Genomic DNA, 288,358 nt, shown 5'->3' on the forward strand with positions numbered 1-288,358 from the left:
GATCGGGGAACACTTTAAACCGGCGAGCAGCATGCACATGGCGAGACATCGGTTTTACACGCACCAGCGGCGAGAAGGGCAAAGTGTTCCAGACTTCGTGACAGACCTCCGGCGACTGGTGAGCCTATGTAAGTTCCCAGATGCATGCAGAGCGGAGATGCTGCGAGACTTTTTTATTGAGGGCATCGGGCACGCTGGGGTTTTCAGGAAACTGATTGAGACAAAGACTTGACCCTGGAAATGGCGGCTTTGATGGCCCAGACATTTATCTCAGGGGAGGAAGAGATCAGAATGATGATTGACAAAAATCTTGGTTTAAATGCAGCAAATGGACAGAGAGTCAACATTGTTAACATGGCACACAGTTCTCCAGGCAGACAAGGGCAATCGGACATGCCCCAGCATGTAGTCGAACCCAAAGGGGGAATTCAACAGAGACAATGGCTAGCTGAACGGCGATTCATGCCATCGCAAGGGACAATGCGGCCAGTAATGGGGCCATCAACACCTGTTAATGGTGCGCTTAAGGACAGTTACAGAGACAGTCAGAGACGGTCGACTGGTAATGGACCTTTTGTTTCCAACAATGGCTCATGTTGGAGGTGTGGAGGCAAACACACAGCCAGAGTTTGCAAGTATCAGCAATATACCTGCAGAAACTGCAATGTCAGCGGTCACTTGGCGCATATCTGCAGGAAGCCTGCAGCCAGGTTGATGTACGAGGAGGACGGGGATGATGTAAGCCCTACGAGGCCAAATGGACATTGGGGGAAATTGCTGGAAGCTGAAGTTCAGCGAGTTCATGTGGAGCACATACACAGTTCATACACCAGGACGCCACCGATAATGATGAAAGTGCTCCTCAATGGCATCCCAGTATCAATGGAGCTAGACACAGAGTCCAGCCAGTCCCTGATGAGTATCAAACAGTTCAACAAGGTCTGGGCGTCCAAGGCCAGGAGGCCAAAATTATTGCCAATTGACGCACAGCTACGGACATATACAAAGGAAATTATACCAGTGCTAGGCAGCGCCACGGTAGTCGTGACCCACAAAGATTCGGAGAGCAGGTTGCCACTCTGGATTGTCCTGGGGGACGGTCCTGCACTGCTGGGGAGGAGTTGGCTTGCTGTCATGAACTGGAAATGGGGCGATGTCAATGCAATTTCTTCTGTGGAGCGAATATCATGCTCACAGGTCCTGGACAAATTTGACTCACTGTTTCAACCCGGCATTGGCTCTTTCATGGGGACCAAGGTAGTGATTCACATAAACCCGGATGCCAGGCCAGTACACCACAAGGCCAGAGCGGTGCCGTACGTGATGCGGGAAAAGATAGAAGGCGAATTGGACCGCCTGCTGAGGGAAGACATCATCTCGGCAGTCGAATTCAGTGGCTGGGTGAACCCGATTGTGCCGGTGCATAAGGCGGATGGGTCGGTCAGGATATGTGGTGATTACAAGGCCACCATCAATCGGGTGTCACTCCAAGACCAATACCCGCGACCGAGAGCGGAGGACCTCTTTGCGATGAAATATAGAAAGCCTCCTCAAGTCGATTCCAAGGACAGTGATTTTTCAAGACGACATCCTCATCACAGGTTGCGATACTGAAGAACACCTCCGCAACCTGGAGGAGGTGCTACGCAGACAGGACCGGGTAGGTCTGCGACTGAAAAAGGCGAAGTGAGTCTTCCTAGCTCCAGAGGTAGAATTCCTGGGGGTGAGGGTAGCAGCAGACGGGATCAGACCTACTGCGTCCAAAATGGAAGTGATCCAGAGAGCACCCAGACCTGGTAACACGACGGAGCTGCGTTCGTTCCTGGGGATCCTGAACTATTTTGCTAACTTTCTCCCCAAATTGAGCACGCTGTTAGAGGCGCTACATGTGCTCCTATGCCAGGGTCGTGAATGGGTCTGGGGGGACAGCCAGGAAAGGGCTTTTGATAGAACATGAAATTTGTTATGCTCCAACAATCTGTTAACGCTATATTACGCATGTAAGAAACTTGTTTTAACGTGCGACGCGTCGTCCTATGGGGTCGGGTGTGTGTTGCAACATGTTACTGCCAAGGGTCAGTTACAGCCGGTAGCTTATGCCTCCAGAAGTCTGTCCCAGGCAGAACGGGGCTACGGGATGGTAGAAAAGGAAGCGCTTGCATGTGTATAGGCTGTAAAAAAAATGCACCAGTACCTGCTTGCCAGGAAATTTGAGCTGGAGACAGATCACAAACCCCTACCGTCCCTTTTGACCGACAACAAGGCCATAACTGCAAATGCATCGGCCCGCTTACAGAGGTGGGCACTCATGTTAGCCACCTATGACTATACAATTCGGCACAGACCGGGCACTGAAAACTGCGCCAATGCACTCAGCAGGATACCACTCGTCACCATCGAGGGGCAACCGAGCATGCTGCTGAGATGGTCATGGCTGTTGAAGCTTTCGAAAGCGAAGGCTCACCCGTGACAGCCCATCAGATTAAAGTCTGGACAAATAGAGACCCGCTACTGTCTTTAGTCAAGAAATGTGACCTGAATGGGGACTGGGCAGCCACGTACGGTGCATGCCCTGAGGAATTCAATATTTCACAGACGCAAGGATGAACTCTCGATTCAGACCGATTGCCTACTATGGGGAAACCGAGTAGTCATGCCCCAGATGTGCAGAGAGATGTTCATCAGAGAACTCCACAATGAGCACCCGGGCATTGTCATGATGAAGGCAATTGCCAGGTCACATGTTTGGTGGCCACGGATAGATGCAGACCTGGAACTTTGTGTTCGCAGGTGCAACACGTGTGCCCAGCTGGGCAATGCGCCCAGGGAAGCTCCCCTTAGCCCCTGGTCCTGGCCTGCCAAGCCATGGTCACGCATCCATGTGCACTACGCAGGTCCTTTCATTCGAAAAATGTTTTTGGTTGTAGTAGACGCCTACTCCAAATGGATAGAGTGTGACATTCTCAGTTCAAGCACATCCTCTGCCACGGTAAAAAGTCTACGGGCAATGTTCGCCGCCCATGGTCTACCGGATGTCTTGGTCAGCGACAATGGCCTGTGCTTTACAAGCACTGAATTCCAGGACTTCATGGCAAGAAATGGTATCAACCATGTCTGAATGGCACCGTTCAAGCCAGCCTCAAACGGCCAGGCGGAACGAGCAGTGCAGATAATCAAACAGGTGATGCTCAGAATCCAAGGGCGTTCCCTACAAAGCCGCTTGTCACACCTCCTGTTGGCCAATAGATTCCGACCACACTCACTCACAGGGGTCCCACCTGCAGAGCTGCTAATGAAAAGGATGCTCAAAACTAGGTTATCCCTTATGCACCCCACCATGAAAGAAATTGTTGAGAGCAGACGCCAGTCACAATGTGACTACCATGGCGGGAATGCGAGGGCGCGATGTATTGATGTCAATGACCCTGTCTTTGTCCTCAACTACGCTGCAGGGCCTAAATGGCTCACAGGCACTGTGATTGCCAAAGTGGGGAATAGGATTCTGGTAGTTGTACTTACCAATATACAAATCTGCCGCAAACACGTGGATCATACAAAAACGAGGTTCAGCAACCTTATAGAAGACGCAGATGAAGAACACGATGTAGAGTTCACTCCTCCACAGGTGACCGAACATGGAACCAAGTGGAGGAGAGCCCAGTCACTGTCGGCAGTCCGGACTGGCCTGAGGCACCGCAAACAGCAGACACTCAGGCCAGTGCCCAACAACCGGAGCCCCAACTCAGGCGCTTCACAAGGGAGCGTAAACCACCAGAGAGACTTAACCTTTGATCCCAATAAGACTTTGGGGGGGAGGTGATGCCATGTATTTAACTGTCATTGTAACCCATGTATAAACTGACCTAAGTTGTACACCGTGAGAACATTGACCACTAGGTGGTGAACTTGTGGGAAACACACCTAACCTGGACTTTCAGGTATAAAAGGGGAAGCTCCACCTTCATCACTTCAGTGCTTGCTAATAAAGGTTACTGGTCACAGAGTGACCTTCTCTCAAGTATGGGCCTCGTGTGCATTTATACTGTATAGTAAGGACATATTAGTGGGGTTCTCAAGAATTGCTGGCTTCCCTAAGGTACAGGGCTGCATTGTTTGGAGGATTCCAAGATGTTCAGGAATAGAAAAGTCTTCCACTCCATTAGTGTGACAACATGCATTGCATCATGTCAGTCGACGCAAGATACCCTGGCAGCACCCATGATGCGTTCATCCTATGTGACAGCATTATATCTGACATGTTTGAGCAGCAGCCAGAAGCGCAGAGCAGGCTACTGAGAGACAAAGGGTATGGCCTCACCACCCGGCTCATGACGCCCCTATGCATAACCCAGACGGAAGCTGACCATCAATACATGTCGCACATTATGACGTGCAGCATCATAGAGAGGACCATTGGCATCTTGAAACAATGTTTCCGATGCGTGGACCATTCAGGAGGCTACTTGCAATACTCCCCTGAGATTGTCGGTGAGTTCACTGTTGTGTGCTGTATGCTGCATAACTTAGCCATCATGAGGCAGCAGGAGCTGGTAGTGGAAGAAGACCCACCTGTGGTGAGAATGGCTGATGATGCAGGTGACGAGCAGGAGGAGTTGGTGCAGGAGGATGATGACGAGGATGAGGAAACCATGCAAGTGCTCGAGGCCGGAGCACGACGTCGGAGGAGGGCGGGCCATCGTGCTCCTTTACCAATTGCTCGAGCCTTGCACCACTGGCTCAGCGACAACTATTTTGCATGGAAATTTTTATTTTTTGGAGCAGCTCCGTACTGTTGTGTTGTGTTAATGGAACATGATTTAGTTTTAATGTAAAATATATGTTATTCAAAAGTTTACAATGTACTTAACTTTAGTGTAATAAAATTATTCTTGTATCAGCCTTTACATTAATATGACTCTTTAAGATCACTTAAAAACTTTAAGATCACATAAAGTTGTAAATTTACATAACTTACAAAATACTTTCAATGTGAGAACAGTTACAACAGTAACATCAACAACAACAGCAGCAGCAAAGAAAGGCTGCACCCATCTCTCATCCCCCTTAGTCTAACACCGCCCGCTGTGCTTGGTCTTGGACTCTCCATCACCCCTGACCACAGGCGGTGGCGCAGTGATTTTGGGCTTGGTACCAAACTTATTCCTTCTAACATCTCGTTGAATGTGCACTTCTCCATGGGTGGTGGTAGTGCGGGGGGGAGGGGGGTGGTGTCAGGTGTTAATGTGGAGGGCCCGGCTTGGGTCTCTTCAAAGGCTGGTGTGGGGATTGCAGTGGGAGTGGCAGTTGATTCTGTCAATGGGCCCGGGATCTGGGTGTGTTCCCTTATTGCAGCAGCTAACTCACACATGCCATCCCTCATGCACCCTGAAAGTGTCTCAGCGGACTGAAACATTCCCTCCCTGATGTCCTGTGTCATTGCCAATGTCGTCCTTTCCACTATCTCTGACATTCCCTCCCTCATGGTCACTGCCGTGCTTTCCACTACCTCTGACATTCCCTCCCTCATGGCCACTGTCATCCTTTCCACTACCTCTGACATTCCCTCCCTCATGGTCACTGCCGTGCTTTGCACTACCTCTGACATTCCCTCCCTCATGGCCACTCTCATCCTTTCCACTACCTCTGACATTCCCTCCCTCATGGTCACTGCCGTGCTTTGCACTACCTCTGACATTCCCTCCCTCATGGACACTATTCCCTTACTGATGTTCCCGGACATTGTTCCCATTTCCCATTGCTGTTACTTCTCCTGACAGTCCCGCTACCTCATCACTCACCCCACTGATGGTGTCCAGGAGTGATCTGGTAAGGTCAATGCTCTCCGCACTCAATGCCATTATCTGAACCACATCTGTTGGATCCTGCATCTCAGGGGAGCGTGGTTGATTTTCATTCCCCTCACCCTGGGTCTGTCTCGCGGCATCCCAGTGGGAGGCGCTGGTTCAGACGGTGGGACCCTGGGTGTTACTTGCTGCATCCCACTACTGGGACCCGCAACCACGGACGCTGAGAAACCAAGGAATGTCCCACCAGAACTCAAACCATTAGTCATGGAAAGGCGGAAACCAAGGAATGTACCACCAGAACTCAAATCACTAGTCATAGAAGGGGCTTATACCTCTGATAATGGCACATTCTCCAAATTCAGTAAATAAGTGGTAGTAGCTGCATCCAGCTGACCCAACTCCCCCTCACCCCCATTTTGGCCTGGAAGGTTGGCTTCGAAGATGTTCTTGTGCTCAGGCTCGTCGCGTCCGCGTCTGAATCTACTTCTGGATTCAGGATTGGAATCAGGTTCTGCAACTATAACAGAACAGTCAAATGGTTAGCAGCAGAGGAGGGGGCAGGATGGGTGGCATGAGTAGGATCACACATTGCAGGCCAGGCAGCAGGTTGATTTGAAGGGCCACAATGAATTTTCAGGACTTACCCTCTCCCTCGAGTGTGGGTCTAGTTTGTGCCATACTGATTGTTTTTCTCCAGGTAGGACCCATCAAAGCAGCGACCCTCACTTCCAAGGGTATCAATGCTTGTAGATTTGGCGGGCCTCCTCCTGTTTGAGTTCTTTCCCTTTTGTTTTGGGACAATTTATTCTGCAAAGATGAAAATGCAACTTTTTAGAGAGAGTGTCTTGCTGCTGGGTGGGACATATACAGCAAGTCACATTTACAATTGCAATTGCATTGAATAAATGAAAATATTACTTACACTAACTACTTGACCAAGGCCCTGCCATTTCTTTTTATACTGACTTCCAGATCTCTTGGTGTTCACCAATGCGCAGAAATCTTCTGCAACTTGGTTCCACCGTTTCTTCATTTCCTAGGGTGGCACTTTTGTGTGACCTCTGCTGGTATCCAGTTCCTGCCATCTGGTCTCAATGACATTAACTAGTGTCTCCACTTCGTCATGCAAGAAATTCTTTGTTCTTGGTCCACGTTGCTGCATTGCTGCAGCTGCTCTGAGACACTCACAGCACTTTTCCAATGCTCTTCGACACACAGTGATTTTTCCAAACACACAGTCCTTATTTTGCATGCAGCAGTGATTTTTACAAATACAGCACTCCTTCTGGCATTTCTGCTGGCATGCAGCACTGATTTTACTAAACAGAGCATTGCTTCTTGAATTCAGCAGTTCATTTCCTACCACTCCACTCCTTCTGGCACCAAAACACAAAAAGCTAGCTAGCTCTTTAAAAATGGCTGATTTCCAACTTTCAGTGCTACTGCTCATGCGCGGACATCACCAGGAGACTCCACTGCACATGTGCAGATGTCCCGGCACAATTTTCAGCGCAGAATGCTGGCTCCAACCCCGACTTGACTGGCCACGCTGTGTGACTGCAGTGAAGAGGCCGGGCAGCAGCCAAAGTAACAACAACATTTTTTGCCGCACCTCGGAATGGAAAAAAGCGGCGCAACTCCGGTAAGTGCGCCGAAAAATGGGCTCGGCCAAAATTGAGGCCAGTGGATGCATTGGTTGTGATCTTCCACAATTCCATAGATTCTACTATGGTCCCAGGGATTGGAAGGTATCAAATGTAACCCTATTATTCAAGAAAGGAGGGAGACAAAAATCGGAAACTACAGGCCAGTTTGCGAGACATCAGTCATCGGGAAAATGCTGGAATCCATAATCAAGGAAATGCAAATAGGGCATTTAGAAACTCATAATATGATTAGGCAGATTCAACATAGTTTTAAAAAAGGGAAATCATGTTTGACAAATCTATTAGAGTTTTTTGAGGATGTAACTAGCAGGATAGATAATGAAAATAAACTAGCACGATATTTTAAAAACAGATAGTAAGAGTTTCTACAGGTACATAAAAAGGAAAATAATGGGTAAAGTAAATGTTGGTCCCTTAGAGGATGAGACTGGGGAATTAATAATAGGGAACAGGGAAATAGCAGAGACTTTGAACAAATATTTTGTATTGGACTTCACAGTAGAAGATACTAAAAACATCCCAATAGTGGATAATCAAGGGACTATAGGGAGGGAGGAACTAAAAACAATCATTATCATTAAAGAAGTAGTACTCAGTAAAATAATGAGATTAAAGGAATGGCTGCAGAGATAGTGGATGCATTGGTTGTAATGTACCAAAATTCCCTGGATTCTGGGGTAGTCCCAGCGGATTGGAAAACATCAAATGCAACGCCCCTATTTAAAAAAGGAGGCAGACAGAAAGCAGGAAACTATAGATCAGTTAGCCCAACATCTTTCATTGATAAAATGCTGGAATCCATTATAAGGAAGCAGTAGCAAGACATTTGGAAAAGCATAATTCAGTCAAGCAGAGTCAGCATGGTTTTATGAAATGGAAATCATGTTTGACAAATTTGTTGGAGTTCTTTGAGGATGTAATGAATAGGGTGGATAAGAGGGAACCATTGGATGTGGTGTATTTGGATTTCCAGAAGGCATTCGATAAAGTGCCACATAAAAGGTTACTGCACAATGTTGTGCATGGAGAAAGAGTCAGACTGAACACTGTGAGCTCAAACTAAAGTGTGACCTTAGTCTTTTATTGCAGGTCTCCAGAGTGCCTCTCCAACCTGTGAAGCCTCTTTAAATACCTGTGCTCCCAATGGATTATGGGATACCTTGGGACTCCAGGGGATGAGCCCACTGGTGGCTGTACAGAGTAAATACAAGTCCACATATATAACAACACTCCCCCGCAAAGTCAATAGTGTAACTATTTACAATGTGAGTCGATCTGACCCTGGTTGATCATCTCGGTGTGAAAGCTCGTGTTGTTGAATCACTGGTTGGGCCCTCGCTGGGCTGTTGTGGCGCTGACCTTAAACATAGAAACATAGAAAATAGGTGCAGGAATAGGCCATTCAGCCCTTCGAGCCTGCACCACCATTCAATATAATCATGGCTGATCATGCAACTTCAGTACCCCATTCCTGCATTTTCTCCATACCCCTTGATCCATTTAGCTGCAAGGGTCACATCTAACTCCCTTTTGAATATATCTAACGAACTGGCCTCAACAACTTTCTGTGGTAGAGAATTCCACGGGTTCACAATTCTCTGAGTGAAGAAGTTTCTCCTCATCTGGGTCCTACACAGTATGTAATCAATCTCAACTATAAGGTAGATAGAGTGTGATCTGATGAATTCTGGAAAATGATTGGTTTTTCATCATTTGATAAGCACTTGAGATGCCAAAAACAGCTTAGGTATCCTTAAATTGACAGCAAGCTCACATACGTGAACATCTCAAGAACATGAGAACTGTTAATGTAATTAACTTTAAAATGTAGACAATCGACAGCATTGAGAGAAACTGGCCTGGCTGCCTTCCGTATATCCCATAAAGATAAAATAATACTTTTCAGAAAGCAGTTGTCAGTTCCATTTTAAATTATTAATGTTGGCCCATCTGAAATATTAAAGAAATATTATGGTTTAAATAAAGTCAATTAATGGTCCCAATACACCAGTAATCAGCCTGATCCATCTGCTGTAATTTCTTCCATCCCCAGCATCCCAAAGCTATTGAGACTACATATAAACCAGGCATTAAACAACAAGGAGACAGAAAGGGGTAGGAAGTAATTTTTGTAATTAAAATTGGGCAATGAGGTATTGCCACAATTAATAGAAAAATTTCCGCACAGAGAAGACATTTTCAAAGGCACAGATCAACTCCCAACAAATCCTACAGCATATTTAATGGAAACAATTACGTGGGGGGGGGGGGGGGGGGGCGGGGCGGGGGGGCATTGGGCAGGGTGCATTAAAAAAAACACTTGCACGTACATCAAAATCTAAGCGTGCATCAAGCTGTATTAGAGGCAGAGTCTTCAACAGTTTCTCTGTATACATGGTCCAAGGTGGATTGCTCAGGATGGTCCGTAAATCTGAGTTTGATTTGGTCCAAGTGTTTCTGGTGAATGAGTCCATTTGAAAGTTTGACCCGAAACACCCTGCTCCCCTCTTTGGCCATGACAGTGCCGGGAAGCCACTTGGGACCTTGTCCATAATTTAATACAAATACAGGATCATTAATTTCAATCTCGGGTGACACATTTGTGCTATCATGGTATGTACTTTGTTGAAGTCGCCTGCTCTCTACCTGTTCATGTAGATCAGGGAGAACGAACGAAAGCCTTGTCTTAAGTGCTCTTTTCATGAGCAGTTCAGCAGGTGGGATTCCAGTGAGTGAGTGTGGTCTCGTGTGGTAGCTAAGCAGGACTCGGGATAGGCAAGTCTGCAGTGAGCCTTCAGTTACCCTCTTCAAGCCTTGCTTGATGGTTTGCACTGCTCTCTCTGCCTGACCATTGGACGCTGGTTTAAACAGGGAAGATGTGACATGTTTGATCCCGTTACGGGTCATGAATTCTTTGAACTCAGCACTGGTAAAACATGGCCCGTTGTCGCTCACCAGGACATCGGGTAAGCCGTGAGTGGCAAACATGGCCCGCAGGCTTTCAGTAGTGGCAGCGGACGTGCTAACCGACATTATCTCACATTCAATCCACTTGGGGTACACGTCGACAACCACAAGGAACATTTTACCCAAGAATGGGCCTGCATAGTCGACGTGAACCCTAGACCACAGGTTGGAGGGCCAAGACCATAAACTTAGCGACGCCTCCTTGGGTACATTGCTTAACTGCGAGCATGTATTACATCTGTGAACGCAGGACTCTAAGTTTGCATCGATACCTGGCCACCACACATGGGATCTGGCTATCGCTTTCATCATTACGATGCCTGGGTGGGTACTGTGGAGGTCATTGATGAAGGCGTCTCTGCCCTTCTTGGGGACCACTACTCGATTGCCCCACAGAAGGCAGTCTGCCTGTATAGACATTTCATCTTTGCGCCGCTAGAACAGCTTTATCTCTTCCTGCATTTCCACTGGGACACTGGGACACTGGACCAGCTCCCGTGAAGCACACAGCTTTTCACGAGAGATTTTGGGCTCAAGTTTCGGCCTGAGTTGCTTCTATTTTTTTTGAGCAACTAGTTTAGAATGGAGCATCTTAGAAATTGCAATTCTTGGCATTTAGTTTGCTCCAGTTCCAGTCAGTTAGAATAGTTTTATTTTAGAACAGATTTTTTTTCCAAAAGGGGACATGTCCAGCCACTTATGCCTGTTTTTCAAGTTTAGGCAGCGAAAACTTATTTCAAACTAACTTAGAATGGAGTAAGTGTATATTTTTATACGCTCAGAAAACCTTGCCTACACTTATAAATCAGGCGTAGGGAATGAAAGATTGCGGGGGGGTGGAGGGAAGCTTAACAACATTAAACACTTCACTTTTGCAAATAAAGAGCCATCATCAATAATAAATGATAAATAAATCAATAATCAATAAATCAACCAATAAATCAATCAAAAAAAATTAAAAATAAAACATAAAAAAATCAATCAATAAATAAAACCATTTCTACTCACCGACTGTAGCACTGGGAGCCCTCCAACAGCGTGCTGGGACCCACTCCCCAGTGTCTCTCTCTCTCAGTCTCTGTCAGTGTCTCTCTCTCTCCATCTCTGTCAGTGTCTCTGTGTTTCTGACAGCGAGGGGTGGGGGGAGAGAAGGGGGAGGTGGGTGGGGAAGAGGGGGAGGGAGAGGGAGGGATGGGGGGAGAGGGAGGGAGAGGAGGAGAGAGGGTGTGGAGAGGAGGGGAGAGGAGAGGGAAGTAGGGGAGAAGCGGGGAGAGATGGGGGGAGGAGAGGGGGGGAGAAGAGGGAGGGGACAGGATGGGAAAGGAGGGGGAGGAGAGGATGGGGGAGGAGGGGAGGGAGAGGGGGAGGAGGGCGGAGGGAGGGAGTGAGAGGAGGGGAGGGAGTGGAGGGAGGGGGAGGGAGAGGAGGGAGGGAGAGAGAGGAGGGAGCGAGAGAGGAGGGAGGGAGAGGCTGAACGGGCCGGGACGGGCCGCCGCCGCCGACACTTCGGGCGGGGCCCGCCTCCAGCGAGATGCCGGGCGGGCCCTGCCGATGAGCGAAGGGGGGGGGAGAGAAGGGGAAAGAAGAGGGGGGAGAGAAGAGGGGAGGAGAAGAGGGAGAGGGAGGGGAGAAGGCTGAATGGGAGGGAGGGAGTGGGGGAGGCAGCTGAATGTGAGGGAGGTCCAAGTCCCGATCTTTGCCCTGTGAGCCCATGCGGCCAGGGCTAGGATTGGGCCCCTCCCACGCAGCCTTGGGGGCGTGGAGCTACTGCACATGCCCGCACACACTAGCGCGCATGTGTTGAGGTCCCAGCACTGTTTTAAGCGTTGGGACCTGGCTTCGCCCCCAACCCCTTGCGCTGCGCCGCGCCGAGCACGAAGACGTCCTGAGAAGACCGGAGAATCACAAGGTAAGTTTTCGGTGCCCTTTTTCTTCCAGAAAGTCGGTGCACCTTATTGAGATGCGCCATTTTTCCAGAGGGTGGAAACTTGGGCCCAATAAGGGGTCCTGGCTTGTCCAAGTTTTGATCTGCCAGGCAGTGACGGTGATTGCTCACTCTCAGCTGCTTCCATAGCCATGGCTAGATCTGCGGGCTGCGCCATTTCCACCCCCGTGGTGGGCAATGGCAGCCTACTGAGAGCATCGGCGCAGTTTTCTGTGCCTGGCCTGTGGCGAATGGTGTAGTTGTATGGGCACAATGAAAGCGCCCATCTCTGGATGCAGGCCGATGTGTTGGTATTAATCCCTTTACTCTCGGAAAACAGGGATATAAGTGGCTTATGGTCTGTCTCCAATTTGAATTTTAGCCCAAACAGAAATTGATGCATTTTCTTTATCCCACAGACACACGCTAACGCTTCTTTTTCAATCATGCTGTAGGCTCTCTCAGCCTTCGACAGACTCCTGGATGTACAAGCAACTGGTTGTAGTTTCCCGAAATCATTGGCTTGTTGTAATACACACCTGATGCCATATGACGAGTCATCACATGCTAGTACCAAACGCTTACATGGATCATACAAAACAAGCAATTTGTTTGAGCACAACAATTTTCTCGCTTTTACATAGGCATTTTCTTGGCTTTTGCCACAAACCCATTCGCCCCCTTTTCGTAGTAAGACATGTTGTGGTTCTAGCAGTGTGCTGAGACCCAGTAAAAGGTTACCAAAGTAGTTAAAGAGTCTCAGAAACGACCACAGCTCCATCACATTCTGTGGCCTCAGTGCATTCTCGATTGCCTCCATCTTCATGTTAGTGGGCCTGATGCCATCCGCCGCAATCCTCCTTCCCAAGAACTCCACTTCAGACGCCAGGAAAACGCACATCAAGCATTTTAACCTGAGCCCCACCTGGTTGAGTCGACTAAGAATCTCCTCCAGGTTCTGCAGGTGCTCGACTGTGTTCCGACCTGTGACCAAGATGTCGTCCTGGAAGACCACGGTGTGTGGGACCGACTTCAGTAAACTTTCCATGTTTCTCTGGAATATCGCCGCCGCTGATCGGATTCCAAACGGGCATCTGTTATTTGCAAAATGACCTTTGTGCGTGTTGATGCAGGTGAGGGCCTTCAATGATTCCTCCAGTTGCTGTGTCATGTAGGCTGAAGTCAGATCCAGCTTTGTGAACGTCTTTCCTCCCGCCAGCGTAGCAAAGAGGTCATCGGTCTTTGGTAGTGGGTATTGGTCCTGCAGGGAGAAACGATTGATAGTTAATTTGTAATTGCCACAGATTCTGACGATGCCATCTCCCTTGAGGACTGGGACAATAGAACTGGCCCACTCGCTGAACTCGATCGATGAAATGATGCCCTCTTGTTGCAGCCGGTCTAGCTCGATCTCTACCCTTTCTCTCATCATGTATGGTACTGCTCTCGCCTTGTGATAGATGGTTCGTGCCCCTGGAATTAGGTGGATCTGCACTTTTGCTCCTTAGAATTTCCCGATGCCTGGTTCGAACAGCAAAGGAAATTTGTTTAAGATCTGGGCACACGAAGTGTTGTCAGCGAGCGATAGCACTTGGACGTCGTCTCAGTTCCAGTGTATCTTTCCCAGCCAGCTCCTGCCGAGCAACGTTGGACCATCGCACGGTACCACTCAGAGTGGTAGCTTATGCACCGCTCTATCGTAGGAGACTTTTATGGTAGCACTGCCAATTACAGGAATCAGTTCTTCTGTGTAAGTTCTTAGTTTCGTGTGAACTGGAATTAAGACTGACCTTGAGGCCTTGTTGCATCACAGCCTTTCAAAGTCTTTTTGCCCATGATGGAATGGCTCGCGCGCCCATATCCAGCTCCATTGACACCGGGAGTACATTTAGTTCAACATTCAGCATTATCGGGGAACAATTCATGGTGAATGTGTGCACGCCATGTGCCTCTGCGTTCTCGATCTGAGGTTCTGGTTCATCGTGATCCACCGTGGATCTGTCCTCTACAACATGGTGGTTTGCAGGTTAACAGGCTTGGAGGTGTCCCATTGTTCCACAGCCCTTGCAAACGTACCCTTTGAATCGGCATGAATGGAGACGATGATCACCCCCTCAGTGCCAACAAGGTTTTAATGGCCTTGCATTCATCACCCTTGATGGTGGACTCTGAGACATCTGCGGACATGCAGCTGCAGCTATGTGTGACCTGCCCTGTACATTACGGTTCAAAAACAACATCACTTTGTTCACAGTGCTCGTAGCAGCACTTGTGTGCTGAGAAATTTGCTTCGTATTGCCACTGGTGGCAATGAACCCCTGGACTATCGCTATGGCCTTACTCAAGGTTGAGGTCTCTACAGTCAAAAGTTTGCAAAGTATGGTTTCGTGGCCAGTGCCAAGAACGAAAAAGTCTCTGAGCATGTGCTCCAAATGTCCTTCAATTTCGCAATGCCCTGCCAGGCGTCTTAGCTCGGCGACATAACTCACCACTTCCTGGCCTTCAGACCTCTTGTAGGTGTAGAACCGGTATCTCGCCATCAGAATGCTTTCCTTCGGGTTCAAATGCTCTCAGACAATTGTGCACAAATTGTCATACGATTTCTCCGTGGGTTTCGCTGGAGTGAGTAGATTCTTCATGAGGCCATACGTTGGTGCCCCACAGATGGTGAGGAGGATCGGCCTTTGTTTGGCAGCATTCTCTTCCCCATCTAGCTCCTTGGCCACGAAATATTGGTCGAGTCGCTCCACAAAAGCTTCCCAATCATTGCCCTCCAAAAATTTCTCTAGGATGCCCACTGTTCTCTGCATCTTTCGGTTTGCTATCTGTATCTCGTTGCCAGTTGTAGTGTATGGAGAAAGAGTCAGACTGAACACTGTGAGCTCAAAGTAAAGTGTGACCTTAGTCTTTTATTGCAGGTCTCCAGAGTGCCTCTCCAACCTGTGAGGCCTCCTTAAATACCTGTGCTCCCTAGGGATTATGGGATCCCTCGGGACTCCAGGGGATGAGCCCTCTGGTGGCTGTACAGAGTAAATACAAGTCCACATATATGACACACAAGATAAAAGTTCACGGGGTTGGGGGCAATATATTAGCATGGATAGATGATTGGCTAACTAACAGAAAACAGAGAGTCGGGATAAATTAATCTTTTTCCGGTTAGCAAGCATTAAATAGTGTGGCATCGCAGGGATCGGTGCAGGGACCTCAACTAGTTACAATCTATATTAATGACTTGGATGAAGGGATTGTGTGTAATGTAACCAAGTTTGCTGATGATACAAAGATGGGTGGGAAAGCAAATTGTGAGGAGGACAGAAAAAATCTGTAAAGGGATATAGACAGGCTAAATGAGTGTGCAAAATTTTGGCAGACGGCGTATAATGTGGGAAAATGTGAGGTTATTCACTTTGGCATAAAAAATAGAAAAGCAAATTACTATTTAAATGGAGAAAAATTGCAAAGTGCTGCAGTACAGAGGGACCTGGGGGTCCTTGTGCATGAAACACAAAAAGTTAGTATGCAGGTACAGCAAGTAATCAAGAAGGCAAATGGAATGTTGGTCTTTATTGCAAGGGGGATAGAGTATAAAAGCAAAAAATTCCTGCTACAACTGTACAGGGTATTAGTGAGGCCACACCTAGAGTACTGCTTTCAGTTTTGGTCTCAGTATTTAAGGAATGATTATACTTGCATTGGATGCAGTTCAGAGAAGGTTCACTAGGTTGATTCCGGAGATGAGGGGGTTGACTTCTGAAGATAGGTTGAGTAGGTTTGGCCTGTACTCATTGGTGTTCAAAAGAATGAGAGGTGATCTTTTTGAAACATATAAGATAATGGGTGGTCTCAACAAAGTGGACACAGAGAGGATATTTCCACTCATAGGGGGAAATAAAACTAGGGGGCATAGTCTCAGAATAAGGGGCTGCCCATTTAAAATTGAGATGAGGAGAAATTTCTTCTCTCAGAGGGTTGTAAGTCTGTGGAATTTTCTGCCCCAGAGAGCTGTGGAGGCAGGGTCATTGAATATATTTACGGCGGAGATCGACAGATTTTTGAGTGATAATGGTATAAAGGGTTATGGGGAGCAGGCCGGGAACTGGAGCTGAGTTCATGATCTTATTAAATGGCGGAGCAGGCTCGAGGGGCCAAATGGTCTCAGGATAAGGGGTCAGCCATTTAAGACTGAGCTGAGGAGGAATTTCTTCACTCATAAGGTTGTGAATTGTTATCATTTCCAAGCCCAAAGGAGTATATTCAAGGCTGAGATAGATTTTTGGACTGTAGGGGAATCAAGGGATATGGGGATCGGGTGGGAGAGTGGTCGAAGATCAGCCATGATCTTATTGAATGGCATAACATACTCGAGGGGCCGTATGCCTTACACATGCTCCTAATTCTTATGTTTTTATGCAATATTTTTCATACATGATTTAATTTTTTTTTAATTGTTGCTCTGATCAGGATGCAAGCTATAATACAATATATAGATTAGAAATTGGTCCTCATACCATTTTCCACCATATTGGATCAGGCGATTTCCAGGCATCCCAAGTGGCCACCTTAAACAGACGTGAAGCCCCTTGCATATGCTACTGATATATATAAATCTGGATTGGTATCCATTTTATCTGCAGTCGCTTGTGGGGTTTGACCCTTAAAGGCTTCTATGTTTAATCTCCTTGCTGCTATAGGTGCTAAAATGTTTTTGCCTGCTGCCAGACATTGCTGCTCCAGTGCACTCCCAATCCTTTTGCCCTCCCCTTTAAGTTGCTGTTACTGGTCCTTCAAGGTTGCCCATCCCACCAGATTACGCTTTTTGAGGTTCGAGGCTTTCCTAAAAAGGCATGTGTTTCGCACGAGAACCTTGCGGAATCACTGTTAACAGTGACATTGAATTGGCACCCATGGTTTCAGAGGCAGTGGAAGTGAGATGAGGGTGGAACCAGTCAGTGGAAATGGATATAAGCAGTCTTGGTAACAGATTTCATAAGGGGTTTGAAGCCCAATTTCTTGTCAAAGACAATTGTGCACCATCTGGTTCAGGCTAAATATGCAGGTGGGAAGAGTCATGGAATCAGTGGCCAGGGTACAGAATTTCTTATGGGAGCCAAATATAATGGCTTAAGTCTTCCAATGTTCAACTGGAGGAAATTCTAGCTCACCAGTGATTTAATGTTCGACAAGCAATCTGAAAACACAAAGGTTGCCGTGGAGTCATGAAAGGAGGTGTAGAGGTAGAGCTGAGTTTCATCAGCATATGTATATAGAAACTGACCACATGTCTGCAAATGATGACACTGAGGGGCAGATATAAATGAGGAAAAGAAGGGATCCAGGGATGGAACCTTAAGGTACTCCAATGATATAATTGCCAGGGTAGGAGTAGATGCCGTTGCTCGAGATGTGCTGGCTACATTGGAATAGGCGTGTCATTTTTAAAATTTGTTCTTGGGGTGTGAGCAATGCCGACAAGGCTGCATTTATTACTGATCCGAGTTGCCCTGAGAAGCTGAACGTGGGCCTGATTCTTCAACTGTTGTTATGACGATGATGCTCCCAAATGGTGTTAGATTTGAGATGTCTGCGCTCCTCCAATTCTGGTCTGTTGTGCATCTCTAATTATCATCGCTCCTCAATTGGCTGCCGACTCCCTCAGCTCTGGAATTTGCTGCCTAAGCCTCTCTGCCTCTCTACCTCTGTTTCATCCTTGAAATCTTACTACTTGACCAAGTTTATGTGGCTCGGTGTATAATTTTGTTTGATAATGCTTCTATGAAGTGCCATGGGATGTTTTACTACATTAAAAGGAATTTTTTCTTGTTGTTAGGTAGGGAATTCTTCATTGTGAAGAAAGGATAATCCTTGGCCTCTCGCATGATACGGATTATAAAAAGCGAATAAAATGTCCATTCCGAACATTGTTGTCCTTCCACTGATAGACCCAAATTTCATCTAAAACTGTTTTCTAAAAGTAAGATAATCATAGTCGCAGGCCGCCTCTGTAAATTGAGAGAATTGAAAAGTCTTTTGGAGAAAGTAACATAAACTAATTTACCGCTAATGCTGATGTTTTACATCATCCTGATCCTGGTAAGGTGATAGATGGGCTGTCAATATTGTGGGAAATAGAGTGGAGTAAGGCTGTACAAAAACACTCAACTGATAGTAAATTATATGGAATTATAGGGAAAAATGTCAGATGTCTCCATCTTATTTAATTTTTTGTCCAATGTTGCACAAGAGCCATATACTAATAAAATTGGTGTTGAAACACTTCTCTACGTCTAGATATACGATGACATATTGTAGAATTAATCTTTGTTATGATATAGAAGGTAGAATTTTTTTAAAGAAGTATAATGCTGTATTAGGCTAAATTAGCAGACAAAATGTAAAGTGTAATTCTGAACAAAACTATCGGGATTATTTCCTCTGTTCGAATTCCATAAAATCATAAATGAAAGCACAAGGATCAAATTTATGATTTCACTACAAATAGCAGAAGAATTCTCTCTCATAAATCTGCATCAACAACACTTCGCAGTTATATAGCTTCATTAATGTACTAAAACGTCCCAAGGTGCTTCACAGGACCATTATCAAACAACACTTGACACCAAACCACATATTAGAACAGGTGGCCAAAAGCTTGGTCAAAGAGGTAGGTTTTAAAGCATATTAAAGGATGAGAGACAGGTAGAGATACGGAGAGGCTTAGGAATTGAATTTCAAAGTTTAGCATCTAGGTAGTTGAAGGCATGGCAGCTAATGGCATAGTGATTAAAATAGGGGTTGCGCAAGAGGCCAGAATTAGGGGAGCGCAGAGATTTTGGAGTGTTGTAAAGCTGGAGGAGGTTACAGAGATAGGGAGGGGTGAGGCCATGGAGGGATTTGAAAATAAGGATGAGAATTTTAAAATTAAGGTGTTGCATAACTGGAAGCCAATGCAGGTCAGGGAGCACAGGAGTGATGGGTGAACAGGATTTGGTGCGAGTTAGGATACAAGCAGCAATTTTGGATGGGCTCAAATTTATGTAGGGTGGAAGATGGGAGGCTAGCCAGGAGTGCATTCGAATAGTCAAATCTAGAGGTAACAAATGCATAGATGAGGGTTTCAGCAGCAGATGAGCTGAGGCAAGGGGTGGAGTCGGGCAATGTTACAGAAGTGGAAATAGGCGGATGTGGTGATGGAACGCATATGTGGTCGGAAGGTCATCTCAGGGTCAAAAAGACACCAAGGGTGTGAACATTTGGTTCAGCCTCAGAAGTTGCCAGGAAAAGAGGGATAGAATCAGTGGCGAGGGGATGGAGTTTGTGGTGGGGACTGAAGACAATGACATATTATAATAATTGATGCCATGTTGTGTTGAACATCGGGACATCAGGATATGTATGGGATGACAGTAGACCCTAAGATAGTGGACAACAGAAGGTACAGCTATAAGAACATGAAAATTAATAATAAATTGAATATACTGGATAACTTAAATCACAACAAAGTGATATTGATTTTGTTTTACAATATGTAATTACAGAGGGAAATCTGAGCCTACAGAAACCAATGCAAGGGTCTTACTTGCCTCATGTCTGGGTCAGTTGTAGACTAATTGATAGAGATTGATTGTCATGATTAGTCAACAACTCCATTATTGTTGCATCATGTGACTGCCAGAATAGTAAAATGAGAATTAGATGGACGTTGGCCTTTTTGTATTGAGCAATTCCTGTGTTCCTATATTCCAAAGCACAGGGATGGTCACTCTCTCACAACAATGCGAAGTTACTAATGAACATAGTAGCATTCAGCTAATAAGACAGCAGTGAATGAATAGATTCATAAAGCTCTGGCCGCTACTGAATCAATAAATTCATGGAGCAACCGGCAGCAGTGAATTAATAAATTAATGGAGAAACAAGGATGAGTGAATTAATAAATTAATAAAGCACTGCACACCTGCAAATGAATAAACAGGCATCAGTAAATTGACAAATTGATAGAACAGCGGGCCTGTCAATCAAAAATTATAAAGCAGCAGGAATCAATGAATTAAAATTGTATAGAGGAGCAACCATCAGCAATACAGCAGTGGTAACAGGTTTATAGAGAAGCAGGAACATAGCTTTTATAAATTGATCTGTGCTGCAATCATCTTCCTGGTGAGCCAGTGGTGGGATGGGACTGAGAACGGGAGGGGAAGAGGTGGGACTTGGCTTTGGAGCAGAAGACCCACAAGAGATTTAGAGCCTCACTCACTTCATACTGCTTTCCAGTAACACCTTGGCCAGAACCCTTGCTCGTCCCACCCCCCCGCACCACTTCCGACCGATCTGAAATCTGCCTGCAGCTCAAACCAACTCCCCCCTCCCCACCACTCCCACTTGCCCCAAACTTTCCTGTAAACCTGATCAAATCTATTCCACCTAATCATCGCCCCAAAAAACTCTATGAGAGCAAGTTAAGGATGGTATCAAATTGAAAAAAAAGACATACCATGTTGCGAAGATTAGTGATAGGCCAGAAGATTGGGAAAATTTTAGAAACCAACAAAGGATGACTAAAAAAATAATAGAGGGAGAAAATAGATTATAAGAGTAAACTACCAAGAAATATAAAAGCAGACAAGTATATAAAAAGGAAGAGAATAGCTAAAGTAAATGTTGGTCCCTTAGAGGATGAGACTGGGGAATTAATAATGGGAGACAAGGAAATGGCAGAGACTTTGAACAAATATTTTGTATCTGTCTTCACAGCAGAAGACACTAAAAGCATCCCAATAATAGTAGAAAATTAGGGGCAAATGGGAGGAAGGAACTTAAAACAATCACTATCACAGAGAAAAAGTCCTCGGCAATCTAATGGGACCTGATAGCCTGCATCCTAGGGTCTTAAAAGAAGTGGCTTCAGAGATAGTGGATGCATTGATTGTAAGCTTCCAAAATTCACTTGATTCTGGAAAGGTCCCAGCGGATTGGAAAACCACAAATTTAATGCCCCTATTCAAGAAACAAGGGAGGCAGAAAGCAGGAAATTGTAAGTCAGTTAGGCTAACATCTGTCATTGGGAAAATGCTGGAATCCATTATTAAGAAAGTAATAACAGGACATTTAGAAAATCATAATACAATCAAGTAGAGTCAAAATGGTTTTATGAAAGGGAAATCATGTTTGAAAAATGTATTAGAGTTCTTTGAGGATGTAACGAGCAGGGTGGATAAAAGGGAACCAGTAGATGTAGTGTATTTGGATTTCTAAAAGGCATTCGATAAGGTGGCACATTAAAGGTTACTACACAAGATAAGAGCTCACGGTGTTGGAGTAATATATTAGCATGGATAAGGATTGGTTAATCAGCAGAAAACAGAGTCGGGATAAATGGGTCATTTTCAGGTGGGCAAACTGTAACTAGTGGGGTGCCACAGGGATCAGTGCTGGGGCCTCAACTATTTACATTCTATATTAATGACTTGAATGAAGGGACCAAGTGTACTATAGCCAAATTTTCTGATCATACATAGATAGGTGGGAAAGCAAGTTGTGAGGAGTACACAAATCTGCAAAGGGATATAGATAGATTAAGTGAGTGGGCAAAAATTTGGCAGATGGTGTATTATGTGGGAAATTGTGAGGTTATCCGCTTTGGTAGGAAGAATAGAAAAGCAAAATATTATTTAATTGGAGAGAGACTGCAGAATGCTACGGTGCAGAGGGATCTGGGTGTCCTCGTACATGAAACACAAAAGGTTAGGATGCAGGTACAGCAAGTAATTAGGAAGGCAAATGGAATGTTGGCCTTTATTGCAAGGGAATGGAGTATAAAAGTAGGGAAATCTTGCTACAACTGGACAGGGCGTTGGTGAGACCACACCTAGAGTACTGCATACAGTTTTGGTCTCCTTATTTAAGGAGGGATATACTTGCATTGGAGGCAGTTCAGAGAAGGTTCACTAGGTTGATTCCTGGGATGACGGGGTTGTCTTATGAGGAAAGGTTGAGCAGGTTGGGCCTGTACTCACTGGAGTTAAGAAGAATGAGAGGTGATCTTAATGAAACATATAAGATTTTGAGGGGACTTGACAGGGTAGATGCTGAGAGAATGTTTCCCCTTGTGGGGGAATCTAGAACTAGGGGGCATAGTTTCAGAATAAGGGGTTGCCCATTTAAGAAGAGATGAGGAAGAATTGATTATCTCAGAGGGTTGTGAATCTTTGGAATTCTCTACCCCAGGGAGCTGTGGAAGCTGAGCCATTGAATATATTCAAGGTTGAGACAGACAGATTCTTGAACTATAGCAGAGTCAAGGTTTATGGGGAACAGGCAGGAAAGTGGAATTGAGGCCAAGATCAGATCAGTCATGATCTTATTGAATGATGGAGCAGGCTCGAGGGGCTGTATGGCCTACTCCTGCTCCTATTTCTTATGTTCTTATGTTCTTATGACTGGTCTGTAACTCTGTAATCCTCTTTTAAGTGAATAAATCAGCACCAAATGTGTGCCTTTTTTCTGCATAACTGTAATCCCATGAATAATGAAGTGCTACATCAGTGTACAGTCTATTTTAATATAAAATTTGCAAGCAATCACCCTACTCTTTCCTAGCACTGTGCCTATATCTGCTTTCCTATCATATAATCTAATATTCCTTCTGGCTTGGATTATAGGAGGTGGTTGACTCCTCATCCTGTATAGAAGGACCATGGGACTAAGATGGTCATTATCTCATTATAGCTGGCTCCTAGTACAAAGTTGCTGCTGGCTGCATCACTAGATGATGGTCCTCGGCAGCCTGGTCTATTCTCCCACTTTTTACGGCCGTGGTTCTCTGAGGGGGAAGGCCAGAGGTCTGACATGTACTACTGTCCTGAGAGAGGGCAGCATCAGATAGGTGAACACCATCCATCACCCTGGAGCTGTAGCCCCAATGATCAGTGACATGGCTGTCTAATAGAAGCTATCAGAACCTGAAAGCCATGAGACACAGTGCCCACCACCGTCTGGAAGCTGCAATTCCTGCTTCCCTCCACTCAGTGCCCTATTGTCTCCAACTGCTCAGCTAGGGATCTACTGCAGATTACACTGAAGCTGCCACTGGTTCCATTGGCACCTACGAGGAAGAAAAACCTTTCATGATGTTGCCACACAGAGCTGTGGCCTCGAGGACCACACCTGTCAGTTGCCACACATCCTCATAGATTGTCCTCAGAGGTTGCACATAGGCGTGATGTTCCTCGAGCATTCTTCTGTTCAGGCAAGTATCCATGAGTTCTCACTCCCAAAACTCCAAAGCCATGGGCAGCCTTCTCGTCAGTCTCCACTGGGAAGGTGGCATATCCTCATCTGCTTCCCACTCCTCTGGTTCTCTCCTGCTCTGTAAATCACCCGGTGCCACAGCCTCACTATCACTATCTAATTCACCCCAGGCAAACAAATCTGATCTAGTGCCTGGGAGTAAGGAAACAAGTGCAGCTTTCCCAGCAAGTGAAGGTCATCCGGAAGACTACCAGGAAACTGAAGAGGCCTTCCAGGTAAGATTTTTACTTCCCTTCTTAAAGATTCAAAAAAAAAAAATAGCAGATTGCTCCTCCTGCTCAGAGGACCAATAGGAATATTATCAGGCTGAGGACAGGAGAGGTGAGCTGGGCAATCTACCCCCTCCCCTCCCCACCACCTGCAGGCAGGTGCCAGGGATATGCCCAACATAGCATTTGCACCTGCCTGTTCCTTGCAAATGAGGTACCCTCCTATTTATCCTGTGATGGTGGGCACATGCCTGGTGTTAATTCCAGAATGATGACCTGAGGAATTTTGAGGCTCATGAATAATTCAGAAACTACAGACATTTTAAAATATAAACAAACATTAAGACTAGCCACAGATCTGTCCTGCCCATTTGGGTGCAAAGGTTAAGCTTTTTAATAGTAAGATCTAAGTGGGCAACTACATTTATCTTTAAAAGATGAGCTCTGAAAAGGCAAATTAGATTCTGGCTCATTTACATTTGAATATTGAATATAAAAGCAAGGATGTGATGAAAATTTGCACAAGACATTGGATAGGCAACAGTTGGAGTATTATGTAGTTCTAGGCACCCCATTTTAGGATGGATATTAGAGCCAAGGAAAGGATACAGTCAAGATCCATGACAAGGCCTTGGACAACGTAGACCATTTTCCATACCTCAACAGCCTACTGTGAACAAGAGTAGACATCGATGACGAAATTCAACACCGCCTTCAGTGTGCCAGTGCAGCCTTCGGTCACCTGAGGAAGAGCATGTTTGAAGACCAGGACCTCAAACCCAGCACCAAGCTCATGGTCTCCATAGCAGTAGTGATACCCGCCCTCCTATATGCTTCAGAGACATGGACTACATACAGCAGGCACCTCAAAGCACTGTAGAAGTACCACCAATGCTGCCTCCGCAAAATCCTGCAAATCCATTGGCAGGATAGGCACAGTGTTTTCGCTCAGGCCAACTTCCCCAGCATCGAAGCATTGACCACACTCGATCAGCTCCGATGGACGGGCCACATCATCCACATGCCCGATATTAGACTTCCAAAGCAAGCGCTCTATGCGGAGCTCTGACACAGCAAGCGAGCCCCAGGTGGTCAGAGGAAATGCTTCAAAGACACCCTCAAAGCCTCTGAAAAAGTGTAACATCCCCACTGACACCTGGGAATCCCTGGCCCAAGATCGCTCAAAATGGAGGAGAAGCATCCGGGAAGGCGCCGAACACCTTGAGTCTCTTCGCCGGGAATACGCGGAAGCCAAGCGTAAACAGCAGAAGGAGTGCACGACTACCCAAGCACCCCACCCACCCGTCCCTCCAACCATCATCTGCCCCACCTGTGACAGAAATTGTAGGTCCCGCATTGGACTCATCAGTCACCTCATATTAGTGTGGAAGCAAGTCATCCTCGACTCTGAGGGACTGCCTAAAAAGAGGAAGAAGAGACAGCAAAGTTTCATGGAATCATACCAGGAATGACAGTTTATATTTATGAATTTTAGCTATGAGGAAAGATTGGATAGGCTGGAGTTGTTTTCTTTAGAACAGAGGATGCTAAGGGGAGACTTGAATGAGATGTATGAAATTATGAGGGGCCGAGATAGAGTGAGTAGAAAGGACCTATTTCCCTTAGCAGAGAGGTCAATAACCAAGGGGGCATAGATTTAAATTAATTGGTAGAAGGATTAGAGGGGAGTTGAGGAGAACTTTTTTCACCCAGAGGATGGTAGGGGTCTGGAACTCACTGCCTGAAAGGGTGGTAGAGGCAGAAATTCTCATCACATTTAAAAAGTACTTGGAAATGCATTTGAAGTGTTATAATCTACAAGGCTGTGGACCAAGAGCTGGAAAGTGGGATTCGGCTGGATTGCTCTTTTTTGTCCAGCAGTCACGATGGGCTGAATGATCTTCTATGCCGTAAATTTCTGATTCTATGAAGAAAGATTTTAAAAATAAGGAGGGCGAAGTTTGGTAGCACCCTGTTTGGGGCGTTAATTTTTAAAGTTTGAAAAATTAGCACCAGGAGCAAATGATTCAGAACTTCATCAAAATTGGGCTCTGGCGCCCGTGGAAGGAGGGGGGGGGGCAGTAAATGAGGCACTAATGACCTCAGTGGGGCACTGTAGGGGTGGTAATTACAGAGTGCTACCCAATTTCAAATGAGTTGCATTCAGCAATCATCCATTAATCCTTCACACTGGTTGATTCCAACTCTTAAAGGGGAGGTAATATCCAGCTTCAGCTGCTCATTTTCAGCATTGCTGCACTTGAGTCACAGCTCTGAGCAACTGAGAGAACTTTGGGGGGTGGTGGGGCAAATCCTGCTGCAAGGGAGATGGCCACTTGGTTCAACAATATGGCATCAGAGACATTGGTGGGAGCAGTGGAGAGAGGAGGGGATTGCTGTCACCTGCATCTGGAAGGAGGCTATCACCACAGGTATTCATGGCGATTTGGTGAGAAGTAGCCAAGGAGGAGTCGGCTGGCACTGTTGTTGATCGAACCCTGATACAGTGCTGCAAGAAGTTCAACGAACTCAGTTGGGTGATCAAGGTGAGTACATGCTGCCACACCTCTGAACCTGTCTGTGCACACGGAGCAAACCACCACACCCCCACCACTCAACCACCAAACATGTGCAGCTACTCAGACTCACATTCTCATTTTACGCCTTGGCTACATTCAAAGCTATTCAACCACGGCAGGTATACCTGCCACATACTGAGCTGGACTATTACACACACAATTTCCTTTCTTTTGCAGGCCAAGACGGCACGTAATAAGAGGGAGCAGCAGAGGACTGGAGGGGGTGAACCTCAACTGCAACAGCTTAGTGACCTGGAGGAGAGAGTGCTGTGACTCAGTGACCCGCAGGTGGTGGGCACCGTGGCCGGCAGTGACGTCGACACCAGTGGGGGCAACAGCAGTATCTTTATCCCCTCTCCTTTTCTAATCCCACTTCCACTTCCCCATCAAACCAGAAGGCATTATCACTTTCCATCTCCTGATACTGTCTGCCTTCCTTGCTCCATTCCTGCCCCAACCTTCATGTGAGTCTTGTGCCATTTATGCTTTCAGATAATCAGCCAGCAGATGACAAACCTGTACCTGAGCCTGTTCCCCCCCCCCCCCCCCCCCATGACACTGATGAGGGGGAGGAGGAGGACACAAGCACTGTGTCATTGCATTTCTCTCTCACAGGCACCAGGTCAAAGACTGGCACTATGGTTAGTCGAGGGGTCTGCACTGGATGATGCACCGGGGCCGAGTGGGCTGCAGCAAGGCCAAGGGGAAAGGGAACCTTGGGAGCCATCTTCCCGGAGGGAGAGTTTGAGTGTTGAGTTCTGCTCCACAGGACTCAGATGAGGACCTCGATGGGGTGGCAAACACAAGAAGGGTGATGGCTATGCACTCCGAGATGATAGGTGCAATGGCAAGGGTGCCCGAGAACCTCTTGACAATGGAGGAGCCCACCTCCAGCATTGCGCAGGGTTCTGCGCACACCATGGACCCCATCATTTCCAGTCTGCAGACTATGGTGAACTCCCAGAGAGACTGTGCAGGTCCAGACCTCATGACACATGTGGCAGCTTCCATTGCAGCACAGGCAGAAGCAACGCAGCTTCTGCGTACAGCGAAACCATTGCTTGAGCACTCCAATGGTTTGTTCAATAACGTTCCTGGTGGCAGCATGGCTCTCATTATATGAGTGTTGGGGTTGTGGAGGGGAGTCATGAGCCAGGTGGAGAGCGGATAGCCCTTGTCTCCGACCAGCCAGCTGCGCGCTTCATGTGGTGATTGGGAGAGAGCTGCAACACCAGTCTGGCTCAGGACAAAGGCATCATGGCTGCTGCCAGGATAGCAGACATTGACTCTGAGGATTCTGCATGAGTGGTCGAACATCAACTGCACATTCAGTGAGTGGTAACTTTGTGGTTACAAATCTCAGGATTGTTATGCGGTGCCTGCAAGGGGGTACAGTCAATTGCACCCTGCACCATGGGCAAGCCCGCTATGCTGACAAAGCCACATGCACACTCCAGCTGCTTCTCCGAGAGTTGTTAACCTGTGGAATTCCCTGCTGTAGAGAGTTGTTGATGCCAGTTCATTGGATATATTCAAGAGGGAGTTAGATATGGCCCTTACGGCTAAGGGAATCAAGGGGTATGGAGAGAAAGCAGGAAAGGGGTACTGAGGGAATGATCAGTCATGATCTTATTGAATGGTGGTGCAGGCTCGAAGGGCCAAATGGCCTACTCCTGCACCTATTTTCTATGTTTCTCTCTGGTCATGGGGAAGGAAATGTAGACCCTTCTCCTTCTGTACAGAGCATCTGTGACCTCGCAGATGGAGCAATGGACGGCAAACTCGGAGATGTTGGAGATGTCTCCTGTTGCACCCTGGAAGGATTCATTGGCATAGAAATTGAGCGTGATGGTGACCTTGACTGCCACTGAGAGAGCCGTCCTCACCCTGGTCTGAGGCTCGAGGTCTGGTTGCAGGAGGAGGCAGAGCTCTGTGATCACATCCTTGCTGAAGCTCAGCCTCTGGACACACTGTTCCTCAGTGAAATTAATGTAGAACTGTTGCCGGAATACCCGGGAAGGGTAAGGTCTCCTGTTGACAGCCCTGTTGGCCCTCCTGCCAATGGGCACATTTTGCTGCCTTTCTCCCTGTATTTCTCCCTGTATTGCTCCCTGTATTTCTCTGTGCCTAAGCAGGTCGAGTGCTAAGACAGCCACCATGAAATGATTTAAATGTTGCCCTTTCAAATCTGCCCTCAATAAAACACAGGAATGGTTGACAGGCAGAACACTCCTTCCACTGAAAATCAACAAGTTTGCCTATGTATAGTAAGCTGCAAACAGTAATGGTTGACAAAAATTATTTCTAAAGATAGCGCCCTCAAATAACGCTCCTCCAGCCGACTTCTAACTGAAACTGTCATTGTCAGCGACAGGTAGTAAGTGAGGGGGCGCCACCAAATTTCTCTTCTGGGGCGGTAACGGGGCACTACGCACGCCGATGATCACAGCCAAATGGAGCACTACCACCTCCGCAAAACCCCAGGCCAATTTTGCGAGTGCCACTATTCTCGCCACGCCTGGGCAAAAATCCACCCACACGGATGCTAATGGGAGGTGCAAAGTACCCGAATTTTGCCCTGAAGGGCTTTTTCATTGTAACAGCAAAGGTTAAGGAATGACTTAACAGAGGTTTTCAAAATTATGAAATGTTTTGAGATGGTAAGGGAAAGAAATGGGCCGAGTATACTGCTCCAACAGGCACAGGCGCAATGGGCTGAAACTCACAGGAGCACATCACCTTCAAGTTCCTCTCCAGGTCACACATAATTCTGACTGGACATATATCGCTGTTCCTTATCATCGCTGGGTCAAAATGCTGGAATTCCTGAGCATAGGGACAGCAAAGGTTCATGAGGCAGCCCACCAACATCTTCTCAGGACAAATAAGGATGGATAGTTAAAGTGGCCTTACCAGCAACGCCCACATTCGAAGAACAAATAACAAATGGCTTACTTCTGTGCTGTCATTTTTATGATTCATTGGGAGGGACCATCTCAGGTATTTAAAGATATAGTCAGGTGTCAAAAATCTTTCGTAAACCAGCTTTCAAACTTATCTGCGATAACCTGTATAAATATATTAAATAAAACATGATGGTAACAGCAAATAGCGATTAATATGGTCAGTCTGTCATAAATACCCTTAAAACACGTGCAAGAGCAATAAGAAGTACTCAAAACCAGAGCTATCTGATGTCAATTATGCTTCACATTTGGAAAGGTATTAACATTTATTTGTATTTTTACATGTGGAGAACTCCAATTTTCTGAAAATGTTGTAAGTACATGCAATGTACGGAACACTCAAACTCACTTATATAATGCAATACAATATTTAAAAATTGTGTACACTTTACATTCCAGTATTGATTTTCTTCCAGAAATTGATCATTTTTGATTCATTCACAATAATTAATACAAAAATAATTTCACATTTATAAAATAGATCATTGCATCACAATAAATTACAATGATTATATATAATTACTCACTTTTGTATGTACAAAGAAAGAAATAGTTGTCAATGGGTTCACCCCATTTCCACAAGGTAGGATAAACGATGCATTGAGGCAATTTAAGGCAGTTTTTTCAGTCAAAAACTATTTGAGCAAAATCTATTTATCACCAATATCTGTAGATCAACTCTAAAGCATTAAATGTTAAACTCTGATAATACTATGAAAGCAAATCTGATTTGAGATCACACATTTCATAAACAGATACAGAATTGTAAATATTCCGGTTAAAAACAAGGTGTAGTCAATAAAGCTCCCTCTTCTGGTCATGCAATGTAAAACCATGTTGTAAAACTTGGCAGCCACACTGCTGCTAGTAAGACATATACCAGAGTTGGTACTATAAGGTATGAATTTAAATGGCAGGATTCAAAACAAGAAAGTTTGTAAAAAGGACTATGTACAATTAAAACAAGATATCTGGTAATGTAATATTGGCTATAATAATCTTGTAAATTTGAGTTTCATAGTTAGTGATATCATCAATACTCTTTGGTTGGGTCATTTATTCTCCACAAAGGCTTTCATTACTCACCTTCAATCTGAAGTTCAACCAACCACAGAAGGCTGAATTTATGGTACATAATATAACCAAGTATGAAACAGTTTTTTTAATTCATTGTCACAGAACTAAATTATGGCGACATCAATTGGAAAATAGTGAAATATAGATGTAAATTGATAACTCTGATCTATAATTTATAAAATTTACAACATGAACTTTTGATATGAACCAAGTTTGTTTTGCCATTATACAAATAACTTTAACTGAATCCCTTTTAACCTGAGATTGCAACTTGTGTTTAAGAGCAATATCTTTTGCTCCTGAAATGGTATTCCCCACAAAAACAACAGCATTAGCAAAGACAAGAAATCAATACAACCATTTATAGACAATACAGAACGGCAGTGCTGCTTTACACCCGTGGCTTTATCCTGTTTGCAGTCTGGTAACTTAATTCGGATCCTGGTTTTCAAGTGTACAGAAAGCACAATCGGTCATTCTTAAACTCAAGTTTGGCATCAATCACAAGCCCTTCTGCTTTGGCAATGTCGTTGGCTGAGAAATAACTGAGAGCTGGTTTGAAGCAAGTTTGTATTGTTCTTGTCCTAAACCTTGTGGAGGAGATGGTAGTGGGGTTTCTGGTGTAGCTGCAGAGAAATGCACACAAAATATAAAAGCTCTGGTGACAACCATGGAGTTTTTAAAATGGAAAATATATATCTAACAAGATAAGAAAACATAGCACACATGTTGTTTCTAATATAGTCTGTAAAACTGAATTAATACTGAAACCATTTGATAACTAAGCATTGTCAGACTGCCCTTCCAACTCTGGAATACCGAAACTCCAGGTATACTGAAGGCCCTCAGTATCCTCATTGTCTCCGTCATCTTTACTATACACAATGCTCCACATGGTCCCTCACATCATGCTACAGTAATTATAAAGTAATGATGGTGCTGCCCTTTTTTCACAGTATGCTGCAGAAATTCTAATTCGGGTGATCAAAATAAGTTGATTTGGTGCTAACTGAGCAGCAGAGTGGCAATGTACACTTTATTTAGCTGCACATTAGCCTAGGGACATGATCATTCTAAATTTTCAAGAGAGTGGATAATATTTTATTATACATTAAACATTAGTTGCAAACAAGGGGAGAAATAACAATGAGGCAGATTCTCAACTTGCCACCCAGAAATAAGGTGGTTTCTCCGATGGGCAGTCACCTGGGCAGCAATTTGAAACTCAAATTCAATACAATGCATTTCCTCGAGTGTTCCTAACTCCACACAACAAGGTCCCTTTAGTATGAACATTAACTTCAAGTTTTTAATAAAATATACATAACATTAAAAAGTATTTAAAACACTAAAATAATATTTTATTAATTTTATTTAAGGATTATATATCTGGGGACTCATGACTTTCTGTGAGATGTTTCTCAAGCTCACATCTGCTTAGATTTTTATTAAAAATAATCTTGACAACAGCATCATAATTATAAAGTGATTTTGTAAAATTGGAAATGATATGCTACATTGTACAGGAACAATGTTTGTACCTGTACTACCATCGGGCAATACCATACACCTTACACTTTGTGGCATTGCCACTTTTATTACTATTTCACTTGTTATGCTACCTCAACCATGCACAATGCTTGCTGTACAGAATGGCAAGAAAACGCAAACAATACTGTTGTTAATAAACTTTACAGTATCAGGTATAAAGGCTTGCAGTATCTTAATGGCAGAAGTTTAATCAATTGATCATGATTCTGCCTGTATTTTGCTAGCTCTGTTCATGGCATCATTTCAACTAATTAATTGTATGAGATTGCAGTCCACTTATATCTGAAGCGCAAATTGTGAACAATTATTTACAACAGACAAAACCACTAATTCAAAATTCAAATAGGAAACTAAGTGCTGTTAATACCTTTTTAATCAGATAATTAATATTGTTGTAAACAATTGATTTGATTTGGGATTACTGCTAACTCTCTGCTGATGTTTCTAATCACTGTGATGGAGTGGGGCTGGGCTGAATTGATTTGAGGAGAAGCTGTAACATGGATGAGTAGTGCTAAACTACAGCAGCTGTGCCAGCTGAGGAAGAGCTAGGGCAGAATCTGGTTGGTATCAGCTGTAAGGCGCCGAGAGGATCCTGATACAACGAATTCTGCTGGTGTGCTAAAGGTAGTCCTGCGCTCAGGATTATGTTCTGTGTTACCTGTGCCATAAGGAAGAAAGAAAAAGAAAGAACTTTCATTTTCACCTCAGGACGTCCAAAAGCGCTTTACAGCCACTGAAGTACTTTTGATATGTAGTCACTGTTGTAACGTAGGAAACATGGCAGCCACATTGTGCACAGCAAGGTCCCAAAAACAGCAATGAAATAAATGACCAGATAGGTGTTGGTTGAGGGATAAATGTTGGCCAGGACACCAGGAGAACTTCCCTACTCTTCTTCCAACAGTGCCATGGGAACTTTTATGCCCACTTGAGACGGCAGACTGACTAAAGTGATACATAATGGAATGAAATAGGACCCCACGATTGACATATACTGTAAATAGAATTTCATTGTAATGTACCTCAAATTATAGGTGTCGGCCTTGGCGCAGTGATAGCACTCTCGCCTCTCAGTCAGAAGTTGTGAGTACTGCACTGTTGGAAGTGCTGTCTTTCTTTCAAATGAGACATTAAACCAAATCCCTGGCTGTCCTCTCAAGTGGGTGTAAAAGGTCCCATTTCACTATTCAAAGATCAGGGAAGTTCTCTGTGCCTTGGCCAACATTTAACACTCAACTTACACCACTAAAACAGATTATTTGGCCATTTCTCTCCTTGCACTTTGTGGAACCTTTCTATTTGTAGAACCTTGCTATCCCTCTGCGACCTCATCCCTCCCTATCTCTCTAATCCCCTCCAGCCCCAGCCCCAGCCCCAGCCCCATCCCTGCCCCGAGGTATCTCCGCTCCTTTAAATCTGCCCTCTTAAGCAACCCTGATTATAATTGCTCAACCAATGGTGGCATGCCTTCTGTTACCTAAATCTTTCCACCTCTCTACCTCCCATTTCTTCTTTAAAATGCTTGTTAAAAGCTACCTCTTTGACCAAGCCCTGTCCTAATTTCTCCTTATGTGGCTCGGTGTCAAATTTTTTGTCATAATACTCCTGTGAAGTGCCTTGGGACGTTTCACTACGTTAAAGGTGCTATATAAATACAAGTTGTTGTCATTGCACAAATTTGCTGCTGCATTTCTATACAATGCAATAGTAACTAAATTTCAAAAGTACCTTATTAGCTAAGAAACACTTTAGGACATCCTGAGGACATGAAAGGCACTGTTTAAATGTAAATGTTTATTTCTTGCCTCATTACTACTGCCATTACAGAGGATGTTAATACTTTCATTAAAGTCTCAGTCTATTCAACATTCCCTGCTAAAAATGTGCATTCAGATAGGTGGAAAAATACCTACACATCTGTTCACTGTGAACTGTTGCAGGCATTGAACTGATCAAAATAGTCTGGCCTGTGAGTGGATCCTGGGCTACATGAGGGTGTACAGGATGATGGAGGTGGGATGGGTCACTAGTTGTACCTGCAAAGGAGGAAAATAAAAGAATATTCTAAAATATGTACTGGATGCAATAATGCTTCTTGAAATACATACACTTTATAGAATTAACATTAAAAGATCCAAATTTTTGGTGAACACATCAGTCCACTCTGGCAAAATGAAATTGATTAAAAAAATTTTTCAAATGAAGCATAGTAATTAAACACAAAGTTAGAGCAGTTAACATTTGTATACAATGCCAAATATTCAGCTGTGTAAATATCTATTGTGTACTTTTGTAAACGATTAAAAAAAAACTCATTAAAACTGGAAAGGACTGGTAAATGTTACAATTGAGGTAAACGCACCCATACAAAAATGTGAGCTGGTGCTGGAGTACTTTGTCAATGTGATCGGAAGACAATACATAATTTCTGAACTATTCTTATTAACTAGTCAAATGAAATGTCCACTTGAACATTCAACTGTACCTTGCTAAAAGAATAAAACAATGGTGAGTTGATGCAACCACTACATGGAGTTAATGATCAGTTGTGTTTATTTTATTTTTGAGACCAAAGTTATACAAATACTAGGATTACAGAATCAAATAATCACCCATACATTTTTTTAATATGTATGTTTCCGTGAATATAGAAACATAGAAAAAAAACAAAGAAAATAGGTGCAGGAGTAGGCCATTCGGCCCTTCGAGCCTGCACCGCCATTCAATGAGTTCATGGCTAAACATGCAACTTCAGTACCCCATTCCTGCTTTCTCGCCATACACCTTGATCCCTTAGTAGTAAGGACTACATCAAACTCCTTTTTGAATATATTTAGTGAATTGGCCTCAACAACTTCCTGTGGTAGAGAATTCCACAGGTTCACCACTCTCTGGGTGAAGAAGTCTCTCCTCATCTCGGTCCTAAATGGCTTACCCCTTATCCTTAGAACATGACCCCTGGTTCTGGACTTCCCAACATTGGGAACATTCTTCCTGCATTTAACCTGTCTAAACCCGTCAGAATTTTAAACGTTTCTATGAGATCCCCTCTCATTCTTCTGAACTCCAGTGAATACAAGCCCAGTTGATCCAGTCTTTCTTGAAATGTCAGTCTCGCCATCCCGGGAATCAGACTGCTGAACCTTCGCTGCACTCCCTCAATAGCAAGAATGTCCTTCCTCAAGTTAGGAAACCAAAACTGTACACAATACTCCAAGTGTGGCCTCACCAAGGCCCTGTACAACTGTAGTAACACCTCCCTGCCCCTGTACTCAAATCCCCTCGCTATGAAGGCCAACATGCCATTTGCTTTCTTAACTGCCTGCTGTACCTGCATGCCAACCTTCAATGACTGATGTACCATGACACCCACGTCTCATTGCACCTCCCCTTTTCCTAATCTGTCACCATTCAGATAATAGTCTGTCTCTCTGGTTTTACCACCAAAGTGGATAACCTCACATTTATCCACATTATACTGCATCTGCCATGCATTTGCCCACTCACCTAACCTATCCAAGTCACTCTGCAGCCTCATAGCATCCTCCTCGCAGCTTGCAATGCTGAGTGTCATCCGCAAATTTGGAGATACTACATTTAATCCCCTCGTCTAAATCATTAATGTACAATGTAAACAGCTGGGGCCCCAGCACAGAACCTTGCGGTACCCCACTAGTCACTGCCTGCCATTCTGAAAAATACCCATTTACTCCTACTCTTTGCTTCCTGTCTGCCAACCAGTTCTCAATCCAGTAAGCACATCACCCCCAATCCCATGTGCTTTAACTTTGCACATTAATCTTTTGTGTGGGACCTTGTCGAAAGCCTTCTGAAAGTCCAAATACACCACATCAACTGGTTATCCCTTGTCCACTCTACTGGAAACATCCTCAAAATATTCCAGAAGATTTGTCAAGCATGATTTCCCTTTCACAAATCCATGTTGACTTGGACCTATCATTTCACCTCTTTTCAAATGCGCTGCTATGACATCCTTAATAATTGATTCCATCATTTAACCACTACTGATATCAGGCTGACCGGTCTATAATTCCCTGTTTTCTCTCTCCCTCCTTTTTTAAAAAGTGGGGTTACATTGGCTACCCTCCACTCCATAGGAACTGATTCAGAGTCTATGGAATGTTGGAAAATGACTGTCAATGCATCTGCTATTTCCAAGGCCACCTCCTTAAGTACTCTGGGATGCAGTCCATCAGGCCCTGGGAATTTATCGGCCTTCAATCCCATCAATTTCCCCAACACAATTTCCCAACTAATAAGGATTTCCCTCAGTTCCTCCTTCTTACTGGACCCTCTGACACCTTTTATATGCGGAAGGTTGTTTGTGTCCTCCTTAGTGAATACTGAACCAAAGTACTTGTTCAATTGGTCTGCCATTTCTTTGTTCCCCGTTATGACTTCCTCTGATTCTGACTGCAGGGGACCTACATTTGTCTTTACTAACCTTTTTCTCTTTACATATCTATAGAAGCTTTTGCAGTCCGTCTTAAAGTTCCCTGCAAGCTTCCTCTTATACTCTATTTTACCTGCCCTAATCAAACCTTTTGTCCTCCTCTGCTCAGTTCTAAATTTCTCTCAGTCCCCGGGTTCGCTGCTATTTCTGGCCAATTTGTATGCCATTTCCTTGGCTTTAACTATCCCTGATTTCCCTATTCCCTGATATGACAATGTCAGGCTGTTGCTTGTCTAGTCTGTGAGATAGTTCTCCCAACTTGGACATCAGTCCCCAGGAGGACCTCACAGGGTTAAGATTGTCCAAGTTATTTTAAATTTTGTATAATTCTTTACAACTGATGGGGATTAAAAGTCAACCACACAGTGTGGGGGTGGAGTCACATGTAGGCCAGGCTGGGTAGGGATGTGGACTTTCCTGAATGGCATTAGTGAACCAGTTAAATTTTTAATAACAATTCAGAAACTTTTATGGCCAATTTCACAATTTACTATGGTGAGATTGTAAACTCACAATTTCTGGGTTACAAGTCTGGTACCATAACCAACAGGCAACTGTATCGGATACCACTTGAACCTCAAAATTACACCGTGATATTGCCAGTTATTTTTAAAAAGTTAATGCCTGTACTAAAATATTGGACAAAAGAATTTTTATGCAAATAGGTGGAAAATGCAGTGCAATGTAAGAAAAAATAAAGTAATGCATTTTTTGAAGTATGATTAAAGGCAGGAAATACACCCTCAATGGTAAGATTTTAAATGGAATAGAGCAATCTTGGTGTGCAGATACATATGTCTTTACAGGTGACCGTACCCATAGATATGTCCATAAAAAGTAAACAGAATTCTCAGTTTTGTGCCGAGAGGCAGAGAGTAAAAGGGTAAGGAAGTAATACTAAACTTGTACAATATGTTAATGAGTCCACAGTCAGAGTATTGTGCATAATTGGTGCCATTTCGCTGGGCAGGCCACGTTGTCCGCATGCCAGACACGAGACTCCAAAAGTAAGCGCTCTACTCGGAACTCCTTCATGGCAAACGAGCCAAAGGTGGGCAGAGGAAACGTTACAAGGACACCCTCAAAGCCTCCGTGATAAAGTGCACCATCCCCACCGATACCTGGGAGTCCCTGGCCAAAAACCGCCCTCAGTGGAGGAAGTGCATCCGGGAGGGCGCTGAGCACCTCGAGTCTCATCTCAAGCAGCGGAAAGAGCGTGCGACAAACCAGTCCCACCCACCCCTTCCCTCAACGACAATCTGTCCCACTTGTGACAGAGACTATGGCTCTCGAATTGGACTGTTCAGCCACCTAAGGACTCATTTTAAGAGTGGAAGAAAGTCTTCCTCGATTCTGAGGGACTGCCTATGATGATGATGCATAGTTTTGAGTATCTCAATATTGAAAGGATATAAAACTAATGGATAAGGTGCAGTATACATTCACAAAGATGTTACCAGGGTTGAGGGGTTATATTTAAGAGAAACTTGAGAATTTCATGCTTTTCAGTAGAGCTGGGAAGGTTTATGGGTTACTATCAAACAAAACCTCCCACACCATTGATTTGCTAGAATATCAGAACCTCTATATGCAGTTTGCTAGTGCCACAGAATGTGCCCCATTAACACATTGCATCACAGAATCGTAGAACACAGGATTTTGCCTGTAATTTCTCACATGAAGAATTTCCAATTTCAAGAGTGTCAGATTGAGATATCAAGTGAAAATATGATGCTTCATCACAGAAAAGGAAGATATCAGCAGAATAATCAACATGAGCTGCAATTAGAGGCTGAATACAGAGTAGCATTGGCAGAACCATGGGAATGGGTCACCTTCCAATCTAATGTACTCTGAGGAAAATTAGGAAAACTAATTTTAAAAATGGGTGGGAGAAGAAGGATTCTTTAAGGTCAAGGAATTACGTTTTGAAGTGTAGTCACTCATTTTTGTAGGCAGACATGACAGCCAATTTGTGAAGCAAATAATGTTCCTTTCAATTATAAAAAACGTAAAAATTGACTGAAAAAAATAGTCTCAATGAGATATGTGGCAGGAATCCCCTTGCGGGTTCTCCCGATCAGCCACTGAGACTTTGGCGGCAGCCCTGTTTACACTTTTATCTGGCGTATCTGTCAATCTTCTGCCGATGTTACAGCAGTCGATCAGGAGGTCCCAGGAGGAAATTCCCAGTGATATTACTGAAGTAAAAGATTAAAACAGGAAAACATTGGTGCCATTGAGTTTCTCAATGGATTATTTAATAAATGGTGTAGTACAATTATCTTGAACTAATATGAAATCACACATACCTCCGAGCAACATTTCTTGGAGCAAGTTGTCAATTTTAGCAAGTCCAAAAAGTTTGACGAATTGAATTTGTTCTATCATCTGCCAAGTTATACTTTGAAGAGTAGGCAACAGCAGGAGCAACTCTCCAAATCGTCCTCGGGAATCATACTGTCGATCATTAATGTAATCCTCCAAACTAACTTGCACTTGGTAACGCATATTCTTGATTTTTGATGGATCATTTAAAGCTTTAGCATCTACAGGAAAATAAATACAAGATGAAATAAAATTTGTACACATATTTGTCACTAGGAGCTGAGAAGGCCATAAGACAACTCACATAGGTGCCAAAGAAGTCCAAGTTGCCCAATAGCAATTGACCTTTCAGATTGAGGATTTGTTTGGTAAAATGTAGTGAATGAAAAGTATTTTTTTTATTGTACAACTGACATCTGTGGACAATACAGGTAATTTTCCATCTGCTACAATTAATAGGCAAAAAAATTATAGGTCGTACGCCTGTAATTTCCCAAGTTGTGCCACTCTCCATGGTGCCAAATTACTGAATCATCACTAATATTTCCAACCTAGTGCAGATTAGAACATCGAGAACATGGGTGAACAGCCAGAGGTCATGATCCACATCAGTACCAATGACATCGGTCGGAAGAAGGATGAGGTCCTGCAAGCAGAGTTTAGGGAGCTAGAAGAGAGATTAAAAAGCAGGACCTCAAAAGGTAGTAATCTCCGGATTACTCCCAGTGCCAGGAGATAGTGAGTACAGAAATAGGAGAATAGAGCAGATGAATATGTGGCTGGAGAGATGGTGCAGGCAGGAGGGCTTTAGTTTCTTGTGGCATTCGGACCGCTTCTAGGGAAGGTGGGACGTGTACAAGCCGGATGGGTTGCACCTCAACAGAGCCGGGACCAATATCCTCATGGAGGGGTTTGCTCGTGCTGTTGGGGAAGGTTTAAACTAGCTTGACAGGGGGATGGGAACCTGAAAATAGATTCAGTAGGGAGGGAAGTAAAGCTTGAATTAGAAAGCAAAAATAAAGAAAGTGAGTTTGAAGGAGAGAGGAAACAAGCAGGAAAAAAGATTTTAAAAAAACAAAGTTAAAGGCACTTTGTCTAAATGCACATAGCATTTGTAACAAAATAGATGAGTTGACGGCACAAATTGAGACAAATGGGTATGATCTGATTGCCATTACAGAGACGTGGTTGCAAGGTGGCCAGCACTGGGAATTAAATATTATGGGGTATTTGGCAATCTGGAAGGACAGACAGAAAGGAAAAGGAGATGGGGTAGCTCTATTGATAAAGGATGATAAAGGATCACTGCAATAGCGAGAAACAATATTGGCTCAAATGATCAGGATGTTGAAACAGTTTGGGTGGAGATAAGGAATAATAAGGGGAAAAGTCACTGGGGGCGTAGTCTATAGGCCCCTAACAGTAGCAATTTTGTTGGTCGGAGCATAAACCAGGAAATAGTGGGGGCTTGTAAAAAGGGAACAGCAATAATCATGGGTGATTTTAAGCTCCATATTGATTGGACAAATCAAATTGGTCAGGGTAGTCTTGAAGAGGAGTTCATAGAGTGCATAAGGGATGGGTTCCTTGAGCAGTATGTAATGGAACCAACCAGGGGGCATGCTATCTTAGATCTGGTCCTGTGAAATGGGACAGGATTAATAAACAATCTCCAAGTAAAGTATCCCCTTGGAATGAGTGATCATAGCATGATTGAATTTCAGATGGAGGGTGAGAAAGTTGGATCTCTAACCAGCGTACTAAGCTTAAATAAAGGAGACTATGAAGGTACGAGGACGGAGTTGGCTAAAGTGGACTTGGAAAATAGATTAAAGTGTAGGACGGTTGACGAACAATGATGTACATTTAAGGAGATATTTCACAACTTTCAAGAAAAATATATTCCAGTGAGGAGGAAAAGGTGTAAGAGAAAAGATAGCCATCTGTGGCTAACTAAAGAAATAAAGCTCGGTATCCAATTATAAACAAGGGCATACAGAGTGGCCAAAACAGTGGGAGGACAGAAGATTAGGAAGCGTTTAAAAGCCACCAAAGAACGACTAAAAAAATGATTAAGGGAAAATAGACTATGAAAGTAAACTAGCGCAAAATATAAAAACAGATAGCAAGAATTTCTATAGGTATATAAAAAGGAAAAGAGTGGCTAAAGTAAATGTTGGTCCCTTAGAGGACGAGACCGGGGAATTAGTAATGGGGAACACAGAGATGGCAGAAACTCTGAACAAATATTTTGTATCAGTCTTTATGATAGAGGATACTAACAATATTCCAACAGTGGATAGTCAAGGGGCTATAGGGGGAGAGGAACTTAACACAATTACAATCAGTAAGGAGGTAGTACTCAGTAAGATAATGGGAATGAAGGCAGATATATCCCCTGGACCTGATGGTTTGCATCTAGGGTCTTAAGAGAAGCAGTGGCAGGGATAGTGGATGCATTGGTTGTAATTTACCAAAATTCCCTGGATTCTGGGGAGGTCCCAGCAGATTGGAAAACTGCAAATGTATCACCCCTATTTAAAAAAGGAGGCAGACTAAAAGCAGGAAACTATAGACCAGTTAGCCTAACATCTGTGGTTGGGAAAATGTTGGAGTCCATTATTAAAGAAGCAGTAGCAGGACATTTGGAAAAGCAAAATTCGGTCAGGCAGAGTCAGCATGGATTTATGAAGGGGAAGTCATGTTTGACAAATTTGCTGGAATTATTTGAGGATGTAACAAACAGGGTGGATAAAGGGGAACCAGTGGATGTGGTATATTTAGACTTCCAGAAAGCATTTGACAAGGTGCCACGTAAAAGGTTACTGCACAAGGTTCATGGGGTTGGGTGCAATATATTAGCATGGATAGAAAATTGGCTAACTAACAGAAAACAGAGAGTCGGGATAAATGGTTCATTCTCTGGTTGACAATCAGTACTAGTGGGGTGCCGCAGGGATCAGTGCTGGGACCCCAACTATTTACAATCTATATTAATGACTTGGAAGAAGGGACTGAGTGTAACGTAGCCAAGTTTGCTGATGATACAAAGATGGGAGGAAAAGCAATGTGTGAGGAGGACACAAAAAATCTGCAAAAGGACATAGACAGGCCAAGTGAGTGGGAAACAATTTGGCAGATGAAGTATAATGTTGGAAAGTGTGAGGTCTTGCACTTCGTCAGAAAAAAAATCAAAGAGCAAGTGATCATTTAAATGGAGAAAGATTGCAAAGTGCCGCAGGGACCTGGGGGTACTTGTGTATGAAACACAAAATAATAGTATGCAGGTACAGCAAGTGATCAGGAAGGCCAATGGAATCTTGGCCTTTATTGCAAAGGGAATTGAGTCTAAAAGCAGGGAAGTCTTGCTGCAGCTATACAGGGTATTGGTGAGGCCACACCTGGAATACTGCGTGCAGTTTTGGTTTCCATCTTTATGAAAGGATATACTTGCTTTGGAGGCAGTTCAGAGAAGGTTCACTAGGTTGATTCTGGAGATAAGGGGGTTGACTTATGAGAAAAAGGTTGAGTAGGTTGGGCCTCTACTCATTGGAATTCAGAAGAATGAGGTGTGATCTTATCGAAACATATAAGATTATGAGGGGGCTTGACAAGGTGGATGCAGAGAGGATGTTTCCACTGATGGGGGAGACTAGAATAGAGGGCATAATCTTAGAATAAGGGGCTGCCCATTTAAAACTGAGATAAGGAGAAATTTCTTCTCTCAGGAGGTTGTAAATCTGTGGAATTCATTGTCTCAGAGAGCTGTGGAAGCTGGGACATTGAATACATTTAAGACAGAAATAGACAAGTTTCTTAAACAATAAGGCATTAAGGGGTTATGGGGAGCGAGCAGGAAAGTGGAGGTGAGTCCATGATCAGATCAGCCATGATCTTATTGAATGGCGGAGCAGGCTCGAGGGGTCATATGGCCTACTCCTGCTCCTATTTCTTATGTTCTTATAACATAAATTTTTTGTGTTTGTGCGAAAGCAGAATTTGCATGCACCTCAGCCTTAGAGATTCTCCAAAGCAATGTTTTCATCTGAATGCATCTCCATAATGCATAATCACTATGGGCTGTATGATGAAACGTGATCATGTGCCTGACAATTTTAACTTCTTCCCTCTGCTCTTCTGCAGGAGAAGGTTCCATATTACAGGAGGGAGCAAAGCCTCATGGAAGAAAGTCCCTTGTCCCATCAAACTTAGGGCCATGATTGACTTTGAAGAGGCCAAACTAAGATCCTTGGGTGAGCGGGCTTGGAGTGAGAATCTGATGAAGATCTAGGCTTTTCCCCACCTTGGCCTTACGACCATCCTTATCATGTTTTTCATTCTCACTTTGCTCATTCTCTCACTGGCACCAAAGCATACAGCAAAGCACAAAATCATGTGGCATATTGTGCTACAGGTATATTTCTAAGTTCAATGGGGGCAGCATCTCTTCTATTTTTCTAGCTGTGTCTCAGGAAACCCAGTGGCCCAGACCAGCCCAGTACCTACAGCATCTAGTGTTACCCTCTACAAGCATCAGATCAAGTTTATCCATCCAGAGGGAATTAGATAGAAAGGTAAAGGAGTGTTGATCTTGCAATCCACAAAACACAAGTGAATAAGTGTAATATTAAAATTAGAACGTGGCCATTTAAGCACTTTTTCACACACAGTTGAGGTACAGATCAGCCATGATCTGAGGGAATCATGGAACATGCTTGAGAGGCTGAACAGCCAACTCCTGTTCCTATGTTCCTAACTGCTAGCAGAGAAGAAGCATGAACTGTCTGCCTGAAGGGTCAGCTCAGATATATCCTCAGCCCAGGGAATTGGACCTCATGAGGCCTGCTTTTACAAGGAGGATGCTTTTTGAGCATGGAACCTTGCTACAGAACCTTGCTGAAGATTGTACCAGAGCTCATGGCTAATGTGGAGATGTCCACCAACTGCAGCTATGCAGTGCTGAACAGATTCACACCGTTGTACACCACCACAGACATCTGCAGCAAAGTGCCCACTGAGGCCTTGATGCCAGTTGTAGCTCATAAATGTTCAGATAGCTCCTATAGAAGCCTTAGGTTGCAGTATAGAACACACGCACCCTTCCAGTTTCCACATGCTTGGGTCACATTGAGACAATTGTTCATCATAGTTTCATTGATCTCACTGATGCCATCAGGGCTGTTGTCATGGTAATCAGCATGGTGATGCAGCATCCAGTAGAAGAGTTTGGCTGGAGTTGGTTCAGATAAAGGTGCTGTCTCTCTGGATAACAACACATTCACATGCTTACACCATCCTTTGGATGTGGCAGAAACCATGCCAGCCCCGCATTCCTGGCGTGCATAACAAGAACTTGCACGTGTATTCATTTGAATGCAATTCAATGTAATTTTATTTAAAAGAAGCTACTTCCTGTTTTTGGTGAGAGTTTCCTGAAATGCCATCCATGCCCCTCTGATGAGGCCCTATTTTCCAGCTTGTTTAACTGTTGCAATTATGTATAATTCCCTACCTCAACAGCTGCCTGTATTTATATAGCATTTTAACTTAGTTAAAATGTCCCAAGTTACCATCCACCTGTTCCTTTTAAATTTCCTTTCACTGGTAAGTGTTCTAATGGAGATAATTTTGCCTCTGGGTGATAGTGTAAAACTGTGCTATTGATTCAGCCACCTCTCCTGATTTTTATTTACATTATCTTCAATGTTTCACCCAAAGTTAAAATCACCCCCAATAAGTTGAGTAACACTAAGATTAGCAATAAAAAGGTATTTCCGTGGTGATTGTTCCCATAGACAAATTCTCGAAATTTGGATTTTTATTTGTTTTATCTAGTTTTATCCATGTAGCCATTCATATGGACAAAAGTGCAATGGTGAGCTCTTTCAGACTTTCCTAGAAATAATTGTTACAAAGACTTATTTTGTTTTTGCAAGATTGGAACAACTAACATTTTTATCCAAATCCGTACACATATGGAGTAATGTTAACTTGTACGTATTCAGGCATTTTCAAATGCAGATTTTTCTTCAAAATGTACTGATAAAACTGTGGGACAGGCTGGCTTCATAATACATGCATGGAAAGGTGTTTCAATGTTGATTTTATTCATGAGGGGGAAAAAAATCTCCAAACAGGTGGAGACCTCATGGTGCCATTCGAGTTAGGAGGAATTAGGGACATGAATACTGATTTGAGTAAATGTTTAGATTTTAAACACATTATAGTAGGGGTCATTTTACAAAATCACACTCCTGGAACATAGTCTTCCTAGGTGCGAGCGCATATGGGGAATTCAGGCGTGGAGAGCAGACAAGGCTCCCCAGCACAAATGCCAGTTTTGCTAAATTAATTCTAATGACGAAAAAAACAGTGCTTCATTATCAAAAGGTAGTGAAGCAATTCAAACCTCAACTTCAGGCTCTTAAAACTTGTAGCTCTAATTTTGATTCATCAGATAGGTTCCAAACTATTTGCTACTTCCAGTGGAAGGCACAATGTCTTGTCACAATGATGCAATGCTAAACGTTCTTTGATGTGAAAATTTGTACAGACCTGGATCAAAGAATACAATTGCTTTCAAGCAGGCATATTCATTGTCATCTATCTGAATTTCTTGGAAAGGCTGCACCAACTCATCCAAAATCCTATTTGCCACACGACTAATTTCCATTTCCGGACAGTTGCGATGTATGGCATAATCATTCCCTGTTGAAAATGGCAACAAATGGTCAGTATTGTATTTTTTTTTAAATGAGATTGCATATAATTATAGTACATTAGTTTTATATTATATAATATAACATTTTTAAATGCTACCTGAAAGAAAGATGAATTTGAAGGAAATTTTACCTAGTAATAGAACATCCTTGTATAACATGGATCGTTTTGCCACTCCAAGCAGCAAGTGCTCCCCAGCATGTGCTCTCAACAAAGCAACCTAATTTCACAACATATACAGGGAAGTTAAAAACAACATAATGTGCAACTAATAAGTAATTTCTATGACTATATACTGATAACCGTGTATGAAAACAGTATGATTACTCTTAACTAATATAGATTCTAAGCTTCAAACTGTTTTATTCTGTCTGTGACCACCCCCCTCCCCTCCACCCGTCCCACCCCCTAATTTACTGCCAACCAACAAGCCAAAATTTTAGAGGCTCCATCAAATTTTGGGTAGCTTTTGATAGGAACCAAATTAATTATTTATGACATTAGGTAGTGTACTGCACAATAGGATTAGTTAAAAACAATTACTTAAGAAATTATAATTAATGCCTCTTTTTAAAATCGGTCTATAAATTTCAAGTGTCAGCCAAAGTTGCTTGTTGGCAACATTTGGCTCTCACAAATAACACTTCCATTTTAAAATGATGCCAAACTATATAGAGTATGTGACAGGATACTGTAAATCAAGGAACCAGTAGCAATCACATGCTGGCTTTTAAATTCCAGTTAAGATCAGGTCCAAAACAAATTCCAAAGTTGAAATGACTCCATTGGGCAATTAGATATGACTCATCTAAAATAATTTTAATTTTGTTAAATTTGAATTATTTCAGATTTGGTCATCTACTTTTTGAAGGTCTGTAGCCTTCTTTGAGAACATGCATCTTCTATTTCCCTTGCTGGGTCCCCTTCCCCAGATCATGTACCAGCCACAAACAAAAGAACAAGGTAGATGGTCTGTCCATTGTCTCAATCAGGTCCACTGAGCAGGCCACATAGTTTGCATGCCAGACACGAGACTCCCAAAACAAGTGCTGTACTCAGAGCTCCTTCACGGCAAATGAGCCAAAGGTGGGCAGCAGAAACGTTACAAGGACACCCTCAAAGCCTCCCTGATATAGTGTGACATCCCCACTGACACCTGGGAGTCCCTGGCCCAAGACCGCTCTAAGTGGAGGAAGTGCATCCGGGAGGGCGCTGAGCATCTCGAGTCTCAACGCCGAGAGCATGCAGAAATCAAGCGCAGGCAGCGGAAAGAACGTGCGGCAAAACAGTCCCACCCACCTGTTCCCTCAATGACTATCTGTCCCACCTGTGACAGAGTCTGTAGCTCTCAGATTGGACTGATCAGCCACCAAAGAACTCACTTCAGGAGTGGCAGCAAATCTTCCTCGATTTCGAGGGACTGCCTATGATGATGATGATGATGACGATGCCTATGCCAATCTTGGCCAGGCACTAGAAATTGCAGGAGAAATGACTGGCCTCCACTCAGCAACTCCTTGTAACAGTATGGCTGAGACTTCAAAGTCAGTGTAGCAGGGAAGTTTGCTGTTCTTGTAAAAAGATAGCTGCATGCACATGAAGAGGTGGAGGATGTTCTGCTGCATGCAAAAACCACAAATGTTGTTATCCTGAAGTCTGTGGCTGGTGACACACAGCAAATAGCTGGTGCCTTGTATCTACTGAGGGCATCAAATCATGTCAGACATTTTACCAGTTGGGTTTGGGCATCCTCTATTCCTTTTCTTTTGCCAGGTTTCTGGTGGCAGGGAACCTTTCATTGTTTCTGGTGGGGAACTAGGTGGTGATCTGTCCAGAGTTGGAGTGGAGGCAGATCTGAACCTAGTCTCAGTTGATGTAATGTACATTGATTTCACACAGTGATTAAATAATAGAGAGAGAGAGAGATACATCAGTGTTCCTAAGTAGTTTAAGATTTTTGCATTGGCCAGTGCTTTAGAAATACTCGTGAAAAAGAAGTCTTTAAAAATTATAAATTCTCAGCACTAGCTACAACATATCATTTTAAATGCACTGGCGATCAAAGTAATGTCTATGCACCATTGGAGTTAAGTTAATTAGACCGTATCCCATTAATAGCCTTTAACCACTTTAATATTTCAGGTCTTCCTGAAATGGTTCAGTGAGATCAGCTCACAGGTGTTGTACTGTGGAAACCTTCTAGTTTATCATAGAATTATAGAATCATAGAAAAATTATGAAACAGAAGGAGGCCATTCGGTCCATCGTGTCTGTGCCGATCGAAGAAGAGCTACCCAGCCTAATCCCACCTTCCAGCACGAGGTCTGTAGCCTTGTAGGTTACGGCACTTCAAGTGCACATTCAAGTACTTTTTAAATGTGATGAGGGTTTCTGCCTCTACCACCCTTTCAGGCAGTGAGTTCCAGACTCCCATCACCCTCTGGGTGAAGAAATGTTTCCTCATCTATCCTCTAATCCTTCTACCAGCTACTTTAAATTTATGCCCCCTGGTTATTGATCCCTCTGCTAAGGGCAAAAGGTCCTGCCTATCCACTCTATCTAGGCCCCTCATAATTTTATACACTTCAATTAAATCTCCCTTCAGCCTCATCTGTTCCAAGGAAAACAACCCTTACCTATCCAATCTTTCCTCATAACTAAAATTTTCCAGTCCTGGCAACATCCTCGTAAATCTCCTCTGCACCCTTTCTAGTGCAATCACATCCTTCCTGTAATGTGGTGACCAGAACCGCATGCAGTACTCAAGCTGTGGCCTAACCAGTATTTTATACAGTTCTAGCATAGTGTCTCTGCTCTTGTATTCTATGCCTCGGCTAATAAAGGAAAGCATTCTGTATGCATTTTTAACTACCTTATTGACCTGTCCTGCTACCTTTAAGGATCTGTGGACATATACTCCAAGGTCCCTCTGTTCCTCCACACCTCTCAGTATCCTCCCAATTATGTATTCCTTTGCCTTGTTACCCCTCCCCAAATGCATTACCTCACACTTTTCCAGATTGAATTCCATTTGCCACTTTTCTGCCCAACTGACCAGTTCATCAATATCTTCATGCAGTTTAGAGCTTTCCTCCTCACTTTCAACCACACGGCCAATTTTTGTATCATCTGAAAATCTCTTTATCGTGCCCCCTACATTAAAGTCTAAATCATTAATATATAACTACAAAAAGTAAGGGACTGAGCCCTGTGGAACCCCACTAGAAACAGCCTTCCAGTCACAAAAACTCTCCTCAACCATTACCTTTTGCTTCCTGCCACTGAGACAATTTTGGATCCAATTTGTCACTCTCCCTTGGATCCCATAGGCTTTTACTTTTTTGATCAGTCTACCATGTGGGTTTGCTAAAAGCCTTGCTAAAATCCATATATAAAGGGATGGTTTCTACTGTGGTCAGTTCCACTTTGAAACTGCTGCACATGCACTTTCCAGCAAGCATCTCTGGTTCGCACTCAGGAGCAAGAACAATAGCTGACATTTCCCCTACCTTTCCCAAGCTCTCCAACTGAGACCACTCCCCAGCAGAGATCAGCTAACTCAGCACTGACATTGTGACCTCTATGGCTCAATTTCACACCACAGAGTACAGAGTACAGTTACCCATTGAGTTATCCAAGGACTCACTCAAAATCTTTCTAAAGAAAGCTGATTTATTGTCAGGCTGTACACAGGATAAATTGATTATGTTTTCTATTTAGAGAAAAGAAGTGAAGATATGCATTTATACAGCACCTAATTACATTTCTCAGAAACACCTCAGAGCACATCAAAAATGTGTATTTATAGAGTGCCTTTATTATAAAGAAACGCATTCTGAGAGGCTTCATAAATAATTGTGAGGAACATGGACACAGAGCCAGGAAAGGAAAGACGAGGAAGAGTGACTGAAAGCTGGTTAAAAAAATAGATAGGTCTAGAAAAGGTTTTGAGAGGGGGAAAACCTGTGGCGGGCAAAACATTAGAACAGAGGCGGCTAAAAACTCTGCCATCAATGGTGGGGCAATAGGAGCGGGAATACACAGAAGGCTGGAGTCAGAGCATGCTAGAAGAGATACTGGCTGTAGAGACAGGGCACAGCGAAGCCATGAAGGGGTTTAGAGAAAAAGACAAAAATTAAAAATTTAGCGTATTGGTCAGTCAGCAATATTGGACCTGATGGACATGACAACACAGCAACTTTTGATCATTTTTCATGAAGTCAGCCCATAGATTACCAAATTTATTGAATTCAATTTCACAACTTGGTGGCATTTAAACTCACAACCATTAGATTGCTAGCCCAGTACCATAACCATTAAACTAGCATACCACTTTATTACTTGGTACATAGGAAGATCCCACAAGTTATAATGAACTGAATGACCAATGAAGATGAATTACTCAGAGCCATGGAACAGATTAATGGTTCAATAGCAGTGATATATTATGGAGATTCCTTTACTTGTGAAAAACCTTCATTTGTGGAATGTACCTATTATACCTAATTTCCTACATTACAACAGTGACTACACTTCAAAATTACTTCATTGGCTGTAAAGTGCTTTGGGACAGCCTGAGGTCATGAAAGGCATGATATAAATGCAAGTATTTCTTTTTGTATTAATGAAAAAAGTCACTGCAACTTATTGTTTATTAAAAATTAGATTCTTCATCGCAGAGCAGTGTATCCAAAGATTGAAGTTTCAGATCCCACAGCTATATGATGCCATTATCTAACAGCTTTAGCTATGATAAATCTTGAGTTCTCATGCCAGTGTCTCTAGAGGGAACTTAGCTGAGTGGCCACTTTAAGTTGGCTGAACTTGGAACAGGACCAATTTCTTCAACTTTATTTTTCCTAATTTTTCCTCTGGAAATTTTAAGGACAGGTAGAATACAATTTGTAACTAAAATTACAGCTGATTGTTGAAATAGCAGCCAACAACATTTCTTACCCTTAATATATTTGTCATACTTCCTATTTTGATCAGTCAGAACTTGCTCAGATTTTAATTGCTATCTATCCAGGTCTTGCCCAAATGTCCTTCACTGTAGGCAGGATCAAATGCATGGATATTGTTGTGTATCTGTAAAGCATGCACTCCCATGTTCCGCCACCAGGGAGTGCATCCCCTGAAGTCCCAAGGGATCCCAACATCCCTTGGGAGCACTGTATATAAGCCGGCCCCTAAAGCCTGTTCCTCACTCTGGAGTGTCCTAATAATGACTGAGGTCAGTTACTTTAACCTCCCTGTGCGCAGTCTCATCTGTGTTAGGAACACAATAACTGGTGACGAGTATACAAATCCAATGCAAAGATGCAGCAAACTGTGGGCATCCTGGAGAAGTTCTCGGAGGGTGAGGACTGGGAAACCTATGTCGAACAGCTAGACCAATACTTTGTAGCCAACGAGCTGGACGGAGAAGGAAGCGTTGCAAAAAGGAGAGCGGTCCTCCTCACGGTTTGTGGGGCACCGACCTACAGCCTCATGAAGAGTCTTCTGGCTCCGGTGAAACCCACAGATAAGTCATATGAGAAGCTGTGTACACTGGTTCGGGAGCAGCTTAACCCGAGGGAGAGTGTGCTGATGGCGAAGTATCGGTTTTACATGTGCTATCGATCTGAAGGTCAGGAAGTGGCGAGCTATGTCGCCGAGCTAAGGCGACTTGCAGGACAATGTGAGTTTGATGGCTACCTGAAGCAAATGCTCAGAGACTTTCTTGCACTGGGCATTGGCCACGAGACCAACCTACGAAAACTTTTGACTGTAGAGACACCGACCCTCAGTAAGGCCACTGCGATAGCACAGGCGTTTATGTCCACCAATGATAACACCAAACAAATCTCTCAGCACACAAGTGCTAGCAATGTTCATAAATTAACTGGAACTGTGTTTGCAAGCAGAAATGTACAGGGCAGAAATCATGAGTCTGCAACTGCCAGCAGGCCTCAGGTGACCCAGATGACTCAAGAGTCTGCAACAAAGGATGAATGCAAGGCAATTCACATCTTGTTGGTGTTGTGGAGGCTTCCATTCAGCCTATTCATGCTGCTTCAAAGGGTATGTTTGCAAGAGCTGTGGAACAATAGGGCATCTCCAACGAGCTTGCAGACGAGCTGCAAGCTCTGCAAAACCTGCTAACCACCATGTGGCAGAGGACTATCGGTCCATGGTGGACCAAAGCAATTTTGAGCCTCAGAGAGAGGAGGCAGATGCTGAAGTACATGGGGTGCACACATTTTCGACGAAATGTCCACCTATAATGCTAAACGTAAAATTGAATGGCTTACCCATAGCCATGGAACTGCACACTGGCGCTAGCCAAACCATCAGGAGTAAAAAGATGTTTGAGAGACTGTGGTGCAACTAGGCACTCAGACCAGTCCTGAGCCCCATCCACATGAAACTGAGAACGTACACCAAAGAGCTTATCACTGACCTGGGCGGCGCCATGGTGAAGGTCACCTACGAGGGCACGGTGCACGAACTGCCACTCTGGATTGTCTTGGGCGATGGCTCCACACTGCTTGGAAGGAGCTGGCTGGGCAAAATCTGCTGGAACTGGGATGACATCTGAGCGCTATCACATGTCAATGAGACCTCATGTACCCAGGATCTGAACAAATTTCCTTCCCTTTTTGAGCCAGGCATTGGAAACTTTTCTGGGGCGAAGATGCGGATCCACTTGGTCCCAGAGGCACGACCCATTCATCTCAAGGCGCGAGCGGTACCTCACATGATGAGGGAGAGAGTGGAAATTGAGCTGGACAGGCTGCAACGCGAGGGCATCATCTCCCCAGTGAAATTCAGTGAGTGGGCCAGCCTGATTGTTCCAGTACTCAACAGTGATGGCACGGTCAGGATTTGCGGCGATTATAAAGTAATTATTAATCGTTTCTCGCTACAGGATCAATACCCGCTTCCTAAGGCAGACGACCTATTTGCGATGCTGGCAGGAGGCAAGACATTCACCAAGCTCGACCTCACTTCGGCCTACATGACGCAGGAGCTGGAGGAGTCTTCGAAGGGACTCACCTGCATCAACACGCACAAGGGACTGTTCATCTACAACAGATGCCCGTTTGGAATTTGGTCGGCTGCAGCGATCTTCCAGAGAAACATGGAGAGCCTACTCAAGTCGGTACCACGCACGGTGGTTTTTCAGGACGATATATTGGTCACATATGGGTCGGGACACATATGGGTCGGGACACTGTCGAGCACCTACAAAACCCGGAGGAAGTGTTCCGGCGACTGGATCGCATAGGGCTGCGGCTGAAGAGGTCGAAATGCGTCTTCATGGCAACAGAAGTGGAGTTTTTGGGGAGAAAGATCGTGGCAGATGGCATTCGGCCCACAGACGCCAAGACAGAGGCTATCAGGAACGTGCCCAGACCACAGAACGTTACGGAGCTGCGGTCGTTCCTGGGACTCCTCAACTATTTTGGTAACTTCCTACTGGGGTTAAGCACCCTCTTAGAGCCCCTACATGTGTTATTGCGTAAAGGTAAGAACTGGGGAAAAAAACTAAGTAATTGCTTTTGAGAAAGCCAGAAAGATTTTATACTCCAACAAGCTGCTTGTATTGTATAACCCATGTAAAAGACTTGTGGTAGCATGTGATGCATCGTCGTACGGAGTCGGGTGTGTATTACAACAAGCTAACGTTGCAGGGAAGTTGCAACCTGTCGCCTATGCCTCCAGGAGCTTGTCTAAGGCTGAGAGGGCCTACAGCATGATTGAGAAAAAGGCATTAGCATGTGTGCTCGGGGTAAAGAAAATGCATCAGTACCTGTTTGGCCTCAAATTTGAGCTGGAAACCGATCACAAGCCCCTCATATCCCTGTTCACTGAAAACAAGGGGATAAATACTAATGCCTCAGCCCGCAGACAAAGGTGGGCACTCGCGTTATAGAAACATAGAAACACAGAAAATAGGTGCAGGAGTAGGCCATTCAGCCCTTCTAGCCTGCACCGCCATTCAACGAGTTCATGGCTGAACATGCAACTTCAGTACCCCATTCCTGTTTTCTCGCCATACCCCTTGATCCCCCGAGTAGTAAGGACTTCATCTAACTCCCTTTTGAATATATTTAGTGAATTGGCCTCAACTACTTTCTGTGGTAGAGAATTCCACAGGTTCACCACTCTCTGGGTGAAGAAGTTTCTCCTCATCTCGGTCCTAAATGGCTTACCCCTTATCCTTAGACTGTGACCCCTGGTTCTGGACTTCCCCAACATTGAGAACATTCTTCCTGCATTTAACCTGTCTAAACCCGTCAGAATTTTAAACGTTTCTATGAGGTCCCCTCTCATTCTTCTGAACTCCAGTGAATACAAGCCCAGTTGATCCAGTCTTTCTTGATAGGTCAGTCCCACCATCCCGGGAATCAGTCTGGTGAATCTTCGCTGCACTCCCTCAATAGCAAGAATGTCCTTCCTCAAGTTAGGAGACCAAAACTGTACACAATACTCCAGGTGTGGTCTCACCAAGGCCCTGTATAACTGTAGCAACACCTCCCTGCCCCTGTACTCAAATCCCCTCGCTATGAAGGCCAACATGCCATTTGCTTTCTTAACCACCTGCATGCCAACCTTCAATGACTGATGTACCATGACACCCAGGTCTCGTTGCACCTCCCCTTTTCCTAAATCGGTCACCATTCAGATAATAGTCTGTCTCTCTGTTTTTACCACCAAAGTGGATAACCTCACATTTATCCACATTATACTTCATCTGCCATGCATTTGCCCACTCACCTAACCTATCCAAGTCACTCTGCAGCCTCATAGCATCCTCCTCGCAGCTCACACTGCCACCCAATTTAGTGTCATCCGCAAATTTGGAGATATTACATTTAATCCCCTCGTCCAAATCATTAATGTACAATGTAAACAGCTGGGGCCCCAGCACAGAACCTTGCGGAACCCCACTAGTCACTGCCTGCCATTCTGAAAAGTACCCATTTACGCCTACTCTTTGCTTCCTGTCTGACAACCAGTTCTCAATCCATGTCAGTACACTACCCCCAATCCCATGTGCTCTAACTTTGCACATCAATCTCTTGTGTGGGACCTTGTCGAACGCCTTCTGAAAGTCTAAATATACCACATCAACTGGTTCTCCCTTGTCCACTCTACTGGAAACATCCTCAAAAAATTCCAGAAGATTTGTCAAGCATGATTTTCCCTTCACAAATCCATGCTGACTTGGACCTATCATGTCACCTCTTTCCAAATGCACTGCTATGACATCCTTAATAATTGATTCCATCATTTTACCCACTACCGATGTCAGGCTGACCGGTCTATAATTCCCTGTTTTCTCTCTCCCTCCTTTTTTAAAAAGTGGGGTTACATTGGCTACCCTCCACTCGATAGGAATTGATCCAGAGTCAATGGAATGTTGGAAAATGACTGTCAATGCATCCACTATTTCCAAGGCCACCTCCTTAAGTACTCTGGGATGCAGTCCATCAGGCCCTGGGGATTTATCGGCCTTCAATCCCATCAATTTCCCCAACACAATTTCCCGACTAATAAAGATTTCCCTCAGTTCCTCCTCCTTACTAGACCCTCTGACCCCTTTTATATCCGGAAGGTTGTTGGTGTCCTCCTTAGTGAATACTGAACCAAAGTACTTGTTCAATTGGTCCGCCATTTCTTTGTTCCCCGTTATGACTTCCCCTGATTCTGACTGCAGGGGACCTACGTTTGTCTTTACTAACCTTTTTCTCTTTACATACCTATAGAAACTTTTGCAATCCGCCTTAATGTTCCCTGCAAGCTTCTTCTCGTACTCCATTTTCCCTGCTGTAATCAAACCCTTTGTCCTCCTCTGCTGAGTTCTAAATTTCTCCCAGTCCCCGGGTTCGCTGCTATTTCTGGCCAATTTGTATGCCACTTCCTTGGCTTTAATACTATCCCTGATTTCCCTTGATAGCCACGGTTGAGCCACCTTCCCTTTTTTATTTTTACGCCAGACAGGAATGTACAATTGTTGTAGTTCATCCATCCAGTCAACCCCTTAAGCATATAACTTTACCATCTGCCACAGGCCAGGCACCGAGAACTGTGCGGATGCTCTCAGTCGGCTACGGAGGTGGAAATGGCGCAACCTGCAAACTTGTTGATGGGTGGCACAGCCTGCAGACTTGTTGATGGTCATGGAAGCGTTTGAAAATGATAAATCACCTGTCACGGTCCGCCAGATTAGGACTTGGACCAGCCAAGATCCTCTGCAGTCCCTAGTAAAAAACGGTGTACTGCATGGGAGCTGGGCCAGCATCCCCGTTGAAATGCAAGAGCTAATCAAGCCGTTCCAACGGCGAAAGGATGAGCTGTCCATTCAGGCAGACTGCCTGCCTGTTGTGGGGTAACCACGTAGTGCTACCAAAAAGGTGCAGGGAGATGTTCATCTTGGATCTCCACAGCACACACCCGGGTATAGTAATGATGAAAACGATAGCCAGATCCCACGTGTGGTGGCCCGGTATCGACTCTGACTTAGAGTCCTATGTACGGCAATGCAGCGTGTGTGCTCAGTTGAGCAACGCACACAGAGAGGCACCACTAAGTTTGTGGTCCTGGCCCTCCACACCATGGTCAAGGATCCATATCGACTATGCGGGCCCGTTTCTCGGTAAAATGTTCCTGGTGGTGGTGGATGCTTTTTCAAAATGGATTGAATCTGAAATAATGTCAGGAAGCACTGCCACTGCCACCATTGAAAGCCTGAGGACCATGTTTGCCACCCACGGCCTGCCTGACATATTATCAGTGACAACGGGCCATGTTTTACCAGTGCCGAATTTAAAGAATTCATGACCCGCAATGGGATCAAGCATGACACCTCGGCCCCGTTTAAACCAGCCTCCAATGGGCAGGCAGAGGGGGCAGTCCAACAATCAAACAGAGCCTTAAATGAGTCACAGATGGCTCACTCCAAACCCGCCTGTCCCAAGTACTGCTCAGCTACTGCATGAGAACCCAGTCGCTCACAGGGATGCCCCCAGCTGAGCTACTCATGAAAAGGACACTTAAAACCAGACTCTCGCTGGTTCACCACAACCTGCATGATGAGGTAGAGAGCAGGCGGCAGCAACAAAATGTAAACGATGGTCGTGTCACTGTGCCACGGGAAATTGATCTGAATGACCTTGTGTATGTGCTAAACTATGGACATGGTCCCAAGTGGATTGCGGGCACGGTGATAGCTAAAGAAGGGAGTAGGGTGTTTGTAGTCAAACTCGACAATGGACAAATTTGCAGAAAGCACCTGGACCAAACGAGGCTGCGGTTCACAGACTGCCCTGAACAACCCACAGCAGACACCACCTTTTGAGACCACAAGGATCAACGACACCACCCCGGACCAGCAAATCGAACCCATTGCACCCATCAGCCCAGCAAGGCCAGGCTTACCCAGCAGCCCTGCAGGGCCAACAACACGCCAGCCCAGCGAGCGCACAACCAGCATACCAGAACAGACATTTTTACCGAGGCGGTCCACCAGGGAAAGAACGGCTCCCGACCACCTCATCTTGTAAATTGTTTTCACTTTGACTTTGGGAGGGAGTGATGCTGTGTATCTGTAAAGCATGCACTCCCATATTCTGCCACCAGGGAGTGCATCCCCTGAAGTCCCAATGGATCCCAGCATCCCTTGGGAGCACTGTATATAAGCCGGCCCCTAAGGCCTGTTCCTCACTCTGGAGTGTCTTAATAAAGACTGAGGTCACTGTTACTTTAACCTCCCTATGTGCAGTCGCATCTGTGTTAGGAACACAATAGATATATGCATATATGGATGTGTGAGTGCAAATACATACATGCATACACACATTCAATGCAGCAATGAGTTGGTATAAAACTCTCCAGTAAAAAGCTAAATGACCGCTTTGAAAGTGTTCACACTTTACCTGATCATCTAACGGCAGTTCACAGAACGCTGGAATGTATTTTGCCCATTCCACCAAAACCAGCAACTGTTCCTTCATTGACTCGCAGACATCACTTATGCTCGCAATTTTCTTTGTGGTAATGTCTGTGCTTGCTTCAGAAACTGAGAGGGTGATCTGCTGGGAAACAAAAACCGGGACAAAATTAAATTACAGCTCAGGAAATGTTAATTGTTTTCACAAGCAGTTGCTGTTCCCAGAACACGATCCAAAGAAGCATTCATGCAGATAATTAAAAAACCAAATGAGATTATTTTTGCTCCACTAATGACTAATGTGAATGGAAATGTGCAGCCTGTTGTTTGTCCACCAACAATGAGATTTTAAAAGAACCTGCAAACAGGTTTCTGACTTTTAAAAAGATTCATGTTTTTGGTAGTATGATATCATTGAAAATAAAATATGGAGCCAGAAAAATTGGTCAACCAAAAAAAAGTGTTTTGTTTGTAAAGAATGTCATAAAACCATACCACACGAAGTCTTTGAAAGTTAATTAACTTTTTGTGAAAAAGCACGGTAACTGAAATATTTAACAGAGCACCAGCTCCCCATTTTTAAAAAATGTAGTCCATTAAAAAGGATTCATTGTTTTATTTGTCGTAAATGCACTTTTATTGGTACGTGTTGTTAAAAAACAATTCTCATGTAGCGTATTAATTGAATGCACCTATTTAACCTTGTCATGATATAAGCCAACATCTGATTTCATTCAAAATTATGCTGTGAAAATTAATTGTCCAACTTTAAAAAGTAAAAAAATAATGGGGCTGATATATTATGGCTAAGCATTTTATTATAAATTAACAATGATCAGCATACACAGTAGCTACAGTGTTTTATACAAGTGTAGTTCTCCAAAAGTTACATATTATGCTGATCTTATGGTGCCAGTTTAAAGCTGGCAAATCACAATGATTTAACTCCATGCTGGTATTCTGCCCTCAGAGTGGAATGCAGTGTATGGTTCAAACTGTAATTTGATATATTCTTTGCTTCATGAGCAGAATGTTGTATGCACATTAAGAAAGATGTGTATAACGTGGCTAACTGTGCCTTTCCTCCAGTGACAAAAGGGCTTCATGCAGAGTTTTTTCAAACATTTTCACTTTACTGCCCTGCCACTGATGACAACCCTGCTGTCAGCGACAGAGAGAAACGAGGTGATGCTGCTGTCTATAAAAGTCATGTGCCCCACCAACAGAGAAAGAGAGTTTCTGTGGGCACCTCAAGAGGAAACTGTGGCTCCAATGATAATATACACAGAAATCGGTCGGTATGTTAGCGATAGAGGTGGCCATACCTGTATAGGCCAGCAAAGCAGTAATGTGCTTTCCAGCCTTTACCTTCTTTCTCCAGCCTTAAGGGAAGGTACACTGGACAGATGTCAAGTCACAAACACAAACTAAAAGAACTGTTCTGTCCCTGTGTACCTTGTTCCTGCTGCTGTGGAACCTGCCTCATAATATAAATGATACAGCTTCCAATCACGAAAATAGTAGTCAGCAACACTGAAGCACTGACCTACAATATAAATGCCCGATTGGAAAACCCATGATGTCTTGGTCTGTTTTAACACAGTAAAATATTACCAAGCAATTCAATTCTGTCAAAACAATAGATCTTCACATGTGGCTAGTTTACTAAAAGCTGAAAATCAATGTATCTGAAAAAGTTTTACTTCAAATCCTGTTCAATAAGTGGTAGGAATTTCTTCAGGAGTTCTTCCGATCTTCCGGCAAAGAGACGGTGGCTGATCGGATGAACCCTCAGGGCAATTCCCGCACTTGTACTGAGAACTGACATGATCATCGCTCCTCCCTGCCTGAAGGATGAAGCGTGGCAGCAGGAGGCACAATGGACAATTAGAAGCGAGAGGAGAGAGAAATTCAAAGTCTTGTACTTTATCTACTCTACCTGACGAGAAAGCACTTCAGCCTGAGACAGCGTGTTGATAGAGGGTGAGCTGCTGCTCTCGTAGTTGTTCCTTCTGTTGCTTATTCGATCACGCTCATTTTGTACAGCTAAAGAAGAAAAATTTTTGTTATCCAGCACCGAACCCTCTGAAATCAAGAGTATCTTTTATACATGACTGAGTATCAGAAACCTGCTCCAGTTGCAGTTCTAATGAAGCTTCATCTCCCAGGTGGTTTGACAGCCGATAATGTGCAGCTCAGTCTTCACACAGAGCTAATCACTAACATTATGTGCTCCACTAGCTCTGAAAGTGTTTTAATTATCCATTCCTTGAAACTGCTAATATTGTCCCTCTTTGCTGGTCATAATATTCATTTTGTTATATAAAACCATTATTTAAACATAAATCTGCAATTCTTGCATTAGAGCTTAAAACATGGTTTAAGGTCAATTTTGCTGGCTCTCCATAACTGTGTTCTATTCCTAAAATTCTGGGGAATATCCACAACAAACAGCATTGCTATCTTGTTCTTCGCAACAACATTACTACAGTATTATCAGCAGCAGCAAATGGAAGAGATTAATTATCCCTTCAGAACTGGATGTTCTTAACTTGTGGCATGGGCACAAGATGAATGTTAGATATAGCAAGCCTCATTCAATAAATAATCTTGTACCCAGCCTACTTGTTAAGACTAGGGGCTGTATTTTTGGTCTTCTGCTGCCCATATTAGAGCCCCGGAGGGGCGCAATGGCGGCGGGTATGGTTTCCAGGCAGGCAGCCAGCTTGCAGCGCCCCGCTGGGAAACAAGTTGCCGGGTGTGCGGGGATGCTGAGCAGCACTGCCCGGGAGCATTGAGCCGGTGTGGAACGCCACCAGTTTCGACTGCGCTTCGATTTTGAATTGACGCTGAGCCTCGAGCGCCCCGTAGCATGTCCTAGTGGGACCACCTGGAAAACCAGGCCGTCAGAGCTGTCCTGGCAATGCTGAGCACAGTAAGTAATGAATGAGGTAAGTGTGATTGTTTACTTTATTTTTATTTTTACGATTTATCCTAATGTGGAGTGGTCAAGGTATTGAGAATGTTTGTGCGTTTTGTGCTGATTTTTTTATTCTTCAAACAAACCTCTCTTAGGGCATTGTGAGGCTGGCTCTTTAGTTTTGGATTTTAAGTTGGTTAGCCAGCCTCGCACCCTAAAAGAGGTGTGCAATGCATCCCTTAGCACTCCGCTCCACACTCACAGCCAAGCTGATGAATTTTGCGGCTGAGGATACAACTTTTACCGCCCCGCCACCATTGCCGCCCTAGAATTACCAGAACCGAAAATCCAGCCCTAGGACTTGTTTAGTACAGGAAAATGCCATGTTGTGTTCTACACCTCACTCTCCCCTTAACTATCTTATTTTAACTGGAACAAATTAGGATAACTTTGTAGTCAAGATGATGCATTTAAAGAACAATGTCCTTTAGTGGTACAGTTGAACGTCCCGAATCCGGCAACCTTAGGACCGAGGCCGAGCCGGTTTTCGTGGTTTTCTGGACTTCGGAATATGTTTCTGACATCCGAAATCCGGAAACAGCCGAGCCCAGGTTCAGGTATTTCTGGATTTTGGAATGTCAGAAAGCGGGGGGGTGGGGGTTGTTCTCCAAGGAGCTGTTCGGGTCGCCAGCCCCGTCCAGGAAGTCATCGGGCGGGGCCCAGCCACTGAGGTGTTGTTCGGACGACGCCCCACCGCCGTGGAGGTGTTCGGGCGGGTCCTGCCAAGAAGGTGTTCGGGTGGGCCCCGCCGAGGAGGTGTTCGGGCGAGCCGGCGAAGAGGCCCCGAGGTAAGGGCAGTGAGGCAAGCGGCGGCAAGGCAAGGCCCCGAGGTAGGGCAGGGTCGTCCAGTCCAGATTCCGGAACATGTTACGGATTCCGGACGACCCAGCCACGGATCGTCCCGGAGTCCGGATTCCAGAACTCCGGATTTTGGACGCTCAACCTATATTTTAAAATTAAAGATGTTACATCATGAAAAATGCTTTTCAGTAAAATGATTTGGATTTTCAAATAATGAAACTTGTCTACATATAACAAGAAATAGTGTAGAAGATGTATCAGTCCATCAGTTATTAAAGGACAGATCTATTGCATAAAATCAACAGGTCTGCTTGGCAAAACTAGTAACATTTCATGGATGGCTTTATTTGTCGAAAAGCCCAAATTAATCTTCATTTTAATAGTTTTTATTTATTTTGAAAATTGAACTCAATTTATAGAATTATTTGAATTCCAATCTATTGCCAAATACCTTCTGATGAACTGGTGTATTGGTTTGTAGTATTTAAAGTTGAACAAACAGTTTCACAAATTAAGGTTTATGGCAGCTGTTTATACCAGCTCAGAAATATACTTAAACCACTCGTATTTAACCAGTACTCTACAATACAACATACATTTACTTCTGGCCTCCAAATGCAATTTTATTACCCAGAGTGGAAGGCATTGAATTGTATTAAACAACTTCAGAAAATGTTACTGTATTAACCATTGTGTATAATATATCAGTACAATGCAACATACTCAATAATAAAAGGGAATTTGGTATTTACAGGTAAGTAATGTGCTGTGCAGCCATTTATGAAATCTATCTGGTCACATTATATTTTTGAACACTATCAAAAAGGCCTTGGACACAGATGAAAGATTGTATATAATTAGTGGGCTCAGGATTCTAAAGCCTCAAAATTCAAGATTCTATTCCAGGCAGGGAGTGTCGCTTGATGACAGTACAGATCACGAATCAGTGTGCCTGCTTTACTGCGCTCCTGGAATTCATGGCCAGAAGATCGAGAGTGCTACGATTGGCTACACCTGACCTCCAGGCAACAATCTGCCTATCAAGTCACCACTGGCCTCATTTGAATATGTCAAACTGAGTGGTGAAGCACCATCAAGTTTCCTGGATTGTGAGTGCTGATGCACCCAGGGTAAGTTAGACACGGTTCTGTGAGGTGTAGCAACTGTCAGGATCAGCTGTTTAAGATGAAAGTGAGGAGTTCCTGAAACAGAAGAGGCTGGAGATTTTTCAATACGTATTTTTTTTTACTTTCGGCCTTCCACCACCTGCATTTGCTTTGGACTGCTTCTCACAGGGTCAGAACACTGCCACTCCCTACCTGCCGTTAGGGCTTCTCAGGGGCAGGTATAGCATTCCCTATTGGCAACTGTTCTTTGTTTTTTTTCAGTGCCATCTAAGGGCTAGGATCATGCTCTGCAAAGGGCTCATGGGCCGGAGCTTGCTCCTTGACAGCTTGACACCACCTGGCATGAGCCACTGGTGCAGTGCTGAGGATAATGCTGGAGGCTTGGCATGTGCCGCTATCCAGAGGGACGCCAAGGTCATGCAGCTCCGAACCCTGGGTGACTTTCTCCTCATCATCATTTCATTCTTCATCATCATTATCATTTTCCTCCTTCTGTGCCATCCATTGCTATGGTGGATCTGCAAAAAAGGAAGGAGGAAGCCAAGAGTGACTGAGCATCACTCCCTTGAGATTCAGGGAATAAAGAAGGGATTGGAATGTTGTGTCTGTGTGGTTCTCCACAGGGATGCCAGGGTGACAATGGCAGTCAGTAACCTGTATTAAGGGTTTAAAGGTGGAAATACCTCTCCGGTGGCCTGCCTTTGGTGGACATTGTGTGCCAAATTGTCCTACAAGAAGATAGACTGAATGAGGGTAAGGCTGGCAATTGATGAGTGTGTGCCAAGTGGCATGAGAGAGGTGAAGTAAGAGATATGGGGTTATGATGCTGTTAAAGTGGAGGAAGGGGATTTGGAATGTACATATAAGTAATTGTTGTGAGGGGAGCAATATGCTGAGTTGGAGCCCCTCCTTAACCAGAGAGAGTACTGTGAAGGATTAGTTATGTAGATGTTGCTTTGAGAGATTGACAGATGTGATCATGCCTAGGGTGGGCACGGAAGAAAAGGGTGAGTGTCCAGTGTGTTACTTTGCAGCCATGCTGAGGATGTGGAACTTTTTGCAGCACTGTTCTTCAGTCCTGGATTGACAGTCAGTGCTGGTGTCACCTCCCTCCAGGTGGCACACCTCATAATTCTGGGTTACTTGGTGGCACTCGCCCAGGAGCCTGTTCATCCTGCCTTCAATATCCTCCCGAAAAGCTTGGGAGTCTGAATGAGTGACAGTGTGCATTATTTCATTCTTTGGCTTTGTGCTAGGCACTACTGCGCTCTGGGAACAGATGGTACCAGTGTAATAAAAATATTGGTAAGTCACGCAGTAAACTTCTTCACAAGTAAAGTGAAAGAGACGAGCACTGGTCCTCTCTTACCTGTTTGTCCTCATTCTGCTTCTGAAGAGTTTAGACCGAACTGTGTTTGTAAAAGCCGCATAGAAGTTTCCAGGTAGTTCAGCTACTTACACCTGTTTTATACCAATAACTGGACCAATGGGAATGCAAGTAAGAAACCCAGGAAACTCATATGTATTTTCCTGTAAGGGCCACTGGTAGATACAGCACTATTTTTCTTAAACGTACAAGTCATTTCAAGAAAATTCTAGGCCATTGATTCAACTGATGATCTTTTGCCAGTCTTACCTTCTTTCTTCATGCCAGCTCGAAAACATTTCTTCAATCTACAATATCTGCACTGGTTCCTCTTGTCCTTGTCAACAACACACTGCCGATTAAATCTGAGGGTTCAAAAAGCAAACTTGTAACTAACTATGAAACAGAACATACAGTCAGGATTGCCCGCAGGGCAATTCTGCACGAGGCAATTTCCCGTGGGGGTCGGAAAGGGGGTTGCCGCTGGTCTGTAAGGGGTCAGTACATGCCTGACGTGGCGGGAAAATGGGCGGGGCGGTCCCATACACCACTCCAAAAATAGAGAGCAATTTACTATATGGCGGCCCCTCTGCGTCGATTGAGCGGTGAGTCTTTACCGACCCATTGGCTCTTAGAGAAAGGGGTCATTTCGGCCCCGATATGTCAAGTTCCTGCTCCCTATTTCTAAACTCAACGACTCATCTAAACAAGAATAATGAATATTGCTGTTTCACTCATTTCCCTCCTGGTTATTTTCCTCTCTATTTTCCTCCTTTCCTGAAGGTCATGACTCAAGCACTCATGACTCATTTACACAAGCAGCAGCAGGCCTGTGGTACACAAGGACATAAGGAAAAGCAAGAGTGACAAAAAAACATTTGGCTCACTTGGCGCTCGTCCCTGCAGTGCATTAATTCTCTAAAACCGGCATTTAAACCTAGATTTTTCCTTGTTCAGGAAATATAGGAGACTTGCCCATTTCTAATAAAAAATTTATGTCCCACTATTGAAACTGCAGGAATACATAGTTTAAAATTTTATGATTTCTGAGAAAGTGATATAGTTAGTGGAAACTGTAAAAAAAAGTCAATTATGACACATCGGTTAGAATGATATTGTAACACTTCTCACTTAACTGGTACAAATGCCAAAAGGAGATTAGGAGTGTGCAACAATTGTGCAAAATGCCTCAATGTTAAGTTTTAATGAACAGCTTGGATGTACTGACAAGAGTTGTAACGGACAAACATGAGAATGGAGGCTGGCCCACGACTATCCAAAAAAGGCAACAAGTATGGCAGTATGTCACAGAAGGAATCTATTTGATCTGAAAGACTTGGAGGATCTAGTGGGAGCTCCAGATTAAAGTGCAGAACTTAAAGAAGAACATAAAAGGAAAAGTATTAAATTACTATAAATTAACAGTGGGAATACACATAAAAATGAAGAAAGTAGCAGATATATATTCCTAAATTGGAGCACGCACAGAACATAGGGCTCAATTTTGGCCAGGAGTTGCTCCGGATTTTTTGGAGTAACTTGGTTTTTCTGGCGTAACTTAAAAATCCCCATTTTCACCAATCAATTTGCACCAGTGTAACTGAGTTAGTTATGATTTTTTTAGTTTTTTTTCTAAAAAGGGGGCGTTACCAGCCACCCATGCCAGTTCTGCCCATTTAGGCAACCTTGGCCAGTTAATAGTTACTCCAAATCTACTTAGGCCAGCGTATGTGGCCACTTCAGAAAACCCTTGCGGAGAGTTAAAAAAAAAAATCGGCGCAGGTAGGTACATCGGAGGCCATTCGGCCAGAGATAGGGGCGGGAAGCGGAAAGGACCTGCCTTCACCTAAACCACCAAGCCTTACAAACCACAAAACCTTGCAAACAAAAAGTTCTAAGAATTCAAAAAGAAATAAAAAAATTTAAGTAAGTCCTACTTCAAACTATCTTCAAACTCGGCCTGGGAAGTCAGTGGGCCAGCTGGTGCTGGAGGCCACTCGGCCAGGGATAGGGGTGGGCAGGATAACTGATATAAATCATCAGCAAGCAGGAGCACTATCAGTTATCCTGCCCACCCCTATCCCAGGCCGAGTGGCCTCCCGGTGCAATTGATCTCTTAGAAATCGCACCGGGAGGCCACTCGGCCTGGGTTAGGGGCGGGAGCGATTCAACTGGCCGGCATCAGGTCCCACAGAGTGGCTGCAGCAAGCAAATCACCGGAGAGACTGCAGCAAGCAAACTGAGAGGCTGGGGGCGAGGAGCTACTGCGCATGTGCGGACATAGCCAGCGGACTCCACTGTGCATATGCAGGCGTCTCGGCACAGTTTTCGGCACAGAACGCTGGCTCTACACCCGACTCGACTGGCCGTGCTGCGCGACTACAGGGAAGAGGTCGGATAGTGGCCAAAATGGCAAGAACATTTTTCGCCGCACTTCAGAATGGAGAAAAGCAGCGCAACTCCGGTAAGTGCGCCGCAAAATGGGCTGGGCCAAAATTGAGGCCATTATGAGCAAGGACAGTCAAGTAAATTGGAAGTGAAATACTGTATGTATGCAAATGCCATTACATATACAACAATGGGAAAGAGAATAACCAGAAAAAAGAGTCTCCATGGGCTAATCATCTGCCGAAATCTTCATTGCTGTTATATTTAAATTCAAAATTGGCACATAACAAGAGGGAACACGATGGAACAAATGGTAGGTACTATAACCAGAAATAGCTCATGCAGTAGGAGAAAGGAATCATTCATTTATCTGGGAGATGGAGTTAGCATGGTGTTGAGATTCTGGATATTAAAGGGGTGCACACACCTTTGAATATGTAAGGTATGAATCGTGTTTTATTCTTTGGAGACTTTTGGGGTGAAATTAAACTTCAACGAAGGGCGCAAAATGGGCGGTAGCAGATTGGTCGCCGGTAATACAGCCGCCTGATTTTCCTCTCCAGGGAAGCGAATGAAAAGGAAAATCAGGTGGGTGAATAATGGATCTCCAATTCTTCACCGCCTGTTTTGCGCCCCTCCAAAGTTGAGTATCATACCCTTTGATGCATCAATATGTCATTCTTTCGTTGTCTAGAAAGGAATATCAGTTGCTCAAAAGGAAAATAGTGGATGTGGTGTATTTGGACTTTCAAAAGGCTTTTGACAAGAGATTGGTCCCACACAAGAGATTGGTGTGCAAAATTAAAGCACATGGTATTCGGGGTAATGTACTGACGTGGATAGAGAACTGGTTAGCAGACAGGAAGCAGAGAGTCGGGATAAACAGGTTCTTTTCAGAATGGCAAGCAGTGACTAGTGGGGTGCCCCAGGGCTCAGTGCTGGTACCTCAGCTATTTCAATATATATTAATGATTTAGATGAAGGAATTGAGTGTAATATCTCCAAGTTTGCAGATGACACTAAGCTGAGTAGCGGTGTGAGCTGTGAGGAGGACGCTAAGAGGCTGCAGGGTGACTTGGACAGGTTAGGGGAGTGGGCAAATGCATGCAGATGAGATGCAGTATAATGTGGATAAATGTGAGGTTATCCACTTTGGGGGCCAAAGACATGAAGGCAGATTATTATTTGAATGGCAGCATATTAGGAAAAGGGGAGATGCAACGAGACCTGGGTGTCATGGTATATCAGTCATTGAAAGTTGGCATGCAGGTACAGCAGGCGGTGAAGAAGGCAAATGGTATGTTGGCCTTCATAGCTAGGGGATTTGAGTATAGGAGCAGGGAGGTCTTACTGCAGTTGTATAGGGCCTTGGTGAGGCCTCACCTGGAATATTGCATTCAGTTTTGGTCTCCTAATCTGAGGAAGAACGTTCTTGCTATTGAGGGAGTGCAGCGAAGGTTCAGCAGACTGATTCCCGGGATGGCAGGACTGACATATGAGGAGAGACTGGATCGACTGGGCCTGTATTCACTGGAGTTTCGAAAGATGAGAGGGGATCTCATAGAAATATATAAAATTCTGACGGGATTGGACAGGTTAGATGCAGGAAGAATGTTCCCGATGTTGAGTAAGTCCAGAACCAGAGGACACAGTCTAAGGATAAGGGGTAAGCCATTTAGGACTGAGATGAGGAGAAACTTCTTCACTCAGAGAGTTGTTAACCTGTGGAATTCTCTACCGCAGAGAATTGTTGATGCCAGTTCATTGGATATATTCAAGAGGGAGTTGGATATGGCCCTTTCGGCTAAAGGGATCAAGGGGTATGGAGAGAAAGCAGGAAAGGGGTACTGAGGTGAATGATCAGCCATGGTCTTATTGAATGGTGGTGCAGGCTCGAAGGGCCGAATGGCCTATTCCTGCACCTATTTTCTATGTTTCTATGTTTTCTATATCTATATCTTGAGATTTCCCCTACAGTTCTTGAAATGATCACAACAAAGTTGAGGGGAGCAGTGAGCTTGCCCACCACTGATAGTGCCATCTCTTTCTGCGGCTCAGGGGACACAACTCCGTCATAGCGTCCTACTTCAGGGAGGTGCCTTCTTAAATATCTTCTTTCTGGACTGTGTCACTTAAGTTTCTCTAATTTTTCCTCATAGCTCACCCTTTTACGCCTGGATTTAGTTTAGTTTCACTTTATTCAGTGTAACTTTTTTTATGCATGGTAGCCAAAACTGGATATTTTTGCATGGTAGCCAAAACTGGTCAGAGAATCCAAAGAACGGTTTACGCGCACTGAAGCCTTAAAATAATTTATATAGACTTATGTTATACTGTTATGGCTATATATATTCATAGTATTCAACTGCTATACATGACACTGCATCAACAAGGATGGGAGGTTACCAATCAGTACTCATATACATTGTGAACAGCAATGGCCTAAGTGATTTTGAATTGGAGTAAGAAACAAAACTACCTAGTTTTGCTTAGAATACCAGACTTGTGGCTGGGGGCAGGAAGGTGGGGGTAGTGGGGGAGGTGGCTGGTGGAGGGGTGGAGGGAGGTTGCAAGTAAGATAAGTGGAACAAATATAGAGAGAATTGGATAGTTTAAAAATGGAGTTGTTTAATGTTAATGCAAATTCATCAGACTCGGGAAGGGGAGTAATCAGTGGGAATAGTAGTCCACACAAGACAACACAGAAGGATCTGAGGAGTACTCTGGATGGGTTACTGAAACCATCAGCATAGTGTGCAGCAACTTTAAAGAAAGGAAACAAGATCTTTGAGAGGGAAAGAGCATAAGTCCCAGAAAATTTTAATAACCCATCCATGAGTACTCCTCAGATCCTTCTGTGTTGTCTTGTGTGGACTAACAGCTATTTTATTTATCCCAAGGAAACTAATATTGAATTAGGAACAGGGACTCAATAAAATTAACTTAAGCAACGCAAGCAAAATAACAGTAATGAAGAAAATAATAGCACTAAAGAGTGACAAAACCCCAGGACCAGATGATTTCTATCCCAGGGTTTCAAAGGAAGTAGGTGAGCATATTGCAGATGCCTTAACTATAATCTTCCAAAGTTCCCTCGATTCAGGAACCGTTCCTTTAGGTTGGAAGATTGCGCATGTCACTCCATTATTTAAGAATGGTAAGAGAGGGAAAGCAGAGAATTATAGGCCAGCTAGCCTAACATCTGTTGTCAGGAAATTACCAGAATCTATAATTAAAGGATAGGGTGACTGAACATCTTGAAGATTTTAAACTGATCACAGAGCGCCAACGTGGATTTGTAAAAGGAAGGTCATGCCTGACGAACCTGATTGAATTTTTTGAAGCGGTGACTAAAGTAGTAGATGGGGAAATGCCTATAGATGTTATTTATATGGACTTCCAGAAGACATTTGATAAAGTCCCTCATAAGAGACTGTTAACTAAGGTAGAAGTCCATGGAATTGAAGGCAAATTATTGACCTGGTTAGGAAATTGGCTGAGCAGCAGGAGAAAGAGTAGGGATAATGGGTAGGTACTCCAATTGGCAGGATGTGACTAGTGGTGGGGCTTCAACTGTATTTATTAAGGGACTGACTATTTGTACTGCTCTTTTTCTGTCCTTCTGCACCTACGTCCTCTCTAGACTCCGCCCCCGATGCCTCCCATCCGGGACGGGAAGTGGGACTCTGCAATCAGTCCGACCACGTTGTTGCTCCAACAGGTTGTAGCTGCTGATCCTCTGCGAGCCTGCTCCTCCGACCGAGGACTGCGTGGCGGGGAGAGAAGCGGCAGGGCAGGGAGAGAAGCGGAGGGGTGGGGGAGAGAAGCAGAGGGGCAGGGGAGAGAAGCGGAGCTGCAAGCCTCCGACTGGGCCCCATGCCTCCCGCTGAGCCACGGCGGGGAAAGGGCAGTGGCAGCGGTGAGAGAGAGAGAGAGAGAGAGCGCCTGGGAGGCAAAAGAGGGAGCTGGGGGGTTGGGGGGGTGGGTGGTAGGGGGAAGAGAGGGTGAGAGAGAGAGAGAGAAAGAAAGAGGGAGAGAGAGGGAGAGAGACCCGATTTCTCGGTAAGCTCAGTGTTTGTGTTACAAGGGACATCGTTGGGAGTGGGTGAAATCCAGAAGTCTCGACACTGTCACTATTCACTTCATACCCAATAAACCTGCAATCTGCACACAATGCCCCATCTATGGGAGGGGGGGGTAAGATCATGCACTTGTACTCTTGTAAGGGACTTCGGCTGGGGGAGGGATGCAATTGCTCTGGGGTAAAGGACTTCGGTTGGAACTTGGTGGCTTTTGGGGAGATCTATCCTCTGACTTCTGAAGTCAAAATGGATCGAATTACAAATTGGAAAGTCAGTCAGAACTTGGGCTGACAGTTCCAATTACACATTCCAGAGGAACTTCAGGGTGTGGCTTATCGTCTAAGGGGACCAATCAGCAATAGGTCCTGTTATATTGGAGAGCCAATCAGAGACAATGCATCCATTTTGGCAGTACAAATAGCCGTATCCATTTATTAACGACTTAGATGATCGGATAGAATGTCACATATCCAAATTTGCCAATGACACAAAGACAGGCAGCATTGTAAGCAGTGTAGATGAAAGCAGAAAATTACAAAAAGATATTGGTAGATTAAGTGATTGAGCAAAAGTGTGGCAAAAAACGTTAGTGGGAGTTGTGTACAGACCTCCAAACAGTAGTAGTGATGTTGGGGAGGGCATCAAACATGAAATTAGGGGTGCGTGCAATAAAGGTGCAGCAGTTATAATGGGTGACTTTAATATGCACATAGATTGGGCTAACCAAACTGGAAGCAATACGGTGGAGGAGGATTTCCTGGAGTGCATAAGGGATGGTTTTTTTAGACCAATATGTCGAGGAACCAACTAGGGGGGAGGCCATCTTAGACTGGGTGTTATGTAATGAGAGAGGATTAATTAGCAATCTCGTTGTGCGAGGCCCCTCGGGGAAGAGTGACCATAATATGGTGGAATTCTGCATTGGGATGGAGAATGAAACAGTTAATTCAGAGACCATGGTCCAGAACTTAAAGAAGGCTAACTTTGAAGGTATGAGGCGTGAATTGGCTGGGATGGATTGGCGAATGATACTTAAGGGGTTGACTGTGGATGGGCAATGGCAGACATTTAGAGACCGCATGGATGAACTACAACAATTGTACATTCCTGTCTGGCATAAAAATAAAAAAGGGAAGGTGGCTCAACCGTGGCTATCAAGGGAAATCAGGGATAGTATTAAAGCCAAGGAAGTGGCATACAAATTGGCCAGAAATAGCAGCGAACCTGGGGACTGGGAGAAATTTAGAACTCAGCAGAGGAGGACAAAGGGTTTGATTAGGGCAGGGAAAATGGAGTATGAGAAGAAGCTTGCAGGGAACATTAAGGCGGATTGCAAAAGTTTCTATAGATATGTAAAGAGAAAAAGGTTAGTAAAGACAAACGTAGGTCCCCTGCAGTCAGAATCAGGGGAAGTCATAACGGGGAACAAAGAAATGGCGGACCAATTGAACAAGTACTTTGGTTCGGTATTCACGAAGGAGGACACGAACAACCTTCCGGTTATAAAAGGGGTCGGGGGGTCTAGTAAGGAGGAGGAACTGAGGGAAATCCTTATTAGCCGGGAAATTGTGTTGGGGAAATTGATGGGATTGAAGGCCGATAAATCCCCAGGGCCTGATGGACTGCATCCCAGAGTACTTAAGGAGGTGGCCTTGGAAATAGTGGATGCGTTGACAGTCATTTTCCAACATTCCATTGACTCTGGATCAGTTCCTATAGAGTGGAGGGTAGCCAATGTAATCCCACTTTTTAAAAAAGGAGGGAGAGAGAAAACAGGGAATTATAGACCGGTCAGCCTGACATCGGTAGTGGGTAAAATGATGGAATCAATTATTAAGGATGTCATAGCAGTGCATTTGGAAAGAGGTGACATGATAGGTCCAAGTCAGCATGGATTTGTGAAGGGGAAATCATGCTTGACAAATCTTCTGGAATTTTTTGAGGATGTTTCCAGTAGAGTGGACAAGGGAGAACCAGTTGATGTGGTATATTTGGACTTTCAGAAGGCGTTCGACAAGGTCCCACACAAGAGATTGATGTGCAAAGTTGGAGCACATGGGATTGGGGGTAGTGTACTGACATGGATTGAGAACTGGTTGTCAGACAGGAAGCAAAGAGTAGGAGTAAATGGGTACTTTTCAGAATGGCAGGCAGTGACTAGTGGGGTTCCGCAAGGTTCTGTGCTGGGGCCCCAGCTGTTTACACTGTACATTAATGATTTAGATGAGGGGATTAAATGTAGTATCTCCAAATTTGCGGATGACACTAAGTTGGGTGGCAGTGTGAGCTGCGAGGAGGATGCTGTGAGGCTGCAGAGCGACTTGGATAGGTTAGGTGAGTGGGCAAATGCATGGCAGATGAAGTATAATGTGGATAAATGTGAGGTTATCCACTTTGGTGGTAAAAACAGAGAGACAGACTATTATCTGAATGGTGACAGATTAGGAAAAGGGGAGGTGCAAAGAGACCTGGGTGTCATGGTACATCAGTCATTGAAGGTTGGCATGCAGGTGCAGCAGGCGGTTAAGAAAGCAAATGGCATGTTGGCCTTCATCGCAAGGGGATTTGAGTACAGGGGCAGGGAGGTGTTGCTACAGTTGTACAGGGCATTGGTGAGGCCACACCTGGAGTATTGTGTACAGTTTTGGTCTCCTAACGTGAGGAAGGACATTCTTGCTATTGAGGGAGTGCAGCGAAGGTTCACCAGACTGATTCCCGGGATGGCGGGACTATCAAGAAAGACTGGATCAACTGGGCTTGTATTCACTGGAGTTCAGAAGAATGAGAGGGGACCTCATAGAAACATTTAAAATTCTGACGGGGTTAGACAGGTTAGATGCAGGAAGAATGTTCCCAATGTTGGGGAAGTCCAGAACCAGAGGTCACAGTCTAAGGATAAGGGGTAAGCCATTTAGGACCGAGATGCGGAGGAACTTCTTCACCCAGAGAGTGGTGAACCTGTGGAATTCTCTACCACAGAAAGTGGTTGAGGCCAATTCACTAAATATATTCAAAAAGGAGTTAGATGAGGTCCTTACTACTAGGGGGATCAAGGGGTATGGCGAGAAAGCAGGAATGGGGTACTGAAGTTGAATGTTCAGCCATGAACTCATTGAATGGCGGTGCAGGCTAGAAGGGCCGAATGGCCTACTCCTGCACCTATTTTCTATGTTTCTATGTTTCTAAATGGATTTCAATGTCGGCAAATGTCAGGTCATCCACTTTGGACCTCAAAAGAATAGAATAGGGTACTTTCTAAATGGTGAAAAGCTAAAAACAGTGGAGGTCCAAAGAGACTTTTCAGGTACATAGATCATTAAAATGTCATGAACAGATACAAAAAATAATCAAAAAGACTAATGGAATGCTGGCTTTCATATTTTGAGGACTAGAATACAAGAGGGTAAAAGTTATGCTGCAGCTATACAAAACCCTGGTTAGACCAAACCTGGAGTACTGAGAGCAGTTCTGGGCACCACACCTTAGGAAGGATATATTGGCCTTGGGAGGGAGTGCAGCGGAGGTTTACCAGAATGATACCCAGACTTCAAGGATTAAATTAAGAGAGATTTCACAAATTCCCTGGAATTTTGAAGGCTAAGGGGTGACCTGATTGAAGTTATTATGATATTAAGAGGAACAGATAAGTTAGATAGAGAGAAACTATTTCCACATGTTGGAGAATCTTGGATAAGGGGGCATAGTCTAAAAATTAGAGACAGACCTTATAGGAGTGAAATTAGGAAACATTTCTACACACAAGGGTGGTTCACATTTGGAGCTCTCTTCCGCAAATGGCAATTGATACTAGATCAATTGTTAATTTGAAATCTGAGGTCGATAGGTTTTTGTTAGGTAATAAGGGATATGGGGCAAAGGCAGGAATATGGAGTTAGGTTGTAGATCAGTCATGATCTCATTGAATGGCAGGACAGGCTCGAGGGACGAAATGACCTACTCCTGTTCTTATTCCCACTGCTTACTCCCCTTCCCTATTCTGATGAATTCGCATTAAACTTGCACAAAGCACTTATTCAGCCAATTCAGAATAAATTGTACAATTGTTGTCACTGTACAATATCCAAAGATTGGAGAGGTTTTGGCGAAGGATGACTAACGATACCCTAGATTGGGCACCTAAACTCGGAGAATCTCTGCAAATTGGAAATGTTTACAAATGGAAAAATGCATCTAAAGATATATATTCAGAATTCTAAGGGGTAATGATAAAGTAAATCTGAATAATATGTTTAACATAATCACAAACTCTACAAGAAGGTGCAGATTCAAGCGCAAGGGAATGGAAATGGAACAGCTATTTTAGATTTAAGTGTTTTATGCAGAGGGTGGTGGATGTTTGGAACAAGCTACCCAGAGAGGCATTGGAGGCAGTTGTGCTGGTAAATTCAAGAACGAGATAGATATTTGGCAAAGGGAAGGAATGAACATATGAAAACAATGGCCTAGAAAAGACCTTAGAAAAGGATCTATCTAGCCTGTCCCAGAAGTATAGGAGATAAAGTGTTATATAGTATATGGTATTTTTTCAAACTTTGGGACCAGACAGATAGACCCAATGGCCTCTGGCAGTCATGTACATTCCTCTCTTCCCGCTTCTGCGCCATTACCTCTGGTGTTCCCTAAGGATCTATACTTGGCCCACTTCTGTTTCGCATCTATATGCTGCCCCTCGGCGACATCATCCGAAAACACAGCGTGCAGTTTCCACATGTAGCCGATGACACCCAGCTCTACCTCACCACCATCTCTCATGACCCCTCCTTGTCTCTAAATTGTCAGACTGCTTGTCCGACACCAGTACTTGATGAGCAGAAATTTCCTTCAACTAAATATTGGGAAGACCAATGCCATTGTCTTTGACCCCTGCCATAAACTCTGTTTCCTAACTACCGACTCCATCTCTCTCCCTGGCAATTGTCTAAGGCTGAACCACACTTGATGTCATATTTCACCCTGAGATCAGCTTCTACCACATATCTGTGTAATCACTAAGAAGGCATATTTCTACCTCCATAACATCGCCTGACTCTGATGCAGCTTCAGCTCATCTGCTACTGAAACCCTCATCCATGCCTTTGTTACCTCTAGACTTAACTATTCCAACGTACCCCTGGCTGGCCTCCCATCTTCCACCCTCCATAAACTTGAGGTCATCCAAAACTCTGCTGCCTGTCTCCTAACTTGCACCAAGTCCCATTCATCCATCACCCCTACGCTCGCTGACCTACATTGGCTCCCGGTTAAGCAGCATCTCAATTTTAAAATTCTCATCCTGGTTTTCAAATCCCTCCATAGCCTCATCCCTCCCTATTTCTATTCTCCAGCCCAACAACCTTCTGAGATATTGCACTCCTCCAATTCTGGTCCATTGCTAAACCCCAAATGTAATCGCTCCACCATTGGTAGCCATGCCTTCAGCTACCTAGGCCCTAAACTCAGGAATTCCCTCCCTAAACCTTTCCAGCTCTCTACCTATCATTCCGTCATTAGGATTCTCCTTAAAACCTACCTCTTTGACCAAGTATCTGCCTTAATATCTCCTTAAGTGGCTCAGTGTCAAGTTTTATTCAATAACGCTCCTGTGAAGCACCTTGGGATGTTTTACTACATTAAAGGCGCTATATAAATAAAAATTGTTATTGTTGTATGTTTCATTTCTCCTGAATGCTGTTCATTTTTTTTTATTACCAGTTTCTTATCCAGTCCCATGTTCTACCCTGAATTGCAGTAGTAGCTCACGATAGCAACCATTCTTCATGTGGAGCCTGGACAGAGTGTCAGCAATATATATATGGAGCATGGGCCCAATCTGAGCTGAGCCTGATCCTATCTCCACTCAACATCAACATATACAGCTTTCCAGTAGGGGGCACTGGGCACCATCAGAGCCAGGAACGCTGGGCCACTTGTTTCATTTGCCTACCCTAAAAACAAGTGCTACTGCCACCCTGCACAGACTACAGATTGAAGCTACAATTTTCTTGGTCTGTATGGTTCAGCTACACTCCCCAAAAATTCCAGCTATCCAAAAGTTAAGCAATAAGGTTAAAATAAACCTTATTTGTAAGTTATCAGTAATGTTTGAGCCATGAAAACTAATCCAAACAAAATGCTGAAAATAAATTAATAACAATCTTGAAGATTGTTCAGTCCTAAAACTGTAGAATTGGTTTACTCCAATAATTGCTACACTGCCAGCTCTCATGATTGAGGCTACTTCAGAACCAAAGCACAAGCAGAAGGGATTCTTTAGTCAAACTGATGACTGCTTGTTCACATTTGCACTCTGAGTCACTTGGCAATGTCAATACAGTATAAGCAGATTGAAGTGGTGTACCTGCATGAGTATACATGGCTCTTCCTTATGCTGCGCCTGAAGAAACCTTTGCATCCATCACAACTGGAGGCACCATAGTGTTTTCCTGTTGCTCTGTCCCCACAGATTGCGCACAAAGTGCTAATACCATTGTCTGATGTGTTCATGGTGTTTGTCTCTGTTGGAGAAGTATCTGAGTGAGGAAAGAACATACGATCAGTCCAGTTATACTTAGCAGGCAGCACAGTTACAAAGCCATGAAAAATCTTCACTAACAGACACCTGTCATCTTCTCTTGCCATTTCAATTAGTATGTGCTGTTATGTTGCACTACAAAGTGAGCCACATCAAATATCTTTATTATTCTGATGAGTCTCTTTGTACTGTCAGAAGCAAAAGGATCGAAAGATTCCCTTGAACATTAATGTTGCTATCTTTATTATTCTTTGATCACATATGGCAATTATATGCAATAAAACACCGATCAAAATCTGTAAAAAGTCATCTTTTAGAAAAGGATGTGTTTAGTTAAAGTAGTAATATCATTTTGCAGTGATTCACTTAGTCAATTTCAGGCCAATTGCATACAGTCAAAATTAAATAATCTCCGGTTGCTTTCAGAAGGCTGATTCAGGGATGGAGTAATGAAAAATATATTAAAATATAATTTGTAGTTTAATACAAATCCAAAAAGGGAACAATACTTTCTCTTTCAGTTTGAATGCTCAGAATAGGGAGCAGTGGAACTTTAGGCATGCTTTCAAATGGAAATGATTAAGACTGACATTGGCACAGTTACAAAACTATCTGCTGACTTCTAACAAGTAACCATAAATGATGTCTTAAATGACAAGTCTTGTACATTTGCCAAAAAATAATGCCTCTTAAGCACTATGATATCAAAGACAAAACATAAACTAGTGTAGCAGGACTATAATATCATCTGAATCACAATCTGAAAATCATTAGGAATATTTCCTATGTAACTGGGACTAGTCAGTAGAATTTAATCATTCTTAACTTCAATTTGATCTCTTCCTCTTAACTCTCCCACTTGCATTGGGAAATTATCCATTTTTGGAGGTTTTAGAAAGTAATCCTCCTTAAAACTTAAGAGATGCACCCTGAATAGAATTAGATTCAGGCAGTGCCAATATGATAAATATCTAAACTAATGTCTAAATCATCATAGCCTTGAAATTACTGTTGGGATGCTTGATATGTTCATTAAATAATGAACTGAGGAATGTTATACAAACAAACGTATTAAGCAGTCGTCTGTTAATATCACCAACAATAATTTCTAGGCTCACATTACATAAACCACAAATAATCTGAAATAAATGTTGATGTACATAAAAGTACGCAGTTAATCCTGTATTGAGTTTGTAAAAGAATAATCAATAGTTAAAAGCTTTACACTGGTTAAATAATCAGTGAAGGAACAAGGTAACCATTAGCTTGTTATCTAATTAACATAGTCACCAGCTTCTTAAACATTTCACTTCTCATCCAGTCCAAAAGCGAGTTGTGCACAATTTGTAAGCTCTGGAAAAAAAGCTCAATGATTGGAATGCTTGTTCCAATGAAATTGAATGAATTGAGTAAAGACATTGAGCCATTGAGCTCAGAAATGTACATTAACTCTTTTGATTGTTGAAGTTGTCAAAAGACTAAAAATTAGAGGATTGAAATAAATGGAGCAGGGAATACCCCAGCTGACTTTACTTTAAGCTGTTGACACACTAATTGACAGCCTGCAAGTGGGTGGCACATGATTTTAAAAAAACAGTACCCAGATTCAAAACAACACTGCCAAATATGCTATCGCATATTAAAGAGTGAAAGGAAGAATCTCAATAGAGTAGTCCTAACTACAGTAAAACTTATTTTTAATTCATCATTTCTTTATACAATTTACTTTTGGTTCTTTACATTACTTCAACCTACTGATCTTCATAACTAAGCAATGCATTATCAACCAATTACTGTAACTTACCATGGGCACTGTACAACAACTGCATATTTTCAAACTCCAAAGCAGTGTAAGATGGGTCTAAAGCTTCACTATAATTTGCCATGTCCATATCTAAGAACGATTCAGACAGCCTCATTCTGAATGTACACACAGCTATGTCTTATACGTCCCACTGTCCACTAGATTGTCTTTTACACATTCAGAATTTTGAAATGCTGCCCATAATAAACTACGTGATCAGCTTGTATAACTTTATGTGGTGGAATGGGAGGAGTCATTGAAGACACGGACTCATTCTGCACAGTTATGTTAGCTGTGGCTTCTGGACCAAGAGTACCTGACTGAGGTTATGATGTTTATGTGATTTTAGTATGTGCTTTATCACTTGACATTGAAAGTCAGCAATAGCTATTGGCTTTCCAATTACATTAAACGCTCTAAAAGAGGATTTTGCTACATAAAAACTACAGTTACACTGGAACATAAATGAAATGTAAAGGGAAGATATCTATATGGATCAAGTGCATTGGACTTAATTTTTCAACTATTACCAGTAAATGTTGTGGCTGTTTGTTCAACTTTGGCAACTACTGCTAATTATATTTATTTACAAAGTCAACAGAAATCAGAATGAGGCTAGATTTAACACAACAAAACTTGACCTATTAGACTGTGTACCATTGCACATCCTCAGAAGATATACTAACAATACCATTTAAATTAGGATACAAAATAAGGCAAATGAAGTGCTGAATGTCCTCATCACTTATTGTATTAAATTATGTTCTGCATTTGATAACATTGCTGGAATGTGGAACTTTGTACAGAAGCAGGGATTAGTAAGTTAAAAATAGGAATAAGGTAAGAAGCCACAACATTTGTCTATTATAATGAATTAGCACCCTCAAGAGTGTGTTCTAGAAGCCGGAATACATTGATCTTTAGATGATAGTGATAAACTACTTGAGGTTTACTTTTGTAGTCTATGGTATCATCTCAACCTCTACTTTATAACAAACTTCAAACTGTACATTACTCTACACACAGACGGGACATCTGCATACCTTTTATATAGTTTCCTTAGCACTTCTCCTGTATAAATATTCTCTATGAACATGATGCATTTATACATACTGGACACAATCGGAACAGCACACTTGTGACTTCATTAGTTCTATGCTGGCTGAGGTCCCTTCATGAAGTATTCTCCGCCAATGTCTATTTTATGATTTATTCTTAAACTACATTTGAAAAATAAAATCACCACAGCGCTAAAAACTATAAACCTGCTTTGTTATTGTACGCTGAATGTTGCTTATGCAGCTGAACTTGGAAAGTAAACACAATTCTAACCGAAGAATATAAAATATTTCACACAGCCCATATTGAAGATAGTGAAAAATGCCTTCTTCAGTAAACATAGATAAAAGTCACAATCTACCAAGTCTTATCTGACTTTGCATTACACCATTAAATGGAACCAAGAAAGCTTCATATCTTATCTCTACAACTATTAAATCTGTACTCATTCAGCATTCAATGTTCTGCCCCCTCCAATAATTTTAAAAGCAACTGATATTCTGATAAAAATCGAATCTTATCTACAAGGTTTCATTAAAAAAACTCCAAGAAAGTATCGCACTTCATCATGCTGGGATATAATCTTCACATCAGCTTGAATCAGACACAAGCAGTACTAAAAGAAACATCTGATTTGGCATTATAGGATCATATTTTCCTCTCTTCACAGTTGAGATGTGCATAAAAGTGGTGCAACACTAATAAAGTGGGTCATTTGTCTTCCTTTACTCTGCTGTGAGAATTGTTCCTATTCAAAATTAATTCAGGTAATTAGTGAAAAACAAAAACAGATTGTTACCTGTTAAGGCTTTATTCAAGGTCAATCAGGAGAAACTTCTGCAGAGTTTTAAAAGGGGGAGAATTTGGTTATAAAGGAAATATAAGTATTGAACTACATGTTACACCCAGATTTAATCAGATTAAAGGTATTATCTGGAAGAGGTGCAAAGGCCATTGGTGGTATCTTGGTGTAGCAGCAGCAGCAGCAAGAGGAGAGGACTGATCAAGAGGGTAAAGGCCATCGGAGACACACAACTCACAGAACAAACACTGCAGGCAGCATATTTACTTTAATAGAGTTAGCTACCTGGCCCTGACTAAGCAGCTGTGCATGGTGAGTCTCAGGCTCAGCAAGGAGACTGCAGGAGACATGACACCTGATCTACAAAGACCTGCAGGAAGAGCACTCTATCTGGCTGTGTGATCAATACCCTCAATTTGTATCCCAAAAGGTCTAGCAAGCAATCATAGGAGGACATTTCCAGAGTCAGGCACTTTGGTTGGCTTTTGGGCAATTAACCCTTCATTTTCTGCACAATAAAAGAAAAACAGATTGTAAAGGATCTACCTATCGTTCGTTATCTATCCCTCTCTCACATATATGTTTAACCTCTTACATATTGCACACACTTACTGCATGCATTAATCTTACTTCCTGTGCCGTGCCTTTATACGGGAAAAAGCATATGTGAACATATGACAATGGAAAACACTATGGCCCCGATTTAGAAATAACGATAAGATTATCAGCAGTCACCATTATTAATAAGTAAATGGGACAGCAACTTCCAGCAATGTGCATTTAAATGCAGAAATCAGGAAGCTGCTGTCGAGTTTCCCTGCTTTTTCAGAAGCTTCCCTGTACTGGTATCTCGCCGAGGGACTCGGCCTTGAGATACATGGAAGAGCGTGAACATAAGAACATAGGAATTAGGAGCAGGAGTTGGCCATATGGCCCCTTGAGCCTGCTCCACCATTCAATAAGATCATGGCTGATCTTCTACCTCAACTGCACTTTCCTGCACTATCCCTTTATCCAGAAAGGATACGATGGGCTGAATGGCCTCCTTCTGTGTCGTAATTTTTCTATGACTCTATGATCCCTTAAATCCCTTAATATTCAAAAGTCTATCCAACTCTGTCTTGAATATAGTTAACGACTGAGCATTCACAGCCATCTGGGGCAGAGAATTCCAAAGATTCACCATCTTCTGAGTGAAGAAATTTCCCCTCATCTCAGTCCTAAATGGTCGACCCTTATTTTGAGACTGTGACCCCTATGAAGTTGCAGTACTTACCCATTAGATACCCACTAAACTCATCAGAAACAGTTAGGGCTGGTGCATTCAAGTGTAAGTGAATTTTTAATGCTGCGATAAGTCTTAATTACTGGCAAACGAGCTCCCTGGCACTGAAAATTTACTTTTAAAAGTATAGAGTCTTATTCCTTCAGATTTTAATTATTATTGCAGATTTTTAAAGATTTAAAAAAATTCTTTCTTTCTTTCTCTTATCCCTGTCTCTTAGTCATTGGGGGGCGAAATTGCCCAGTGCGTATTTTGGGTGCATAATTTGAATTAAAAGAAAATTTAGCGCCTGGTGAGATGGGCCATTAAATCACACAGGATTGGGTTCTTAGAGCAAAATAAATGTGCGGGGTGGTAACCGGCCAGTCGCAGGGCACGACTCAGTGCAACGCTGACGTGATGCTTCACGCTGACACGTCACAATGTTCCTCCCCTTCTTTTAAAGTACAGGGCCGCTGCGAACTCGGCAACGCTTTATTGGCACCCAAGAGGGGGTGCCGGCCTGCATGTTGGTGGCCCGGCTACACTGGCGGCCGTCATTGTCGGGCCAACTAAAATGTCGGCCGACACAGAAAAGATGGCGGAGGAGGCGCTACCACCTTCCCTTTAAGGGCGGCCAGGGCGCCCCAGTCAGCACAGCTTCTCACCCCGCGAGGTTGTCGGTGGCACTGCCCCATGCCAACCTCTCATCCTGCGGGGCAATTTCCCCCATGGGGGGCAAAGGGGTTGGCGCAGAGCTATAAGGGATCAGTACACATGGTATTGACGTCATCACCGTGCTTGAGCTGGGACACTAGTCGCAGGGCAAATCCCTTTTTGTCCACCGAGCCAGGGGGAAATTCCGGGGGAGGGGGCGCTCTAGCCGCCGAAAACTCTGTAGCACCCCGCTGGCACCTCCTGGAGTTTCGCACCCCGCTAACGGCACACTACCGCCATGTGGAGGCGAGTCCCCGCTAATGCCTCCGATACCGCCCCACACATTGTTTTCTGACAAAGACCCCAATTCAGCGACATATAGCAGCCTATCTCGCCGGGCGCTAAATATTCATTTAATTCAAATTGTGCACCCCAAACTGAGCAATTTCGCCCTCATTGTCTTTCATTCATTCATTTAAATTACTACAATACTTCATTATTACAGCCTTTAGCTTTTATTGTGGGAATCCAATTCATTATTCATAATTCCCACTTTTAACTATGCAGAAAATTTGGAATAGACGAGGATTGCTTCTCATTAAAGCTTTTAATGAAAAAAAAGCATTTGTTTTCCGGGTGTCCCCTTACGCAGTGGAAACAGGCCCTGCGTCTGTTTCCACCAACCGTAAAATTTCCGTACGGAATTGCTGGGCAGTTTGTGGGAAAATAGCTGAAGTCTGCACCAGCAATTAGGTTTTCAGTGATGGAGCGGATGGCCTGTCAACGCGTATGTTGACAGACCGCAAGTTCGGGATTTAGCGTGTGGAAATTCTGAACTTTCGGTGGATTTCAAAGGCAGAATGACGGCGTACTCAGAGCATATGGTGTCATACCCACCGTAAAATCCAGGCCATTAAAAATCATTCCAAACTAGACATTCTTTAGCTCTTAAAGCTGAACTGCCTTCTGCATGTAAAAAATGGTAAAAGTGGATCAACACTGGAAGAGAGGTCCTCTACCTACAGGGGCCAGAAGGCCCTCCAGAAAGAAAGATGTGGGACCAGATCACTGAGGCCATCACTATCAGCTGTGTTCCCCCAGGATCTGGTTCCAGTGCCCAAAGAAGTTTCATGAACTCAGTTGCATGGTCAAGTGAATGCATCTTCAAAAATCATCTCCTACCAACTGCACCACTGGTCTCACATACTGCTCAATGCCTGGCCTCCTGCACCTCATCACTCACCTACCAACAATCTCTCGACCAAACATGAGGCCCACCTCACCCCCTCGGAGAAGATGGTGCTGCCCTTTCTTGGCAGCTTGTCCCTCTTGCTGCCTCTGCTTCATCTCCCATGTGATGTTACAGCCCAAGGGGGACTGCGACTAGAGCCCCCAGGACTGGGGGTATGTGGTGGTCTCAGAGGCCCACCGTTAACATCCAATATCTTGCAAGCATCCAGCAGCACTCCCTGAAGTTCCTGCACACTTTAACAACTTTTTAAGTATATTACACCAAGCCACCGCTCCAATAAAATATTTTAAAAACACTCCAAAAACTGAAATCGAAACTTACCTTCAAGATGTGTGTGTTCATTCAATAAGCGCTGACAGCATCTTTCCACAACTGCTGCACACATGTTTTTCCCTGCGTGGTAAGAAGGGGGCGGCAATATCCATAATCGCAGTTGTGCGTCAATCCAAGTGTTGCACACTGATTGACATCAGAATCTGCACATTAACACTGGAGCAGCGAGCGCAGGCAATGGCAAGCCTGCTGACCTCTCCAAGATGGTGGCTGCCGGGTGCCGTGCCGGAAGCGGGCGGGAGAGAAGCGCCGCCATTTCATCAAGTAAACTAGCCTTAACGGCTGGCGCTACTATATTGAATTTCATGGGCTGTGTGCCTCAGTAAGGATTCTTCAGTCTGATTTGTTAAGACATACAGTTGCTAGCCCTGTTATCACAGGTCCCAGATCACATGTGGAGGGCACCTCACTGAAATTAATTTCTAATTATTGCCAACAGAAAGTCTGTGGGTAAGTACAAGTGTAATAAATGACATGCAACGTTCACTTGCCGCTTACCGCAAAATCTGGGCCCTTGTCAATATTTCATAATGGGAAACTATGTCAACCTTTCACCATCAAGTTACTGAAACAATTATATCACTCAAAATGCTTTTTAAAAAACAGTTTCTTTGCTTTTTTGTAGCAATTTTAACCCAAACTGCCCGTCGGAATTTGGACGGGTAGGCAGTTAAAATCGGGTAAGTGACCTACAAAACAACAACAATTGGTATTTATATAGCACCTTTAACATAGTGAAACATCCCAAGGCGCTTCATAGGAGTATTATGAGATAAAACATTTGACACCAAGCCACATAAGGAGAAAAATCAGGTGACCAAAAGCATGGTCCATGGACCAAAAAAGGTAGGCTTTAACGAGCATCTTGAAGAAGGAAAGAGAGGTAGCAAGGTGGAGAGGTTTAGGCAGGGAATTCCAGAGCATAGGGCTTATGCAACAGAAGGCACGGCCACCAATGGTTGAGCGATTATGATCAGGGATGTTCAAGAGGGCAGAATTAGAGGAGCGCAAACATCTCGGGAGTTCTGGGGCTGGAAGAGATTACAGAGATAGGGAGGGGTGAGGCCGTGGAGGGATTTGAAAACAAGGATGAGAATTTTGAAATTGAGGCATTGCTTATCCGGGAGCCAATGTAGGTCAGCGAGCACAGGGGTGATGGGTGAGCGTGACTACAAATTAGGACATGGGCAGTCGAGTTTTGGATCACCTCTGGTTTACGTAGGGTAGAATGTAGTAGGCCAGCCAGGAGTGCATTGGAAAAGTCAGCATGGATTTATGAAATTTGGGAAATCATGCTTGACAAATCTGGAATTTTTTGAGGATGTAACTAGTAGAGTGGACAAGGGAGAACCAGTGGATGTGGTGTATTTGGACTTTCAAAAGGCTTTTGACAAGGTCCCACACAAGAGATTGGTGTGCGAAATCAAAGCACATGGTATTGGGAGTAATATACTGATGTGGATAGGGAACTGGATGGCAGACAGGAAGCAGAGAGTCGAGATAAATGGGCCCTTTTCAGAATAATAGGCAGTGAATAGTGGCATGCCGCAGGGCTCAGTGCTGGGACCCCAGTTCTTTACAATATACATCAATGATTTGGATGAAGGAATTGAGTGTAATATCTCCAAGTTTGCAGATGACACTAAACTGGGTGGCGGTGTGAGCTGTGCGGGCGATGCTAGGAGGCTGCAGGGTGACTTGGGCAGGTTAGGTGAGTGGGAAAATGCATGGCAGATGCACTATAATGTGGATAAATGTGAGGTTATCCACTTTGGGGGCAAAAACGCGAAGACAGAATATTATCTGAATGGCGGCAGATTAAGAAAAGGGTAGGTGCAACGAGACCTGGGTGTCATGGTTCATCAGTCATTGAAAGTTGGCATACAGGTACAGCAGGCGGTGAAGAAGGCAACTGGTATGTTGGCCTTCATAGCTAGGGGATTTGAGTATCGGAGCAAGGAGGTCTTACGGCCTCACCTGGAATATTGTGTTCAGTTTTGGTCTCTTAATCTGAGGAAGGAAGTTCTTGCTATTGAGGGAGTGCAGCGAAGGTTCACCAGATTGATTTCCGGGATGGCAGGACTGATATATGAGGAGAGACTAGATTAACTGGGCCTTTATACATTGGAGTTTAGAAGGATGAGAGGGGATCTCATAGAAACATATAAGATTCTGACGGGACTAGACAGGTTAGATGCGGGAAGAATGTTCGCGATGTTGGGGAAGTCCAGAACCAGGGGACATAGTCTTAGGATAAGGGGTAGGCCATTTAGTACTGAGATGAGGAGAAACTTCTTCACTCAGAGAGTTGTTAACCTGTGGAGTTCACTGCCGCAGAGAGTTGTTGATGCTAGTTTACTGGATATATTCAAGAGGGAGTTGGATATGGCTCTTACGGTTAAGGAGATCAAGGGGTATGGAGAGAAAGCAGGAAAGGAGTACTGAAGGAATGATTAGCCATGATCTTATTGAATGGCGGTGCAGGCTCGAAGGGCCGAATGGTCTGCTCCTGCACCTATTTTTCTATGTTTCTATGTTTCTACTTCTCTTAAGGCCCTAGATGCAAGCCATTAAGTCCAGGGGATTTATTTGCCTTTAGTCCCATTATCTTACTGAGTACCACCTCCTTAGTGATTGTGATTGTGTTAAGTTCATCCCCTCCTATAGCCCCTTGACTATCCACTTTCGGAATATTGTTAGTGTCCTCTACCGTAAAGACTGATACAAAATATTTGTTCAGAGTTTCTGCCATCACAAGTTCCCCATTACTAATTCCCCAGTCTCGTCCTCTAAGGGACCAACATTTACTTTAGCCACCCTTTTCTTTTTTATATACCTATAGAAACTCTTGCTATCTATTTTTATATTTTGCACTAGTTTACTTTCATAGTCTATCTCCCCTTTCTTAATCATTTTTTTAGTCTTTCTTTGCTGGCTTTTAAAAGCTTCCCAGTCTTCTATCCTCCCACTAGTTTTGGTCGCTTTGTATGCCCTTGTTTTTAATTGGATACCATCCTTTATTTCTTTAGTTAGCCATGGATGGCTATCTTTTCTCTTGCACCCTTTCCTCCTCACTGGAATATATTTTTCTTCAGAGTTGTGAAATATCTCCTTAAATGTACACCACTGTTCATCAACGGTCCTACACTTTAATCTATTTTCCCAGTCCACTTTACCCAACTCTGCCCTCATACCTTCATAGTCTACTTTATTTAAGCTTAATACGCTGGTTAGAGATCCAACTTTCTCACCTTCCATCTGAATTTGAAATTCAATTATGCTATGATCACTCATTCCGAGGGGATCCTTTATTAGCAGATTGTTTATTATTCCTGTCTCATTACACAGGACAGGTTTCTGAGGTCAAAGATGGTTCTGAACTGTCAGGATGCAATAAAAGCATCACAGAAGGATATAGATCACAGACAATGCAGCAAAAGAATTACTGAAGGATACGGTTCAGTTATGTAACTGGGCAGACAAATAGTAAACAGGAAATTAAGAGAATAAGGGGTATATAGAATAGGGAGAAGGTAGCAAAATGGAATAAAAACTGGTTCATGGTGAGGAAGCAGAGTAGGAGTTGAGGGCATTTTCTCAGAGTGGTTTAGCAGTGTCCCACAGAGTTCTGTTCTGGGAATGCTGCTCTTCGCCTTGTAAATCAATGTTTTGGATATAGGGCTGGAGAGAGTGGTGTCCATACTTGCAGACAATACTAAGTTTGGAAGAATATCAATCTCCTCTTGCAGCTTCCTTTGGTCCTCAGAATTATTTAATATGCGTCCTGACTTAGTATCGTCTGCCAGTATGGACATATGAATAAAAAGTGTCCTATGGAATTCAATGTCAGTAAATGTGGTATATGTTAGTTAAAAAAAACACAAAAGTATTCATTACACTTTGAATGGGAGAAAGCTGGGTGATATGGAAGAGAAAGAGTATTTGGGGGTTCAGGTTAACAAGACATTAAAAGCAGCACCTCAAGTGGATGAGACCATAAAAAGCTAATGGAATGGAGCCCCCTTTGAGTTATGAACTGCTGTATATACTTCATGTATGTGCCCTACTAACTGCTCCCCAGATACGAGAGTTGTAGAGTTTGTGACTGCTTAGCTAACTGATGAAATGCATTCGTTTGGGAAGGAATAACTGGCCAAAGCTCCCAATCTTGAACATTACCAAGGTGAAAATGTGTGGGTGAGCAAAGGACTTTGTTTGATTGTGATGCATTCTACCTCTCCTTCTGTTTGATTAGCCTTGCAACAATCGCCTAGGCTCATATAAGAAAAATGACCATTTGAACGAGATCCCCAGAGATAATCAATGTCCATGGGACCATACTTTAACAAGGTGGTAATAACTTTAGAAGAGGTGGGGAGGAAAAAGAAGTGACAAAAAATAAATACATTGATATGCAAAGTATATTGGTACATAACTGAAGGTGTCATTTATCTGTGGATATTTCACTTAGCTGTACATTTCTGTGGTGTCAGTGGTGCTTTAGGCAAATAACCATGACTAAGAAGTTGAATGCACTTCTTTTAATCATTAATACTTTATACAACAAAATCCTAATTAAAATATAACTAGTCGATGCGTGGATCATGATTTCATTTTTTGATTCAGAAATATTTGATGGTGAATTCTTTATTTCATGAAGGTGGCCAGTTCTAGCATTCTTAGTTTAGATCAGGGTAAACTCACTTCACTGTCCTGACAAGTTGCTTTAAGTCTAACTTGCAAAGGGAACACAAATTACACCAGTGTTACATTTCTAATTCCCACAGGAGCCGCCCATGTGGTCTCTCTCATGCCAACTGGGAACAGAGTTGAGCCTCCCCAGCACGTTGTATTCAGGTTCCCTTTAGTCTCCAGAGGAGACTTTCATCTATCAATCCGGGCTCGCCTCAAGGCCAGGCTCCCGAGGCAAAAGGATAATAATGTTCTAAACTACTCTGCCAGCCGCTCCCCTTGCTTAAGATTTCTATAAATAGCAGGGACAACAGCCAGTTTGCAAATATTTGTACCACAGCCCAGCTAATCATTCATCCACCCAAAGCAGAGTGCACCTGAACTCCATTGCACTAACCATTGCCACAGACCCCAACTGTCAGGCAGACATTAACACTGCACTACCCAGGGTTATGTACAGCAAGTTTATTAACATTGATGCTGTGTGATTTCTCCCCTTTCTTTATCAGTCAGAAGTATGAGATTGACAAAAAGGGAAATTAACAGAAAGCATCTATCTTTTAAATATTGCAAACAAGCTTTCTGTGTGTTTTTTTAAAAATATAAAATAGTTTGAAAATTGGCTATATTAATGTAACTCCAATGGCATGAGACAAAAAGTTACTATATAAAATATTGCTGATCTGGCAACTCTTTCAAGTAGCTAAATTTCTCAGTAGGAATTACTCATTGTAGTATAGATCCATTGACCCTAAATTCCCATGAATGGACCTCCTGATCCATGATCCAGATGCTCTTTTTTTCTATACTCTTTTTTCCTACACTCTTTCCTCACATACATATGACACAAGTGATTAACAGTTATCCTATGTGCAGTAATCTGCTCACTAGATTTCATATTTTCTAGCTATCAAATGACAGATATTATAATATAGGGCTGAACATAATGTCAATTACCTCATGGGTGCATAGTATTCTGTTTATTCAGGCTTTAGTATTTAACAAGATCTGCTCATGTCAAGAGTCATGATGTACATAGCACTTCTGAATTTTTAAAAGATATCCCCCATGTGAGGCATAAAGAACTCATTAACTCATTTTCTGTAATCTACATAGAATTATCCTTTGTGGAATGAGCACCATGCAATGCCCAGGCAGGGACAGCATTTGCCTTGGGGAAGTTATGTGCAAATGTTTGGGCACTGGATCCACTTGGGGCTCCTGACTGCCATCAGGTGAAGTCAGGTGCAAGGCCCTAATGCTGCACCTGACTTCACTGATGCTGGGGAAGATCTATACAGACAAATCATGCAGAAAAGGAGTGCATTAGGCGGAGACTTCAGCCTGCCTGGGCCGGCCAATGCTGCCAGCGGCAGGTGGTTATGGGGTCTGGATCCACTCAGGATCCTGTGCAATTGCACGCCCCTAATGCCTCCACTGTGCTCAGGACTCCTATGGAGGACCAAGATGTAGCACCACCTCCACTTCATTTCCTAGGTGGTCCGATGTGTTATTTTCCAGTTCTCTCCGGTGGAGGGGGTGGGGGGTTGGGTGCAGGGGGTAGATTTTCTGGGGGAGTCAGTGGACATGATTGGTGGTGGGTCGGTGGGAAAGCCACGTGCCTTTACCAAATGTCAGGTCTGCCAGGCTGAGCAGACTCAACATGCAGCAGCCGGGGAGACCTGAATCATTAGTCACTTGTCTACAGCCCCTTAACAATGCTTTTTTCCCAGTTTTTAGATTTTGACTGATTTCCCACTGTGCTGAGACCTCGTCAGTGAGGCTGAGGTGGGAGGTCACTTGCCACTGTTTGAGCTGATGAGTTGACAGCTTCAAATGTCAAATCAAAGCTCCCAGCTGAATCAGATATCTTCCATTAGCTTCTCTAAACTACATTTCCACGACAGATTCAGAATGTTGCAAGTCTTTACTCAAGTCTCCATCCAGTCTGACTTCATAACCTCTCCCACCATTGACAGATCGCTTCTGTCATCTCCACTTCATCTGGAATCTATTCCCATCAGCATTGGTGCCCTTGAAACCATCTCACTTTGGTCCTCAGAATCCCACCACGATCAGCCACAACACCAGCATCACAGGCACAACAGCATCACCAGCAATAGCATCAAACTTCTCTTCAATCAACTGATATTGCACAGGACACAGAGCATCATCAGCTGACCACATTGCTGCCCAGGGGGTCAGGATTTAATTCACTTGATGCCGTACACCCTGGCTGCCACATGGACCCCACACCAAGACCATAAAGCATCCCTCCAATGCCTAAGTCATTTCTTTCACACTCACCATGATTAGACTAGGATGAGGGTGAGTGCAACAGGTGGTTAGTGTGATAAGGAAGTGATAATGTAGATAGACAGTGATGGGTGGAGATGCAAGGTAAGTTGGTGTGAGTAAGGATGTGCAGGAGTAGAGTAGGGAAGACAGATTGATGCAGATGTGATGAGTGTCACAGCAGGATGATGTTGAGTGTGAATTTGCAGTAACATTTTTGTGAACTACTGAGATCATTAAAAGGCTTGCGTCACTGCAGCCTGGTCCTCCTGACGACATCCCTGATGTGTCCTCCTGTGCAATGTGCAACCAGGCTGCGTTTATCTCCTTAGGAGCTCTCTTCCGCCCATGGGAAGAGAAGAGAAACTCCCTGCATGCTGTGACTCCCTCCATAAACATCTGGAGGGAGTCATGGGAGAGCCTGGGTGCAGCCATGCACTTCTGTGCAGTCATTGTCAGTGTTTGCAGTACCTCAATGCTGTAGAACACTGATAGCACAACTGTCAAACTAAATTTGTGCATGGTCTCTTTAAGGAAACCGGCTGATGATGCTTCATCAAATGATGTCATCAGAACCGCTTCCTTCAATAAGCAGGGAAAATCATTCTACACAGCAGGCTGGAGCCAACTGCAAGGCCGGAACCCACCATCGACTTCGCCCACCACAGACCCACTGAGGTTGGTAAAATCCAGCCCTCCGAGCCCATCTCTAACATGTATAGAAACTGCCATGTGTTGCTAGATTTTACTGAAATCGTTGCTAAAAGTTGCAAAATATCTCTCTAGCCTTTGTCTTTATTTAGGCAACAGCTATTGACCCAAATCAATTTCTTCCACCAAAGAGCTTTATTACTCTCAACTAAATATGTTGTCCTCATGGGTAGTCAGGATACGTAAAGCCACCTCCTCACCGCCAATGTAGGATCATATAGTAGATTTAATGTTTATGACTCCGAGATGTTATCTTGATTATATAAATCACATCATTACATTTGCTCAGGACATTATAAGGATCTTAAGCCTGATCCATGAACAGATTACAGAGTAATCACAACTGCTGCAGTTGACACAAGTGAATTTGGATGTCCATCAGCAGGAAGTGGCATTTTCTGATAGTCAGTGGACCCATTGCATCATGCCTACCCTTTCAAAAGCTTCATTAGTAATAGGTAGGGACTGCAATCCAACTTTGATTCAATCCTCAGGTTTATCTTAATACGTTATAAAATATGGTTTCACCTCCTTGAACATAATTTTAAAATTTAGTCGTAAATGGCACTATGCTCTATTCAGTGAATGAAATTTTGTGGACTGCTTTTAATAATTCATAGTAATATGCTCTTAAGTACCATTATCTAGTGTTGGCCTTGGTTCAGTGGCAACATTCTTGTCTCTAAGCCGGAAGGCTGTGGGTTCAAGCCCCAATCTGGGACTTCAACACATAATCTAGGCTGATATTGTTGGAGGTTTCAGAAGAAATATTGAATGAGCTGAGGCCCCATCTGTATGGTCAGGTAGTTGTAAATAATCCCAGGGAATAATTCAAAGTTCTTCTGGTGTCCTGACCAACAGGCATTCATCTACCAACACCAACAGAAACGATTTTTAGCTGTTCACTTATTTAAATTGCTATTGTTGAGACCTTGTTGCTTGAAATTTGTCTCCAGTAGTTGCTTAAAAAATAACAATGTCTTGAGGATATGAAAAATGCTGTATAAGTTTCTTTCATCGTTCTAGCTGCAGGAATACTTTCAGTTCTTTGTCAGTGGATAATTTTAAATTCCATTTTTGAACCAATACCCCTTTCTCATTCCTGCCAAAATCTGTTGGCTTGAGCTGCACCTTAAGCTTGGCAGGCATGGCCTTGCATAGTATCTTACCCTAGTGAACAGACTGTCCACTGAACCTCTACCAGATTTGCTCAGTTTAATGCTGAAGAACATAAGAACATAAGAAATAGCAGCAGGAGTAGGCCATAAGGCTTCTCGAGCCTGCTCTGTTATTCAATAAGATCATGACTGAACTTTGACCTCAATGCCACCTTCCCACCTGATCTCCATATCCCTTGATTCCCCGAGAGCACAAAAAGCTATCGATCTCAGCCTTGAATATACTCAACGACTGAGCAGCCACAGCCCTTTGGGGTAGAGAATTCCAAAGATTCACAACCCTCTGAGTGAAGAAATGTCTCATCTCAGTCCTAAATTTCTGACCATTATCCTGAGACTATTCCCCCTAGTTCTAGACTCTTCAGCCAGCAACAACCTCTCAGCATTTACCCTGTCAGTTCCCCTCAGAATCTTACATGTTTCAATGAGATCACCATTCATTCTTCTATACACCAGAGAGTATTGGCTCATTCAACTCAATCTCTCCTCAAAAGACAATCCTCTCATTCAATCTAGTGATCCTCCAAGGCAAGTATATCCTTCCTGAGGTATGGAGACTACAACTGTGCACAGTACTCCAGGTGTGGTCTCACCAAAGCCCTGTACAATTGTAGCAAGACTTCCTTATTCTTGTACTCCAACCCCCTTGCAATAAAGGCACAGTACCTACATGTTAACTTTTTGTGTTTCGTATACAAAGACATCCAAACCTATCTGAACACCAACATTTAATAGTTTCTCAACATAAAAAAATATTTTGCTTTTCTATTCTTGCTACGTAAGTGAATAACCTCACATTTCCCCACATTATACTCCATCTACCAACTTCTTGCCCACTCACTTAACCTGTCTATATCCCATTGCAAGCTCTTTGCATCCTTCTCACTGTTTACTTTCCCACCAAACCTTGTGTCATCAGCAAACTTGGATACATTGCACTCGGTCCCTTTATCTGTCATTAATATAGATTGTAAATAGCTGAGGGCCCAGCACTGAGCCTTGCGGAAGCCTACTATTTACAGCCTGCCAACCTGAAAATGATCCGTTTATCCCTGCTCTTTGTTTTCTGTCCTTTAACCAATCCTCTATCCATGCTAACATATTAACCCCAAACCCATGAGACCTTACCTAATGTAATGCTTCACACTGCTTCATTTCTTCTGACCTCATTAGTTTAACCAGTTCGAAACTGTTTTGCCCATAGCATTGCTGTATGTTTCAACTAGTTCAATTTAGCCTTCAAGTAGTCTACCTGGTCTATGAGTAAGATATCCCACAGCGATGCCACCATTGTTCTAATTTCAACCATCTTCTATCTTGAAGATTTAATAGCCATAAAGTTGCTATAAGCAGGTCCTGTCATCTATGATTTGAAAAACTGCACCGTTTCTATATTCTGTCTGTACTGAGGTATGTCTAAGAAGGATTGACAATTACTCCAGTTGCAGTAATCTGTTTACTGGGTTTAACATCACGTTGTGATTTTAAAAAAACCTCTTCATAATAGCAGATACTAGCACACAGACCAGAAGTTTGCAGCTTAAAGCAATTCATATATTTTTTTACAATTAAATAGTAATATGGGTCACAGACATTCCTAATTACTAAAAGTAATATACGTGCATCGCAATCAAAACCTATACAGTGGAATGAACTGTTTCATTCACATTAAAGGAACAGTTAATTAAATCAAAGGAAACAAATCTATTTCATTTTAGTTCAAAAGGCAGAGATTGATCTTTGAATATATGGAAAAAGCACCTCGGACTCAGTCGTCTTGTATTCTATTTTCTGCAACGACATTGAAAGATGAAAAACTTTGCTAAGATGGCTCACATTTAGGTAGTAACGTCGGCGACAAGCAGGAGATTCCTTGGTATAAAACAGAAAACAACTCAAATGAATGACAGTGTGTCTTTAGGCTGCAACCACAGTAAATCTATGATTACCATCAATGAACTTGTGAAAGAAAAAAGTAGAAGTTTTTTTTAAAAAAAGCATATTTGAACAGAGATCAGACTTGTGTTGATTGCCTTTCAGGTAATGATTAATAGCAGCAACTTTCAAGCTGCAGATCGAGAACATTCTGTGCACTTCCCAGATTGCATGACTTTATCTTCACACAGCTTTCATTACTGAACTGCTGGTGTCATTCGGACAAATGGTCTACAACATTGCAAATATGTTAGGAATAAATAATTAGCAATTTGCTGTTTGTTGCTTTTTTGGGGGTCACTTATTTTCACAAAGTAAATGTGTAACTAACTACAAATCTGCTGGAGTTAACTTTTGGCATTTTAACAACCAGTGTGCAATTGGATAGGATGTTTTCTCTGTTATTTAAAACAGAAATATCAGAGAATTTGTTAATATATTCAAAAACTACTCCAGAAACCACTCATTCAGATTTGCCACCTAAAAATGGCTACTTATGTTTTACACATTATCAAGAATACTCGCTGAACAAAATCAGAAGAAATACTTGTGGCAATCAGAAACCGTTTATTTGGTGTTACATAGGAAAATCTTACAACTATTTGCTACCTTTATGATTATCATGAAAACAACTAATACAGGTACATTGACAATGACAGCATTAAGTTCAAAATGTTCCAGGTTTAATTCCTAGTCTGTGCTGTTTAAGGATTCCGGGTGAGGACATGATTGGGCTCAGCCTTAATACCCAACTTGGTCAAATAGCCTGCTCTTCCAGGCTCACAGCTGAAGAAAGGTGACCAGAGCGAATACTGGAATGAGATCGGCGCTCATGAAACCAAACCCAGTAACAGGGAGTACTTTCAGAAGAGTAAGAGGGCAGATAATTGCCTAACTATCTTTATTGAAGTAATTATTCATCAAAACAAGTATGTAAAAACATATAACATAAGAATCATATCTCTATATAAACAGGCTGGAGTATTAATTTATTAACAAGATTCAAGATGGCCAAATCAGTCCACATTATTGATTTCACCACATGATAAGTGACATTACTTTGTTTGCCTTCATGTCAATGATACTCAATTTTGAGGCTTACTTGAACACAGTGCAAAAAAACATAACTTTCTTATACCAATCCTAAAGGTTTAAATTTAAATAATAAATAACAACAAGTCACTTATTGTTTACTGGCAGTGACAGCTTAATGAGGAAAAATGCTATTTGAGATTTCACAAGTTTCATGACATAAGTGAATGTAGCAGATTTCTGTGTCTAAAAAATGAAATAGAACACAGGAAAAAAAGAACATACAGTTATATAGCATGTTGTACCATACTCAGGATGTCCCAAAGCACTTCACAACCAATAGATTGCTGTTGCTATGAAAGTAAAAATGAAAGCCAATTTTCTTACAGCAAGTTCCCACAAAAAATAAAAGCGAATAGTCTTCATGAAAGTCTGTTAAGCCAACTTTTTTTGCCTGGGAAGACCCATTCATCTTCACAACATCATCATTTTCACTATGATGTCATCATGTGCGGATAGCATAATGATACGTTGCAATATGATTTCTATCTTTGATCCTTATATTTACCAAGAAAAAAGTACCATATATGTTCCTGATGATAGTGCCTTCTTTTAAAAAAAATATTTTGTACCTCAATATGCTTATACTTCAAAAATACAGTTGGTCATAATCCTAAATTTTCCTCAGGCTACATATTTTCCTGCATTTTCTCCAAAGGTATCATAATGTGGACTGATTTGGCCATGTGTATCCACAAGAGTGAAAATATATCAAGAATAGTACAAAAGCAGTAAAATTGTTATGATGTTTTCATAAATAGTAAAATAATATAATAATTATATCTGGTTGTGACTAGTGTCTGTCGCTTCTCCTTCCCCTTCTCCACAATCATCAACTAACTGGGTCCACAATGAAACATGCATGTCCTACCTGCTCTGTTTCACAGTTGTACCTCACAGTTTTACAATCACTAGTCCGTGAATGGGTTCTGTACCTAGAATTTCTGTGGGAATTCACCGGCAGGAGTTTAGAGGAACCAACAGTGAAACAGCATAAATGCCTAAAAATGACACTGTACGTTGTTTTTCTGGGGATTCCACTGATATCCTGCCAAAGTTACAGCAGGACATGGAAAGTCAGGGCCAGGATCATTCCATATTTTGCTTTTTCATTAAGTAATTTGATGTATCGAAATACTTTGTACAAATGTTTTCCTGGAGTTAACTGCAACTTAGTTGATATAGAAGTAGAATTTTAATTGAATAATGTTGTGTAAAGCACCAAAGAAAATCTCTTACCAGCACTACAAAGTCACAGTAAATAGAGAAGTACTTAGCAATTTAACCATTCTTATTCTGCTTGATAACCATAATAAGATTTTACATAAGTTCATTAACTTCTATAAAAACATCTTGACATTTGGTTTTAGCGTATCAGCCAATAAGTAACATGATTAGAGTATAAAGATAAAATAGATTAGGGTTTCATAAACAATTAGTCACGAGGGCTTGATCACCTCACGTGTACATAGAAACATCTTGTGTAAATAAGCTGAGTAAGGTAAAAGTTGTTTGGTTCATGTTTCCACTGACATACCTGTTTAGTCACAAAGTGCTTGCTTAAAAACATTTCTCGTGTAGAACTTGGTATATGTTTTGGAGTTTTTCAGGCGTATAACAGACACAACATATACCAATTTCTGGGCACAGGGTCTTGCGCCAATCTGCACATATTGGCACTAGCGTGGGAGCCAACTGATTTCTCGATAAGAGGGGGCAGGTTTAAAATTTTGAAGAGCAAGTCTGAAAGTATTTCTTTACATAGAAAATGATTAATAGTGGTTGAAGCCGAGGAGCTGGACTCAACCATATTCAAACAACAAATAAAAGAACAGATGTCTGAAATAATTCTTAACACCAGGACACTAAACTACAGAACCAGTGGGAACCTGTTCAACCTGTTCGTCGTCTCCAGGCCAGATCCAAGACCGTCCCAACCTCTGTTGTCGAGCTAAAGTACGCAAATGAAGCATGCGTCTGCGCACATTCAGAGACTGAACTCCAAGTCATAGTCAACACCTTCACTGAGGCGTACGAAAGCATGGGCCTTACGCTAAACATCCGTAAGAGAAAGGTCCTCCACCAGCCTGTCCCCGCCACACAACACTGCCCCCCCAGTCATCAAGATCCACGACACGGCCCTGGACAACATGGTCCACTTTCCATACCTCGCGAGCCTATTATCAGCAAGGGCAGACATCGACGACGAGATTCAACACCACCTCCAGTGCGCCAGCGCAGCCTTCGGCCGCCTGAGGAAAAGAGTGTTCGAAGATCAGGACCTTAAATCTGCCACCAAGCTCATGTTGTACAGGCCTATAGGGATACCCACCCTCCTGTATGGCTCAGAGATGGACCATATACAGCAGACACCACAAATCGCTGGAGAAATACCACCAACGATGTCTCAGCAAGATCCTGCAAATCCCCTGGGAGGACAGACACACCAACATTAGTGTCCTTGACCAGGCCAACATCCCGAGCATCGAGGTACTGACCACATTTGACCAGCTCCGCTGGGCGGGCCACGTTGTTATCATGCCTGACACATGACTCCTAAAGCAAGCGCTCTACTCGGAACACCTACACGGCAGGCGGGCCCAAGGTGGGCAGAGGAAATGTTTCAAGGACACCCTCAAAGCCTCCTTGATAAAGTGCAACATCCCCACCGATACCTGGGAGTCCCTGGCCAAAGACCGCCCTACGTGGAGGAAGTGCATCCAGGAGGGCGCTGAGCACCTCGAGTCTCGTCGCGAGAGCATGCAGAAGCCAACGCAGGCAGTGGAAGGAGTGTGCAGCAAACCAGTCCCACCCACCCTTTCGTTCAATGACTGTCTGTCCCACCTGTAATTCCCGTATTGGACTCCAGTCACCGAAGAACTCATTTTTGGAGTGGAAGCAAGTCTTCCTCGATTTTGAGGGACTGCCTATGATGATGAGACTTACTTAAGAAGCAGCTAGATACACATACACACTGATATATATATACATATCTTCATCATAGGCGGTCCCTCGGAATCGAGGAAGACTTGCTTTTATTCTAAAAATGAGTCCTTAGGTGGCTTAACAGTCCAATACGAGAACCACAGTCCCTGTCACAGGTGGGACAGATAGTCGTTGAGGGAAGGGTGGGTGGGACAGGTTTGCCGCAAGCTCTATCCGCTGCCTGTGCTTGATTTCTGCATGCTCTCGGTGATGAGACTCGAAGTGCTCAGCTCCCTCCCGGATGCACTTCCTCCACTTCGGGCGATCTTTGGTCAGGGACTCCCAGATGTCAGTGGGTTTGTTGCACTTTTTCAGGGAGGCTTATATAGATATATATATATACACACACATTTATATATAATATACAGATGGTAGGGTATGATCTTATTAAATGGTGGAGCAGGCTCGAGAGGCCAAATGGCCTACTCCTGCTCCTATTTCTTATGTTTCTTATGTATTCTGGAAGGATAAAATCAAATGGGCAAAAGAGTCTTTTTCATCCAAAACTATCTTGTGGTTAAATATAACCAATGACTTCTATTAATATTATGAAGCTGTTGAAAATTCTTGAAGTACATATCTGGGGACTGGTGCTGGTGGGAAATCCACTTCTGCTCAGTTCTGTCATTTTCCCTTTGTAGCAATAAGGAAATAAGAACTGTAAACACATGCAAATTTCTGCCCAATGGGATTAATGGATTTTTTTTGCCTTGGGATGTGGCAGCAACCTGAACCAAAGAGGTATTCAGCACACATGGATAAAAGCAAAGGGGAACGACACAACAATATCTCTGCTGAATAAGCTACAGGAGGATTTGAAATTCTTGGGAATTAGGCAGACAGGTGGAAGATGAAATTCAATGTAGGGAAATGCATAGTTCTTCACATGGGGACAAAGAATGGGCTATTACTTAAATGGAAAGGAAATAAGGTGCTTGGAAAATGAAAGAGATCTAGTGGTCCCGATTGACAATAAATTGAAGCTATCCTAAAAATGTTCGGTGGCAGTAAGTAAAACAAAAATCAGATATTGGGATGAATTAAAAGTTCAATATTAAGCCGAAGGAGTAAGGATTTCCTACCATTTAGAATACTGCGTAGAGTTCTGGTCTATGCAGTACACAAAGGCTACATTGCAGCTACTGAAAGGATACAGAAGAGTGCAACCAGAATGATTGAGGTCATGGAGGGATTGGATTAAGAGCAACGATTATGTAACTTGCGCAAGTTCTTACTGAAAAATAGAAGGTTCAGAGGTTATATGATTGCTGTGTTTAGGATTCTAAATGACGAAATAATGTAGATCCTGACAAGTGTTTCACTTTGTCCAGAACAGCAGAAACAGAGGATACGGCCTGTACTTGAAATGGAATAAATTTTTTAAATAATCTGCGGAAACATTGGCCCGATACTTGTGGGGAGGGAGTGGGGGTGCATGTTTGTGAGGGGAAATGCCGGGATCGTGGGTGTCTTGACGAATTTAACAACAGGACCTCATTATCATTTTTTTACTCCGTCTCCCACCCAGATTGAGAGACTGGCCGGCTGCCGGGCGAGAATGCCTGTGGTAGAAGGCTGCAGCCTAGAACAGTCCCCGGAAACCGTGAAACAGTAAGGGTTGCTGGGTGGAGGGGGGGGGGGGGCGGGTTCGGACTGGCAAACTGGAGGGAGGAGGGACCAGGATGCATCACGAGTTTGGGACGGGGGAGTGGCATTAGATTTGCTTGAGGGACCTGGATGAACAGTGCTCTATAAAAAGCACTTACCTAATGGATCCGCTTGCTCCTGCCTGCCTTTACCAGTCGGGTTTCCGAGCCCTGGGAGACCCAGCTGGTGAGCATTAAATTTAAATCACTGCCAAAATATCAGGAGTGGAGCCTCATTTACGTATTATAATCTTGGACCCACCTCTCCAGAGTGGGTTACTTGGATGCTCCCAAACCCACTGCGGTTAAAACGGAACTAGCCGTGTTTGTGGTGAGTTGGCGTCGCGTTTCGCAAATTTGCCGAATGAACCAACTCCCCAACTGACCCTCTCACGATCATCGTAGGGGGATTAAAATTCCCCCCATTATTTCAGTGTGCAAGTGCTCAATCTATAGAACAGGCTCGCTGGAGCAATGATGGAAGCAGGTCGTATTAATCCATTCAAATGTAAATTAGATAGATGTATTTTAGAAAATAACATTTTGGGATAGAATATATGTGAAACATGATATGTGGTAGGTGTAGCATACTTGGGAGGAACAGGTGACTTTGGATCCATGCCTCGGTCTATTGTAGACTAATTGAGAGAGATTGGTTGCTATAATTAGTCAACAACTCCATTATTGCTGCATGGTGTGACTACCAGGATAGTGGAAGGCAAACTAGATGGATCTTGGTTCTTTTTTTCTCTCACAACACCAATGTTCCTAAGATACATTGCCATTTAAAGCCAGGAGATACACAATAAATGTATTCCCATAGAATAGTGATAGAACTAAATTCTCTTGACCTTACCAATATTACCACCTAACATGCAAGGAGAAAATCAGGTGGCAAGTTGATAATACCTCTGACTGCCTCATTGAATATTGGCTAGCCTTTTTCTTAAGTCCAGACAAGATCTCTATTACTGGCACCAAAGAAAGATAAGGAAACTATAAACCTGGTATCATTTCTATGTCACAGTATTGCTGGCAGTTAACATAGCTAACTACACTGGGAAGATCTAGTTCACTGTGCTTACTTCACATTAATAGCAAATTAAATCAAACTGTAATCATATACCATTTATGACTGTAGTTATTCTGTTAAAGTACAACTCGGCCTTAATTACTGGCACAAGTAATCCAAAAGGCCACTTCCTGTTAATGGTTTGTTTGGCTTGTACATCTGTCTGATTGTATAGCTACATGCATTAGAAATGACAAGCAAGCTAGCAAATAATCTGAAGACTGAAACAAAGTGAATGGTATTATTCATTCAGATATAATTCAGATAGAACCAAAGATCTTCTGCTCCAAACTCTTTTGGACTTAGTTGACTAATCACAATAGAGGAAGTGGTAGCTGCAGAAAACACTTTTGCAACTTTAGATCAGCAAATTTGCAGTGATATTCTATCATTGACACCTCTCCATGTAGTCTCCAAAACCAAGACATTGCATTAAAAATATCATAATGATATGTGACCTATTGGCTTGTCCATGGTACTAATCAGGGCTGTTTTTCCCTCAAGAGTTGTAAAGTACTTGCTGCTGAGGATGTTCAACTAAAGCCAATTTTTATGAACGACGAGAAAGGCAAAGTCACCAGACTAAGGCTGCTGAATATTTTTTCGAATACTCACCCTGTTACAACCCAGAGATTTAATACTAAATCTCTGGGATGTAAATTTATTAAATCAGCATGCTTCTTTTGCACAGTTAGGTATTTAATCCCATATTATGACGTAAATATTATTGGCAGTACTTAATGCACCTCTATCAAATTTCTCACCATTATTTTAGTGGTAACATTGACCCATCTATTTTACCTTGGTTATCGCCAAAGGAGAAAGAGCAATTTGACAAAAGTGCAATTACACCACCATAATTTCCAGGCTTTCCCCACTGGATCAATTAAGGGGCTGTGTCGTCATGTGAAGGTATCTTGTAGACACTTTCTTCACCATGCACTATATGCAAGACGGAACAATATGAAATCATCACAAAGTTTGTATCTGCTGATACAAACTTTATTCTAGATTTTATAAACAATCATATTGCCCTGTAAAAAGATTTTACTGCAGCAGATACTATATCCACCACAGATGCTTTCATGAGTCTGAAATTTTGGAGCAGAAATGTTTGAAATAGTCCAGGAATTTGGGTGGGGTAGGGTGGGAGGGAGGTAGAGAAGCAACGATCGGGGCAGGAGGATCAGGGGGTGGGGGGGTTGTCGGGTGGGAAGCATGTGGGCCGGACCAAAGATCATAATGGTGATGGTTGTGGGGGGGAGGGGAAGGGGGGTGTGAGGTGGTGGCGAAGCATCAGGGCAGGCCTGAGGATCATCGGTGGGGAGGGCATGCGCAGAGTCTGGGAAGGCAATTGGAGCCCTCATGGTGGTGGGGGGGCTTCTGGATGCAGCAGTCCTCACCTTGCTGTAGCTGGCGAGTTTTACGAGGTATGCAAAAGCCGACAAGCTACAGTTAAACACAAACACAAAATGGAGGTTAACGTAGGAATATAGGAACATAGGAACAGGAGTAGGCCATTCAGCCCCTTGAGTCTGTTCCACCATTCAATAAGATCATGGCTGATCTGCAACCCAACTCCACATACCAGCCTTTGGCCCATATCCCTTAATAACTTTGGCTATCAACCTTGATCTAGCATCAATTGTCATTTGCGGAGAGACTACCAAACTTCTACCACCCTTTGTGTATTGAAGTGTTTCCTAATTTCACTCCTGGAAGGTCTAGCTCTAATTTTAGCTATGCCCCCTCGTCCTAGAATTCCCAACTGCAGAAATAGTCTCTCTCTATCTGTTCTATCTGTCCCCCTTAATATTTTAAAAACTTCAATCAGATCACTCCTTAATCTTCTAAATTCTATGGAATGCAACCCTAATTTATGTAATTGCTCCTCATAACTTAACCCTTGAAGTCCGGGTATCATTCTGGTAAACCTTCGCTTGGCTCCCTCCAAGGCCAATATATCCTTCCTGAGGCGTGGTGCCCAGAACTGCTCACAATACTCCAGGTACGGTCCAACCAGGGCTTTGTATAGCTGCAGCATAACTTTTACCCCCTTGTATTCTAGTCCTCTAGATATAAAGGCCAGCATTCCTTTAGCCTTTTTGATTATTTTCTGTACCTGTTCATGACATTTTAATGATCTATGAACCTGGACCCATAAGTCTCTTTGGATCTCCACTGTTTTTAGTTTTTCACCATTTAGAAAGTTGTTCTGAGTCCAAAGTGGATGACTTCACATTTGTCTACATTGAAATCAATTTGCCACAGTTTCGCCCATTCACAATCTATCAATATCCTTTTGTAATTTTATGCTTTCATTTATACTTCCTGCAATGCAGCCTATCTTTGTCATCGACAAATTTGGATATAAGAACATAAGACCATAAGAAATAGGAGCAGGAGTAGGCCGTATGGCCCCTCGAGCCTGCTCTGCCATTTAATACGATCATGGCTGATCCGATCATGGACTCAGATCCACTTCCCTGCCCGCTCCCTATAACCCCTTATTCCCTTTTCATTTAAGAAATTGTCTATTTCTGTCTTAAATTTATTCAATGTCCCAGCTTCCACAGCTCTCTGAGGCAGCGAAATCCACAGATTTACAACCCTCTGAGAGAAGAAATTTCTCCTCATCTCTGTTTTAAATGGGCGGCCCCTTATTCTAAGATAATGCCCTCTAGTTCTAGTCTCCCCCATCAGTGGAAACATCCTCTCTGCATCCACCTTGTCAAGCCCCCTCATAATCTTATACGTTTTGATAAGATCATCTCTCATTCTTCTGAATTCCAATGAGTTGAGGCCCAACCTACTCAATGATCAATGTACTTTCTATGTCATCATCTAAGTCATTAATAAATACTGTGAATAGTTGAGGCCCCAACACAGATTCCTGCAGGCCAATTTGAATAAGAACATAAGAACATAAGAAATAAGAGCAGGAGTAGGCCATTTGACCCCTCGAGCCTGCTCCGCCATTCAATAAGATCATGGCTGATCTGATCATGGACTCAGTTCCACTTCCCAATCCTTTATTTCCTTATCGCTCAAAAATCTGTCTATCTCTGCCTTAAATATATTCAATGACTCAGCCTCCACAGCTCTTTGTGGCTGAGAATTCCACAGATTTACAACCCTCTGAAAGAAGAAATTCCTCCTTATCTCAGTTTTAAATGGATGGCCCCTAATTCTGAGACTATGCCCCCTAGTTTTAGTTTCCCCTATAAGTGGAAATATCCTCTCTGCATGCACCTTGTCGAGCCCCCTCATTGTCTTATATGTTTCGATAAGATCACCTCTCATTCTTCTGAATTCCAATGAGTATAGTCTCAACCTATCTTCATAAGTCAACTCCCTCATCTCCGGAATCAACCTACTGAACCTTCTCTGAACAGACTCCAATGCAAATATATCCTTCCTTAAATACGGAGACCAAAACTGCATGCAGTACTCTAGGTGTGGCTTCACCAATACGCTGTACAGTTGTAGCAGGACTTCTCTGCTTTTATACTCTATCCCCCTTGCAATAAAGGCCAACATTCCATTTGCCTTCCTGATTATTTGCTGTACCTGCATACCAACTTTTTGTGTTTCATGCACAAGGACCCCCAGGTCCTACCTATTATCCGTACTCTCTGTCTCCTGCCACTCAGCCAATTTCCTAACCAGGCCAATAACTTGTCCTCACTTCCATGGGGTTCTACATTAGTTACTAGTCTCTTATGTGGGACTTTATCAAATGCCTTCTGGAAGTCCACATAAATAACATCTGTAGACATAACTCTGTCTATTACTTTAGTTACTTCTTCAAAAAATGCAATCTGATTCATCAGGCATGACCTACCTTTCACAAATCCATGATCTCTGATTAAATTTTCAAGGTGTTCAGTCACCCTATCCTTAATTATAGGGCCCAAATTTGCTCAGGAGTTGCTCCATTTTTTTTGGAGCAATTTGATTTTTTTGGAGTATCTTAAAAATCCACATTCTGCACATTTAATTTGTGCCAGTGTAAGTGAGTTAGTTAGGATTTTTTTTGTTTCATTTTTTTTTTTCAAAAGGAGCTGTTACCAGCCACCTACACCATTTTGACCATTTAAGCCAGTTTGGACAGCTAATAGTTGCTCCAAACTAACTTTGGCCAGCGTATGTGGCCACAGAAAACCCTTGCGGAGCGTTAAGAAATCAGCGCAGATAGCCAGAGATGGGGCGGGGGGGGGGAGGAGTGGAGACGACCTTGAAAAGCACTAAACACCTTCACAACAACATTCAAGAAGCATAAAAATCTTCAATAATAAATAAAATTCCTACCTTCCTGACTCGGCCCATGAAGTCAGCGGGCCGACTCCGATTCCTCTCCGACTCTCTCCGACTTCAACTCTCTCGAGGACTCTCCGAGGACTTCTCTCCGAGGACTTCTCTCCGAGGACTTCCAGGACTTCTCTCCGAGGACTTCCAGGACTTCCCTCTGAGGATTTCTCTCCGACCACTTCCAGGACTTCCCTCTGAGGACTTCTCTCCGACCACTTCCAGGACTTCCCTCTGAGGACTTCTCTCCGACCACTTCCAGGACTTCCCTCTGAGGATTTCTCTCCGACCACTTCCAGGACTTCCCTCTGAGGATTTCTCTCCGACCACTTCCAGGACTTCCCTCTGAGGACTTCTCTCCGACCACTTCCAGGACTTTTCTCTGATGACTTCTCTCCGACAACTTCCAGGACTTTTCTCTGATGACTTCTCTCCGACAACTTCCAGGACTTCTCTCCGTGGACTGACTACTCTCTCCGAGGATTGACTGCTCTCTCCGTGGACTAACTGCTCTCTTCGAGGGACTTGACTTCTCTCCGACGGACTTGACTTTTCTCCGAGGGAAGGCAGCGGCCAGCAGGCCACTCAGCCCGGGATAGGGGCAGGATGTGTTGGGTCCCACGCTGCAGGCACGCATCATCACAATCATGGGAGGAGCTACTGCTCATGCGCGAATGCTCTACTGCGCATGTGGACAGCTGCTGGCACTCTTTTAGACGCAAGGCCTTAGCTCCGCACCCCAATGGACTCGCCACGTCACACTAAGCCCTGTGAGAGTCGGCAGAGGGGCCAGAATTCTGGGACATCTTTTTGGCGCCGTTTGGATCGTAGGAAGTCGGCGCATCTCACGTGAGTGCACCGAAAAAACGGGAGGGCCAAATTTGGGCCCATAGATTCTAGTAATTTCCAGACAACAGATGCTAGGCTAACTGGTCTGTAATTGTCTGCTTTCCCTCTCTCGTCATTCTTAAATAGCAGAGTGACATGCGTGATTTTCCAATCTAAAGGAATGGTTCCTGAATCAAGAGAACTTTGGAAGATTATAGTTTGGGCATCTGCAATGTGCTCACCTACTTCCTTTAAAACCCCTGGATGGAAACCATCAGGTCCTGGGGATTTGTTACTCTTTAGTGCCATTATTTCTTCATTACTGTTATTTTACTTACGCCCCTGTTCTCGATTCAATATTAGTTTCCTTGGGATTTTCCTCTACTGTAAATACTGACACAAAGTAATTATGCAACATATCTGCCATTTCCTTATTATCATTGACAATATCAGTTTTTAAGGGGCCAACATAGCTCTTGACTACCCTTTTCTTCTTAATGTAATTGAAAACATTTTTGTATTGATTTTGATATCCTTTTCAAGTTTCTTTTCATACTCCCTTTTGTAGCTCTTTCTGTTTTGTTATCCTTTGCTGTTCTTTTATCTTTCCCATTATCCAGGACCTGTGCTATTTTTTGAATGTTTTTGCTTTTAGTTTTATGATATCCCTTATTTCTTTAGTCATCCATGGCTGGGTTTTTCTTTGGCAGGTAGAGCTCTTGCCCCTCAGGGGTATAAACTTGTGAAATATCACATTAAATTATTTTTTGAACATCTCCCACTTATCTTCTGTCATTTTACCTTTTTACAGATTTGCCCAGTTTACTGTAGATAGTCTCTGCCTCATCCTATTGAATTTGAGCTTATCTAAACCTAGAATTTTAGGCTGAGGGGGGAGCGAGGTGGGTGACATCCGTAGTGCGTTCCCTACCCACTGCCGGCTCCATCCCACTCCGTACAAGTGATTTTACAGTGTTTGGCCATGTTAAGTCTGTCCAGCGAGGCCCATCGAGCCCAGGCTGGCACTGTTAACTAAATCTGGCCCGTTACTCATTAATAAATCTAATATGGCTTTCCCCCGTGTTGCCTCTAGGACATATTGTTGTAGAAAACTATCCTGGACACATTCAACAAATTCACAACCTTTCTTTTTGGTGGCAGCTTTCAGTGGACCCTTTAAGGACACTGGTTAGACCACGTGTAGACCTAGTTTCCATAGCGTAACTGGTCTGATGCAGGCTATGTTCAGGGCAATCTAATTTGATAAAGGAGGCATCAAATATACACCAAGCCTCTTATTTCCATATGCAAAGAGCCTGGTTCAGGCATGGGCCCTGGAGGTCTCTTTTGATGTCTATAACAATTTGACAGGTGGCGCATTTCTGGCTCAAAATGTGTGTATGCATACCACCCACCTTATTGGAGGCTTTGGCAGCTGTTTTATGTTTGTAAAATGGGTGCGGCATCATTGAACTTCTAGGCCAAACAGTTTAGCCCTTTTGTGTTGCCTGTAAAAGATGCACAGGTTGAAGGGTGGTCAGGAGTATGGGAGAGGAAGGGACAGTGTTAGCAAGAAAAATGTACAAAACTAACTAAAAGGGATGTGCCTGGGAACAGCAAACTGCAGCTTTAGGTGAACATGAGTTTGCTGTGAAGTAAAAAGAGGGAGAAGCAGGTGCAGGAGAGGTAAAGCTTCACGTGACAGCGTGCCTGGGAGTGGTAGGTGGTAATCCAGAGAATGCAAGTTCAAATCAGACCATGGTAGTTTGAACATTTGAATTCAGTTTTTTCTAAATCTGGAAATAAAAAGCTGGCATCAGTCATTAAAAGCTCAGTGCTTCAGGGAAGGAAATCTGTCATCCTTACCCGGAGTGGCCTATATGTGACTCCAGTCCCACACCAAGGTGGTCGACACTTAGCTGCCTTTTCAAATGGCATATGAAGCCACTCAGTTGTATCAAGGAGAAGGCCCACCACCAAATTCTCGAGCCAAGTAAAGATGGGCAATCAATGCCAGCCTTGCAGCAACGCCCACATCCGGAGAATGGATAATTAAAAAAAAAACAAAGCCCTTTACCTCATCTTCTGTATGGACAAAGAGAAGCAGAGCAACTGGAGACCTGAGTGAGGATACCACCATATGGCCTCCTCCACACCCAGTGAACATATTCTCAAGCACAAATTTAACAATAGACGTGCGTTTAGTTTTGTCTCTGTTGTCATGGAGACGTTGGCAAACAAACAAAGAAAGTTCTGCATCTAAACCACAAGAGCAAAAAACTCTGCAAATAAATGCAGTATTATCAGCAATGCGATTTGTTTGACAGAGTCCTTCTCTGACTTCATCCTTCCAGCAAGGAGCCTCGCCCACCAGGGGCACTTATCGGAAATTGCAGCAGGTGCGGCTCACCGGCAGCAGAACACGTTTGGAAAATTAACCCTTTACATGTGATGAGTGAGCACAGGATGCAAAATAGATTCCATGCTAAGATCATCTTTTTTGCATAACCTTCAAATGAAATGGAGAAGGGATTGAAGGCAAAGTTGGAATCCCCGGCTTTTAAAATAGGAACATTTTTATTATTTAAAAATGTAATTCATTCCCATAAATCTTACAAATGGGAATTAAATTTTAAAATGATAAAAATTGAACACAAAAATCTAGGCTGGCATTCCAGTGCAGTACTGAGGGAGTGCAGCAGTGTCGGAGGTGCCGCCTTTCGGATATGGGGTTGAACCGAAGCCCCATCTGCTCTCTCAAGTGGACATAAAAGATCCCATGGCACTATTTCGAATAAGAGCAGGGGAGTTATCCCTGGTGTCCTGTTCCCTGGACAGCATGGCGGCCCCGACCTGAGAGAGACCTTCGGCGGCAGATCGGGGCCATAAAAGGAGCGGCTAGCGGCGGGCCCTGGACAGCATGGCGCTGTACCACTTCAAGGTAAAGCGCGAGCTGGTGCAGGAGGGCGATAGCAGCGAAGAGGGGCATCATCAAGGTCCAGGTCAGTGATTAGAGAGTGGGCAGGTACAGCAGGAGCGGTAAGGTCGGGCCGAAGGAGCGGCGAGAGAATGTAGAGGGATGTGATCGGGACCCGGGAAAGGTGTGAGTTCGAGGCCAGGAGAGGCGAGGGCCCAGAGGCAGCACGGGCCAGCCCACACTGCGATATGTGTGCACACGAGGCCCGTGCAGCAGAGCAGGTCTCCAGTCGTCTTGGGTAATCCTTGCCACTGGACCAAGACCTAGCTCTTTAAAGCCCGTGTGGTGGCTGATGTGCAACGACCACCAGACGTTAAAAAAATCCATGCACAGGCATCTTCCACCCTTCGAGATGTAGTTCGGGATCTGGAATATTAGGTCCTTCATTGAAACACCTGTGAACTCATCCCTTTTGGCATGGAAGCAAGTCATCCTCGTTGCGAGTGACTGCCTATGATGATTATTATCTGAATGGTGACAGATTGGTAAAGGGGGAGGTGCAACGAGACCTGGGTGTCATGGTACATCGGTCATTGAAGGTTGGCATACAGGTGCAGCAGGCGGTGAGGAAGGGAAATGGCATGTTGGCCTTCATAGCGAGAGGATTCAAGTATAGGAACAGGGAGGTCTTACTACAGTTGTACAGGGCCTTGATAAGGCCACACCTTAACTATTGTGTTCAGTTTTGGTTTCCTAATCTGAGGCAGGGCATTCTTGCTATTGAGGGAGTGCAGCGAAGGTTCACCAGACTGATTCCCGGGATGACAGGACTGATATATGAAGAAAGACTGGATCGACTAGGCTTGTATTCAATTTAGAAGAATGAGAGGGGATCTCACAGAAATATATAAAAATCTGACGGGATTGGACAGGTTAGATGCAGGAAGAAGGTTCCCGATGTTGGGGAAGTCCAGAACCAGGGGTCACAGTCTAAGGATAAGGGGTAAGCCATTTAGGACCGAGCTAAGGAGAAACTTATTCACTCAGAGAGTTGTGGGCATGTGGAATTCTCTACCACAGAAAGTTGTTGGGGCCAGTTCGTTAGATATATTCAAAAGGGAGTTAGATGTGGCCTTGATAGCTCAGGGATCAAGGGATATGGAGAGAAAGCAGGAATGGGGTACTGAAATGCATGATCAGCCATGATCATATTGAATGGTGGTGCAGGCTCGAAGGACCGAATGGCCTACTCCTGCATCTATTTTCTATGTTTCTATGTGTCTATGATAATGGCCAATATGTATCCCTCAATTAACACATCAAAAACAGGTTATATGAATATTATCACATTGTTGCGCAAATTGGCCGCCACACTTCCTACATTCCAACAGTGACTACACTCCAAAAGTACTGCATTGGCTGTAAAGCGCTTTGAGATAGCCGGTGGTGGTAAAAGTCGTTATATAAATGTAAGTCATCCTTTCTCAGTAATTAACTTTTTTCATGTTTTACGGATATTATATTTATTTTCTTATTTCTGAAGATACTGATCATGCTGGCGTTCAGTTATTTGATGCCGGCAACACTCTGCTACCTGACCCAAGTGGCCAGTTTTGTGTTTGAGCCGATACAATGGGGGGAATTTTAACGCCCCAAAATAGGTGGGTGGGAAGTTAATGTGTTAAAAATCTGAATCCCGACCAGAACCCACTTCAAATCCGTTCACTTCTGGTTTTAAAGGAGGCAGGATGGGGGACGGACAGCCCAGGAGGTGGGTCCCACATTGGAGATGGGTACTACATTTAAATATTATAATAAGTTTGGCATGCCTCAGAATTAACCACCATTTTTAATTTAACATTAGCTGGTCTGGTTTTGCAGGCCTCGTGAAACCCATCAGCTAATGGAAGGCGAGGATTGTTGGATCCAGGAGGTAAATACCTTTACACTTAACCTATGGATCCAGCGTCCACTGCAATTGGAGACACCCCTACAAGCACTCCGATCGCCCTCCCAGGCCTCCGATTCCCCCCCACGAGGTCCACTCCCTGCTTATCCGGCCTCCCGACGTCGTCTGCCTTCCTCCCTTGCTCCTTCAGCCCTCCAAATAATGCTGCAGCCCTCTGATGAGCTCCTAGCCCCACGATCATGCTCTTCCGCCAACCGTCCCTGCTCCTCTGCTCCTCAATGATGTTCCAGGCCCCCCGATGAACTTTACCCCACCCCATGCCCCCCACATACTCCTCCGATGATGCTCCTGGTCCGTGATGTGCTTTCCACTCCCCTGCCCGTGCTTCTCCGGCCCCTTGTGCTCCACCGGCACCATGCCCCAACCACACACAGCCCCACGCAATCCCTCCCTCCGCTCTGCGGCCTAGTGCTGCAGGTCTACCTGGCCGCAGTCTGCCAGCCTCTGAATCTGGGTGGCTGCAAGTTGGAAACAGATTTCCTATGCAAATCAAGCCCTGCCCCTGCTCCCAACAGGAGGTTATTCAACGGTGGAGGGCCTTATTCAGCAACATGCCATTTGCCTTCTATAGATATGTGAAGAGAAAAAGATTAGTGGAGACAAACGTAGTTCCCTTGCAGTCGGATTCAGGTGAATTTATAATGGGGAACAAAGAAATGGCAGACCATTGAACAAATACTTTGGTGCTGTCTTCACAAAGGAAGACAAATAAGCTTCCGGAAGTAATAGGGGACCGAGGGTCTAGTGAGAAGGAGGAACTGAAGGATATCCTTATTAGGCGGGAAATTGTGTTGGGGAAATTGATGGGATTGAAGGCCGATAAATCCCTGGGGCCTAATAGTCTGCATCCCAGAGTACTTAAGGAAGTGGCCCTAGAAATAGTGGATGCATTGGTGATCATTTTCCAACAGTCTATCAACTCTGGATCAGTTCCTATGGACTGGAGGGTAGCTAATGTAACACAACTTTTTAAAAAGGGAGGGAGAAAACGGGTAATTATAGACCAATTAGCCTGACATCAGTAGTGGGGAAAATGTTGGAATCAATTATTAAGGATGAAATAGCAGCGCATTTGGAAAGCAGTGACAGGATCGGTCCAAGTCAGCATGGATTTATGAAAGGGAAATCATGCTTGACAAATCTTCTGGAATTTTTTGAGGATGTAACTAGTAGAGTGGACATGGGAGAACCAGTGGATGTGGTGTATTTGGACTTTCAAAAGGCTTTTGACAAGGTCCCACACAAGAGATTGGTGTGAAAAATCAAAGCGCATGGTATTGGGGGTAATGTACTGACGTGGATAGAGAACTGGTTGGCAGACAGGAAGCAGAGAGTCTGGATAAACGAGTCCTTTTCAGAATGGCAGACAGTGACTATTGGAGTCCCGCAGGGCTCAGTGCTGGGACCCCAGCTATTTACAATATACATTAATGATTTAGATGAAGGAATTGAGTGTAATATCTCCAAGTTTGCAGATGACAAAAAAATGGGTGGCGGTGTGAGCTGTGAGGAGGACGCTAAGAGGCTGCAGGGTGACTTGGACAGGTTAGGTGAGTGGGCAAATGTATGGCAGATAAAGTATAATGTGGATAAATGTGAGGTTATCCACTTTGGGGGCAAAAACACGAAGGCAGAATATTATCTGAATGGCGGCAGATTAGGAAACGGGGAGGTGCAACGAGATCTGGGTGTCATGGTTCATCAGTCATTGAAAGTTGGCATACAGATACAGCAGGCGGTGAAGAAGGCAAATGGTATGTTGGCCTTCATAGCTAGGGGATTTGAGTATAGGAGCAGGGAGGTCTAACTGCAGTTGTACAGGGCCTTAGTGAGCCCTCACCTGGAATATTGTGTTCAGTTTTGGTCTCCTAATCTGAGAAAGGACATTCTTGCTATTGAAGGAGTGCAACAAAGGTTCACCAGACTTATTCCTGGGATGGCTGGACTGACATATGAGGAGAGATTGGATCAACTGGGCCTTTATACACTGGAGTTTAGAAGGATGAGAGGGGTTCTCATAGAAACATTTAAGATTCTGACAGGATTGGACAAGTTAGATGCGGGAAGAATGTTCCCGATATTGGGGAAGTCCAGAACCAGGGGACACAGTCTTAGGATAAGAGGTAGGCCATTTAGGACTGAGATGAGGAGAAACTTCTTCACTCAGAGAATTGTGAACCTGTCGAATTCCCTGCCGCAGAGAGTTGTTGATGCCAGTTCATTGGATATATTCAAGAGGGAGTTAGATATGGCCCTTACGGCTGAGGGGATCAAGGGGTATGGAGAGAAAATAGGAAAGGGGCACTGAGGGAATGATCAGCCATGATCTTATTGAATGGTGGTGCAGGCTCGAAGGGCCGAATGGCCTACTCCTGCACCTATTTTCTATGTTTCTATCTTTCTATCATCCAATGGGACTTTCCAGCAGAGGATCACTGGTTAGTCAGCTTCAACACAGCCATTGCAGTTGAAATTTCTAGCACATACCTAACTAGCTATCCTGTGTGAGGTCCCACTTGCTTGGTGGTCTATGTCCAGGAGCACATCAAATGCAAGGCATAGTTTGCTGCACTGATGCACTCGTTAGATTCTGTTCAGCTTTTAGCATTTGATAAAAATGATTACCTTCTATAACGATATAGCCAGGAATTTCCTTGTGGCTCTTCCCGCTCCGCTGCCATAACTTCATTGGAAATGTGGCAGAAACTGCATTTACGGAGTTTCTGCCACACTTTCGGCGAAGTTCTAGTGGCAGAGTAGGGGCAGCTTCAAGGAAATTCCCAAATATTCCTTTGCAGTAAAGCCGAAAGACCGTATAACATACGTCCCATTCGGAGCCTGTGTATCTCATTTGGGTCAGTCAGAACTTAACCGAGAAACATAGTGCAGGACAGAAGAGACTCTGCAGTCCACATGTCAGTCCCCAAAATTAGAATTGCCCATTGCTTCAAATATCTATCCAATTCCCCCTTAAATGTTTTTACACTCTCTGCCTCTACTGTCTCCCTGCATTTCCACTGAGTGGACAGGGTTAACATTGTCCTGAAGGATTTTCTTCTGGGGTTGGAGCTGAGTCAGCATTTGCCATGTTACACATGCACTGTAATTTTTGCCAGTGGCTCCAGGGCTGTGTGAAGCATGTTCAGAGCTCTCTCCTGGTTGGAATAGCACAGGTTTCATTCAGGTGCAGGCTTCAGTGGTAGCTGTGCTCGTTCTCTCCAGCTATCTATTGGACTAAGATCAGTGACGTGCTCAAACAGCATGTATCTTATTTAGACCATTGAGCAGAGTATCCCAATGTAGACAAAAGCTAGTATCAACTCACATTTGTTAAGTGCTATATGTTTGCATCAAGTGCATTTATGTCGAGGTGCATTTTAGCAGTTGCAATACACTGATGTATTTGCGTTCTGGTTTCTAATTATTTCAATTCAAAGTTTAAACAAGTTTATCATTATTTGTAAGCATTGTTGGACATGAAATTTTGGAGACTGTGATCACTGTATTTCTAACAACCTAAAAACTGGCAAGAACTGACCAACAGAGATTTTTTTAAGTAACAATGCAACAAAAACACTAACCGATCAAAGCTTCATCAGGCATGAATGCAAGGTGTTAGATTGAAAGTGCGGTGTGACTTAAGCTACAGATATACCCAACATTCCAACACTTATTGAAGAAAAGCCAAATGTACGCAAAAGTGCAGTTTGCAGCAGTGATGGGTTTAGAATTTACTGGATGGTGATGGGGGTGTTGAAAGCACGAGATTGTGGCTGGAGGGGTTTCTGCTGTAGCACCCACCAGCCCATAATTTGCCGTCCAGTAAAGTGAATGGATGGAAAATCACAGCCAAGTGAGCACAGAATTGGAAAACCCAGCCTTATGTTCTGGAGAGCCTGTGGTATTCCCAAAAGTTGTAATTTTGACACTTTATTCAGTGCTTATTCAAATGCTTTGTAGCCTATTGTAGTCCTGACTTTCAAGCCAAAAATAATTTCTCCTGGATGTACTTTAAGTACAAAAATAAAACTGATTCATTACAATTTTACAGAATCCAGTAAATGTCACCTCAGATATATCAACCCAGATTTTCTGACTATAACAGCAATGGATAACACACTGAAATAAATTGATTACCATTGGTGTAACAATTAGAAAAGCTGGGCCATCATGTTAATTTATGAACTGAAATCTTTTACACCTGCAAGAGAAGGAAACCTGCCACCCCAACCTGGCCTGATCTACGTGTGACTTCAGTCCCACACGCCATGGTTGGTGCCCACTCAGGTAACTAGGGATGGGCAATGAATGTGGTCTTGCCAGCATTGCCCAACATTTAAAAACAATGGCCCAGATTTTGCTGTAAAAATAATGGTGAGGCTAATGGCACTCGCCGTAATTTATGTGTAGATAGTACAGCAATGTCAGGCAAGGGGCAGATGCACGGTTAAATGCCAATATCCAAAAGTTGCGTTGCCCTACCGTTGGCTTCACGAAAACAGCTTCTCGCTGTCTGCCTTGCCATTGAAATAGATTGAATGGTGTGAAGATCCTGTACTTGCACAGTAGATGCGAACTAAACTCGCCATGGGAAGATAAGTCTTGTCATTACAAGTGCAGGCACTCATTTAATGATGTGATAACTGTTAATTACTGTCAGTTCTCTGGCTTTGAAAATTAACTATTAAAAGTGTGGAGTCTCATTCCTTCATGTATTTATTGTTGGAGATTTTAAAAATGTCAAATTTAAAATGAAAACAAAATGTTTTACTTCTCCTTTCTGTTTCTTTTTTCTCTCTTATTCCAATCTTTCTTTCCCTCTCTTTATCTGATTTGACATTGAATTCACCCACTCTAATTTACACTTCCTCCATTTATTTCTCAATCCTTCAATCTGATTGGTTAAAAAGATACCCTGTTCACTCAGGTCCCAGATGCCCGGCTTCCCTCACTGTGCCGTTATCAGCTTGCACATTCAGCAACTTGCCATGAAAAAAATTAAAAACCTAAATGTGCAAGGACAAGTCTAACTCACAGTAAGTGCGGTTAGATGCCCTGCCACAGTAAAATCTGGGCCATTACATAGTTACAATAAACTCGAACAGCAGTGCATTCTTCATGCAAGAAAACTGGCTCACGATCACATCTGTCCCTGTCCCAAACCCTTTGATAGCCCAGAGGCAGGTGCAGAATTACATGAATCAAGAGGATGATAATTTAACTATTTTAATTCAGCAATTTTTACTTCTCAATAGCTTCAGGAAGGATAAAAGTGAGTCAATATCATTGAAACAAAACTGTAGAATGGAACTTTGATGAAGCCTCACATCCAAAAATGTACCTGTTTTTTTCCCCTCTTTTAGATGCTGCTCAACCTGCTGTGCATTTCCAATATTTTCTAACACATGAAGCTAGATAATTCCTCATAGGCTCATATTAAATTCCTCTGTCTGCTAATTTAACAAAGGTGTTACTGATTTAAGTCAGTAATGTATGCAAACCGGATCCTATTACATCAATAGGAACCTAAATGCATTTTAATCTGCACCTCAGCGGGAACTTTCCGTCAGGCTGAAGCTGATCGGGAGGTGGTGGGAATGACAAAGAGGCCCTCCAGGTAAGACAGAAAATTCCCTTTGCGGCTCAGAGGAGCCCACAAGGAAAGTCGCAGCCTCTGCTGCCCCAGACTCTCCCTGCAGACTCCCCCCCACCACCCCGCCCCTCTCCCTCCCCACCCCATTCCTCTCCTGCTGGTGAGACCCGTCCAAACCCCTTCCCTACTACCTACCTGGAAGCTGATCGGTAGTCAAGGGCCACTTGACCTTCCCCTGCTTGCAGTCACTTTGTGCTCTTCTCCTGCTCGTTCAGGGCAGAAGGAGACCGTAGTTGCCTCCTGCCGCAAGAAATTAACTCACTGGCGCCGTTTCCCACTGGAAATCTGTTCCGAATTAAAATTCACCCCCGTAATTGCAACTCTCAGAAACCATCACCTTATCTGAAAACATTTCTAACAGTCGGAGAACGCTGATTGGTTGTTTCTAGTAGCCTTCTGGCTCACCAGTCAAGCAGTCTGATTAGTTGACACTGATAACATCCAATCACAATAAAAAAATAGCTGATTTTTCTTGTAAAATGCTGCCTGTCATCTCGACAAGCTGATGGTTACCACATATTATCTATAATATATATTTTACCAGAAAGAAATGTGCCGATCGACAAAGATAATCTGTACTGAATTAGAGTTATTCAAAACTAGTACAGCACTAGTTATATTGCATTCAATATGACACAGTTTACATAAAGCTACATGCATAATTCTTAGCTAACTTAATTTACTACACTATTACTAAAACCAACACAGACAAGATGTTCACCACTTAGTTGTCTCAAATAAGTACCAGTTCCTATTACATTAAAAAAAGTCTACACAGATCAAGCTCCAACATTCATTTTGAAAAAGCTACAAGTTTCTTTTTTTCTAAGCATGAAGTGAAACAATAGCGGTTCATACTTCACGAGTTGCCTCATGGTTTTTCATTCATGCAACCAAGGAGAAGTTTGATACGGTTCTCGTGCTTCTAAACTGCTTAAATTAACATAGCTCTGAGGCTCTGATCCTTTACTTTTCCCCTCACTAATTCCTAACACTTAAAATCAATTATCAATTATTTTAACAGGAGGCAGAATGTTAAATATCTTCACTGCCAGCATGGGAATTCCACTGATGTGGAAAGTGAGATTACTGAATGGAACAACAAAAGCAAACAGAATGCAAACCATTACATGTTTGCAAGATATCTCACAACCTTTTCCTCACCTTTATCCAAAAACAAAAGTTCACACTAAATTAAGTTAGTGAGCAACAACCAAACAGTTTCTAATAAGAGGCTTCAGGAAGAGAAAGTACAAAATCAAATATTTCTGCAGTGGCATTTTCAAATATTTTTGTTCTATTTATTAAAACCCAGTATCAATAAGGCGTTATTTAAACTACCAAAATTAATGATGACTTTACTGCAAAATGAACAGTTACTGCTGCAGAATCACACGTTTCAATATTTCTGTCAACATTTAGTTATTTCAAAATAAGAATCTCTGTCAGAAAAATATTATTTAGCCTTTTTAATTGTTTGGGGTGCTTCAGGCAATCCCATCCATTGTTATAGAAACATAAAAAACATAGAAAATAGGTGCAGGAGTAGGCCATTCGGCCCTTCGAGCCTGCCCCACCATTCAATATGATCATGGCTGATCATGCAACTTCAGTACCCCATTCCTGCTTTCTCTCTATACCCCTTGATCCTTTTAGTTGGACGGGCCACATCTAACTCACTTTTGAATATATCTAACGAACTGGCCTCAACAACTTTCTGTGGTAGAGAATTCCACAGGTTCACAATTCTCTGAGTGAAGAAATTCCTCCTCATCTTGGTCCTAAATGGTTTACCCCTTATCCTTAGACTGTGACCCCTGGTTCTGGACTTCCCCAACATCGGGAACATTCTTCCTGCATCTAACCTGTCCAATCCTGTCAGAATTTTATATGTTTCTATGAGATCCCCTCTCATTCTTCTAAATTCCAGTGAGTATAAGCCTAGTCGATTCATTCTTTCTTCATATGTCAGTTCTGCCATCCCGGGAATCAGTCTGGTGAACCTTCACTGCGCTCCCTCAATATCTGTGGAATTCCCTGCCCAAGGAAGCAGTTGAGGTTTACTCATTGAATGTATTCAAATCACAGATGGATAGATTTTTAACCAATAAGGGAATTAAGGGTTATGGGGAGCGGGCGGGTAAGTGGAGCTGAGTCCACGGCCAGATCAGCCATGATCTTGTTGAATGGCGGAGCAGGCTCGAGGGGCTAGATGGCCTACTCCTGTTCTTAATTCTTATGTTCTTATGTAATAGCAAGAATGTACTTTCTCAGATTAGGAGACTAAAACTGCACATAATATTCAAGGTGTGGCCTCACCAAGGCCCTGTGCAACTGCAGTAAGACCTCCCTGCTCCTATACTCAAATCCTCTCGCTATGAAGGCCAACATGCCATTTGCCTTCTTCACCGCCTGCTGCACCTGCATGCCAACTTTCAATGACTGATGTACCATGACACCCAGGTCTCGTTGCACCTCCCCTTTTCCTAATCTGCCACCATTCAGATAATATTCTGCCTCCCTGTTTGTGCCACCAAAGTTGATAACGTCACATTTATCTACCTTATACTGCATCTGCCATGCATTTGCCCACTCACCTAACCTGTCCAAGTCACCCTGCAGCCTCTTAGCATCATCCTTACAGCTCACACTGCCACCCAGCTTCGTGTCATCTACAAACTTGGAGATATTACATTCAATTCCTTCGTCCAAATCATTAATGTATACTGTAAATAGCTGGGGGGCCAGCACTGAACCTTGCGGTACCCCACTAGTCACTGCCTGCCATTCTGAAAAGGACCCGTTTATTCCTATTTTTTACATCCTGTCTGCCAACCAGTTCTCTATCCATGTCAATACCATGTGCTTTAATTTTGCACACTAATCTTTGAATTTCCTGCTCCAACATACAGATATGCATGCACACTTTCATCATCATTTTGTAACAAATTTTATTCTGTAATGAAAATCTGTCCTGTTCCACTTTTAATTTTTTTGGGCCCAAGTTTCCACATGATTCGCGCCTGATTTTTAGGAGCAACTGGTGGAGAACGGACTATTTTAGAAATCGCAATTCTCCACATTTTTTTTTCTGCAGTTCTAGTCAGGTAGGACAGTTCTAGTTTAGAACAGAATTTTTTCTTCAAAAGGGGGCGTGTCCGGACACTGACGCCTGATTTGAAAGTTTCCACAGTGAAAATGTACTCCAAACTAAAGTAGAATGGAGCCAGTGAAGATTTTTGTAGAACTGAAAAAACCTGTTCTACACATTAAAAAATCAGGCGCAGGTTACAAATTAGGCGTCCAGAACGAGGTGGGGAGGAAGGGAACTCATTAAATTCGACAATAAATCCTATTTATACTTCTACAAATATTATACAAATAAATCCAACTTGAATAAACATTTATAAGCCAAGAAAAGATTAAATAAACCATCTTCCTACCTGTGTGAAAGTGCTTCAGCCAGGGAGAATTCTGCAGCCGTTCGTGCCGCTGAGCGGGAGGGGGAGAGAGAGAGAGAGAGGGAGAGGGAGGGAAAGAGAGGGAGGGAGAGGGAGGGAGAGAGGGAGGGGGGGGAGAGAGAGAGAGGGAGGGGGAGGGAGAGAGGGGGGGAGGGAGAGAGGGGGGGAGGGAGAGAGAGGGGGGGGAGGAGGGGAGGGAGAGAGGGAGGGGAGGGAGGGTGGGGAGAGAGAGAGAGGGGGGGAGGGAGAGAGAGGGGGGGAGGGAGAGAGAGGGGGGGGAGAGAGGGAGGGGGAGAGGGAGGGGGGGAGGGAGGGGGAGGGAGAGAGGGGAGGGAGGGGGAGGGAGAGGGGGGAGGGAGGGGGAGAGAGAGAGAGAGAGAGAGAGAGAGATGGAGGGAGAGAGAGAGATGGAGGGAGGGAGGGAGGGAGAGAGAGAGAGAGAGAGAGGGAGGGAGAGAGAGAGCGGGGGGGGAGAGAGAAAGCGGGGGGGAAGGGAGAGATAGCGGGGGGGAGAGAGAGCGGGGGGGGGAGAGAGAGCGGGGGGGGGGAGAGAGCGGGGGGGGTCGGGTCGGGGAACAGGAGCGCGGGTCGGGTCGGGTCGGGGGTGAGCGGGTGTCGGGTTGGGACGGGGGAGGGGGGGGAAGCGGCTGTCGGGTCGGGGGGGGGAAGCAGGTCTCGGGTATCGGTCGGGGTGGGGGGGGGAGCGGGTGTCGGGTCTCGGGGCGGCGGGGGGGAGCGGGTGTCGGGTCTCGGGTCGGGGCGGGGGGGGGAGCGGGTGTCGGGTCTCGGGTCGGGGCGGTGGGGGGAGCGGGTCTCGGGACGGGGCGGGGGAGGGGGAACGGGTCTCGGGTCGGGGCGGGGGGGGGAGCGGGTGTCGGGTTGGGGCGGGGGGGGAAGCGGGTGTCGGGTCGGGTCTGGTCGGCGGAGTGGGGGGGGGGAAAACGGGTGTCGGGTCGGGTCTGGTCGGCGGGGGGGGTGGGGGGGAGCATATGTCGGGTCTGGTCGTGCGGGGAGCAGGAGCTGTCCATGGGCGGAGCCTCATTCACGCAGCCCCAGTGAGGCCATTCAGCCAGGGCTAGGGGCTGCGTGCTTCGGGCCCCTCCCACACAGTTCGGCGCCTGGAGCTACTGCACTTGCGTGCCGACTGCAGCGCGCATGTGCAGAGGTCCCGGCACTGTTTTCAGCGCTGGGACCTGGCTCCGCCCCCCCCACAGCTCGTGCCGGCTGCGCCGAGGGCCAGAGGACCTGTAAGTAGGTGGAGAATACCGAGGATTTTTTTAGGCGCAGTTTTAGGCGCAAAAAACGGGCGCCCAGCTCGGAGGGGCGCCCGTTTATTTTCTTGTGGAAACTTGGGCCCATAGACCCACTATTCATAGCTAAAGAACCAGGCTATTCCACACATTTGAAGAGCCATCATTTTGTCTGGCAGACATGTGGCTAAAATGGCGGTTGGGTGCTTCCCACTGAGATCCCAAACCATTCATGCCCTCCTCCATTTTAACAGATTTTTGGCAGCGTCGGAGCCACCAGCTACAGGCAAGTAGCAATAACTAATTACTATTAATAATTGAAAATGAGAGAATATTTCAAGCCTGACTGTTTCAAATACATCTTTACCAGCACAGATTGGAAGAAAAACAGATTAGTACTGACTGCCTTTAGTTCTATTACATGAACATGTATAAGTAATATTCACTTCCTTCTTAAATTATGAAATACTTGGTAAGTTCCGAAATAAAATCATTTGGATATGTTCTATCTTTTGAAAACTAATCCCAGTGCAATCAGTTATTACATTTATTACTGGGACAAATGTAATGCTGAAATCGCCGTAAGTGTACTGCAATAAAATTCTCATATTCAAACTTGTTTATTTAATTATGTTTCTTAAATGCCGAGACCTTCGTACCTGGTGATATCTGGTGCAGACAACATCTCTGCCAATAATCCTTTGCATTTTGAAATTCCAATGTAGTTGCTAACAAGCAGTGAACACTTTGTTTAAACATAAGCTCAGAAAGGTGTGGTAAACTCTGAAAGTTTACTGGGCTTCACCAGCTACCTTCAGTAAACTGGTTCTAAGGAACTGAAGTGACTACATGTACCTTTAGTGAGCAAACCCAATGAAGAGCTGTCTAGTTCTCCTCATTCTTGAGATTGGATGAGATGGGAATTACTTGTGTCAGATTAAACCTGTGTAATTCTTTTATGTTAGATTTTGTTTTATCAAAGGTACTCATTTTAGTACAAGTGTAACCCATATGTATCTTTGTAGCAGATTTAGTTATAAAATTTTTCAATTTTCAATGCTTTCCCTCAGAAACAATTAAAGTTTATTAGTATGTAGAGGAAAAGTATCATCTATTGTATACGATAAAAAAATACAATAGTGTTATAAATCAGTCTTCGTGAATCTCCCATGATGCTGCTCACAAATTCCACTTTAACTATTGCAAACAATATCTAATCCTGAAGGTCTATCTACAACTTTCATCCATGTAACAAACTGTCTAAAAATACACTTTAGAAATGCTACTTCAATCCCTCGTGGACTGATTTATTATTTATTCATCTTTATTATTTTCTAGCTAATTGTATCATAATTGTCTTGCGCTTCTGTGTAATTACTTCGTAAATAAATCACCCTATATGGCTAGTCGTCTGATATCACGCTTTCAATCAGTGAGGCTCTGGGAGTGCAATCCATAGAAGTATCCCTCTTTGGTTTTAGTGTAAATATAATGGTCTGACAGTGTGATATATAGCATCTTCTTGAGTAGACAGGAGGGTGGGCATCCTATGTATTCTCTGGTACATCATCTTTGAATGGTAAGTCCCATGGCATGCCATCCCACTCACAGTACACAGAGAGGTGGAGATTCTTGTTCATAAGAGACTCAGTCTACCTCTGGAAATTACCTTCCGACTGTGAACAGTGAAAAGGGGTGGGAGAAAGCCCGAACTATAACAGCTATCTTTGCAGCTAAGAGGCTGTAACCTTGAGTGGCTGTGCATGCATGCTGATTCTGGGATATATAAGTTATCATTATTGCCCTGAAAGCAATAGGTTTTTTAGCAAACACTGATAACTTATCTATTTTGTGCTGGGAAATCTGTGTTGCTGTTTTGTTCACGCAATGCTATAAAGTTCTGTCATTTACTTCACACAAGCAGTAACTTCCATTGTAACCCTTAAAAGACTAAAACATTGCCTTATGAGTATCCATGTACATAATGTAATCACTATCAGTATAATCACTGAGTTATTCCCACAATTAAGCTCAACCACATAATGTTTGGAAAGTATTCTTCTCGTCCCTTTAGTTTTCAAAATGTTAGAACTCCAACATACATTTAGTTTTTGATAAAACTCATTCTATTAGTTATATTTTACAAAATACTGAGGGGAAGAAATTGCCCTGTACCCCGATTGGGGCCGGTTACCTACTCGGGACGGTACTTCTTGCACCTGGCATGGAAGTCCTGCCCGGCCGCTGAATTGGCCTCACCACCCCTCAGAGTAAATGGAGCACAATCTCACGCGGTCCACTTCTTCTTGGAGTGGGTCCAGTGGTGCTAATGGGTTGCGATTGGCAGTGTTATGCATATACTCCATGTAGCACTAACGCATTTCAATGCCACTCCCCTTCGCTTAAAGGGGAGGGCCACTGCACACTCTGCACGGCCTCTGATGGTCTTCACTAGGCCACCAGGTCAACGTGATGCCGGGGCTGCACAATAGCGGCCCGAACTACGCTAGGGCATGTGAATTGGAGCTGACTGGTGAGTTGGCCAAACCGCCAAGATGGCGGCGCAGGGCGCTCGCGACCTCCCCTTTAACTTCTGCCCTGCAAGCAGATGCCGGCACGCTTCGTAACCCGCAAGAGTGGCGCTGACAGCCACTTGCAGCAGCCTCGTGGGGCATGGGGCAATATCCACCCCGGGACAGAAAGGGGTTGGCGCGTGGCACTAAGGGGTCGCCGCGCACAGCTATAATGTCATCGCCATTTGCACGGCAGTCTGGGACACTACCCACGAGGCGCTTCCGCTATCTCCTGGACAATTTCTCAGGAGCCAGTAGTGTTTTGCATCCCGTTAGCACCCCCAGAGATGCTAACGGGACTCGCAGAAAGAGGCAATTTCGACCCCTGAGTTTTAAAAAAAGACTTATAGTATTGCAGTAACATTGCTCCAGCAGGATAATCATGCTTATTGTATCCGTAATAATCATAGGCACTTACATCAGCTACTTTTAATCGTAAAATATATTGCACGTTTCAAAATCAAATTCTCTACTCTACAGCTAATTATTTAAATTTACATACATCTTCACTTTTTGATTTTTTTTGCTGCTAAATTGCCAAATTTCTTCCCTCCCCTCCTGATTACATTGATTACTTGTTGGAAACATAGAAACATAGAAACATAGAAAATAGGTGCAGGAGTAGGCCATTCGGCCCTTCTAGCCTGCACCGCCATTCAATGAGTTCATGGCTGAACATGCAACTTCAGTACCCCATTCCTGCTTTCTCACCATACCCCTTGATTCCTCTAGTAGTAAGGACTTCATCTAACTCCTATGGGGTACAGTCCCATACGAGCCGTATGATATCTCCCCAAAATGACTATTCCTAATGTATGGGTGAATGTTGACAGGTTATTCAACTGTGGACGACATCAAAACTCCACCCAAATTCTGTCCTTACCTAATATTCACATATGCAATCTCCTATTGGGGCCACTGGATTACAATTAGGAATGGGGCTCCTAGCTTATTTTTCCACTCAACAACCTGGGGTACAGATGTCAATTGTAGCACTCCTCCTTGGGATATGGTTGGTTCTTGTAGCTCAGCTATGAAACTCTATGCTGAATAAATCAATGCATTGAGGACCATGGAGAAACTCTCGTCACACATTTTATGTATGAACTTTCAAATAAGTTACGTCTCTTTCACAAATACTACAGTGCAAAAATAGGGGATATTGTAATGGTGGCAGTGCAGTCGGGATCTTGCAGCATCAACAGCAAAAGATACAGTTATGAGGGGGTCACAGGTCTGATTTCCTCAGATCACAAAGTTTCCAAGTGTGGCTGCACTGCTCTGGGGAGACACTGAGCAGAACCTAGCCATTTCCATAGAAGAGGGGGAGATTGTAGATGGTGAATTGTCACTGCCCATATATCCACACAGTCTAACAACCAAATCAGACAGAGGCTTAGAAGAACACTGCCTTCCTGCTTTCTTGTCTATGGATGGTGGATGGGAGAATGAGTGAGGTTTGTCAATATACTCTAGTTTCTTATTAACTATGGCTGACATTTTCCTAAGTTCCACTTCAAAACATGCAAGTGGAGGATGAGTGCTGGGGAGAGAAAAAAAGACAGCATAATGCTGAGAGTGATCCACTGAAGAGAGAATGAACTTAGAGTCTGATATCATAGAAATTACTGCACAAAAGGAGACCACTTGGCCCCTTATAATTGTGCTAGTGCTAACTCTTCAACTGCAGCGACTCAAATCCAATTTCCATTCCCTTTTCCCAGATCCTTTCATATTCATTCTTTACAAATATTTATCCAATTTTGTTTTAAATTATGACATCTGCATGGATTTGCGTGGAGGCAAGCCATATTTGACAAATTTAACAGAAGTTTTGAAGTGATCAATTGGATAAAGGGAATACATTCGACATAGTGCATATGGGTATTTAGAAGGTATGCATTAAGGTGTCTCACAAGAAGCTGGTTAGAAAATTCTGGTATATGATATAAAAGGAAATGTACTACAGGTAGAAAGTCCGAAATCCAGAGTTCTAAAAACTGGAATTGTCCGAAAACCGGACATTGTGCAGATTGCACGAGTCGTTGTCCGGAATCCGGAAATATTTCCCAAAAACTGGACTTTTAAGCTGTACATACCGTTTTCCAAACAGAAATCAAAAAAAATATGGCCTGGCCTCGAAGTTGCCAGATTTGGGCCATCGGATGTAATGCTCCAAAATCCGGAAATACATGAAAGTCCGCCTGAGGGTTTCGGGATTCGGGATGTCGGATTGTCTCCGAAATCTGGAAATACCCAAAACTCGGCCCAAAGATTTCTGGATTTGGGACGTTGGATTGTCTCCGAAATCCGGAAAGACCCAAAACTCAGCCCAGGAGTTTCCGGATTCAGGACGTTGGCTTTCTTCTCTGAAATTCGGAAAAATCCAAAAACAGGAATGACCTTGGTCCTGAGGTTTCTGGTTTCAGGATGTTATACCTGTAGTAGGTATAGAAGGCTGATTGATAGATGGGAAAAAAGGGGTCAATTTTAACTTGTAATGTCTCATGTTAACAGGTGACAATGGCCTCTAAATGGGGTGGTAGTCTTCCCACTACATTAATCCAGAAGATGCAACCAATGCCATTTTCAAAGGGGTCCACTGATGGGTACCCAAAACACCTCCCTGATTTACGCAGTAACCCCATTTCAACATGTAAATTGGGAAGCCAGGACCCCGATTGCCACTGTAGATTGGAAATGGGCAGAGCATGCAATGTAAATTGTGCATGCTCCACTTCAATCATTTCCAGAGGCAATAGAGGAGAAGAAGCCTAGCAAAGATAAGTTTGGATAACATTTTTGAGGGGCCAGAAGGAGGAGGAATGCAAACATAATCTGAGCCCCGATATTGTTAGGCCTTAATGTGGTGAGCTGCATTGGGATATCGTTTGATGATGCGCAGCTCATTGGCCCGATGTTAATGAGGTCGCGGCTCAAAATCACTGCTGCTTCTTTGCTTGGAGTGATGGCGAAAGGCCAGCACGCTCCATCGGTCGGTCACCCAAAACTCAAAATTGACACAGTGCTTCCATTATGTCTTCCTTTTTCCTCAACCGAGAATTCTGTGGTTGACAGGGCCTTCAACAGTGTTTGTCCCATTTCCTGCACTTCTGACTTCAATCCTTCCCCTCCCTCCCAAAACCACGATAGGGTTCCCCTTGTTCTCACCTTCCACCCATAGCCTCCACATTCAGTGGATCATCCTCTGCCATTTGCATCATCCATCACAACTAACACATGCACCCCTTCCAATGGGACCTTCCCATGCAAGCACAGGAGATGCAACACCTGCCCTTTTATCTCCTCCTTTTCAGGGCCACAAACACACCTTTCAAGTGAAGCAGTGATTTACTTGTACTTCATCAATTTAGTGTACTGCAGTCGTTGCTCACGATGCGGTCTCCTCTACACTGGGGAGGCCAAGCGCAGATTGGGTGATCACTTTTATGAACTCTTTCATTCAGTCCGATAGCGTGAACCTGAGCCTGCCATTTTAATACTCTGTCCCACTCCCACTCTGATCTCTCTGTCCTCTTACACTGTTCCAATGAAGCTCAACGCAAGCTCGAGGAACAGCATTTCATCACTCGATTACATAAGAACGTAAGAACATAAGAAAATGGAGTAGAAGTAGACCATTTGGCCCCTCGAGCCTGCTCAATCATTCAACAAGATCATGGCTGATCTGATTATGGCCTCAACTGCACTTCCCTGCCCACTCCCCATAACTCTTTACACCCTTATCGCTCAAAAATCTGTCTTTCTCCACCTTAAATATCTTCAATGACCCCGCCTCCACAGCTCTCTGGGGTAGAGAATTCCAAAGATTCATGACCCTCTGACAGAAGAAATTCCTCCTCATTTCCATTTTAAATGTGCAACCCCTTATTCTGAAGCTATGCCCTTTGTTCCAGATTCCCCCACAAAGGGAAACATCCTCTCTGCATCTACGCTGCCAAGCCCCCTCAGAACCATATACGTTTCAATAAGATCACCTCGTATTCTTCTAAAGTCCAATGAGTTTAGGCCCAACATGCTCAACCTTTCTTCATAAGACAACCCCCTTCATCTCAGGAATCAACCGAGTGAACTTTCTCTAAACTGTCTCCAAGCAAGTATATTCCTCCTTAAATAAGGAGACCAAAACTGTATGCAGTGCTCCAGGTGTGGTCTCACCAACGTCCTGTATGGTTGTAGTAGGACTTCCTTACTTTTATACTCCATCCCCCTTGCAATAAAGGTCAACATTCCAATTGCCTTCCTAATTACTTGCTGTACCTGAATGCTAACTTTTTATGTTTCGTCTGTACCGCAGCATTTTGTAATCTCTCCCCATTTAAATAATAATTTGCTTTTTTATTTTACCTACCAAAGTGGATAACCTCACATTTTCCAACATTATATTCCATCTGCCAAATTTTTTCCCACTTATTTAGCCTATCCATATCGCTTTGCAGATTCTTAGTGTCCTCCTCACAGTTTGCTTTCCCACCTATCTTTGTATATCAGCAAATTTGGCTACATTACACTTGGTCCCTTCATCCAAGTTATTAATATAGATTGTAAATAGTTGAGGACCCAGCACAGATCCCTGTGGCACCCCACTGGTTGCACTTTGCCAACCTGAAAATGACTCATTTATCCCTACACTTTGTTTTCTGTTAATTAGCCAATCCTCTATCCATGCTAATATATTACCCCCAATCCTGTGAGCTCTTATCTTGTGCAGTAACTTTTTATGTGGCACCTTATCGAATGTTTTCTGGAAATCCAAATACATGACATCTACTGGTTCCCCTTTTTCCCCCAAACTCGTTACATCCTTAAAGAACTCCAGCAAATTTGTCAAACATGATTTCCCTTTCATAAAACCATGCTGACTCTGCTGACTGCATTATGATTTTATAAATGTTCTGCTGCTACTTCCTTAATAATGAACTGAAGCATTTTCCCAATAACAGATGTTAGGATAACTGGTCTATAGTTTCCTGCTTTCTGTCTCCCTCCTTTCTTAAATAGGGCTATTACATTTGCAGTTTTCCAATCTGCTGGGACCTCTCCAGAATCCAGGAAATGTTGGTAGATTACCACCAATGCATCCACTATTTCTGGAGCCACTTCTTTTAAAACCTTAGGATGCAAGCATGCAGGCCATCAGGTCCAGGGGACTTGTCCACCTTTAGTCCCATTAGTTTCCTAGTATTTTTTCTCCAGTGATAATGATTGTTTTAAGATCCCCCTTTCTAATAGCCCCTTCATTATCAATTATTGGGATGCTTTTAGTGTCTTCTACCATGAAGACAGATACAAAATATTTGTTCAAAGTCTCTGCCATTTCCCCGTTTACCATTATTAATTCTCCAGTCTCATCCTCTTAGGGACTAATGTTTACTTTAGTTACTCCCTTCATTTTTACATACCTGTAGAAGCTCTTACTGTTTGTTTTTATATTTCTTGCTAGTTTACTCTCATAAACTATCTTCTCTCTCTTTATTATTTTTTTAATCGTCCTTTGCTGGTTTCTAAAAGATTCCCAATCCTCTGGCCTTCCACTATTCCTCGTAACGTTGTATGCCTTTGTTTTCAATTTGATACCATCCTTTACTTCCTTAGTTAGCCATGGATGGTTTATCCTTCTCTTAGAGTCTTTCTTTCTCACTGGAATATAACTTTGCTGAAAGTTACAAAATATCTCCTTAAATATTTGCCACTGCTTATAAGAACATAAGAAATAGGAGCAGGAGTCGACCCCTTGAGTCTGCTCTGCCATTTTATATGACCTTGGCTGATCCGATCATGGATTTGGTCCACTTCCCTGCCCGCTCACCATAACCTCTTATTCCCTCATTGGTTAAGAAACTGTCTTTCTCTGTCTTAAATTTATTCAATGTCCCCGATTTCACAGCTCTCTGAGGCAGCGAATTCCACAGATTTACAACCCTTTGAGAAAAGAAATTTCTCCTCGTCTCAGTTTTAAATGGGCGACCTCCTATTCTAAGATTATGCCCCCTAGTTCTAGTCTCCCCCATTAGTGGAAACATTTTATCTGCATCCACCTTGTCAAGCCCCCTCATGATCTTATGTTTTGATAAGATCACCTCTCAATCTTCTGAATTCCAATGAGTAGAGGCCCAAACTACTCAACCTTTCCTCATAGGTCAACCCCCTCATCTCTGAAATTAACCGAGTGAACCTTCTCTGAATCTTCTCCAAAGCAAGTATGTCCTTTTGTAAATATGGAAACCAAAACTGCACGCAGTATTCCAGATGTGGCCTCACCAATACCTTATATAGCTGTAGCAAGACTTCCCTGCTTTTATACTCCATCCCCTTTACAATAAACCCCAAGATTCCATTGGCTTTCCTGATCACTTGCTATACCTGCATATTAAACTTTTGTGTTTCTTACCCCCACGTCCCGCTGTACTGCAGCACTTTGCAATCTTTCTCCATTTAAGTAATAACTTGCTCTTTGATTTTTTTTCTGCCCAAGTGCATGACCTCACACTTTCCAACATTATGCTCGATCTGCCAAATTTTTTCCCACTCACTTAGCCTGTCTATGTCCTTTTGCAGATTTTCTGTGTTGTCCTCACACATTTTTATGTGGCACCTTGTCAAATGCCTTCTGGAAATCCAAATACACCACATCCACTGGTTCCCTTTTATCCACCCTGTTCGTTACATCCTCAAAGAATTCCAGCAAATTTGGCAAACATGACTTCCCCTTCATAAATCCATGCTGACTCTGCCTGACCGAATTAGGCTTTTCCAAATGTCCTGCTACTACTTCGTTAAGAATGGACTCCATCGTTTTCCCAACCACAGATGTTAGGCTAACAGGTCTATAGTTTTCTGCTTTTTGTCTGCCTCCTTTTTTAAACAGGGGCATTACATTTGCAGTTTTCCAATCTGCTGGGACCTCCCCAGAATACAGGGAATTTTGGTAAATTACAACCAATGCATCCACAATCCCAGCTACTACTTCTCTTCAGACCCGAGGATGCAAGCCATCAGGTCCAGGGGATTTATCTGCCTTTAGTCCCATTATCATACTGAGTACCATCTCCTTAATGATTGTGATTGTGTTAAGTTCTTACCCTCCCCCCCCCCCATAGCCCCTTGACTATCCACTGTTGGGATATTGTTAGTGTCCTCTACCGTAAAGACTGATACAAAATATTTGTTCAGAATTTCTGCCATCTCCATGTTCCCCATTACTAATTCCCCGGTCTTGTCCTCTAAGGGACCAACATTTACTTTAGCCACTCTTTTCCTTTTTATATCCCTATAGAAACCATTGCTATCTGTTTATGTATATTGTGCTAGTTTACTTTCATAGTCTATCTTCCCTTTCTTAATCATTTTTTTAGTCATTCTTTGTTGGCTTTTAAAAGCTTCCCAATCTTCTGCCCTCCCACTAGTTAGAAACATAAAAACATTGAAAATAGGTGCAGGAGTAGGACATTCAGCCCTTCGAGCCTGCACCACCATTCAATAAGATCATGGCTGATCATTCACCTCAGTACCCCTTATAGATTTGGCCACTCTGTATGCCCTTTTTTTTAATTGGATAACGTCCTTTATTTCTTTAGATGGCTATCATTTCTCTTACACCCTTTACCCTTTAATATATTCTCCCAGTCTACTTCAACCAACTTTGCCTTCATTCCTTTGTAATTGCCTTTATTTAAGTTATGGACACTAATTTGAGACCTAGTTTCTCACCCTCAAATTGAATTTGAAATTCTATCAGGCTATGATCACTCTTCCCAAGAATCTGTCCATCTCAAGAATCTGTTTTTGTCAGCCTTGAATATATTCAATGATTCAGCCTCCACAGCTCTCTCAGGATAGACAATTCGAAAGATTTATGACCGTCTGAGAGAAGCAATTTCTCCTTGTAACAGGTTACTGAGAACTCAATACTGCAGAAGCTTTAGAGGAGAATAAGAAGTGCAGTGGTGCAATTAAAAAAGATATCAGGAAAGCAAAGAGAGAGCATGAGAGAATGTTGGCAAGTAAAATCAGGGGAACCCAAATATGTTTTATAAATACATTAGGAGCAAGAGGATAACTAAAGAAAAAGTGGGGTCTATTAGAGACCACAAAGGGAATCTCTGTGTGGAGGCAGAAGACGTGGGTATGATTCTTAATGAATATTTGCATCTGTTTTCACAAATGAGAGGGACGATGCACACTTTGCAATGAGGGGGGAGGAGGAGTGTGAAATATTAAATGAGGTAAACATAGTGAGAGAGGAAGTATTAAGGGGCTTAGCAGCTTTGAAAGTGGGTAAATCCCCTGGCCCGGATGAAATGTATCGCAGGCTGTTAAGAGAAGAAAAAGAATAAATTGCAGAGGCTCTGATCATCCTTTCCCAGTCCTCTCTGGCTACAGATGTGGTGCCAGAGGATTGGAGGACTGCTAAAGTTGTACCTTTGTTTAAAAAGGGAGAAAGGTAGAGACCAAGTAATTACAGGGCAATCGGACTAACCTCAGTGGTGGCAAAATTATTGGAAAAATTCCTGAGAGACGGGATAAATGTTCATTTGGAAAGACATGGATTAATCAAGGACAGTCAGCATGGACTTGTTAAGAGAACGTTGTGTCTGACTAAATTGATTGAATTTTTCGAGGAGGTATCCAGGAGGGTCGTTGAGGGCAGTTCGTATGATATGGTGTATATGGATTTTAGCAAAGCTTTTGATAAGGGCCCACATGACAGACTGGTCACAAAAGTAATAGCCCATGGGATCCAGGACAAAGTGGCAAGTTGGATTCAAAATTGGCTCAGAGATAGGAAGCATAGGATAATGGTTGATGGGTGTTTTTGTGACTGGAAAGCTGTATCCAGTGGGGTTCCGCAGGGCTCAGTGCTGGGTCCCTTGCATTTTGTGGTATATATCAATGACTTAAACTTGAATGTAGGTGGTATAATTAAGAAGTTTGCAGGTGAAACTACAATAGGCTGTGCGGTTGATAATGAAGAAGAAAGCTGTGGACTGTAGAAAAATATTAATGTACTGGTCAGGTGGGCAGAACAGTGGCAAATGGAATTCAATCCAGATAAGTGTAAGGTAATGCATTTGGAGAAGTCGAACTAGGCAAGAAAATATATATTAAATGGTATGACATTGAAAAGTGTAGTGGAAGAAAGGGACCTTGGAGCACAGGTCCATAAATCCTTGAAGATAGCAGGTCAGGTAGATAAGGTGGTTAAGAAGGCATATGGAATAATTGCCTTTATTAATCGAGGCATGGAATACAAGAGCAAGGACTAATTAGTAATCTTGTTTTGCGAGGCCCCTTCAGGAAGAGTGACCATATGTTAGAATTCTTTATTAAGATGGAGAGTGACACAGTTAATTCAGAGACTAGGGTCCTGAACTTAAGGAAAGGTAACTTCGAAGGTATGAGACGTGAATTGGCTAGAATAGAATAAAGGGTTGACGATGGATAGCCAATGGCAAACATTTAAGGATCACATGGATAAGCTTCAACTATTGTACATCCCTGTTTGGAGTAAAAATAAAACGGGGAAGGTGGCTCAACCGTGGCAAACAAGGGAAATTAAGGATCGTGTTAAATCCAAGGAAGAGGCATATAAATTGGCCAGAAAAAGCAGCAAACTGAGGACTGGGAGAAATTTAGAATTCAGCAGAGGAGGACAAAGGGTTTAAATAGGAGGGGGAAAATAGAGTATGAGAGGAAGCTTGCCGGGAACATAAAAACTGACTGCAAAAGCTTCTACAGATATGTGAAGACAAAAAAATTAGTGAAGACAAACGTAGGTCCCTTGCAGTCAGATTCAGGTGAATTTATAATGGGGAACAAAGAAATGGCAGACCAGTTGAACAAATACTTTGGTTCTGTCTTCACGAAGGAAGACACAAATAACATTCCGGAAGTAATAGGGGACCGAGGGTCTAGTGAGAAGGAGGAACTGAAGGATATCCTTATTAGGCGGGAAATTGTGTTAGGGAAATTGATGGGATTGAAGGCCGATAAATTCCCGGGGCCTGATAGTCTGCATCCCAGAGTACTTAAGAGAGTGGCCCTCAAAATAGTGGATGCATTGGTTTTCATTTTCCAACAGTCTATCGACTCTGGATCAGTCCCTATGGACTGGAGGGTAGCTAATGTAACACCACTTTTTAAGAAAGGAAGGAGAGAGAAAATGGTTAATTATAGAACAGTTACCCCTGACATCAGTAGCGGGGAAAATGTTGGAATCAATTATTAAAGATGAAATAGCAGCGCATTTGGAAAGCAGTGACAGGATCGGTCCAAGTCAGCATGGATTTATGAAAGGGAAATCATGATTGACAAATCTTCTGGAATTTTTTGAGGATGTAACTAGTAGAGTGGACATGGGAGAACCAGTGGATGTGGTGTATTTGGACTTTCAAAAGGCTTTTGATAAGGTCCCACACAAGAGATTGGTGTGCAAAATCAAAGCGCGTGGTATTGGGGGTAATGTACTGATGTGGATAGAGAACTGGTTGGCAGACAGGAAGCAGAGAGTTGGGATAAACGGGGCCTTTTCAGAATGACAGGCAGTGACTAGTGGGGTGCCGCAGGGCTCAGTGCTGGGACCCCAGCTATTTACAATATACATTAATGATTTAGATGAAGGAATTGAGTGTAATATCTCCAAGTTTGCAGATGACAATAAAATGGGTGGTGGTGTGAGCTGTGAGGAGGACACTAAGAGGCTGCAGGGTGACTTAGACAGGTTAGGTGAGTGGGCAAATGCATGGCAGATGCAGTATAATATGGATAAATGTGAGGTTATCCACTTTGGGGGCAAAAATACGAAGGCAGAATATTATCTGAATGGCGGCAGGTTAGGAAAAGGAGGGTGCAATAAGACCTGGACATCAGTCATTGAAAGTTGGCATGCAGGTACAGCAGGTGGTGAAGAAGGCAAATGGTATGTTAGCCTTCATAGCTAGGGGATTTGAGTATAGGAGCAGGGAGGTCTTACTGCAGTTGTACAGGTGTTTGGTGAGGCTTCACTTGGAATATTGTGTTCAGTTGTGGTCTCCTAATCTGAGGAAGGACGTTCTTGCTATTGAGGGAGTGCAGCGAAGGTTCACCAGACTGATTCCCGGGATGGCTGGACTGACATATGAGGAGAGACTGGATCAACTGGGCCCTTATTCACTGGAGTTTAGAAGGATGAGAGCGGATCTCATAGAAACATATAAAATTCTGACGGGACTGGACAGGTTAGATGCAGGAAGAATGTTCCCGATGTTGGGGAAGTCCAGAACCAGGGGACACAGTCTAAAGATAAGGGGTAAGCCATTTAGGACTGAGATGAAGAGAAACTTCTTCACTCAGAGAGTTGTTAACCTGTGGAATTCCCTACCGCAGAGAGTTGTTGATGTTAGTTCATTAGATATATTCAAGAGGGAGTTAGATATGGCCCTTACGGCTAAAGTGATCAAGGGGTACGGAGAGAAAGGAGGAAAGCGGTACTGAGGTGAAGGATCAACCATGATCTTATTGAATGGTGGTGCAGGCTCGAAGGGCCGAATGGCCTACTCCTGCACCTATTTTCTATGTTTCTAGGGGCCCAAATTTCCACATGATTTGCACCTGATTTTTAGGAGCAACTGGTGGATAACGGACTATCTTAGAAATCGCAATTCTCCACTTCTTTTTTTCTGCAGTTCTAGTCAGGTAGAACAGTTCTACTTTGGAACAGAATTTTTTCTTCAAAAGGGGGCATGTCCGGCCACTGACGCCTGATTTGAAAGTTTCCACAGTGAAAACGTACTCCAAACTAAAGTAGAATGGCGCAAGTGAAGATTTTTGTAGAACTGAAAAAACCTGTTCTACACATTAAAAAATCAGACGCAGGTTACAAATTAGGCGTCCAGAACGAGATGGGAGGGGAGGGAAGTCATTAAATTCTATAATAAATCCTTATTTATACTTATACAAATATTATACAAATAAATCCAACCTGAATAAACATTTATAAGCAAAGAAAAGATTAAATAAACCATCTTCCTACCTGTGTGAAAGTGCTTCAGGCAGGCCTTTCGGGACCGAAGGCTGAACGGGCCGGCCCGAGACTTCGGGCAGGGCCCATCCCCAGCACCAGATTTACAGGTAGGTGGCGTTGGGTTGGGTCGGTTCGGTTCGGTTCAGTTCGTGGCGGGGGGCTGGCAGAGAGAGAGAGAGAGAGAGAGAGAGAGAGAGAGGGGGGGGAGGGGGGAGGTAGGGAGAGAGAGAGAGTGAGAGGGAGGGGGGGAGGGAGGGAGAGAGAGAGAGAGGGAGTGGGGGGAGGTCAGGTCGGATCCAGTCCGGGAGCGGGAGTCGGGTCCAGTGGCGGGGGGGGGTCGGGTCGGGGGGCGGGAGCGCGGGTCGGGTCGGGTCCAGTCTGGGGGGGGGGCGGGGAGCGGGAACAGGAGCGCGGGTCGGGTCGGGTCAGTCGGGGGGCGGGGGGGAGCGGGTGTCGGGTCTGGTCCGGAGGCAGGGGGGGGAGCGGGTGTCGGGTCTGGTCTGGTCCGGAGGCAGGGGGAGGAGCGGGTGTCGGGTCTGGTCCGGAGGCAGGGGGGGAGCGGGTGTCGGGTCTGGTCCGGAGGCAGGCGGGGGGGAGCGGGTGTCGGGTCTGGTCGGGGTGGGGGGGGGTGGAGAGAAGCAGGAGTTGGCCGTGGGAGGAGCCTTATTCACGCAGCCCCAGTGAGGCCATTCAGCCAGGGCTAGGGGCTGCGTGCTTCGGGCCCCTCCCACACAGTTCGGCGCCTGGAGCTACTGCACTGTTTTCAGCGCAGGGACCTGGCTCCGCCCCCCCACAGCTCGTGCTGGCTGCGCCGAGGGCCAGAGGACCTGCAGGTTGGTGGAGAATACCGAGGATTTTTTTAGGCGCACTTTGTGGCGCGAAAAACGGGCGTCCAGGTCAGGACTGCGCCGTTCTCGGCGCATGTGGAAACTTGGGCCCTATGTTTCTATGTTATGCTTGAACTGTATAAAAGACTAGTTAGGCCACAGCTTGAGTACTGCGTGCAGTTCTGGTCACCACATTACAGGAAAGATGTGATTGCACTGGAAAGGGTGCAGAGGAGATTTACAAGAATGTTGTCTAAACTGAAGAATTTTAGCTATGAGGACAGATTGGAGATGCTGGGTCTGTTTTCTTTGGAACAGAGGAGGCTGAGGGGAGACCTGATTGAGATGTATCACATTATGAGGAGCCTGGATAGAGTGGATAGCAAGGACCTGTTTCCCTTGGCAGTGGGGTCAGCAACCAGGGGGCATCGATTTAAAGTAATTGGAGGTAGGTTTAGAGGAGATATGAGGGGATATTTCTTCACCCAGCGGGTGGGGTGATCTGGAACTCACTGCCTGAAAGGGTGGTAGAGGCCGAATGTCTCACCACATTTAAAAAATATTTAGATGTGCACTTAAAGTAAAGTGCCGTAACCTACAGGGCTATGGACTAAGAGCTGGAAAGTGGGATTAGGCTGGATAACTCTTGGTCAGCTGGCGCAGACACGATCGGCCGAAATGGCCTCCTTCTGTGCTGTAAATTTCTATGATTCTATGCTTACTCATCTCCGTCTTAAATGGGCGACCACCTATTTTGAAACTATGCTCCCTAGTTCTAGATTCCCCCATGACGGGAAACATTCAGCATCTACCCTCTCAAACCCCCTCAGAATCTTCTATGTTTCAATAAGATCACCTCTCATTCTTCTGAACTCCAATGAGGATAGGAATCAACCGAGTGAATCTTCTCTGAACTGCCTCAAATGCAAGTATATCACTCCTTAAATAAGGAAACCAAAATTTTATGCAGTAGCCTAGATGCGGTCTCACCAACATTTGTAGCAGGACTACCCTACTTTTATACTCCATATTGCAATAAAGGCCAACATTCCATTTGCGCATTACAGCCTTCCGGGCTCAATATGGAGTTCAATAATTTCAGATCATAACCACCACTCCTATTTTTTCCGACAACAGGTGCTGGTAATGGTTCTGCTGTTGCCAATTACTCGACCCATCTTTTGTTTCTTTACTGTCCCATTACCATCCACTTTTGTCATTCATTCACTCCTGCTCTCCACCCTATCACAGATCTTCCCTTTTGTTATTCCCCCCCTCCACACCGCCCCCCCCACCCACACTTCCCCACCTGCCACCAAGCTCATGGTCTATAGGGCTGTAGTGATACCCGCCCTCCTGTATGGCTCAGAGACGTGGACCATGTACAGTAGACATCTCAAATAGCTGGAGAAATACCACTAACGATGTTTCTGCAACATCCTGCAAAACCTCTGGGACGACACACACACCAACGTTAACGTCCTCGACTAGGCAAACATCACCAGCATCGAAGCACTGACCACATTCGACCAGCTCCGCTGAGCAGGCCACATTGTTTGCATGCCTGACACAAGACTCCCAAAGCAAGTGCTCTACTCGGAACTCCTACATGGCAAGCGAGCCCAAGGTGGGCAGAGGAAACATTTCAAGGACACCCTCAAAGCCTCCTTGATAAAATGCAACATCCCACCGATACCTGGGAGTCCCTAACAAAGACCGCCCTAAATGGAGAAAGTGCATCCGGATGGGCGCTGAGCACCTCGAGTCTCATCGTCGAGAGCGTGCAGAAACCAAGCACAAGCAGCAGAAGGGGCGTGTGGCAAACCAGTCCCACCTACCCTTTCCTTCAATGGCTGTCTGTCCCACCTGTGACAGAGACTGTAATTCCTGTATTGGATTGTTCAGTCACCTAAGAACTTATTTTTAGACTGGACGTAAGTCTTCCTCGATTTTGAGGGACTGCCTATGATGATGACCCCAAACCCACAACCTTTTCCCTGGCTCTGTACTTGCTTATAAATCTCTAACTTCTTCCAGTTCTGACGGAAGGTCATCGAACTGAAACATTTTTCTCTCCACAGCTGCTGCCTGACCTGCTGTGTGTTTCCAGCATTTTCTGTTTGAATTTTAGTCTTTATTTTATTTTTTCCCTGGGAGAGGTAAAAAGAACAAGACAACAAAAACTGCGATCAATTCAGAAACAATCATCGCCTGAGGAACCTCAGAACATGTAGGATGATGGGCAGGAGGCCTTACTCACGTCGGGAATATCGAGACAGGCGTTCGTACCTGCACCTGAGTGATGCAGACTGTGTCAGAAGGCTGCGTTTCTGCAAACAAGTTGTAACTGAGATCTGTGAGTTAGTAAAAGCAGACCTGCAACCTAGAAGCGACAGGAGGACTGCTTTGTCAGTTGAAGTGAAGGTTACAACCGCACTTTCATTTTATGCATCTGGATCGTTCCAGGCCACAAGTGGGAGTGTGTGTGTCATTTCTCAACATGCAATACATATCTGCATTCAATGGCCTGCTGCACTATATGCCCAGAGGAATGACTACATAAAGCTCCCCATGACCGGCCAGGCAATGCGTGAAAGAGCTGTGGGCTTCTCCAGGATTACTGGCTTCCTAAAGGTACAGGGCTGCATTAAATATACCCACCTTGCCTTGTGAGCACCTTTGGAGGATTCCGAGATGTACAGGAACAGAAAAGGTTTCCACTTCGTTAATGTGCAACTCGTGAGTAACGACATGCATCGCATCATGCCAGTTGACGCAAGATACTCTGGGAGCACCCATGATGCGTACATCCTAAGCGAGAGCACAATATCTGCCATGTTTCAGCAGCAGCCAGAAGGGCAGAGCTGGCTACTGGGAGACAAAAGGTACGGCCTCGCCACCTGACTCATGACGCCCCTACGCGTAACCCGGACGGAAGCTGACCGAGAATACAACATGTCGCACATTGCGACGCGCAGCATAATAGAGAGGACCATTGGCATCTTAAAACAGTGTTTCCAATGCCTGGACCATTCAGGAGGCTACTTGCAATACTTCCCTGAGATTGTCAGTCAGTTCACTGTTGTGTGCTGCTGCTGCATAACTTAACCATCATGAGGCAGCAGCAACTGATAGTAGAAGACAAACCTGAGGTGAGAGTAGCTGATGATGATCATGAAGAGGAGGAAGCAGACAAGGATGAGGAAGCCATGCAACTACCTGAACCCGGAGCATGACGGCAGAGGAGGGCGGGCCGTCGTGCCCTTTTAACAATTGCTCAAGCCTTGTGCCAACAGCTCATCCATGAACGCTTTGCTGCCTGAAGGCTCAGCGGCAACTTCCCAAATGGACCATGTTTACTGATTGGACCTGTTCCATAATGTTGTTTTATGTTAATGGAACAAATGATGGAAATGATTCTTGATTACTTCAAAGGGTTGTGTTAATAATCGAACAAATAATGGAAATGGTGAAACTTTTATGTGACCTCTGCTGGTGTCCAGCTCATGGCATCTGCCCTCAATCACTCAGTAACTAGTGTCTCCACTTCATCCTGTGAGAAATTCTTGGTTCTTGAGCCGCGTTGCATCTTGTATTGCAGCTCCGATTTCCCCAATGAGAATTAAAATTCTCACACACACTGGCTCATTAAAAATGGCCGAATGCAGTACGGGAGCTGTACTGAGCATGCGCGCCCATAGCAATCACGTCAAAAACATCCTTTTTTTTCGCGCATACGCAGAAGGGGGGGCCATTGTTTTTTCGGCACAGACATTAGGCTCCATCCCCTGAATCTACAGGACATGTTGTGCTGCGTCAAATTAAAAAAATAGAATGGGGGAACTTGCTACTTATTTTTTGGAGTAGTTAGGGCCAAGAAAAACAGGCGTAACTCTGGCAATATGCCAAAAAACGGCTTTGGGGAAAATTGAACCCTTAGATTCCAAACAATATTCTTTGAGGCAGAAGTTTAAATTAGCTTTCTCCAGCAAATTTCAGTACTTCATATTTTGGCCTTTTTCCCCAAGTGTTTCAATCAATTTTCTCTCCTCCTTTCTTGAAGGCACTGATTCTTGCAGAAGTATACTTTCATGGCCATTGGCAGCCCTCTGATACCACACCCAAATATTTATTCTTCAGGCCTGAGACTTCTCAGTGAGTGGCAGTAGGTTATTTCACCAATGAAAGTTGAAAGGGACATCATAACCAAGCCTAAGGCCACCTCACCTGCTGTCTACACAAATGCATTATTCCAGCACTGGATAACAATCAGAAGTGGAACGACAACTGATTCCTTCTCTATTCGCAGGGACACTGAGATCAACTGGAATATCCTTATTACTGCCTCACACGAGATCACATGATTCAACAGAGACCCAAGATCAAACCTAGAAGTTTCCTGATCTTTATGGTTTACTGCCACACCATTTGGTGCATTTACCCAGAGGACCATGGATAAATGCAACAAATGGTGTGGTATAGCAATTAAAATTCAGTTGTTACGTGTAATTTCCTGAAAATACAGTGATACGCTGCTTCTAGTATTGATTTTGCAGCACTTTGCATGCAAACTAGAAAATAAAATCAAACATTCCTGATTAATCTTTACCAATGTTAATGCAGGATCATACAGTACATATGGCACTATTCCAATAATTCATATTACCAATGTTTCGTGCAGCGCCCAAATTACATCAATAATTTGCTATTACACAGCCCATTTAAGATCATAAGATCATGATCTATATGGCTCACAAAACTACTGAAACAGAAAAATAAGTATTTCACCCTATAATTAATTCTGCATGATCTCCAAAGTTGATATATCAGGTGCAGTATTGATCAAAATACCAGAGTGTGAAAAGTAGAAGTCAAAACAAATAAGAATATTAAAAAAGAAACATTTGCAGCTAAAAATAGCCAAAAAGATGATGGTGGTAAACAAGGCAATAAAACTTCTATAAAGCAATAAATGTAATCATTTACTATTACAGGTTTTAACAGTCTACCCACTCATATAAACAGTATGTGACACATTTACAAGAGATTGGGCCCAATTTTCCTGACTGGCAACAAGCATAGAACTAAATGCTCAGATAACAACTGGATGTGTATTGGGTGTAAGCAGTTCTTGTACCAGACCAGACTTCATTTACACACTGAAAACTGAAACCTGGGGTCTCAGCATCATGATGGAAGAAATATTTTCTTAGTTTATATTTTATTTTATAAACATTTTATGTTTTATTTTATAAACATGATCCTCTACAGTGTATTTACTGGTATACAGTATAGGTTCACCATGATGTATGTTAAAATATTGAAATCATACATCTATGCATCATGGTGGGAAAATTATTGGAAAAATTCCTGAGGGACAGGATAAAGCTTCATTTGGAAGACATGGATTAATCAAGGACAGTCAGCATGGATTTGTCAAGGGAAGGTTGTGTCTGACTAACTTGATTGAATTTTTCGAAGAGGTAATCAGGAGGGTCGACGAGGGCAGTGCGTATGATGTGATGTATATTGATTTTAGCAAATCTTTTGATAAGGTCTCACATAGCAATAGCCCATGGGATCAAGGGCAAAGTGGCAAGTTGGATCCAAAATTGGCTCGGAGGCAGGAAGCAAAGGGTAATGGTTGATGGGTGTTTTTGTGATTGGAAGGCTGTATCCAATGGGGTTCCGCAGGGCTCAGTGCTGGGTCACTTGCTTTTTGTGGTATATATCAATAACTTGGACTTAAATATTGGGGGTATGATTAAGAAGTTTGCAGATGAAACTAAAATAGGCTCTGTGGTTGATAATGAAGAAGAAAGCTGCGGACTGCAGGAAAATATCAATGTACTGGTCAGGTAGCAAATGGAATTCAATCTGGATAAGTGTGAGGTAATGCATTTGGGGAGGTCTAACAAGGAAAAGGAATACACATTAAATGGTGGGACAGTGAAAAGTGGAACAAAGGGACCTTGGAGTGCAGGTCCACAGATACCTGAAGGTAGCAGGACAGGTAGATAAGGTGGTTAAGAAGGCATATGGAATACTTGCCTTTATAAGTCGTGGCATGGAGGTTATGTTTCAATTATATAAAACACTGGTTAGGCTGCAGATGGAGTACTGTGTGCAGTTCTGGTCACCACATTACAGGAAAGATGTGATTACACTGGGAAGGGTGCAAAGGAGATTTACAAGAATGTTGCCTGGACTGGAGAATTTTGGCTATGAGGAAAGATTGGAGATGCTGGGTCTGTTTTCTTTGGAACAGAGGAGGCTAAAGGGAGACCTGATTGAGGTGTTTAAAATTATGAGGGGCTTGTATAGAGTGGATAGGAAGGACCTGTTTCCCTTGGCAAAGGAGTCAACAACCAGGGGGTATAGGTTTAAAGATATTGGGGGGAGGTTTAGAGCAGATATGAGGGGAACTTTCTTCATCCAGAGGGTGAAGTCTGGCAGTCTGGCAGTCTGGAACTCACTGCCTGAAAGGGTGGTAGAGGCAGAAAGCCTCATCACATTTTAAAGTTACATGGATGTGCACTTGAAGTGCCGTAACCTACAGAGCTATGGATCAAGAGCTGGAAAGTGGGATTAGGCTGGATAGCTCTTGATCGGTCAGCGCGGACACGATGGGCTGAAGTGGCCTCCTTCCGTGCTGTACATTTCTATGATTCTATGTGTTATGTATTTAACACTCAGCAACCTGTATCACACCACCAGCACAGGGCCTAGCTGTTGGAGTCCCAAGGGATCCCAGCATCCCTTGGGAGCATTGTATAAAAGCAGGCCACCCACAAGGCACCTGCACTCTGAAGTCTTATGAAAGGAGCTAACGTCATTGTACACAGTACTCAGTTTCATCCTTTATTATAAGCTTATCAATTGGTGACGAGATAACGAACAACCGCGCGAAAATGCAAAGAACAGTTGGTATCCTGGAGAAGTTCTCAGAAGGGGACGATTGGGAAGCCTTCATGGAGAGACTCGACCAATACTTCGTAGCCAACGAGCTGGAAGGGGACGAGAACGCTGCCAAACGAAGGGCGATCCTCCTTATCGTCTGTGGGGCAACAACCTATGGCCTCATGAAGAATCTTCTTGTTCCAGTAAAACCAACAACCAAATCCTATGAAGAATTGTGTACGCTGGTCCGGGAGTACCTAAACCTTAAGAAAAGCGTTTTGATGGCGAGGTAGCAGTTCTGCACGTGTCAACGGTCGGAGGGCCAGGAAGTGGCGAGCTACGTCGTCAAAATAAGGCGCCTCGCAGGACATTGCGAATTTGATGGATTCCTTGAACAAATGCTGAGAGACGTTTTTGTGCTTCGCATTGGCCATGAGGTAATTCTTCGCAAACTATTGACTGTTGAAACACCGAATCTGAGCAAAGCCATAACGATAGCCCAGGCATTTATGTCCACCAGCGATAAAACCAAACAAATTTCACAGCATAAAGAGGTTTCGGCCATACTGTGCACAAAGTAACGTCATTTTCGAGCAGTAATATACATGGCAGAACGTACACGCCGGCTGCTGCACGACCTCAGATGACCCAGAGTCCGCCATCAATCATTAATGAGAGGCAGTTAGCACCCTGTTGGCATTGTGGAGGTGATCATCGGGCCCATCAATGCCACTTCTAGCACGATGCGTGCAACGGTTGCAGAACAATGGGACACCTCCAATGAATGTGCAGGCGAGCTGCAAACGCTGCAAACCACCACGTTGCAGAGGAAGATCGATCCATGGTGGATCAGGCTGAACTTGAGACTCGAACCGAGGAGGCAGAAGTGTATGGGGTACACACCTTCACCACGAAATGTCCACCAATAATGTTAAAATTTGAACTGAACGGAATTCCAGTATCTATAGAACTGGACACGGGTGTGAGTCAGTCCATAATGAGCAAAAAGGCCTTCGACAGGCTGTGATGCAACAAGGCACACAGGCCAAAGCTCAGCCCCATTCACACCAAGCTAAGAACTTACACCATGGAACTGATCCCTGTAATTGGCAGTGTAGAAGTCAAAGTCTCCTATGATGGAGCAGTGCACGAACTCCCACTATGGATTGTGCCAGGGGATGGCCCCACACTGTTTGGCAGAAGCTGGCTGGGAAAAATCCGCTGGAACTGGGACGACATCCGAGCGCTTTCGTTCGGCAACGATGCCTCATGTGCCCAGGTTCTGAGCAGATTTCTATCGTTGTTTGAGCCAGGCATCGGAAGTTTCTCGGGGGCGAAACTTATTAAAGGAGCTAAGGTCACACTTACTCATTGCTCACAATACTCAGTTTCATCCTTTATTATAAGCTTATGACTATGATTCTATGATCTGCCTGCATCTTCTGTGCACAAAACATTGGACCGGAAATTGCAGTCGGAATGCATCCGCTCCCCAAGAAAAATAAGCACCGACCTCATGCCTCATATCTTCGGACTCTTGCAGTCCTGGACCAGCAGGCATAAGACTGCATAAAGGCTCACTATCCCAGGGTGCATGCGATTCGCGAGGGTCCCTGGGATCACATGGGCCGGCCCAACCAATCAAAAAGGGGGCTTCCCATTAAACTTATGGGGATTCCATTTACATATGGAATAAGCATAATAGGAATGACATTAAAAAAACACTTTCACAGAACCTAAATAAAAATAAATCACCCCATATTTAAAATTAATTCAAATACAATTTAATTAAACATTTATAACAAAAATTTAATTTTTTGTAAAATAAATATAAACATTTTTGAAGTGTCCAAAAATAACCTAAACTAATTTTAAAGGCTTTGAAATGTTTAAATGATTTGAAAAAATTTATTTTAATATTTATTTAAACCCTTACCCTGGTAAAAGAAGGCCCAAGTCTGCTTTTACCAGGCATAAGAGGTTTTTGGGCATTCGCTGGGCAGTAGTTGAGCAAATAGCCCAACTCTCCACCAGCGAATGTCCTATTTCTTCCGATGCGGAGGATCTGTCAAGCTGAAACTTGATAGATCGCAACTCCCGGGTTTTCGCGCATGCACGACGCCTGCGGAGCGCATGCAGAAACCCGTAAATTGTGGGACACTTACGACTGCATATGCATGGCGTATGCGGTCATGGGCCCCGTAAAATCCAGGCCTTTACTCTCTGTTGTCAAGTTTTAGCATATAGTTGTGTCAACGTTTGCCATTATAAATTCTTATGTCCAAATTTACAATGCAAACTGCTTCCATAAACATGCCACACTGTAATTACACCCTCCCGCCAATGGCTGGTGGTGCTGGTGCACTTTGATTTTACATCTTTCAGCTCCTCAGCCTGTACTGCAGAGTACATAAGAAATAGGAACAGGAGTAGGCCATACGGCCCCTCGAGCCTGCTCTGCCATTCAATAAGATCATGGCTGATCTGACCTTGGCCTCAATTCCACTTTCCTACGTGTTCTCCATAAAGGGTGACTCCCCTTTATCTCCAATGAACTTAACTGCTCTGTTCACAATTTTTCTACTTAACTATAAATATAATAATGTACAGTCACAGTATTATATAAAATTATTACAGAATGATTGACTTTAAAATGGAGACTAAATTGTCTGCACACTCTGGCCCAATTATCCCTGCCCTCTAACCCCATTTCAATTTAAGATTACATTTGGTTTTGACTCCTTATATGCAGCTTCTACCAACTTCTCGTACTCATGATTTTTCGGGATGCTCTGCGGTAAAGCTTTTATGTTAATAATTAATATTGAAACTGTCATGTATTCAACCAGCATTGTAACCCATGTATAATCTGACCTCAGTTGTACACTGTGAGAACAATGACCACTAGGTGGTGAACTTGTGGGAGACACTCCTAACCTGGACCTTCAGATATGAAAGGGCAAGCTCCACCCACTTCCTGCACTTGAGTGCTATGGAATAAAGGACAGGTCACAGACTGACCTTCTCTCAAGCATGGGCCTCGTGTGCATTTATACTGTAAAGTAAATACATATCAGAAACTGCCAATGAAAACATTTAAAATGGGAATCTCACTGTAAACACTTGTCACAAGTCTACCACTGGTGGTGCTGTGGCACTTCCCCATTCCCATCTTCCAGCTCTTTTTGCATCGTCAGCAACCAACCCCATTCCTTAGCCTGACCTTAACTCTTTGTGACCACCCCCTCTTGTTACAACTCTTGTTACCCCCACCTTAAATCATTCTTGCTGTTTCCACTGCCAGCAGTGGCACAGTTAGTAGAAAACTCACCTTTGAGTCAGAAAGTTGTGGGTTCAAGTCCCAGTAGAGGGACTGGAGCACAATAATCTAGGCTGATACTCTAGTGCAGTACTGAGGGAGTGCTGCACTGTCAGAGGTGCTGTCTTTCAGATAGGATGTTAAACCAAGGGCCTGTTTATTCCCTCAGATGAGTATAAAAGATCCTATGACACTATTTTGAAGAAGAGCAGGAAAGTTATTCCTGCTGTCCTGGTCAAAATTTACCCTTCAATTGCTCAACATTGCTAAAACAGATTATCTGATCATTATCATGTTGCTGTTTGTGGGAGCTTGCTGTGTGCAAATTGTCTGCCATGTTTCCGACATTACAACAGTGACTATACTTCAAAAAGTACTTCATTGGCTGTAAAGCTTTTTTGGCTGTCCAGTGGTTGTGAAAGGTGCGATATAAATGCAAGTCTTTCTTTCATAACCATTCCTGGAATCCCCACTCCTTCATCTTTTATCATGTTGCTCCCAGCCATTTCGTGTCACCATGCCTTCTTTCCTCTCCTTGGCCATTGTAGTCACTTTCCTACTGCCAAATGTTTTTATCCACAACAGTCCCAGTAAAACTGACAAATCTTTTGGGCCTGCCTCCATTTCTCCCCGTCTTCTACAGCTCCATTTTTTCAGCCAGCAAAGACTTATTTTCCCGGCCATATCAGCATCACTGCTATCTCTCTTGCCCCAACTCCAATTCTTCCCAAAGCCTCCAATACTGAATTGGCTCTTGGCTCCCCTACCCAACTCATCCTGGGCCCAATGCAGCCTCCGGCCCTGTTACTTCTCTACCACCTGTCTCAGGACATTTCTGCTTTTAGCTGGTTATTGGCTATTGAGGTGAGAAATCGGAATACTTCAGAAACAATCAAAAAATGTGCCTTATTCGAATGAGAATTGTAAAGTTCATCACACGGGAAAGAACTAAGCTCCACTTTCACATTACAAAACTTAGAATCTTCTTATTAAAATTAATGAGCAGTAATTTATGAATTAAAACTTGGCATTAGCACACCTGCAGGAGTGCATAGCATCCTTGACTTGCAAATCCTACAAGCAGTGTGGAGGGCTAGCCTCACCAATTTTGCAATTCAGAGCCTTCCCCTCAAGTGGATGGCTACCTGTGCATGGACAATATACAGGCAGACAAGCCTGGAGCTGTTTGGATGCCAGGTACAAAATTGGGCTGTTCCCCTTTAATGAGATGTGCAATGCTGTACATGGGTGCAAATGGAAGTGCAAGGGACATTAAGGAGATTTGTGCAATGATTATGATGGCTGAAACCCCAGCATTCATAGAAACATAGAAAATAGGTGCAGGAGTAGGCCATTCGGCCCTTCGAGCCTGCACCACCATTCAATAAGATCATGGCTGATCATTCCTTCTACCCCTTTCCTGCGTTCTCTCCATACCCCTTGATCCCCTTAGCCGTAAGGGCCATATCTAATTCCCTCTTGAATGTATCCAATGAACTGGCATCAACAACTCTCTGCGCAGGGAATTCCACGGGTTAACAACTCTCTGAGTGAAGAACTTTCACCTCATCTCAGTCATAAGTGGCCTACCCCTTATCCTAAGCCTGTGTCTCCTGGTTCTGGACTTCTCCAACATCGGGAACATTCTACCCGCATCTAACCTGTCCCGTCCCATCAGAATTTTATATGTTTCTATGGGATCCCCTCTCATCCTTCTAAACTCCAATATATAAAGGCACAGTTGATCCAGTCTCTCCTCATATGTCAGTCCCGCCATCCAAGGAATAAGTCTGGTAAACCTTCGCTGCGCTCCCTCAATAGCAAGAACGTCCTTCCTCAGAATAGGAGACTAAAACTGAACACAATATTCCAGGTGAGGCCTCACTAAAGCCCTGTACAACTGCAGTAAGACCTCCCTGCTCCTATACTCAAATCCCCTAGCTATGAAGGCCAACATACTATTTGCCTTCTTCACCGCCTGCTGTACCTGGATGCCAACTTTCAATGACTGATGAACCATGACACCCAGGTCTCCTTGCACCTCCCCTTTTCCTAATCTGCCGCCATTCAGATAATATTCAGTCTTTGTGTTTTTGCCCCCAAAGTGGATAACCTCACATTTATCCACATTATACTGCATCTGCCATGCATTTGCCCATTCAACTAACCTGTCCAAGTTCCCCTGCAGCCTCTTAGCGTCCTCCTCACAGCTCACACCGCCACCCAGTTTAGTGTCATCTGCAAACTTGGAGATATTACACTCAATTCCTTCATCTAAATCATTGATGTATATTGTAAAGAGCTGGGGTCCCAGCACTGAGCCCTGCGGAACTCCACTAGTCACTGCCTGCCATTCTGAAATAGACCCATTTATCCCAACTCTCTGCTTCCTGTCTGCCAACCAGTTCTCTATCGACGTCAGTATATTACCTCCAATACCATGTGCTTTGATTTTGTACACCAATCTCTTGTGTGGGACCTTGTCAAAAGCCTTCTGAAAGTTTGAATACACCACATCCACTGGTTTTCCCTTGTCCACGCTATTAGTTACATCCTCAAAAAATTCCAGAAGATTTGTCAAGCATGATTTCCCCTTCATAAATCCATGCTGACTTGGACCAATCCTGTCACTGCTTTCCAAATGCGTTGCTATTTCATCCTTAATAATTGATTCCAATATTTGCCCCACTACTGATGTCAGGCTAACTGGTCTATAATTACCCGCTTTCTCTCTCCATCCCTTTTTAAAAAGTGGTGTTACATTAGCTACCCTCCAGTCCATAGGAACTGATCTAGAGTCAATAGACTGTTGGAAAATGATCACCAATGCATCCACTATTTCGAGGACCACTTCCTTAAGTACTCTGGGATGCAGACTATCAGGCCCCGGGGATTTATCGGCCTTCAATCCCATCAATTTCCCTAACACAATTTCCCGCCTAATAAGGATATCCTTCAGTTCCTTCTTCTCACTAGACCCTCAGTCCCCTAGTACTTCCAAAAGATTATTTGTGTCTTCCTTCGTGAAGACAGAACCAAAGTATTTGTTCAATTGGTCTGCCATTTCTTTGTTCCTCATCATAAATTCATCTGAATCCGATTGCAAGAGACCTACGTTTGTCTTCACTAATCTTTTTCTCTTCACATGTCTATAGAAGCTTTTGCAGTCAGCTTTTATGTTCCCGGCAAGCTTCTTCTCATACTCTATTTTCCCCCTCTTAATTAAACCTTTTGTCCTCCTTTGCTGAAAACTAAATTTCTCCCAGTCCTCAGGTTTGCTGCTTTTTCTGGCCAATTTGTATGCCTCTTCCTTGGATTTAACACTATCCTTAATTTCCCTTGTTAGCCACGGTTGAGCCACCTTCCCCGTTTTATTTTTACTCCACACAGGGATGTACAATTGTTGAAGTTCATCCATGTGATCTTTAAATGTTTGCCATTGTTCAGCAATGTTCAGCATTGATGTTTTGTATGTTTTCTTGCCCAAGACCTGGGAGCAGATGGAAATGTTGTTCAGTGGCATCAGAAATATTGCCAAGGCAATGCAGCCATCAATTGTTACCATTTCCACTGCTTTTTCACATAAGACATTGCCTCAATGAGATGCTGTTCAATTGGCTGCATGCTCGCGGAAACTGCCTGGCAAAACAACACACAGTATCGTGCCCTTTTTGCAGAACACCTTGATTCCATGGAAGCTGATGCTATAGTGCCAGTGTGGAGCCAATAGTTTCATGCACAAATCTCCTGACAGGTCAACCTCAAAAGAGTGTCAAGAAAACATTGTGGGGCGAAAATTGGATGTGGTGTAAAATAGACAGCCAATTCACTATTAGCTCATTCTGTGCTTCTGGCGTGGGTCAATTTCACTTCCTATATGATCCCTGAGAATAGTCAGGGCAAGCAAAAGAAGTACTCAGGACTCAAAGTGTAGTTTTGATTGCGTTACCAGTTGCTCACCGCTTCATTCTGACTACAGGCAAGTGCTGTCCACAATCCTTATAAGAATACCAGGACTGGAGAAGACCAACATTAATTAAGGTGCATACTACATTTAAGCTGATGGTCAGAAAGAATTGAGGGCATTTGTGAGGGTTAGTATGTAGTCATTGTGCAGCCACCCAACAATGATGCTCCTTTTTCAATGATCCTTCAGATTAGTAGTCCATTTATCAATCCTGGCAGTGCAGCCTACAGTTGTTAATATGCCGTATGAAGCTGTAAAGTTCTCCAAACTTTTCTTGGAAACCATTATCTGGAAGATAAATTGCAAAATGCTTTCCTTTCCTTTTCTCGTAGGTTCTCACTGAGACGAGGAGGCCAGAGGAAGTGTCGGCTTAGCTACAAGCACTTCACCACATATCGCAACAAGCACTCTACCTGCCCAAGGTCCAGCCCAGATAGTAGCGTTCCAAAGCCGTCATTTGGTGAGTTTGACATTAGGACACTCAGGGAAGCACAAAACACAAGTGACAAATAACAAGAAGATGGGGTAGGAGAGTAAGTTGAAAGATCTGATGAGATTACAAACCCATGCTGTTTTCCAACAACATGGGAAAATAAATGGCATCTACTTATCTTCAATGAGAATTCATGCAGGAGCAAAAAAGCATTAGCAAACTCCTTATGCTTCATTTGAGTTGTCTTCAACAGCTGTCAGGTGCAGGAGGGATTTGTGAAGATGCAGAGGACAATGATAAGACAGACATCTTCACAGTCTTCTGTAGAAATGCCCTAGTGCGCAAAAACAAAACTGAGTTCTTTCATCAAGGGGTTGTGGCTGACATTATTGAAATGGTGGGTACACAGTTGCAAGAGGCTGTACCTGTTGGATTTCATACACTGGCTGATCGTTTGGGAACAGTTGTGACAACAGGCTTCAACAACATCAGAGAAATCCTCAGACTTGCACTCATGCAGATTGCAGGCAACCATTAGAAAGCCCAGCACCAAGGGCACAGCAGAAGAAGGGTCTGAGGAGGTGGACTCCTCTCAAGGAGGTGTCATCACTTCCAACTCCAGCCAGGCCTCTCAGAGGAAAGAGGAAATGTCAGACAGCAGGCAGGGATTGGCAGCCACTACATCATCAGATGTGGCTGCAGCTGTTGCAGGGATATCACATGACTCTGCACCAAAAGCTCCCCCACCATGACCATTCCCACAAAGACACAGCGCCCAACAGCAACCTATCACTACAGTTGCTCCAGGAGCACTTCAGCACAATGTAAGTATGAGGAGTGAGACCGCGCGCTGTATAAGTTGATTAAAGGGGAAGCATGCCATTAAAATTAGAGTATTTAGCAGATGTAAGCATCACTAAATAAATAGATCTTTTTATTTACCTTTTGAGTATGCTTTGTTGGTTTCAGAAGTTACCCATTCATTCTATTGGGGCTCTCAACTGGTGAATTGCTCTAAAATGAAAGGGTTGTGGCTGCTTCTGTGAAAATGGTCATAGACATGCAGGATAATGTTTATTTGGTCAGTAATGACCTTCAATTTTATGGAATTAAACCCTTTCCTCTTCAAATAAAACAATTGGAGTTCACACACGAAGCCCTGATGGCTACACATGTTCCATCGAAGATTCCCTGGATTTTTAGAGATATTACCACCGTAAGTTCTGCTTCCTCTCCGGTTGCTGGGTCCTTTCTACTGGAAAGTGATTAATCTATTTTGCCTGAAAAACGTGAAGCCCAATAATAACGCAGAGGTGGGATCTGAGCAGGGCGGGGCGGGGGGGGGCGGGGACGGCATTGGCATGGGGGGCGCATGATGATAGTGACGCAAAACCCAGAGGATCATGGGAAGCCTGGGAATGTCCAATTTCAAAAGGGATATCTCATTATCATTTTACTTCCAGGTTTTGTGTCTCCAATGCACGTGAGCAGGCATGATGTGTACTCATATGACACAATTTTACCTGGACTATTTAAAAGGCCAATGCAATCATGGAATTTGGAGGAGTTGTGAGGATTTCAGTAGAGAGACATTAGAAATGGAGTCAGGACATTCAAAGGCTGCGCACCATTTCAACGACACCTAACTTGATGCACTGCCGGGTGCAGTAAGGACCAGGAAGGAGGTACTTTACCAAAGCAATGGCAGAAAGAAACCCGCTGATGTGGTTAAAAGTGGCTGAGGAGGTCAACAGCAGGGGTATGGTGCTCCAAACCTGGGTCCAGTGCAGAGAGCGATTTAATGGGCACAAGTTTCAAATGGATTTGCTCCTTTTTTTTGGCGCAACTAGTTTTTTTTGGAGTATCCTAGAAATTGCAATTCTCCACATTTAGTTTGCTCCAATTTCAGTGAGTTCGTTTAGTTTAGTTTTAGTTTAGTTTTTTTTTCAAAAGGGGGCGTGTCCAGTCACTTACGCCTGTTTTATAATTTTAGATTGCGAAAAGTTGCTCCAAACTAACTTAGAACGGAGTAAGTGTTCACTTTTGTACGCCACGAAAAACCTTGTGTAGAGTTAAGAAATCAGCGCAGCTAGCCATAGATGGGGGGTGCGAAGGGAAGAGATAGCATTAAACACCTTCACTTTGAAAAATAAAGAACCAATATCAATAACAAATGATAAATCAATCAATCAATAAATCAATGAATAAAAAATTAAAAAATTAAAAATTAAAAAATTAAAAAATCAATAAATCAATAAAGAAGAAATTAAAAGTTCCTACCTCACCTACCCGTTCGGGAGCACCGGGAGTCCTCCAGCTGTGCACACAGCAGCAAGCACATGCAGCTCATACATGCAGGCAGCAAGCAGCGGCAGGCCACTCGGCCAGGGATAGGGTCATGAGCACAGCCGGGAGGGGAGGAGGGAGGGGAGGGGGAGAGGGGAAAACGTTAATCAGACGAGCCTGCCCAGGTCCCATCCACTCACGTCTTACCCCCAATCTCTTTGCTTGCCTGCTATCCCCGCCCCTCCGAACATCTCCGAGACAATCCCAAGGAAAACTCGATGGCCTCAGTCGATGAGAGCAATCGACACCTTCCTTCTTGATGGTCACTTTTGCCAGCTCCTTCTCCCTTTCTTGTTTGCCGTCTCCAGGTCCGAGCTCAGGATCTCCTTCTCCTCCGCATAGTCGGTCACCCGCTCCAGGAGCCCATTCGGCCAGGGCTAGGGGCGGCGAGCTTTGGGCCCCTCCCACATAGCCTGCAGCACACGTATACAGAATCTGGTGGCATGCGCGCAAACTCCACTGCGCATGCACGCAGCTGCCGGCAGTCTTTTAGGCGCAGGGCTGTAGCTCTGTCCCCCCGCTGTTGCTGCTACGCTGTTGCTGCCACAGGAGGCCTCATGGAAGTCGAGAATACTAACTTTGCGCTTTTTATTCCAGGAAATCGACGGATCTCTCAGTGGTGCACCGTTCTAATCTTGAACTGAAACTTGAGCCCAATAATCTTACCAGTTGAGCACAGTTGCAGATTCACCTACATCCTGTAGTGCATGCCCTCCACCTCTCTCTGTCATGTCACGTGTACTCCATCACATCATTCCTCACAGCCACTTAATTTTAAACAGCATCCATCGTTTCCTTTCTATGCACTCCCTCACCTTCCTATTTATCCATCCACCACTGCCACTCACCCCAATCCTTTTGCAATGTGATGCCACCTCAGTCAGCTCATCCGATTCTCAGCACATGTCCTCAAATGGATGCCAGTGGCACTCGAGATGCATCTGCCTGATAGTCACCCTCATCGAATGCAGTGCATCCATGAATGCCTTACAGACATTCATGGATCTGTCGTTGTCCCTTGCAGGAGAAGAGAGCCCAAAAATACAAAGGAGAGGGAGAGGACAATGGGTGGTCTAACACAGATTGTGCAGTTGACATCTGCAGAGGAGGCCATGCAGATAAGAAGTATATCAGCATCCCTGGCCATCAGAGATGGAGAGACTGGGGCCTGGATATTTACTGGGGCACATTATGGAGTGAGGCGGAGTTTCCAACAAGAAAACGGGACGTCTAGGTTTCCCTGCATACTGTGGAGTTTTAACATCCAATTGGACGGGGAGAACTCCAGAGCAGGCCGCAGAACCAGGTGAGTCCAATCTCCGACCCCTGGGGATTACCCAATCCTGGGTGGGGGTCCAATCCCCAATCCCAGCGCCTTTGTCTTGGGAGAGATAGAAACATAGAAACATAGAAAATAGGTGACGGAGTAGGCTATTCAGCCCTTCGAGCCTGCACCACCATTCAATATGATCAAGGCTGATCATGCAACTTCAGTATCCCATTCCTGCTTTCTCTCCATACCGCTTGATCCCTTTAGCCATAAGGGCCACATCTAACTCCCTTTTGAATATATCTAATGGACTGGCCTCAACAACTTTCTGTGGTGGAAAATTCCACAGGTTCAAAATTCTCTGAGTGAAGAAGTTTCTCCTCATCTCGGTCCAAAATGTCTTACCCCTTATCCTTAGACTGTGACCCCTGGTTGTGGACTTTGGGAACATTCTTCCTGCATCTAACCTGTCCAGTCCCGTCAGAATTTTATGTTTCTATGAGATCCCCTCTCATTTTGCTAAGTTCCAGTGAATATAAGCATAGTCGATCCAGTCTTTCTTCATATGTCAGTCCTGCCATCCCGGGAATCAATCTGGTGAATCTTCGCTGCACTCCCTCAATAGCAAGAATGTCTTTCCTCAGATTAGGAGACCAAAACTGTATACAATATTCAAGGTGTGGCCTCACCAAGGCTCTGTACAACTGCAGTAAGACTTTCCTGCTCCTATACTCAAATCCTCTCACTCTGAAGTCCAACATGCCATTTGCCTTCTTCACCGCTTGCTGTACCTGCATGCCTACTTTCAATGACTGATGTACCATGACACCCAGGTCTCGTTGCACCTCCCCTTTTCCTAATCTGTCACCATTCAGATAATATTCTGCCTTCCTGTTTTTGCCACCAAAGTGGATAACCTCACATTTATCTACATTGTACTACATCTGCCATGCATTTGCCCACTCACCTAACCTGTCCAAGTCACGCTGCAGCCTCTTAGCATCCTCCTCACAGCCCACACTGCCACCCAGCTTAGTGTCATCTGCAAACTTGGAGATATTACATTCAATTCCTTCGTCTAAATCATTCATGTATATTGTAAATAGCTGGGGTCCCAGCACTGAACCTTGCAGTACCCCACTAGTCACTGCCTGCCATTCTGAAAAGGACCCGTTTATTCCTACTCTTTGCTTCCTGTCTGCCAACCAGTTCTCTATCCACGTCAGTACATTACCTCCAATACCATGTCCTTAATTTTGCACACTAATCTCTTGTGTGGGACCTTGTCAAAAGCCTTTTGAAAGTCCAAATACACCACATCTACTGGTTCTCCCTTGTCCACTCTACTAGTTACATCCTCAAAAAATTCTAGAAGATTTGTCAAGCAAAATTTCCCTTTAATAAATCCATGCTGACTTGAACCGATCCTGTCACTGCTTTCCAAATGCGATGTGATGGAAGAGTGCTTGGGGATCCGGGGATAGCACTCCGACGACTCCTGGCCCACAAGTGAAGGCACTTACTTTCTCTACAAAGCTCTCCTCGCCTTGCTTCAGCTGTCAAGTTTCCCCGAGTCCTAGGAAACCCAGCCGACCACTGTAAAACCTGCAAAGCCCATTAAATTAGAGGCTTCCAGCCTCATTAAAATATAAAAAATGTCAAGCCATCTCCTGGGAGTGGGTTGACTGCCCGCCCCTTGTCACACCTCCATAAAACCCAGAAGTCGGTGGTTTGGAGTCAGCTTCCCGACACGCTCAAAATTTTTCGCAATTTAACCCACCACCCTCACCCAGTCCCACCCGCTCACCCATGTTAAAATTCCCCCCTCGGACTTCACGGCTGCATGGTGACAGCATTAAATAGCTCCGCTCCCAGGAGGGAGACTCTCACTGGTGAGTACTGAAGGGCGCCTCCATACCTGTCCAGGCACCCGAAGCGTAACCTGAGCATGCTGATTGCTTGCTCGATAACACATCTGATTGTCATTTGGCTGTCATTGTACTGCTCTTGGGGTTGATTGGTAGGGTTCCTCAGAGGTGTCGTCAGCCAGGTTTGAAGGGGGTATCATTTGTCACCTAGCAGCCACCCCTCAAGGGTGGTTTCAGGTACACACAGGTCAGGGATGCTGGACTGCCATAGTATAGAAACATAATGGCTGGGAGATGCCAACACAGAGCTGCGTGAACCTTTTCTTGCAGGGAACCAACAGAACATTGATGAAATTAAATTCCTTACAATTGATGGATATTCCTAGTTGATCTGAAGGTGCTCAGATTACCACATTTGTGCAATTGATAGCACCCTATGCCTGTGGGAAGCCAGCCAGAGATGCAAATCCAATGCCTGCTCATTCTGGCTATTGATATAACAGGGAAGTTTAGACAACTCTCAACTCTGGAAATTAATCAATCCGTCATCTGTCTTTTGCATTTATGTGCAGCCGAGATGTCCCCGGTAGCGCCCTGGAGTGAATCAGAGGCAAAACAGTGGAGAGCAATGGGGACTTTCACAGCCACTGGTAATGCCTAGCTACCAGGTTCAACTGAGAGCTGCTCTTCTACTAAAAGGCTGCAGATGTCTGCGACCATCTGTCACATGACAATCTCAGCCTTCAAAAGTACTGTTCTTTTGAGAGGTCAAGAAAGTTGAGCCTCTGTCTGTACACCATTAGGTGGGGTAAGGCTCAGAAATGCTCTGCGCTTGCGATCTATTAATTCTTGGATCTCCTGATCATTCTCATCAAACCAGTCCTGGTGTTTTCTGGTTTGACCAAGTATCTCTTCGCAGGCACTGGTTATGGAGGCATGGAACCAGGCCAATATCCCCAGCATTGAAGCACTGACCACATTTGATCAGCTCCGCTGGGCAGGCCACATTGTCCGCATGCCAGAGACGAGACTCCCAAAGCAAGCGCTCTACTCGGAACTCCTTCATGGCAAACGAGCCAAGGGTGGACAGAGGAAACGTTACAAGGACACCCTCAAAGCCTCCCTGATAAAGTGCAGCATCCCCACCGACACCTGGGAGACCCTGGCCAAAGACCGCCCTAAGTGGAGGAAGTGCATCCGGAAGGGCGCTGAGCACCTCGAGTCTCATCACTGAGTGCATGCAGAAATCAAGCGCAGGCAGCGGAAAGAACGTGAGGCAAACCTGTCCCACCCATCCTTACCTTCACCGACTGTCTGTCCCACTTGTGGCAGGGACTGTGGTTCGTGTATTGGACTGTTCAGCCACCTAAGGACTCATTCTAAGAGCGGAAGCAAGACTTCCTCGATTCCAAGGGACTGCCTATGATGATGATGAGGCAGAGTAGTGCCTCCTGTGAACTCAACCTCTCTGTTGCTCCCCTTTCTGTTGTCCACACCACGGTCTTGCTGCTGCTGATTGTCAATCTAAAGTTGCAAGGCACTACCCATCCTGATGTTGTGTGTGTGAAGACCTCCAAACAGTAAAAATAAATCTCACAACTATCAACAAACTGTTTCCCAAGGGGAACTGAGAAAGAAGCTGTGAACACTGAGCCTTTATTAATCTCAGGACTCCTGTCCTTTAAATAGCTTAATGAAGCGCTGATCAATCTTGCCTCCGTTTTAATGCAGAATTACCTGCGCAGGAGGCGTTAAATTCAAATTGCGGTGAAAATCTAATTAATTCACCCTGATTTAAATATTAAATATTAAAATCACTAACCCGCCTCTCAAGAACATGCACCCAAACACACCATGGTCTAATGGGAAGTAGACTTGTTTGCGGCGGGTTGAGTTCAGGTTTTAAATTTTTGCCAATTTATCCCCCCCGCCCACCCTCGTCCATCATTGGGGGTGGAGTGGGAGTTGGGGTTAAAATTGATATCTATAGCTTACTTAGTAATGGTCAGGACAGCAAGAGAGTCCCATGGCAATTCTCCCCCATACTCAATAGATCAAAGAAATAAAGAAGAAAGATTTTCATTTATATAGCACCTTGCATGACCACCGGATGTCCCAAAGTTCTTTACAGCCAATGAGGTACTTTTGAAGTGTGGTCGCTGTTGCAATGTAGGAAACGTGGCAGCTAATTTGCGCTCAGCAAACTCGCACAAACAGCCATGTGATAATGACATAATCTGCTTTTGTTATGTTGATTGAGCGATAAATATTGCCCAGGACACCGGGGATAACTCCTCTGTTCTTCAAAATAATGCCATGGGATATTTTACATCCACTTGAGAGAGCAGAAGGAGCTTCAGTTTAATGCCTCATGTGAAAGTGGGCACCTTTGACAGTGCAGCACTCCCTCAGTACTGCACTGGAGTGTCAGCCTAGATTTTTGGAGCAAGCCTTGAACCCACAACCTTCTGACTCAGAGGCGAGAGTGCTACCCACTTCAGATGGCATTTGTGCATAGCATACTGGCTGATTTGACTAATGTCCCCTGGAAGGATCCTGTAACATAAAAAGTTAATGGCCCAGGAATTGCTGGAGAAATAATGATGCATTAATGGCATTCACCATTAATCATTCATAAATCATCAGCAATTTGTGACGATAAAGAGATAAGCCGAAAGAATTACCTCCTTGCAGTGAGGTTCCCCATTGAAGTTCATTGCATATCATGGAATTGCTGGATTTAGGATGTTAATGCGAATTAATCTCGCTGCAGCCATTTAGGGCTGATATATTAAGTCATGTTGTAAAGACCCTGTCAATAGCATGATTTATGATCCTGACATGACTTTCAACCTTGGGGCACAGAAAGGGAACAATGAAGCTGTGGTGTCTCACTCCAGCAGGTAGTGAATTGTTTCAAAAGGTTTTTTTTAAACCTTTTATCTGCCTATCAGTATATTTGTGCCAGTCTTGACATCTACACTCCTGTTAGTGTTAAGGGGAATAATTTTCAGGATGCAACGGCTAACAAGGTAGATAAAGGGGTACCAGTAGATGTGATATATTTGGATATCCAAAAAGCATTCGATAAGGTACCACATAAAAGGTTGCTGTGCAAGATAAAGTTTCATAGGGTTGGGGGTAATATATTAGCATAGAAGACTGGTTAACAAACAGAAAACAGAGAGTAGGGATGAACGGGTCATTTTCAGATTGGCAGGCTGTAGCTGGTGGGGTGCCGTAGGATCAGTGCCTGGGCTGCATCTATGTTAATACTTACATGAAAGGACCGAGTGCAATGTATCCAAGTTTGCTGACGATAAAGAGCTAGGTGGGAAAGCAAATTGTGAGGAGGAAACTAAAGAGCCTGAAAAGGGATATAGACAGATTAAGTGATTGGCAATAAGGTGGCAGGTGGGGTGTAATGTGGGGAAATGTGAGCTTATTCATTTTGTAAGGAAGAATAGAAAAACATAATGGGGTAGAAATTCCGACGTCCCGGGCCCATACGAAGTTTCTACGGACCCGGGAAGGCATTGGAAAAGCCGATTTTCAACTGGCTTTTCCGATCTGTCAAGCTGGAGCTTGACAGATCCTAGACATCTCGGGAGCAAGGACATTTGTACGGGCAAGATTGCGGGATTTACGCATATCTTGCCCAGCAAATGTCCTCAAAACTCTTGCGCCTGATAAAAGCATGCGCAGAGCCCACTTTTACAGGCATAAGAGTATAAAAACCTATAAAAAATATGATTAAAATAGAATTAAAAAAACATATTTATGTTAAAACCCTGCGCACTCAGGTAATTTTATTTTAAACCCTAACCCTAACTTTTTTTAAAAATCGGCAAATTTCTTTTCTTTAAAAAACATGTATAACAACTTTACTTTCTATTAGTGTACTGTGTGAGGTGTATTTGCAAAGTTTTATGTAGTGTTTGTGCGTTTTGGGGGTTTTCTCATTCATAGTAATAGGAGATTCGTTCATTGTAATAAGAGATTCGTAACTTACGAATCTCCTATTACGATGAATGAGAAAATACTTACCTGTGATTGGGTGCCCAGGCCCACGTGACTCCTGCGGACGTCCCTACGAGCACGCGCTGCGAGAGGAGGCCTGTGGACCTGGATCTCGAGCCGGCGCAGCAGCTTCAGGTATGTGCGCATTTTATGTCAATTATTTAGTGCTTTGCCCGCGGGAAGTCCTCGAGATAAATTTCTGCTGCAATATTTTTTAAATGATGAGAAACGATTAAATGTTGGTTTTCAGAGAGAATTAGTCCTCGTACAGGAAACACAGAGATTTTGCATGCATGTACAGCAAGCAATTAGTAAAGCAAATGGCATGTTGGCTTTTATTACAATGGGGTGGGAGCACAAGAGTAAGGAAGTCTTGCTACAATTATACAGGGCCTTGGTGAGACCACACCTGGAGTACTGTGCACAGTTTTGGTCTCTATATCTCAGGAAGGATATATCTGCCTTAGAGGCTGTGCAACAAATGTTCACTAGATCGATTCCTGGGATGAAAGGGTTGTTCTACGAGGCGAGATTGAGTAGATTGGGCCTATACTGTCTGGAGTTTAGAAGAATGAGAGGTGATCTGAGGGAGATTGACAGGGTAGATGCTGAGAGGTTGTTTCCCCTGGCTGCCGAGTCTAGAACTAGGGGGCATACTCTCAGGATAAGGGGTCAGCCAGTTAAAACTGAGATAAAAGGAATTTCTTCACTCAGAGGGTTGTGAATCTTTGGAATTCTCCAAATTTGGAATGATAGCATAGTGGTTATGTTATTGGACTAGTAATCCAGAGACCTGGACTAATTATTCAGAGACAATAGGAGAATTTTTCAGGGGGTCATCAGCGGGCGCGATTGGTGGCACCCTCAGGTGTGAAAATGTCGTTAATTGACAGCATGTCGGGACCCTGCTGTCAATCTGCCACCATGCACACTTCCCAAATGTCAGGTCTGCCAGCGCTGAGCAGACCCGACACACAGCAGTGGGGGAGGCAACTGAAATCATTAGTGGCTTGTTTCAGTCACTTAACAATGCTTTTTTCCCAGATTTTTGATTTTGACAGGTTGCCCACCAATTTCCGACTGTGCCGAGACCTCGTCAGTGAAGCTTAGGCAGGAGGTCACTTGCCATTCTTTCAACTGATGAGTTGACAACTTCAAATATCAAGTCAAAGCTCCCAGCTGAATCAAATATCTTCCCTTAGCCATTAGTTTCTCTAAAATGCATTTCTACTACAGATTCAGAATGCTGCAAGTCTTTACACGTCTCCATCCAGTCTGATCTCAATAGCTCTCCCACCATTGACAGATCACTTCTGTCATCTTTACTTCACCTGCCGCCTATTCCATCAGCATCAGTGCTCTTGAAACTATCTCAACTTGGTCCTCAGAATCCCACCACGATCAGCCTCAACACCACCAGCACTAGGCATACCAGCAGCACCAACAACAACCTTCTCTGCAATCAACTGATGCTGCACCGGACACAGGGCATCAGCACCCGACCATATTGCTGCCTGGGAGACCAGGGATGGCATCACCATGGCTAGAATTACTTCACTTGATGCCATACACCCTGGCTGTCACAAGATGTGCCAGGTTGGCACCACCCCACATCAACACCATAAAACATCCCTACGATGCCCAAACCATTCCTTGCACACTTATCTTCATTGCCGGGGATACCGTTACATCTCACCATTCACTGCAACTCACTAAGCCACTTCCAAAGGTGCACACAAATCTGTCTAAGAACGCAATGTGTTCAAAATAAAGGTTTCAATGTTTGACACCACATTAACAGAAACTTTACATGAACATTGCATAAATCATCCAAGTGTCTACCGTTGTGTGTTGTTAGTTGATATGATTGCACTAGGATGAGGGTGAGTGAGGGGTGGCTAGTGAGATGGCGAAGTGATAATGTAGATAGAGAGGGATGGGTGGGGGTGCAAGGTATGTTGGTGTGAGTAAAGATGTGCAGGAGTAGGGTAGGGAAGGCAGAGTGATGGGGATGCGATGAGTGGCACAGCAGGATGAGGTTGAGTGGCTTTGCAGTAACGTTCTGTGATCTACTGAAATAATTGAAAGGTTTGCGCCACTGCAGCCTGGTCCTCCTAACGACATCCCTGCTTATGTCCTCATGTGCAATGTGCAACCAGGCTGCGTTGGTCTCCTGGGAAGGTCTCTTCTGCCCACTGGAAGGGAAGTGAACTACCCTGCGTGCTGTGGATCCCTCCATAAACATTTGAAGGGAGTCATGGGAGAGCCTGGGTGCAGCCCTGCACCTCTGTGCAGTCATTGTCAGTGTTTGCAGTACCTCAATGCTGTAGAACACTGACAGCACAACTGTCAAAATAAATTTGTGCATGGTCCCTTTAAGGAAACCGGCTGATGATGCTTCATCAAATGACGTCATCAGACCCGCTTCCTCTAATTGGCCGGCAAACACGCTGGGCGAGCTTAACAAGCCCAATCAGGGGAAAATCATTTTGGACAGTAGGCTGGAGCCGGCAATGAGGCTGGAACCCGGCACTGATGTCACCCACTACATCCCGCCAAGGTTAGTAATATCCAACCCAATGAGTTCAAATCCCACCACGGCAGTTGTGGAATTTGAATTTAGTTCTTTAAAAATCTGGAATTTTAAAAAGCTGGTATCAGTAATGGTAACCATGAAAATACTGGATTGGCGTAAAAAGCCATCTGGTTCACTAATGTTCTTTCGGGAAGGAAATCTGCCGCCCTTACCCGATCTGACCCCAGACCCACAGCAATGTGTTTGACTGCCCTTTGAAATGGCCTAACAAGCCACTCAGTTGTATCAAAGCGCGAGGAAAAACTGCTGCAGTTCAAGGCAATGGCTCACCACCTCCTTCTCAAGGGCAATTAGGGATGGGCTGTAAATGCCAGGCTTGACAGCGATGCCCACATTCCATGAATTTAAAAAAAACAGAAGGTTGTGGATGTTGAAGCGCTGAATATATTCAGGGCTGAGATAGAAAGATTTTTTGGCTCTAGGGGAATGAAGGGATCTGTAGATCAGGCGGGAAAGTGAAGATCAGCTATGATCTTATTGAATGGCGGAGCAGACTCAAGGGGCCGAATGGCCTATTCCTGCTCCTAATTCTTATGTTCTTATGTGTAATCTGACATTGTGTTTCTTAGATAATGTCGTCGAAGAGCAGCATGTGGATGAGAAATAGAAGGGGGGCAAGGATAGCTCCTTGGGCTCTCCAGAGGTAACTATGCAGGGGCAGAAAGAGAAGAGATTGCAAATGATTCTCTGGCTACGACTAGATAGATAAGAATGGAACCAAGCAAGGTCAGACCCACGCAGCTGGACAATAGAGGAGACACTTTGGAGAAGGATGTAGTGGTTAACCATGTCAAAGGTCGAGAGGATGAGGAGGGATAGTTGACCACAGTCATAGTCACATAGGATGCCATTTGAGACTTTGATAAGAGCGGTTTCATACTGTGGCAGGGGCAAACGCCTGATTGGAGGGGTTCAAATATGGAGTTGCAGGAAAGATGGGCATGGATTTGGGAGGCAACAACATGTTCAAAAACTTCGGAGAGGAAAGGAAGGTTGGAGATGGGATGGTAGTTTGCAAAGACAGACGGGTCAAGAGTGTTTTTTTTTTAGGGAAGGTGTGATGACAGCAGATTTGAAAGGGAGAGGGACAGTACTTGAGGTGAATGAACTGGTTACAATATCAGCTAACATGGGGTCCAGGAAGGAAAGTTGGGTGGTCAGCACTTTGGTGGGAATAGGGTCAAGGGAGTATGAGGTGAGTATCAGGGACACAGTGAGCTTGGAGAGGGAATGAGGGGAAATAGCAGAGAAACTAGAGAGTTCAAGACTAAGACAGGAGAAACCTTAGGAGAAGTCTGGCCTGGTGGACTAAGGGAAGGGAGGAAAGTGGCAGAGGCCACTGAACAGATGGTCTCAACCTTAGTGACAAAGAAGTCCATGAGCTCCTCGCACTTGTTGGAGGTGAGGATGGAGGAGGAGGAGGAGTGGGGTTTAAGAAGACGCTTTGTCATGGAGAAGAGAATCCAGGGATTATCTTTGCATTCCAGGATGATCCTGGAGTAGTGAGCAATTTTGACAGAGGTGAGCAGGACCCGATAGTGCTTTATATGGTCCAGCCAGATCTGGCGATGAATGGCTCAACCAGTTGTCCGCCATAAACGTTCAAGTCTGCAACCCTTGGACTGAAGGAAGCGGAGATGAGGGCCGCAACAGGGTAATGATCAGGGTGTGAGAGAGAGTAATGGTTTTAATGGGGGCAAGGGCATCAAAGGTGAAGGTGAGAGTGTGGTTGAGCAGATTGATAGCTGCAAAAATGTCATGGAGGGCCAAAAGAACTTGAATTTGCAGTTGTAAGTGACTTGGGGGGAAAAGTTTTTTTCCGGGGCAGACACAGAAGTGGGCTTGGGAGGAGGAAGGAGGATGTGGGTGGAAAGCGATACAGAGATCAGATATGGCCTTATGTGTGACTGACATGATGTGAGTAGAGAGGCCATGTGAGCTGGCATGGTCGAATGGATGGCTAGGAATATAGATTGGGAAGTTTATATGGAGGGAGAGACTAAGGGAGGATAGGAGGACAGTGAACTCAGAGAAGAGAGAGCATGATGATTTCAGACGTAGGTTAAAATCACCGGGGATGAGAAGTCGCTCGGCACAGAGGCTGAGGGAGGAAAACAGTGAGGATATCTTGGTGAGAAACTTGCCATTGTACTTGGGTGTATGGTAGAGAACAAGGAATTTAAATGAGAGACCAGAGAGGTGGAACAAGGCGAGATGCTCAAAGGAGAAGGTGCCAGAGGAGTAGAGGGAAATATTTGTTGATAAGAGCCACACTGCCACGACGATAGTTTGGGCGGGGCAAGTGGTGGAACTTGTAACCAGGTGGGTAAGCTTTATTACCTAGGACCAGTACAACAATTCCCAAACAAAGTGGGTTACAACGTCCTCTTCTTCTGCTTGTTCTTATTAATTATTTTCTTAATTTTCCTTTCTTTCTCTTTATTCTCTCTCTCTTAATTCACTCTCTTTCTTTCCCGCTCTTTATTTCTCTTGTGTCTCTAATTTGGTTAATTTATCCTATTTTCTTCTCTGTCATTTGCTGTTTCTTTCTCTATTCTTATCTTTCAGTGGTTAAGGAGATAAACCATTGGGCACAGCATTCACGAGGTCCCAGATGCAACATTGACATTTGGCGCTAATGGCGCAGTGCAATCTGAACATTGAGGTTAAAAAGTCCAATAACCTTGTTTGATGTGATATATGCCATTGCAGCAATTTCTGCCCCATTGCTATTATCACCTTTACAGTTAAATGGAGTGGCATGGTAGCCATAAACACATGTCTAGAAATTCTGCTGGGGTACACCAATCACTTAACTGGTTCTCCAGAATTCCCCCTGTAGTTACAGTGGGATATTGAGGAAATCCCATGAAAATTCTCCTCATTGTCTACAGATCAGCCTACAGAAGATGGCATAGCTCTGATAAAGTGGGTGCAGCAGAGACAGGTCTCTGACATCCACAGGTACAGCTGATGTGTTAATGCAGTTCCTGAATTATTATCAAGAGCACATGTAGCTTCAGAGGAATTCAATCGCCATAGCCAGATCAGGAAGAGCTGCTGGAATTCTCATCGTCCCATCTTGGTTCCTCTGCACATTCTACAGCAGTAGTAATGAGCAAGACTGCAAGCAATAGATTTGTTAAGCTGAAGACTGCAGCAAAAGGAATAAAAATCAGAGCATCCCGAACTATACAAAAAGTTAAATCCAGCAACATAGATGTTCACAATCCACTAAAACAGCAATAAGTGTAGGCTTCTGGAATCTCCTTTAAATAATTCACTTCAGCAGGCCAAGCCACTTTCCTCTGGAACTACCCAATCTTTATAGGCAAGGCCTGTGGGCAGAGCCTCATCTGGCATAAAGAAAGTCAGCATGGAACCCAAATTTGCAATGGTAAATGGGGTTTTGCATGTCTACAGATGGCAACCATTAAGTATCAAATTCAGCCGTTATAAATTGTTTATAGAGATAGGCAAGAGTGAACCCAGGTCCTGTTTTTCCGTCTTTCAATTGAGACATTAAACAGAGGCCCTGTCTGTCCTTTCAGGTGTACATAAAATATCCCATGGCACTATTCAAGGAAAAGCAGGGGAATAATTCTTAGTGCTTGCTATGCGCAAATTGGCTGCCACCTTTCCTACATTACAATAGTGACTAAACTTCAAAAGTATTTCAATGGTTTAGGACATCATGTGTTTGTGAAAGGTGCTATATAAATGCACAATTTTTCTTTTTTCTTTCTGTTGATGCAGTGTTCATTAGTGTTCTTAGTTGTTGGCACACCAGGCCACCCTCAAAAATGATAGTATATTAATAAAATTCCAACTTAGAATTGACAGTTGGCAATAGTTGCATTCATGGGAGTGTGACAGCAGAAGTAACACCAAGTGAAGTTATGAAAAAAGGAAGTGAGCCCATAGTTCACAAATCTCGATTCCAATTATTCTCAGATCTGAAGCCAGATTTCAGGTCTGAACATTCCAATGTATAAACCACATGTACATGAAACTCTTGGTACTGTGGGGTGACTTCACAAACTATGCAGAAATAAAATACATGGCCTTGCGTGTGCAAAACATATTCACCACTATCCCATATGTTTCTGCCTTCCTTGCATTGGGGGGAGGAAGAAGAATGGAAGAGCTATACTGGTAGGGCATTCAACAGTCAATAGTTAGGAGAGCAGACAGGCATTTCTGCGGCCGCAGACGTAACTCCAGGATGGTATGTTGCCTCCCTGGTGCCAGGGTCAAGGATGTCACTGAGCGGCTGCAGGGCATTCTGGGAGGAGAGGGTGAACAGCCAGAGGTTGTGGTCCATATCAGTACCAATGACATAGTTAGAAAGAGGGATGAGGTCCTGCAGGCAGATTTTAGGGAGCCAGGAGAGAGAATAAAAAGCAGGACCTCAAAGTAGTAATCTCCGGATTACTCCTGGTGCCACGAGCTAGTGAGTACAGAAATAGGAGAATAGAGTAGATGAATGCGTGGCTGGAGAGATGGTGCAGGAGGGAGGGTTTCAGATTCCTGAGGCATTGGGACCGCTTCTGGGGGAGGTGGAACCTGTACAAGCTGGACGGGTTGCAGCTCAACAGAGCCGGGACCAGTATCCTCGCGGGGGCTGGGGGGGGGTTGCGAATGCTGCTGCTGAGGGTTTAAGCTAGCTTGGCAGGGGGATGGGAACCGGAGAATAGATTCAGTAGGGAGGGAAGTAAAGCTGGAATTGGAAAGCAAAAATGTAGAAAGTGAATTTGAAGGACAGAAGAAACAAGGGCTAGAAAGTAGTCAACAAGGCGGTCTGTCTGTACTAAATGGCATATACTTCAATGCAAGGAGTACAGCAAATAAGGCAGATGAGCTAAGAGCACACTTGGGAGTATGATATTATAGCTATTACAGATACAGGGCTAAAAGAGGGGCAAGTATGGCAGCTCAACATTCCTGGTTACAGGATTTTCAGACGGGATAGAGAGGGAGGTAAAAAGGGATGGGGGGTCGCGGTATTGATTAAAGAATCTATTATAGCTGTGAGGAGGGATATGTTAGAGAGATCATCAAACGAGGTCATATGGGTTGAATTGAAAAATAAAAAAGGGGCGATCACACTGCTGGGCGTGTACTATAGACCTCCAAACAGTGAGAGGGAGATAGAAGAGCAAATATGTAGGCAAATTTCTGAGGCGTGCAAAAGCTATAGGGCAGTAATAGTTGGTGATTTCAACTATCTTAATATTAACTGGGACAAAGTTAGTGTGAAGGGTATAGAGGGTGTGGAATTCCTCAAATGCATTCAAGAGAACTTTTTTAGTCAGTATGTAGCAAGCCCAACATGGGAGGGGGCGGTTCTGGATTTAGTTTTAGGGAATGAAGCTGGGCAGGTGGAAGGGGTATCAGTGGGAGAGCATTTAGGTACGAGTGATCATAATTCAGTTAGATTTAAGGTAGTTATGGAAAAGGACAAGGATAGACAAGGAATAAAAATTCTAAATTGGGGAGCTGAGCTAAGCTGAGAGGTGATTTAGCCAAAGTGGACTGGAAACAACTACTTGATGGTAAATCAGAGTCAGAGCAGTGGGAGGCATTCAAGGAGGAGATCCGGAGGGTTCAGACCAAATATGTGTCCTTGAAGAAAAAGGGTGGGACTAACAAATCTAGAGCCCCCTGGATGTCTAAGGACATATAGAGTAGGATAAAGAAAAAAAAGGAAGCTCATGACAGATACTGAGGGCTAAATACTGCAGAGTCTCTAGCGCAGTGTAGAAAGTCCAAGGGTGAAAGTAAAAGGGATATTAGGAAAGCAAAGAGAGAGCATGAAAAATTCTAGGCAAGTAAATTCAAGAAAAACCCAAAGATGTTTTATAAATATATTAAGAACAAGAGGATAACTAAAGAAAGGGTAGAGCCTATTCGAGACCATAAAGGTAATCTGTGTGTGGAGGCGCAGGACGTGGGTATGGTTCTTAATGAAAACTTTGTTTCTGTTTTCACAAAGGAGAGGGGGGCGATGCAGACACTGCTATCGAGGAGAATGAATGTGAAATATTAGATGAAATAAATATAGTGAGAGAGGAGTTATTGAGGGGTTTAGCAGCTTTGAAAGTGGTAAGTCCTCAGGTCCAGATAAAATGTATCCCAGGCTGTTAAGCGAAGCAAAGGACGAAATAGCAGAGGCTTTGATCATTATTTTCCAGCCCTCTCTGGCTACGTGTGGTGCCAGAGGACTGGAGGACTGCTAATGTTGTACCTTTGTTTCTTTGTTTAAGAAGGAAGAAAGGGATAGACCGAGTAAATGCAGGCCAGTCAGCCTGACCTCAATGGTGGGAAAATTATTGGAAAAAATACTGAAGGACAGGATAAACCTTCATTTAGAAAGACACGGATTATTCAAGGACAGTCAGCTCGGATTTGTTAAGGGAAGGTCGTGTCTGACTAACTTTTTCAAGGAGGTAACTGTTATATATGTAAACCTGTAAATACCTTGTATAGCCACCAGAGGGCTCATCCCCTGGAGTCCCAAGGGATCTCATAATCCTTTGGGAGCACCTGTACTTAAGGAGGCCTCACAGGCTAGAGAGGCACTCTGGAGACCTGCAATAAAAGACTACGGTCATACTTTACTTTGAGCTCACAGACTCTTCATTCATACATAACAACTGGCGACGAGATACAGATGATGAACCCAAAGATGCAGAGAACAGTGGGCATCCTGGAGAAATTTTCAGAGGGAGATGATTGGGAAACATTCGTGGAGTGACACGACCAATACTTCATGACCAACGAACTGGAAGGAGAAGCGAACGCTGCCAAATGAAGGCCGATTCTCCTCACCGTCTGTGGGGCAACAAAGTATGGCCTCATGTAAAATCTGCCTGCTCCAGCGAAACCCACAGAGAAATCGTACGATGATTAGTGCACACTGGTCCGGGAGCATCTGAACCCGAAGGAAAGCATTCTGATGGCAAAGTACCGGTTCTACACCTAAAAAAGGTCTGAAGGGCAGGAAGTGGCGAGCTATGTCGCCGAGCTCAGACGCCTTGCAGGACATTGCAAATTTGAAAGATATTTGGAAACATGCTCAGGGACTTCTTCGTATTTGGCATTGGCCATGAAGTGATATTTTGCAAACTTTTGACTGTAGAGATCCCAACCTTGAGTAAAGCCATAGCAATAGCCCAGGCATTCATTGCCACCAGTGACAATACTAAGCAAATCTCTCAGCACACGAGTGCTGCTACAAGTACTGTGAACAAAATTATGTTGTTTTCAAATTGCAACCTACAGGGCAGGCCCCATATGCCTGCTGCTGCAAGTCTGCAGATGTCTCAGAGTCCACCATCAAAGATGATGAATGCAAGGCCATTAACACCTTGTTGGCGCTGCAGGGGTGATCATTGTTTCCATTCATGCCACTTCAAAGGGTACGTTTACAAGGGCTGTGGAACGTATGTGCAGGCGAGATGCAAACCCTGCGAATCCTGCAAACCACCATGTTGCAGAGGAGGACAGATTCACGATGGATCAGGATGAATCAGAGCCTCAGACCGAGGAGGCAGAGGTATATGGGGTGCACATATTTACCACAAAATGTCCCCCGATAATGCTAAAAGTTGAATTAAATGGACTCCCAGTGTCAATGGAGCTGGACACGGGCGCGAGCCAGTCCATTATGAGCAAAAAGACTTTCAATAAATTGTGGTGTTGCAAGGCCTCAAGGCCAGTCCTGACTCCCATTCGCACTAAACTGAGATCTTACACAAAGGAACTGATTCCCGTAATCGTCAGTGGTACTGTAAAGGTCTCTTACGATGGAGCAGTGCACAAGTTATCACTCTGGGTGGTAACAGGCGATGGCCCCATGCTGCTCGGCAGGAGTTGGCTGGGAAAGATACGCTGGAACTGGGACGACGTCCAAGCGCCCTCGTCCGTTGACGACACTTCATATGCCCAAGTCTTAAACAAGTTCCCCTCGCTGTTCAAACCAGGCATCGGGAAGTTCCAAGGAGCAAAAGTGCAGATCCATTTGATTCCGGGGGCGCGACCCATCTATCACAAGGCGAGAGCAGGACCATACATGATGAGAGGGTGGAGGTCGAGCTGGATCAGCTGCAATGAGAGGGCATCATTTCGCCGATCGAGTTCAATGAGTGGGCCAATCCCATTGTCCCAGTCCTCAAGGGAGACGGCACCGTCAGAATCTGTGGTGATTACAAAGTAACTATCAATCGTTTTTCCTTGCAGGATCAATACCCACTACCAAAGGAAGACGATCTTTTTGCGACGCTGGTGGGAGGAAAGATGTTCACGAAACGGGACTTTACCTCGACCTACATAACGCAGGAGCTGGAGGAATTATCGAAGGGCCTCACCTGCATTAACATGCACAAAGGTCTCTTCATTTACAACAGATGCCCATTTGGGATTCGATCAGCCACAGTGATATTCCAGAGAAACATGGAAAGCTTACTGAAGTCGGTCTCGCGCACGGTGGTCTTCTCGGACGACATCTTGGTTACAGGTCGGGACACAGTCGAGTATCTGCAGAACCTGGAGGAGGTTCTTAGTCGACTCAACCACGTGGGGCTCAGGTTAAAATGGTCGAAGTGTGTTTTCCTGGCACCTGAAGTGGAGTTCCTGGGGAGAAGAATCGCGGTGGACGGCATCAGGCCCACCGATTCGAAGACGGAGGCAATCGAGAATGCACCGAGGCCACAGAACGTGATGGAGCTGCGGTCGTTTCTAGGACTCCTGAACTACTTTGGGAACTTCTTGCCAGGTCTCAGCACACTGTTCGAACCACTGCATGTCTTACTGTGTGAAGGAGACGAGTGGGTATGGGGTAAAAGCCAAGAAAATGCCTTTGTAAAAGCTAGAAAATTGTTATGCTCAAACAAGTTGCTTGTGTTGTATGATCCATGTAAGCGTTTAGTACGAGCATGTGATGCATCGTCATACTGTGTATTGCAACAAGCTAATGATTTTGGGAAACTGCAACCGGTTGCTTATGCATCCAGGAGTCTGTCTAAGGCTGAGAGAGCGTACAGCATAATTGAAAAAGAAGCGTTAGCGTGTGTTTATGGGGTAAAGAAAATGCATCAATATCTGTTTGGGCTCAAATTTGAATTGGAAACTGAACATAAGCCACTGATATCCCTTTTTTCCGAAAGTAAGGGGATAAATACGAATGCATCGTTCCGCATTCAGAGATGGGCGCTCACATTGTCCACATACAACTACGCCATCCGCCACAGGCCAGGCATTGAAAACTGTGCCGATGCTCTGAGTAGGCTGCCATTGCCCACCACAGGTTGGAAATGGCACAGCTCGTAGATTTAGTCATGGTAATGGAAGCAAATTAAGTTAATCTAAGGGTTAAGTCATGGCAGGACAGCTCGGACAGTGTCATGCACCTCCTGTGCTATGTGGGAAGTCAGTGACGCTTCCAGTGTCATGTGCTGGAAGTGTTTCCGACCGCAGCACCTGACAGACCACATTGTGGCACTGGAGCTGCGTGTGGATTTACTCTGGAGCATCCCCGACGCTGAGGATGTCATGAATAGCACATTTAGTGAGTTCACCAAACCGTAGATAAAGGGTAGACAGCCAGATAGAGGATGGGTGACCAACAGGAAGAGCAGTGGAAGAAAGCTAGTGCAGGGGTCACCTGCGGTCATCCCCCTGCAAAACAGATACACCGCTTTGGGTACTGTTGAGGGGGATGACTCATCAGACAGAACAGCAGCAGCCAAGTTCATGGCACCATGGGTGGCTCTGCTGTACAGGAGGGCAGGAAAAAGAATGGGAGAGCTATAGTGGCAGGGGATGCTATTGTAAGGCAAATAGACGTTTATGTGGCCGCAATCGAGACTCCAGGATGGTATGTTGCCTCCCTGGTGCAAGGGTCAAGAATGTCTCCAAGCGGCTGCAGGCAGGTCATATTGAAGGGGGAGGGTGAACAGCCAGTTGTTGTGGTGCATATAGCTACCAACAATATAGGTAAAAAACGGGATGAGGTCCTACAAGATTAATTTAGGGAGCTAGGAGCTGAATTAAAAGGTAGGACCTCAAAAGTAGTAATCTCAGGATTGCTACCAGTGCCACGTGCTAGTCAGAGTAGGAATCGCAGGATAGCTCAGATGAATACGTGGCTTGAGGAGTGGTGCAGAAGGGAGGAATTCAAATTCCTGGGAGATTGGAACCAGTTCTGGGGGAGGTGGGACCAGTACAAACCGGACGGTCTGCACCTGGGCAGGACCGGAACCAATGTCCTAGGGGGAGTGTTCGCTAGTGCTGTTGGGGAGGGGTTAAACTAATATGGCAGGGAGATGGGAACCTCTGCAGGGAGACAGAGGGAAGTAGAATGGGGGCAGAAGCAAAAGATAGAAAGAAGAAAAGTAGAAGTAGAGGGCAGAGAAACCCAAGGCAAAAAGCAAAAAGGGCCACATGACAGAAAAATTCTAAAGGGGAAAGGGTGTTAAAAAGACAAGCCCGAAGGCTCTGTGCCTCAATGCAAGGACTATTCGTAATAAGGTGGACAAATTAACTGCAAATTAAATTAGCTGTTAACCGATGTGATGTAATTGGCATCACGGAGACATGGCTCCAGGGTGACCAAGGCTGGGAACTCAACATCCAGGGGTATTCAACGTTCAGGAAGGATAGCTGGAAAGGAAAAGGAGGTGGGGTGGCATTGCTGGTTAAAGAGGAAAATAACGCAATAGTAATGAAGGACATTAGCTTGGGTGATGTGAAATCGGTATGGGTGGAGCTACGGAATACCAAAGGGCAGAAAACGCTAGTGGGAGTTGTGTACAGGCAACCAAACAGTAATAGTGAGGTTGGGGACAGCATCAAACACGAAATTAGGGATGCGTGCAATCAAGGTACAGCAGCTATCAGGGCCGACTTTAATCTACACACTGATTGGGCTAAGCAAACTGGTAGCAATGCGGTGGAGGAGGATTTCTTGGAGTGTATTAGGGATGGTTTTCCAGACCAATATGTTGAGGAACCAACTAGACAACTGGCCATCCTAGACTAGGTGATGTGTAATGAGAAGGGACTAATTAGCAATCTTTTTGTGCAAGGCCCCTTGGGGAAGAGTGACCATAATATGGTAGAATTCTTTATTAAGATGGAGAGTGACACGGTTAATTCATAGATAGGGTCCTGAACTTAAGGAAAGGTAACTTCGATGGTATGAGACGTGAATTAGCTAGAATAGACTGGTGAGTGATACTTAAAGGGTTGACTGTGGATAGGCAATGGAAAACATTTAAAGATCATATGGATGAACTTCAACAATTGTACATCCCTGTCTGGAGTTAAAAACAAAACGGGGGGAAGGTGGCTCAACCGTCGCTAACAAGGGAAATTAGGGATAGTGTTAAATCCAAGGAAGAGGTAGATAAATTCGCCAGAAAAAGCAGTAACCTGAGGACTGGGAGAATATTATAATTCAGCAGAGGAGGACAAAGGGTTTAATTAGGAGGGAGAAAATAGAGTATGAGATGAAGCTTGCTGGGAACATAAAAACTGACTGCAAAAGCTTCTACAGATATGTGAAAAGAAAAAGATTAGTGAAGATAAACGTAGGTTTCTTGCAGTCAGATTCAGGTGAATTTATAATGCCGAACAAAGAATGGCGGACCAGTTAAACAAATACTTTGGTTCTGTCTTCACAAAGGAGGACACAACTAGCCTTCCAGAAATACAAGGGGACCGAGGGACTAGTGAGAAGAAGGAACTGAAGGAAATCCTTATTAGGCGGCAACTTTGTGCACGGGAAATTGATGGGGTTGAAGGCCGATAAATCCACAGGGTCTGATAGTCTGCATCCCAGAGTACTTAAGGAAGTGGCCCTAAAAATAGTGGATGCATTGATGATCATTTTCCAACAGTCTATCGACTCTGGATCAGTTCCTCTGGATTAGAGGGTAGCTAATGTAACACCACTTTGTAAGAAAGGAAGGAGAGAGAAAATGGTTAATTATAGAACAGTTACCCCTGACATCAGTAGTGGAGCAAATGTTGGAATAAATTATTAAAGAAGAAATAGCAGCGCATTTAGAAAGCAGTGACTGAATCGGTCCAAGTCAGCATGGATTTATGAAAGGGAAATCTTGCTTGACAAATCTTCTGGAATTTTTTGAGGATATAACTGGCAGAGTGGACAAGGGAGAACCAGTGGATGTGGTGTATTAGGACTTTCAAAAGTCTTTTGACAAAGTCCCACCCAACAGATTGGTGTGCAAAATCAAAGCACATGGTATTGGGGGTAATGTACTGACATGGATAGAGAACTGGTTGGTAGACAGGAAGCAGAGAGTCGGGATAAACGGGTCCTTTTCAGAATGGCAGGCAGTGACTAGTGGGGTGCCGCAGGGCTCAGTGTTGGGACCCCAGCTCTTTACAATATACATTAATGATTTAGATGAAGGAATTGAGTGTAATATCTCCAAGTTTGCAGATGACACTAAGCTGGGTGGCGGTGTGAGCTGTGAGGAGGACGCTAAGAGGCTGCAGGGGGACTTGGACAGGTTAGGTGAGTGGGCAAACGCATGACAGGTGCAGTATAATGTGGATAAATGTGAGGTTATCCACTTTGGTGGCAAAAACACAAAGGCAGAATATTATCTGAATGGTGGCAGATTAGGAAAAGGGGAGGTGCAACGAGACCTGGGTGTTATGGTACATCAGTCATTGAAAGTTGACATGCAGGTACAGCAGGCGGTGAAGAAGGCAAATGGTATTTTGGCCTTCATAGCTAGGGGATTTGAGTAGAGGAGCAGGGAGGTCTTACTGCAGTTGTACAGAGCCTTATTGAGGCCTCAACTGGAATATTGTGTTCAGTTTTGGTCTCCTAATCTGAGGAAGGACGTACTTGCTATTGAGGGAGTGCAGCGAAGATTTACCAGACTGATTCCCGGGATGGCAGGACTGACATATGAGGAGAGACTGGATCGACTGGGCCTGTAATCACTGGAGTTTAGAAGGATGAGAGGGGATCTCATAGAAACATATAAAATTCTGATGGGACGGGACAGGTTAGATGCAGGAAGAATGTTTCCGATGTTGGGCAAGTCCAGAACCAGGGGACATAGTCTAAGGATAAGGGGTAAGCCATTTAGGACTGAGATGAGGAGAAACTTCTTCACTCAGAGAGTTGTTAACCTGTGGAATTCCCTAACGCAGACAGTTGTTGATGCCAGTTCATTGGATATATTCAAGAGGGAGTTAGATATGGCCCTTACGGCTAAAGGGGTATGGAGAGAAAGCAGGAAAGGGGTACTGAGGTGAATGATCAGCCATGATCTTATTGAATGGTGGTGCAGGCTCGAAGGGCCGAATAGCCGACTTTAGCACCTATTTTCTATGTTTCTATGTTTCTATGTTTCATGCGAGAGTGAGCAATCACTCGTCACAGCCCGACAGATTAGAACCTGGACGAGCCAGGACCACTTACTGTCCCTAGTAAAAAATTGTGTGCTTCACGGGAGCTGGTCCAGTGTCCCATTGGAAATGCAGAAAGAGATAAAGCCATACCAGAGGCGCAAAGATGAAATGTCTGTACAGGCAAACTGCCTTCTATGGAGTAATCGGGTAGTGGTCCCCAAGAAGGGCAGGGATACCTTCATCAGTGATCGCCACAGTACCCACCCAGGCATCGTAATGATGAAAATGATAGCCAGATCCCACGCGCGGTGGCCCGGTATCGATGCGGACTTAGAGTCCTGCATGCACAAATGTAACACATGCTCACAGTTAAGCAATGCACCCAGGGAGGCGCCACTAAGTTTATAGTCATGGCCCTCCAAACCGTGGTCCAGGGTCCATGTCGACTTTGCAGGTCCATTTTTGGGTAAAATGTTCATAGTGGTTGTAGATGCGTACTCCAAATGGATTGAATTTGAGATAATGTCGGCAAGCACGTCCGCTGCCACTACTGAAAGCCTGCGGGCCATGTTTGCCACGCATGGCCTGCCTGATGTCCTTGTGAGCGACAACTGGCCATGTTTTACCAGTGCCGAGTGCAAAAGAGTCCATGACCCGTAATGGGATCAAACATGCTACATCTGCCCCGTTCAATCCAGCGTCCAATGGTCAGGCAGAGAGAGCAGTGCAAACCATCAAGCAGAGCTTGAAGAGGGTAACTGAATGCTCACTGCAGACTCGCCTATCCCGAGTCCTGCTTAGCTACCGCACGAGACCCCACTCGCTCACTGGGATTCCATCCGCTGAACTGCTCATGAAAAGGGCACTTAAGACAAAGCTCTCGTTAGTTCACCCTGATCTACATGAACAGGTAGAGAGCAGGCGGCTTCAACAAAGTACATGTCATGATAGCGCAAATGTGTCACGCGAAATTGAAATCAATGATCCTCTATTTGTGTTGAACTATGGATAAGGTCCCAAGTGGCTTCCCAGCACTGTTGTGGCCAAAGAGGGGAGTAGGGTGTTTCGGGTCAAACTTTCAAATGGACTCATTCACCGGAAACACTTGGACCAAATCAAACTCAGATTTACGGACTATCCTGAGCAACCCACATTGGACCCTACCTTCTTTGACCCCCCAACATACACACCAGTGGCAACTGACACCGCAGTTGACCACGAAGTAGAACCCATTACCCGCAGCAGCCCAGCAGGACTCACCACACCAGGCAGCCCAGCTAGGCCAGCTGCACAATAGCCCAGTGAGGCCCAATAAACGATTCACCAAAACCAGCATTTACACCGAGACGATCGACCAGGGAAAGGAAGGCCCCAGATCGACTCACCTTGTAAATAGTTATACTATTGACTTTAGGGGTAGTGTTGTTATATATGTAAACCTGTAAATACCTTGTCTAGCCACCTTGAGTCCCAAAGGATCCCACAATCCTTTGGGAGCACCTGTACTTAAGGAGGCCTCACAGGCTGGAGAGCCTGCAATAAAAGACTACGGTCACACTTTACTTTGAGCTCACAGTATCTAGTCAAACTCTTCATTCATATATAACAGTAACCAGGAGGGTTGATGAGGGCAGTGCATATGATATAGTGTATCTGGATTTTTGCAAAGCTTTTGATAAGGTCCCACTTGGCAGACTGGTCACAAAAGTAAAAGCCCATGGGATCCAGTGCACAGTGGCAAGTTGGATCAAACATTGCCTCAGAGGCAGGAAGCAAAGGGTAATGGTTGATGGTGTTTTGTGACTGGAAGGATGTTTCCAGTGAGGTTCCGCATGGCTCCGTATTAGGTCCCTTGCTTTTTGTGGTATATATCAATGATCTAGACTTGAATATACGGGGTATGATTAAGAAGTTTGCAGATGATACAAAAATCGGCTGTGTGGTTGATAATGAAGAAGAAAGTTGTGGACTGCAGAAAGATATCAATCAATTGGTCAGCTGGGCAGAACAGTGGCAAATGGAATTTAATCCGGAGAAGTGTGAGTTAATGCATTTGGGGAGGGCTAACAAGGAAAGGGAATACACATTAAATGGTAGGACATCGCGAAGTGTAGAGGAACAAAGGGACCTTGGAGTGTATGTCCTCAGATCCCTGAAGGTAGCAGGCCAGGTAGATAAGATGGTTAAGAAGACATACAGAATGCTTACCTTTATTAGCCGAAGTATAGAATACAAGAGCAGGGGGGTTATACTTGAACTGTATAAAACCCTGGTTCGGCTACAGCTGGAGTACTGTGTGCAGTTCTGATCACCGCATTACAGGAAGGATGTGATTGCACTGGAGAGGGTACAGAGGAGATTTACGAGGATGTTGCCGGGGTTGGAAAATCTAGGCTATGAGGACAGATTGGATAGGCTGGATTTGTTTTCCTTGGAACAGAGGAGGTTGAAGGGAGACCTCATTGAGGTGTATATAATTATGAGGGGTCTCAATATAGTAGATAGAAAGGGGCTATTTCCCTTAGCAGAGGGATCAACAACCAGGAGGCATAAATTTAAAGAAATTGGTAGATGATTTAGAGGGGATTTGAGTGGAAATTTCTTCACGCAGAGGATTGTGGGGGTCTGGAACTCACTGTCTGAAAGGGTGGTAGAGGCAGAAACCCTCACCATGTTTAAAAAGTACTTGGATGTGCACTTGGAAGTGCCGTAACCTGCAGGGTTACGGACCTAGAGCTGGAAAGTGGGATTAGGCTGGATAGCCTCTTGTTGGCCGGCACGGACACGATGGGCCGAAATGGTCTCCTTCCTTGCTGTAAACTTCTATGATTCTATGATTTCCCTACATTTATTTGAGATCTGTTTCGCTCCTGGATTGAACATTAAATTTAAAATAGTGTAGGAAACAAATAAAATATTCCATCTGTATAATAGCATATTGATTCACAGGCAGAAAAATTGGAGGTGGGGGCAATATCCACAGGGATATCTCACTTTGATGGAAGATTGGAGGAAAGAAGAACTTGCATTTATGTAGCGCCTTTCATGATGTCCCAAATGACTTTATAGCCGATGAAATACTATTTTTGAAGTATTGTGGCTTTGTAATGCAGGGGAACATGGCGGCCAATTTGCTCACAAGGTCTCACAAACAACAATAGATAAATGATCAGATCATCTGTTTTCCTCGGTCATGTTGGTTGAGGGATAAATGTTGGCCAGGACACCAAGAGAACGCTGGAGAAATGGTCTAATTGGAAGCACCTATGGAAATTCCAGGTGAAGAAATTTTATTCTAAAGAAGTATCACATAGTATTGTTTTATATTACTATGAATATATACATAGCGAAATTTAAGATTAAACTTCTTTATCATTTATGATGCAGAATCAGTCTCACCTATAATTTTTAAATGAACATTTTTAATGAAATAAAACTGCTGAAATTGTTACTACATGTTAGTCATCAAACCTTTCTAGTAATACTGTGAAAGATGTAATGTTGGAGTCACACTGGAAGTATTAATGGAGTTTTGTGCAACAGTGACACTAATTTACATCTGTTTCATTTACATTATATTTTATCAGATCCAGATAAGTGTTGAGCATTTGAATCACTAATGGGATTAAAAGGCTGCATACAATGAAAACTCAATTTAATTACCTTTGAATTAAGGTTGGGCTTGAAACAGTTTGGACTAATGTGACCGTTCTTGATTTGACACAGTTATTACCAGCTCCAACTCTACCAGTGCATTCTCAAACCATGTTTGTGGTAAATATTATTTTACAAGAAAATGCAATCATGAATTCATGCACTGAACTGTGTATTTATACACTCCTTGCTTTTTAAATTGCATACTATTTAATTATCACATAGATTATGGCCAGGAATTTCAGTCGGGTGTCAGCTATGGCTCAGTTGGTAGCACTCTTGCCTCAGAGTCAGAGGTTGTGGGTTCAAGTCCTACTCCAGGCATTTGAGCACAAACATCTAGGCTGAAACTCCAGTGCAGTACTGAGGGAATGCTGCACTGTCAGAGGTACTGTCTTTCAGATGAGACATTAAACCGAGGCCCCATCTGCTCTCTCAGGTGGACATAAAAGATCCCGTGGCACTATTTTGAAGAAGAGCAGGGAGTTATCCACAGTGTCTTGGACAATATTTATCCCTCAATCAACATCACTATAACACAGATTATCTGGTCATTATCACGTTGCTGTTTGTGGAAGCTTGCTGTGCGCAAATTGCCTGCCGCATTTTCTATACTGCAACAGTGACTACACATAAAAATGTACTTTATTGGCTGTAAAGTGCTTTGGGACGTCCTATGGCCATGAAAGGTGTTATTTAAATGGATGTCTTTCTTTGCATCTTTGAAAATTTGCATCATAGTTATAGCGCATTTACAGTGTAAGCTATTATTATCGTGCAGAAGTTCTAGAAAATTATGGAGTGAGTGACTTAGGCCATTACTTATGCTACGGCATCATTTCCAGGAACACACTGCCATTGCTGCTCGCCAAAGACAGAATGTAGTTATCATAGTTCCGCCCCTGTCAAACTCAATGGCGGTTGTGAGTTTATTGTATTTAAACCATTCTTCACACTGCTGCCACTTAGACTGAAAAATAGTGGTGTTGGAGACATGGCAGCAGTGTGATTTATTGACTAGTATTTGTGGAAGCAGGTTGTTTTATTTCCCAGGCTTTGGGAGTCTTTGCAGTGCTCAGCACAGGCCACACACAAACTCTTGTCCACTGACCTAAATTAGCATGTAATGAACATTATTGGGAAATGATCTAAGCAATCCGGATCTTTCTCTTAATCAATACAAAGCCCGATGCTTTGTGAGTTATATTCATGTCTCCTGACTCTAAGAATTCAAGATAAACCCTGATCACATAGTTATTTTTATACTAGCAGCCACTTAAAACCCTGCTTTTAACGAGACCGTAGCCATTTGCTACACAATCCAATGTGTAGATGGAGATACCGGAAATGAAAAGTCTGCACAAATAAATTTTGAATGATAAGGGAGTCAAGGATTATGGGGAGCGGGCGGGGAAGTGGAGTTGAGGCCAAGAGCAGATCGGCCATGATCTTATTGAATTACGGAGCAGGCTCAAGGGACCGAATGGCCTCCTCCTGCTCCTATTTCTTATGTTCTTATGTAATATTAGTTTTCATTATTGTCCTTAAAAAAAAAAGAGAATTAATTTTCATCTTGATGATTTGCATCCAATTTCAGGAAAGCAACACATAAACATATATAATATCTAAATGAATATAGGGGCCAAGGCCCTAATATTTACAGGGAAGCGGGAGTGAGCAGGGGAGTGTGGTTGCGGGGGAAACCCGTAAATCCCAGGAATGCGGAGGTCTGGCCGAATTTAACAGCAGGGGCTCATTATCATTTTTTAATTCCATTTCCTGTTTGATCGAGCAGCGCCCGTCTCCATTTAGCTGCTGGATTTCCCAAGCCCAGGGAAACTCGGCAAGCCAGCCCTAAATTTAAATAGGCTCCCAATTGCACGGTGCGAGCCTGATTTAAATATTATAATGAAATGTCCCACCTTTCGAGAGCAGGACACAGACATGCCATGCAACCTACCATGGTACAAATGGTGGCAGGTGCATACACGGTGGTTTTGGGATGCAGTGCCCAATTTTTAACTTTTAACCGACACTCCCTCACCCAGCATGTGAGGGGTTAATATCAACCCCGATATATATTACCAACAAAATTAAATTATTTATCTCGTTAAAATGTTGTCCACAGAACTAAATTTAAGTGATACATTTCCAATTGCTGTTGTAGCTGAAGATATAAGGTTGCAACAACATTAGCAGAAATTCCTGTCTTTAAACTATATGGTCCTTTTAATCAGCAGTCAATTAGATTTCCATATTAACAAAACCTGTATAGCAAGCAGCCATAAATATGGCATCTGCACCTCCCCTCAACACCTTTCTGTTGTCAATCACAACTCTGTAATTCATCCTTGAAAAGCCTTTATCTGCAAAATTCCAAAACATCCCTTTGTGGCTTTTTTAAAGTGAAAAGATCTGTTGAATTTCAGTCTAAGTAACCAAATTAACCAAGTGCCAAAATCCAGTTTCTCAAATAATTTCAGGTGAGTTTGTGTCTTCATAATGGAAAAAGTAATAATGTGGGCAACATTTTTGAAATTCGTTTTTCACCTTTTCAACCACGTTGGTTTGCTATTACTGTATTATTACATTTGTATTTGTATAAGAGATTACACATTCTGAACAGTTTTTCTTCCCCCCCTCTAAATAAATTATAATAAATAATTCAAATTTCAAGTCTGTTGTTTTATCCAATCCCACAAGGCACCATGCATTGTGTCAACAGGAAATGGAAAGACCCTCACCATCTCGAACAAGCTTCTTAAAAAGATGTCTCCAGACTATATGATCTCTCATTTCCTGATGTTTTCAGTTCGTGCATCTGCTAATCAAACACAGGATTTCATTGACAGTTAACCAGGTAAAAGGTGAGCTTGTGGATAAACAATTGTTGATTCTGTAGAGGTGGAAGAGTTCAGCAGCTTTTGACAGCCCAGTGAGCTGCCAACCAAGTAATAACTTCCATCATAGACCACCAACTCCTTAATATTAGGTGCTTTACTCTATTGCAGAATATGCCAGGGATTTTAAAACTAGCTCGATGAACAAATTGCCTTACTTTATGTACTTTAGTCTCATCTTGTACCGTGTCTTGAAAAAATTTTTTTTTAAAGTATTGCTGTTGAATTCAAAGATAAATCGGACCGTTAGTGGTGAGATCATTACATTAACTATTGGTTGTACTGCTTCTGATTTTCTGTGGCAAATTTTGGCAAAAATGCACCACTTGAGGATCGGCAAGCACCACAGTCTAACTTATGGGATTTGTCACCAGTATCAACATTGCAGCAAATTATGGGTCTATATCTTTATTTGATCCCATACTTCTCCAGTTGTCCCTATAAATTGACCTTTAATTTCAAAAGAGTTTCACACAAAAAATGCAGCTATTAATCAATTCAAGGCTGTCCATGTTTTGTAGCAAGACAATATTTTTAGAATATGCACAGGCTAAATTATTTCTCAACAATCAACTGACAATCATGAGAAATTTGCAGTAATTATATCACAATCATCACTTGTCCGAATGGATAAGATTACATATCAGCATGATGAAGACAAGTAAAGGACTCCTTTGAATCAATCAACCGGAAAGAAGTTCACAATTTGATCTCATTTCTGGATTCAAGTAACAGCCATCTTGATGTGATTATTGTGTTATTATATAGTTGTATGCAGAAAGTAACAGAATTTAAAGTATTTAAGTTCTGTCATTGTAGTAAAAACAATCAGCTATTTAAATTGGTTACTGCTCTGGGTAAATGTATCACATGACAAGACACTTATTCAAGCAGATCAGGGTGACCTTTGCTCTCTGTGGTGTTAGCTGATTTCTATGGGTAGAATAGGTGCTTCAACTGGCCTGAATTTCCCTGTGCTAATAAGAAGGGAAGGAACAAAATATCCAGCATTCCTGCTCCTACCTGCTAGTAATGATTGGAAATGCATGTGTATAGACATAGAGGAGAAAATATTAGCTTAAAAAGTGGGTGGTTTGGGGGTGTAGAGCTAGTTAAAGTGTTAAAAATCTTAATCCCGAAGTGAACCCGCCTCCAACTCGTCCAGGTCCCATTTTAATGGAGGCGGGACGTGGGGCGGGCAGCCAATTCGCTGTCAATTGGCGGGCTGCCTATTTAAATATTATAATGACGCTGAAGCCTCTGCTTTAACCTTTATTTTTTATTAACTTTACCTGGTTGGGGTTTACACGCCTCGTGAAACCTGCCAGCTAAAGCAACGCTAGGACTGCTGGATCCAGGAGGTAAGTGCTTTTACACTTGCCTCCTGAATCCAGGGTTCCGACCTAACCCAACCCTTCGCGGTCCATGAAGCATCTGATCACCCATCCCAGGCATCCCATTCTCCCACCCTCCAGGCCTCCGATTCACCCCACGGGACTTCCCCACCGCGTTGCTCCCGGCCCCTGATATCCCTTCAGAACCCCCCCGCTGCTTGTTCCTCCTCCCGATCCACGATCACGATCTTGTTGCCCTCCTGCTCCTCTGGCTGATGCCGGTCCCCGTGCGATCCCTCCCTCCCTCCTCTGTGTGGTCTAGTGCCGCAGGCCTCCTCGCTCAGAGTCAGCCATCCTCCCAATCTGGCTGGCTGCTGGTGGGAAACAGAGGCTTCTCTTTCAAATCAGTCCTGCTGTTAAATTCAGCAAGGCCTGCGGGAAACACATCAGGAGAACTTTTCTGCTCCTCACCAAATAGTCTCATGGGATCTTTTATGTCCACCGATGAGGGCAGACAGAGCCTGGGTTTAATGTCTCATTTGAAAGACTGCACCTTCAACAGTGCAGCACTCCTTCAGCACTGCACAGAAGTGTCAGCATGGATAATATGCTTAAGTCTCTGGAGTGGGGCTTCAACCCACAATCTTCTGACTTAAGAGGTGTGTGAGCTACCAACTGAGCCAAGGCTGACGCCTAATTGTATAAAATTCAACTGTCAGCTAGTTGATAGAATTCATATCTATACATTAATTGCTTGTATTAATGCCTTTGGATTCATGAACCAACTGAGTTTGATGGAACTTGAATATCTCACCCAGTTAATAGATCTTGTTTGATAGATGGCTGTATTTAATTTGTATGACCGAAGGGTAGATGTGTATACCTTTGATCAATTAGGAAGTTAAGGAAGAGTAGAACACACACACACACACACACACACACAAATACACACACATGGCTAATTTAGCCAAATCATCCATCATCATAGGCAGTCCCTCGAAACGAGGATGACTTGTTTCCACGCCAAAGAAGGATGAGCTCACAGGTGTTTCAATGAAGAACCTAATATTCCAGGTCCTGAACTACATGTTGAAGGGTGGAAGATGCTTGTGCATGGACTTTTTTAACGTGTGGTGACCGTTGCATACCAGCCACCACACGAGCTTGACAAAGCTAGCTCTTGGTCCAGTGGCAAGGGTTATTTAAGACGATTGGAGACCTGCAGTGCAGTGGTCCCAGTTGAATCAAAATAATTTCTACTTTTTCCAGCATTGTGTCCATAGCAGAAAACTAACTGCAAATACTGCATTAATTGACTCCAAAACACAAAACTACAGGCTAAGGATAAGTCGGCGAGAGGCGGAGCGGGGAGATCGAGGTGGCCTACTTAAGGTCCAACTTCGTGGAGGCTCGGGAGTCGGTGAGAGGCGGAGCGGGGAGAGCGAGGCGGCCTACTTAAGGTCCAACTTCGTGGAGGCTCGGGAGTCGGTGAGAGGCGGAGCGGGGAGAGCGAGGCGGCCTACTTAAGGCCCAACTTCGAGGAGAGGCCAGCTTGTGCAGTTGCAGCAGGGAGGCAAAAAGAAGTAGAAAGAAATCGAAAGGTGACGGTCAGCCAAGGGGGTAAGTGATTTGTAAGTAGCTTTTCTTTTTTCTTTATCAGTAAGTAACCTTTTAGCATTGCTGTTGCCAAATTAAGTTAATCTAAGGGTTAAGTCATGACAGGAGAGCTCGGACACGTGTTATGCTCCTCCTGTAATATGTGGGAAGTCAGGGACGCTTCCGGTGTCCCTGACGACTTCGTGTGCAGCAAGTGTATCCGCATGCAGATCCTGACAGACCGAATTGCGACGCTGGAGCTGCGGGTGGATTCACTCTGGAGCATCCACGATGCTGAGAATGATGTGAATAACACATTTAGTGAGTTGGTCTTACCGCAGGAAAAGGGTACACAGCCAGATAGGGAATGGAAGGTCAACAGGAAGAGCAGTGCAAGGAAGGCAGTGCAGGGATCCCCTGCGGTCATCCCCCTGCAAAACAGATATACCGCTTTGGGTACTGTTGAGGGGGATGACTCATCAGGGGAGGGCAGCAATAGCCAAGTTCATGGCACCGTGGCTGGCTCTGCTGCACAGGAGGGCAGGAAAAAAGTGGGAGAGCGATAGTGATAGGGGATTCAATTGTAAGGGGAATATAGGCTTTTCTGCGGCTGCAACTGAGACTCCAGGATGATATGTTGTCTCCCTGGTGCAAGGGTCAAGGATGTCTCGGAACAGGTGCAGGTCATTCTGAAAAGGGAGGGTAAACAGCCAGTTGTAGTGGTGCATATAGGTACCAACGATATAGGTAAAAAACAGAATGAGGTCCTACGAGACGAATTTAGGGAACTAGGAGTTAAATTAAAAAGTAGGACCTTAAAAGTAGTAATCTCAGGATTGCTACCAGAGCCACGAGCTAGTCAGAGTAGGAATCGCAGGATAGCTCAGATGAATACATGGCTTGAACAGTGGTGCAGAAGGGAGGGATTCAAATTCCTGGGGCATTGGAACCGGTTCTGGGGGAGGTGGGACCAGTACAAACCGGACGGTCTGCACCTGGGCAGGACCGGAACCAATGTCCTAGCGGGTGTGTTTGGTAGTGCTGTTGGGGAGGAATTTAACTAATATGGCAGGGGGATGGGAACTTATGCAGGGAGACAGAGGGAAATAAAATGGAGTCAGAAGCAAAAGATAGAAAGGAGAATAGTAAAAGTGGAGGGCAGAGAAACCCAAGGCAAAAGACAAAAAGGGCCACATTACAGCATAATTCTAAAGGGGCAAAGTGTGTTAAAAAGACAAGCCTGAAGGCTCTGTGCCTCAATGCGAGGAGTATTCGGAATAAGGTGGACAAATTAACTGCGCAGATAGCAGGTAACGGGTATGATGTAATTGGCATCACGGAGACATGGCTCCAGGGTGACCAAGGCTGTGAACTCAACATCCAAGGGTATTCAGCATTTAGGAAAGACAGACAGAAAGGGAAAGGAGGCAGGGTGGTGCTGCTAGTTAAAGAGGAAATTAATGCAATGGTAAGGAGGGACCTAAGCCTGGATGATGTGGAATCGGTATGGATCGAGCTGCGGGACTCTGAAGGGCAGAAAACGCTAGTGGGAGTTGTGCACAGACCACCAAACAGTAGTAGTGAGGTTGGGGACAGCATCAAACAAGAAATTAGGGATGTGTGCAATAAAGGTACAGCAGTTATCATGGGCGACTTTAATCTACATATTGATTGGGCTAACCAAACTGGTAGCAATGCGGTGGAGGAGGATTTCCTGGAGTGTATTAGGGATGGTTTTGTAGACCAATATGTCGAGGAACCAACTAGAGCTGGCCATCCTAGACTGGGTGATGTGTAATGAGAAGGGATTAATTAGCAATCTTGTTGTGCGAGGCCCCTTGGGGAAGAGTGACTATAATATGGTAGAATTCTTTATTAAGATGGAGAGTGACACAGTTAATTCGGAAACTAGGGTCCTGAACTTAAGGAAAGGTAACTTCGACGGTATAAGGCGTGAATTGGCTAGAATGGACTGGCAAAGGATACTTAAAGGGTTGACGGTGGATAGGCAATGGCAAACATTTAAAGATCACATGGATGAACTTCAGCAATTGTACATCCTGTCTGGAGTAAAAATAAAATGGGGAAGGTGGCTCAACCATGGCTAACAAGGGAAATTAAGGATAGTGTTAAATCCAAGGAAGAGGCAAATAATTTGGATGGAAAAAGCAACAAACCTGAGGACAGGGAGAAATTTAGAATTCAACAGAGGAAGACTAAGGGTGTAATTAAGAGGGGGAAAATAGAGTATGAGAGGAAGCTTGTAGGGAACATAAAAACTGACTGCAAAAGCTTCTATAAATATGTGAAGAGAAAAAGTTTAATGAAGATAAATGTAGGACCCTTGCAGTCAGATTCAGGTGAAGTTACAATGGGGAACAAAGAAATGGCAGACCAAGTGAACAAATACTTCAGTTCTGTCTTCACGAAGGAAGACACAAATAACATTCCGGAAATACGAGGGGACAGCAGGTCTAGTGAGAAGGAGGAACTGAAGGATATCCTTATTAGGTGGGAAATTGTGTTGGGGAAATTGATGGGATTGAAGGCTGATAAATCCCCGGGGCCTGATAGTCTGCATCCCAGAGTACTTAAGGAAGTGGCCCGAGAAATAGTGGATGCATTGGTGATCATTTCCCAACAGTCTATTGACTCTGGATCAGTTCCTATGGACTGGAGGGTAGCTAATGTAACACCACTTTTTTAAAAAGGAGGGAGAGAGAAAACAGGTAATCATAGACCAGTTAGCCTAACATCAGTAGTGGGGTAAATGTTGGAATCAATTATTAAAGATGAAATAACAGCGCATTTGGAAAGCAGTGACAGGATCGGACCAAGTCAGCATGGATTTATGAAAGGGAAATCTTGCTTGACGAATCTTCTGGAATTTTTTGAGGATGTAACTAGCAGAGTGGACAAGGGAGAACCAGTGGATGTGGTGTATTTGGACTTTCAAAAGGCTTTTGACAATGTCCCACACAAGAGATTGCTGTGCAAAATCAAAGCGCATGGTATTGGGGGTAATGTACTGACGTGGATAGAGAACTGGTTGGCAGACAGGAAGCAGAGAGTCGGGATAAACGGGTCCTTTTCAAAATGGCAGGCAGTGATTAGTGGAGTGCCGCAGGGCTCAGTGCTGGGACCCCAGCTCGTTACAATATACATTAACGATTTAGATGAAGGAATTGAGTGTAATATCTCCAAGTTTGCAGGTGACACTAAGCTTGGTGGCTGTGTGAGCTGTGAGGAGGACGCTAAGAGGCTGCAGGGTGACTTGGACAGGTTAGGTGAGTGGGCAAATGCATGGCAGATGCACTATAATGTGGATAAATGTGAGGTTGTCCATTTTGGGGGCAAAAACATGAAGGCAGAATATTAGCTGGATGGTGGCAGATTAGGAAAAGGGGAGGTGCAATGAGACCTAGGTGCCATGGTTCATCAGTCACTGAAAGTGGGCATGCAGGTACAGCAGTGAAGAAGGCAAATGGTATGTTGGCTTTCATAGCTAGGGGATTTGAGTATAGGAACAGGGAGGTCTTACTGCAGTTGTACAGGGCCTTGGTGAGGGCCCACCTGGAATATTGGGCAGTTTTGATCTCCTACTCTGAGGAAGGACGTTCTTGCTATTGCGAGAGTGCAGTGAAGGTTCACCAGACTGATTCCAGGGATGGCTAGACTGTCATATGAGGAGAGACTGGATCAATTGGGCCTTTATTCACTGGAGTTTAGAAGGATGAGAGGGGATCTCCTAGAAACATATAAAATTCTGACGGGACTGGACAGGTTAGATGCGGGAAGAATGTTCCCGATGGGGGAAGTCCAGAACCAGGGGACATAGTCATAGGATAAGGGGTAGGCCATTTAGGACAAGGATAAGGAGAAACTTCTTCACTCAGAGAGTTGTCAACCAATGGAATTCCCTGCTGCAGAGAATTGTTGATGCCAGATCATTGGATATATTCAAGAGGGAGTTAGATATGGCCCTTACGACTAAGGGAATCAAGGGGTATTGAGAGAAAGCAGGAAAGGGGTACTGAGGGAATAATCAGTCATGATCTTATTGAATGGTGGTGCAGGCTCGAAGGGCCGAATGGTCTACTCCTGCACCTATTTTCTATGTTCCTATGTTTCTAGGATATAAGAACATAAGAAATAAGGGCAGGAGTCGGCCATAAAGCCCCTCAAGTCTGCTCTGCCATTCAATAAGATCACGGCTGATCTGATCATGGACTCAGCTCCACTTCCCCGCCCGCTCCCCATAACCCCTTATCCCCTTATCGTTTAAGAAACTATATTGCTGTCTTAAATTTATTTAATGTCCCATCTTCCACAGCTCTGAGTCAGCGAATTCCAAAGATTCACAACCCTGAGAAAAGAAATTTCTCCTCATCTCAGTTCTAAATGGGTGGCCCCTTATTCTAAGATCATGCCCTCTAGTTCTATTCTCCCCACCAGTGGAAACATCCTCTCTGCATCCACCTTGTCAGGCCCCGTCATAATCTTATACGTTTCTATAAGATCACCTCTCATTCTTCTGAATTCCAATGAGTCGAGGCCCAACCTACGCAACCTTTCCTCATAAGTCAACCCCATCATCCCCGGGATCACCCTCGTGAACCTTCTCTGAACTGCCTACAAAGCAAGTATATCCTTTCGTAAATATGGAAACCAAAACTGCATGCAATACTCTAGGTGTGGCCTCACCAATACCATGTACAGCTGTAACAAGACTTTCCTGCTTTTATACTCCATTCCCTTTGCAATAAAGGCCAAGATTCCATTGGCCTTCCTGATCACTTGCTGTACCTGCATACCATCCCCCTGTGTTTCATGTACAAGTACCCCCAGTTCCCACTGTACTGCAGCACTTTGCAGTCTTTCTCCATTTAAATAATAACTTACTCCTTGATTTTTTTTCTGCCAAAATACATGACCTCACACTTTCCAACATTATACTCCATCTGCTAAATTCTTGCCCACTCATTTAGCTTGTCTATGTCCTCCTGCAGCCTATTTTTGTCCTCCTCACACTTTGCCCTTCCTCCCGTCTTTGTATCGTCAGCAAACTTGGCTACATTATACTCAGTCCCCTCTTTCAAGTCGTTAATATAGATTGTAAGTAGTTGGAGTCCCAGCACTGATCCCTGTGGCACCCTACTCTCTGTTTTCTGTTCGTCAGCCAATCTTTTATCCATGCTAATATATTCCCCCAACCCCGTGAACTTTGTGTGGCACCTTTGTAAATGGCTTCTGGAAGTCTAAATACCACCACATCCACTGGTTCCCCTTTATCCACCCTGTTCATTATATCCTCAAAGAATTCCAGCAAATTTGTCAAACATGACTTCCCCTTCATAAAACCATGCTGACTTTGCCTTTTTTTTCCAAATGTCCTGTTACTGCTTAATAATGGACTCCAACATTTTCCCAACCACAGATGTTAGGCTAACTGGTCAATAGTTTCCTGCTTTTTGTCTGCCTCCTATTTTGAATAGGGGAGTTACATTTGCAGTTTTCTAATCTGCTGGGAATTCCCCAGAATCCAAGGAATGTTCGTAAATTACAACCAATGCATCCACAATCCCTGCCGCTACTTCTCTTAAGACCCTAGGATGCAAGCCATCAAATTCAGGGGATTTATCTGCCTTTAGTCCTATTATCTTACTTAGCACCGCCTCCTTAGTGATTGTGATTGTGTTAAGTTCCTCCCCACCTACAGCCCCTTGACTATCCACTGTAGGAATATTGTTAGTGTCCTCTACCGTAAAAACTGATACAAAATACTTGTTCAGAGTTTCTGCCATCTCCATGTTCCCCATTACAAATTTCCCGGTCTCGTCCTCTAAGGGATCAACATTTACTTTAGCCACTCTTTTTCTTTTTATATACCTATAGAAACTCTTACTACCTGTTTTTATATTTTGTGCTAGTTTACTTTCATAGTCTATCTTCCCTTTCTTAATCACTTTTTAGTCATCCTTTGCTGGCTTTTAAAAGCTTCCCAATCTTCTGTCCTCCCACTAGTTTTGGCCACTTTGTATGCCCTTGTTTTTAATTGGATACCTTCCTTTATTTCTTTAGTTAGCCACGGATGGATATCTTTTCTCTTGCACCCTTTCCTCCTCACTGGAATATATTTTTGTTGAGAGTTGTGAAATATTTCTTTAAATGTACACCACTGTTCATCAACCGTCCCACACTTCAATCTATTTTCCCAGTCCACTTTAGCCAACTTTGCCCTCATACCTTCATAGTCTCCTTTAGTACGCTGGTTAGAGATCCAACTTTCTCGCCCTCCACCTGAATTTGAAACTCAATCATGCTATGATCACTCATTCCAAGGGGATTCTTTCCAAGGAGATTGTTTATTAATCCTGTCTCATTACACATGACCAGATCTAGGATAGCCTGCCCCCTGGTTGGTTCCGTTATGGTCAAGGAACCGTTCCTTATGTACTCTATGAACTCTTCCTCAAGGCTACCCTGACCAATTTGATTTGTCCAATCAATATGGAGGTTAAAATTACCCATTTTATAAATTTCATTATTAAACTTCAAAATGCTCTCCCCTCGAGTTAGGGAACATTATAATCTGGCTATTTGAATTTTGCCTAGATTACCAGAGCTGGATTTTCTTGCATTACATTTTTGCAATATTAGATTTAGCATTTTTCTCAACAATAAGTTACTGACCTGAAAGTTAATTTTAGGCTCAAAATGGAGATTTGAAATGTCAGTTAGCCAAAGGGAGGATTGTCGTGTAGAATCTCAAATATTTTGGGCTATTGTGAGATATCCGAGTCCCAGGTGTCATTCCATTCCATTTGGACAGGAAAGGGCTTAGCTGTGCAGATGAGGGAACCAGCTGCTCACATATCAAAGGATAATAACTATGAATGTAAGCTCAGGAGGTTAAAACTCCATCTCATTGATTTAAGGGGAAACAGCAACTCCCTCTCTCTCCCCCTTTTCTCCCTCCCTCCCTCCCTCTCTCTCCAAGACACAGAATGGTCCCTGTTTATGCAGCAACAAGAAGTTATGCTTTAAAAGCCTGAACCAGCTGAGCTTCTTTTTAAAGATAGTAAGGGGGATCTGTATTGTTTCCATTACTGAGTAGTGTAGGGAAATTGATTGTACTCACTTTGAAAACTATATACCGTTCATTCATGAATTTTATGCAAATAAATCAGCTGTTGGTCTGAAGCTGTGCCTCATCTCATTAAAATACAGTAAAGAGAGGAGAATTCATATGGCTGCACGTGATACCTCAGTAGGTGGTGTACAGAGTCAGTATGCTCCATTACAATCCCTGGATCATGTTATTGTTTGGGCAGAAAATGGTGCAGCCCAGACCATATGCGATACGAGATTCGCTTTTGCAAATGACCGGGGGTTACTGAATCTGAGCGAGTATCCAACATAAAAATGCAAAAACTCTAATAGGACAAAGCAGTGTACACTGCTTCACATTTATGCTATGTGTAACTGAAATAATGCTCTTATTTTTAACACCCATTAGGGTTCTTTGGAATTCACAATTGAAGAAAAAACTAAACCAAATTATTTAAAACATTTAAAATGGCATTGTGTTCAACTGTGCTTAGCCTCTGCTAACAAATCCCATTTTGCAATCTGCTGCTAGTGCAGTTACCGCAAATCAGTTGTTTAATACATACATAATGTCAGGTACTGATTTACAAGATCAAAGATACTTATGGATGAAGAAAGTCAATTGCCAATCTTAATCCATCCGTCTAAAACAACCCTATTACATTCCTCCCATTACTGTTGTTTTTTTTAAACTAATTCCAGGGTTTTTGCCTTCACCACTCTGCTTAGAAATCTATTAAAGTGTTAATCACTCTCTGCAGGAAGTCCCTCCTAATATCAATCATAAAGTTGCCTTTTATAAGTTCAAACCTGTATCCCCTTTGTTCTACTCCCACAGTTTAATTTACATTAATATTCCAGATCAACCTTTTCCACACCATTTACTATCTTATAAACCTCTATAAGATCACATCTCAGAAGCTTCATTGCCAGGCTGAAAAGTCCACGTTTTCCAATCTTTCCTCATAACTGAAACCCTGACACTAGGGCTCACCCTCGTAGCTCTTTGCTACGCTGCTTTCAGCATTTGAATATCTGCCGTGCTTCTCAGTGATCAGAACAAACTGGTCAAGGGGTGGCCTGACCAAAGCTCTATACAGTTTGATCATGACTACTACATAGTTCAACATTCTATTAGTTTTGTCCATTGTTTGGACAAGTTAAGCATCAAGTCTACTAAGATTCCTAGATTTCTGGGTTTCCTCCTACGATTCCACTATCCCTCTTTATCATTGTCTATAAACTTGACCAATTTGCATTGAGTTTCTGCATCCAAGTTGTTTATGCAAATTAGAAACAGCAGTGAGCCTAACATAAAGCCCTGAGGATCCCACTCAGTATGTCTTTCCAACCCCCATTTTAATATATTCCTCTAACTAGTACCCACAGCTTGTTAAAGTAATGTTTCTAAATTTCATACTAAAATGTATATGAATCACTGAAATAAATGAATTTTAAGGGGATTATTTTGGTGAAAGGATGAAAACAGGCTAAATGGGTGCTGTGCTAATAAGACACGCCTGTTTGAAAGTCTGGTTTTAGCATGCAATTTTGGTCCTAATTGTTGATATCATGATTTAAACTTGCCTGGAGGTGCCAAAGCAGCAGATTAGACACAGTTTTCGTGGAGCAGTATATGTGAGCTCCAAGCACCCATTTCCACTGAAGGTGTGAGGTGCGCTGGCTGACACACACCGACAGGTTTCAGGATGGTTTAGGAACCGAGTGAGAGGGTGCACAGGTTCTCGAACGTGGCACTGGAGCTCCTGGTGGAGGATGTCCAGGGAGGAGGGAGCTCCTGTACCCGCAGGAAAAAAGGAGTCCACCTTGCCCTCCTGTCCCTCTCTCCTGCAGCAGCTGGTGTTGCTCTGCCTGGCCTCTCATGTCCTCGAGACAATCCTCCTCCAGACCAAGGGGGGCCCCGAGCAAGATGCCGATGACCAAGCACTCCCTTTCTCTTGGTGACTCCTATAAGGTTGAGTAGCGTAGCACTTACTCTTTTTAGCTGAAGTCCTCAGAGAATTTCCAGAATAAATCTTGATAAGAGTGTTTGTTGGTAAAGACTTGACAAAGTATCCCAGAAAGTCTCCTAATATGTTTCAAAATTCCTCTTCAAACCTCCAGCAGCAAATGAACAGTGAAAAGTGAGTATGCCTTTAAGGAGAGCTTGAAATCCTCTGCAACGACTTGTATACTCCCAATCAACTGGTCGTTGTTAGGAGAGGGTGTCAGATCATGCACTATCCACCAAAGTACCGTACAGCCTCCTTAATGAGTGCTAGCAGGCAATTTAAGTGACAATCAGTCCCTCAGCAGTCATTCCTAGCGCAAGCTTCAACTTCTTTACCAAGATGACTCCTTGCGCTAAACATGGGCTAAACCGGCTTTTCAGTTCAAGACCCCACCTCCGCCACTTCGGAGGCTCTTTACCATCGAAAATGGCTCCCAAAGTTTTAATATTTGCAGTGTAAATGCTAATTGGTTCAATGTTCAGATGAAGATACCGACTTAATACCTTGTAGATATAGTAAATTAACTGTCGAGCCTAGTGCATGAAAAATTAATACTTTGTGCTGATTCAGGCGCAGTTAAAATTCACCAAGCGAAGCGCTTCTAATTTCTGGTAACACTTTGACTGAAAGAAAAGAGCTAATGAATAATCAGCTAATTTCCATTTGAAATTTAAAGGCTGCCTGAATTATTTTAAGATTCTTTTCAGTTTGGTGCAGTCGATTGCATTTTCACTGCTAGTTAGAAAGTTGTGGGTTTAAGTACCACTGCTGACTTGAGCACATTATCTATCTCGGCTGATATCGAGTGCAGTACTGAGATGCCATTTTCTGGATAAGACATTAAACTGAGGCCCCATCTTCCTGGTTAGATGAATTTGGAAGATCCAATGGTGAAGGAAGTCTTGGTCAAAATTCTTCCCTCAGCCAACACCACAAGAAACAGATTGTCTGGCCATTCATATATTTGCTGTTACTGAGACCATGCAGCACACAAATTGCTGCCATATTTGACCTTAAAAAACAGTGATTGCACTTCAAAATAATTAATTGAGACATGCTAAGGACATGATGTGCTGCTATATAAATGCAAGTTCTTTCTTTTAAACAATGGCTGCCATTATAGTGAAGCCAATGCTCAGCACTAGCATTGTGAAAGCACATTTTTCAGGCAGTAGCAATCAATGAAATTGTCAGCACTTTATTAGGTGTCTCGCATTGGTATGGTGCAACGGAAATTGTTATGCCAATGGCAAAGATCTTGTATAATGAGTCAAAATTTCAGAAACTTCCCAACACTATCTCTTTGTTGCAAATTTAAACAAAAATTATTTCCACAATAATTTTTTATACTCATTCAGTAAGTTTTATTTTGTGTTTTGTTCTTCTCTTTATGGAGCCTGGAATAGTTGTCTATTTTATGCATTCAACATCTTTGTTTTTAAGTTTCTTCCTTATTTCCATATTTTATTGTTTACCTAAATTATCTTTGTTTTTTGTTCTGTACATTCCACATTTTCTCCTTCTGTGACATTTCATGTCAATGAACAGTTGTACAGGGCCTTGGTGAGGCCACACCTGGAGTACTGTGTACAGTTTTGGTCTCCTAACCTGAGGAAGGACATTCTTGCGATTGAGGGAGTGCAGCTAAGGTTCACCAGACTGATTCCCGGGATGGCGGGACTGACCTATCAAGAAAGACTGGATCAACTGGGCTTGTATTCACTGGAGTTCAGAAGAATGAGAGGGGACCTCATAGAAACGTTTAAAATTCTGATGGGTTTAGACAGGTTAGATGCAGGAAGAATGTTCCCAATGTTGGGGAAGTCCAGAACCAGGGGACACAGTCTAAGGATAAGGGGGAAGCCATTTAGGACCGAGATGAGGAGAAACTTCTTCACCCAGAGAGTGGTGAACCTGTGGAATTCTCTACCACAGAAAGTTGTTGAGGCCAATTCACTAAATATATTCAAAAAGGAGTTAGATGAAGTCCTTACTACTAGGGGGATCAAGGGGTATGGCAAGAAAGCAGGAATGGGGTACTGAAATTGCATGTTCAGCCATGAACTCATTGAATGGCGGTGCAGGCTAGAAGGGCCGAATAGCCTACTCCTGCACCTATTTTCTATGTTTCTATGTTTCTATAAAGGAATGAGGAAGAATTTTCAATTTACAATGGACTAAATTAACTTGTGAACAGGTTTCAGTTTAGGTAATACTGAGAATGTACAGTTTGGGTTATGCTGAGAGTGTACAGTCTGAGTAATACTGAGGGGCCGAAATTGCCCACCGCCCGAAATGAGTCGCATCTACCGCTCTTGATGTGTCCTGGCTGTCCCAATGCATGGGGCGGCTAAACCCGAGAAATTCAGCACATTGTGCTTTTTTTTGAAGCAGGGCGGAAATGGCATCATCGGGGCGGAGGTAGGGATGGGACGGAGCTGCCAGTCATCAGTGCCGCGCTGGTGCTTCACAATGTCCCTTCCCATCAGTTAAAGGGGAGGGCCGCTGCGAACTCTGTAGCCACTTTAGTGGCAAACACTGGGCCACCAGGGAGGGTTTTGGTAGGGCCAGTGGCCTGGCACCCAAGAGGGGATGCCAAGCTGCATGTTGGTGGCCTAGCCGAACCCGCGGCCATAATAGTCGGCCCAACCTTGTAGTCGGCCAATAAAAAAAACATGGAATTGCCGGCAGTGCCACCTCCCCTTTAAGGGCAGCCGCACCGCCAAGGCACACAAAGGGTACCAACAGCAAAACCTGTCGGGAGCACTACCGGCGGCGGCACCGCTCCTGCGGGACAATTTTTGAAAGGGGCAATTTCCCGCAGGGCAATTTCGGGATGGGGTCACCGCCGATCGGTAAGGGGTCGGCACATGCGCGCCGTGGTGGGAAAACGGGAGGAGTGGCTCCTACAACGCTCCAAAATGGAGGACGGGCAATTTAAAAAATGGCAGCCAGTCCGCACTGACCTGTGGCCGCCGCTTTCAGGAAGCCATGGACCTTATATTTCGGACCCTGACAGTGTACTGTTTTATCCTGTGTACCTTAGGACTAAGTTAACACCTCCCAAGAATTCTGGGTAGATGAGATTTTCACTCTGTAAGTGTGAGCTGAGGTTAAACCCAGATCAAATCCAGTCCACTGAACGACATCATGCAAACTCAGATGGAATATTCCCATGACTCACTCCCTGATGTTTATTATTAGTATCGCCGCTTCCATTAAAATTCACTGAAATTAATTGACACCAACAGCAACTGGGTACACATTACAGAACTGTTGGACAGCATAAACTGAGAATCACAAGAACAAAATTAAAGTAAATTTCCATTATCTGCACTCCAAATATTCACTTTCCTGCTCAGCCAATAGAAACGCAACTGGAAAAAGACAAATTCAAGACAGACTCTGGCTTGGATCTTCCCCTAATATTCCACAAAATCAGGCAGTATATCAGGAGACAAAGAGGAAATGGGGCAGGGAAGCCTGCTGCTGGATACCAACCCATGAAACCACCACTGGCAATTTTCCTCATTTCCCTCTCCCCAGGAAGAAACTTAGCTGTCTAACTCTTAACCACACTGCCATAATTAAATGATGGGCAGGGGATGGGAACAGGGAAATTTCCCTGCCTCCTGGCTGAAGTAGCACCAGTCCCAGCGACTATCAGAAGAAGGGTACATAATAGGGCAGCAGCGAGACGCTTGTTGATGTTCCTGCTGGAGGAGAGAGCTTATTAATGGCCATCACTCCCGCTTATCTGCCCCTACTCTTGGTGTGACTCGGCTTTTTCTTGAATTTCAAAAAATCGTCAGGATGCATCCATAGCTTTTAACACTGCCTCACCATCATTCTGGTGCTGCAGCAAGTGAAATGAAGCAGCAGCACCTCACTTTATTGCCTTGCAGTGGCCACCTCCATCTCTGTGACTGTGACACCACCGGATGCCTGCCCTACATTTTTAATGAGTCGCAACCTAAGAATTGGGCTGCGGTTGTAGCCAGGTAGGATCAGCAGGCGGGAATGGCAGGTCGGAATCTAATCCCCACCCACCCCCAGTGAGGAAGTAACTAGGAAGGAAGGGAGGTAGAGGAGAAAGCAGAGGAGGGTCAGGGTAAGTAGATGGTGGGGGTGGGGGGGGGAGGGTAGTAAATTGGGAAGTGAAGATCAGAGAGGTATCTCATTGGGTGGGTTTGAAAAATAGCTCAGGAGAGGAAGGGAAAGTACCCCAGTGGGGAGGGAAGGAGAAGGCAGGGTTGAAAAAATGCCTTCGTCCCAGTAGTATAGGCCTTAGTGGGGGAGGGAGGGGTTTGGGAAAAAAGTGAAGGTTCCTATTTTTAAACAAAACAGCCAGGTCCATATTTTTAAAAAGGTTTACAGGATCCAACATTTTATAGCACTCGTCATTGCATTTTTAATAATAGGGTAGGCTGTCACGTAACATAACCTCAGCATCAACTACACGCACAATTTGAATACAAATGTTATGATGCACTCAGTGATTGTGATATAAAATATAAGATAACATTTCATGATCCTCTAGCAAGGAGACATACTAGAGTATGATACCCAAGACTCCAGGCATTGCTATGCAAATTTACAGCTGAACAAGGGTTTTAGTGTAGCCTGTCAGCCGAGTGAGGGAGGGGTCTTAAAAGTGATCCAGCTTTTCATAGTCATCCCTATCATAGCATTTATAGCTTATTTTTCTTCGAAGATGCCAGCATTTTCTCGACCTCTCCTCCAAAAATACTTTTCTCATTCAGGGATATTTATAATCATTCTGGCTGCAGCTCATTTGGGAGAACCATGAAATGCAGCTATGCCAGTATTCAGAGCAATATTGAAATCCATGGATCTCACTGCGGTTTCTAGGACATGGGCTACTGTTTCCTGTGGCAGAAGGACTGCCTGCATTTGGTCTTCAATCAAGGTAACCAAGGGTTCTCAGAAAGAAACAGATCTGTTTTAACAACTGCTTGGAGCAGTGCAACCCCGAGGTAAGCAAATCTTGATTGGATCTTTTTATTAAATTCATGGGCTGAGCATTCAGTATATAGGCTTGGGTTACCTCTCCTGCATGGTAGATTTTCCATGCTGGGACAAGACGTGAGGTACAACCATCGAGTCTGCAAGTGGTGAACTATACAAGGATTCTACTAAATTTAAATGGACCCTCTATAATCTTATCTATTTTAGGGCTATCTATGCAAGATCTGGAGCAAGTGTTCTACTTTGGGTTTAATCACCCCTGCAGGCAGTACGGTGAACACTTTTGGGGGAACGCTTGCATTAAACTATTCTCTGTAGTTTGAGATTTCCCCTCAAAAGATCTAATTCTCATTAGTCTTTACATAGCTGAAGAGTCTAAATCAGGTCTTTAAATCTTTACTAACTGAAAAGCCCTGTCATAAACATGATCATGGTTCTTATTGATTCTGTCACGTCTTTACCAGTCCTGTTCAAGGAGTCAAATTGATCATGTAGTATGCTCTATGGTTTCCTGCATATAGCCCAGGTACGGGTGTCAGATTCCCCTTGGTTTCCTGAATCTTCATCTCCAAAGGCAGTCTGTGGATATCTTGGAGGGATTGGTGTTCAAAGAAAATATGGCAGCTGGGTAGCATGCCCGTACAAGTAGCCAATTGTTATCAATCCCATAGAGCAGGTCTGGTAAAACTAAGCGAGGCTCCTTTGGAAATGCTGCCTTTGATTATGATTTGAGAGTCCTTAAAAAGGGCATTATCCCAGAGGAATAGAGCGTTGCTTTAGCTACATTTGAACCAGGCCTTCTAAGTTAAGGGTTCCTGTTTGACAGGATGTCCCATATTACTAGACTGATAGTTGCCACCATGAAAGGATCAAGTGTAATCTGTCCTTGATTTACATTATATTTAATAGTCATTGCTGACAATATATCAGTGCAAATCTTTAAATTCTTTTAATATTCGCCAATTAATTCCTGTCAGTAAGGGGTGTAAAAGGACTCTCAGCTTCATCCTACAGTGGTGACTCAAGTCTTTTGCACCATGTGATGTTGGTGTTTCATTGACACCACCATGTTCATTGGTGTTCATAACGAGATTTTCCAGACATACTGTGCTTATCGACCCTGTTGTGAATAATGTGGGAATCACGGTGCAGTCATTCCTTATAGTTGCATTCTGTTAATCTGAAGCAAATTTGGCAAGTTGCAGTGTCACATTCACACAAGAGAAATGACTGTTGGTATCAGCAAGCATGATTGGACTTCTCTATTTCTCACAATCGGCTCCGTAGCGTCCAGTTTTTCGGCACTATGTGTGCATATTCGGGTCCAAGCTGGTGTCTGAGGCGTGTGCATACTTATGATGCGGACCATACAGGACACCATTTGGGTGAGGACATTAGCATGGGCGATGGAAGCGTGCACTGGAAGTATGCAGAGTATGCACACCATGACGTGAATCAGCGTGCAACACTGATTTGATGCCAGCGCTGCCATTTTTGACCTCAAATCTCCAGAATTGAGCACCTTAAACACGCACAGCTGAACATGTGTTCTGCAGCAGGAATGACAACCCCACCCTGCCGATATCAGTGCTATTTAAAGGGTTCATCAACTGCTTTCAGGTTAGTTACTGATTGATTTCTACTGGTGAGTTTTTAAAATGTAATCGTTTATGACATGTGAGTGTCACTGGCAAGGCCAGCATTTATTTCCCATCCCTAATTGCCCTTAGTGAGCCACCACAATGCACCCGCAATTCAGATGGCAGTTAAGAGTCAACCACATTACTGGAGTCGCATATAGGCCAGACCAGGTAAGGATGGTGGATTTCCTTCCGTAAAGGGCATTAGTGAACCAGATGGGTTTTTATGACAATCCGGTAACTTTTGTATTCCAAATTTATTTAATAAACTGAATTTAAATTCCCTCACTGCCATGGTGGGATCTGAACTCACATCTCCAGATAATTAGTCTCGACCTCTGGATTACTAGTCCAGTAACATAACTATCATCATCATCATCATAGGCAATCCCTCAAAACGATGATGACTTGCTTCCATGCCAAAAAGGAGTGAGTTCACATGTGTTTCAATGAAGGACCTAATATTCCAGGTTCCGAACTACATCTTGAAGGGTGGAAGATGCCTGTGCGTGGATTTTTTTTAACATGCGATGGCTGTTGCACACCAGCCACCACATGGGCTTGACCAACTGGAGACCAGCTCTGCTGCACGGGCCTAGCGCTCAGTGCCCATGCTGCCCTTGGGCCCTCGCTTCATCTGGGCCCCGAACTCACGCCTCTCCTGGGACCCGATCATATCCCTCTATGAACTCTCGCTGCTCCTTCGCCCCGACCTCGCCGTTCAGCATACCTGCCCGCACTCCAATCAGCAACCTGGATTATGGTGATGTTCAATCCAGTCGCCCTCTTCACAGCCATCGCCCTCCTGCAGCAGCACACGCTGCTCCCTGCAGTGGCATGCCGCCATACGTTGCTCCCTCTAATGGCCCTGGCCTGCTGATGGTCTTGCAGGCAGGGACCGCGACAATTTCCGGCTCGGAAATCGGCGCAGTCCCAGCCTGCAAGACCATCAGCAGGTCGGGTCCATTAGAGAGAGCAACGTGCAGTGGCCCGGCCCAGAGTAACATAACCACTATGCTACCATATCCCACAATGTGATCGAGCAGACAATTGGGGTACTTAGACAACGCCTCCATTGCCGTGACCGTTTTTAGAAGAGTGTGGTAGTTTGTTATCTGATTGAAGTTGCTTAAGTATCCAGGGAGTGGTGTGGCAGGACTTCAAGACTTCTGATCAGACCAGTCGCTCCCAGACATGAGTGCAGTATTTGTACCCACTTGGCCTGCAACATAAGGGGTCACAGTCTAAGGATAAGGGGTAAGCCATTTAGGACCGAGATAAGGAGAAACTTCTTCACCCAGAGAGTGGTGAACCTGTGGAATTCTCTACCACAGAAAGTAGTTGAGGCCAATTCACTAAATATATTCAAAAGGGAGTTAGATGAAGTCCTTACTACTCGGGGGATCAAGGGGTATGGCGTGAAAGCAGAAAGGGGGTACTGAAGTTTCATGTTCAGCCATGAACTCATTGAATGGCGGTGCAGGCTAGAAGGGCTGAATGGCCTGCTCCTGCACCTATTTTCTATGTTTCTATGTTTCTATAACAGGGAAAATGAGCAGAGGCGACACAGAGGAGGATAATCTGCTTGAAGAGGGGGGAAGGAGGAGGAGAACAGGGAGTTGGTCTCGCAGCAAGAGGCCATATCCACTCAGGGTCTTCAAGGATCAATTCACCTACCTCAACCTTAGCAAGTAACAGTGTATGCAACATCTCCACTTCACTAAGGAGGTGTTCACTGAAATCTGCCTACTGTTGCAGGCAGACCTACAACCTACAACCTCAGATGGCATTGCTCAAGGCTTGTTAAAGTGAGCGTGGCCATGAATTTTTATGCGTTGGGCAACTTCCAGGCTGGAGCAGGCGATATTTCCACCATCTCCCAGTTTGCTGTGCACTGTTGCATAAGGGAGATCACTGAGGCTCTATGCAAAGAGAGGTGAATACATTTCATTCTCTCTTGCCAGAGGGAAGCAGGCAGTGCGAGCACACAGCTTCACCAGGACAATAGGCTTCCCCATGGTTCAGGATGCCATTGATTGCACACACGTTGCTTTGCGGGCACCACTTCTCAATTTGGAGATGTACTGCAACCAGAAGGGATTCCACTCACTCAATGACCAGCTGCTACGCGACCATTCATTCTGTGGCAGTCCACTTGTACCATCTGCATTTGAGCCACCATGCCAAACCAGAGGGCGGCTATCTGCTAACCACCTGGCTCCTGACTCTGGTGCACAAACCAAGCACCCGTAGGCAGCATGCTGCCACATAGAATGTGATTGAGCAGACCACTGGGGGGGTTTGGACAACACTTGCGCTGCCTGGAGCATTCTGGTGGAGCCCTGCAGTACTCGCCTGAGCAGATCCCAAGATTCGCTGTGGTCTGCTGCACGCTGCACAACCTCGCCATCATGAGGGCATAGCCCTTGCCACCAGGTGTATGGTAAAGAGCTGAGGAGGAGGAGGGAGAAGAGGAGGATGAAAAGGAAGAGGAAAAAGAGAAGGAAAGGAGGAGGCAACCAACATAGCCCCTTCCTGTCCGGGCTGTCTGTGATCAACTGATCTGACTGCAATACCAGTGAACGCAATCCCAATTCCCCATATACCAACAGTCCCACATCTTACTTTCCCTCTGTCACTGACCATCATAGCGTTATCTTTGCCACTATGCTACAATAAAAGCTGCCACAAAACATTCCAAACCAACTTTATAAGTCAATCAATCCAATATTACATACCAAAGTCAAGTAATCACCCTTGTGGATTTAGAACATAAGAACATAAGAAACAGGAACAGGAGTAGGTCATACGGTTCCTCGAGCCTGCTCCGCCATTCAATAAAATCATGGCTGATCTGATCATGGACTCAGCTCCACTTCCCCACCCGCTCCCAATAACCCCTTATCCCCTTATCATTTAAGAAACTGTCTATTTCAGTCTTAAATTTATTCAATGTGCCAGCTTCCACAGCTCTCTGAGGCAGCGAATTCCACAGATTTACAACCCTCTAAGAGAAGAAATTTCTCCTCATCTCTGTTTCAAATGGGCGGCCCCTTATTCTAAGATTGTGCCTTCTAGCTCGATTCTCCCCCATCAGTGGAAACATCCTCTCTGCATCCACCTTGTCAACCCCCTCATCCCCAGAATCAACCTCGTGAACCTTCTCTGAACTGCCTCCAAAGCAAGTATATCCTTTCGTAAATATGGAAACCAAAACTGCACGCAGTATTCCAGGTGTGGCCTCACCAATACCTTATATAGCTGTTGTAAGACTTCCCTGCTTTTATATTCCATCCCCTTTGCAATAAAGGCCAAGATACCATTGGCCTTCCTGGTCACTTGCTGTACCTGCATACTATCCTTTTGTGTTTCTTGCACAAGTACCCCCAGGTCCCGCTGTACTGCAGCACTTTGCAATCTTTCTCCATTTAAGTAATAACTTGCTCTTTGATGTTTTTCTGCCAAAGTGCATGACTCCACACTTTCCAACATTATACTCCATCTGCCAAGTTTTTTCCCACTCACTTAGCCTGTCTATGTCATTTTGCAAATTTTTTGTGTCCTCCTCACACATTGCTTTTCCTCCAATCTTTGTATCGTCAGCAAACTTGGCTTCGTTACACTCAGTCCCTTCTTCCAAGTCGTTAATATAGATTGTAAATAGTTGGGGTCCCAGCACTGATCCCTGTGGCACCCCACTAGTTACTGGTTGCCAACCAGAGAATGAACCATTTATCCTGTTAGTTAGCCAATTCTCTATCCATGCTAATATATTACTCCCAACCCCGTGAACTTTTATCTTGTGTAGTAACCTTTTACGTGGCACCTTGTCAAATGCCTTTTGGAAGTCCAAATACACCACATCCACTGATTCCCCTTTATCCACCACATCCACTGATTCCCCTTTATCTACCCTATCCATAGCCATCCTTCGCGCCTACCTTCCTTGTGGCTTTACCTGTCCTGCTGCTCCTATGCAGTGCTACCCCTGTGCCTGCAGCATGGCTGGTGGTAGGCTGCTGACTTTCTGTGGGGCAGACTGCAGATGGCCTGGGAGAATGATCTCGAGCAGATCTGGGCCTAGAAGGCTTGGCTTCAGACTGCACCATCTCGGCATGGGTGGTAGTCGTCTGGGCTGGCCGGGATGACAGGCAAAAGTAAGGGCACTGGTGGATTGGCAGTGGTGAGAGCATGAATGCTGTCATCCTGAGAGAGGACTGCAGGTTCATGCTCTACAGAGCAACTGCCTCTCCCCCGGGGCAGCGCCACAGCAACCATAGTAATCTGTTGTTGTGACATCCTGAAAGCCCCGTTCAACACTAGTAACTGCAGCCACGATGGCAGCAGTCTGAGCTTACACAATAGAAGTGTGATCTTCCACTGCATGCCCTCAGATATTGGGTGGCTTCTGCTCATGTTACGAATTGAAACTGAGACATCAGCCATCAGACGCTGCATCACGGTTGTGTCCGCAAGTGCGCTAGTAGAGTTGCCCATCACTTCCATGCTGAAAAGGATGGGCTCCAAGCTCTGCGCAAAACCATGTGCAAGGTTGGTGCCAAACTCCTCCATGCTCCTTGACATTGCACTCAGGCTTTCTGGCAGCCCTGCCAAAGTACCAAGCATTTCATTGTGCATACCCATCAGCCTTCTTTTGTAGGCTGCTCCATCAAAGTCATCATTGGAGTCCAGTGCAGCAGAACTCATGTGCGACCTCACCGTCCGGGGAGCTGGCACCTGCGCTACCCTTTGCCCCTGCCCTGCTGCAGCTCACTCATGTCCGGTAATTCACCGCATGCAGATCCTGCCTCTATCCTATCCTCTAAAGTACTCGGAGTGTCAGTATTTAAGCTGGTAGCTGCGACTGCGAATCCATGTGATTCTGCATCTTCAGCATTATTTCCTTCCCCTCTTGCAGTTCCTGCTCCTCCAGCACTGCCCGGCCAGGTTTCAGTTCTTGTCTTTGTGAAAGCAGAACGGCCCAAGGGTGGTGTTGCACTGAGGTGTGTGGGGAAAAGCAAGAGATGCATTGTGAATCAGAAGAGATTATGGGATGAGGGGCAAGTAGGATGTGAGAAGAAGGATTAGATATGAGGATACTGTCATTTTGGATTGTTTCAGCCCTGCACTGGCCACGGGCTCAGCAATGGCTGCTCCAATTATCTCTAAACCATGGGGTTTAGATTATGCAGGTGCTCCTGTCTTGCTGCGGTTAGTGTCCTGCTGCCTTTGGTAATACCTTATCCTGCAAGAGAGAGGGAAGTGTGTCAGTGAGTGTGGTGCAATGTGTCTGGCTGATGTGTCTGAGATGATTAAATAGCTGAGAGTGAGTTGTGAAATGTGGGTGCAAGGCTTGCAGCAGTGGTAAGTGTGTGAGGGTGAGGTGAAGCTATGATTCTGAGGTATGAGTCGTGATTGACAAAGTTTCTTGGTAGGCAAGTGAAGGTGGTGGTGGTGAATTGAGCAGTGCCTGAGCCTAGTGGTTCAGTTGTAAGGATATAGCTTTTGAGGATGAATTAACTGACATTGACCAATCATGTGCGATCATTAAACTTCTTGCGGCACTGCATCCAGGTCCTTGGGGCTACACTGCTGGCATTGACCGCGATGGCTATCTGCTCCCATTGCCTTTTCAGAGTTTGTCTGGAGGGCCTCCTGGTCCCCTGTGGATACAGGATATCTTTCTTCTTGTCCACCTCCTACACCAAGGCCTCTAGTGCTGCACAGAGAACCTTGGAGCCTGCTCTGTGCCCTGTTGTGCCATTACTCTGTGTTGTTCCTGCTCACACTCTGTTCCCCAGCCAGTTGAATCACCTGCTGCAGCCAGAATGCATCTCCCCTTTAAGAGGTGCAGGCTACCTTTAAGTAGTGCAGACTAGCTTTAAGTGGTGATAGCGTTGCATGAACTTGGGCTAAGGTGGCAGCCACTCAGCAGCGCATTCAGCACTGGGCTGCACGCCACAATTATTATAATGAACAGGCAGCACGAAGTTTGCATGCTGCCTGCATTACTTTGAACAGATGCGGGTTAATTGCGCATCGCGATCCCACGCCTATTTTCAGGGACAGTCGAATTTTTAGTCCTTTGACTGGTGTTGGTGCTAACATGCTGACCCAAAAATTGAAATGTTTTGTTTCTTTTTGATATAGGTGCCATGTTGTTGAGTCACTGCCAAAATTTGTACCAATATATCCACAGCCACACTGTTTCTGCTGAATGTAAAATTCTAAATTTGTGCCTTAATCCAGTCTATGCAAATGGTCTTCTTTGTTTTTGCTTGGTTTATGTGCTTTGTATTTGGCAGTCAAGGGAGCATATGGTCACTCCTGTTACTGTGCAGAGTACAGCCATTGTATGATTGTCTTGAAAAAGACAGATTAGAATATTTTCTAGAGCTTCATCATCTGTTCCTATCAGTTTCCCAGGAAATGTGTAGAAACTCAAAATCCTGGGTGCGTCAATAACAGAATATTTGACATGTCTGACGAATCTAACTTACTCCCACTGAAAGGTTGCAGACTTTGTCTAAACATTTGGCTATGCGAGGACTAATACAAGAAGCAGAAACATTTAGCTGGGCAGGGGTGGGGGTGATGAACTTGGACAATGGCATAGATCCTGGAGCTTTATACAATGCAAAGGTAGGGGACCATGTGTGAAACTGCCTATCTGTAATGCCATGGCAGCATCTTTATGTATATGACTGCTGTGTGCAATTCCAGAACCTAACAAGCTATTCTTTATTCCTATGGAGTGTGAACAATATGAAATGAAGAAGAATGTGCTAACTTGACTCGAATTTTTTTTATTATTTAACATTCACCAGAATTTTGTTTGTCAAATAAAAATTATTTCTAGAAAGGTTATATAATAGCAAATAACAATCACCAATGATTTGACATAATCTACAGCAAGTACTTAAAGAACACCCCTATAAAACTTCTGCAATAACCCAACAATCAGTTATTACAGTTTTATCTCAGTCATTGTTTAAAATTTTGTACATATTTTGAAATCTTCTTTTGCATATGTACAATAAATCTGTAACATATATACTGAATAGGTTTTCCGCATTTACCTAAAAACTCAATACTACAGTACGTGTGACATGTTTACATATACTTTCAGATGAATCGTAACTTCCATTACGTTTCATCTGTCATGCTGTTCACCATGTAACTGCACACAGTCCAGTTCTGAATAATAAAGCAAGTAGAAAAAAGATTTTTAGCTGAAAGTGCAAAAGTCCTCTTTCAGTTACTCATTTTCTTCTGGTTTAACATATTCCATTTGAACATACCCGCAATTAAACGTTTCTTTTATACCGTCGTGCATTTTAGAACCCTAGTTTAAATTAAATCACCTTACGCTCAACTAACACAAGGCATTCTGCGTCTTAAATGATTGTAGTAGTTCATCAGAATTAAAATATTGACACCACATTGAGTAAATATATGCTTTGCGTTACTTCAGAGCCAGGTGGGAGTCAATGACCGAGGTCTCCTGGCACATAGAACTGTTAACAGCCAGAGACTGAGACAACGGAAATTTGGCTCTATTATTTACATAAATGTTTGAACTGGGCGAGTAAATATGGGTTTGCCCTGCCATAAATGACTGCACGATACTCAGTTGTTTCTTCAAACTTTTTTTATGTATTACCTACAGTATTACCTACAGTGTATACAGATTCAATTTAATTTTTAAGAAGCCTTACCGCATTTCCAACCAGGGATAAATAAGGCTGAGAACAGTTTGATTTTTACAAAGTTACATTAAATCTGAAAAACACCCAATTCAAAAAAAAAACACGCAAAATAATTCTTAAAATACATTTCTGAAGTCAAAACACAAATGATTGTCCCCTAGTAACGAAATCACAGCTCCCTGCCTGGTATTAATGGCATTTCATTTCAGCTGACAGCCTCAGGTCATGTTTGCCAACAACATGTGCAATGGATCGAGTCCGTTCGACCAACACGATGGGCTCCCCCCAGCACCTCCCTCCTCCTCCCGCACAATACAACTCCCCACACACACAGCTAGCTGAAAATGATTTAAAAAAAAGATCAACAAGTTACCAAGGGGTGACGTGGACATGCGAAGGAAATAATTTTAAAACAATATTTTTAAAAAGCTCCTCCCCCATCACTTTCTCAAACTGCCAAACGTTAGAAAGATGCAGCAAGAATAGCGGAGGGCAAACAGAGAAGTGGGGTCTAAGTACAGGAGGCTGGTGTGGGCGAGAGGGGCGCTCCCATCACGCGTATGGCCGCTGTTTATATACTTCACATCATATGGCTCCCGGGAGAGCAGGGGGAAGAAAAAAGCCCCCGATTCTTACCTTTACTCTTGGGAAGCCACGTTCCTTGTGCTTGTTGTCATTGCGGTGGGCCGCGGGGGCTCCGAGCGGGCTCTCGGGGAGTGAGGAGGGGCAGGAGAAGGCGAGAGCTCCGAGCCAGCAGCAAGGTGCGCCCTTCCCATCTGCTGCTGACTGCGGCTCGGTCCCAGGCGCCAGGCCCCGGCCAACCTGTCACTGCATCGATCGCTGAATAAACTCCAAGTGGGTGGAGATGTTAAACAGTAACTAACGTCCAAGCCGCTTGCCCGGCTCCACGCCACTTTACCTTGTGCCCAACCGGCCCTTCTCGGCTCGCTCGCAGTCGTCCTCTACGTTACCTTCTTGATTTATTTATTTTTTAATTAACTTTTGGGGGGGGTTGGGGGGGGGGGCAGGATTTTCCATATACTTTGTACAGGTTAAAAACAATGCCGGAACGATCTCTTCCCGAGTACCTAATGTACAACACGCAACCTGTACACGGGTCTTAAGGGGTTTGTCTCGCAAAATGTTACATTTCAATCAACGCTTTTCGGAACATGTAGAAACCGAGTAATATTGATTTGCGTGAGAAAAACAGAAACTGTTCTTACCTTTACTCAAGCTCCGCCCATTTCTTCTGTCACCTGAAGTGTTTGTCAGAACGATGCAGGTTAACCTTGCAGGGAACTTTTACTGCTGTTACATGATCCCAAAGGTAACTGCATTCTTGTTTTAGTCTGGAATACTGTTTATATCACTGCAATTTAGTGATGATGACCAACTTTATGGGTCAACTTTATTGGAAAAGAGGTTGTTGGGGATTTTTCCCACCATTTTTCACTAGATATTTTCGCCTTCTGTGTTAAATGCTACACATTTGGAGAAACCACACTCTCTTCACCCTTGAATGTTTCCACTTGCTCTGATATATGTAGATAAGATATCAAACAGAGAACCCTAAATCCTCAAAGGAATTGCTTTTTACCACAAGGATAAAAAGTGCTATATTTCATAGATTTTTACAACCTGCCAGCAAAATACTGGTGAATACAGAAGGCTGGACATTCTTGGGACCTCGCTCTATCAGTGTAAGTGTGGCAAAGCGGGACTTAACACCCAGCAATAAGAACATAAGAAATAGGAGCAGAATCTAGGCCATTTGGCCCCTCGAACCTGCTCCGCCATTCAATAAGATCATAGCTGATCTGATCTTGGCCTCAATTCCACTTCCCTGCCCGATCACCACATTCCTTGACTCCCTTAGCACTCAAAAATCTGTCTCATCTCCTCCTTAAATATATTCAATGAATCAGCCTCTACAGCTCTCTGAGGTAGAGAATTCCAAGGATTCATGACCCTCTGAGAGAATAAAATCATCCTCATTTCCGTTTTAAATGGGTGTACCCTTATTCTGAAACCATGCCCCCTAGTTCTAGATCCTCTCTGCATCTACCCTGTCAAGTCCCCTCAGAATCTTATATGCTTCAATAAGATCACCTCTCATTCTTCTAAATGCCAATGAGTATAGGCCCAACCTGCTCCTCCTTTCTTCATAAAATAACCCATTCATCTCAGGAATCAACCGAGTGAACCTTCTCTGAACTGCCTCCAAAGCAAGTATATCCCTCCTTAAATAAGGAGACTAATACTGTACGCAGTATTCTAGGTGTGGTCTCACCAACATCCTGTACAGTTGTAGCAGGACATCCCTATTTTTATACTCTATCCCCCTTGCAATAAAGGCCAACATTCCATTTGCCTTCCTAATTAGTTGCTGTACCTGCATGCTAACTTTTTGTTTTTCATGTACAAGAACTCCCAGATCCCTCTGTACCACAACATTTTGTAATCTCTCCCCATTTAAATAATAATTAGCTTTTTTATTTTTCCTACCAAAGTGGATAACCTCAGATTTTCCCACATTATACTCCATCTGCCAAATCTTTGCCCACTCACTTAGTCTATCTATATCCCTTCACAGATTATTTGTGTCCTCCTCATATCTTGCTTTCTCACCTATCTTTGTGTCATCAGCAAATTTGGCTACATTACACTCAGTCCCTTCATCCAATTCATTAATATAGATTGTAAATAGTTGAGGTCCCAGCACTGAACCCTGTGGCTCCGCACTAGTTACAGTTTGCCAACCTGAAAATGACCCATTTATCCCCACTCTCTGTTTTCTGTTAGTTAGCCAATCCTCTATCCATGCAAATATATTATCCCCAACCCCGTGAGCTTTTATCATGTGCAGTAACCTTTTATGGGAGGAAATTGACTTCATCAGAAATTCTGCGATCAGCTCATTTAAATGATGCTGATGGGAGTTAGCAAGATGCCAAAATGCCATTGAAGGCCACTTTGTTATTGGAGATGGTCACTTATGTGGCACAAATGTTACTTGTCATTTGTCAGCCCAAGCCTAGATATTGTTCAGAACCTACTGTAGGCTGGCATGGGCTAATTCAATATTGAAAGAGCTGTTAATGACTATGAACACTGTAGAATTGCCAGAGAACAATGTCATTCCTGACTATACGATGGAGGAAACATCAATGATGATGCAGTTAAAGATGGTTGAGTTGAGGACATTGGCCTGATGAACTCCTGAAGTGATGTACTTGGAATTATGATGACTCATCTTTAATAACCATGATCACCTTCCTTTATGTCAAGTATGACTCGAGCTATTGGATGGTTTTTCCTTTGACTTCCAATGACCTAAATTTTACGAGGACTCCTTGGTCGAACGCCATCTAGATAACATGGCCAGCGACTCTCACCTCTCCACTGGCATTCAGCTCTTGCGTCCATTTCTGGATTAAGGTTGTGATGAAGTCTGGATCTGATTGGTTCTGGCAGAACCCAATTTGAATATCAGCAAACAATTTATTGGTAAGTAGATGCCACTTTATGGCATTGTTATTGACTCCATCCATCACTTTGCTGATGATGGAGAGGAGACTGATAAGGTATTAATTAACCAGGTTAAATTTGTCCTGCATTTTGTGACTAGTACAGACTTAGACAATTTTCCACATTGTTGGCTAGATCCCATTGTCATAGCTGTACTGGACTGGCTTGCCTAGAAAGGGTGGCCAGTCACGTGCACAGATAAAACAGGTGCACTGTTTGCTGACATTCAAGTTGGATTCTGCTGGAACCACTCAGATCTAGACTTCATCACAATCTTAGTCCAGAAATGGATGGTAACTTTCTTTAGCTGCTTTTGGAAAATCCAGGAAAGGTGAAGGCCTCCATTGAGAAACATTGTTATACACACTTACACACAGTATATAAATAAGTATAATTTGTATGTCTTTATTATATTACAAATCCTAATTGTAATTGAAAGTTTCTCAGCTTGTAGCCAGTCAAAGATTTGCAAAGATATTTGGAATGATTTGACTGGTTCTTCTATTTGTTGCTATTGATAACTGTTACTTGAGTAACAACTTTTGATAGGAAATTTGTTTTTAAACTACTAGTTGGTAGTTTGTTTTGCTGGTTGATACATGTTGATTGGTATGTCCATATCTGCTCAGTTGTGATTTGTTGCTGTTTTATGAAATTTGATCATATCAGCTTCAAGAATCGGCCAGTCGATTACCCACTTAACTGACAAATCAGTACTCCTCCATGTTGAAGGGAGCGTAAGCAGGGAGCATCTATAACCATGAAGAGCTGGGCAGTAGCCCCGCCACTGACCGAGTCCAAAAGAACAAAACTGCTAGACTGAGCCTGGCGGTAAAGGAACTGACATGAGGGAGTAACTGACTTGACCTCACCAACCTACTTGTCACAGACATGTCTGTCCATGATAGCACTGGCAGGAGTGACCATTGGACAATTCTTATGAAGATGAAATCTTGTCTTCACAGTGAGGACACTCTCCATTGTGTAGTGTGGCACTGACAGACTAAGGACAGGTCGAGCAGCCCAAAAAAGCCCAACATCCATGAGGCACTGTGAGTCATCATCAGCAGCAGAATTGCAAACATATGTATGAACATACAAACAATGATGGACAGGTAAAGACCCTCTGGTCTATCGAGCTAGTTCCACACAATGGTAAACCTTGTGTATCACAATACAGGTTGAACCTCTCTTATCTGGGACTCCCTTACCCAGCACTACCCCTCGTCTGGGACCATTCCCGGCCGCCGGGTGGCGCATGCACAGAATGCGACCGTCTAAATCCTACACACCAATATAATCTTTCTCCTCAATCAACCGCCTCCTTCTTGTCGCCCTGCTAGAACTCCTGCAGCCACAGTCCTCGGGCTGGCTGCTCCTCCCCATAGCGCTCCCTCCGGGGGGTTGGGCTGACTTTTCTCGCCACGCTGACTCTTCGAGACCCGCCAGGGCCCGCCGACTCTTCTGGGCCCACCAGCTCTTCGAGGCCCTCTGCAAACAGATTGGCTGACTGGCTGACTGACAGTCGGTCTAGCCAATCAGCACACACACATGCTTACCCCAGCAACAGCACTTAAAGACGCAGTCCGCCCAAACACGTGACCTCCCCATATCCGGCAAAATCCCTTGTTTGGGACAGGTCAGGTCCCGAGGGTGCCGGATAAGGGAGTTTCAACCTGTATATACACTCCTCCCACCCAAAACCATGAGATCTCCTGGGAAACGCAAACAAAAGATTAAAAACCAAGACCAATTGGGGGAAAAAATCTGGGAAATTCCTCTCTGACCCATCTAGACAATCAACATTAGTCCAGGAGATCACTCTGGCCCTGAATTCCCTGCAGTACCTACCTTCTGTAAGAGGTGATCTCTGCCCCAGCCAGAAACAGGTCCAGCTCTGGCTTGAAGGAATTCAGCAAATCAGCATCCATAGCACGAGATGGCAGCCAGTAGTAGAGTACCGCTATTCTCTGACCAGCCCGGTGAAGCTACAACACAGGACTGACTACCTTCATGCTAAGCACCAAAAGAACAAGCTACAGATAGAATTAGTTTGTCCCACAACTAATGGATCAGAAAATGTCTGCAGCCTTACCATATCCAATCAAGAATGGTGTGGACAATCAAGGAACTCAAGAGGAGGAAGCTCCAGGAACAACCCCACTATCAACCAAGGTGGAGCCCAGCATGTGAGTTTGAAACAAGGCTCAAGTGTTTGAAAATACCTTTCGTCAACAGTGCCAAATCGACAAGCCAACTTGGCCCAATTCCAAGGTTCCCAACATTATCGATCCTAATACCCAATCAATTCAGTTCACTCCACATGACATTGAGAAGCATTGAATATCGCAAAGTTCACAGACCCCGATAACATCCAACGACTGCAACCCCCCACAACAAATCACTTACCTTAAGAAAATGCATTGTGTTTCATGGTATAATGCTATTGTAAATATAACATTGTTTATCCTTTAATTTATTGTGAGCAACATCACAGAGACCCACAAGTGTTTTTCAAATGTTTGGTTGGATTTTGTTAATTGTGAGAATGTAAACAATGAGTCGCTCAAGAGCAGCACATGGTGAGAGTGATCAGAGGGAGGCATATACTAGATATTACATTTTGACAATTGGTTTAGTTCACCTAACTGTTGCTTGTTTTCCCTGAATATTGTTTCACTGTTTGACGGTGCTGAAGCTGTAATCTTCCAAAACATAATTTGTCTGCTTATTAAATGCTTTGACTTATTTTTCAGAATTACCTTTGCAGGGTTTCAGGGTAGAGACATAATTGACACATTACTAATGACAAGAAGTGCAAATATGAAAGAATTCCTTCCTGGTTTCTCTCATATTTGGGAGTATAATGTATTTAAATACCAACAGAGCTAGTTGTTTTTGTGAAGCATGATTTCAACAAGGTATCAGTAATGAGAAAGGGTTTTATTTTCTTCTATCTCTCACTTTACTACATAATCTCTCATTTATCATTCCAGTATTTCCAGTAGTTATGGACATACTTTGAATTCATCCCATCAGTTACTCTCGGCCTGACTGAAGTTCAATACTCACTTTACAATTATCTCCCCCCACCTCGCCCCCCACCATTCCCCCCCCCCCCCCCCCACTCCTCCTCCTCTGTAATATGGTAACATTGTTTTAATTAACCTTTAACAAGGTCTTAGAAAGCCAAAAACATTTTTCATTTACTGCTGGTCCATGAACCCATTTTGTATGGGACCCATCCTCAGAGCTAAATATGGACAAATAAGGGCTCAAATTATATGGCACCAATATACTGCCAGAAATTTGGCTGGTTAGAACTGGTTGCATAGCAGTTTTAAAAAAATCTTCCTTCACAGGCCAGAGATCAATTACTATTGGACTTTTCATTGTTGGGCTTACAGTAGGCCCAGGATGGAATAAACACCATTGCCATACATTACTTTTCAACCCCATCCAGACCTTTCTCTCTCCTTCTCAGAATTTTCTACTCCATAATGCCAGTGGATCATCAGAGTGGATATCAATGCTATGTCACTACAGGCATGGGTGCCCACCACTATTTTCAAATGATGCCACCCCTAGCATTTGTAAAGTGGTCACAACCAGGTGAATCAATTGGGTGGAAGTTCCCAGCAGGTGTAGATTGAATCTATCAGATGCACATCAGCCAGGTTTCCAAGAATAGCCTTAGAACACCCCCGAGCATTCCTTTCAGCTGCTGTTGCGAAATTAATTACTGTTGCTGGTTGACCTGCGTTAGAATTTTCTGATCACTTTGAAATGGGGCAGAAACCCACTGGATCTCATTTTTGTCCCAAATTCCAATCCCCCACCAGAACTAACCTGGAATTGTGTATTCAGGGTTGTTTAGCAGTTGTTTTCTTCTCTTCTTAGGCAGTCCCCCGGAGTCAAGGATGACTTCCACACTAAACTGAGTGCTAAGGTGACTGATGAGACCAGTGCAGGATTTACAGTCTCTGACACAGGTAGGGCAGATGGTGGTTGGAGGGACGTGTGGGTGGGGTGCTTGATTTGTCGTATGCTCCTTCCGCTGTTTGTACTTGGCTTCTGCGTGCTCCCGGCGAAGATTCCCAAGAGTCGGTGGGGATGTTACATTTTTTCAAGGAGGCTTTGAGGGTGTCCTTGAAGCTTTTTCTCTGCCCTCCTGGGGCTTGCCTGCCGTGTATAGCTCGGAGTAGAGTGCTTGTTTCAGGAAACTAGTGTCGAGCATGCAGACAATGTGGCCCATCCATCGAAGCTGATCGAGCGTGGTCAATGCCTCGATGCTGGGGATGTTGGCCTGAGCGAGAACACTGATGTTGGTATGCCTATCCTGCCAATGAATTTGCATGATTTTGCGGAGGCAGCATTGGTGGTACTTCTCCAGTACTTTGAGGTGCCTAGTGTACATAGTCTATGTCTCTGAAACATATAGGAAGACGGGTATCACTACTACTCTGTAGACCATGAGCTTGGTGCTGGGTTTTAAAACCTGGTCTTCGAACACTCTTTTCCTCAGGCGACCAAAGGCTGCACTGGCACACTGAAGGCAGTGTTGGACTTCGTCATTGATGTCTGTCCTTGCTAATAGTAGGCTCCCAAGGCATGGGAAGTGGTTCACATTGTCCAAGGTCTTGTCATAGATCTTGATAATCGGGGATCAGTACTGTGTGGCAGGGAACCTTTGTCTTACTGATGTCTAATGTAAGGCCCAGACTCTCGTATGCTTCAGTGAAGATGTCAACGATGGCTTGGCGTTCAGACTCGGTGAGTGTGCACAAACACAAGCATCATCTGCATATTTTTCACTATGCCAAAATGAGCAAATAGAAGAAAATATAGCCCTACATTTTTAATTACAAGTGTATTTCATTATTACTGTTATTTGTCCAGAACAGGAAAAGTTAAATTAATTTGATCCTGTAAGAATTAGAAAGGTACACAATACACTATTCTGGTTAGATAATCCTAATTCAAAAATATTCAAGCTAACAATAGAGGATATGAAAGAAAGACTTGCATTTATATAGCACCTTTCATGACTGCTCCAAGTGTGGAAAAGGATTCACTCAGTCATTCAACCTGCTGACACACCAGTGAGTTCACACTGGGGAGAGACCGTTTTCCTGCTCCACGTGTGGGAAGGGATTCACTCAGTACTGTTCCTTGCTTAAACATCAGCGAGTTCAGATTGGGGAGAGACCGTTCACCTGCTCAGTGTGCAGGAAGGGATTCACTCAGTCATCCAACTGCTGAAACACCAGCAAGTTCACACTGGGGAGAGACCATTCACCTGCTCTGAGTATGGGAAGGGATTCACTCAGTCACCCATCCTGCTGAGACACCAGCGAGTTCACAAGTCATTGCAGGGTTTGGATTCTGCTGTTATTGCTGCTGTTATTTACATCCTTCTGAACTGTTTGTTTCTGCTGATGTTAATAACCCTTCAACTAGGCTGGAGTTTAATATTTTGATATTTCAAATAACAATGTTGATATTTGATGTCTCCAAGATAAGAGGAGACTAATTGATGTCCTGTTTCTGATTGCTCCATTTTTGATCAGGGCGGAGGAATAGTGAGAGATCAGGGCCCAGGAGCATCGTGATCGGGGCCCAAGAGTGAAGGTTCGTGGCCCAGGAGAGGCGAGGGCCCAGGGGCAGAACGGGCCAACCCACACTACGATCTATGGATAGTAGGAGCAGCAGAGCTTGTCTCCAGTCGTCTTGGTTAACCCTTGCCACTGGATCAAGACCTAGCTCTGTCAAGCCAATGTGGTGGCTGGTGTGCAACGGCCACCCCATGTTAAAAGAATCCACGCACAGGCATCTTCCACCCTTCAGTATGTTGTTCGGGATCTAGATTGTCAGGTCCCTCATTGAAACACCTGTGAACTCATCCATTTTTGGTGTGGAAGCAGGTCATCCTCGATACGAGGGACTGCCTAATACTATACATTTCAAAGCTCTTTACAGCCAATGAGGTACTTATTTTTGAAGTGTAGTCAGTGTTGCAATGTAGGAAATGTGACAGCCAATTTACACACTGCAAGCTTCCACAATATGATAATGACCAGATAATCTGTTTTTGTTATGTTGATTAAGGGATAAACATTGGCCAGGACACTGGGAATAACTCCCCTGCTCTTCAAAATATTGCCATGGAATCTTTTACATCCACCAAGAGGGCAGACTGGTTAACCTCTCTTCCAAAATACAGCACCTCCAACAGTGCAGTAAATGATATTAATGGCTCAATGCTTAACATGTCAAACTACTGTTTAACCGTGGCTCAGTTGATATCACTCTCACCTCTGAGTCAGAAGGTTGTGGGTTCAAGTTCCACTCCAGAGACTTGAGCACATGCTTGCAGTACTGAGGGAGTACTGCACTGTTGGAGGTGATGTCTTTTGGATGAGATATAATCTAAAGTTCTGTCTGTCTCCTAAGGTGGATGTAAAGGATCGCATGGCACTATTTGAAGAAGAGCAAGGGAGATCTCCCGATGTACTGGCCAACATTTATCCCTCAACCAATATCACTTAAAACAGATGATCTGGACATTTATGTCAGAGCTGTGGGAGCTTACTGTGTACAAGTTGTCTACCACATTTCCTACATTATAACAGTGTCTACACTTCCAAAGTTTTTCATTGTCTGAAAGCACTTTGGAATGTCTTGAGATCGTGAAAGGTGCTATATAAATGCAAGTAATCATAATTAAGCTAGATTTAGCTTAGTTATGGAAAAGGACAAAGACAGACCAGGAGTAAAAGTTCTCTATTGGGAAAAGGCCAATGTTACTAAGCTGAGATGTGATTTAGCAAAAGTAGACTGAAAAAAGCTATTGAAGGTAAATCAATGTCAGAACAGTGGGAGGCATTCAAGGAGGAGATAACGAGGGTTCAGAGAAAATATGTTCCCACAAAGAAAAAGGGTGGGCTCCCAAATCTAGAGCTCCCTGGATGTCAAGGAGAATACAGGGTAGGATAAGGCAAAAAAGGAAGCTTATGTCAGATAATGAGAGCTAAATACTGCAGAAAACCAAGAGGGGTATAGAAAGGGCAGGGATGAAATTAAAAAGGAAATTAGAAAAGCAAAGATAGGGCATGAAAAAATATTGGCAAGTAAAATCAAGGACAACCCAAAGATGTTTTACAAATACATAAAAAGCAAGAGGATAACTAAGGAAAGAGTAGGGTCTATTAGAGACCAAAAAGGTAAACTGTGTGTGGAGGCGGAAAAGGTGGGTATGGTTCTTAATGAATACTTTGCATCTGTCTTTACAAAAGAGACGGACAATGCAGACATTGTAGTTAAGGAGAAGGAGTGTGAAATATTAGATGAGATAAACATAGTGAGAGAGAAAATATTAATGGGATTAGCATCTTTGAAAATATGGCCTGGAAGAAATGTATTCCGGAATGTTAAGAGAAGCAAGGGAAGAAATTACGGAGGCTCTGACCATCATTTTCCAATCCTTTCTGGCTACAGGTGTGTTGCTAGAGGACTGGAGGACTGCTAACGTTGTACCATTGTTTAAAAAGAGAGGAAGAGATAGACCGATTAATTACAGACCAGTCAGCCAGGTGGTGGGCAAATCATTGAAAAAATTCTAGAGACAGTATTAATCATTATTTAGAAAGCATGGATTAATCAAGGACAGTCAGCATGGAGTTTTTAAGGGAAGGTCATATCTGAATAACTTGATTGAATTTTTTCAGGAGGTAACAAGGAGGGTCTATGAAGGTAGCGCATTTGATGTAGTCTACATGGATTTTAGCAAATCTTTCGACAAGGTCCCATATGGCAGACTGGTAAGAAAAGTAAAAGCCCATGGAATCCAAGTGATAGTGGCAAGTTGGATCCAAAATTTTCTCAGTGGCAGGAAGCAAAAGGTAACGGTCGACCAGTGTTTTTGTGACTGGGAGGCTGTTTCCAGTGGGGCTCCACAGGGCTCAGTACTAGGTCCCTTGTTTTTGTGGTATACATCAATGATTAGTCTTCAATGTAGGGGTCATGATTAAGAAGTTTGCAGATGATACAAACATTTTCTGTGTGGTTGATAAGGAAGAAGAGAGCTGTAGACTGCAAGAAGATATCAATGGACCGGTCAGGTGGGCAGAAAAGTGGCAAATGGAATTCAATCTGGAAACGTGTACAGTAATGCATTTGGGAAGGGCTAACAAGGCAAGGAGTACACAATAAATGGTGGGATATTGAGAAGTGTGGAGGAACAAAGGGACCTTGGAGACCATGTCCACAGATCCCTGAAGTAGATAAAGTGGTTAAGAAGGCATACAGGGTACTTTCCTTTGTTAGCATAGGCATAGAATATAAGAACAGAGAGGTTATGCTTCAACTGTATAAAACAGTAGTTAGGTCACAGCTAGAGTAGTGTGTGCAGTTCTGATCACCACATTACAGGAAAGATGTGATTGCACTAGTAAGGGTACAGAGGAGATTTCCAGGACTGGAGAATTTTAGCTATGAGGACAGATAGGCTGGGGTTGTTTTCTTTGGAACAGAGGAGGCTGAGGGGAGACTTAATTGAGGTGTATAAAATTATGAGGGGCTTAGATAGAGTGGATACAAAGGACCTATTTCCCTTAGCAGAGAGGTCAATACCCAGGTGCCATAGATTTAAAGTCATTGCTAGAAGGATTAGAGGGGAGTTGAGGAGAACTTTTTCCACTCAGAGGGTAGTGGGGGTCTGGAACTCACTGCCTGAAAGGGTGTTAGAGACAGAAAGACTCATCACATTTAAAAAGTACTTGGATGTGCACTTGATATGCCATAACCTACAGGGCTGCGGACCAAATGCTGAAAAGTGGTATGAGGCTGGATAGCTCTTTTTTGACCTGCACAGACATGATGGGCTGAATGGCCTTCTTCGATACTGCAAATTTCTATGATTCTATAAAGTGATTCTTTCTTCAATGCAGAAAAGTAATTAACAATAAACTGTTCAAATATATTGCCAGAACGGTAGAGTACATGTCAGATGAAGTCATGTTAAAACTGTATACTACTCTTATCAGACTACATCTTGAGATTTGTGTTCAGTTCTGGCCACTGAGACGCAAGGACTGCAGAAAAAAGTCATGTGTTTGATCCTTAGGTTAAAGGTCTGGGGGTGGAAATTCGGTCTTCTGTCACCCCTCATAGCGCAATGGAGGCGGAAAGCACTTGTGCCCATGCGGCCAGCTTCCAGCGCCCCGCTGGGACGGGGTTGGCGGACCAGTACCCCCTGGGAGAGGCTAGCCAGTGTGCAACACCCCTGGTTGTGACACCGGCTCTATTTTTGGTTGCCGCCCAACCAGTAGCGCTCAGTAGTGCACCCTGGTAGGAACGCCTGTGAAAGCAGGCGTTCTCAGCTGTACCAGCCTCAGTGAGATAAGTAATGCCGACCAGGTAAATGCGATTTTCTTTTTGAGATTTATGTTGTGGAGGCATGAGCTATGGATTGGGAATGTTTTTGGTGATTTTTATTCGTTTCCCCCCCTAGCCCCCAGGACTCTGTTATGGCACTCCGAGGCCGGCTGTTTAGCTCGTGATTTTCCCTTGCAAAGCTGGCCGAGGGCCCTAAAAGAGGTGTGCAACATCTCTCTTAGCGCCCCACTCCAAACTCCGGACCCAGCTGATGAATTTTGCAGCGGCAAGTGCAAACCATTTGCCAGCACAAAATTTACCGCTCCGCCCAGGAAACCACCCTAACTGAGGAGCAACCGAATTTTCACTGCCTGATATCTAAAAAAAAATGTGGAAAAATATCTTTCAATCTTAAAAGGAAACATCTGGGAGGTATAGAAGTAGAGAAGATAGTAAACAGCATGTAAAAGTTACTTTCAATTAAATTGTAGGAATAGAAAAAAGGGATGTCAACTCGAACTAGTTGTTATGTTCAGAATAATTCCAGAGGACTGTATATTGTAAGCTCAAACTGTTGTGACCTTGGTCTCTTTAATGCAACTCCAGAGTGAGGAAGCAGCATGGTAGACTGCCTTTTATACCTGCTTGCCCGGGGTGTGCAGATGACACTTAGGTCTCCCACGGGTACGCCCCCTGGTGGCAAGTCTTACACACTAGTAAAGTTGCATATATAACATCACTCCCCCCCCCGCCCAAAGTCTTAGATACAAGTTATTTAAAAGTTGAGGCGATTCGGGGACTATGTTCCCGGGTTGATCGCCTGAGTTGAAGTCCTGGCATGGGTGAGTTGGTCGGATCATTGTTGCACTGCAGCGCGGCTGGTCTGATTGGACTGTCGGACATGGTGGGTTCATTCTCATGGTTGACCGCGAGGTCGATTGCTGGTTGGGTGTGTGTTGGTGGATGGTGATGTCCTCTTCAAACTGTTCCTGGTTGTCAGTGAATCGCAGTTTGGTCTGATCCAAGTGCTTTCTGCATGTTTGTCCATTCAAAAGTTTGATAACAGACACTCTATTCCCCTCCTTGGCTAAAACAGTGCCTGCAACCCATTTGGGACCATGATCGTAATTAAGAACAAACACAGGGTCATTAACCTCAATGTCATGTGATACAGCCGCGCGATCATGGTACATGTTATGCCAGTGAAGCCGGGTTTCTACATGATCAATGAGATCCAGGTGGCCTAAGGAGAGCCTGGTTTTGAGTGCTCTCTTCATTAACAATTCTTCAGGGGGAACACCAGTAAGCGAGTAGGGTCGCGTCCGATAGCTGAGCAGAATCCTAAATAATCGGGTCTGCAGGGAACCGTCTGTCATGCATTTCAAGCTCTGCTTGATAGTTTGGACTGCCCGTTCCACTTGACCATTGGATGCGGGCTTAAATGGAGCAGACCTGACATGCTTGATGCCATTGCGGGTCATGAACTCATTGAATTTCGAGCTGGTAAAATAAGGTCCATTGTCACTTACAAGGATGTCGGGCAAACCATGGCCCGGAGGCTTTCAATGGTGGCAGTGGATGTATATGATGACATTATTATACATTCAATCCATTTCGAGTAAGCGTCCACTGCTACTAGGAACATCTTTCCTAGAAAGGGGCCAGCGAAATCTACGTGGACCCTGGACCATGGTTTGGAGGACCATGACCACAGACTCAGTGGGGCCACCCTTGTGCATTACTCAACTGTGAGCAAGTGTTGCATGACTCCAATTCCGAGTCAATGCCTGGCCACCAAACGTGTGACCTGGCGATAGCCTTCATCTTGATTATGCCTGGGTGGTACTGTGTAGGTCGCGAATAAATGTTTCCCTGCCTTTTGTTGGCAAAACTACGTGATTCCTCCATAGGAGACAATCCGAATGGATGGACATTTCATCCTTGCGTTGGTAAAATGGCTTATTTTCGTCTTGCATTTCCCCGGGAACCGTCGACCAGCTCCCATTAAGGACGCAGATTTTTACGAGTGATAGTACAGGGTCCGAGCTAGTCCAGGTCCTGATCTGGCAAGCCGTGACAGGTGACCCCTTGCTCTCAAAAGCATCCATTACAAGAAGCAAGTCTGCGGATTGCGCCATTTTTACCCCGGTGGTGGGCATTGGTAGCCGACTGAGGGCATCAGCACAGTTCTCAGTGCCTGGTCTGTGGCGGATTACATAGTCATATGCAGATAACGTTAGTGCTCATCTTTGGATGCGGGACGAAGCATTGGTGTTAATACCTTTGCTTTCTGAGAACAGCGAAATGAGCGGTTTGTGGTCGGTTTTGAGCTCGAACCGGAGTCCAAATATGTATCGGTGCATTTTCTTACCCCTGTATACACATGCTAATGCTTCTTTCGCAACCATACTTGTCATGTATGTAACCACAATGTAACACCACTGTATTACTGTATACACTCAACCTAGATGCACACCTTGACCACAAGGGGTGAACTTGTGGAAGACACTCCTTACCTGATCACACAGGTATAAAAAGGGAGGTCCCACGCAGGGTCATTGTTTTTGGAGTCCTGTGAATAAAGAGTTAAGGTCACAGAGTGGCTTTGTCCCCACAATGTGACTCATGTGGTTTCATACTGTAGAGTAAGGACTTTACATTGGCGACGAGAAACGGGAATTCACGACCCATGAGAATGGCCACCGGTAGCACAGAGGAACGGTACTCTGTTGGGGAAGACTGGGACAATTTTGTCGAGAGGCTTCAGCAAAGCTTCGTTGCGAAAGACTGGCTGGGGGATGCAGTGGCCGACAAGCGAAGGGCTCATATTTTGACTAGCTGCGGACCAAAGACTTACGCGCTCATGAAGGACTTACTAGTACCCGAAAAGCCGGCGGACAAAACTTTTGAAGAACTTAGCAAATTGATCGGGGAGCACCTCAAACCGGCAAGTAGCATACATATGGCCTGACACAGATTCTACACCCACCGACGTCATGAAGGACAGGGCATACCGGACTTTGTAGAGGACCGCCGGTGTTTGGCCAGCCTCTGTAAGTTCACAGACACCTGCAGGGGGGGGATGCTAAGGGACTTCTTTATCGAGGGCATCGGTCATGCGGGAATTTTCTGCAAATTAATTGAGACCAGGGATTTGAACTTGGAAGCGGCAGCGTTAATAACTCAAACTTTCATGGCAGGGGAGGAAGACACGAAAATAATATACGCACGCAATTCTGCCTCGAACGCGGCGATGGATCAGGGAGTCAACATCATCAATGCGACTCAGAGCCCCGCAGGCAGGCAGGGGCAGTCCAACACTCCTAGGCAGCAATAGACCCCAGAGTAGGACTTCAACAGAGACAAAAGCAGGCTGAACGGACATTCACGCCATCACAGTGGACAATGCGGCCCGGGATGGGGCCATTGACACCCACTAATAGGGTACTTAAGAACAGTCAAAGGGACAGTCAGCGCGGAATGCCTGGCCATAGTCCCTTTGTCCCCAACAATGGAAACTTTAACTCATGCTGGAGGTGTGGGGGAAAACACTCAGCTAGATCTTGCAGATTTCAACAGTTTGTCTGCAGGAACTGCAATCTCAGTGGCCACTTAGCTCGAATGTGCAGGAAGTCTGCAACCAGACTAATATATGAGGCGGATGGACCAGAAGAGGGTTCTTTGAGGCAGGATGACTTTTGGGGCAAATCGATGGACGCCGAGGTTCAGCGGGTCCATGTGGCGAATATTCACAGTTCATACACCAAAACGTCACCAATGATGATGAGGGTTTTATTAAACGGTATCCCAGTATGCATGGAGCTGGACACTGGGGCCAGCCAGTCACTCATGAGGGTTCAGCAATTTGAGAAGCTATGGCCACTTAAAGCCAGTAGACGCAAATTAGCACGTATTGAAGCACAATTACAGACTTACACTAAAGAAATCATTCCGGTGCTAGGCAATGCAATGTTGGTTGTCACACACAATGGGTTAGTGAATCGGCTGCCGCTCTGGATTATCTTGGGCAATGGTCCTGCACTGTTGGGGAGGAGCTAGTTAGTCAAGATGAACTGGAAATGGGGGGATGTTCACGCAATGTCATCTGTGGAGTGAAGTTCGTGCTCACAAGTCCTACAACAATTTGATTCACTATTCCAACCTGGCGTCGGGACTTTCAAAGGCACTAAAGTAGTGATACACATCACCCTGGATGCCAGGCCAGTGCACCACAAAGCCAGAGCGGTGCCGTATGTGATGCGGGAAAAAATCGAGAGCGAATTGGACCGGCTGTTGAGAGAGTGCATCAGCTTGCCTGTTGAATTCAGCGACTGGGTGAGCCCCATCGTTCCCGTCCTAAAAGCGGATGGCTCTGTCAGGATCTGTGGTGACTACAAGGCCATCATCAATCAGGTGTCCCTACAAGATCAATATCCGCTCCCGAGAGCGGAGGACCTCTTCGCCACGCTGACAGGCGGCAAGCTGTTCACCAATTTGGACCTCACTTCAGCCTATATGACCCAGGAACTGGCCGACAAATCTAAACTACTGACCATCATCACTACGCACAAGGGACTGTTCGTTTATAACAGGTGCCCGTTTGGCATTCGATCAGCAGCCGCGATTTTTCAACAAAACATGGAAAGCCTGCTTAAATCCATTCCTGGAACGATCGTATTCCAGGACGACACCCTCATCACGGGAAGTGACACCGAGGAACACCTCCACAACCTGGAGGAGGTGCTACGCCGACTGGACCGGGTAGGCCTGCGACTCAAGAAGTCTAAATGTGTGTTCTTAGCTCCTGAGGTTGAGTTTCTGGGCAGGAGGATTGCTGCAGATGGGATTCGGCCCACCGAATCCAAAACAGAGGCGATTCGACGAGCACCCAGGCCCTACAACACATCGGAGTTGCGTTCATTCCTGGGACTGTTGAACTATTTCGGGAACTTTCTGCCGAACTTGAGTACGTTGTTGGAGCCGCTACACGTGCTCCTGCATAAGGATTGCGATTGATTTTGGGGGGATTGTCAGGAACGGGCTTGTGATCGGGCTCGAAACCTACTTTGTTCAAACAAGTTGTTGACCCTGTATGACCCCTGTAAAAAATTGGTTCTGACATGTGATGCATCGTCCTATGGGGTTGGGTGCGTGTTGCAGCAGGGCAGTGCTGAGGGTCAGCTACAACCTGTGGCTTATGCCTCCAGGTCGCTCTCTCAAGCAGAACGTGGATAAGGGATGGTCGAGAAGGAAGCGCTTGCATGTATCTATGGTATAAAAAAATGCATCAGTACCTCTTTGGTAGGAAGTTTGAATTAGAGACGGACCACAAGCCATTAACATCCTTGTTGTCAGACAGCAAGGCTATCAATGCCAATGCATCAGCTCACATACAGCGATGGGCTCTCACGCTGGCTGCTTATGACTACTCCATTCGGCACCGGCCCGGCACTGAAAATTGCACTGACGCGCTCACCAATGAAGGGGCAGCGGAGCAAAGCGCTGAGATGGTCATGGCTGTTGATGCCTTTGACAGCGCAGGCTCCCCCATCACAGCCCGCCAGATCAAAATCTGGACAAATAGAGATCCCCTCCTATCCCTGATTAAGAAATGTGTCCTGACTGGGGATTGGGCGCCCGCACACGGAGCATGCCCTGAGGAGGTCAGACCATTCCACAGACGGATGGATGAGCTCTCCATCCAAGCTGACTGCCCACTATGGGGCAGCCGGGTAGTTATGCCCCAGAAGGGCAGGAAGGCATTCATCAGGGAACTCCACAGCGAATACCCAGGCATTGTGCTGATGAAGGCCATTGCCCGGTCACACGTTTGGTGGCCTGAAATTGATTCAGACCTGGAACACTGTGTTCGCAGGTGCACGACATGTGCCCAGCTGGGTAATGCCCCCAGGGAGGCCCCGCTCAGCCCGTGGCCCTGGCCCACCAGCCATGGTCATGAATTCATGTTGACTACACGGGCCCGTTCATGGGTAAGATGTTCCTTATTGTGGTAGATGCGTACTCGAAATGGATCGAGTGCATCATTCTGAATTCATGCACGTCTTCCACCACCGTGGAAAGCCTACGTGCGATCTTTGCAACCCATGGCTTGCCGGACATCCTGGTTAGTGATAACGGCTCATGTTTCACAAGCTACGAATTCCGAGAGTTTATGTCGGGCAATGTCAGGACTGCGCCGTTCAAGCTGGCCTCCAATGGCCAGGCGGAACGTGTGGTCCAAATCATTAAGCAAGGGATGCTCAGGATTCAAGGACCCTCCCTACAATGCCACCTGTCGCGCCTCCTGATGGCCTATAGATCCCGACCGCACTCGCACACGGGGGTCCCGCCCGCAGAGCTACTAATGAAATGGACACTCAAAACTCGGTTGTCCCTCATTCACCCAGTCCTGGCTGACATAGTTGAGGGCAAGCGCAAGTCACAAAACGAGTACCATGATCGCAATTCAAGGGGGAGATGTATTGAAATAAATGATCCTGTATTTGTCCTCAATCACGCCATTGGGCCCAAATGGCTTGAGGGCCCTGTAATTGACAAAGAGGGGAATAGGGTCATCGTGGTAAAACTCAACAATGGTCAGATATGCCGTAAGCATCTGGACCAAGTAAAAAAATGGTTCAGCATCGACATGGAGGAACCTGAAGAAGACCATGAGATGGAGCTCACAACACCGCCAGTGAACATGCAACAAGAGCAATCAGAAGAATGCACAGTCCCTGCGGTCAGCCTGGACAGGCCGGAATCACCACAGGTGACAGACACTCACGTCAGTGTCCAACAACCAGAGCCCCAACTGCGGCGCTCCATAAGGGAGCATAGACCACCTGAAAGACTAAACCTATGATCCCAATAAGACTTTGCGGGGGGGTGGGGGGAGGTGATGTCATGTATGTAACCACAATGTAATACCACTGTATTACTGTATACACTCAACCTAGATTCACACCTTGACCACAAGGGGTGAACTTGTGGGAGACACTCCTTACCTGATCACACAGGTATAAAAAGGGAGGTCCCACGCAGGGTCATCATTTTTGGAGTCCTGTGAATAAAGAGTTAAGGTCACAGAGTGACCTTGTCCCCAGAATGTGCCTCGTGTGGTTTCACACTGTAGAGTAAGGACTTTACATTACTGTAAGCTCTTTCAACCTTGGATAAACTTTTGGATGCATATGCAGCCGGTCGCAGTTTTCCTGACACATTGGCTTGCTGTAACACACAACCGACCCCGTATGAAGATTCATCACAAGCTAGTACTAAACGTTTACACGGGTCATACAATACAAGTAACTTGTTAGAACATAGCAGGTTTCTGGCCTTATTAAAGGCTGTCTCTTGAGATTTACCCCAAACCCAGTCATCACCCTTGCATAGCAATAAATGCAAGGATTCCAGCAAAGTGCTCAACCCCGGTAGAAAGTTACCAAAATAGTTGAGGAGTCCCAGGAACAAACGCAGCTCCGTCACATTCTGTGGCCTGGGTGCATTCTTGATGGCCTCCGTCTTGGAGTCCGTGGGTCTGATGCTGTCTGCCGCAATCTTTCTCCCCAGAAAATCGATCTCTGGCGCCAGGAAAACACACTTGGAGTTTTTCAGCCTAAGTCCCACTTGTCCAATCGCTTGAGAACCTCTTCCAGGTTGTGCAAGTGTTCAGTGATGTTGCGACCAGTGGCCAGGATGTCGTCTTGAAACAACACGGTGCACGGAACCGATTTTAGCAGACTCTCCATGTTCCTCTGGAAGATGGCCGCAGCCGAGCAAATCCCAAAAGGGCATCTGTGGTATGTCAACAGTCCTTTGTGCGTGTTGATGCACGTCAATTTTTTCAAAGGTTCAGCCAGCTTCCTTGTCATGTAAGCAGAGGTTATATACAGCTTGGTGAACGACTTCCCCCCTGCTAGCATTGCAAACAGATCATCCGCTTTGGGTAGTGGATACTGATCCTGTAACGAGACTCGGTTGATTGTTACCTTGTAGTCACCACAGATTCTGACCGTTCCATCGCTTTTCAACACCGGAACAATTGGACTGGCCCACTCGTTGAATTCGACTGCCAATATGATCCCCTCTCGTTGAAGTCTGTCCAGCTCGATCTCGACTTTCTCTCGCATCATATATGGGACCGCTCGGGCCTTGTGATGAATGGGTCGTGCATCAGGGACTAGATGGATCTGCACTTTGTCGCCTGTGAAGTTGCTGATGCCTGGCTCAAATAACGACGGGAATTTGTTTAGCACTTGGGCGCATGAGGCATCATCCACCGAAGACAGTGCTTTGATGTCGTCCCAGTTCCATCGGATCTTTCCTAACCAACTTCTGCTGAACAGCGTTGGGCCATCGCCTGGTACAATCCATAGTGGTAAATCATGAACAGTTCCATCGTACGATACCTTCACTGTCGCACTGCCAATGACTGGTATGAGCTCTTTGGTGTAAGTACGCAGCTTGGTGTGAATCGGGCTTTGTTTTGGCCTTTGTGCCTTGTTGTCCCACAGTTTCTCAAAAGCCTTCAGTCTCATAATTGACTGACTCGCCCCGTATCCAATTCCATGGAAACTGGAATGCCATTTAATTTGACTTTCAATATTATCGGAGGGCTTTTGGTGGTGGAGGTGTTTCCCCCATACACTTCCTCATCAACCTCGAATTGAGTTGCCTCTCTTACTCGTTCAGTGTGATCCGTGCAGGATCGGTCATCTTCTGCCTACTCTACCCTGTGGTGAGTCGCAGCATGTTTGCACATTCACTGGAGATGCCCCATTGTTCCGCAGCCTTTGCACACGTTGTGCTTGAATCGACATTGATGGGCTCAATGATTACCCGTCGCAGCGCCAACATGGTGCTAATGGATTCGCATGCACGCACCACGGCCGACTCTGAGGCATGTAGGCCCTGTCATGTACAGTTCTGCCTGCTGAAGGCATTATTTTATGCACAGTACTTGCCGGTGAACTTCGATGCTGCAAAGATATCTGTTTAGTGTTATCGTTCGTGGACATGAAAGCCTGGGCTATCGTGATGGCCTTGCTCAGATCTAGGGATTCAGCAGACAGTAGTTTGCGAAGAATGACCTCATGGCCGATTCCAAGCATGAAAAAGTCCCGCAACAAATCACCCAAAAATCCAGCAAATATGCACGTTCCCGCAAGGCGTCTTAGGTCGGCGACATAGCTCGCCACGTTCTGGCCCTCGGAGCGATGGAGCATGTAAAAGCGATACCTGGCCATTAAGATGCTCTCCTTCGGCTTGAGGTGTTCCCGAACCAGCGTGCACAACACTGCATATGTCTTCTCTGTTGGTTTCGTTGGTGCTAGCAGATTTTTGATGAGGCCATACATCGTGGACCCACAAACGGTGAGGAGAATCGCCCTGCACTTGACCGCGGTCTCTTCCGTATCCAGCTCGTTAGCCAAGAAGTACTGGTCAAAACGCTCAACGAAGGCTTCCCAATCATCACCCTCAACAAAACTCTCATGAATACCAACAGCAGCCATAACAGCGTGAAAGTTTGTGATCTGTTACTTGTCGCCAATTGTTATGTTCAGAATAACTCCACAAGATTGTATACTGCAAGCTCAAACTGTTACGACTTTGGTCTGTTTAATGTAACTCCAGAGTGAGGAAGCAGCATGGTAGACTGCCTTTTATACCTGCTTGCCCGGGGTGTGCAGGTGACCCTTGGGTCTCCCTCAGGTGCGCCCCCTGGTGGCAAGTCTTACGAGTAAAGTTTACACATATAACACTAGTAAAAGCCAATTTTAGGAGTGATATCAGGAAATTCTTCTTCACACAAAGAGCTATCATCAGCTGGAATAGAGGCCTGATAGAGTAGTGGAGGGGAAACCTTGAAATCATTTAAAAAAACACTATCACAAAGGGGACTTTAGGATCTTTCTGAATTGACAAAATAATAGATTTTCCAAAGGCATCGCCTCTGAAAGTGTCAAAGTTCAGTGCTTCACACCTTGAGGTGTCACACACTGTAGGCTAAATATAAGTACCGGTAAGTTGGTTTATCTATTAAAACAGCAAAGGGGAGAAATTCACCTGGTTTTCACTTCTGTTAGCACCTGTGGGGGCTGGTAACGGGGCGTGATGATTACATTGATGCCCACGAACTGCCCTGGTGGATTTGCGCTTGTGCTAATACTTACCGCCTCACTCTCTTGCGCCTCGTAGATCGAGATATCATCCGGTGCGCAGCTCCCCGGATGTGATATTCGCTCCCGCCCCCTGTATCATCGTCGGGTCTCAACAACGGCAGCTGCCGTTTGGGGAGCGATATTTAAAGGAAGTGGTGGTCAGGAAGGTCAAAGTTTATTACTCGCCCCAGTCTGGTGCCTTCTGATTGATTTTGTTCCCATGATTCCTCAACCCTCCACTCTCTGAGAGTGCTTGGTGCTGTTATGCAGGTAGTGCGGGTCCCGTGGTCTCACAGGAGAGCAGTAAAATTCATTCAACCCAGCATTGGCCCTTCCCTTTAAGCAAGGGAAGGACGCTTAAAGATGACAGCACTGCACTGAACACTGTTCAGCGCTCTGTCGCTACCGCCCTTCTCCCACACTTTCGCGCTCTAAGGGAAGTGGTAGCGCTTGCTCCATTTCCCTCTTGGTGCGCTAAAACTGAAGTTCCCAGGAGCAAATCGTTTTCACCTGGCAATACTTTTGCTCTCCTTCGAAGTTATCGCCCCAAATGGGGCGCTATGCAATTTCTAGCCCCAAATATCTGACTGAGTAAATGTGAATTAATCAAAAACAACTCTATTCAATCAGTAAGTACCACTGAGCAGTGATTAAGCAACAGAAAATTGAGAAATCAACTCACTCAATTTTGTTTTGAAAGCTACCAATCCTGAACTGGAATGTAGCAGGAAGTAATCAAGAAAATCACTTCAAAATAATTTTACTAAAAAATAGATATTGGAGAGGTGTTAAACTCTGAAGTGGTTGAGAGTGAGATGAATGATACTATCATGGATAAAAGTAAAATTTTAGATAAATTAGTTAAGTTAAAGGCAGACAAAGCCTCAAAAATGGGTAGGTTTGGGTCGGATGAGATGTAAAAATGTTTAAATCTCATACCTGAACCCAAACCCCTCGGACCCACCCACTTCTGGTTTTAACGGAGGTGTATCAGGAGGCAGGCAACCAACCCACTCCCAGGAGGCAGTTTGCTCATTTAAATATTTTAATAAGACTATGTGCCTCACATTTAGCTCCATTTTAAAGCTAATCCTGGCCAACCAGGTTTCCCGGGCCTCGTGCATAAGTTCTCAGCTGCTGACGTTCCACCAGTACAACAGGAATCCTAAGCTAATATGTCTGATTTTACAATTATAGTTTTATTTATTTTAATATTCTGCCCAGTGAAACAGTAACGTGTGTCTAACGCTTAAATCTAGAATTAAATCAAAAGTCAACTCAAATGTAGGAGATTTGTTTATTTTTTACGAAGTTCAGAACTAGTTCAAATGAAACAAATTGTTCAGTTTGGATCCCATCCAATAGAGATTATCATCCAAACAAACAAGTCACTGAGTTCTACAAAGCATGTTTGTATTTGAATAGTTCTGCAAGGACAGGAGTTTCAGACTTAAGTCAGAACTTTCTCCAGGTCTGCTGCTCTGTACTAAATTTATGGAGTGTGATTTTCTTATTAAGCTGCTGTTACACCTTTAAAAACATTTTGGACTCACAGATGGCCTCTAGAGGGTTTCCTGGATCTGCTCATGTTCATACTCATTAGTGTAGTCATTGTGTAAATCCTGAATAAATGGGTGCAATCAGCCAAAATACCTGGAAACTTTACTACAGCCTTTAAAAACACAGTTCTGCCTGCACACTTCAGCAGCAGACTGGGGACAAACAGGTAAGAGAGAAACAGTGCTTTCACTTCGCTCCAATAACTTTACTGCATGTCTTTAGAATATTGTTTTACTACACTTGTGCAGAGTTATGGCATGAGTGACCAGTAAGGTTTTTACAACAATCCAATAGTTTGATGGTCACTTTTCCTCGTATCAGCTTTTAAAAACTGATTTCAAGACTTCCATGATGGGATTTGAACTGATGTTCTCTGGATTAGCAGGCCAGGTCTCTGAATTCATCATCATCATAGGCGGGTCCCTCGTATCGAGGATGACATGCTTCCACGCCAAAAAGGGATGAGTTCACAGGTGTTTCAATGAGGACCTAATATTCCAGGTCCCGAACTCCATGTGAAAGGGTGGAAGATGCCTCTGCGTGGATTTTTTTAAGATGTGGTGGCCGTTGCACACCAGTCACCACACAGGCTTGGCAGAGGTAGGAATTGGTCCAGTGGCAAGGATTAACCAAGACGACTGGAGACCAGCTCTGCTGCACAGACCTAGTGTGCACATATATTGCAGTGAGGGCTGACCCGTGGAGCAGTGTGTGGACCGACCCAGCATTCAGCGTGGCGCTCCGACCTGCAAGGACCATCAGCAGGTCGGGGCCTTCAAAGGAGCGTACCACTTCAAGGTACAGCGCGAGCTGGAGAGCGACGGCTATGAAGAGGGTGACTGGATTGGCTGTCACCAAGGTCCAGGTCGCTGATTGGATTGTGGGCAAGGACAGCAGGAGCAGCGAGGTTGGGGTGCAGGAGCGGCGAGTGATCGTGGAGCAACATGATTGGGGCCCAGGAGAGGCATGAGTTCGGGGCCCAGAAGAGGCCTCTGAATTACTAGTCTAATAACATAACTATTACAAGACCATACCCTTAGGTACTGCTTGTCCAGCTAAGAAGCTGCCAGGGACCAATGTGTGCATCTGCCTCCACGGAAGCACAGATTGCAGCTCTGGAGGCAATAGGGAACAGAATGGAATGCAGCAGGAATTGCAGTGTTCCAGACCATGGAGATTGCTGTGTCTCAAGGCTTCCAGGATTTGATAGCTGCATTAAACAACCATGCTGCAGATCATTGGAACCACAGATCCTGAGCCCAGTCGAATAGCAATAGTTGGAATTCACTTGCCCGATACTGCCATCTCTCAACAGTATATACCAGGGGTCTGGCCTTTCCTCACAGAGCACCAGACTATTGAAACATGTGAAGTAACACCAAACTGCCCAGGAGCAAGCTGGCATGAGACAAAGGTCTACTCAGTCTCATGACTCTTCAGTGCAGCATGAGGAGCCAACTACTTCCTGTGATCCTGGTCCTCACGTTGCACTGCGAAGGAGCATTAGAATAAGAGATAGAAAGGCACCCAGGGGAAGCATGGTGTTAGAAGGTAGACTGAGTTACACAGAATGTCATGTATCTTACATTATTATATATAATTGTATCCTAACATGCTATACATGACTGTAATAAGAGATGACCTGTAACCACCAGCATACCTTACCACCAGGGGTGCAATTGCAAGAAACAGGTATATAAGGACAGGTCTCAGGCAAGTGCAGCATTCCAGAGCTGTGAAATAAAGGTGCAGGTCCAGAGTGACCTTGACTTCACTACATGCCTCGTGTGAATCTGTACTGAGGGGACAGGACTTTACACAGAAGAGATGACTTTCAAGATGATACGTCCTCTAATGCCCCTTGCGGCAGTCAGTGAGGGCACCTCTTGAGTGCAGATCATTGAATCATAGAATGGTCACAGTATGGAAGAAGGCCATTCAGCCCATTGAGCCCGTGCTGGATCATCCCGATGGTCTGCTCCATGTAAATCTGGAAGCATTGGAGTTTGGGCCTCTTTGGTGAAGCATCCTCTTATGCAGAGCTCCTCAGAGATGTCTTTATAAGATCTGTGCTGCCTGTATGTTCAATGGTGGGGGTAATATCTCGTGGGCTGCATCTTTCATAAATGGTGCCTCATTTTCCTTAACTCAATTCTATGCTTCTCCTCCTCCATGACAATGGCATCCAGTGGTATGCCCATGGGAAATGTAATACCTGCTGCTGAGATGCCCTGACTACGGGTTGGCAGGTCCAAACACTTTCTGGTGGGCTGATCCTGTGAGAAGCAAGTTCAGGTATTTGAGATGATGCATCCAAATAAAAATGTTTTAAAAAGCATTTCCAAGTTGCAGAAATCAGTGTTTAAACTCTCCAGACACTTAAGACTCAGAGACTCTTGATTCTGCCTTGATTCGGAGATCGTGGCGGTTGCTGTGCCTTATAACCTTCAATCTAACTTGCTCAAAGGGCTTTGGCAATGTAAATCCAAGAAACTTAAAGCTGTTGCACCACTGTCCGCCCTCTGACATATGAAAATGAGATTGATGGTCGGCTCAGAAAGCACAAGGCAATTCGGGGAAAGCATTTTAAAAGTGCACAACTGGTGAAAACAACTTTCACCCGATTTCCTGTTCAGAAAGTTTCCTGCTAATGTGCTGAAAGCAGCGATGAAATTCACCCCGATATATTTCAAAGCTGAATAAGAAGCTATGAAATAGTCTCATCCTTAAAGTGAATTTGTCCTAATTTGGTATTTTTGCTATCAAATGAAGTAGAAAATACATTGCATTCATTTCAATTGTTCATCTTGACTTAACACAACTCTTTCAGATTTGATATTGGACATTTGCAAATCAGTGCTGTAATCCTCTTATTTCAGTAACTATTTGTCAGAATTTCCATTTGTTTCAATTATTGTTGCAGCAGAAGGCCTCTTTCAAATACAAACAGAAGTAAATCCCACTACTGTAGTCTCTATACTTATTACCAGTTCCATCAACATTTACATCTAATCAATGAAGACTCCAAATAATTTACTTAAAAGGTTAACTTGCAGAAAAGTAATTTCCATTAGGCCAAATTGTGGTCCGGTCTGAAGCAAACATTTCAATCACACACGAGGTTGTAACATTCCTAGCATTACTCTTTTTTTCTTTTGTCCCTTTTATTTCCTTAAATTTATTGATTACAAAACCAGAATATTTCTTAACCATACTGTATACCATATCTTGTTAGTTTCATCTCGTGTTCTCTTCAGATTTGATTTTCAGGTTTCCTTTTACACTGTACCCTGTATTATTTTTGTGCTATATAGTGCAACAATATCCCTCTTACCTGTTAATTTTTCTGTTAAAGGCTTCAACTCACTGTTACAACAAAAAAAACTAGTTTATTTGAAAGCTTCACCAATCATATATTTTATATGTCTATATTTATGCATGTATCTTGATTACAAACCTCTACCAATTCTTCCATAATTATTAATAAGGATCAAAGGAACTAGCAATATTAATTTAAAGTTGCAAAGATTTTAAAACAATTGACCAATTTTTCATAATTTTATCTAATATATATTTATAAAGTCATAGATTAAATATTCCAGTTGTTGCATAAAATATTCCCGTATCTTACTTACAAAAACAATACTTGGAGGAAATAAACCGGAGCATAAATCCTCAAAATGACAAAGTTTTCTGGAAGATGAAGCATTTTGGAATGAGAGTCATCTTCATTGCATCCAAATTACTTGGCTGGTTAATCTCAGAGTCCTTTTGTATCCTTTTCTGAAAATGAGATGCAAATTATCACTAAATAAATTTACAGCAATTATATCACAACCTGAAGCTGTTATCATGTATCAACTGCATTGAGCAGCCTGACCATCAAACTCTGTCATGACACCTGTAACTAACAAAAAAAGCAAAAATGAAATAAACCTGCCTATACTCCAAAGGTAATATAAAAAAAGTCGTCTTCTTTTTAGGCAGTCCCTCGGAGTCGAGGATGACTTGCTTCCACATTAATATGAGTTCTCAAGTGACTGATGAGACCAATGCGGGATCTACAGTCTCTGTCACAGGTGGGGCAGACGGTGGTTGGAGGGATGGGTGGATGGGGTGCTTGGGTTGTCGTGCGCTCCTTCTGCTGTTTGCGCTTGGCTTCCGCATGCTCCCGGCAAAGAGACTCGAGGTGTTCGGCGCCTTCCCGGATGCTTCTCCTCCACTTTGAGCGGTCTTGGGCCAGGGATTCTCAGGTGTCGGTGAGGATGTTGCACTTTTTCAAGGAGGCTTTGAGGGTGTCTTTGAAGCGTTTCCTCTGCCCACTTGGGACTCGCTTGCCATGTCAGAGCTCTGAGTAGAGCGCTTGTTTCGGGAGTTTAGTATTGGGCATGCGGATGATGTGGCCCGTCCATCGTAGTTGATTGAGCATGGTCAATGCTTCGATGCTGGGGATGTTGGCCTGAGCAAGAACACTGATGTCGGTGCACCTATCTAGCCAATGGATTTGCAGGATCTTGTGGAGGCAGCATTGGTGGTACCTCTCTAGTGCTTTGAGGTGCCTACTGCACATAGTCCATGTCTCTGAAGCATATAGGAGGGCGGATATCACTACTGCTCTGTAGACCATGAGTTTTGTGCTGGGTTTGAGGTCCTGGTCTTCAAACACTGTCTGCCTCAGGTGGCTGAAAGCTGCACTGGCACACTGAAGGCGGTGTTGGACTTTATAATAGGTACTCGAAAACCATTTTCAAGCAGTGAACTCATTTTGGGGTGCAGATGCATTTCCCTGCATCCCAGCATCAGTAACCCAATGAGGAGCTTTATTACGACTCCTAGCCTAACCTACATTGATAATAAGGGCTCCAGGAGGACAGTCCAGCAGGCTGGCGGCAGAGTCCCACTGCAGCGTTAACCTGCCAATAGAAGGAGAATCCTCAGTTGGAGGTGCAAACATCGATCTTTTCATAAAATGTTTCTCAGAGATTTAAAAAAATATATTTCTGCTAACACAGCCAATGTCCTTTATACACTGGAGTTTAGAAGAATGAGAGGGGATCTCATAGAAATGTATAAGATTCTGACGGGACGGGACAGGTTAGATGCGGGAAGAATGTTCCCGATGTTGGGGAAGTCCAGAACCAGGGGACACAGTTTTCGGATAAGGGGTAGGCCATTTAGGACTGAGATGAGGAGAAACTTCTTCACTCAGACAGTTGTTAACCTGTGGAATTCCTTGCCGCAGAGAGTCGTTGATGCCAGTTCAGTGGATATATTCAAGAGGAAGTTAGATATGGCCCTTACGGCTAAAGGGATCAAGGGGTATAGAGGGAAAGCGGGAAAGGGGTACTGAGGTGAATGATCAGCCATGATCATATTGAATGGTGGTGCAAGCTCGAAGGGCCGAATGGCCTACTCCTGTACCTATTTTCAATGTTTCTATGTTTCTGTGTTTCAATTCTCACTATAAGTTACTGCATATGCATTGCAGTCAATTCCTTACCTTCATCTCTAAATTCTGTTTCATTCTCAGAACACATAGGACTAAGAAAACATTTTGTAGTCCTACTGAAACAAATGAAATGCTAGTGTACATCAGGATCCACAATAATTTTGCAAAAATAATAGCCCATATCTTGGCAGCACACTTTTACGTACTTAGTAGAACTCCCGTGGCATCACTTGCATTGAGCCGAAGAATATGCTGTTGTATGACAGGTTGTTATACAACAATGGACAATATATTATCAGGACCAGTGATTTATGTCAAATACTATTTTAACTGAATATCATTCCATATGTTTGTAGTTTTTTGCAGAGAAATTCAGGAACTCAACTATTTTTCTGTGAAAAACTGTTCTGAGTGGCCACCATTATTTTCTATCCATGACACTAGTTACATGCCAAATGGGAGCAATATCGGTGGTGCATCCATGGCGCCCGTCCAATGCGGTAGTTGGGAGGCCTGAACCACTTATAGGCCGCGAGCTCACCAACCGTGGTGAGACCGGGACGGTCTGGGTTGGTGGCAGGTGACGAAGTCGCTTCCTTGCTCCAGCCGCACTGTATGAAGAATCTTCCACTGATGGAGCTTGTTAAGTCCTCCCTGTGAGGTTCCCAGCCAATTAAAAGGAAGTGGGTCTGATGGCGTCATCTGATGACATCATTTGATGACACGTCATCAGCCAGTTTCCTTAAAAGGACCATGGCCACATTCATTTTGACAGTTGTTCTCTCAGTGTTCTACAGCATTGAGGTGCTGCAAACACTGACAAGCACTGCACAAAGATGCATGGCTGCACCCAGGCTCTCCCATGATTCCCTCCATATGCTTATGGACGGAGACACAGCACGCAGAGAGGTTCTCTTCCCTTCCAATGGGCAGAAGAGACCTCCCCAGAACACCAACACAGCCACATTGCACATGAGGGCACAATTATCTCGGTAGATCACAAGATGTTACTGCAAAGCCACACTCAATCTCATCCTGCTGTGCCACTCATCACATCCCCATCACTCTTCCCTACCCTACTCCTGCACATCTTTACTCACACCAATTTACCTTGTACCTCCACCCATCCCTCGCTATCTATATTATCAGTTCCCCATTTTACTAGCCACCCCTCACACTCACCCTCATCCTTATCCAATCACAACACACAAGGGTAGGAACTTGGGTCTTTTAGCCAATGTTCATGTAGAGTTTCTGCTAATGTGTTCTTAAAGATTGAAACCTTTATTTGGAACACTTTGTGATCTTAAACAGATTTGTGTGAATCTTTGGAAGTGGCTTGGTGAGTTGTAGTGAATGGTGAGACATAAGGGTACACTGCACAATGGCGATGAGTGTGAAAGGAATGGCTTGGGCATTGCAGGGATGCTTTATGGTGCTGGTGTAGGGTGGTGCCAACCTGGCGCATCATGTGGCAGCCAGGTTTACAGTGTCAAGAGAAGTAAATGTGACCATGGTGAGGCCATCCTTGGCGTCCTGGTCAGCAATGTATACGGGTGCTGATGCCCTGTGTCCCATGCAGCATCAGGTGATTGCGGAGAAGGTTGGTGTTGTTAGTAGTGATGCTGGTGTGTTTAGTGATATTGCTGTTGGGGCTGATCGTGGTGAGATTCTGAAGACCAAGTTGAGATTGTCTCAAGGGCACTGATGCTGCTGGAATAGATGGCAGCTGAAGTTGAGATGACAGAAGTGATGTCAATGGAGAGAGATTACTCCAAGGAGGTGACAGTGGATAGAGAGTTCACTGCAGACACTTCCAAACTGTATACGGTTCAAAAGCGTCTTCCAAATTCTGCAGATTTCAGCCTCTGAGATTGGAAAGTGAACAGCTGTGAAATGGAAGCTTTTATACCACTTCTACAGCTATCAACTAGTCAAAGCAAAGGAGAGCCATTGAGAACCTGACACACTTAACTGACGTGAAGGCCGAGTGACAAGAAGCTGCTGAAAAACTTGAATAAATGTAAGTACCTGGTAAAATTCTTTTGAAATACCTTTAAACTGCCTCTTAATGATCTTAATTGGCTGGCCCGCTGCTTGGTATCAGGTCTGAACCGCAGCCAGACACGACATTTTGGAAATTGACGAGGAGGCTGGTTCAGAGCAGGACCCCCACCGCTGTGAATCTCGGCTATTTTGACAGCGGGCCTGCCTCCAAACCCACACTGGCAGTGCTGGTAAGATTCTGGCCTCAGTTTCGGACCTCATTAACCTTGTCTCGAAACGCTGCAAGCATCAAACAGATGCACTGCTGTAGCTTGGCAGTCTGGTGAGGAGGAAAGTCAGCCGGCTACTGCATGTAGCTGGTTGGCAGGTACGGTCTGTTGGGGGTCGGTGGATGGAATGGGGGGGCGGCAAGCAGAGGCCAGGGGGGTGGTTATGGGGGATGGAATAGGTTGACACCAGGCCAGAAGATGTTTTTGGAGCCTGCAGGAGCACTCCTGTTTTCTTGGCCCCACAAAAATCATTTGAAAATTTTAAAAAACTTACCTTTTAGGCTAGGCCACCAGCAGTCCCTTTATTGATTACTAGTTAGGCTTCTCAATGCCTGGAGAAAACAAAATTAGCATGTGCCCTGCACATTTGGTCCATTTTCCCTTGAAAGTTGCAATCGGGATCATAAACAGATGTCGGGCCCCGATTTGCATCTTGAAGCAGTCTGTTCTGGGCAGGAGTACTGGGCACCAATTTAAAGGCCAGCCTGAACATTGGATTACCCAAGTGTATAATCCATGATACCTGTTATGTATGCAATAAAGGTTCAAACTGAGTACTGTTTAATTAAGCAAGGTACAACCTTGCTTCTACTTTATTTAGGCCCAAAGTGCCTGACTCACAAAATGGCTGGCCTTTTATACCAGAGCAGCACCATGTGCATGCTGCTCAGTGGCCTCCGACAATGACGTCATCTGGTGGCTACAAACAGAATGTACATACATGACAATACCCTCCTCTGAGATCTTATCACAATCTTTCACAGGTTGAGACAATCTGGTGCTTTATGCTCCCAGGTTGACCGTCTCAGTTCGATTCCGGCCTTGGGTGAATATGTAGAGTCTGTGGTGGCTGGTGGCTGGATGGCTGACTTGTTCGGGGTGGCAGTGGCCATGTCAGGAATTGCAAGTCCATTTTTATTGAACAAGTCTGTGATGGAAATTCCGGGTTCACTGATGACCCTTGAGTTCACTGAAGGCTGCTGGTAGGTTGGTTGGTCATCGACGGTTTCTTCGTCCGACTGCTCTGGCTCGTCTGTGTGCCTCAGATTTGTTTGCTCATTCTTGAGCTTAATAACAAATACTCTGTTGCCCTCCTTGACCATGACCATACCTGCGATCTATTTGGGACCCTGACCATAATTTAACACATATACAGGATCATTATCAGAAATCTCGCGTGACACAGTTGCGCGATCGTGGTACCCTTGTTGACTCTGTCTTCTGTATTCAACATGGTTACTTAAATCCGGTTGTACAAGAAATAACTTGGTCTTAAGACCTCTTTTCATCATGAGTTCAGCAGGCGAGACCCCTGTGAGTGTGTGGGGTCTTGTCCTGTAACTCAGCAGTATGCAAGACAAGCGGGTCTGCAGTGACCCTTGGGTTACTCTCCTCATGCTTTGCTTGATAATTTGTACTGCACATTCTGCTTGCCCGTTGGATGCAGGCTTGAATGATGCTGACCTTACGTGTTTTATGCCATTAAGTTTTACAAACTCCTGACTGGTGAAGCACGACCCATTGTCGCTCACCACTATATCAGGCAGACCATGTGTCGCGAACATGACATTGAGATTCTCTATGGTTGCTGTGGACGTACTGGATGACATGATTATGCATTCTATCCACTTCGAATAAGCATCCACCATCACTAAAAACATCTTGCCTGGGAAGGGACCTGCAAAATCTACATGGATCCTGGACCTAGGTTTGGATGGCCATGACCACAGACTCAGCGGCGATCCTACTGGTGCTTTGCTGAGCTGTATGTAGGTGTTGCACTGATGCATACATGCTTCCAGCTCAAAATCAATTCCTGGCCACTATACGTGGGACGTGGCAATGGCCTTCATCATCACTATACCAGGATGTGTGCTGTGTAACTCACGTACAAACTTCTCTCTCCCTTTCTTAGGCATTACAACTCGATTGCCCCACCATATGCAATCTGCTTGAATAGACAGTTCGTCCTTGCAACGAATATACAGTTTGGCTTCCTCGCACATTTGCTTAGGTATGGCAGACCAATCCCCTTTGAGGATGCAACCCTTTACCACCGATAATATTGGGTCCTGGCTGGTCCAGGTCTTAACTTGTTGAGCCGTGACAGGGTTATCTTCACTCTCAAAAGCATCCATGATTAACATTAAATCTGCCGGTTGTGGCGTTTCCACCTCCGGTGTGGGCAACGGCAACTGGCTCAAAGCATCGGCACAATTCTCTGTGCCAGGTCTGTGGCAAATGACATAATCATAAGCAGATAATGTCAGTGCCCATCTTTGGATGCAGGATGAAGCGTTGATATTGATACCTTTGCTCTCGGAAAACAAGTGGCTTGTGATCGGTCTCTAATTCAAACCTCAGACCGAACAGGTATTGATGTATCTTTTTAACACCATACACACACGCTAAAGCTTCCTTTTCTACCATACTGTAGGCTCTTTCTGCTTTAGACAAACTTTTGGATGCATATGCGACAGTTTGAAGTTTCCCCGAATCATTGGCTTGTTGTAACACGCAACCAATATGGAGTATAAAAGCAGGGAAGTCTTGCTACAGCTATATAAGGTATTGGTGAGACCACTCCTGGAATATTGCGTGCAGTTTTGGTTTCCATATTTAAGAAAGGATATACTTGCTTTGGAGGCAGTTCAGAGAAGGTTCACTAGGTTGATTTCGAGGATGAGGGGGTTGACTTATGAGGAAAGGTTGAGTAGGTTGGGCCTCTACTCATTGGAATTCAGAAAAATGAGAGGGGATCTTATTGAAACATACAAGATTATGAAGGAGCTTGACAAGGTGGATGCAGAGAGGATATTTCCACTGATGGAGGAGACTAGAACTAGAGGGCATGATCTTAGAATAAGGGGCCGCCCATTTAAAACAGAGATGAGGAGAAATTTCCTCTCTCAGAGGGTTGTTAATCTGTGGAATTCATTGCCTCAGAGGGCTGTGGAAGCTGGGATATTGAATAAATTTAAGACAGAATGCGACAGTTTCTTAAACGATAAGGGGATAAGGGGTTATTGGAAGCGGGTGGGGAAGTGGAGCTGAGTCCATGATCAGATCAGCCATGATCTTATTAAATGGTGGAGCAGGCTCGAGGGGCCGTATGGCCTACTCCTGCTCCTATTTCTTATGTTCTTATGTAACCAATTCCATGATGACGATGCATCACAGGCCAAAACTAAATGTTTACATGTGTCATAATGTACCAGCAGCTTGTTCGAGCAAAGCAGATTGGTGGCTTTCTCAAAAGCTCTGTCTTGCAATGCGCCCCACACCCAGTTGTTGCCTTTTTTCAATAGCATGTGCAGTGGTTCAAGTAAGGTGCTCAATTTAGGTAGGAAGTTACCAAAGTAGTTGAGTAGACCCAGGAACGAGCGCAGCTCCATCATGTTCTGTGGTTTGGGTGCATTCTTGATGGCTTTGGTTTTCACGTCAGTATGTCTGATGCCATCAGCGGCGATTTTCCTCCCCAGGAATTCGACCTCCAGTGCCATGAAGATGCACTTCGAGCATTTAAATCTGAGTCCCACTCTGTCCAAACGCAGTCGAACCTCTTCCAAGTTGTTCACATGTTCCTTGGAGTCACGACCGGTAATCAGGATGTCATCTTGGATCACAACGGTTCTGGGAATGGACTTCAGTAGACTTTCCATATTCCTCTGGAATATTGCTGCATCCAAGTGAATTCCAAACGGGCACCAGTGGTAACTAAACAGTCCTTTGTGCGTGTTAATGCACTAAGCCTCTTCAAAGTCTCGACCAACTCCTGCGTCATATAGGCCGATGTCAAGTCCAGTTTTGTGAACGACTTCCCTCTGACTAGAGTCGCAAACAAGTCATCAGCCTTTGGTAAAGGGTACTGATCTTGTTTCGAAACCCTGTTGATCCTAGCCTTGTAGTCTCCACAGATTCTGACTGTGCCATCACTTTTCAGCACAGGAACAATGGGGCTGGCCCATTCATTAAATTCAACCGGTGATATGACCCCCTCACGCTGGAGTCTGTCCAGTTCAATTTCGACCTTCTCCCTCATCATATACAGCAATGCCCGAGCTTTATGATAGACGGGCCTTGTATCTGAGTCCACGTGGATCTGCACCTTGGCTCTCGTGAAGTTGCCAATACCCGGTTCAAACAGCGAGGGGAACTTGCTCAATATTGGGCATATGTATCTTCCTCCGATGACAACACTTTTTTGTTGGGCCATTGCCTGGAACAATTCACAACAGTAACTCGTGAAATGCACCGTTATATGACACATTAATTTGTGCACTGCCAATCACCTTTATCAGTTCTTTGGTGTACGTGCGCAGCATGGCATTAACAGGGCTCAGCCTGGGCCTCACAGTCTTAGTATCCCACAGCTTATTAAATGCCCTCTCGTTCATGATCGATTGAAATGCCCCTGTGTCCAGTTCCATCGATACCGGTATCCCGTTAAACTTCACGTTAATCAAAATTGGTTTACTCTTGGTTATGAAAGAGTACAGTCCATACACTTCCTCCTCTGGCATCTCGGATTGCATTTCCGGGTCCGCGCTAGTCTGACTATCCTCCTCCACGTGGTGTGTCGCAGCTCACTTGCTCTTTTGCGGACACTTGCGCTGGCGATGCCCCACCCTCAGACAGCCTTTGCAACTATATTGCTTAAATCGGCACTGCTGGTGCCGATGATTTCCCCCACAATGCCAACACGGAGAAGTTGGATAGATTCCCACTGGCGGACAGGTTTCGCGAACGCAGCCGGATAGGCCCTGCCATGTGCCGCTCTGCCGAACGTCGAATCATTCGTGAAAGCAGCCGGATAGGCCCTGCCATGTACTGCTCTGCCGAACGCCAAATCAATCGCATTTACAGTACTTGCCAAGGTTCGGTTCTTCACCGATATTTACTTTGAACTCCTGTCCGTCGTCATACATGATTGAGCGATCTCGAAGGCCCTTTTTAAATCCAACTCTTCCACTGCCAGAAGTTTGCGCAGAATCACCTCGTGGTTGATACCAATAACAAAGAAGTCCCGCAGCATGTCTGCCAACACCGTCCCGAACTTGCACGGCCCCGCTAGACGTCTCAGATTGGCAATGAATTCCGCTGCGCTCTGGCCCTCCGATCGAACATGTGTATAAAACTTGTATCTCGAGATGATGATGCCGTCGTCTGGCTTGGGGTGCTCCTGTACCAATGTACACAACTCCTCGTACGTTTTCTCTGTTGGATCACTAGACATGAGTAGATTCTTTATCAGCCCACAGATCTTTGAATTGCACACAGTGAGGAACAAGGCCCGGCGCCAATCTGCATCGCCATCCCCCTTCATTTTGTTGGCCACGAAGTACTGGTTCAAAGGGCTCACAAAGTCTGCCCAATCTTCTCCCTCATGAATCGCTCTAAAAATCCAATCGTGCTCATTTTGCAAACAAAGGTTCTTGTATTCTCATCGTCAAATGTTATGCATGCAATAAAGGTTCAAACTGAGTACTGTTTAACTAAGCAAGGTACAACCTTGCTTCTGCTTTATTTAGGCCTAAAGTGCCTGGCTCACAAAATGGCTGGCCTTTTATACCAGAGCAGCACTATGTACGTGTTGCTCAGTGGCCTCCAACAATTACACCATCTGGTAGCTACAAACAACATGTATATACATGGCAATACCAAAATAAAATACTGCAGATGCTGGAAATCTGAAATAAAAACAGAAAATGTTGGAAATACTCAGCAGATCTGGCAGCATCTGTGGAGACAGAAACAGAGTTAATGTTTTTTATATAATCCATGATGTTGCAGTTCTTGTTGAGTTATGTCATTGGTCTTTACTTCATGGAATATTTTCTATATTCTATGGTTGGCTACCGCCGATGTGTGTTACTTGTGCCATCCAATGATGTCAGAATGCCTGCATTAAAATTATTGTTGGTTATTTATTTTGCTGAATGCAGTGGTACATACCAGGTCTATGACAAAACATCTCCACCTGAAATGCTGACCTGTGTTTTTATTTCTTTTCAGATGCTGACAGACCTGCTGTGCATTTCCAATATTTTCTGCATACATTTTTTCTGTTTTACTCCAGTGCTACCTATCAGTGTTATGGGTCATTGATGTAGCACATGGTTAGACTCAGGGGCACAGGGGAAGAAATTCAGGAACAGCCTATTTGGGGTGCTAACTTTTAAAAGTAGAAAAAATTATCTGCAGGCGCGAATCTTTTTCTACTTGAAAAAAATTTGGAGGTAGGAAGGAAGTGGACCGCTAAATCAGGTGCTCCACTTCCTTCCTGGAGCACAATAGGCAGCAGACGAAGCGATAAGTGGAGCAGTGCTGCACAATGGGCCGCACAGCGCTGCCGCGTTGAAAGACACCTTCCCTCCCTTAAAAGGAAAGGCAATCGCTGCAGGCTCTGCAAAATAAAACCTTACCTTCTCCCCAACGGCAACCATAATCCAGCCCAATCAGCCCGATGCACTGAAGCAGAGTGCCGGACTGATTGATCGCAGGCAAAGAACAGCAGCAACAAACCTGTATTAATATTACATATATTATTGCCCTTTATAGGTCAATTTTTTTTTAACTTACCTCAGACACCTTGCCTGTAAGCATCGTCTCTGAAGCCCCCGGCTTCCCGATGGACACCTCCAGCAGCTGCCGGTGTTTTCAACCGGCGATGCTGCAGGGGACAGAACCGAAGTTCAGGCTCGGGATGCTAGAGGGGTGATGCACTCGGCGATGATGTCACAATCTCCGGGCGAAGGAGATCTGGGTGCAACTCAGTACCATGGCCACAAATCTCCTGCCGAATATGGCGTGAGTCAATGTTATCACCATGCCCGGTCAGTACCTGTTTAGCGCCCCTTTATCGCCCCCCCCCCACCTCGGAAGTGATAACGGGAGAACTAAGGAGGTCCAAGTATTTCATCATGGCATTTCATTCAAAGAATGTTATTCATAGTTTATGAGACCATGCTCATGTAAAAACACAACTTACTTTTTCTGCTCCACGAAAAGTCATATCTAATATTCTTCATTTAACATTATGATGCTCCATTTATAGCGCAACTCATTTCGGAGGTGAGGTTTGCCATTAGTGCGTAAAATTACTTCCTAATCTAAATGTTGATCAATAAATGCACGGTAAACTTATTTTTAGTCTCTGTGCCTGAGCCTCATTAATAATCACTTCCATGAAGACACAATCAGTGTGTTAAGCTGTATAAGTCAATTAACAAATCCCCATGCATTAACTATTAAAATTGCCCAAAAGGAATATGATTTAAAACTCCATCAGTTTGCACAGTTTCAGATAAGATCTTTTCATTGTGTTTTAATTATATTGATGTTAGTTTAAAACAGTTCTGTTTATAATATACACTTCAAGCTATATATTTTCTTCTGTTATATCGCAATATGCCTCCCGTACATATTGTATTACTAGGAAACCAGTAACACAATGATAAATATATTAGGTCCAGTCTAACTCTTATTTTTATTAAGAGACTGGGAGAAATTTAGAACTCAGCAGAGGAGAACAAAGGGTTTGATTAGGCCAGGGAAAATGGAGTACGAGAAGAAGCTTGCAGGGAACATTAAGACAGATTGCAAAAGTTTCTATAGATATGTAAAGAGAAAAAGGTTAGTAAAGACAAACGTAGGTCCCCTGCAGTCAGAATCAGGGGAAGTCATAACGGGAAACAAAGAAATGGCGGACCAATTGAACAAGTACTTTGGTTCGGTATTCACTAAGGAGGACACTAACAATCTTCTGGATATAAGAGGGGTCAGAGGGTCTAGTAAGGAGGAGGAACTGAGGGAAATCCTGATTAGTCAGGAAATTGTGTTGGGGAAATTAATGGGATTGAAGGCAGATAAATTCCCAGGGCCTGATGGACTGCATCCCAGAGTACTTAAGGAGGTGGCCTTGGAAATAGCGGATGCATTGACAGTCATTTTCCAACATTCCATTGACTCTGGATCAGTTCCTATCGAGTGGAGGGTAGCCAATGTAACCCCACTTTTTAAAAAAGGAGGGAGAGAGAAAACAGGGAATTACAGACTGGTAATTATTAAGGATGTCATAGCAGCGCATTTGGAAAGAGGTGACATGATAGGTCCAAGTCAGCATGGATTTGTGAAAGGGAAATCATGCTTGACAAATCTTCTGGAATTTTTTGAGGATGTTTCCAGTAGAGCAGACAAGGGAGAACCAGTTGATGTGGTATATTTGGACTTTCAGAAGGATTTCGACAAGGTCCCACACAAAAGATTAATGTGCAAAGTTAAAGCACATGGGATTGGGGGTAGTGTGCTGACATGGATTGCGAACTGGTTGTCAGACAGGAAGCAAAGAATAGGAGTAAATGGGTACTTTTCAGAATGGCAGGCAGTGACTAGTGGGGTACCGCAAGGTTCTGTGCTGGGGCCCCAGCTGTTTACACTGTACATTAATGATTTAGACAAGGGGATTAAATGTAGTATCTCCAAATTTGCGGATGACACTAAGTTAGGTGGCAGTGTGAGCTGCGAGGAGGATGCTATGAGGCTGCAGAGCGACTTGGATAGGTTAGGTGAGTGGGCAAATGCATGGCAGATGAAGTATAATGTGGATAAATGTAAGGTTATCCACTTTGGTGGTAAAAACAGAGAGACAGACTATTATCTGAATGGTGACAGATTAGGAAAAGGGGAGGTGCAACGAGACCTGGGTGTCATGGTACATCAGTCATTGAAGGTTGGCATGCAGGTACAGCAGGCGGTTAAGAAAGCAAATGGCATGTTGGCCTTCATAGCGAGGGGATTTGAGTACAGGGGCAGGGAGGTGTTGCTACAGTTGTACAGGGCATTGGTGAGGCCACACCTGGAGTATTGTGTACAGTTTTGGTCTCCTAACCTGAGGAAGGATGTTCTTGCTATTGAGGGAGTGCAGCGAAGGTTCATCAAACTGATTCCCAGGATGGCGGGACTGACCTATCAAGAAAGATTGGATCAACTGGGCTTGTATTCACTGGAGTTCAGTAGAATGAGAGGGGACCTCATAGAAACGTTTTAAATTCTGATGGGTTTAGACAGGTTAAATGCAGGAAGAATGTTCCCAATGTTGGGGAAGTCCAGAACCAGGGGTCATAGTCTAAGGATAAGGGGTAAGCCATTTAGGACCGAGATGAGGAGGAACTTCTTCACCCAGAGAGTTGTGAACCTGTGGAATTCTCTACCACAGAAAGTTGTTGAGGCCAATTCACTCAATATATTCAAAAAAGAGTTAGATGTAGTCCTTACTACTAAGGGGATCAAGGGGTATGGTGAGAAAGGAGGAATGGGGTACTGAAGTTGCATGTTCAGCCATGAACTCATTGAATGGCGGTGCAGGCTAGAAGGGCCGAATGTCCTACTCCTGCACCTATTTTCTATGTTTCTATGTTTCTATGTTTCTATTACCTTTTCTACTGTGTGTATTATTTGTGCCATGAATATCCTGTGATGTCAGAAAGCTCTATAATTTGAACAGCTTTTGCCTTCCCTACAACAGCTAATCAAGCAAATAAATTGAATCAAAGTTAACTGCAACACTCAAAGACCTTTCTTATAAAGGGCAATAATGCCTGTATATGTAATATTATTACAAGTAAAACAGGCTGTGGTAGAAGTTGAACCTTGGGATTGTGTTAACAATAGAAACTACTTAAGATTTGCCATTGTGGTGCATAACCTCATCAGAATCCCTTGATTCAATTTCTATCCTGCATCTCATTGTTAAATGTTATCTCGTTAGTATACATTACAAGTAGAAAATATAGTAAATCTACATAAAACCCATTTGGCAGAATTTAGATGTTGGACTGTCCTCTCAGACCTGCAGCAATGCTTGGATTTCATCTGCAATTTCCAAGGTGGAGGCTCTGCCAAGGGATCGCCTGTTCCTGGGTACATTGGTCTAGAGTATTGACCTGAACCTGCAAATATGGCCACTCAGATGAAGGGAATGAGGGAAATTGGCCTCTAAGATATTAAACAAGCATCAGATTAGGAGTAGTAGAGGGAGAGAAGCAGACAAAATTAAGTACAACAACAACTGGTATTTATATAGCACGTTTAACGTAATAAAACATCCCAAGGCTCTTCAGAGGAGTATCATAAAACAACATTTGACACCGAGCCACATAGGAGAAATTAGGGCAGATGAACAAAAGCTTGGTCAAAGAGGTAGATTTTAAGGAGTGTCTTAAAGGAGGAAGGAGAGGTAGAGAGGCAGAGAGGTTTAGGGAGGGAATTCCAGAGCTTAGGGCAGCTGAAATCACGGTCACCAATGGTTGGCCGATTAAAATCGGGATGCTCAAGAGGGAAGAATTAGAGGAGTGAAGATATCTCGGGAGGGTTGTGGGACTGGAGGAGATTATAGAGATAGGGAGGGGCGAGGCCATGGAGGGATTTGCAAACAAGGATGAGAATTTTAAAATCGAAACATTGCTTAACTGGGAGCCCATGTAGGTCAGCGAGCACAGGGGTGATGGGTGAGCGGGATTTGGTGCGAGTTAGGACATGGGCAGCCGAGTTTTGGATGACCTCAAGTTTACATAGGGTGGAATGTGAGGGGCTAGCCAGGCGTGCGTTGGAATAGTCAAGTCTGGAAGTAACAAAGGCATGGATGAGGTTTTCAACAGCAGATGAATAGATCAAACTATGCAGAACCTAAGATGTAAAAGATTGTAGTTCTGAATGTAATATAAATTTACCCACATTTTAGGTGGAAGTGATGAGAAAGGCCCTAACAGAACTCAAGTAAATGAAGGGACAGCTCAATTTTAGATCATATAAATCAGACTATTTGGAGATTTAATTTATTCTGCACTAGAGCTCACACCAATGTTTCCGCTGCACATCAATCGCGAGGTCCTGCGCAAGCCGCTCACCAGCTGATGCTGTTGGAAGAGATACCGCGCATGCGTGGCCGCTGAAGGGACTGTGCTCAGAATAAAAAATTAGAGGGAACATTGGCTAACAAATGTGCGAATTGAGCATTAAGGGACGCTAAATTTCTGAGTTTCGTTAATTGAGTGGGTGCCCATTTTTCCTCATGCTCCTAAACCTTCTCCGAGGAGTAAATATTTTTAATGTCCATTAATGAATAGACTCAACATTAATGCAATTTATGATTGGCAAATTGCAAATAACATTCAACATCCACATTTATTTACAATTTACTTCAATGGTATATTGCATTAATTTCTCCCATTTAAAGCTGCTTTTAAGCAACCAGAGAAAGCTGGCAGGCAAAAATTATGAACAGAGCAGGAGATACTAGTTGAAGTGTACTCTGTAGCATTGTTGTGTCATCAAGGAGGCAATGCCAGGTACTTTGTAGGAGCAGGAGAATCACAGAATGGAATGTTTGCGAGCAGAGGAGGCAGGTTTTCAGGACTCAGTACGACCTGGTGCAGTGTGACTACTGTCAATGTACCACTTCCCAGGACTTTAGTGAGGAGCAGTAAGTAAAGACATTTGGGCTAGACTTTCCACTTTTGTGCAGATCACCCAAAAATGGGTGTTATTTCCACGTTGGCGGTCAATATGGATTTTGAGATCGCCGGATTATCGCCCATTCTCAAAACCCCAACTTTCCGTTTTATAAAATGGGCATTACCGCGAGCAATCTGAAAAAGGCGTTGGTGTTAAATTTTTTTGCACTTCTGCTGTAAAGTGTTGCCGTCCATAGCAACAGCATGGCAACTATTGTTTCCCGCATTTCAGGAGGTCAGGGGTCATCAATACATGCGCAGAACAGGAGAGAGAGAGTGGGAGCAGAGAGGAACTAAAAGCGTGTGTGGGTGTGTTATGTTCTTGCTTAGCTGTTTTGGGAGACAGGAGGGAGATTTACCAGCAGCAAATAGAGTTGTGAACACAAAGAATGTTGTTGTCACTGAGTTTCTGTCGAAAAAATAATATTTAAAATGGAAGGGATGTAGGAGGTGACCCAGCACACTGTGGAGACTGGTGCTGGCAAAAGCAGTGAGGTGGGAGAGGAACAATTGGGAGAATGCAAATGAGCGAGGAGATTCTTCGATGAGGCGAATGCCTCCAACCGCAGAAAGTGGAGTGATGCTGAGGTCAATAGACCCAGGGTGGGCATGGGAAGCCCACCCCGAAGGTCTACCAAAGGATATGGGCCGACATAGCCGAGGTGGTCTCGTTGGTGACCAATGAGGTGCGTGAGGGCAACCAATGCCGCAAGCGCTGGAACGACCTTGTCGGTTCCGCCAGAGTAAGTATTACATTTACTTACATATACTTATATATTTATATAATTTGAATTGTAAATATAATGATTGATTAACATCAGATGTGATGTTTTGCACTTATACCGGGAATGTTTTACTCAAAGCCTGCGTTACATCTTTAGATAAACAATGATAATAATCATAATAATCATGATTACATCGGTCGGTTATGTGTTTCATCAGTCTCCGTGACAGTACCTAGCAATGATCTCACGCAATGAGCTCATGCCATGTCATGCTGGTGTTACCTTTTACAGAAGAAGCTTTCGCGGAATAGGGCCGAGCAGAGGTGAACGGGTGGTGGGTCACCAGTTATCACCGAGCTCCCCGACATCGAGAAGCGGGTACTGGCACTAGTGGGGAGCCACCCCCGGTCGGCCATGCATGCAGCAGCAGAACCTGATGTAATGCCACGAGAGTAAAGTATACAGTATTGGGCAAAGTAAAGTCAATAGATGCCACACCCACTCATATCCGACCAATAACATATGATACATGATTGATAAAAGTGTTCTCTAAATAATGATGGCCTCATAAGAATAATTGCAATGGAGAATTTGGTCATGTTCATGAAATGTGATGTCTGTGATGATTTTGATTGCGGTGGTGCTTTTGTCGTGCATATGCTGTGTGTAGCGTTGGAATCACCTTGTAACCCTAGCACCCCCTTCTCCTCTAATAACCTCATTTATGTTTTGTAGCTCAGCCAGCAGCGTGGCCCCATGCAACACCACCTAGCCCAGAAGCTGGAGGTGCGGGGCCGGAGTCGCCGGACAATCGAGCATCTGGTGCTGAAGAGCCCCGATTCTCGCCTGTGGAGCTTCTGGGTGCCTTCTCCATGGATGAGAGTACAGACTTTAAGGAGCCTGCATCGCCAAGCTCCATAATACAGTTGACGCCCATGACATCTAGTGCTCCTGCGGCCATTCCCTCCTCCACCATGGAGGTACTGGGCCCAAGCACCTTGCCGCAGGGCACCCGAGGTGTCTCCAGGACGGCACTGACCACATGGAGGTTGGTTCGACGCAGCAGGTCAGCTCCACGAGCAGCAGGTCTGAGCGGTAGCATGGTACACTTGTCCAGGAGGAGTGTTGACATAGGTCAGCAGATCATACAGACAATAGGGGGCATATCCCAACAGATGGTCAGCATGTCCGCCACCATGAGCGAGTATGTGCCGCAGATGGCGGAGGCCTTGGAGGTGATAGCCAGGAACACTGGTGGCAGAGGCCTCCCAGTGGTCCCGGAGCGCAGCACTGCACCCCAAGGTGTCGCACCCCCATTGCCAACGACACGAGAGCCAGGAGGAAGATCTTGCTTCTGTCTCGGCGCACATTCCCACCTCGGGACCATCCTCTCCCGTATCTGTCCAAGCAGCGGTTCTGTTGTCATCCCTCCCAATGAAGCAGCGCCTGAGGAGCTCCTCGGCCATGCGACTTGGAGTCAGGAGGGGAAGGGGAAGGGGTAGAGGTGGGGAGCAGAAGCAGGGGGGAAAGGAAAGTGAGGTGCATGGCCGCAGGTGTTGTCTTGGTCATAGCATTTTTATGTTGCTGCTTTATTGTTGGGAGGTTTTGGGGAGGGGGGGCACCTTGTTTTTTTGCATTTGTGTTCAATGTTTATGAAGTGTTGTTGGAAATGTTCAACATTGAATGAATGATATAAAAGTCATAAATCTGTTGTGGTGTGGGGTGGTTTTTACAGTTATAATTATGATTTAATACAAATATTCTCATTAAATGTTTTTTATTTAACATAACCTTGTTGCGCATTATCTCAGATAGCTGCACCATTACACACTGGTGATTCCTTAACATGAAAGGGGATAATTAAACTTAACTTGAATCAACTTAAACTTTAACTGTCACCAAGTTAATGCACAGCATCCATGTATGAGCTGCAGACATAGCAGTGTTGCAGCTTTGTAAATATGACCAACGTTATTTCAAACAAAGCGCAAATTTATGAGCTGCTATTGTCGGCGTCTTGCAGCTATGTAGCCACCACGGGCCCTTTCCTGCAGTCTAGAGGGGGGCGGGGCATGGTTTCATCATCACCCTGATTGTCTGGCCCGAGGTCAGCGTCCACCTCGTTGTCCTTCTCTTTCTCTCTCTCCTGAGGTGGAGCGGCAGTCCCTTCTGGCAATTTTTGTCCCTTCCTGATAGCCAAGTTGTGCAGCATGCAACACACCACCATGAATTGAGCTACCTGCACAGGGTGGTATTATAGCTCGCCTCCTGAGTGGTCCAGGCATCTAAAGCGCAGCTTAAGCACTCCAATGGTATTCTCGACGATATTGCGTGTGGCTCTGTGGCTCTCGTTGTATCGCTTCTCAGCTTCTGTCTGGGTGTTATGCAGGAGGGTTATCAGCTAGGTGGCGAAGCCGTATCCTTTGTCACCAAGCTTCCAGCATTGACCTTGTGGCTGACTGGTAAACATGTCAGATACAGTGCTCTCACGCAGGATGTGAGCATCATGGATGCTGCCTGGAAATTTTGCATTTACTGCCAGTATAATTTGCTGGTGGTCAACAATGAGTTGCACATTCAGGGAGTGGAATCCCTTTATGGTTCCAAAAAACCTCTGCATCCTGGATGCTTACCAACCCTTTTGATAGTTAACGGTAGATCGCGGTTGTTTTTCCCTTGATACCACGTTGACTGGTCGGTCGCTGCTGCGATGGTGATGTTCTTCCTTCCTTCAGGACTTCAGGACTTCGAGGCTGGAGAAGTTAGTTTACAACTGTCGCGTTGGTTTCTCTCTTTGTCTTGATGACACATCGTAGTGTGGTACTAGTCTGTCATCTGAGGTGGTAGCAGCCTTGTAGCTACCTCGCAACCACCTAACCTCTGTTGAAAATGGGTCAGTTACACAATTTCAGTATTCTAATCTTGCCGCCAAATCTGTTCAAAATCCTTTGTATAATTTTGGCGGGCTTGGTTCTTCTTTGTAATATTTTGTCGGGCTCGTTAAAAGTTCATATGTTTGTGGTGAGTTGATGTTCAAAAACTGTTTCCTGATGGAAAAATTAGTTTGGTAATTGCAATGGTCCTTTTGTGCTTAGCTTTTCGCATACAGGCTGGATTGGGCCTCTTTGTGATGTATATGCTCAAATGGTTGTCCAGACCCATGTTGATGGGTAGCTACCTCTGGGTGATTTTGTGATGTTAATGTCTCTTGTGGGGGAAGGATTTTCGAATACTCATTCTTCCAGACAGGTTAACTCAGCCCTCACACCCAGGTAGCTTTACTTAATTAGGCTGTCTCTTGCTAATTCCATAGTTCCGCCCACAGCCTTGAGTTAGTCTTTTAAAATCCAAAATTATATTAAAGTTCGTAGTTTTTTCCATAAGCACTTTAGAGTTCCACACTTTTCGGTAGATAGTCCCAAATTAAATTTCCTTTCGAATGAGCCCAAACACAGCGGGGGTTTCTTGTGAATTTTGCATTCCTTCATGCTGCCCACCTTTGGCTCGTTTGCCGTGAAGGAGCTCCGAGTTGAGCACTTGCTTTGGGAGTCTCGTGTCTGGCATGCGAGCTATGTGGCCTGCCCAGCAGAGCTGATCGAGTGTGGTCAGTGCTTCAATGCTGGGGATGTTAGCCTGAATGAGGACGCTGATGTTGGTGCGCCTGTCCTCCCAGGAGATTTGTAGGATCTTGCGGAGACATCGTTGGTAATATTTCTCCAGTAACTTGAGGAGCCTACTGTACATGGTCCATGTCTCTGAGCCATACAGGAGGGCAGGTATTACTACAGCCCTGTAGATCATGAGCTTGGTGACAGTTTTGAGGGCCTGGTCTTCAAACACTCCTTTCCTCAGGCGGCTGAAGGCGGCACTGGTGCACTGGAGACGGTGTTGGATCTCATCATCGATGCCTGTTCTTGTTGATAGGAGGCTCCCGAGATATGGGAAGTGGTCCACGTTGTCCAGGGCCGCACCGTGGATCTTGATGACTGGGGGGCAGTGCTGTGCGGTGAGGACAGGCTGGTGGAGGACCTTTGTCTTACGGATGTTTAGCGTAAGGCCCATGCTTTCCTATGCCTCAGTAAATACGCCGACTATGTCCTGGAGTTCAGACTCTGCATGTGCGCAGACGCAGGCATCGTCTGTGTACTGTAGCTTGGTGACAGAGGATGGGATGGTCTGGGATCTGGCCTGGAGACGGCGAAGGTTGAACAGGTTCCCACTGGTTCTGTAGTTTAGTTCCACTCCAGCGGGGAGCTTGTTGACTGTGAGGTGGAGCATGGTGGCGAGAAAGATTGAGAAGACGGTTGGGGCGATGACGCAGCCCTGTTTGACCCCGGTCCGGACATGGATAGGGTCTGTGATGGATCCGTTGATAAGGATCACGGCCTGCATGTCGTCATGGAGCAGGCGGAGGATGGTGATGGACTTTTGGGGGCATCCAAAACAGAGGAGGACGCTCCATAGACCCTCGCGGTTGACAGTTCAAAGGCCTTTGTCAGGTAGAAGAAGGCCATGTATGAGGGCTGGCGCTGTTCCCTGCATTTTTCCAGTAGCTGTCGTGGTGCAAAAATCATGTCCGTTGTGCCCCATAGGGGTCAAAATCTGCACTGTGACTCTGGGAGGAGCTCCTCGGCCACGGGAAGAAGACGGTTGAGGGGGACTCTAGCGGCAACATTCCCAGTGGCTGATAGTAGGGAGATTCCTCTGTAGTTGCGCAGTCGGACTTGTTCCCTTTTTTAAAGATGGTCATGATCACTGCATCTCTGAGATCCCCCGGCATGCTTTCCTCCCTTCAGATGAGAGAGATGAGGTCATGTATTCACGCCAGCAGTGCCTCTCCGCCATACTTCAATGCCTCAGCAGGGATTCCGTCCGCACCCATAGCCTTGTTTTTAAGCTGTCTTATGGCTTTTTCTACCTCACTGATAACCTCTTTCTGGAAGCGCAGTCTCCTAAGGCACGTGTTATTGGACAAGTTCAGGTAAGTTCGCTTCTCCCTGTAAGTGGGTGGGGTGTAAAGTCTCGTCCTCCTCAGCAGTCTGCCACCTCTTTGATTGGGCACATAATGCTCATGAATATACCTTCTGCCATCTCTAGTCTGCAGCATGTGCGTAGTCATCAAGACAGGCTGAGAAATTACAGGCCCCATTACAACAACTCTCAGTATTATACCAATTATTCACAAACAATAAATTTACCTGCTAAGACACCTAAAATAACTTCAAATCATCCACAGTATGATAAGATATTTGTTCAGATGTTCAAATCACTTTAAAAGACCTCCAGAGTACATCAAAACTCCCCAGAAGTTGAAGCAGCCTTTTATATGAACCGACCTCCGATTTATAAAATGGCGTCCATATCACTGGGTTTAGTTCAGATGAGAGCAACTTTTTCTCAGCGGCTTTTTCTGTGAGCGATATTTTCGGCGGTATGTGGCCGAGGTTCTGAAAGTAACACTTAGCGATATAATGGGCATTACTTTCGGCCATTCTGATCTTTATGACAAAAGTGAACGGGCGGTATTATTTCTCGGCATTAATTACATGCCAAAAGTAACGCTTGATGGTATAATGGCCATTGGTTTCAACCATTCTGATCTTTACGCCAAAAAAAAGTGGGCGGGTTGTATTATTATTTCTTGCGTTAATTACATGCCGAAAGTAATGCTGGGCGATAAGTGAGCGATAAGTGGGCGTTAATTTCCATTGTGTGCCTAAATGGGCGCTATCTGGGCATTATACCTCATCTCAGCATTAAAATGGATGTTAAGTGGACGGTGTCGATGCAAAAAAAGTGGAAAGTCTAGCCCCTAATGCCTCAACAAGGATACAAACTTAACTCTGAACCAGATCTGCAGTTATGTGGCAACTACCAGACTGCCCTCGCAAAATAACTATTGCACTAAATTTCAACATCACTGCATTTGTCCAACAGAAGATATCACTCGAATTGGTTAGTATGGAGTTCACTGCTACAGCACTGAAATGATTGATGCACAACACATCCACGTCCATCAAAATTCAACAATAGCATGCAGCAGCAACTGTAGACCAATGTTACCAGTTGTACAGCATTCCCCAAGTACAAGGCACCATTGATTACACTTGCGTTGCCATTCATGCACTGACAGGCAGTCTTCTTCCTTTTATCAGCAGAAGAGGTCCTTGTTCTCTCAATGTGTGTGATCACTAGCCACAAATTATTTTCTGGACATTTCTCACAATGCACGCATTTTGAGGGAAACAGGGGAGTAGAAGACAAAAAGAAAGACACATAAAGTGACAGAAAGAATTAGAGAGGAGATACACATTTATAGGAAGAAAGGAAAGCACAGAGCAACTGAATGATAATATAAAAGTTTGCAGCATAGAAGGGCATTTGGCCTATCGTGTCTGTGGCAGCTGATTGCTAGAGTAATAATGTATAATGCAATATCATATATAATGCAAGTGTGTTTACAAGGTATGGCACCCTTGTTATAACAACAACAACTTGTATTTCTATAGCACCTTTAACATAATGAAACGTCACAAGGTGCTTCACGGGCGCGATTATGCACTAATAATTTGACACCAAGCCGCATAAGTAGAAATTAGCCAGGTGACCAAAAGCTTGGTCTAAGAGGTATGTTTTAAAGGGAAGGGCCATCGCTGCAGGCTCTGCAATTTAAAAATCATCTACCTGTACTACCAAAGCCGGGGTGATCCCATGTGATCAGCCTGGCACTCGAGTAGAATGCTGGGCTGATCGATCACCGGCAGGAACCCGCGATGAAAATGGCATCAACAAAGGTAAGTTTTGTTTTACTTACCTCAACCACCTCGCTTTTAATCATTGCCCCTGTAGCGACTGGCCGCCCAATCCATGCCTCCTGCAGCTGCCAGTGTTTTCGCCCAACGCTGTTGCAGGGGGTGAAAGTGACTTTCGGATCTGGAGCGATGCGCATGGCGATGACGTCACGATCTCTGGGTGTGGGAAATCGGGGTGCAACGTCCCAAGGGCGCTAACAGGAAGAGCAAATGCACCCAATTTCTTCCCCTTTGTATGTGCATTGGCTACAGTCTGTTTGAATGTAATGACACATAATCTGTTACAACATAGAGGGGTATAAATTCGTTATGGCCCGTTTTGGGCTCCATAACCAGCAGCACGCAGTCAGCCTCAAAGTGGGCCTCAGGCCTGATTTGCATTATTTGGACAAGCTGCCGGCACCTGCCGTGCTTCCACAGGCAGTTTGTCAATTTGAAATGGATGACTGTCAGGTCGTTTGCCTTGCTGCCTATGTCCTTGGGTAAATCCTGTGTGGGGTGGAGCGGCAACAAGGGAGGGGCCGAATACTGTGGAATCGGAGGAGCACTCCCGCACCTCCTGGCTCCACAGCAATGTATTTTGAAATTTTAAAAACAAATTTGTGTTGTTGGCTGCTGAAGAACCCTGAGTGGAGTAGGCCCAGCACCTGCTCCATTCTATTTCTCCAAGGAAGCCTAAAACATGCTTTAGGCTCCTCAGTTACATATGTAAGGGACATATCGACTATATAAGGTGGCCACTAGGAATGCCTGAAATATTGCCCGACCCAACATTGGATCAGACGTCTTTCAGGCATCTTCGGAGTGCATGATGTTGGTCCCTAAAATTGGCCCTTGTTGCACCCTTTTTACAGGACATGATGACTTGGATAGATGGTCCTCCTCTGGTGCAAGTCAGTTATGCAGCAGCTTGTCCTGCAAGAAAAGTGGGAGTGGCTTATTGTTTAGCCTGTTGAAGGATGGCGAACATGTGTGCGACAGTATAGCACAGTATGTATGGTGAGAGAAAGAATTAGCAGGTATGGGGAAGAGAACGCAGTAATTGTGAGGTGCTGGATATGCAAGTGGAAGTTGAAGGAGATACTTTGATTTTATAGAGATACCCATGCTGGTGCTTGGGTTGAGTGCAGTCCTAAGAAGTGTGAAAGGACCAGGACTAATGTTGGGAAGGACTGCTAGTGCTGGGGAATAGGGATGACTCAGCTGAACTGGTCCCCAATGACCTTCTGCCAAAGCGCTCTGAAAGCTGTCAGGGATCCCCTCTTGTCTGCACATGTTGCCTCTCGTTATCTGAAATGTTCTCCTGCAAGCAAATAAAGAAGGGAAATATGATGGAACGGAATGTGAGAAATGATCTGTGCCTTCTGTTATGTTCAGAATAACTCCACAAGACTGTATACGGTAAGCTGAAACTGATGTGACCTTAGTCTCTTTAATAAAACTCCAGAGTGCCAAAGCAGCATGGCAGACAACCTTTTATACTCCCTTGCATGAGCTGTGCAGGTGACCCTTGGGTCTCCAACAGGTGCACCTTCTGGTGGCAAGTCTTACACAATTATAACATTTACATACATAAATCACTCCCCCCCAAAGTTTTAGATACAAGTTATTTACAAGTTGAGGCAATCCGGGGCCCTTCGCTCCCGACTGATCACCTGAGTTGAAATCCTGGCAGGGTGAATTGGTCGGATCATTGCTGCACTGCAGCGTGGCTGGTCTGATCGGACTGTCGGGCATGGTGGTTCATCCTCATGATTGACAGCGAGGTCGATTGCTGGTTGGGTGTGTGTTGGTGGATCAATGATGGTGATGTCCTCTTCAAACTGTTCTTGGTTGTCAGTGAATCGCAGTTTGGTCTGATCCAAGTGCTTTCTGCACATTTGTCCATTCAAATGTTTGACAACAAATACTCTATTCCCCTCCTTGGCTAAGACAGTGCCAGCAACCCATTTGGGACCATAACCATAATTAAGAACAAACATGGGGTCATTAAACTCAATGTCACGCGATATGGCCGCGTGATCGTGGTACACGTTATGCCGGTGACACCGGGTTTCTACACGATCATTGAGATCCGGGTGGACTAAGGAGAGCCTGATTTTGAGTGCTCTCTTCATTAACAATTCTACCGGGGAACCCCGGTGAGCGAGTGGGGTCGCATCTGGTAGCTGAGCAGAACCCGAGATAACCGGGTCTGCAGGGAACCGTCCGTCATGCATTTCAAGCTCTGCTTGATAGTTTGGACTGCCCATTCCGCTTGACCGTTGGATGTGGGCTTAACCGGGGCAGTCCTGTCATGTTTGATGCCATTGCGGGTCATGAACTCGCTGAATTCCAAGCTGGTGAAACATGGTCCATTGTCATTAACAAGGACATCGGGCAAACCATGGGTGGCGAACGTGGCCCGGAGGCTTTCAATGGTGGCAGTGGACGTACATGATGACATTATTACACATTCAATCCATTTAGAGTAAGTGTCCACTGCTACTAAGAACATCTTTCAGAGAAAGGGGCCAGCAAAATCTACGTGGACCCTGGACCACGGTTTGGAGGGCCATGACCACAGACTCAGTGGGGCCTACCTTGGTGCATTGCTCAACTGTAAGCAAGTGTTACACTGATGTATGCATGACTCCAATTCCGAGTCAATGCCAGGCCACCAAACGTGCGACCTGGCGATAGCCTTCATCATGACTATGCCTGGGTGAGTACTGTGTAGGTCATGTATAAACGTTTCCCTGCCTATTTTTGGCAAAACCATGCGACTCCCCCATAGGAGACAATCCGAATGGATGGACTTCATCCTTACGTTGGTAAAATGGCTTAATTTCGTCTTGCATTTCCCCATGAACAGTCGACCAGCTCCCATTAAGGATGCAGTTTTTTACTAGTGATAGCACAGGATCCTGGCTAGTCCAGGTCCTGATCAGGCGAGCAATGACGGGTGACCCCTCGCTTTTAAAAACATCCATTACAAGAAGCAAGTCTGCGGGTTGGCCATTTCTACCCCGGTGGTGGGCAATGGTAGCCAACTGAGGGCATCAGCACAGTTCTCAGTGCCTGGTCTGTGGCGGATTACATAGTCATGCGCAGATAATGTTAGTGCCCATCTTTGGATGCAGGACGAAGCATTGGTGTTAATACTTTGGTTTCTGAAATCAGCGAAATGAGCGGTTTGTGGTCGGTTTCGAGCTCAAACCGGTGTCCAAATAGGTATTGGTGCATTTTCTTAACTCCGTATACGCATGCTAATGCTTCTTTCTCAACCATACTATAAGCTCTTTCAGCCTTAGATAAACTTCTCGATGCATATGCAACCGGTTGTAGTTTGCCTGACACATTGGCTTGCTGCAACACACAACCGACCCCATACAAAGATGCATCACAAGCTAGTACTAAACGTTTACATGGGTCATACAATACAAGTAACTTGTTAGAACATAGCAGGTTTCTGGCCTTTTCAAAGGCTGTCTCTTGAGATTTACCCCAAACCCAGTCGTCACCCTTACGTAGCAATAAATGCAAAGGTTACAGCAAAGTGCTCTACCTGGGTAGAAAGTTATCAAAATAGTTGAGGAGTCCCAGGAATGAATGTAGCTCCGTCACATTCTGTGGTCTGGGTGCATTCTTGGTGGCCTCCATCTTAAAGTCTGTGGTCTGATGCCATCCGCCGCAATCTTTCTCCCCAAAAATTCGACCTCTGGCGCCAGGAAAACATACTTGGAGCGTTTCAGCCTGAGTCCCACTCTGTCCAGTCGCTTTAGAACCTCTTCCAGGTTGTGCAAGTGTTTGGTGGTGTCACGACCGGTGATCAGGATGTCATCTTGAAACATTACGGTGTGTGGAACCGACTTCAGCAGACTCTCCATGTTCCTCTGGAATGTGGCAGCAGCTGAGCGAATCCCAAAAAGGCATCTGTGGTATATGAACAGTCCTTTGTGCGTGTTGATGCACGTCAAGCTTTTCGAAGATTCAGCCAGCTCCTGTGTCATGTAAGCAGAGGTTAGATCCAACTTGGTGAATGACTTCCCCCCTGCTAACATTGCGAACAGATCATCCATTTTGGTTAATGGGTACTGGTCCTGTAACGAGATTCGGTTCATCGTTACCTTGTAGTCTCCACAGATTCTGACCATGCCATCACATTTCAACACCGGAACAATTGGACTGTCCCACTCGTTGAACTCGACTGGTGATATGATTCCCTCTCGTTGAAGTCTGTCCAGTTCGGTCTCGATTTTCTCCCGCATCATATATGGAACCGCTTGGGCCTTGTGATGAATGGACCGTGCATCAGGGACTAGATGGATCTTCAATTTGGCGCCTGTGAAGTTGCCGATGCCTGGTTCAAATAGCGACGGAAATTTGTTAAGCACTTGAGTGCATGAGGCATCATCCACCGAAGACAGTGCTTTGATGTCGTCCCAGTTCCATCGGATCTTTCCGAGCCTGTTTCTGCTGAACAGCGTTGGGCCATCACCTGGTACAATCCATAGTGATAAATCATGCACAGCTCCAGAGTTTGCCGCACTGCCAATGACTGGTATGAGCTCTTTGGTGTAAGTGCGTAGCTTTGTATAAATCGGGCTTAGTTTTGGCCTTTGTACCTTGTTGCCCCACAGTTTCTCAAAAGCCTTCTGGCTCATAATTGACTAACTCGCCCCCGTGTCCAATTCCATGGAAACTGGAATGCTGTTTAATTTGACTTTCAACATTATCAGAAGGCTTTTGGTGGTGAAGGTGTTTCCCCCATACACTTCCTCTTCAGCCTCGGGTTGACTTGCCTCTTTTACTTATTCAGCATGATCCGCACCAGACAGATCGTCCTATGTCGACTCTGCCACGTGGTGAGTCGCAGCACGTCTGCACGTTCGCTGGAGGTGCCCCATTGTTCCGCAGCCTTTGCACATGTAGTGCTTGAATCGACATAAATGGGCTCGTTGATTACCCCCACGGCGCTAACATGGTGCTAATGGATTTGTATTCATGTCCCACGGTGGACTCTGAGTCATCCGAGGTCAGGCATCTGCAGGTGTGTAGACCCTGCCATGTACGGTTCTGCCTGCTGAAGGTGTTATTTTATGCACAGTACTTGCCGGTGAGCTTCGATGCTGAGAAGATATCTGTTTAGTGTTAACGTTCGTGGGCATGAGAGCCTGGGCTGTAATGATGGCCTTGCTCAGATCTGGGGAATCGGCAGCCAGCAGCTTGCGAATAATGACCTCATGGCTGAGTCCAAGCACGATAAAGTCCCACAACATTTCCCCCAAAACTCAAGCAAATAGGCACGTTCCCAAGGCTTGGGTCGGCGACATAGCTCGCCATGTCCTGGTCCTCGAAATGATGGTGAGTATAAAAGTGATACCTGGCCATTAAGATGCTCTCCTTCAGCTTGAAATGTTCCTGAAGCAGCGTGCACAATTCTGCATATGTCTTTTCCGTTTGTTTCGTCGGTGCTAGCAGATTTTTGATGAGGCCATATAGCGTGGACTCACAAATGGTGAGGAGAATCACCCTGCGCTTGACCGCTTTACTGTCCTCATCCAGCTCGGTGGCCACGAAGTACTGGTCACGACGCTCAATGAAGGCTTCCCAATCATCACCCTCAACAAAGCTCTCAAGAATGCCAACGGCAGCCATAACTTTCACACATTGTGATCTGTTACTCGTCGCCAATTATTATGTTCAGAATAACTCCACAAGATTGTATATTGTAAGCTCAAACTGATGTGACCTTAGTCTCTATAATAAAACTCCAGAGTGCCAAAGCAGCATGGCAGACAACCTTTTATACTTGCTTGCACGAGGTGTGGTGGTGACCCTTGGGTCTCCAACAGGTGCGCCTCCTGATGGCAAGTCTTACACAATTATAAAGTTTACATACATAACACCAACCAAGTGTCCAGGTCAACGGCAGTGTTCGATCCTTTGTGCTGGAAGTGTACTTGGTGCTTGTTGCTTACCACATTTAATACGCCACAATTACTTTGTTAAAAGATAAAGGACTGAGCAGTGACAAAAATGAAGCATGTTTTGTTGATATAACATGGTATTCATTTTTTTCTTTCTGTCACATACATATGGTTAAAAATTAGGTTCAGTCACAGAGAGGGCCAGCTTGTTCTAGCATATAACCAGATGGTCAGGTGTCCAAGTCATTCTATTCAAATACTAACATCTTGTGGATTTATTTGTATATATGTGTGCTTGACAGCTCTTTTAAAATTTAAGGAACACATATTAGCCCAGATTTTGTGGTGGTAATGACAGCAACCTGTCAGCATTTGCTGTCATTACCCCTCTGAAACTGACCACAACTTCAGGATTTAGCGCATGCAGAAATCCTGAGGTTGCAGTCAGTCATTCACTGCTACGACACTGGCTGTGCTGTGGACACCCCCCACCCCCGCACCCCACCCACAGCCGGCAATTTGTGAAATCAGTGGAACTGAAAAAAGTTGAACTTTTCTGCCCTAATAACACTGATAAATACCTTATTAGGGTCAGCTGTAGCTCAGTGGGTAGCACTCTTGCCTCTGAGTGAGAAGGTTGTGGGTTCAAGTCCCACTCCAGGAACTTGAGCACAAAAAAAATCTAGGCTGACACTCCAGATGCAGTGCTGAGGGAGCACTGCACTGTTGGAGGTGCTGTCCTTCAGATGAGACATTAAACCGAGACCCAGCCTGCCCTCTAAAATGGACATAAAAGATCCCATGGCACTATTTCAAAGAAGAGCAGGGGAGTTATCCCGGGTGTCCTGGCCAATATTTATCCCTCAATCAACAAAACAAAAATACAGATTATCTGGTCATTATCACATTGCTGTTTGTGGGAGCTTGCTTATGTGCAAATTGGTTGCCGCATTTCCTACATTACATCAGTGACTACACTCAAAAGTAATTAATTGGCTGCAAAGTGCTTTGAGATATCCAGTGGTCATGAAAGGCGCTATAGAAATCCAAATCTTTTTTTTTCTTTATTAAATGTCAAGCCTTGTAATAGGTGTAACTGTGATTTTAACAGCATATTGACTGCTAAACATCCATTCTGGCCTCCCAAAAATAACTTTTATATTTGTGGAATGCAAATTTCTCCATTTATGATCAAAATTACTAGATTTGAAAAAAAAACATTTTTTAAAGTTTTTTCATTAATTGTAGCTTCGACCTTAACCCCATGGAAATGTCCCAATCTTAATTTCATTCTCTAACATTTTTAAAAAGTGCAGATGTAAGGGGAGCTTGGGGCGTGGGTTCAAATCCACACTCCCCTGGGGTTCTGTACGTGTGATTTATGAGGATGGGTGAGTAACGAGGCACCAGACACAGTGGGTAAGAGTACAAAATGGCAAATGTTGTTTATTTAGAATAGTAAACACCAAGATAGAGGGCATAGGAAGAGGTCATAAATAGCAGTAAAGGCACAATCTCACTCAACGCATGAAAAATCTCGCAACAGGGAAGGGGAAAATAAGAGGTTAAAACATTCCACTCACACACAACCCCACCTCCCACTTCCACCCTTCTTACCAATTCCTATCCTAAATTGAGTCTGTGAGGGGATTTTGGCTATACTCACAATCCTATCAACTCCGGGGTTCTGGGGGCACTTATTTCAGCTCGGGGTCCCTCTGGGGTGGGTTTTACATTGTTGGTCGTTTCGGTTTTCCTCCTCGATGTTGCGTCGGTTTCTTCTCTTTGCCTCTCGGTTGGCTCCTAAGCAAAAAGCTGCTGGAGTTAAGCACACCTTCCCCAGAGTGAGGGCCCTGTGAAAAACTGACTCAACTCCCAAAAGCTGACTCCAACCTCCAACCTCTGGTTGGTTTCCTTGCTCAGTTCAGCTGTGGGAAGTCACTGCCACTGCCTGCTGGTTTTCAGTCTCGGTGGCTTCGTCTGCGGAACTGCTGCTTCTTCCTCTGGTGGAGTGAGAGCGAGAGGGAGAGAGAGCTCTCTCTAGATACAAGCTGCAAGCTGCAAGCTCCAAGCTCTCCGACTGCTCCCACACCCTGCTGCTTCTACACCCTGCTGCTTCTACACCCCCGGTGGTTCTGTAGGTCCTATAACCAATTTAGTTCTGGCCTTTTCGCGATCAAACTCAGTTGGTGGTCCATTGTGTAAGTTTGGGCGGGGAGATAGCTTTGAATATTTAATCAGAAGATGTCACAGGTACAGATAGGTGTGAGGACAGGGTTATTGTTTCAGTGCACATTGGTGCCTAAAAGTCTGCTGGTCCTTTGTTATAGTTCTGGGAGTCAATTGGTTTGGGCCTCCCCTTTGTTGGGCCATTACTGCAGTGATTGTCCACTGTCCCTATTAATTAGGTAGATGATGGTCCACATGCATTAGGGGTGAGTCATATTTTCAAACTGGGCCGGGTAGTCCCTATTTGTCATGTATCTCACATTACTGTACATAACTGTATCTTACCATGCTATACATGACTGTAACTAGATATGACCTGTAACCACAAGCATACCTTACCACCAGGGGTGCACTTGCAGGAGACACTGCATACCTGTTCCACACAGGTATATAAAGGCAGGTCTCAGGCAAGTGTGGCGTTCGAGAGCTGTGAAATAAAGGTGCAGGTCCTGAGTGACCTTGACTTCAGCATGTGCCTCATGTGAGTCTGTACTGCAGAGACAGGACTCTACAGTGGCGACGAGTTACGGGATCACAGCATCCACAGAATGGCGACCAACGGCTCAGATGAAAAATACAATGCTGGAGATAATTGGGAGGACTTTATAGAAAGGCTCCAACAAAGCTTTGTAACCAAAGACTGGTTGGGCGACGATAAGGTAGACAAGAGAAGAGCCCATCTCTTGACCAGCTGTGGCTCGAAAACATATGCATTAATGAAGGACCTGCTGGTACCCGAGAAACCAGCAAGCAAATCGTATGAAGAGTTGAGCACACTGGTAAGAGACCACCTGAAGCCAGCGAGCAGCCTACACGTGGCCAGACATCAGTTCTACAACTACAGACGCTGTGTGGGCCAGAGCATACCCGACTTTGTGGCGGAACTTCGGAGGTTGGCTAGTTTATGTGAGTTCTCCGATAAGGAGAGAAGTACTGAGAGACTTTTTTTATTGAAGGAATAGGCCACGCAGGCATATTCCGAAAGCTCATAGAGACTAAGAACTTGACCCTAGAGGCAGCAGCACTGGTTGCACAGACATTCTTGGAAGGAGAGGAAGAAACAAGGTTGATCTACACTGCGGGTACGACAACTAACGAAACATCGGAACAAGGGGTTCACAGCGTGAAACAAGCCGCTACCCCGACACACAGACAAAGGCCGGAGAGCAGGCCCTCAACAGCAGACAGTGGCGCCAGAAGCCATCAAGGACCACAGGAACGGCCGTTCACACCTCATCAACCCACAATGCGAGGAATCCACTACAAACTGAGAGAAGCTCAAGAGAGATCAGCCAGACGCAGCTCATCCTTCGGAAACAATGGAAGCGGTCTGTACTGGAGATGTGGAGGAAGACACTCATCAAGGGGGTGTCGATTTCAGCATGCCATTTGCAGAAACTGCAACTATACAGGGCATCTGGCCCGCATATGCAGACAAACAGTAGCTCAGCTGGTATACAAATCGGAAGGGTCGGAAAGCGGACCAGAAGACAGTGGGGACAGTGCTCGGGATGCCGGGTCAACATGATCAATGGCCACTGTTCTTACAACAAGACGCCTCCAATAATGATGAGGGTCCTACTCAACGGGACACCCGCCAACATGGAACTAGATACAGGAGCGAGTCAATCTCTTATGAGCGCTCAACAATTTGAACAGCTGTGGCCATACAAAAGCAACAGACCAAAACTCACAAGGGTCGACACCAAACTAAGAAACTATACCAAAGAAATCATCCCATTCCTTGACAATGCCATGCTCTCAGTCACACACAAAGGGACAGTGAACCGCCTTCCCCTGTGGATTGTCCCCGGAGATCTCCCAGCACTGTTAGAAAGAAGCTGGCAGGCAAAACCAAATTGGAAATGGGATGATGTTCACGCCATGTCGTCAGAGGAACGGACCTCCTGCTCAACAGTTCTAAGTCGATTTGACATCTCTTTCAGCCAGGTGTGGGCACCTTCAAAGGGGCTAAAGTTAAAATCTACATCACACAGGATGCTAGACCGTTCCATCACAAGGCTAGAGCTGTGCCCTATGTGATGAGGGAAAAGATTGAACATGAACTGGACAGGCTTCTGCGGGAAGGCATTATCTCACCCGTGGAATTTAGCGACTGGGCAAGTCCCATCGTACCAGTCATGAAGCCTGATGGATCCGTACGAATCTGTGGCGATTACAAATCTACCATAAACAGAGTCTCCCTACAGGACCAATACCCACTGCCCAGAGCGGAGGACCGATTTGCCACATTGGCTGGAGGAAAACTTTTCTCGAAACTAGACCTCACATCTGCGTACATGACGCAAGAACTGACCGAAGAGACTACACTACTCACAACCATCAACACACATCGTGGCCTTTTCATGTACAATTGATGCCCATTCGGCATCAGTTCAGCAGCTGCTGTATTCCAGCGCAACATGGAGAGTCTGCTCAAGTCCATCCCGGGGATGGTTGTGTTTCAAGACGACATACTTATCACGGGCAGGGACACCGACTCCCATCTCCGCAATTTGGAGGAAGTATTAAAGCGGTTGGATCGGGTAGGCCTAAGAGTTAAGAAATCCAAGCGTCTGTTTCTCGCACCCGAGGTTGAATTTTTGGGCAGAAGGATTGCCGCTGATGGAATCTGCCCACAGAATCCAAAACCGAAGCAATTCGTCTGGCATCCAGGCTCCGGAATGTCTTGGAACTGCGTGCCTTTCTCGGGCTACTCAATTACTTTGGAAATTTTATGCAGAACTTAAGCATGCCGCTGGAGCCTCTCGACGTGCTACTCAGAAAGGGGTGCGATTGGTTTTGGGGGGACGCCCAGGAACGTGCCTTCAACAAGGCACGCAACCTTCTATGTTCCAAACAGTGTTTTGGCTTTTTTTGATCCAGGTAAAAAGCTAGTTCTTACATGTGATGCGTCAGTGTACGGGGTCGGGTGCGTTTTACAGCATGTCAATGGTGCGGGTAAATTAAAACCCATAGCTTATGCCTCCAGGTCACTTTCGCGGGTGGAGCGTGGGTACGGAATGGTGGAGAAGGAGGCGCTCGCGTGCGTGTACGGTTTCAAAAAGATGCACCAATACCTTTTCGGGGCCAAGTTCGCGTTAGAAACTGACCACAAGCCCCTCACGTCCCTGCTATCCGAGAGCAAGGCAATAAACGCCAACGCCTCGGCGCACATTCAACGGTGGGCACTCATGCTGGCGTCTTACAACTACACAATAAGGCACAGACCAGGCACAGACAACTGTGCTGACGTGCTTAGCAGGCTACCCCTGGCGACCACAGAAGGGTCTGATGAACAGGACTGTGAGATAGTCATGACAATCAATGCCTTTGCGTCCACAGGTTCGCCCATGACAGCTCGCCAAATCAGAGCCTGGACGACCAGCGATCCCACGTTATCCTTCGTAAAAAGACGTGTCTTAACTGGTGACTGGGCAGAGGCTCATGATGCCTGCCCCGAGGAGATCAAACCTTTCCACCTTTCCATAGGCGCATGCATGAACTATCACTACAGGCAGACTGCCTGATGTGGGGCAGCTGAGTAGTTATGCCTCTGCGAGGCAGAGAGGCATTTGTCCGGGAGCTCCACCGCGAGTATCCGGGGATCGTTCTCATGAAGGCCATAGCCAGATCCCACATCTGGTGGCCTGGCATTGACGTGGACTTGGAGCTCTGCGTCCGATGACGGTGCACCATTTGTGCCCAACTCAGTAATGCCCACAGGGAGGCCCCCCTGAGCCCCTGGCCCTGGCCCACTAAACCATGGTCGTGGGTGCACGTAGACTATGCGGGCCCATTCATGGGCAAAATGTTCCTCGTAGTCGTCAATGCATTTTCAAAGTGGATCGAATGCACCATTTTAAACTCGAGCACCACCTCCACCACTGTGGAGAGCCTTGGAACCATGTTCGCAACGCACGGAATTCCTGACATATTGGTCAGTGGTAATGGTCCGTGCTTCACCAGCATAGAATTCCAAGATTTTATAGTTGACCACGGCATAAATCACGTTAAGACGGCACCGTTCAAGCCGGCCTCCAATGGCCAGGTGGAGTGAGCAGTGTAAATCATTAAACAAGGAATACTTAAAATCCAAGGTCCCATGCTGTAGGGCTGCCTGTCACGACTGCTGCTGGCATACAGAACTCGTCCGCATTCATTGACTGGGGTTCACCCTGCGCAACTATTGATGAAACGGACCTGAAAGACAAGGCTCCCTTAAATCTTCCCAGACATGCATGAAATCGTTGAGGGAAAGCGCTGTAAGCTAACTGAGTACCATGACTGAAATTCGAGGGGGAGGTGGAATGAGATGGGGGACAAAGTGTTTGTGCTAAACTATGGCCGGGGTCCCAAATGGCTTGCAGGTACAGTAACAGGCAAGGAAGGAAACAGGCTACTGGTGGTACAAATGGACAATGGCCAAACCTGCCGGAGGCATGTAGACCAAGTAAAAAGTAGATTCACCAACAACACTGCAGAACCAGAGGCAGACTACAATATGGAACTCACACCACACCTGGTGGACAGACAGAGGGAACAACCTGAGGAAAGGGCTATCTCAACAGGCAGCCCAGGCGAGATACCAACAATCACGCCAATAGAAAAACAGGCACCAAGGCAAACAACTGAACCACAACTGTTAGATCTCTTAATTTCCAATGAAATACGAACTCCGATGGTAGTTTTAACTTTTTAATCTTGGCAGAGAGCAACAAACTGCTGGCTGATTGCCAGTTTCTTTGTCTTACTGAGGCACATGGTCAAAATGGCTGTATTTATGCCTGGATCAATTTACAGAAAAGAACTCGCCTTCTTTGACCTTATTGGCTCACTACCCAAGGTCTGAAAATGTCAAGTTGATTGATGAGTTAATGCAATATGCCGAACTGCATGTAGCAGCCTTGACTTGGGGGTCTGTGAATTTTCACAGTCTGTCTAAATGAGCCTGTTTGAATACTCTATCAATCCCCCCTTTGATTCTTTCACAAACTGAATCATAAAACATCAGGTATCACTGGTTAAACATTCTACAAAATAATTTCATACATGTTAATAGAGTTTCCTTCTAAAATTTGTTGATGTGTTTCGCCACATGTCCGGACTAGTAGCTTCCACAAAAATTTACACCAACCCGAGTTCCATCGTGGCCACAATGGAAGTCTGGTTTTAGTAGGTTAATTAACCTTATTCCAATTTAATCCAAATCAATATCTTAATTCAACCAGTAAACCACCTTTCCTTAAGCAAAACATACCCCTGTGCCACGTACAGACGGTCTGCTGGGACCTGCAAGATGTCTCACCTGTGGGACAGCAGCTACAGCCGCCTGTTCGCAACAACATTTAATCAACATAAACAAACAATATAAAAGTAAAACAATTACAGCAAATAGAATTAAACCTTCCACTAATGAAGTTCCTATTGAACCTAGCCATTCAGTGGCTCCGCTCCACAAAGTGAATGATGGGGGTTGCTTAAGTTTTTCTACCTCCTTTTGGATATGCTCCACTAAGTGGGTAATTTCTTCAGAGCTATCTGAGATATATGTGCAACACTCAGTTCCGAGTAGGGCGCAAGTACCTCCCTTTTCAGCCAGGATGTAATCAAGGGCCAGTCTATTCTGTAGGGCTACTGTGCGGATTGCTACCATTTCTGCATTGATTTTAACTAGGGCCTCTGAGGTATCATTGGCTACTCGTTCCACAACGGATGCCATGTTACTGGATTCCCTTGCCAGTTTGGCGGTCCCATACCCAGGGATCAGGATGGCAAAGAACCTCTCTGTTTCTGTGATTCCTCTCTTAGGATGGTGTAAATGTTCCGACAGTGACTTTATATGATACATATAAGGCACAATGTAGGCTAAATAGCAGGATCCCATCCAATTCTGGGGCAGCCAAGGGTAGGCCTTGTGGCCACACACCCAATAGGTGCCATTATATACAATGAATGTTCGCTGTTTCTTTGTCAGCAACACTCCGGGGCCTGTCCAGGCTTTTCCATCTGTTCTTTTCAGAATCCCTGTTACGTTAAAAATTCCCACATCGGCCCAGTTTGAATGGTTCCGTGGCTTGATTATATTAAAATTCCGGGAGCAGTTACTATACCCCATATTTTGGCCTCCTTTGATGTTTCGACTCACACAGACCGATTTCCCCGGTCTTCCTATTCCCGTTGTATTAGTGATAACAAAAAATGGGGCCGTTTGGAATTATTGTACCACGGTTGGTATCCCCCTTCAAAGGTAGTCAGATTGTAACCTGCTGACTTCCATTTACGTGCCCAGTTTTCCGTATCCTGAAACGCATTGCCTGTTTTGTTTTGATTAATTATCCACTCAGCCATTTCCGAGATATTCAAGGGAACTGGCCTCAAGGGAATCCCTCCCTTTGAGTGAATAGGAATATGCGCACACACCCAACAACTAGAAATGTTACCTTGTTTGGCATAAATGTATGACATATATTTACATGTAATTCCTTTGCTACCCTACTATTTCCCTTTGGTGCAGAGGGTCGGCTAGTAAGAAGTAGGCCTATGCCTATAATACCTACAATCAATAATACAGTAAATTTATACATTTTCGCAAAAAGTAATTGTCCTTATTAGATTTCAGCTTCAGTTATGGGTGCTCGTTTAACGTGTGAAGCGTGGATCCAGGCTTTCTTTCCTTGGACTTTAACAGCTGCCTGGGTGGTCAATAACACTTGATAAGGTCCCTCCCACTTGGCACCCAAAGGTTTTTTATGCAACTTTTTCACATAGACCCAGACTCCCGGGATGATGTCGTGTCCTCCTTCGGGTGGATTACCCCAAGCTGCCGATACCTGTCGGGAAACAGAACTAATAGCATTGGTTAAGTTCTGACAGTATGATAACAAAGTGTCACTCATGAAGTGAACATCAGCTTTCCGTAAATCGATAGTTCCTGGCAGCGACATGGGTCTTCCTGTTATAATTTCAAATGGGCTTAGACCTGTAGTTCTGTTCGGGGTTGCCCTAATGCTACATAGCACTATTGGTAGTGCCTGGGGCCATGGTGTTCCTTCTTGGTGATATTTGGCAAGCCGTTGTTTCAGAGTTCGATTCATTCGCTCAACTTGTCCTGATGATTGTGGATGATAAGGACAGTGTAAATTCCACGTAATGTTCAGTAACCTGCAAACATCTTGGCAGACAGCACCTGTGAAGTGTGTTCCCTGATCTGAGTCAATGCTACTCGGAACTCCCCATCGGGGAATGTAATCCTTACACAAGACCTTTGCAGTGTGATTGGCTGTGGCTCTTTTAGTTGGGACAGCTTCTACCCATCTAGAGAATCTGTCGACCATGACAAGAATGTTAGTGTATCCTTGGCATGAAGGAAGAGATATATAATCAACCTGCAGATGCTGGAATGGTCCGACAGGGGCATGGGGCCTCAGTTGGGGCATTACCGTGATGGGTCCAGAATTATTTTTCTGGCAGACCACACAGCGGTCTGTTACCAGCTGGGCATGTTTTTTAAATCCCCGACCCAACAGCTTTTCTGGAACCGTGCCGTCATCTGTTGTGAGGCCAAGTGTCCCCACGAGTGGATCTGTTGGGCTAAAAAAGGCATAAGCGCTTGTGGCGCGACTGGCTTGTTGGTAACTCTTTGTCTCCAGACACCATCTTCGCATAGCTTAATTCCTGCCTCAATCCATGTCCATTTTTCCTCTCAGGAGCACTCGCCTTGCATTGTTTGAAGGTCCGTGTCAGAGTCCTGAGTGCTTTCAATCTGCACATCTGTGTTGGTTCTTCTGAGGGAGCACCCTGTGAGGCGGCATCTTTAGCTGCCTGGTCGGCTAGGGCATTTCGCTGTTCTTCTGTGGTATTTTCCTTGGTATGGGCCTTACACTTCAGGATGGACACTTCCTGAGGTAATTGTATGGCCTCCAGGAAGTCTCGGACTTCTTTTCCATTTCGGATAGGTGTACCAGCAGCAGTGAGGAATCCTCTTTTCCGCCATAACATACCAAAGTCGTGAGCGACTCCAAAAGCATAACGCGAATCTGTGTAGACATTAGCTGTCTGTCCTTCTGCTATTCGACATGCTTCTGACAGGGCCCGTAACTCGGCCTGTTGTGCTGACGTTCCTGAGGGTAAACATCCTTTTGCCACTACCTCATATAAGGTTGTAACTGCCCATCCTGCTTTTCTGGTACCATTGTCAACAAAGGAGGAACCATCTGTAAACAGGTTGAGGTCTGGGTTGTGCAGAGGCTCCTCTGCTGCTAAGGCTGCTTCTTCTGTTTCTTTTAAAATCTTCACGCAGTCATGCTCTTCACATTCTCCCCCCTCTTGCTCCCTCGATTCTGACATCGGGAGCATAGTTGCGGGATTAACTGGGCTGGCCCGGACGATATGGAGATTAGGAGCTTCCAAAACTGCTGTCCAGCGGGTCCATCTTGCTGCCGTCACCTGAGACATTCTATTCATAGACAGCAAAGCGTGTACGGTGTGGGGACACTTGACAATCAGCTTTTGGTCGAGGACTAGACCCGCAGTGGTCATTACCGCTCGACATGTAGCTTCCATGGCCCTTAGGCAACTTCCCCATCCGAGGGCTACCGCATCCAGTTTTGCCGAATAATAGCCAATAGGTCTTTGCCGATCCCCATGTTCTTGTGTTAGTATAACTGTCATATATCCTTCTTTCTCATGAACAAACAGGGTAAATGGCTTACCGCTATCGGGGATTCCCAGAGCCAGTGCCGAATACAAAGCCTTTTTCAAACTCAGGAAGGCCTCTTGCTGTTCTTTAGTGAGGGTGATGGCTTCTTTAGAGGCATGTTTCCCCTTTAAAATATCATTCAATGGCTGAGCAAGCTGTGTGAAAGAGTCAATCCAATTTCTGTTATAAAGTTACACAATCCCAAAAAAGACCTTAGTTCCTGAATAGTGGTGGGTTTTTTAGCAGCCTGAATGGCTGCAGTTCTATCCTGGGTAAGTTCTCTCTTTCCTTGTGAAATCTTTTGTCCCAGGTATACAACCTCTTCTTGGGATATTTGTGCTTTGTCGATGCTGGCTTTATGTCCTTTCAGCCGAAGGTGATCCAGCAAAGCTCATAAATCTTGTTCATGCTGTTCTTCCGTGTTTAAAGCTAGCAGGATATTGTTGGGGTAAGCATGTTAATTCTGCCCCTGTGTCTAAAAGACAGTCCACATCCTTATCGCCCACCCTCACAGTTATATATAGCCCATCTCCCCTTTGTTGTATTAGTGCGAGGAGGGGGGCCAGGGTGGGCTCCAATCGTTTTTTGCTATCCCAAGTAACTCGTTCTGTTGTTGTATTGTCAGTCGCTTAAATGCTTCTATGAGGTCGTTATCTTGTGACAAGCCTGGCTTGTTGGCTGAATTGTATCCCTGGCTGCGTCCTCTTCCCCAGCCACGACCTTGCTGTTTTGCCCTGCACGTCTTGGCCCAGTGACCACCTTTCCCACAATAATGACATTTTCCAGGTAATTTTCCGAATAACTGTTTATCGGAATCCTGGGATTTCCATCCCAGAGCCTGTACAGCTCGGACTTTAGCTCCCATATCCCGATCTAATTGATTACATCGATCCACCAATGCTGCAAAGGTAGTTCCTCTACCTTCCCAGTCCGGTTACACGATCTTAAGCATTTTGGACAGTTCTGGCTTTAGACCTGCCATGAAAGCTGCTTTCAGGGGTCCAAACACTTCTTCATCCATTTCCTCATCCGTATTATTCATACCCAAATGTTCTAGCCACATGTATCTAAACCGCTCGTCATACTCCAGGACCTCCTCTGTTCCTTTCTGTTGGCAGGTTGCAATTTTTCCCCCGTCTGTCTTAGCTGGACTGAAGGCTTGCAGCCAGTGTTTAATCTCCTCCCATCCTGCGTCTAATTCTTGCTCATTCTGCCCCAAAGCTTCATCTACCTTGTCATGCAATTTTCTTCCCTGTGTTTTTGGCACCATTATGGTCAAAATTTGCACTCCATCCCAGGGATGAAGTTGATATATATTTCTTAAGCGGTCCAATTGGTCCCACATTTTTACTCCCCCTTTCTTTGGATTGGGCAATTCCTTGGACCATTTATCAATTTTCTCTGGGTCTGCCGGATCATGAACTAAGTATTCTTCGTACACCCTTCTCTTTATTTTTTTGGTTCCGCCCTCATCCGCAGTCTCTTCTGATTTGACTACAACTCGTCTTTTTTTAAATGGGGCAAAGCGCACCCCTAATTCTTCATCATCCTCCGACACTGTATTGTCGGAGGATTCAGAAATCGTATCTATTTCTCGGTCGTGTCTTCGGGTTTGCGCTTTTAATTTATCCAAACATGGGTACCCTGGGAATTGATCAATGCATTTTCCTTTTCCTATTACTGTCTCTTGACCTAATGATTTTTTCCATTCTTTCAATTTCACCTTTAAGATCTTTAACTTCCGCTTCCAACTTTTCAAGTTCAAGCTTTTTCTGTCGCAGCTGTGCACAAACAGCTTGCAATTGATCCTTTGTACAGGTCAGTTCTCGATCATGTTGGGAATGCATTATAATTTCATTCCGGTTTCGGATCTGGCCCATAACCGCTAGGGACCATCTAGTTCGCTCTTTATTTTTCATATGGGTCGTTTTTCCCCAGACCCTTTTAATCTCGTCCAAGGACCATTGTCCTTTGGAGGTTCCGTACTTTTGTTTGATCTTAATACAGGTTTTAGATAAGTTGAATTGTTGCTCTGTGTATTCTTTCAACAGTTCAAGAATTAAATCTAGCGAAACTTGAGGTGGTGCCTGCCCACCTTTAACAGTTGTAGGCAATTCTTTGCCCTTATCTCCTGCCGCCATTTCTTTACTGAGTTCTTTACTGGGGTCTCGAGTCGTAGGCTTGCTAGCCGATCAATAGGTCGGTGATTAATTAACTAACACACCGCCACAGTTTAGACGTCTATGGGACCTCGAGCCCACTACCAACCGGAGGGTTCGCAAACCGGAGGCTTTCGGAAGGAGAGGCGAATTTAGACTTTTGACCAAGGACTTTTTTTAAAAAGAGGAGTCCTTACCTCAATATGTAGGTCCGATGTCCAAAATTCAATTTCTTTCCTCAGCGACCCTGCTCGCAGCGCCAAAATTGTTAGATCTCTTAATTTCCAATGAAATACGAACTCCGATGGTAGTTTTAACTTTTTAATCTTGGCAGAGAGCAACAAACTGCTGGCTGATTGCCAGTTTCTTTGTCTTACTGAGACACATGGTCAAAATGGCTGTATTTATGCCTGGATCAATTTACAGAAAATAACTTGCCTTCTTTGACCTTATTGGCTCACTACCCAAGGTCCGAAAATGTCAAGTTGATTGATGAGTTAATGCAACATGCCGAACTGCATGTAGCAGCCTTGACTTGGGGGTCTGTGAATTTTCACAGTCTGTCTAAATGAACCTGTTTGAATACTCTATCAACAACTAAGACGCTCCACGCGAGAGCATAGACCACCTGAGAGACTGAATCTATAAAGACAATAAGACCTTGGGGGAGGGTGATGTCATGTATCTCACATTACTGTACATAACTGTATCTTACCATGCTATACATGACTGTGACTAGATATGACTTGTAACCACAAGATACCTTACCGCCAGGGGTGCACTTGCAGGAGACACTGCATACCTGTTCCACACAGGTATATAAAGACAGGTCTCAGGCAAGTGTGACATTCGAGAGCTGTGAAATAAAGGTGCAGGTCCTGAGTGACCTTGACTTCAGCATGTGCCTCGTGTGAGTCTGTTCTACAGGGACAGGACTTTACACTATTGGTTGAGGAGTTCCCCGCTTCAGGCCCGACTCAACCCCTGATTGGCCTGCAAGAATGCACTTTTCCCCCATTGGCCAGTGTCTCTGTCTTGCTTGTGAGCCGGACTCCACAATGTCTGTATCCGCCCACACGTTTTCCCAGCCTGCCTGGTCTGAGGGTTTGGTGGCCAAAAAATGTTCATTTAAAATGAATAGAACGATCCCATGTTAGTTTTCTTGTCCTTAGGGTGTTTCAATAAAATGCGGCCGTGGCTTTTCGAACCTTACACTCCCCCATTGAAACACTCTGTCTCAGGGTCTTTTCAAAATATGAAGCAAAACCTTTTCCCTCTCACAGAGTCAATTTTCCCCAAATCTTACCTAAACCCATGATAAAACATTAAAATACACCAATGGTATTCATACATTTGAAATCAATACAATACTGAAAATGTAATAATGCTTCTCAACCAATACCCTCCACCAAAATCATAATAGTACATAGTATCACACATCATAGTATGACAGATAGGGAGGTACGGACCTTTTACAAGATATAGACTTTTCTTTACAGTGCAATACATTCGGCTCGTATAATCAGTCCCGTCATACTGCATAGACTTTGCTAGCCCTCCCTTTTCATTTGGCCTTTGATGTGGCCTCCCGCATAGCTTTCTCAATTTTTAAACAACGGCCCTTTCTCCTAAGCTGGCAGCGGATCGCCAGCAAATCGGCTACGATGATCAGCGATGCCACTACCAGGGCGTGAGAGAGGATGCAGTCCCAGGCCCGGACCTCTACTTCCAACCCCCAATCCCACCAGGGCCTTGAATTTAAGTCAGCTATCTGGGCTTCCAATTTTACTATTTTTCTTGTTGTCGGGTGAAATAATGTTTCTGGGATTTTTGTACTGCTTTGAACAGATCTGTCAGGTGCTCTGGTAAAAATGGAATGTGGTATCCGAAATTGTCCATGCTATCATTGATGCCCTGGTGCTGAAACCATTAAAAACATCATTCCAGGTCCCTCTTCTGTGTCTTTTCGGTTTGACGTTGTCTTTGGGTTGTAGACGGTACAGCAAAGTCTTATTCAAATAGCCAAAAATCGAGCCCATAGAATATCCTGAACATTTCTCGAAGGAGAGCCTGGTAGAGGCGTTCTGTATCTTTTGGGCACCACTTAGGTAGGTGCACCTCGGTAAGGTTTAGGATGATGGAGGCCACGGCGTAGTGGACCCCCTGGTATAGCAGCTTGTCCATGGGAACCAAAACCAAACCGTTCTCTGGTCCCTGGGTAGTTGTAGGGCATCTGTCCGTGTCAGTTGGTTCTGTCGGGGCTGTAGGCAGGGGCTGTCTGGGGTGTGCGCTTAACTCGGTGGCGTGGATGGAACTGGGGTGGCTTACTATGCATGCGACCATGCTCCAGTCCCATCCCATCCCCTTCATCCCGCCACTGTCGGGAGAACGCTATGGAGATGCCTGCCGGGCATATCTTCTCTGATCCCCACATGCACACACACACTCCTAACTCTGCCTCCCACCATTTATCCCAACACACACTCACTCCCCGTGATGGCCCAGTAGGTGCTGTTGTCCAGTCTCTCCCAATCTGCTGTCGGGTTTCCCATGTCCTTCCTCAGCTTCCTGAGCCACCACCACCTTCCCACCGGGATGTGGCCCTTACAGATCAGGCGAACCCTCTTCCCAACCACTACCCTAACCCGGGATGCGGTCACCTAAATGCTGGGGCAGGAGATTGATGCTTCCCCATACGTGACCCCGGGGTGGCTGGAGTATCGAGTGGAATTGGACCCCACCCACCCTGGCCACCTTCCCCTGTGAGTATATATTGCGGTCCCCTCTACCCCTGGTGTCCCTTCTCCTGTGGTGACAGTCGGTGCCTGCCCCCCTGAGCATCCAAAAATAATGGCTTCTTCAGTCTCTCCCTGGTAGCCGATGCACATTCTGATGTCGGTGCACAGGAGCAGGATTTTCCTCATCTCTAGTTCCTCTTCTGAAAGACAAAACCTCATTTGGTTCAAAAACCCTGACCCCCCCTCCCCCATTTTCCACTCTGTCTACACCTTACAGTACCCCTGCACGGGTTTAAACTGTGTGTGCCTATCGGTCTGACCGCAAACCGCAATTTTACTGTGGAAGTCAAGGGGTTTCAACTAATAAACACTTGAAACAACAAACAAACCTTACACAAAAGAGGAAGTGAGAGAAATAAAAGAAGTCCAGGCTCTCTATCCTATTGGCTCAAAAGCCAATATTGCAGAGGCCACCTGAGCCCCACTACACGAGAGAAATCTTTATATATATATGTACACACCTACTGCTCTCCTTTTTAACCTGCTTGCCACCCTTCCTGGGTGGCTGTGCTAATCCCTGGGATGCTCCTTGGTTTTCCTTTTATGCGGGGGAATGTAGTGGGGAGACCACTTCTCCTTTGGCCTCTTGGGCCGGACTGACCTCTGCGGCCCCTCTGTCTCCCTTGCCAAGGTGTCCCCCGAGCTTCGGGTGGTGCTTACTAGGCTGGTACAGCCCCTCATCCCTCCAGGGATGGCTCACTGCCCTCGGGAGCAACGGAAATTCCCCCGGAAGGACCTCACGTATCCTCTGGGGGCTTTGGGTTGTACAAGGGTTCCACCCGAAACCACTCACAGCGTTTCCTCTGTTCTTCTAGGGACCACTCACTACTGGGACCCGTCCAGTGACTGGCTGCCTGCCCTGAGTGGCCCTTTTCCCCTAGTACCTCTCGGGAAAGTAAAACAGGCTGCTAGGGATGGTGGCACCCTTGGCTGCCGAGTCTGCGCAGGTCTCCTAACGGGTGGAGGTGACTCCTCGTCCCATATGAAAGATGGGAATCCCCCTTCCTGTGGGTCCCAAATCTGTGGGTAGTTTGTACCTGTGAAGCAACTCACTGCTCCTTGTGGTGGGATCGGTGGGGCTGCAGTGGTGGGCTGGGGGCGTGGCCTTCCCGTCGGGATTATCCCTCCGGGCTGCCCTTTCCCACGAAGTTTTGCTTTGTTGGGGTTAAACAGTTTACATTGGTTAATGTGAAACCATTTAACCCGGCAGTGCAGCTTGACTGCGTATACCATGGGGCTTGCCTTGTCGACAATGCTGTAAGGCCCCATGTATAGTGGCTCAAAGACTCCCACCCTGGCAAAGTTGTGGACCATGACCTGGTTCCCCACCTGCCACTCGTGGTGTTTGCTCGGTTCCAGCAGCAATCGGTTGGTCTGATGCTGCTTCCCCATGTTAGTGGCCGCCTGTCAGGTAATCTGCTTGAGGGTCTCCAACAGACTCTTGGTAAAGCGGTCCCTATTCACCTCGATTATCTGAGCTTCTGTCAGGACCGGGGCAAGTACATGGGTGAGGGTTCGCATGGCTCTTCCAGTCATGAGTTCGTATGGGGAATACCCCGTGCTTTTCGACTGGCTGGCCCGGATCCCCATCAAAATCAGGGACAACCTCGCCACCCACCTCTGCGGGGAGTCCCCAGTCTCCTTCCTGAGTTTTTCTTTCAAGGTCCTATTCATACACTCCACTAGCCCCGAGGACTGGGGGTTGTAGGCGACGTGCCACTTCCCCTCAATCCCCAGCACCTTAAGGGTTGCCTGCATGACCTGTCCCGTGAAGTGGCTCCCCCGGTCGGACTCCACGTACTGTGGAAGTCCCCACCTGGAGAACACCTCCCTAACCAATATCCTGGTGGTCCCCGCTGCTGTGGCTGTTCGGCAAGGGAAGGCTTCAACCCATTTTGTGAAAGTGTCCACCAAAACCAGGCAGTACCGGTACCCTCCCTTAGCCACAGGTAGGGGCCCTATGTAATCGATTTGTATCAATTGCCATGGTCCCTCTACCCTCCTTGCGTGTCCTAGAGACACCTTTCTTTTCTGGGGATCTGGATTATTGGTTGCACAAACAAGACAGTTCGCGCAAAATTCACGAGTGTCTTCCCGAAGCTGGGGCCACCACCCGACCTGTTCCACCCGTTGCCAGGTGACCTCCGGTCCAGGGTGTCCAGCTCCAGGGCCTGCGTGGGCCAGCTGAAGGAACTCCCTCTGGTGCTGCTGGGGCACTATCCACTGCTCTCCTTTAAACAACATCTTCTCCCTAACATGGATGCCTGTGCCTCCGTACAGTCCTTCGACTTTTTCTCCCGCAGTCAGCTTGTCCATGACGGACTTGAGGACGGGATCTCGCGCCTGTACCTGCTGGAGGTCCGGGGCCAAAGCCACCCCTGCGCTCCCCTGTGTCCCCTGTCCGCCCCGGATAGCTGCTATGGGGCCTGCCTCGAGCAGGTTCCACTTGGTTCCCGTTCGGGCTCCCTCTTTGGCCAGTTGATCTGCCTTTTGGTTCCCTGCAGCCCTGGGATCATGTTTGTTATGGGCCTTTACTTTGTGAATGCAAATGTCTGCCCTGGTCCCTACTGCCTGCATGATGTGCTGCAGTCGGGGTTTTATGGCTAGGGGCTTACCGTCTGCAGATGTATACCCGCGACGGGACCAGATGGCTAGGTACTCCGTGCAGGCATTGCAGGCGAACATACTATCTGAAAAGATAGTACAGGGCTGTGGGAATTCATCGGGATGGGTGACTACATACATGACTGTCGACAGTTCAGCATGCTGGGCGCTCATGGTGGTTGGGAGCTTTATGGCACCGGCAATGCCTGCCTGGGGATCATAAATCCCGCACCCTGTGAGCCTTTCCCCCGCCACCACTGTGCTGGACCCGTCAACATCGATCTCCTGGCCGTGGGGATGGATCCCCGCCCAGAGCCCTATGTCCACATCCCAGACCCCCTCAACGGAGCAACGGTGGGCTTTCCCAGGGTACAGCATGTTGGCTGCCAGTCGGGGCTCACACATCTCTTTTACTCTCAAATCCATCTGTGAGAGCAGGAGGGTCCAGCGCGCAATGCGTACGCTGCTCACTGTCCCATCCTTAATTCTCCCATCCAGCAGCATCTGAGTGGGGGTGTGATGAGTGAGGAGGGTGATTGGGGACACTCCTGTAAACACCTGCGACCACTTCTCAGCCCAGTGGGTGGCTAGCAGATGCCTTTCACAGTTTGAGTAACCCCTCTCAACCTCAGTGAGGACCCTGGAGGAGTAGAACACCGGCCTCAGCTGGCCGTGCCGCTGAGCACAGCACTTAAGCTATCCCCGCTGGCTGCTACCTCCAGGAATAATTCCTCGCCCTCATCTATCGTTCCCAGGGCCGGAGCTTTCTGCAGGTCTCCCTTGAGGCGGGTAAACGCTGCATCACAGACCTCATCCCACTCCCACTCCACGCCTTTGCACAGGAGCCAGAGTAGGGGGGCTGCAATGACTGTGTAATCCTCAATGAAGTCCCTGCAGTAACTGGTCAGACCCAGGAACGACCTCACCCCTGTAACTGTAGTCAGAGCCAGTAACTCCTGAACTGCCCTCCTCTTAGCCTCATCAATGGCTCTCTCCCCTGCCCACACAGTCAGCCCCAGGAATTTTACCTCTGTCTGGCTGATCTGTGCCTTCTTCGGGTTTATTTAAAACCCTCCTCGTGCAGCAGTCCCAACAACTCTGCAGCAGGGGACCGTGCTCTTTCTCCGAATCGGAGAACAGCAGCAGGTCGTCCACATACTGGACTAGCTGTCTGGGTCTGCTGAACTCTTTCAGGCAATTGGCCATACACTGATGAGAAATGCTCGGACTGTTGTGGAAGCCCTGGGGAAGACAGTTCCAGGTATACTGCTGTCCTTTGTATGTAAAGGTGAATTTGTACTGGTCCTCCCGCCGCAGCGGGATGGACCAGAACCCATTCGAGATGTCCAGCACCGTAAAGATGGCTGCGGACGCGGGGATGGCTGCGACTAGGTTGGCTACAGCTGCCACTGTGGGCGCACAGGCAGGATATTTTTATTGAGGACTCGGTAGTCCATTGTGTCCCTCCAAGAATTGTCTGGTTTCCTAACCGGCCAAAGTGGAGAGTTCACATGTGTGGCTATTGGTCTCAACACTCCCTGTCTGACTAGAGATCCCAATGCGACCTCTAGGTCTGCCTCAGCCTCCCTGGGAAAATTATACTGCTTCTGGGGCTTAGACATGGGGCCTCCATCTACTCTGACCTCGACCCCATTTACCCGTCCACAGTCGTGCTTATGCCTGGCAAATGCCGCCAGGTTGGCCCGCACAAAAGCCTGATAGATCATCGGGGTGCCGTCTACCAGAGTGGCAAGGTCATATCCCTCCTTCGGCTTTACAGTGCAGAGGGAACCCTTCCCCTGCTTCCCCGGGATGACTGCTGTACCTTTCCCCTCCCCGGTGTCAGCTGTGCCCCACAGACAGTAGTTCCTCAGGTCGACCAGAATTTTCTGGCCGCTGAGGAAATATGCCCCTAGGATGCCTTTACCCACTCCCTCCCACATTGTGTGGAGGGTGCCTATGTGTATCTGCAGTGGTTTGGAGAAGTAGCCCTCGCGTTCTTCTCCAGTGAAGCTGGTTAGGCAGTAGGGGATCCCACTGGATAGGGGTGAGGTGGTCGGGTCATCTACATGAACCAGGGTGCATGAGGCCCCTGTGTACAGCAGATACTCC

At 44.7% G+C, this 288,358-nt stretch overlaps 1 protein-coding gene across 3 annotated transcripts; it reads right to left on the bottom strand.

The window, feature by feature from the left end:
• Positions 1–30,700: 30,700 nt before the first annotated feature.
• Positions 30,701–211,540, bottom strand: LOC139259658 (hepatocyte nuclear factor 4-gamma-like). 3 transcript variants are annotated; one of them, XM_070875212.1, is made up of 11 exons: positions 211,076–211,540; positions 94,605–94,715; positions 76,623–76,794; positions 64,065–64,159; positions 59,460–59,566; positions 57,507–57,662; positions 45,715–45,802; positions 45,418–45,570; positions 38,847–39,083; positions 33,974–34,096; positions 30,701–31,132 (listed from the first exon to the last, which is right to left on the bottom strand). In XM_070875212.1, exons 3-11 carry the CDS (start codon positions 76,766–76,768, stop codon positions 31,008–31,010), a joined length of 1,230 nt encoding a protein of 409 aa, XP_070731313.1. In that variant the 5' UTR covers positions 76,769–76,794; positions 94,605–94,715; positions 211,076–211,540; the 3' UTR covers positions 30,701–31,007. The 3 variants fall into 3 exon arrangements, with proteins under 3 accessions (XP_070731313.1, XP_070731295.1, XP_070731304.1); XM_070875194.1 differs by having other exon boundaries at positions 57,507–57,665; XM_070875203.1 differs by lacking the exon at positions 94,605–94,715 and having other exon boundaries at positions 57,507–57,665.
• Between the last annotated feature and the right edge of the window lie 76,818 nt (positions 211,541–288,358).

The sequence above is a fragment of the Pristiophorus japonicus genome, chromosome 1, assembly GCF_044704955.1.
Source record: "Pristiophorus japonicus isolate sPriJap1 chromosome 1, sPriJap1.hap1, whole genome shotgun sequence".
Lineage (NCBI taxonomy): Eukaryota > Metazoa > Chordata > Chondrichthyes > Pristiophoridae > Pristiophorus > Pristiophorus japonicus.

Coding starts and splice junctions, on each gene's coding strand:
- LOC139259658 (XM_070875203.1), bottom strand. CDS start 76,768: ATGAACACATCAGACAATGGTATTAGCACTTTGTGCGCAATCTGTGGG. Junction 39,084..45,417: donor AATTGTATTCTTTGATCCAG/GTCTGTACAAAT, acceptor ATTTTCCTGTAG/ATGCTAAAGCTTTAAATGAT. Junction 34,097..38,846: donor CCAAGAAATGTTGCTCGGAG/GTATGTGTGATT, acceptor CCTCCTTTGCAG/GTACAACTAGTGACCCATCC.